General features: G+C 40.5%; 1 pseudogene; it reads right to left on the reverse strand.

Annotated features, from left to right (window-relative positions):
- Positions 1-7,921: 7,921 nt before the first annotated feature.
- On the reverse strand, positions 7,922-9,769 carry LOC131224941 (sugar transporter ERD6-like 7; annotated as a pseudogene).
- Positions 9,770-288,358: the final 278,589 nt, after the last annotated feature.

Consider the following 288,358-nt stretch of genomic DNA (forward strand, 5'->3'; position numbering starts at 1 on the left):
TGTGCCATTTGATTCTAGCGCATCTCATTCATTCGTGGTTGAGGAGTTCTGTCGATCAACCAGTATTCCATCAGAGTTCACGCCTGAGGCCTTATCCTTTTCGACTCCCATGGGGAAGTCCGCAGTTTTCAGTCATCTCTGTTCATCTTATCCTGTTTTGGTTGGTGAGATGTTCTTGCCCGCTGACTTGTTTGTGTTGCTGATGACTGAGTATGATGTCATCTTGGGTATGGACTGGCTTGCCAAGTACCATGCTATCTTTGATTGTGCTGCGAGGACAATCACATTTTATATTCATAACTTGCTGATATTCCAATTCGTTGTCGAGCCAAGAGGAGAGCCACTATTGAGCTTATTGGCTTGTGTTGATGAGGAGCCAATGGTAAGGTGTTTTGAGCAATTGCCAGTGGTTTGTGAGTTCCTAAATGTGTTTCAGGAGATCCCGGGTTTGCCGCCGCATCGGCAGATATAGTTTCAGATTGATCTGATGCCCAGTGTTATGCCTATTTTGAAAGCCCCCTACCGGATGACACCGATGGAGGTGAGGGAACTGAAGGATTAGTTGGATGAGCTCTGAGAGTTGAGTTTTATTCGTTCTAGCAGTTTGCCGTGGGGAGCCACGGTATTGTTCGTGAAGAAGAAGGATGGCTCGTTGAGGCTCAACATGGATTACTGCGAGCTCAACAAGGTCACTATTAAGAACAGATACCCACTCCCAGGATTGATGATTTGTTCAACCAGCTGCTGGGTGCTCAGTTATTTTCTAAGATTGACTTGCACTCCGGTTATCATTAGATTTGGGTCTGGGAGGAGGACATTTCGAAGACAGCTTTTCGGATGCACTATGGTCACTTTGAGTTTCTGGTCATGTCTTTTGGGTTGACTAATGCGCCCGCTATCTTAATACAGCTGTTGAACGAGGTCTTCCGTCTCTACCTCGACTAGTTTGTTGTAGTGTTCATTGATGATATTCTTGTGTATTTGAGGACCCGGAAGGACCATGAGATGCATTTGTAAATTATACTTGAGACCCTCCGTGCCCACCAGCTATATGCGAAGCTGGAGAAGTGTGAGTTATGGCAGGAGGAGGTGAAGTTCCACGGTCATGTATTGACGAGGGAGGGTGTCGGTGTGGACCCCTTGAAGGTTGAAGCAGTGCGTCAGTGGGCCTAGTCCACGAATGCGTCCGAGGTCTGTAGCTTCCTTGGTCTCGCAGGTTATTATTGACGATTCATCGAGGGTTTTTCCTGTATTGCAGCACCGCTGACCCGGTTGATGGGGAAGGGCGCCGAGTTCATCTGGAGTGATGCCTATAAGGAGGCATTATGGAGCTGAAGGACTGCCTCACATCCACTCCTGTCCTCACTCTTCTTGATGATACTGATGGTTTTGTTGTTTTCACCGATGCCTCCAGAGTTGGTTTGAATGCTGTTCTGATGTAGCATGGGAAGCTTATGGCGTATGCCTTGCACCAGCTCAAGGTTCATGAGCGGAACTACCCCACGCATGATCTGGAGCTAGCAGTAGTTATCTTCACACTGAAGGTGTGGAGGCATTATTTCTATGGGGTTAGGTTCGAGCTCTTCTCAGATCAAAGAGCTTAAAGTATCTGTTTTCGCAGTCAGAGCTGAATATGCGATAGAGGCAATGGATGGAGCTGTTGAAGGATTATGATTTTGACCTTCATTACCACCTAGGCAAGGCAAACATGGTGGCGGATGCACTCAACCATTGGCCATGAGGCCTGGTGGCACAGATGATGGTTCGTGAATGGAAGATGCTCGAGGATGTATCGAAGTTCGACTTTGAGTTCAGTTTGCAGTCTTTTATTGTTCAGCTTTAGAGCTTGTTGATTCAACCCTCTCTGGTTGCTAGGGTGATCGAGGCTCAGCAGACAGATGAGTCGTTACAGGGATACCAAGCAGAAGCAGCATCCGTGAAGCAGTAAGACTGGCAGATTGGTTTCGATGGTGGACTTCGATACAGGGGCCGATTGTGTGTTCTGGACTTGCCAGAGTTGCGTAGAGATCTAATGACCAAGGCACACCGATCGTGACTTACGATCCACCCGGGCTCCACGAAAATGTACAGAGATATGAGGAGGTAGTATTTCTGGTCGGGGATGAAGTACTGGATTACTAGTTTTGTGACCGAGTGTGACACTTGTCAGTGTGTCAAGGCCGATCACCAGAGACTCTCTGGTCTTTTGCAGCCATTGAGCATTCCATTGTGAAAGTGGGAGCACGTGTCGACTGATTTCATCATGGGTTTGTTGAAGACTCAATGAGGTCACGACACCATTTGGGTTATCGTCGATTGTTTGACAAAGTTGGCACACTTTATTCCGATGCGTGCGACCTGGACATTGGATTGGCTTGAGGAGGTAGTGAGGCTACATGACATTCCGGTTTCGATTGTCTCTGACTGAGACCCCATATTCATGTCTCAATTTTGGAGAAGCTTTCAACAGGGGATGGGGTCTACTTTGGAGCTCAACACTGCTTATCATCCACAGACAGATGGGCATACCGGTAGGGTCAACTAGATCCTAGAGGATATGCTTAGAGCTTGCATGATCAACTTTACGGGTAACTGGGATGAGCATTTGCGCCTGGCCGAGTTCATGTACAATAACAATTACCAAGCGACCATTGACATGACTCCTTTTGAGGCACTATATGGTAGACTGTGTTGATCTCTTAGTTGTTGGATCAAGGTTGGAGAGCGTCATCTCCTAGGTCCCGAGCTTGTGCACAGATGTCAGAGATTGTTGATATTATTAGGCAGATGATGCGCACAACTCAGAGCCGACAGAAGAGTTTTGTTGATCGTCGGCGTCGACCCGTCGAGTTTGTAGTTGGGGACATGATATATCTTAAGGTCTTGCCCATGAATGGCGTAGTTCAGGTTGGAGCGAAAGGCAAGGTTTCCCAGAGATTCATTGGACCTTTTGAGATTACCGAGCCCATGGGCGTTGTGGCCTATAGGCTTGGCTTACCTTCTGAGTTGTCTGGTATCCACGACGTGTTCTATGTATCAATGTTACAAAAGTGTGGGTCGAACATTGTTCCAGTGATTGATTGACAGCCCCTTGAGGTCCATGAGGATGCTTCTTACATTGAGCAGCTTATTTATTTCCTTGATTGAAAGGAGCAGGTTCTCAGGACCAAGGTCATTCCTCTGGTGAAGGTTCAGTGAGGTCATCATTCGAAGGCAGATGCGTCTTGGGAGCATGAAGTGGCGATTTGAGAGTGTTATCCCCATTTGTTTGTTGATTGATTACTTATATTGCTTTATGTATTGCCTTCTCTTGTGATTGTGATTGATATATATATATATATATATATATATATGATGATGATGATGATGATGATGATGTTTGTGCATTTTCATTGTTCGGGTTTTGACAATTTTGAGGAGGCAATTTCTTTGTTAGTGGGGAGAGATGTAAGACCCTAGCCGAGTATCCATTTCGTTCCTTTAGGTCTCGCGGTCCTACCGGTCGAATCCCGGCCACTCGCGACCTATGGATTGCGTTTGCGGTCATCCTTAAGTACGGTCACGTAGACCCGACCCAGATCAACTTGAAACCTATGCCATTGCAACCGCATCGGTGCCACGGTTCCAACACCGCCTCTCATGTATAATTTCGACGTGTACATCTTGACATATATCTGAGCTTTTATTGGCCTTTCATCATGTGGTGGGACCCACTTAGCTAGCCTTACATGTTTTTCTAGAATGGGCACCACCTAGCTCCTTTTTCTAGAAAGCCTACCCTATCCCTAGCCTAAGTAGTAGGCTACCTAGGCTATCATGGGCCTTGGGTTCTAACCCCCATGTGCTATCATTGCATTACTCTTCCCTAGCCAAAACTCATGATTACATTGATATACCTTCCTCTCTCCCTTCTCTCTCCTTCCCATTCTCTCATTTCTCTCTTCTAGTGCTAGAGACGTCCCAACCTCTCCCTCATTCCATCAACTCTCCTCCTTATCTCCCCCTCAATCTAACCTTCTAACCTCCATCTCCACCATCTAAACATCTTCCCTTGAAGCCTAGGCGATAGTCTTGGAGTTTTGAAGCTTTCCTTGGAGGTGGGTTCTCCATCAAGATCCTTCTCTCCTCCTTCTTCTTTCCTTCTCTTTCTCAAATGAATGGAAGCATGTAGGACCCACCAATCCATGGTGGAGGTTCTACATGACTCCTAGGATTAAGGTCATGGACCTAGATGCATGCATTTCATCTTCCATGGTGGGTCATTCTCCATGGACCCACCATAAGGCATTTCTCTTAGATCTAACCTATCATAGGTCATTTAGACCTTTGCATGCAATTGTAGGGATGGGATCCCTACCTCAGCACCTCTTTTTAATTGACCATAGCTTGCATGTATGCTACAAATGTATTGCACGGTGTGGATTGAAGGTGGAAGGTTCATTAGTGGCGGAACCTTCCACCAATGGCCGGATCTCTCTTCCATTCTCTCTCTTTCTCTCTATTTTCTTTCCATTGATGTTGGAGATATTGTGGCCCACTGAAATGGTTAGCAACGTCTTAGATCCATCAGGGCGATGGGACTTCCAGGCCCATCATGACATGTATGGCTTGGGTGGCCTCCAAACATGGTTTTTCTTGGGGGCTTTTGGTGTACTAATGGATTTAAAATGTTGATGACCTATTTAGGTGGACCCAACTTGATGGATCTGGGTATAAAACCCTTTGGATACTTTATATGGACCGAAATGTGGACAACATATGTTGCTGTCTAGATTTCAGGCCCATCTGGAACATGATTTTGAGCTAATGTTTGGGACAGTTTATATGCCTCTTTTTCCCAAATTTATTTGGGGTTTTCTTGAGTGTGGACACCACTTTCATGTGGAATATGACCGACATCATTTCCTCTATGATTGAGGCCCATGGGATGGGCCAAGGTAGGCTAACTTTCTAGAAATTTCTGGACAGTTCAGCAACATTGCATGTTAGAAATGAACACTTTCACCTTGATTTTTTAGAGCAAGTGGGCCACTCCAGTGGATCCCACTTTCTGTCCATATGTGGGACCAACCTTCCCACCTATTTTCCAGAGGTTCAGACAAGGTTAGGCCCACCCCATGTGGTGCCAAACATGGGGATAACAGTATTTTCTGCACCAGTAGATTTTTGGATGTATTGCTGCCCATATTCTTTTAAAATGCTTAACATGTGTTATAAATTTTGAAATTTATTCCTATGGTGGACCACCCCTACTGGGACTCCTAGCTTGAATTTAGGCCAATTGGGCCATTGGAATTTTGGGGCATGTGGCTGGACCATCCACCTTACTGGACATCCCAGGTGGTTGACGTCCAACAAGGCTGGCCGTCCCACCCTTGTGAGGCCCACCGTGATGTAGTATTTCATCCATGTGTCCATCTATCTAGTGGCCCACTTGGATGTGGCCCACCTTGGCATGGAATGTCTAAGGTGTGGCCCACTTTGAGCTTTGGAGTGGGCTAGGCGTCCAGGCCCATGGACTGCCCACCCTCTATGTGGGACGCCCAATTATGGGTTGCTGCTGGACTTCTGGTCCAGTAGTATGGCCCACCTAATTTATGTGTTTTATATATGCTCCCAATGTGGTGGGTCCCCTTGTACATGGTGCTGGACCATCTGGACTTATGTCCTAATTAGAGTTTATTTTTACTGGGCTCCAGCAGCCTCAAAATGGCTGGTGGACTAAAAATCCAGTAAGGTATATATAAATATACATTGTTTTTTGGTTGGAGTTTAAGGGTGTGGGGCCCACCATATTGTGAGGATTTTGAAGGGATAATTCATGCATTTACTCCCTTAATTTTGGGCTTAATTAATGTATCATTGAGGCCCACTTTGGTTGGGCTATATGGACACTTATATGTAACCAGATTTTTGGACTTCTTGTAGGCCCAAATGGGTTGGAACTTTCTAAATAGGCCCAGTGGATTCTTCAGTTGTATCCTCCTTGATATTGTGTTGGGCTAGTGGGCTAGAATGTATGAGTGGTTAGGCCCTTGGTTGCCCACCAAATCAACTAAATTCTTCGGCTAGGTTGTAAGGCCCAACTTATTTACCTTGAATATGATTCTCGCCCATGTGTTGGAGTAATGGGCTACCCACTAGGCCCACCATAATGTATGGACTTGGTGGCCCTTATATTTGGGCCCTAACCTTCCTTATGGGCCCATATTATTGCATGTGGATTGGGTTATATATTGCCCCCTATTGGACCCATGAATTGTGCGTAGCCTTGGGCCACTTTATTGAGGCCCAACATGTGATGTATCTATATGTACATAGCCTCCCATCTCTTTCTTATGGTGATACTTGGGCCACGAGCCTTGATCCTTGGTAGATTATTATTGGCCGCCTTCAGGGGACAATGGTGGTTGAATGCCCACATTGGTGTACCCCTCTAGGCCCTTGTTAGGCCCATTCTTACTTCTATGAGTGGTTAAAGGTCAACCATAGACCATTGTTAAGCCCATACCATCATCTATCTAGTCTCGTGGGCTACCCCAGGCTATTGGGTCCCCACTAGAGGTTGTATTCCTCATGAAAATTTACTTAGTTAGGAGGAGAGTACAACATCGTCGCATGACATACTTGTTTATCTTCATGACCCATTCCCACATGCATCATGTGTGTGCTTGGTTGAGATTATGATTGGTCATGGTTATGCATTGGGCAGGATATTATGGTGTTCCCCGAGGGATGGAGTTGCCCCTCTTGAGCGCATTGGATGCTCGGAATTGATGCATGACAGATTGTGTGATTCATACATCTGGCATTGCATAGCATGTATATATTGGCCCTTGCTTCATCAGGGTCGTAGCCTCCATAGGTATATCGTGGATGACTGGATTTGGACACCGAAAATGTTGCTTGAGCATTTAGGGCACTTAGGATGTCCTTGGGTGAAAGCCCCTAAGCCTTCATGGTACTAGGAGACGCCTCAACGCTGAGACCGAGTAGAAAACATGAGTGCCCGAGTGCCTTATACCATTAAGTACGACTCCCACTGTAGCGTGGTCGGTTGAGATGGTGTGTGGCCTTACCTGCCCCGGTGAAGGGGACGTATGCTAAGCTGAGTTTGACCAACTCGTAAATGGGTCCATTATCGTCGAGCCTTGTTGCTGATTGGTTGTCCACAAGCGGATAGTGAGATTTCTTATGCTCGTTAGACTGTGCGGCTAAGAGAGTGGCAGTTGGTTAATAGTATATTTGACCCCAGTGGTTTCCCTAAAGTATAACTATATGGATATATGGACTGGATATGAGGATTGGTATGATCATATTTGCACTTTGCATATGGCATTGGCTATGTAAGCCTTTTGTGCATCGCCTAGGTATGGCGCCCAACACTCATATGTTGCATCGCATAGCCTTGTGATGGCGTACTGCATTTATGCTTGGTATAACATAGCCTCTGTATGGCTGGTGGCATTGATGATATTCATGGTTCATGCCGCATTCTGCATTCTCTGATATTGCTTTCCCGGCACTGGTATTACACACACTTACACCGCCCTCTAAGCTTTTTATAAGCTTATGCACGATTGATGCATGCATGAGATTCTAGGCAGCAGCCGTAGCTGAGGAGGAGCGCTGGAGCGTGTTGAGGACCTTTTGGAGATTTCCCTTTTTCAGTTCTTGTATTTCCTTTTTGAGCCTGTACCTTGTGTCAAAGTTTTAATTCACAATGGGTTTTTTAATGTGTTCCTGTGGATATTTCCAGTGGTTACTATGTTATGATCTTGGGAATGCTCTTATGAATTGGATTTATATTATAAAAATCCTCCTTGTATGATCACAGGATCGGAACCTGGTGAATGGGTGTCAGGAGCTGAGAATGGGGTACTACAGAGGCTGTCGGTGCCGAAATTGACTATCGGGATTCTTATGAGTTCCTGTCACCGAATCTAGGGTGTGACATCAGAGACTCTGGAATGAAGAAGAGACCCAATAAGAGACTAATGCATTAAATAAGTCCTGCATGTAAAACCCATCAACCAAATCCTACTCAAAATGCACGATTCCATTTTCCATTCCATTTCTTCTTTTCTGTTTTTCATAATCTTCTCATATTGCTTAATTCCATAATGGCCTTAGAAAGAAGCATAAACATATTTATGCATGATATTACTACTAATTACCAATTAGCGTGATCGTGCACCATGTAACAACCTTGACAACTATATATGCAACGGACAATCTAGTACAAATGGGGAGCTGCAGAACAGGCAGTGTCAGTAGACATGATTTTTACACTTCAATGAATAATGGCCCACTAATTTGTTTAGCCATTCATTCCGATGATTGGATCTTGTGGTAAGTTTCTGGCGCCTGATTAATTGTCGTGAGCGCTCCTTGAATATTCTTGGGTGTTATTTCGGCTATGAACACCGGTACCTGTTAATCATGAGCTTAAAAGTCAAGAACCTTGCGACGGTAATAAAATACAAGGCAATGTCCAACATATACAGTTTGTGTGCATTTGGATGCACTACTGAATCGAATATGCAATTTTCCTAGCATTTATATTGAGATCTGGCCTCTAAATTGGAATTTAAGGCTACTTCATCATTACAAATGCTAAAGAAATATTGTTGGCTTGAGCTCACCTTTCACAATTCAATTCACCTGTGCATCCAAATACAATGTAACCTATATTGGTTAGTGACTGCTAATACTACACTTTAGTAAGGATTGAACTGCTTAAAAAAGAAAAAGGAAAAGAAAACACACACGCATGCACGCATGCACGACGTAAGAAAAAACACCTACTCCATACCCAGTGCAAAATTCTTCCGATGTCGAGTGACACGATACCCTTCACTGGGATTGATATAGAGTTTCATAAATACAGTTTTATACAGAAGGAAAAACCTCAAAACAGAATCTTAAAGATGAAACTCTAAGCATCCAAACCAAGGTTTTTAGACTCGGTGACTCAGACTGACTCATTCAGTCCTGCATGGAATCATCACTCGGCCAAGTCAGGTCAAAAAACATACACAATATAAGGTTGTTTTTTCATCATAAATACAGTTTTATATGGACAGAAATGCTCAAATGAAATCATATTTAAAGATGAAACTCTTAAGCATCCAAACCAAGGTTTTAAGACCCAGTAACTCGGACCAACCCGTTCAGTCCTGACTCTTTTGAGTTGAATCGTCACTCGGTCTAGTCAGGCCTAGTCACAAAGTCATTATAAAGATTTCATAAGTTTCGTACTAATGGAAATGCGCAAACTAGCTAAGGTTTTAAGACTCAGTGACTTGGACTGACTCATTTAGTCCTGAGTTGAAAGGGCTGAGTCACCCCTCATTTTCAAATATGACTCCTGCGGATCAGGTCCAACGAGATCGAGTCAACTCGGATGAATTGAACATGAATCATCCAACTCTTAAAACCTTGATCCAAACATAAGAAGCAAAGATAACAACAAACCTTAGAGAAGTAAATAGCTAGCCATCCTACAATGCAGAAAACCGCTGACATTCTCATTGCCTGCCTCCCAATCACAAAACCAAGTTAGATTTGTAATTGTGCTTGCACACATGAATCAAGAATGAGATCTTGTTACAGTCCACACCCCTTTCCAGCCGATGATATCAGCAAGGCGCCCACTCGTGACCGTGCCGATCATCACACCAATGGTCATGATCAAACCGAAAACTGAGTACTGCACGGTAATAAAATGAGCGGCCCTGATAACATTCTTCGTCCAACATTTGATCATGCACACGAGTCAAACACGTGCTACATGTTTGATGTAATGATGACCTTCATCAAGGCGGCTTTTGGGTTATTGGGTCATTTAGAAGGTTGGCCATATGCTCAGATGATATGGTTCCTGACTGACTTGCACTGCATGTCAGGTTGTGAGCTGATTCAAGGAGCTTTTTCTGACCAGTACGTGGTTGGTTCCAAGCGCAACTGTAACCGAGTGCTGAAGTGTAGCAAGGTTCAGAGGCTTCCCCTAGAGAATAAATGGCTGGTTCTAGGATTGACTGTAACTGGGAGGTAAATTTTAGGTGAGTTGGAGGGCTTTCTCTAGACTCCTCACATGAGATGAACAACTCGGACAATGCAGTGCTTAATATACAAATCCTCCAATTCCTACTTCTCCGAAAATTGAACCCTTGCAAATTCCAGTTTACCTAATCGAAATCCAGCCCAAAACCTATGCCAAATGCAAGACAAACACAAATCAAATTAAAGCCCAAAAGTTAGGCCCAAATCCTATTAAACCCAGTCCAACTTAAACACAAGAGGTCAAAGAGATCAATCCTAAGGATTAGCAAAATTCAGACATGGGAGATTTGATTAAGCCCAAATATAATGGCATGCCCTAATTAGATTTCAGATAGAAAACAATGATAAGTAAAAAATTGAGAGGTCCAACAAATTGAGGCCTTTTGAATAAGAACCACCTCTCTCTTAATATATGGTAATCATAGGGGATTGATACGATGATGGTGTGTTTATCAAAAGATCAACTGAGGCTCCCGATTCAATTGGGGGCATACATGTGGTGGGTAACACCCACTTGCCACGTGGAGGATTCCACAACTCAAGATGTGGTCAAGTGGAGGTTAGAGAAATCTAGCCCCACTTTGAGTGTTGTGCCTCGACTCCCAAAAGACCAAAATGCCTTTAATACCTTCTCCTTTTACCACCCATACGACACCCATAAGCCGATAAAATGTGACACTCTCATTCCCTCAACTAATCACAACCTTTTAAGCGATTATTTACAAACTTGACCAAAATAACAAAAATGCCATCCCCTTCACTTATAACCGATAAGCTAGCCTAGCTAGTCCTAAGCCCTTGTATACTGTCATTCCCCAAAATTCGGAACCCAAGTACAATGACCCTTATCCCAAGTTTTAGGATACGAACTAAATTTCATGCATTCATTTATCACATTCTCAATTAATTCATCACACATCCAAACCATACCATTATTAGATGATTCAAATCATAATAATTAAAAAGTAAATCCTAAAGTAAAATTTATAAATCCAAAAATTCAATTCCTCTACTACTATTGATAAATCCCACTCTCATAATAACTAACTTTATTTTAATTACAATTTTTCGAATAAATAGAAAAAATAAATTATAGACTAAACTCTAATAAAAATAGCCATCTAAATAATTCTCTTCCATGGCTCCTCTCTTGTCCTGTAGACCTGTAAAAGTTACCAAATTGAGTTAGTTAGAAGCTCACTAAAATGATATCCACCATAGCTGAATTCCAAGAGTTAATACTTTACCGAACACTCAATGAGAGACAAGGATTTAACAAGACCTCAACAAGATAATGTCATAAATGAAATTCATACAATTATGTTATGACTATACCATGATGCCATAATGTCATGATGCAATAATGTAAACAATTATAAATTCCATCACAATCAAATTCAATATAATCAATTTTACACCAACTTGCATGGCTCTGACAATAGAAACCTTTTGCAATCTTGACATGTCGGTGTAACAAGGCGTGTACTGAATTTAATTTATGTACCTTTTCAAGATCTTGCACGACTCTAATGTTAATAACCTTTTGCAATCCTTACATGCCCACCTAACTAGTCTGCCAATGCAACAATCCTTATATGCTCACCGATTGAACGGAGCGACAAGATCTCTCATGGCTCTAGATGTTAGGAACCTTTTGCAGATGAGCAATTTTTACATGCTCACCGATTCATCATCTAACCAAAATCAATTCCAAACATCCACATTTTAAAGTTCCAATGAACAAAATTAAATTTCATGTATTCCATGATGATGATGTGACCAAGCAAACCAATTCCCAAGTATTCCATGATTATAATTTAACCAAGCAAAATAAGTTTCAAACACCCCATGTTCATGATATTATGAACGTTGGACATTGGAATCACACTCACAATGGCCTTTTCAGGCTTTCTTGGTTCTACGATTGTGACTTAAGGTATTAATGTTTGACTTGGTGTCTCCACTAGCTAGTTATCTCAGATTTTTTTAGTTAGCTAGACCTTGTAGAATCATTAAAGTAGGGAATATGAGGATCTATTTTAAAATGACTCATCATCTTCGACTTGATATTCTAAGGGACTATGATAATAAAGAAGGAAGGAGTTATGTAAGACCCCGTCCATTCCGTACCATTTTTAATGCTTATGTGCACGATGATCGACGTCCTTGGCGAGACATGAACTAGCTATGCAGAGTGCACAACCGACCGACTGGAACCCCAAGCCTCAAAACCTATTTCATATTGACTGCCCCATCGCCGCGATAACGAAGGTACCACCCGTGCATCTGTACGACACTCCGTTAGTGAGATATGCCATGAAGAATCGTTAGTGTACCATGTGAGCATGACGTCATATATTTCATTCCACACATGTGCACAACACATGTCATGCACACGTGCACATGCCACACATGGGTAAGGGAATTTCTACCCATGTGTGTGATGTCACCCTCCCATACCATCCTTGTTTCATGTGCACCCCAAAGTCAACTCTTCTCCATACCATATCCTATGCATGACATCATCACACCATGCCATCCCATGCCCCTTTAATCCACCATTAATTCTTAATCATGCACAAATTTCCATAATCTTAGCCTAAGCTAACCATAATCACATTAACCTAATCTAACCACATTTTTATCCATTTCTCTACATATACTTCTCTATCCCTTATCATTTTCACCATTTCCTACCATGAGAGAGAGAGAGAGAGGAATGATCTCGGTGGGCCATCAATCCAATCCCTTCCATCCATCTCAACCATCAATTCCATCCATCCATCCATCTTAACCATCCATCCCATCATTTCCATCCCTTCCATCCATCTCAACAATCCATCTACTTCATCAAGGTGAGTACACCCTCCCCACTCATTCTTATTTTGTTTTTATTGTGCTTATGAATGGTGAAGACGATGCTCATATTAGAGGTAATATGGATGATGTAGATAATATGATCGATGGTGAAGATAAGTATAATGATGATAATGATGTGATTAATGGTGTGGATGTATAGGAGAAAGTATACAAAAACTAAGTTGTTATAGACCTCATGTGGACCCATTGATAGTGGGTCCCACCAGATTTTTGTATCCCATCCAAACAGTCCAAGTATGGCCCATTGGGTTGGCCACACACACACTCATGCACACATGTCACATTCAAAAAAAAATGGTGAGGCCGCTGTTACTGCCAACGTCCAGGGGACACTGCTTGCTGCAGCGTCCCAATTTCTAAAACAAAAGGGAAGGGGCTGTGGGACCACAATGCCCCCACCATGATGTATGTATTTGATCCACACCGTCCATCTGATTTCTCAGATCATTTTAGGCATTGAGCTGAAAAATGAAGCCAATCCAAATCTCTAGTAGGCCACACCATTAAAATTTATCTTAAAAGTGATATTTAATATCAAATCTGTTAGGGCCCACTGTGATGTTTCTATATGCCTTAAAATACTAAATATTGTGCTTATTGGACCTATCTCGAGCTAGAGAACCCTTTAAATGGAGTGGATCGTCCTAATGTGAGCCCCACCTATTAAAAACCATTGAAAAACAAAAAATAAAAATTATATAACAAGGGCTGGACGCCACTTGCCGTCAGCGTCTCGAGGACGCTGCAGCAAGCAACGACCTACTGCTTGGACGTTGGCAGGGTCCATGGGACCCAGCGGCAGTCCCTACCGTGATGTATGTCAAACATCTATACCATGCATTTGATTGGTCCCGCTTAGAAATTGGGATACCTCAAAAATCAGCCATACATGGAACTCAGGTGGCCCACACCATCTAAAATCATGGGAAGAGTAGGTAAATCATATAAAAATACTTTCTGGGGTCCACCTGAAATTTGGATGCATCTGAAACTTGGACTGACCCCTCAACCAAGTGGGACACACATAATGGATGGGTTGGATTCATGAATTACATCTCAATGGCCCAACAAATGATTCTGAATGTTTCAATGGAGGACAAGCCTCTCAACTTTTGTGTGAGGTGTGGCCCACATGTGCCATAGATGGCTTAGCCCCAAGCCCCCCATGGATTGGTGCATCTGACCGGTGGTATTGAGGGTCGGTGGGCCCCACATAACTCGACCTCATGGGAGGTCCCCATGGGCTCCACCATACATACATACATATATATATATATATATATATATATATATATATATATATATATATATATATATATATATGTTCTATCCTTACCGTTCATCCATCATGATAGCTCATTTCATGTCAAGGCACCAAAAATCAAATGAAGAAAACCTCAAGTGGGCCAAAATCCATAGGAACCATGGGATTAACCTCCTACAGTTGAGAGATCTCTTGTGAGCCCATTATGATATCTTTGGGAGATTTGAACCATCCAAATTATGGGCTTTAGTGGTATGTATGGACGTACAACCTCATGCACACATCCATTACCAAGCAGGGTGCTGGAGCACATTGTTTGGAGACTGTTGATCCCCATGCTGCTGGGGCCTAACTTGATGCATGTACTTTGTATTTTTCCTATTTAGATGGATTAGGTGGGTCACAATCTCAAGTGGGCCACAATCTTTGATAGGTCTCACAACAATGAGACAAATTTAAACCTTGGCTCGCCCACGCCACATAAAGTAGCCTTGTTTGAATGACCACTATTGAAAATTCCTTCTCAGCTGTGAAGTTTGATTTCCATCCAAGATTGTCTATTCATCGGGCCCATTGTGGACCCCACCTAAAGGTACAGTAGAGTCCAAAATGCGGTAGGCCACAACATGGGAAAATGCTCCCACCATTGAACTCTCTAGGGTCGCTGAACTATTTTCATAATTGACATCCAAATGGATGGGTGCGCCCCACCTCGATGTATATGTTGTTCATCCATTGGAGGACCTCGCCAAGATATAAGTATTTTTGTCCACGCCAATCATTGGTGAACTTCCATCTACATTTTTGTCATCATTCCATTGTATCATCCACCATGTTAGGACCATGTCCAATTAGATTAAGGTTTGGTTCATTTTGAGTTGTGGGCTTGGCCAAATGTTAGGCCCACCTTATGGACCATATTGGGCCTACTTGTAGACCCCACTAGCATGTTCACAAGGGCATTGGGGTTATAGTCCCACAAGCTATAAGGCCCACTATGAGTGCATGCCTTTTGAAGCCATTAGTGGTAGTCCTACATGGGCCAACGAATGAACTCTTTTAGCAAATGTTTATAATTTCAGACAACATGTGTATGATGATATGAACTATGATTAGGAGTTTTACGACCCCGAATCTTATGAAGTGTGAGGCCCACTTATCATGTGTTATTGTGAATCGTGCGGCCTCTTACCTATGCAGCCTTAGATCATGAATGGCCACTTAATCATGCAGCATAATTGTAATCGTTTGACCATAAGTGCTCATGAGGCCACACAACTGCATAAAATCAAGTGGTAATGATGGTCATCCAATAATGTGACCTTGTGCTTAAGGGCCTAAGTGCGGCCACATGAATTATGATCGAATCTCCTAGTCTTAAGGGTTGTTATGTCAGGTTGGATTTCACAACTTGATAATGGAGTGGCCCTCAATTCAGTGTCATGTGACATAAATACAACCCTTACATTATATTCATAGGTGAGGAAGATGCGGGGACCACTAAACTATATCTGATGTGATGGAAGTTAATTCTTGGCCTCTTGATCATGTGACAGCGAATCTGAGTCATTCTCCGTATGAAGTATTGGGTGGTCATAGTTTAAAAGTTAGTATAACATAGTGTAACCAGGTATGGTGGGTATGCTTGTGATTGTGCCTTGGATGCTTTGAGATGCGGTCACTAGACCAAGATACTAATTATATGTCCACTCAACCAAGTGAAATTATGGCATCGACAACCTGACCATGTGGGAGTTTAATAAGTGGTTGCCCCATTATGTGGACTTAGGATGTGTGCCAAATTAATTGTTAGACCCATCTTATTAATAGTATTGGGCTTGATTTGTGGATTCAACTAATATATTCATAATGACATTAGAGTGGTGCGCCTATTAGCCTTAAAGCCCACCTTGAGTGGACACCTTGTGGGCCCATTAGTGGTAAACCTATCGGGCCCATAGGTTACTTCCTCTTACAAAGAATGTAAGACTCCATGAGAGGTGTATATTAGGCCTATATTTGGACTTCTTGGTAAGTGCATAAGATTCTTTGTGATGTATGTACACCAAGTCCCATTTGGGCCTTGTGAATGAGTTATGATTGAGTCCTTGAATGAACCGTTTGTGGTAATCAGATGGACCACCCCAGAAGCCAGAAAGTTAGGATGTAGCAGCCCACTAATCGGCCCATTCGAGTGTGGCATTGAACGTGACCTTAGTCTACTTGAGATGATAGCTAGACTTTTTAAGATGTTGGATTAAAATCTAATTATGCATGTGGTGATGGCACATGTAAAATGATTATGTAATGTTATACTTGCTGTGATGATGATGTGTGCGGTGATTGTGTGATATGATATATGTAGTTTAATGCAATGATTGTATGTTATAATGCTAGCTTATGTCCAAATGCTTGGATCTTTATATGTGGGTTTGATACATGTTATGGTATGTGCATATTCCTTACACATGTTTGATATACAGTTTGTTATGGTGACATTGTATGAGATTTTGGCCATGCGATTGGTGTCGAATGATGGATTGATCCTAATTGTGCTATTATGTGGTTGGTGTACACTTGTGACGTGGAAGATGTTAACACTCGCATAGCCCCATGATCATGAAGGAGAGTGCACATTAGAATACTATTTTGCCATGTTGGTACTGTGATCATGTTGATTGGTTTTATGATATTTGTGCACATTGCATCTGCACATACACATACATGTACATGCATCATGGATGAGGAGTGCATGGTGTGCATAGTTTGATCATGCGGAGATCATATGCATGTGGTAGAGGATGTTGGTGCGGGATGCACATGATGGAGTATGTGCGAATGTTATCTAGTCCGAGAGACCGTGGGCACGGTTCCTGCGTTGAAGTCCCTAAGTCAATATACCGGGCACAGTCCCTGGGTTGAAGTCCCTAAGAGAATATATCGGGCACGGTCCCTAGGTTGAAGTCCCCAAAGCTCACTTGATGTTACATTGTAATTCATGTTTATGTTGATGCTGATATTACATGTATATCCTTTCCACGATGAGTGTGGATTGCAGATGAGATGTGGTTGGCAAAGGAGCCCAATTGGCATTAAGGTTGCCTCATATACATACGTGGCTTACATGCATAACATTGCTTGAGTGCAATTATACTGCATAGCGTGCTTGTGGATTATCATTGCATTTTGCATAACATCCTCATGAGATGGATTGAACACCACAGCAACACCTTGGTTATACTGATGAGACTACCATGGCGGCATTATGGTTGGTATTTGTGGGCACTGAAAATTTGGGTTTCTTAGGGTGAAATTTCCTAAACCTCGAGTGGTACCCTCAAACCTCATCGTTAAGACCGGGTGGATGTCATGGGTTACCTGATGCCGAAGACTATAGTAGGCCTGACTCTCGTCGACGTGGTCGGGTGAGAGGAGGTTCGGGCACACCTAGTTAAAGAGTTGGAGCGAATGTGGTTGGGTTTAACCAGCCCCCAAAATGGGTCTGCTACTGGCGTGCCAGGTGAGTATTGTGAAAAGGCTGAGCTAAGAGTCCTAGAGGGGGGGTGGGGGGGGGGGGGGGTGAATAAGACTATGCCAAATTAAAAATTAAATGCAGAATTTAAACAAATATAAATAAAGATAACAATTAAACAATCCCACAATGCAGAAATGTAAAACAACCTCAAGTGTACAAGTATTGAGAGGTTGATATAGATGTTGTTCTAAGGATAACCTTACACCAAAAACCAATGGCTTATGGTAGGATAACCTGATTCCTAGAACGGTCTGTGTATCAAAAATCTCAAACCGATATAAAGGAATAAAGAAATAAATAGCAAAGAAAATAACTAAGCTATTACAACATTCCCACACATACATAAAAAGATTACAACATTCTTCACAAATGCGTAAAGAGAAACTATGTAAGTGCTATAGTTTTTATCCCTATCAGTTGTCAAATTTGTGATGACAAAATCATTATTATGTTATATATAACTTGCTTAAGTGAAGCTCTCTCAAAGATCAACATTCATGAACAAGCTAAGCTCACATCAAGCAAAGCTCACAAGTACAAGGATCAATCTTGAATGAAAGAACTGCTCACAAGACAAGACTCAAGATCTTGAATGAAAGAACTGCTCACAAGACAAGACTCAAGCTGCAAGACTTCAAGAAGAGTTCAAGGCAGTTTGTACACTTTCAAGATTGAGCTACATCAAGGTTTGATCTACATCATGATTATAAGGCTCATACTTCAAGGTCTCAAGTTCCGAATGTTTCAATGTCCATACTTCATGGTTGAGGTTTGATTGACCATAGGTTGACCTTAGAAGTAGGTCATTTCGGATACATAAACCGAATGTTTATTTTACATGTGATTGGTCTGTTCTTCGACTAGTCCTAGGCCTTCTTCGACTAGTCCTAGACTTGCTTCGACCAGTCTAAGAAATTCCTCGACCAGTCGTGAGTTTGTTACAAATTCCGGATAAAATCTGTTAGCCTTCGACTAGTCCAGGAATCTGTTCGACCAGTCGTAGGAACAGTGTCGACTGATCTTCGACCAGTCGTACAATCTTCGACTCGAAGTCCAGCGAAGATTTTCTGGACCTACGACCAGTCGAAGGAAACCTACGACCAGTCGTAGGTGACCTACGACCAGTCGTAGAACGGTCAAAGCATATCCCGCCGGATTTTTCAAATATCTGTTATGGCTTCGACTAGTCGAAGAGCACTCTAGACCAGTCGAAGACCCGATCTTCTCACTTATAAATAGTGCACGAATCTCAGAAGAAATTATCGAATTAATAAAAGTATTCAAGCCAATCTTCGTCGAACTTCTGAGAGATAATTCTGTGCTCCATCTAAGCTAAGTGTGCTTATTTAATATTCTCTTTCCTTAGCTTTATTTTAATTGATTTTGTTTCTGCTATTCCAATCTGATTTGATAAGAGGAATTATTATTCCCTTTCTTTGGAATCAAAATCAATTAAGGCAAGCCCTATTTGGTTTAATTTAAAATCTATTAGAATTAGAACCATTGTAATCGAGTACTGGACATTGAACTTGGACATTCAATCATCTACTTTGATTTGGTTCTATCGGGCTGCTACAACGAAGGAGATATTCAGGTATTTTACATATTGTAAATTCTTTTCTATTATTTTGGTTTCTTTCAAGATTTACTAGAAAAATCTTGTTATATTGGTTATCTGAGGAAAGCCAGGAAAACTCAGAAGTGGGTTTTTTTAATTGTGTAAGCCCACGGACAAAGACACAATTGTAAGGGTTTTGGGTGAACTTGGGAAAACCTATTTTTAGTGAACGCTAATATCCCCTGTGTGAGGATATTAGGAGTGGAGTAGCTTTTTGTGTGGCTGTTGTTTAACAGTTGGTGAACACACAGGCGAACCACTATAAACCCTTGTGTTTGATTGTTTTATTCTTCTAATTTTTTATTCTTTTGTGGGATGTATGTTTGGTGGTAAATGTTGTAATTATTTAATTCAAGCTTTGTGAGAATGTTGCAATAGCTTAGAATTTATTTTCTGCTATTGCTTTATCGCTTGATTTTCAATATCATTTGAAAGTTGTTCCAGCAAGCTTGCCCTGCCATTTTTATGGTGTATGGCTGTCCCTAGAACAATACATTTTTAATTACAAGTTATTTCAATTCAGTTTATATTTATTATTGTATTCCTCTTCGATTTGAGACTTGATACAAAGATCTTTCTAGAAATAAGGTTGTCCTACCATAAACTCTGGTTTTTGGTGTAAGGTTATCCTTATAACAACATTTGTATCAACCTCTCAAGATCTGAATTTTGAGGTTACTTTAATTTACTGCATTGTGATTTACTTTGGCTATCATTTTCTTTTTATTTCCGCTGTTATTAGTTTTATTCGGCATTGTCCTATTCACCCCCCCTCTATGACATATAGCTTGGCCTTTTCAAGTGGTATCAGAGCCTAATAGCTCCTTTTTAATTCTTAGATTTAATTCCTGAGCTAACGATTTAAGCTATTTAAGATGTCAAATTTTGATAGCCTTTCAATCATAAGGCCTCCACCCTTTGATGGCTCCAACTATGCCTATTGGAAAGCCAAAATGAGGATCTTCCTCAAATCAATGGATGAGAATGTGTGGCAAGCCACAGTGACTGAATGGAATCCTCCTATCATGGAAGTTACTGGGGTTGATGGTTCAAAGTCTATGAAAACCACACCATATTACCAATGGACCACTCTTCAGAAAAGTGAGAGTAGTGCAAATGCTAAAGCACTAAATGCAATTACTTGCGCACTATCATCGGATGAGTTCAAAAGAATCATTTCCTGTGATACTGCAAATAAAGCTTGGGATATATTAGAAATGACACACGAGGGTACTACAATTGTCAAAAAATCTAAAGTCCAACTCCTCACAACCAGATTTGAAGAAATTCATATGAAGGAAAATGAAATGTTTATGGACTTTTACACTAGATTAAATGACATTGTAAACTCAATGTGGGGTCTTGGCGATAAAATCCCAGAAAGTAAAGTGTGTGCAAAAATATTACGCTTACTTTCTGAACGGTTCAATTCTAAAGTAACCGCGATCCAGGAACTTCATGATACGGATAATATGAGGGTAGAAGAACTAGTTGGTTCACTACAAACCTACGAGTTAAACTTTAAAGCTCCTAAAGGAAAATCTATCGCACTAAAATCTTCTAAATGTAATTCAGAAGAAAATTCTGATTCAGAAGATGATATGGCTCTTTTAGCTAAAAAATTTTACAAGATTTTCAAAAGCAAGAAAAGGGTTGATTTTCAAAAAACAAATGACAAAAAGAAGTTTAGACCCAAATCTCGAAAATCTTTGAAAGATAGTCAATGTTACAACTGTCTAGGATATGGGCACTTAGCAAATAGATGTCCTAAAAGGGACAAACCTAAGAAGAAGGGTATGTTGGCTACATGGGATGAATCATCTGATTTTGAAGGTTCTTCTGAACCAGAAGATTCTGAAACTGAGTCGGGCAATGAGGTTAAAGCTCTTATGACTCTAGCCAAATTCACATTTTCAGATAATGACTCTACAAGTGAAGAAAATCTGAATAGTGAATGTGAAAATGAAGATGATCTTCAAGACGCTTACAATGCCCTATATAAGGAAAGTTGTAAAATTGCTGTCAAACTTAAAATTCGAAAAGAAAAGTTTTCTAAACTCAAAAATTGTTTTAAATCACTTGTCTTAGAAAAATCACAAATTTCAGATTGTTTTGAAAAATCAAAATGCGATTTGGAATTCAAAAGCTCACTAATTGTTGATTTAAAATCTGAAATTGAGAATCTTAAAACAGAAGTATCTTCTCTTCTGAGTTTAAAGGACACATGGAAATATGCCCAAGGTGATCCAAAGTTAGAGAAATTTTTATCCGGATCAAGAAAAAGTGGCGATCGATCTGGGTTGGGCTATGATAAAAATTTACCTCCTAAACAAAAATATACTCCTCCTATGTTTGTTAAAGGAGAGTCCTCAAACTCAAAAGGAAAAAGTACTTATCAAGATTTTTCTAAAAATTCAAAAACTTTTCAAAAACCTAGAAACAGCCATGTCAACTTTAATCATAAACGAAATCCACTAGCTGAAAAGATAGTTGATTTACTCAAGGAGCTCTTAAAATCTAACTCTATAGGTCATTCCTACAAATGTGCACAAAAGAAGACTAACTATGTTCCTAAACCCAAAACAGTTATGAAATGGGTTCCTAAAGTCACCTGCTTGGTTACTCACACTGCTTTCAAAGCAACAAGTCATTCAAAGTGGTACCTAGATAGTGGATGCTCCAGGCATATGATAGGTGAGAAAGCTTTATTCACCGATCTGAAAGATATGACTGATGGTTCAGTCACATTTGGTGATGGTAGCAACTGCAAGATTATAGGCCAAGGTACGGTTCAACTTTTTAATCTTCCGGTGTTTAAAAATGTTTTATACGTTGAAGGCCTAAAGCACAACTTGCTTAGTATATCACAAATATGTGATAATAACCATAATGTTCGGTTTTCAAATCAAAGCTGTGAAATACTAAACAATAAGGGTTCTGTAATATTAACTGGACGTAGAACGTCTAAAAATTGCTATATTATTAGTGAATCCAGCTCATCTAATCAAACATGTTACATGGTCCATACAGACGAGACTGATTTATGGCACAAACGTCTTGGACATGTACATTATCGAAATTTATATCGATTGAGCAAAGGAGAACCTGTAAGAGGTTTACCCAAACTTCAGAAATTAGATAAAATATGTGGTGAGTGCCAGATAGGCAAACAAACAAAGAACTCACAGAAAAAGGTGAATTCAAATACCACATCTAGACCACTCGAACTTCTCCACATGAATCTGATAGGACCTACCAGAACGGAAAGTCGTGGTGGAAAAAAGTATATCCTGGTAATAGTTGATGACTTTACCAGATATACGTGGGTAGTCTTCTTAAGGGATAAATCTGAAACCCTTGAAGAAGTAAGAAAAGTTCTCAAAAGGATTCAAACTGAAAAATCCTCTCAAATCAGTAAAATTCGTAGTGATCATGGATCTGAATTTGAGAATAGCAATTTTGAGAAGTTCTGTACTGATCAAGGTATATTACATGAATTCTCTGCTCACAAAACTCCACAACAAAATGGAATTGTAGAAAGAAAGAATAGGGTGCTTCAAGAAATGGCTAATGTCATGATGAATAGCATGAAGCTCTCTAAAAATCTTTGGGCTGAAGCAGTCAACACAGCTTGCTATATTATTAACCGAGTATACACTAGCAAAGATAATAATAAAATGGCTTACGAATTGTGGTTCAATAGAAAGCCTACTGTTAAATACTTTCGAGTTTTTGGCAGCAAGTGCTATATTTTACGTGATCGTGAAAATTTGGGAAAGTTCGATACGAAGAGTGATGAAGGTATTTTTCTAGGATATTCTTTAAACAGTCGAGCTTATAGAGTTCTGAATAAAAGGACTGGTGTGATTCAAGAATCCATTAATGTTGTCATTGATGATCACTTAAACACACCAATTTCTAATTCAGATAATGATGAAGTACTAATCATTGATAAACCCGATACTTCATCGAATCAGACTGATTCTGAGTTGAGGACTGTTAAAGATCATCCAACCACTCAAATTCTTGGAAACCCTCTCACCAGTGTTCGCACCCGTAGACAACTTGAGGATATATGTAATTATGCATGTTTTACATCCCAAATTGAACCATCTAACGTGAAAGAAGCTCTGGCTGATGAGAACTGGATTGTTGTGATGCAAGATGAACTCAACCAATTTGTAAGAAATGATGTTTGGTATCTCGTACCAAGACCTAAAGATAAACACATCATTGGAACAAAATGGATTTTTAAAAATAAGTCTGATGAGTGTGGAAATATAATTAGAAATAAGGCTAGACTAGTGGTACAAGGTTATACTCAAATTGAAGGGATTGATTTTGATGAAACCTTTGCACCAGTAGCACGTCTTGAATCTATTAGACTATTTATATCCATTGCATGTTTTAAAAAGATAAAGATCTATCAGATGGATGTGAAAAGTGCTTTTCTAAATGGCGATTTACATGAAGAAGTCTATGTTGAATAGCCAATGGGATTTGAAGATTCCAAAAATACTGATCATGTATATCGGCTTAAAAAGGCACTTTATGGATTAAAACAAGCACCTAGGGCATGGTATGAGAAACTAACAAAATTTCTTTTAAGTCATAATTTTCAAATGGGATCTGTTGATAAAACTCTGTTTGTTAAAAAACATAATGATCATATCTTAATGGTACAAATTTATGTTGATGATATCATTTATGGATCAACTTGTACTGACTTGACTACTGAGTTTGCAGATTTGATGAAATCATAGTTCGAAATGAGCATGGTTGGGGAATTGACTTATTTCCTTGGATTGCAAGTAAAGCAACAATCTGAAGGAATATTCATTTCTCAATCTAAGTATGCCTTGAACCTAATCAAGAGATTTGGATTTGAAAATGGCAAAAATTTTGATACTCCTATGAGTACTACCCTGAAACTATCAAAGGACTCTAATGGTAAAAATGTTGACTCAAAACTTTATCGGAGTATGATTGGTAGTTTGTTATATTTAACTGCTAGTAGACCTGATATTTCTTTAAGTTTGGTATTTGCGCAGGATATCAATCTGATCTAAAAGAATCTCACTTGATTGCTGTCAAGCGAATTATTAGATATGTCGCAAGTACTGTAAATCTTGGTCTCTGGTATCCTCATGAAACCAATGTCCAATTAGCTGGGTACTCGGATGCTGACTGGGCTGGTAATCTAGATGATAGAAAATCAACCAGTGGTGGTTGTTTTTTCATTGGAAATTGTCTAGTTTCTTGATTTAGTAAGAAACAAAATTCTATATCACTTTCAACAGCTGAAGCTGAGTATATCGCAGCTGGTAATGCATGTACACAGCTTGTTTGGATGCAACGAATGCTAAGTGATTATGGAATTAAACAGGATTCTATGTTATTACATTGTGATAATTCTAGTGCGATAAATATTTCAAAAAATCCTATTCAGCATTCTCGTACTAAGCATATTGACATTAGATTTCATTATATAAGGGAATTAGTAGAAGAAAAAGTTATATCTCTAGAATATATTCCTACCGAAGATCAACGTGTTGATATTTTCACAAAACCTTTTGATAAAAGCAGGTTCAAAAAGATGAAATTTGATCTTGGCATGTGCATTTTAAATTGATAATTTATGCCTTCTTGTATAATATTGTATATATTTGCTAGATTGTATTCCAATTTTTGTTTAAATTGCAAGAAAATTGAATTTTTTGGGGTTTATTCGACCAGTCGTGAGTATACACGACCAGTCGTACTACGACCAGTCGTAGATACCCACGACCAGTCGTGGAACATGGGTTTCACTTCAAATTGGGGATTTTTCACTTTCTTCCTCATTTCTTCTTTCTTCTCCTTGGAGCCGAACTTCGACTCGTCGAACCCATCCTTCAAGTCCTTCAAGGTTAGTGTTCCAAATCCTGTTTTTCTTGCATATTAGTGTCTAGATTGCTTCCTTTTCTCTCTTGAAGCTTTCTATTTTGAAAATCTTTGAGATTTGGGGTTTAGATTTTGAAAAATCTGTTTTGAGCAAACCCACTTCTCAATCCTTTGCAACTTCCTATTTTCTTGAAATCCTTGTTGCAAATGGCTTTTAGAGGTAGAAAAACTACTTCACGTGGTCCTTCTTCTTCCTCCAGATCGACCGCTATCTCTAAGCGTCATCTTCTTGTTCATAATGATGATCCATCATATGTTAGGGACATTAGATCTCGTAATGTTATTGTTGAGCATGCTGTTGATGTTAATCACATTGCTCCTTTTAACATCCTTCCTATGCTTGAAGCTGTAGGTTGGGTTAACTTATTGCATTGGGGTGGGCCTGCATACCGGTCCATTGCCCAATCCATATTTACATGTATTAGTGCATTTCACAGGATAATTTAACTTTTCAAATTTCTACTAGAGAAGGGCCATTTGACGTTGATCGTCATTTAATTTCAGCCCTTATGGAAATTCCGGTGAATGATGAGGGTATTCCTATTCATAATTTAACTGATAAAGCCTCAATGGCTGAAAAAAGCATGCTCACTAGAGACTTGTGCAACATGGATGTTCAATGGACTCAAAAAGGGAATGGGCTCCCCGCAAGGTATTTGTTACCCAAATACAGAATTCTCCACAGAATCTTTGTGTCTAATCTGTATCCTCGTTCGGGTAATAAATCTGACTTGACTTCGTTTATGGTTCGTGTTATCCATGCTATTTCAAATGGTACTCAGATTTGTTTGCCATCCTTAATCTGTCATTTCTTTATTCAGTTTCGACTCCATCCTGGTCATAGTGACATTCCATTTGCCTATTTTATGACTGTATTGGCTACTCATATGTTAGTCGATATGCCTGTTGATGAAGCACCAATCCATCATCTGATCTTCAACAATACAAATATTAATAATATGAAGTTGGATCTGCTTCTTGAACAAGGTGGTGGTGGTGGTGGTGGTCATGAAGAAGCTGGTGTTGACATTAATATGGATGACATTTTTGAGGAACTGGATTCTGACTCAGCTAATGATCCAGATTTTGTACCATCTGATATTGATGCACGTCTGAGTGCATTAGAGGGTAAAGTTGAGGATATTAATGTTAAGTTGGAAAACATGTCTGTTGCTCATGATTTACAATTCAAGTACATGCGCAAATATCTTAGGCGGTTGAACAAAGGCATGCACCAACTTGATCCCTCTATTCCTCCTCCGTCATCAAGTTCTAGTTCTGACTAGTTTTTATGAGACTTCTGGTCTGTAATAACTTTATTACTTCGCACTTGTTTGCTTGAGTTTGAGTTGGATTTTATGCTGGATATTTGTTCTTGATGTAATATTTATGCTGGATATATGTGATGCTATCTTGAGTATCTCTATGAATCTTTTGCTATACTCTCTTACTTCCTCATGTTTCCTCTCATGACTTCCTTTATTTAGTTCTCCTTTGTCATATTGTGACAAAAAGGGGGAGAATGGTTTGTTCTTAATGTGATTGTGAGAGGAGTAGAATTGGTTATGTTTCTCAGGGGGAGTTAGGGGGAATATATGTTTGATCTTGTTGAATGAAACTGGTTGAATGTTGAATATTGAATATTGATTTGCAGGTATTAACCAATTGTTTTACTTTTGTTTGGTTATGTGTTTTGTCACTAATTTGACAAAGGGGGAGATTGTAAGTGCTATAGTTTTTATCCCTGTCTGTTGTCAAATTTGTGATGACAAAATCACTGTTATGTTATATATAACTTGCTTAAGTGAAGCTCTCTCAAAGATCAACATTCATGAATAAGCTAAGCTCACATCAAGCAAAGCTCACAAGTACAAGGATCAATCTTGAATGAAAGAACTGCTCACAAGACAAGACTCAAGATCTTGAATGAAAGAACTGCTCACAAGACAAGACTCAAGCTGCAAGACTTCAAGAAGAGTTCAAGGCAGTTTGTACACTTTCAAGATTGAGCTACATCAAGGTTTGATCTACATCAAGATTACAAGGCTCATACTTCAAGGTCTCAAGTTCCGAATGTTTCAATGTCCATACTTCATGGTTGAGGTTTGATTGACCATAGGTTGACCTTAGAAGTAGGTCATTTCGGATACATAAACCGAATGTTTATTTTACATGTGATTGGTCTGTTCTTCGACTAGTCCTAGGCCTTCTTTGACTAGTCCTAGACTTGCTTTGACCAGTCTAAGAAATTCCTCGACCAGTCGTGAGTTTGTTACAAATTCGGATATTTTGTTAGCCTTCGACTAGTCCAGGAATCTGTTCGACCAGTCGTAGGAACAGTGTCGACTGATCTTCGACCAGTCGTACAATCTTTGACTCGAAGTCCAACGAAGATTTTCTGGACCTACGACCAGTCGTAGGTGACCTACGACCAGTCGTAGAACGGTCAAAGCATATCCCGCCGGATTTTTCAAATATCTGTTATGGCTTCGACTAGTCGAAGAGCACTCTAGACCAGTCGAAGACCCGATCTTCTCACTTATAAATAGTGCACGAATCTCAGAAGAAATTATCGAATTAATAAAAGTATTCAAGCCAATCTTCGTCGAACTTCTGAGAGATAATTCTATGCTCCATCTAAGCTAAGTGTGCTTATTTAATATTCTCTTTCCTTAGCTTTATTTTAATTGATTTTGTTTCTGCTATTCCAATCTGATTTGATAAGAGGAATTATTATTCCCTTTCTTTGGAATCAAAATCAATTAAGGCAAGCCCTATTTGGTTTAATTTAAAATCTATTAGAATTAGAACCATTGTAATCGAGTACTGGACATTGAACTTGGACATTCAATCATCTACTTTGATTTGGTTCTATCGGGCTGCTACAACGAAGGAGATATTTAGGTATTTTACATATTGTAAATTCCTTTTTATTATTTTGGTTTCTTTCAAGATTTGCCAGAAAAATCTTATTATATTGGTTATCTGAGGAAAGCCAGGAAAACTCAGAAGTGGGGTTTTTTAATTGTGTAAGCCCACGGACAAAGACATTATTGTAAGGGTTTTGGGTGAACCTGGGAAAACCTATTTTTAGTGAACGCTAATATCCCCTGTGTGAGGATATTAGGAGTGGAGTAGCTTTTTGTGTGGCTGTTGTTTAACAGTTGGTGAACACACAGGCGAACCACTATAAACCCTTGTGTTTGATTGTTTTATTCTTCTAATTTTTTATTCTTTTGTAGGATGTATGTTTGGTGGTGAATGTTGTAATTATTTAATTCAAGCTTTGTGAGAATGTTGTAATAGCTTAGAATTTATTTTCTGCTATTCCTTTATCGCTTGATTTTCAATTTCATTTGAAAGTTGTTCCAGCAAGCTTGCCCTGCCATTTTTATGGTGTATGGCTGTCCCTAGAACAATACATTTTTAATTACAAGTTATTTCAATTCAGTTTATATTTATTATTGTATTCCTCTTCGATTTGAGACTTGATACAAAGATCTTTCTAGAAATAAGGTTGTCCTACCATAAACTCTGGTTTTTGGTGTAAGGTTGTCCTTAGAACAACGTTTGTATCAACCTCTCAAGATCTGAATTTTGAGGTTACTTTAATTTACTGCATTGTGATTTACTTTGGCTATCATTTTCTTTTTATTTCCGTTGTTATTAGTTTTATTTAGCATTGTCCTATTCACCCCCCCTCTAGGACATATAGCTTGGCCTTTTCAAGTGGTATCAGAGCCTAATAGCTCCTTTTTAATTCTTGGATTTAATTCCTGAGCTAACGATTTAAGCTATTTAAGATGTCAAATTTTGATAGCCTTTCAGTCATACGGCCTCCACCCTTTGATGGCTCCAACTATGCCTATTGGAAAGCCAGAAATCTTCCTCAAATCAATGGATGAAAATGTGTGGCAAGCCACAGTGACTGAATGGAATCCTCCTATCATGGAAGTTACTGGGGTTGATGGTTCAAAGTCTATGAAAACCACACCATATTACCAATGGACCACTCTTCAGAAAAGTGAGAGTAGTGCAAATGCTAAAGCACTAAATGCAATTACTTGCGCACTATCACCGGATGAGTTCAAAAGAATCATTTCCTGTGATACTGCAAAGCAAGCTTGGGATATATTAGAAATGACACACGAGGGTACTACAATTGTCAAAAAATCTAAAGTCCAACTCCTCACAACCAGATTTGAAGAAATTCATATGGAGGAAAATGAAATGTTTATGGACTTTTACACTAGATTAAATGACATTGTAAACTCAATGTGGGGTCTTAGCGATAAAATCCCAGAAAGTAAAGTGTGTGCAAAAATATTATGCTCACTTCCTGAACGGTTCAATTCTAAAGTAACCGCGATCCAGGAACTTCGTGATACGGATAATATGAGGGTAGAAGAACTAGTTGGTTCACTACAAACCTACGAGTTAAACTTTAAAGCTCCTAAAGGAAAATCTATTGCACTAAAATCTTCTAAATGTAATTCAGAAGAAAATTCTGATTCAGAAGATGACATGGCTCTTTTAGCTAAAAAATTTTACAAGATTTTCAAAAGCAAGAAAAGGGTTGATTTTCAAAAATAATCACTATAATAAAAAAAACTTTTGGGTACAAGGCATGAAGGGAAATACAATATAAATAACGAAGACTCCAGAAGCTCAGCTGCACGCTCCTTCCTCAGTGTTGCCGCGTCCTAGCGCCACCTGCACGCAACGGTCATGCATAAGCTTATAGAAAGCTTAGAGGGTAGTGTAAGTGTGTGCCAATATATGTGTCAGGTATGCAATGTCAGAGTAATGTGGAAAAATGCTGGTAAGTCCATGATACTGTCAGCCGTACCAAGGTTATAAGATGCAAGGCCTATATGGCCAAATGTCATATGCAAGATGCAACGCAATCATACTAGTCTTCATTTGGGATTATATATCAGTACGACTCATCTCTAGAATATCACCAGGGTCTAGTGCACTCCACAACGACTACCCCTCCCCTAGGCACACAGCCAATGTGAGCATAAGAGACCTCATTACCCACCTGGCAAGTAGTTAGTCAATATCTACCCGGCTCATCAGTAACGGACCCATTTTCGAGCTGGTCAACCTCAGCCTAGCTTTGCCCCTTACGCCTCAGGCGGATAAGGCCACACCCCCTTCCAACCGACCATGACACGGTGGGAGAAGCGGCTTATTGGTATACGACACTCGAGCACTCATGTATCCACTTGGTCTCGATGTTGGAGAATTCTCTTAGTACTATAAGGGTTCTGGGACTTTCACCCAGGGACATCCTTCGTGCCCTAGTGCTAGAAACAATTATTTCTGGTATCCAATTTTACCATCCATGTTATGCTTGTGGAGGCCACAACCCTGATGTCACCAGGACATACATTGATTATATCACACAATACAAGATGCATGAATCATACTATCCAGTCATGCATCAATCATGCGCGTACCGTGTCTGCTCATGTGAGGCAACTCCGTCTATCAGGGAATCCTATAAACAATCAGCCCAATGGCTTATGCTACGATCAATCACTCGTCATAACAAGCATACAAATGATGCGTATAGGCATGTATCATGATGCTATGCTAACACATACTCAATGTGTCCTACTAGCTTAAGTAAACTAGCACATTAATTGTCCCAAATAAACGATGAGGTCCATAAAAGGACGGTGGATCTAGACTAAAATATCAAGATCAGTCCTCAATAGTGGATATACCAAATATGATATCACATATCCTTCCATTTACGGTGATGATATACTATCCTCATATCAAGGATGGGCCTAGATGGCCTACTCATATCAAGAATGGGCCTAAGAATGAGAAGTGGGCCTCCTCACCCGCTCCATCACGTAGTAAACTAGGCTTCTTAAGGGGGCCCAATAAGCATAAGATGGGCTTAATAACTTGGACAATCTATAAGGCATGATGGAAGCATCAACAATAATGGGGGCCCAATGGTTTGGGTTAGTCCACTAAGGCTAGATGGGTAACACTTATGGAGGCCCAAATAGATAAGAATGACCTAAATAATGGGCCTTAGAGAGGTTCACAATGTGAACATTTAACTACCATTGTCCCCTAGAGTGCGGCCCACATGAAATCTAACTTACAATGAGGCCCATGGCCCGTATACTACTTAGGAAATGAAATGGGCGGCACACATAACATCTCATACATCATGGTGGGCCTTAAGAAATGGCCCATGGTCCACATACATCAAGGTGAGCTACTTGGGACAGCCCATAGCCCAAAAATACATTGGCCAAGGGAATATACAACACATGCATCATGATGGGCCTCATGGGCAACCCACATGCCCCAGAAAATAGTTGGGCTAAGAGTACATCACAAGTACCATTGTGGGCCTTATAGGTCAGCCTAAAATTTGACATATATATAATCACATATATCTTAGTGGGCTTACAAATAGCCCACAAGGTTCAACATAATGGATGGGTAGCACATGTACCAAGGAAGGCTCTGAGGCTGGACGTCCAGCCCATCGGGGCCTACTGGACGTCCAAAAATCTGGGCAACATGGTTCTACTATAATCAGAAGTAAGATGGGCCTCACAAAGCATTAAATGGGCCCATAATCTCCAAAAAATAAATGCATGGTGTGTATACATAACACCTTTAATCTAGTGGGCCTCACAACTTCATAATTTACAATTATATGCAACAATACAGGGCCCTTGCTGGATATCCAGCCCTCCCAACTTCCTACGCCTGTTGGGGTCCAGTAGATGGTCAATTTGAGTGAAATATATACTTCATGGTAGCCCACCAGATGAGTGGCATGAATATATAAATATATCAGGGTGGGCCTGTTGCTGGATAGCTAGTCCAGTAGTGTCCAAGTCCAGTCTAGAAGGTCCAAAGGGCCTGGCTCCCTAGGCAATACATAAGTAAGGTGTAACGCCCTGAAAATTGGGAGTTGAGTAAAGCTCAACTCTCAAGTTCCAATGCATCACTTATGTAATATTGATAATGATGTTTAAATGTTGTCCATATTAACACATTAAACATGAGTAGGATTACACTGAAACAACATATCATACTCCAGAGATAATCAAATTAAGCGAGCGGAAGACTGAGATAGGTATATAACTAATCCATGTAACTCTATAATCCCATCAAATCAGAATAAGGTCTACAAAGACCCGCCTGATAGCTGAACATAAGAGAATTCCTCCTCCTCGTCCATGAAGTCCATTTCTGCTGCATAGACTCTGCTATTACCTGCATCTACAACAGAGTCTGGTTGGTGTTTTAAAATACCATATCAGGTGGGAATGAGTAGTTAATTCAGTGGAACTATAAAGCAAAGGTTAACATGTTATCAATTCAGTCAAGCAGTAATGATAAAGCAGTACAACAATCACTTCCTAACTACTCTTGTTAATGCAGGAATGGAGTGCAGTAATGATGCATGCCCTCAGACAAAGCTCCCTCTCAAGCGACTCCGACAACCAAGTTCACACATGACAACACTTCCTCACAAAGTGCAACTTCAACACCAAAGCACATCCTAAATAATGTTACCCAATGCCCTACCAAATGGAGCGTTATTTTCGGAGGGGGTCCGGATCAGATGGCTCACCCCAACCCATGCTGGGACTATAGCCAAGCTGCAACTGGGTGTTAGATGCAATGCGATGCATGGTCGTGTTAGCCAAGTATTTAGTTAAGTTTATTCATACAACAGGTTCGAGAAGCTAAGGTACCTCCCTTTATATCATTAACCCAACGGGGATCCATCTAGGGTCGTCAATCCTAGTTAATCACATACAATAGGCAAGTTGTAGGGGATCACCCCTAATGAAAGTAGTGGATAGGCAAGTTCAATTGATTATACTCGAGGTTACTCCACCAACGTCGTACCAACTGGAGAGCTATTTTCGAAAGGGATCAGATCAGACGATACACCCCAACCCACGCTGGGACTGCAGTTAGGCTGTGCCTGGGTAGGCCGATAGCTCGAATACAATATCCCATACCACTGCATTTGGCTCACGAGTTTAGGTTGCTCACTGGTCACTACGAGGAGGCTCGTCATCCCAGCGTAGGCCGACAGCTCGACCACGATGTCCTATACCATCATGCCCGGCTCATGAGTCTTAGCGGATTATGGTACTATGGTTGAACGAGCAGTAGCATCCATACATGGTAAACACATAATAGGCCAATCGGTTTATTAGACAAGTTCGACTGGTATGAGCGTACGCTGAATTACCTAACCACTATCAACAATCATCATACGACTCAGATTCACCGAATACATCAAATGTGGGGAGACTAATTTGGCCACTCAAATAGGAATTGTTACCGATTTCCTGGACTACGTAGTAGTCCCAATCATACTCAAATATAATAGGTATTCACATGTGATAGTTATAACAACATTTAACAAACAATTCAAATATAAGTCCCATTTAAGCATTTTAACAAACACATTGAACATATCATTATACATATACATTTCATCCATAAATCACATAGTAGCAGTTTAGATTACATGAAGGGAACTACAAATATTGATAAGGTAGTTGAGAATCCTATCTCAACACCCTCATTAAATACAATTCATCAAGCAATTTCTCATTCAGACATTTTATCAAACACATAGAACATGTTATTATACATATGCATTTCATACATAAATCATGTAGTTGAAATTAAGACTACATGAAGGAAATTATACATCTAGATAAGGTAGTTGAGAATCTTATCTCAACGCCCTTAATAATACAATTCATCGGACAATTTCTCATTCAAACATTTTATCAAACACTTAGACTACACATCACCACATATAAGAACTAAATTAGTTATAGCATATACTATGGCAAATCTCTTCAGAAAGGAGTTGTCATGTATACAACAAACACGTATTATAGGTTAATAGTTATGGCAAGCACAAATCATAAATTTAGTTTCATTCAAACATTTCAACAAACACATAAAATGCATTATATATTCACATAGTTTACACAGATGTATAATTCATCAAATACATCGTAACTAAGATCATATGGCAGCAATCAAGTTAGATATAAATCATTGATAACATTGAAAGCCTTGAAAACCATAACATAAACGTTTATAGTCCGCACCTTTCGTCGGTTTGCTCATTATGAACTCGGTTCGTACACTACATCTTTGTCTACGACACAATGGCTACCTAATCATTGAAATAGGTTAACCATTACACTGATTCCTCTATTCGGATTCCTAAAATAGATTAGGGTTAGGATTTCTTACCTAAAAATGGATTCAGATTCGATGGTGTAGCGACACGGGAGAGATGATTCGGCACGTGGAGTGGTGGGAATGAATCCCAGCAACTCTCTCTCTCTCTCTCTCTCTCTCTCTCTCTTCTCCTCACTTTTTTCTCCTATTTTCTCTCTTCTTTCTCCTAGGATTTTAGGAAATTCGTATGAAATGAGAGAGGGGTGGGTTTAGGGCTTTATATAAGCCCAGAACTGGTTCAAATGGTCCCAAGGCCATGGTATACTTAGGTTATAGCCAAAAAGCATTTGTTTCAGGCCAACAGAGCTCATCTGGAGGTCTATTACTTGCACACAATCTGGAGAAATTTTCCTGACAATGGATTTATGTCAGGTTAAGATTTCGGTCCAATCAAATTAGTGGATCGACTGTGGAGGACCAAGTTTAGTTTAATGGTCATCGTCACTCGATCAGGGCCACAAGTACACTGACATGTGCAGGGAAATTTTCCCGATCCAATGGCGTAGTTGGGTAAGAATCTAACGGTTTGAAACCTTAAATTTGGCCTGCAAGCGAACGGCCCAATTCACTTAAGTTTGAGTTCATTTTCTAAAGATATTTGCGTTTCTCACACACTTCGTTCTAGGTTCAAATTGTGTGTTTCTGGATACTATTTAGACTCGATTCCCGTGATGGTTGTCAAGCCTAGTAAGCTGGTCATAACCTTATAGTTTCATAGTCATTGGACTTTCGACGCATGGTCCAGGTCCGATACGGAGTTTCAATGTGCTCCCGAGAGCAACTGGGTTTTGAGACTAATCCTAGGTTTCTAGGTAATGTTGGGTTAACGATTCTAATGGTTTTGGTCTTGCAGTTCCTATAGAAAGTGGTTCGAGCTAATTTCACTGATTATTTAGTTTAGTACTTAATTAATTTTTATCTAATTTCTAAATGATTCTATCCTTGGTGATTTCTGCCTGGGATGGTACTCAGGTCTTTGCACGGATTTTTCCGAGAGGTTACACAAGGTGGGCCCCACCTATGGACGTCCCACCTGGGGGGGTGAGCCACGTCCCTTTGGGCTAGAAAATGGAGGATGACATGGATATATCACAAACATCATGGTGGGCTTATGGCCATGGACAACCAGCCCCTGCTGGACGCTGGGCCTACCTGGGCATCCAATAGATGGGCTGCTGCCCTGGCAGGTGGTGTCCTATAGATGGACGGCCTAGATAACATACATATACCTGAGGTGGGTCTCAGTTAGGTGGGCCACAATAGAGGTGAATGGGGAGGACAAAAACACATGCATCAAGGGTGGATAGTTGCTAGGCATAATGTTGCTAGCCCTGTTTGGTCCTAGCTCTAGAATGGGCCCAGGGCCTGCCTAATCATGGAAAATGGGTGGATGATATGTACTCTCAAATGTATAGCAAGGTGGGGTCCACATGAGTGACCCACCAACCTAGAGATCAGGCTAGTATTTATGGTTTTCCCTTCATACAGGCTGCTGGACGGTCCCAACTATTGGACCATCTAGGCCTCTTGGGCTCACACCAAGGGCATCTCACCAAGGCTGGACGTTGTGGATACAATCATACATCAAGGTGGGGTCCACATGCCAATGGACCACCCCACTATAATGAGAAGAATCAAGATAAAATATAGGGTTAAACTCCATTTAACCAGTCAACAATATGGGCAAAAAATTTGGACAGCAACATGCTACTGCATAGTGCAGCCCATAGGTTGCTAGGCAGTGAGAATATTCATAACATATATCAGATCGTGTCACCTAGATGGGACACACACATCCAAACCAAGCTTATGTTTGTGTCTAACCTTGCATGCAAAATAGGACAACAAGGTGGGCTAGCCTGCGTCCAGATTTCTGGACAGCAGGACCATCCCACCCTGCTGGATGGTTTGGACGTGCTGAGCACATCAGGTGGGCCACACACCATGGGAAGATTGAGAGAGAGAGAGAGAGAGAGAGAGAGAGAGAGAGAGAGAGAGAGAGAAACACGATCAAGGGAGGGGCTCCGCCACTATGAGCCCCTCAAAATGATCCAAACCATACATGGGTCTCATCCATGCATGGGCCCTTACATTAGAAATCTAAGGTGGGGATGTCATCCCCACCATGAAATCAAGGATCTTGATGATCCCTCAATACTATAGATTAAGTAAAACATCACCATGGGGTCCATGGAGAATGACCCCATCATGGCATGTGCATACAAGCTAAGGTGGGCCATTGGCCACACCTAATGGTCAAGATAGGATCCTCACCATTGATTTGTGGGTCCTACTTGCCCCACGCTAGAAGAAATGAGGATCCATGCAAGAAAATGAAGAAACTAGTTCTGAAAGGCACCCACCTATTCTCTTCTTCCTCTTTGACCCTTGGACTCTCAAGCCTTCTAGGATCCTTTTCAATGGTGGAGATGGGTTTCTAAGGGCCGGATTGGGTGAGTTACAGGGTGAAAGAGGATTGGAATGAAGGAGCTCTCATGGATGTTAGAAGCTCTTGTTGCTAGGAATGAGGAAGATGAGAGGGAGAGAAGGGTGTATATGGGAGAAATGATTGCATTGTAAGGTCATAATTACATGTGTAAGAGGCATGACATGTCTAACAATTATTGTTAGCAAGCATGGGATGGGGTAGCATGATGTCACCCTAGGCTAGGTAGCCTAGGATGACATCATCGTCATGATGAATTTATAGGGAATGCACTTTATCAAGAAATATATGGTCCCATAACGCATGATCCACAGCGGAGATAATGTATGGGCCACATCTCCTAATCTAGGCGTCGCATTGGTGCACGAGACATGACGTTAGAACCACGAAAACAGCTTGCAATGGCATAAGTTTCAGGTTGAGCCAACTCTGGTTTACTGGATGTGACATGAGGTCTCTCGTAAACGCTATCTATAGGTCACGAGTTGCCAGAATTCGACAGGAAGGATTGCGTGATCCTAAGGAATGGAATGGTACTAGGACACAGGCCTTACAGTGATTGGTTATGGGAATGGGTGTGCTATGTGGCTGTTGAGACTCAAATATTACATATTTAACCCTTTAATTATATTAGTTTTCCTGGCATTTAATTGATAAATTGATTTAATTATATACATTTTTATCGTGTAAGGTGATTTGAAAGCTTATGATGAATATGCGCTTAAAAGGATAGATTTAGAACTCAAAATAAGATAATGAATAATTGAAGATTTGAAAGTCATTAATGAAGAATTCAAATGCTAAAGATCCAAGGAAACCAAGTGAGGAATGAAGAAAATCAAAGATTTGAAGTGAAAAAAGGAATCAGAAAAAAAAAATTATCTTGGAATGAAAAAGATATTCTGAAAATTCGGCTAACTCGAGTTTTGGTTTGGCTAACTCGAGCTTGAAATTCGACCAGCCCGAGAAAGTTCAGGTGAAATTTCAGCAAAATTTCTTTTGGAAATCACGGGATTTTGGCCAGTCGAATTGTGTTGTTCGGCCTGCCGAACTTGACCGCGGCCAGCTGAAGGTTACACCAATTTTACGTAGACTACGTTAATTTGAGGCAGTTTGTGAATTTTTCCAACTCAGTGCGAAAGTTGGGGTTCCCCAACTATAAATAGGAGTCCCTAGGATTCTCCAAAGGATCTTCTAGGGTTTGAAAAGGGAAAGGAGGCTTAGGTCAACATTAAAGACATTCTTCTACTTCGATTCTTAATGAGTTCTAGTAGATCTTTATGTTTTTCTTATGTTTTTGAGTTAGCTATGACTGGCTAATCTCTTAGCTAGGGCTAAGAGGTGAAGCTTGTAGCATGTTGGGATGTTTATCTTACTTTGATTCTTATTTATATTGAGCCTCATTGATGTCTAGTTTGATTTTAATGGAATATTTTCAGTTTTCTATGATTTATTGTGACTTAAATTACAATAGATATTGTGATAGCTTTGGATATCTTCTTTTCCTGTTTTGAGATTGGGAGATTAGTAAATCCCATAGTTCACCATCATCTCCTGGGCATGGTAGGGTGATGAAATCCCTTCCGATCATCACAATTCTTCTCCATTGAGAATTAAGTTAATGAAAAGTTCAGATTTGATTTAAATTGCATTATCTTCCATTTGTATAGGATAGGACTCTAATTCCAATTATGTTTATCGAATCAAGCAAGGTAGCATCTTGATAGTTATAAGTGGATCCTTAGCACCCTAGTTCCCACCATTAAATTCATAAGTTTTAATCAACATTATTCACCATTACTCTCAGTTATTCAGATTTAGATTTAGATCTTCTTCTAGTTATTTTCAGAATATGTACAAGTTTAGTCACTGTGTATTCGACCTTGGTCTCACCTAGTTATTACTACATTGTGACCCTACAATTGGGGTTGCGAACAAACTTTTGGCACTGTTGTCGGGGACTACAACTACATTTTTCTGAAATTAATTGATATTAGAATTAGGTTAAGATTAGGGTTTATTTTTCTACAATGTTTTTAGGTTAGGATTTTTTTTCTGAAATTGTTTTTAAAAACTAACGTTGTTTTCTTTTTGAGAGTTTTTGGAAATTTGCCCCATTCAGGGAGTGATACTTTGTGAGGCTTTTTTTTTTCTTTTTTTTTTTTTTTTTACATAGTTGCCTCCATTAGAAATGTTTGTGGGTTTCCCAATTGAATTGGTTTTTATTGAAAGCATGGGAAAGATTTATTTTTATAGTTGGACGACTACAATTGGAGCCATGGTTTATATATATATATATACATCGCCTCACAATCCAATGATTGCAATTAAAATCAATTTTATTAGGAACATTTTTGTGAATTTTTTGAAAGATGATTGGATCTGTCGTCTCACAATTTGACGGTAATTGAGATCAGACTTATTGGAAATATTTTTCTAATTTTTTAAAAAGGTGATCCAATCCATCGTCTCATAATCCAATGGTTGCGATCAAGTTGGACTTATTAGAAATATTTATTATTATTTTTTTTTGTGAAAATTTTAAAGATGATCCGATCCATCGTCTTGCATTTTAATGGCTATGATTAAAATCACACTTATTGGAAATATTTTTGTGACTATTTTTTAAAGATGATCCGATTTATCTTCTCACAATCCAATGGTTAATTTGAGATCAGACTAATTGAAAATATTTTTGTGATGTTTTAAAGGATGATCTTATCCGTCGTCTCACAATTGAATAATTACGATCGAGATCAAACTTATTGGAGATGTTTTAGTGAATTTTTAATATCATTCCCCATACTTATCATTCCCTTCTCACTTATTGTTAGTGCACTCATTTTTATGCCCTGGTTTGTCAATCACATGAGTCATTGTGTTGTAAAGTTGGTTGAGCCTTTAGAAAGTTAAGACTAAAGACGCAATGGAGCAAAAGCATCAAGGTGGCAAGAACAGGTACACGGGTGGCCTTGATGATTGTAACCCTTGACCAAAACAACCCTAGAGCGTCTAGATGATCTCGTCTAAATTATGTATATTAATTTGATTATCTCTTAGCCTCAGAAGAACAAGAAAAACATGATAAAGAAGGCTAGAAGAGGTACGAAATTATTGTGCAAAATACCTCAGGTATAGCCCAAAACAACGGTTTTCGATGAGACTTCATGAAAGTGTCCCTGTTTGTCAATCAATGTGAAGGTTGAGTCATTTAGTTCAGTGAGCCCCATATGAAAGGACTACAAGATGCAGACTCAACAAAATGGATGAATCAAGATCTTCAAAAGTAAATTAAACCTCACATCCCATGACCAAAACACCTCATGTATATAATCCCCATTAAATCATTCTAATCTATTAAAAAACAACAAGGAAAACATATTTTATATATTAGATAATCGAAAACTAAGTTAGAAAATACATGAAAAATCTTTCGAGTTTTCTACTTACTTTGAGTCATCAAACACGTCTCGATGACATCGAACACATAGGTTTAATGACATCGAACAAGAGTCTTCAGAAGTCCAGTAACTACATACATTCTGGACCCAAATCTCGAGTCATCAAACATGTTTCAATGACATTGAACATACATGTTTGATAACATTGAACCTTTCTCGATGACATCGAAGAAAGACTCTTAAACGTCCAACAACCAAAATAAAAAGAAGTCATATATCATCGAACAGGTCTCGATGACAGTGAAGGCTCATGTTCAATGTCATAGAATCCTTCTCAATGTCATCGAGAGTCGAGAGACATATGTTCTGCAAGCTTAAGTTAAAAATCACTTCAATATTCGATGACTCGAACAACATTCGATGACATCGAACATCAACATTTGATGACATTGAATCTCCAATCGATTTCATCAAAATGTGAACCTGAATTGACCAGAGAGTTCTATTGGAAATATCATGAACTCTTTGATGTAATCAAACTCAATTCGATGACATTGAAATTCAAATTTTGATGACATCAAAGGCATGATCAATGACATCGAATATGGACTAACCTTGTATAGAGTGTTTTAACGAAAGTCAACTAGACTCCTCGATTTCATCGAACTACATTCAATGACATCGAAATTCAAATTTCGATGGCATCGAATCGTGTTCGATGACATCGAATAATGATAGGAATGTGTCTAGCAAGCTTCAAACATTTTCAGTGAAATTTCCAATGTCATCGAACTGTCACTCGATAACATCGAAGGTGACTTTCGATGACATCGAACGCAGACAGAATCTACCTGTTTTTTTACCATTGCGATTTTTGCCTTTATATTCAGAAGCTTGGTTTCAGGATTTGTATTGAGAAAAAGAGTGAGATCTGAGAGAGTAATTGTTTACCTACCATCATAAATCCTTTGTTCTCATGAAAGTTCATCCTTCAACCCTTTCTTAAATGCAATAATTGAACAATCAATAGATTGGATTGAAGAATGAACTTCACCATTCAAGGATCCTCCAGCAACTCACTTAATGGCAAATCATTGTGCTGGAATCTCTTGAATGCTTAATACCCTGGAATCTCTTTGAAACCTAAAGATTAACATTCATTAGAGTAGATTCCTCTAAATACCTTGACCCAACTCTGACGACTTGCATTGGGAGCATCTACAGTTGTTGCGGTTTAAGGGAGTTGAAGATTCTTCGTCATCAAGGAAGATTATCTTTATCATGTACTAGAAACAAGGCTCATCTACTTATAAGTAAGTCATTAGAGTCCATAGAATCTGAAGATCCTTCCTTGTGTAGGATTGGTTTTTAGGTTGTATCACACAATCTTATTAAGACCTTTTTATAGGCTTCTGACAGGAGAATACCCATAGAGTCTTTGTGTAGGATCTATAGTCCCTTGTGTAAGCATGATTGATTTGTAGGCATGTATGGTTGCCTTGGGTAGGCAATTCCTTGTGTAGGATATATCTATCTTGTGAAGACAATACCTTGTGTAGGTTGTGAAAGTTTATGGTTAACCAAATTTAAAACCATCAAACAATGTAATTCGGCACACTCTAGGCTGGAGTGCATCAGCTGGGAGTGGAGTAGGCACATGGCCGAACCACTATAGATCGTTGTGTTTGTGATGAATCTTGCATATTTGGATTAATTGATTGATATGTTTAAATATGTGTCATTTATGTTTTGATGAACTTACATCTCTTAAATGATTTAGAATATGAATGTGAATGATTCTTTGATAATCTTACTGAACTAATTTTGAATTAGTAAACATTACAAGATAGTAAGATTAGAGTTTTCGAAAAGTCCTATTCACCCCCCTCTAGGATACTTTCACCAATTCCATACTTCTACTATATCGGTTCTACAACAATTTAAGTTTGATGACATCGAACCACTTTGATGACATCGAAGGCTTGATGTTCAATGGCATCGAAGACCTTCTATGACATCAAAAATTAAATCCAGATATGTCCAGCAAGAAAACATCATATTGTTTTGATTTTCTTGATGACATCGAAGCTTGATGTTCGATGACATCAAAGACCTTCGATGATATCGAAAAATGGTCCAAACATATCCAGCAAAAAAAATAACATAATATTGTTTGGATTTTCTCAATGACATTGAACCCCTACGATGACATCGATAGAGTCATTTTCTGCCCTATTTTACTGTTGGAGCTCGAACGTTTTATAAAAGGCAGTTAGTTCTTAGGCATTTTAATGGGTTTTTGGAGCAATAGAAGGTAAAGTGATTCCATATGCAAATCTCTCATCCTAAGCCTATATTCCATTAAGTTCTAAGCTATCTCCTTTGATATTACAACTCTAACGGGGATTCTAACCTCAACATTGAGATGTGCTTGAACTCCTTCATTTCTTAAAGATTGGACTCAAGCATTCTTGGTAAATCATTGTTCAACTCTTCTAGGAGACCCATCTTGTTGAATTCCCTTGGATAAACAAGTACCCATTACTTGGAGGAGATTTGACCCAGTCCCATCACCTTGGTCATCTTAAGGACACATCAAATGCAAGGAGATTGATTGTAAAGTTGAAGCTTTGGTGAAGCAGCAACAAAATGATCCGGGGAGCATAGGGGAACTGATTGAAGCATGGGAGAGTGAAGATCAAGCAACCCAAGAGAAGCCGCAAAAAGAGACTCAATTTGACAAGTGTCATTGTTATGAGTCCATAGGTTAACCTCCTTGTTGGTGTAGGATTGAGGCTAAGAGTTTGCTATCCACAAACTTAACTAAGTTCTTGTGTAGGACCTTAGCTCTTCCATATGACATAAATCCTCGGTTCATGTGTAGGACCTTGGCTCTTATGTAGGACATAAACTTTGGTTCAAGATTAGAACATTGACCTGTTTGGCCTAAACCCTTGGGTGCTTGTGTAGGACCCTTGCTCTTTTATAAGGCATAAATTGTTAGGTTCTTGTGTAGAACCCTGACTTGTGTGAACTAAATTGTCAGGTTTGGGGCCCTTGTGTAGGGCTATAAAGGTTGGAGGTTAATCTGATTTAAAACCTCTAATAGTAAAATTCGGTACATTCATGGGTTGAGTGCATCTGTTGGAGTGGAATAGGTACGTAGTCGAACCACTATATATGAACGTGTTTGGGATTGTTATTTGAGAATTTATTTAATTATGCTTACGTGTCTTGAATGTTTAATTATGATGCATCATTAGATAAATTTTTAAGATTGATAGGAATTACATCCCACACACTCATATACACTATCGTATATATTTTAGTTGCTTAACTTGCATATCTAGTGTAGCCTATGAAAGTGCCTTTGTTTGTCAATTAATGTGAAGATTGAGTCAGTAAGTACAGTGAACCCCATATGAAAGACCTACAAGATGCAGACTCAACATAGTGGATAGATCATATCCTCAAAGGTAAATTAAACCTCACATCCCATGACCAAAACACTTCAGGTATATAATACTCGTTAACAAACACTCTAATCTATTCAAAAACCAATAAGGAAAACATGTTTTATAGATTAGGTAATAGAAAACTAAGTTAGAAAATTATATGAAAATTTTGTCAGTTTTTTACTTCTTTCGAGTCATATAACACTGTTCGATGACATCGAATCTAACTCGATGGCATCAAAGAATGACTTTCAGATGTCTAGCATGCTCAAGGAGAAAATCCTCTGAAAAATTTGATGAATCGAGAAAACGTTCGATGACATCGAACATGACATTCGATGACATCGAATAAAGACAAGAAAGTGTCCAACGAGGTCAGAAGAAAAATCACCTGAAAATTTGATGAATCGAACTCTGATTCGATGTCATCGAAATTCAAATTTCAATGACATCGAATCACATTCGATGACATCGAACAAAGACATGAAAATGCCAAGAGATCTCTGAATAAAAATCACTTAAAAGATCAAGGAATCGAACTCGATTCGATGACATCGAAATTCAAATTTCGATGACATCGAATCAGGCTCGACGACATCGAGTTAAGACAAGAAAACTTTAACATATTTTCATCAAAAATACCAAGTCATCGAACTGTCACTCGATGTCATCGAAGGTGGCCTTTGATGACAACGAACTTGATTTGATGACATCGAATGCAGAAAGATTTTGCCCCTTTTATTTCCACCGGGATTTTTTCTTATATATCAGGAAGGTTGCTTTCTAAGTTTGTATTGAGAAAAAGAGAGAGCTCTGAGAGAGTAATTGCTTGCCTACCATCATAAACCTCTTTTCTCATGGGAGTTCATCCTTCAACCGTTTCTTAAATGTAACACTGAATATTCAATAGATAGGATTGGAGAATGAACTTCACCATTCAAGTATCTTCCAGTAACTTACTCAATGACAAATCATTGTACTGGAACCTCTTGAATGCCTAATACCCTGGAATCTCTCTATCCCTTAAAGATCCACATTCATTAGAGTAAATTCCACCAAATACCTTGACCCAACCCCAACTACTTATTTTTAAGCATCTACAAGTGTTGCGGTTCAAGGGAACTGAAGATTCTTCGTCATCAAGGGAGAACATATCATGTGCTAAAATCGGGGCTCACCTACTTACAAGTAAGTCTTTAGAGTCCATAAAATCTAAAGATCCTTCCATGTGTAGGATTGGTTTTCAGGTTGTATTTCACATCTTACAAAGACCTTTTTACGGGCCTCCGGCAGGAGAATACGCATAGAGTCCTTATGTAGGATCTATTGTACCTTGTGTAGGTATGACTGATTGCCTTATATAGGCATGTTTAGTTGCCTTATGTAGGCATGTATGATTGCCTTCGGTAAGCAATTTCTTGTGTAGTATATATTTGTCTTGTGTAGACAATACCTTGTGTAGGTTGTGAAGGTTTGTGGTTAACCTGATTTAAAATTATTGGATAGTGAAATCCGGCACACTTTAGGGTGGAGTGCATCAGCTGGGAGTGGATTAAGCACATAGCTGAACCACTATATATTGATGTGTTTGTGATCATTCTTACATTTTTAGATTGATGACTTGACATGTTTAAATATGCAGTATTTATGTTCTGATTAACTTGGATCCTTAGTATGCTTTATAGCCATGAATGTGAATGATTCTCTGATAATCTTACTGAATTAATTTGGATTAGTAAGCATTACAAGTCAGTAAGATTATAGTTTTTTAAAAGTCCTATTCACCCCCCTCTAGGACAATTTGACTAATTCCATACTTCTACTATAGCGGTATCATTGTAATTTCAGCCTAAGTTTAGGTTTATGTAACGACCTTGGAAATTTTTGTGCTAATCTTTCCTTAAGTAGTTGTTTTTGGGGTAATTAGCGCTTTACTTGATTGCTTGTGAAATTCGCATCAATCACTTTAAATTGTATCTGCATGGCTCTAAACGTGCGATTAGTGAGCGCTACGTTACTCAGATCCGGGATCCATCGCTAAATCCAGTTGTTCGGGAGAATTTTTGGAATGGATCGGACCTTGACCGCGCATCGAAAGTCCGATGGCGATGATCTTAGGCATTGCGGTCACGAGTTGGGCTTGATCTTCACCTCAAAAATCAAGTCGATCGGATTTCTCGGTCGATTTGATTGAGTTCGAGTGAAGAGTGTGAGAACGGTTGGAATTTAATAAGCTTTTATGAAATTGAGTCGTGTCGCTTGCGCGACGATTTTAAGCTATTTGACCGTTGGATTTCGACCCAATTTCACCCTCGAATCAAGGGTTGGCCCTGGCATATCCTAGTGCTTGTGGACTGATCGAGTTTCCGTGACCGTTGAATTGAGTGTGGTCCGCCACGGCTGATCTGAAGAGCCGGTCGGTACGAAAACTCAGCCTGACCTAGATCCATGGTCAGTGAGCTTAAGTCCGACCTTTCGTGGTTATAGGCCCACCAGAAGTGCTTCGTTGGATCGAGAAAGGCGTACTTTGGTTATTACCTAAGTATACCTTGACCCTCTAGGGTTATTTCCATCATTTTAAGGCCTATATATAGTCCTTAAACCCTAGCTCTCATTTCCATACGAATTTTCTCTAACCCTAGCTTGGAGAGAGAGTGGAAAAGAGAGAGTTAGTGAGAGAGATTGGTTGGTGAATCATCTTGATTCTTCCTTGTTCTTCTTCACCTTTGAACCTTTGCTTTGAATCGTTCCTCTGACGATTCTGAGTTCTTTTGGGGTAAGTTAACCTAACCCTAACCTGTGTTAGAGCTTAGATTAGACTTGGTGTTGTTGTATCTCATTTCTATCCTTATTTTAGGGTATTCTTGCGCCGTTGACGAAGACAACTCGTCTAAATCAGGTCGGCTATTCTTTCCTCGCTTAAGGTGCGGACTTTAAGTGTATAGGTTATGGTTTTCAAGGCTTTCAATCCCAGATTAGTGATTTATTCTTGTTATGGATGAGATTTCACATGTCAAATGTTATGTTTACATTGCTTTCCGATATGCATGTGCTATATTGAGATTTGTGTATTCTAAGTGTATTTATAAAGTACCGTATACGTATAAAATACGCACTTATGTTTGCCATGATTATTGGTCATGTATGTATGCTAGATGCATGTATGACAACTCCTTGATAAAAGGAATTGTCTAAGTGCATGTATTTCAACATGCGTCATGTATGTTGTTCCATGTTTGCTAAGTGTTTGTAGAAATGCATGAATGACCTAAGTGTAACTGATTACACTAAATGCGGGCGTTGAGAAGTGATTCTCAATACTTCTATGGATGCGCATGATTTCCTTATGCATTTACATTCCAAGTTATTTAAATTCAAGCATCTCCTATGCTTACATTTATGTTAAGTTGATATTATTCGATGTGTATGTAACATGATTTGAGTTATTGTTCCATTATTGTTTTACATTCCATATGAATATCTGTAGTAGTGTAGGATATTTGGGACTATGCCTTAGTCCAAGAAATCGGTAATTGACCCTATATTCGTGGTTGAGATTGCTTTCGCCACGTAGGACGTATTAGACGAACCCGAGCCGTATTAGAGTTGGCGGCGGTGGTTTGGCCACGCGAGTGTTTGCGCACTCTATGTCGCTCAATTCAACGTGCGCTCGTGCTAGTCGAGTTCGTCAACTAACCCGATTGTCCGATGTATGTTAACCATGTATGGACGCTACTGCTTGAATCTAGGGTACCGAACTTACCAGTGAAATCCTAATAACCATGGTACCGATCCGCTAAGACTCATGAGCCGGACATGGTGGTATGGGACACCGTGGTCGAGCCGTCGGCCTACGCCGGGTGACGAGCCTCCCGTAGTGACCAAGTGAGCAACTAAACTCGTGAGCCGATTATGGTGGTATGGGACACTATATTCGTCTTTGTCGGCCTACATTGATTGGTGACGAGCCCTTTGTAGTGACCTCGAGCATACCGGATACCGCAAGGAGGTGACGAGCCGATCGTGGTAGTAAGGGCATGAAAGGCGTGCATTGATTGGTGACGAGCCCTTTGCTACGACCTCAACTATATGATCGTATGAGATGTCTAGGATTGACGACCCTAGTATGTATCACTGTTTGGATGATGATATGAGGAAGGTATCTTAGCTTCCCAATCGATGTATGAATTGGACTAATAACAACTTGGTAATCATATCCATGCACCGCATTTGCATGTGCTTTGTAGATGTGGCGCACTTTGAGGCGATGTCATGCGTAACGTAAGATGAAGACGCCGAGGGTGTACGCGTGAGGGCACGCATCATATTGCATTCATACCGCATTAACAAGAGTACTTAGGATTTATTTAATTGTCCCGCTTTATCATTACTTGTTTGATTGAACTGATAGCATGTTAACCAATGCCTTATTGTTCCACCGAGTTGATCACTCACTCCCACGTTTCGGGCGGTGTTTCACACCCACCAGACTGTCTTAGGCCCCGATGTTGCAGATGTGGATGCGACGTCGGAGGCAGACGGAGCTGGATGACGACGAGGCCGCCTTCTCCTATATGCGGTTTTCAGACGGGTTCTAGCGAGCCTCGGTCGGTTGCGCGGGATCTATGGGATTACTATTTTGGGAACTGAAATGATGTAACTTGTACTTATAAATTTTGATAAATAACACTTTTACACGATCGGGTTGTATATGTAATTCAGGGACTTACACTTGTACACATATTTTACTATAAGTCTTCCGCTTGCTTTATTCACATATCCCTGAATCATATCTGCGTTTTGGCTTAATCTATCCCATGTTTATGTGCTAATACAGTCAACATACATCATTCATTAATTATGTTGCATAAGTGATGTTTTGGAACTCGGGAGCTGAGTTATGCTCGACCCCCGAATTTCAGGGCGTTACAAGTTGGTATCAGAGCATGATCTGGATTAAACCGGACCTGGGTTATGGTCACACACCGCACGTTGTCACCACTATAGTGTAATTGGGTGCGGGTCTATCATCGCTTTGTGTTTGTGCTCCGTAGTTTCTATCGGCGAAAGTTTCCTGAAAACCTTTACCGAGATCGAGTCTGTACCCTTACCTGATCACACACAGCGACCCGAAACCTGTTCTAGACCCTCTATTAATGAGTGTAGATGGTCTACCTTCCCATTATTCAGTTTTAAACCTTCCAGAAATCGCTGTTTGCATCAGATTTCTGTCAGAATGACCCGATAAGCTTCAAATTACACAAGGGGCCAATCGGGGCATTTTCTGTGGGACCCAGGGGGGGAACCACATCATTTGGACCAAGGAGGACCAGGAGGACCTCGCCAATCGGCGAGGCATCGCCGATATGTCCAGAGACCGGCGATGCCATCGCCGGTTCGGCGAGGGATCGCCGGTCGGCGGGCCGGGCCGACGCGGGCCGATCGTCCATGAGGCTTGTGTGGCCCACCCCTCCACGGTTTTCATTTTAAAACCCTTCCTTTCATCTATTTCCTTCACAAAACCCTCTTCCAAGCTCTCCTTTTCTTCAACAACCTCTCCAAACTCTCTCAAATCTCTCCCAAATCTTCATCTTCCTTCCATTTTCGTGCAAACCCATCACCCCATTCTCAAATCTTCCATCCCATTGCTGATTTCTCCATCTTTCCCTCTCATTTGAGCCCTTTCATTCCCTTTTTGGCTCATAGTGTGTGGAAGCTTCACCATCTTCCTATTTCTCTCTTTCTCTCATTTCTCATGGCCCTCTTTGAGATTGTGACGGCCATCTTTTCCATTTCTTCCCTTCTTTCCTTGATGGGGAAGAAGAGAGCGCCCGTGGATGAAGCCGGGCCGAGCCGCCCAACCCGTGCACGGAGGTCGAGAGGAGCCGCCGCTAGCACGTCCGCCACGCGTGAGTTCCAGACGAAGCGAGACCTCGATCCTCGAGCTCCCGTCAGTAGGACTTTGTTGGCGGAATTGTCGCATGGAGTCTATGAAGGGCGTAGAGTCCTTTTTGAGGCTCATGTTAATCCGCGGCTCTTTGGTGAGTTCTTCTTGTTGGAGCGCCTAGAAGGGGCTGGTTGGGGTCCCTTGTTTGAAGGCGAGTATCGCGCGAATGCTAGCACTGTTCGGGCCTTCTATGCCAACATTCTGGAGCCTTCGTTGGATCCTCTGCAGTTCAAGATTCCTTGTGGTAGCGGTCGAGTTGGTATTGTCAATGTTGCTTTGATATCCCGACTCTTGAAGGTGTCACTTAGGGAAGTGCATGCCAGCGAGAAGAATGTGGATAGTGTGCGCGAGAGGGATCGTCGCACCCGATCCTTGTGTGGTCGTCTGGTTGAATGGCAGCCGAATAAGAGTCTTTTGGCTTCTCACATGACGGACGACTTCCGTTTGCTTCACCACATCTTTACGTTCAATGTGTATCCCAGGTGGAGCAACCGCAGCGAGTGTACGCGCCTGATGGTGGATTTTCTATATCAGGTGGGGCAGGAAGCGAAGTTGTGTGTGCCGACGTACGTCCTGCGTCAGATTATTCTCATCGCTCGTTCGAGTAGACGGACCGAGTCTCTTCCCTTTGGCCGCCTCATTTGCAAGATTGCACATGAGTTTGGCTATAGGCTTGGAGCTGAGAAACCGGTCCCTGTTCGTCATCTCAACTTGAGGACCCTTAAGCTGATGGAGGTTGGTTCTGGTCGGCTTGCCTCCGAGGGTGAGGCCGGGTCTGAGAGTGATGATGAGAGTTATGCTGAAGGTGGTGCGGAGTCTGAGGAAGAAGCAGAGCAAGACGAGGAAGAGAGTGGGGCACAGGATTCGAGTGATCGCTCTCCTCCTGTGGTGCCAGAGCAGGGCGCAGAGCAGGTTGCCCGTCTTACACGGCTTGAAGAAGGGCAAGCTGCTTTACACCAAGAGATGGTGGATCTTCGAGGCTTGGTTAAGCACAAGTTCAAGAAGATGTCCCGGACTTTGAAGTCTATCCTGTGTTGCTTGCAGGATAAGGGTGCTCCGCCTCCGTCTCCTGACTCCGACGAGTAGCATCGTCGTGGCCGTCTTTGCTTTGTTTGGTGTTTCTTTCTGTGTGTAGCCGTTGTTGGCTTGTAGTTGGAGTTGTTGTAGTGTGGTAGCTGTTAGTGGTTGTAGTAGTTGTGGTTGTTTGTAGTGTTAGATGTTGTTGTTTTCATGCTTTCCTAGTCGTGATTCATGTATTGCTGCACTACTTGTATTGCGACGATTTTGATTAATGGAATGCATGTGGTTTGTTTTGGTGTTGTGCTGTTTTGTTGTTGTGTGGATGGATTATGTGACTTAGAATCTGACAGGTTGCATCCTTTGATTTAATGTAGGGATGCCTCCTAAGGGTTCGAAGTCTTCGGCCCGTCTTTCTCTGATTGAGTCGCTTGCTGGGGTTCTTCCCTTGAGCGATAGCCAGTCAGATCCTCAAGCGGGTCCGTCTCATGCCCGAGTTGGGCTGACACCTATGGCTCCTCCAGTCACGCCCTCGGTTCCTGAGCCGAGTCATGCACCTTCGTCATCTGATATGTTTGAGCAGATGATGTTGTTGATGCGGCAGTAGCAAATTCAGCAGCAGCAGTACCAGCAGTAGCAGCAGCACTAGCAGTAGGAGTTCCTCTCTTCCATGGCTGGCATCTTTGCTCAGTTAGTGTGGGCGACTCCACCTGTTTCACCTATGCCTCCATCTAGGAGCGCCGGTGTCAGTAGTGCCAGCGGCACATTCGAGCGATTCCAGCGCTTGAGACCTCCTACTTTGCGGGTTCTCAGACCCGAGGAGGCCGAGTATTGGATCGATCGCATCTCTAAGATGTTGAGACCGCTGCACCGCTCTGAGGTTGAGCAGGTTGAGCTTGCCTCCTTCATGTTTGAGAAGGAGGCCAGTCTGTGGTGGGACAGTGTGCTTCGCACTGTCGAGGAAGGTTTTGAGTGGTCATGGCAGGCGTTTGAGGCACGCTTCCACGAGAAGTATTTCTCGGTTACGTACCGACATGAGAAGGAGAGTGAGTTCCTTCGCCTCCGCCAGGAGGGTTGTTGGTGACGGAGTATGAGAACCGGTTCACTGAGCTATGTCGGTATGTGCCCTTGATTCTGGGTGATCAGCCGATGAGGATGCGGCATTTCTCTGAGGGATTGAGACCTGAGATCCGATCGAAGATTTGCTGTGCCAGCATTTCTTCATATGCGGAGCTAGTGAGCATGTCCTTGCGAGCAGAGCAGGACGGAGATAGAGCGTCCCGCATGCGAGCACCGATGCCTCCTAGGCCGAGACCGGATTTCCAGGGTGCACCTTTCCTTGGCAAGAGGCCGCGTGTTGATTCTCCTCCTTGGCGTTCAGCGCCGCCCGCTCAGCAGATGAGAGCTGATCTGAGATGTTCTTATTGTGGGAAGGTTGGGCACTTGGACCGTTTCTGCTTTTCCCGTATGCGAGCAGGTGGTTTTACTCCACCGCAGAGGGTTAGCCGTCCGATGCCTCCGGTTATTTCTCCTCCTCCTCTTCGATCTGCGCCAGCTCATCCATCCTTCAAACCTGCAGTTTAGCTTCAGGCCACCTCGGCGGCCCATGGTTCCTCCGTCGCAGGAGGCTCGTGTTCATGCGCTTTCGGCAGAAGCCTATGTCTGACTTGGTGCCGAGGTCCTTTGAGGTGACGCGCATATGGAAGGTATTCCCGTTTCTGTGCTAGTGGATACAGGTCCACTACTTCTCTTATTTCTTATGCGGCGTTAGGCGTTTGGGTTTGAGATCTGTTCCTATACCGGAGTGACGCTTACTACCGCTACGGGGATGTCCTCCGCCTTGGGCAAGCGTTGTATGGATTGTTTGGTCGATCCGGGAAGTGGATCGATCCGTGTTGATTTGTTAGTCGCACCGCTTTATCACTACGATGTTATTATGGGTATGGATTGGCTCACGAGGATGCGGGCTGAGATTGATTGTGAAGCTAGATCAGTGACGATCCATGGACCTGAGGGCGAGATTGTTACTTTCCCGGTTCAGGTCAGTTACCCTATTCGTATTGATTTTTATTCTTCTCTGTTGGAGAGTTCGGCCGAGTCGGCGTTGGTTAGTCGCCGGTAGTTCGGGAGTTTGAAGATGTGTTTGAGTCGATTCTGGATTACCTCCTCGGCGTGAGATTGATTTTGCTATCGATCTTATGCAGTGCGGCGCCCATTTCTTTACCCACCTATCGGATGCCTCAGTGAAATGGAGGAGTTGAGGAAGCGAGATAGATGGTTTGCTAGAATTGGGTTTTATTCGGCCCTGTGTGTCTCCTGGGAGCAGCTGTTTTGTTTGTGAAGAAGAAGGATGGTTCCTTGCGATTGTGTATTGATTATCGCGGGTTGCTGGTAATCGTGAAGAATAAGTACCCCTTGCCCGGATTGATGATCTGTTTGATCGTTGAAGGGGCACGGTACTTTTGAAGGTTGATCTGGATCGGTATCATCGATTTGGGCGTCGAGGATGGGGGCGTGGAAGACCGCTTCCCCGGTCATTATGAGTTCCTTGTGATGTCGTTGGGCAGCGGCCGTGTTCATGGATCTGATGAGCAGGGTATTTCGGCCTTTCTGTTTCGATTCGTCATTGTATTTATTGATGACATCTTGATTTATTCGGGGCGGGACGAGCACGAGGAGCACTTAAGAGCGGTTTTGGGTACTCTTAGGGAGCATCAGCTTTTCGCTCAGTTCAAGAAGTGTGATTTCTGGAAAGAGGAAGTCAAGTTCCTGGGACATGTGGTGTCCAAGGAAGGTATGGGCAAAGCTGATGGACTTGGGGTGGCTTTAGCTATGGCTAAAATCCGTCGGCGAAGGTCACTAATCCGTCGCTGTAGGTTCAGTTTTGAATGGTGAACGTCCAACTGTCTAGATGTTTCTCATTTTGTGGTTCGGTTAAGACTTATTTAAGGCTCATATTTGGGGACGTCCGCCCCTGTGCTAGTATTGCCAGAGCAAGGGGTTAAGTATATTATCTATACTGACGCCTCTCGCGTTGGCCTGGGTTGTGTCCTTATGCAGAAGGACAGGGTGATTGCTTATGCTTCGCGTCAGTTAAGGAAACACGAAGAGAATTACCCTACGCACGACCTGGAATTGGCAGCTGTCATCTTCGCATTAAAGCTTTGGAGACATTACCTCTATGGTGAGGAGTTTGAGCTCTTTTGCGACCACAAGAGCCTTAAGTATATATTCACGCAGCGTGATTTGAATATGAGGCAGCGCAGATGGAGGAAACATTGAAGGACTTCAAGTTCGATGTTTCTTACCATCCTGGTAAGGCGAACCTTGTGGCAGATGCGTTGAGTCGCAAGAAGGCTTTGGAGTTTGCGGCTCCGCTGATGATAGCAGAGTGGGAGATGTTGGAGTTCGTGCGCGATTTTGAGCAGAAGCTTACGGTGGTTGAGCCGTATGAGGTTATCGCACACATTCGTGTACAGCCCGTTATCGACGAGAGGATCGTTGCAGCTCAGGCAGATGATGAGCTTTTGGTGAAGATGAGGCAGCGGGTTAGTACAGATGGGAACTCCGACTGGAGTGTTAGTTCTGATGGGGGCCTACGTTTTCGTGGCCGGTTATGTGTTCCTGACATCCCTGACTTGAGACGTGAGGTTCTCGAGTTAGCCCATAGTTCTAAAGCTTGCGATGCATCCAGTAGCACGAAGATGTATCAGATATGAAGAGGTCTTATTGGTGGGACAATATGAAGGTCCAGTTGCTGAATTTGTTTCTCGTTGTCTCACGTGCCGGCAGGCAAGGGCGAGCATCGCCGACCTCCTGGTTTGCGTCAGCCCATAGCGGAATGGAAGTGGGATTTCATCTCTATGGATTTTATTTACGGGTTGCCGAGGACGAGAAAGGGATTTGACTCTATTTGGGTGATCGTCGACAGATTATCGAAGTAGGCGAATTTCTTACTGATCATAGTCTCTTTCTCTGCAAACGAGTTGGATAGGTTATATATCAAGTAAATAGTTCGTCTGCTTGGAGTTCCCCTTAAGATTGTATCTGATAGTGACACGCGTTTTACATCTTTCTTATGGACTCGTATCCAGGAAGCGATTGGTGTGAAACTGAAGTTCAGCACCGCGTTTCATCCTCAAACAGATTGGCAGACGGAGCTCTTGAATCAAGTCCTGGAAGATATGTTGCGAGCTTGTGTTTTGGATTTCAAAGACGTTGGGATGATTGTCTTCAGTGCGAGTTCGCGTATAATAATAGTTTCCGGCGAGTATCGGTATGGCTCCCTTCGAGGCGTTGTATGGTCGCCGTGCAGAGCACCACTTGTTGGGCAGAATTGGTGAGCGTAGTTTGCTTGGCCCGAAGTTGGTGCGTGACTTGAGAGAAGGTTGACATCATTCGACGTCGACTTCAGCGTAGAGCGAGAAGAGTTATTTTGATACGAGGCGTCGACCGCTTGAGTTCGTAGTGGGAGATCATGTTTTTCAAGGTCTCTCCTATGAAGGGAGTTTTGCGGTTCGGTAAGAAGGAAGCCGACGCCGAGATTTATTGGTCCATTTCAAGTTACGGATCGAGTGGGAGCGGTAGCTTACCGCCTTGCTTTGCCCACACCTCTTGCGGGCGTGCATAACGTATTTCATATCTCTATGCTGAAGAAGTACGTTCCTGATCCTTCGCATATTATCGGTTGGGAGCAAGTGCAGTTAAGTGAGGATGCCACTTATGTACGGCGACCGACGCGTATTCTCGACAGGAAGGAGCAGGTATGCGTAGCAAGGTTATCCCTCTCGTGAAGGTGTTATGGTCGCATCATGGCGTAGAAGAGGCTACTTGGGAATCTGAGGTCAGGAAGACCTACCCTCCGATCCTCGAGGATTATATGAAGGTATGAATTTCGAGGACGAAATTTTTCTTTAAGGGGGTAGATTGTAACGACCTTGGAAATGTTGTGCTAATCTTTCCTTAAGCAGTTGATTTTGGGGTAATTAGCGCTTTACTTGATTGCTTGTGAAATTCGCATCAATCACTTTAAATTGTCTCTGCATGGCTCTAAACGTGCAGATTAGTGAGCGCTACGTTACTCAGAATCTGGGATCCATCGCTAAATCCGGTTGTTCGGGGAATTTTTAGAAGATCTGGATCGGACTGACCGCGCATCGAAAGTCCGATGGCGATGATCTTAGTCATTGCGGTCACGAGTTGGGCTTGATCTTCACCTCAAAAATCAAGTCGATCGGATGTTCTAGGTCGATTTGATTGAGTTCGGAGTGAAGAGTGTGAGAACGGTTGGAATTTAATAAGCTTTTATGAAATTGAGTCGTGTCGCGCGATGATTTTAAGCTATCGACCGTTGGATTCGACCCAATTTCACCCTCCGATCAGAATGGTTGGCCCAGGCATATCCTAGTGCTTGTGGACTGATCGAGTTTCGTGACCGTTGAATTGAGTGTGGTCCGCCACGGCTGATCCACAAACCCGATCGGCGAAAACTCAGGCTGACCTAGATCCATGGTCGGTGAGCTTAAGTCCGACCTTTCGTGGTTATAGGCCCACCAAGTGCTTCGTTGGATCGAGAAAGGCGTACTTTGGTTATTACCTAAGTATACCTTGACCCTGGGGTTATTTCCATCATTTTAAGGCCTATATATAGTCCTTAAACCCTAGCTCTCATTTCCATACGAATTTTCTCTAACCCTAGCTTGGAGAGAGAGTGGAAAAGAGAGAGTTAGTGAGAGAGATTGGTTGGTGAATCATCTTGATTCTTCCTTGTTCTTCTTCACCTTTGAACCTTTGCTTTGAATCGTTCCTCTGACGATTCTGAGTTCCTTTGGGGTAAGTTAACCTAACCCTAACCTGTGTTAGAGCTTAGATTAGACTTGGTGTTGTTGTATCTCATTTCTATCCTTATTTTAGGGTATTCTTGCGCCGTTGACGAAGACAACTCGTCTAAATCAGTTCGGCTATTCTTTCCTCGCTTAAGGTGCGGACTTTAAGTGTATAGGTTATGGTTTTCAAGGCTTTCAATCCCAGTTAGTGATTTATTCTTGTTATGGATGAGATTTCACATGTCAAATGTTATGTTTACATTGCTTTCCTGATATGCATGTGCTATATTGAGATTTGTGTATTCTAAGTGTATTTATAAAGTACCGTATACGTATAAAATACGCACTTATGTTTGCCATGATTATTGGTCATGTATGTATGCTAGATGCATGTATGACAACTCCTTGATAAAAGGAATTGTCTAAGTGCATGTATTTCAACATGCGTCATGTATGTTGTTCCATGTTTGCTAAGTGTTTGTAGAAATGCATGAATGACCTAAGTGTAACTGATTACACTAAATGCGGGCGTTGAGAAGTGATTCTCAATACTCCTATGGATGCGCATGATTTCCTTATGCATTTACATTCCAAGTTATTTAAATTCAAGCATCTCCTATGCTTACATTTATGTTAAGTTGATATTATTCAGATGTGTATGTAACATGATTTGAGTTATTGTTCCATTACTGTTTTACATTCCATATGAATATCTGTAGTAGTGTAGGATATTTGGGACTATGCCTTAGTCCAGGAAATCGGTAATTGACCCTATATTCGTGGTTGAGATTGCTTTCGCCACGTAGGACGTATTAGACGAACCCGAGCCGTATTAGAGTTGGCGGCAGTGGTTTGGCCACGCGGAGTGTTTGCGCACTCTATGTCGTTCAATTCAACGTGCGCTCGTGCTAGTCGAGTTCGTCAACTAACCCGATTGTCCGATGTATGTTAACCATGTATGGACGCTATGCTTGAATCTAGGGTACCGAACTTACCAGTGAAATCCTAATAACCATGGTACCGATCCGCTAAGACTCATGAGCCGGACATGGTGGTATGGGACACCGTGGTCGAGCAGGCACAGCGGCGTGACGAGACTCACCGTAGTGACCAGTGAGCAACTAAACTCGTGAGCCGATTATGGTGGTATGGGACACTATATTCGTGCTGTCGGCCTACATTGATTGGTGACGAGCCCTTTGTAGTGACCTCGAGCATACCTGGATACCGCAAGGAGGTGACGAGCCGATCTGTGGTAGTAAGGGCATGAAAGGCGTGCATTGATTGGTGACGAGCCCTTTGCTACGACCTCAACTATATGATCGTATGAGATGTCTAGGATTGACGACCCTAGTATGGATCACTGTTTGGATGATGATATGAGGAAGGTATCTTAGCTTCCCAATCCTGATGTATGAATTGGACTAATAACAACTTGGTAATCATATCCATGCACCGCATTTGCATGTGCTTTGTAGATGTGGCGCACTTTGAGGCGATGTCATGCGTAACGTAAGATGAAGACGCTGAGGGTGTACGCGTGAGGGCACGCATCATATTGCATTCATACCTGCATTAACAAGAGTACTTAGGATTTATTTAATTGTCCTGCTTTATCATTACTGTTTGATTGAACTGATAGCATGTTAACCAGTGCCTTATTGTTCCACTGAGTTGATCACTCACTCCCACGTTTCTGGGGCGGTGTTTCACACCCACCAGACTCTGTCTTAGGCCCTGATGTTGCAGACACTTGTGGAGGAGTCGGCAGAGCAGGCACAGCGGTGCGACGAGGCTGCCTTCTCCTATATGCAGTTTTCAGACGGGTTCTAGCGAGCCTCGGTCTGTTGCGCGGGATCTATGGGATTACTATTTTGGGAACTGAAATGATGTAACTTGTACTTATAAATTTTGATAAATAACACTTTTACACGATCTGGTTGTATATGTAATTCAGGGACTTACACTTGTACACATATTTTACTATAAGTCTTCCGCTTGCTTTATTCACATATCCCTGAATCATATCTGCGTTTTGGCTTAATCTATCCCATGTTTATGTGCTAATACAGTCAACATACATCATTCATTATTTATTTTGCATATGTGATGTTTTGGAACTCGGGAGCCGAGTTATGCTCGACCCCCGAATTTCGGTGATTAGACCCTTTAATGGCTTGGAAGCCTTAGAGTTATATTGTCTCATTTAGTTTAATTGAAAATTAGTTTTACATTAGGCAATTAGTGTTTTTAATAGGAATAAATTTTAATCGGTCCTAATCACTCCCCCCTCTAGGACTTAGCCTACATTCTATAGCTCCATCATATTCTGCACTTAGACGCATTACGACCCTTTACCACAATTGCACTTATCACTTCCATTATGTTATAACAACCCCAAGTGTACGGCTACGATGTAGTAATAACTCAGTGAGACCAAGGTCATACTCACATGGACTTGCTATTATGTGATTTCTGAAATATGTTAGAAGTAGAAATAGAATCTAAACTAACCACTAAAATATGGTTTAAAGAGTAATTATAGAAGAAACTATCAGAGATAAAATAGTAAAGTGCTAAGGATCCACTCATAGCTTCCTTAATGTTAATTTATTTGATTCAATTCAATCACACAAATGGAAATGAAGTCATATCCTATCCAGTAGGATAATAGAGCAATTAAATCATCATTCATAAGTTCAAATCATCATTCATAAGTGTAATGACCTAGAAAATTTCGTGCTAAGACCCGAGTACTACCTCTATTTTCCTTAGAAGCTATTTGTGGGGTAATTAGCGCTAAACTCGATTGCTTGTGAAATTAGCATCAATCACTTTAAATTTGATCTGCAGGGCTCAAAACCTGTAGAATCGTTAGCGCTATGTTACTCTGAAATCTGGGATTCAACACTAAATCCAATTGCTCTTGGGAATTTTTAGAAGCTTTGGATTGGACCTGGACCGCGTGTCGAAAGTCCGATAGCGATGATCTTGGACAATTATAGTCACCGTGTTGGACTTGGCCATCACCTCAAAAATCAAGTCTAGATGATGTCCTGGGTCGATTTGATTGAGTCCGGAGTGAAGAGTGTGAGAACGGTGAAAAATTAAATATGATTTTATGAAATCTGAGTCGTGTCACTTGCGCGACGATTTTAAGCAATCTGACCGTTGGATTCTGACCCAACTTCACCCTCGGATCAGGGAAAATGGCCCAAGCATGTCATTGTGCTTGTGGACCTGATCGAGTTTCGGTGACCATTGAATTGAGTATGGTCTGCCACGGCTGATCTATAAAGCCGATCGGTATGAAAACTCACCTGACCTAGATCCATGGTCAGTGAGCTTAAGTCCGACTGCATGTGGAAAAAGGACCACCAGAAGTGCTCCGTTGGATCGAGAGAGGCCTGATTTGGTTAGGCCTATATATAGACCTTAAAACCCTCACTCTCTTTTCCATACGAATTTCCTAACCCTAGCTAAGAAAGAGAGAGGAAAAGAGAGAGAAAGTGAGAGAGAAGTTGGTGAATCATCTTCAGATTCTTTCCTATTACTCTACATCCTTAAACCATCACTTTTGAATCGTTATTCCGACGATTCTAAGTTCCTTCGTGGGTAAGTTCACCTAACCCTAATATGTTTTAGAGCTTAGAAGAGTCTATGTGTTGATGTAGCTCATTTCTATTCTTGCCTTAGGTTATCTAGTCGCCGTTGACGAAGACATATCGTCTGAATCAGTTCGGTGTGCTTTTTCTGGTTTAAGGTGCGGACTATATTCGTATAGGTTATGGTTTTCAAGGCTTTCAATGTCAGATAATTGTTTATTGTTGTTATGGATGCAATTTCACATGCCAAATGCTATGTTTACATTGCGTTCCTGATATGTATGTGTCATATTGAGATTTGTGTATTCTATGTGTATGTAGGAAGTACTGTATACGTATAAAATATGAACATGTGTTTGCCATGATTCTTTGTCGTGTACTTGTACTAGTTGTATGTGTGTCAACTCCTTGGCAAAAGGAATTGTCCAAATGCGTGTATTCCAACATACGTCATGTATGTTGCATTATGTAGTCTAAGTGTTTGTAGAAATGTCTGAATGGTTCAAAGTGCAATATATTACCCTATTTGCGGGCGTTGAGAAGCGATTCTCAACTCTTCTATTGGTGTGTATGATTTCTTACATGTAAGTCACATTCTTTGTTGTTTAATTTCAAGTATCACTTATATTTAAATCTATGTCAAGTTGATATTCTGCAAATGTTCATATACTACATGATTTGAGTTGTTGTTCCATTACTATTCTAACTTGTTGATACGAATATCTGTTGTAATGGAATATGTTTGGGACTATGAAGTAGTCCAGGAAATCGGTAATCGGCCTTAAGTTCGTGGCTGAGGTTGCTTTCGCCACGAAGGACGTGATTTGACGAACCCGAGTCGTATTAGAGTTGTCGGTAGTGGTTTGGCCACACGGAGTATTTGCGCACTCTATGTCGTTCAACCCAACGTGCGCTCATGCTAGTCGTGTTCGTCAAGTAACCCAATTGTCCGATGTATGTTCACCATGTATGGACGCTATTGTTTGAATCTAGGGTACTAAACTTACCGATGAAATCCCGTTAACCGTGGTACCTTGATCCGCTAAGACTCATGAGCCGGACATGGTGGTATGGGACACTGTGGTCGAGCTGTCGGCCTACGCTGGGGTGACAAGCCTCCCCGTAGTGACCAGTGAGTAACCAGACTTGTGAGCCGATTATGGTGGTATGGGACACTATATTCGTGCTGTCAACCTACATTGATCGGCGACGAGCCCTTTGTACTGACCTCGAGCATACCTGGATACTACATTAGGGCGACGAGCCTTAGAGTAGTAACGAAGGTATGATAGGCATGCATTGATTGGTGAGGAGCCCTTTGCAATGATCTAAAACCATATGATCGTATGAGATGTCCTAGGACTGACGACCCTAGAATGGGTCACTGTGTGGAAATTGATATGAGGAAGGTACCTTAGCTTCCCAATCCTGCTGTATGAAAAGGTCTATAACAACTTGGTAATCATTGTCATGCACCACATTTGCATTTGCGTAGTAGTCGTTGGCACTGCGGGAGGATGTCATGCGTAACGTAAGATGAAGACGCCGAGAGAGTAAGGTGAGGGCATGCATCATTTATAAATACATCCTTGCACTAACAAGAGTACTTAGGACATGTTTGATTGTTCTGCTTTATCATTACTGCTTGATTGAATTGATAACATGTTAACCTTTACTTTATTGTTCCACTGAGTTGATCACTCACTCCCACGTTCTAGGATGGTGTTTAAACACCAATCAGACTCTGTCATAGATGCAGATGTTGATGCGACCCCTGAGGCAGAGCAGGAGTTCGAGGATGATGAGGCCGCATTTTCTTTTATGCAGTTCTCAGGTGGGTTCTTGTGAGCCATGTCCTGATGCGTGGAAATTCTGAGTTTTCTTTTAGAGTAGATGATGTCTTTTGATGCTTGTATTTTTGATAGCAACACTTGCAGTATGACCTGGCATGTATATGTACTTCAGGGACTTGCACATGTGCACTTATGTTTCTTTAAGTCTTCCGCTTGCGTCTTTCACTTATCCCTGAATTATGTTTGCAGTTTGGCTTAATCTATTCCATGTTTTATGTACTCTTACTGTCAACATACATCCATCATTAAATATGTTGCATAAGTGATGTTTTGAAACTCAGGAGCTGATTTATGCTTGACCCCCGAATTTCAGGGTGTTACAATAAGTTGAAAACATATTTAAACTTTCATTGAATTGATTCCCTCATAAAGTATCAATAACTTAATTATATTATATTCAAAGCATCAACCGTGCCCCGAGTTAACGATAGATCAATGGATTCTATAGTTCAATCCCTTATAAAATAGGTAAGAAAATATTCTTAGTCTTCCTAAGCATCTAATGTGCCCGAAGTAGACAATAGATGAAAATAAAATAGAAATACTTCTTCATTTAAATCAAATATCAATAATTGTTCAACATGAAAATGAAATTACTTAAATCAAAGTAAAATAAATATTAAGAATAACTTAAGCTTCACCTCTTAGCTCTAGCTAAGAGATTTGTCAACCATAGACATGAGTGTATTAAATTTCAAAAAAAAACAAAAAAAAAAACTAAAACTGAATAATTGAAGAGGAGGGAAGATTCCTTGAAGCTCCACAACTCATTTCTCTACTCCTTCTATCCTAATTCTTGTTTAGAAGATCCTGAAACATCCCTTTATATAGCCTTCATTTGCACTATATTCAAAACTGACTTGAATTTATGCAACATTGGCATCTTCGATGTCATCGAACTCCCATCGAAGGAAACATATAAAAACAGGAAACTGTCCAGCAACGAACTCTCAAATTCTGGTATTTTCTTAATGGCATCGAACCTCCTTCGATGGTATCAAACGCTCCTTCGATGGCATCAAACACTCATCAAAATTTGCATGTAACACCCTAAACTTTTCAATACCCGAGTATTGAAAGTTCTCGACTGTTACCATGAAGTTTAACTTAGAATGTACATGTGTATGATTCTACTTTAGCTATCTTAACCTTACACATCTATTCTTCAACATGAATCTGATCGTTGAGAATGATCTTCATCAATAGATCAAGCCATCCGACCATTGATTTTAAGAGAAGATCATCATATGTCCAAGTTTTTCTACTTGTCTATCATAAGCAATCGTTCAATCGGCTATCCACCGATAGGTAAAGATATCTAACTGTCCACTTTGATTTTAGACCACCCGATTATAATAAACTAACTATTTGATATCTGCATCCGCTCGTACATATCAAATTGAGATTCTGATCTATTCATCTTGTTCACCACCTAAAATATGCTTAACTCACCATCAAAACTACAATTTGAGAAACTTATACATGTGAACAAGTCATTTGAATCTAACGGTATACATGTTTTACTTCTTGATCACTCCAAAAATCTACTTGTGTTCATCCGTTTACAAAATTGACTATATAACCACCTACGTACATGATCAGAGTATTAACCATCAACTTTTTCTATTTTTAACATGTCAACTAACGGTTCATCATATTTGGATCTGCCAAATGGGCCACCTAAATATCATAATGAAAAGCTTAGTTTGAAAATCATAAGGTATATGCCACAACGACCATCTAACTTCCTATTAGATATATGAAAGCGTTGATTTAGACCTCAAGGCGGTATAGCCCATTAAAAAGGTATCTTGGTCATCTATAAGCGATTAAGGCCCAAAATGGGGTGATGGAAAGATGATGAAAAGTAAAGAATGTCAGTGAAATTTCAATGCATTTGGATGATGTAGTTCGATGTTAAGAATGGTGGAAGTTTGAGAAATAAAAGATGGCAAAATTGTAAATACTTAATGCCATTAACCTATACCCTTGAATTCAAGATCACATGATTCTCATGATCCATTTCATATAAAATTTTACACCATGCCTACTTATCATAAATTAATTATATACGTCAAATTTTAGCCCTTAGATCATTGTAAAAGTGGCCTAATTAAAAAATCAGCCCCTTAATCGTCGATTTTGGTGTCCATCGAGTGAAGAAAGCTCGTGGTTAGTCCTAGTAGGATATTTTCCCTTATTTGAATGACTTGGATTTTCTATCATATAGACCAAGTATGAAATATGAGAACCCCACCTTGGTAGGCTTTTTCTTTAGATGCGAAGTTATCCATTTTAGGCTTATCAACTCTTTCTAAATCTGGAGCTTCCGATTGACCTATTTTACACCATCAATTGCAACTCAAATTTAGACCACACTTTTGCCTCATATGACTATGATATCATACAAAATTTAAACCTCGATCTATGATCCTACACCGTTAAATGATGACCGCTTTGACTCTAATTCCTTCATTTTAGTGCAAAAGGTGAAATTTTGGATTTATGATTTTTCCACCATTGATCAACTAACAACTTTTATCCAACCGTTTTTCTATCATGACTATGTATTTCTCCCAAAATTGGACACTGATCATTAAGTATGTACCGTCAATTGAGATTAAGTTCCTTGTGGTACCAGTTAGGAGAATTTTCAAGATAGGCCAATTTAAATTTCGAATTACCAAGAAAATCATATACCCAGTATTTGATGACTCTGAGACACTAGATGAATTAGATTTAAAGATAGAAAAGGTCAAATCAGAGAAACCCAATCGAAGTGGGATGTAAAACACACACATCTCACATGACCACTCCTTTATAAAAGGAGTGTACTTCCCCTTCTTCACTCACACACCACCTCCCAACATCTAAGGAGGAGAGAGAGAGAGAGAGAGAGAGGCCTAGACGCTCATCATACGCTTCCTTCTCCACATGTATGGTGTCTCCTTCTTGCTCAAGCAATATCGTGATTCATATAGAAGCTTTCCTACAATTGAGATATGCCTAGTGTTTAGATTTAAGGCTAATTTAAGGGATTCCTTTAAGCTTACACTAATTTGAGTTGATATGATTTATCTTGTTTTTAGATACTTTCATATTACTATGATTTTCCATGCTATTAATTGATGGACTGTTATGAATCATTTATCCTTTTGAGAATTATGGTTAAGGTATGATTTTAATTACGTGCGATGTTTAAGAATTTATATGGGATGATGGATACAAGCCTTTCCCTTTGCTAATTTTGAGAGCAACACATGCTTCAACTCTATATTGAGCTGGCCTTTTATTCCTCTTCCCTTATTCTTATTAAGTTAGCTTATTTGCTACTCATATCTTTTATTAAGATAGCTTAATGCTACTTTTCTCCTTTATTACGGTAGCCTTGTGCTACCTCCCTTTATGGCTTGGGCATGTGTCTTGGATTTCTAAAATCCTCATGTTTTAACTTATTTCTTTATTGATATAAGTGATGTGTTATATGCCTCATATATACTGTTTCATATATTTTATCATGGACGTAATGCACTCTGAGTATTGTGAAAAGGACGAGCCCCAATCCTAGAGGGGAGGGGGGTGAATAGGACTATTCCAAATAAAAAATAAATGCAGAAAGATAACTTACATAGCAAAAATCTAAAACAACCACAAATGCATAAGTATTGAGAGGTTGATCAAACGTTGTTCTAAGGACAACCTTACACCAAAAACCAATAGCTTATGGTAGGACAACCTGATTTCTAGAACGTTGGTAAGTATCAAAAATTTAAACTAAGATAGAGGCAAAGGAAATAAATCTGGCTATTACAATAATCACCACAATTGCATAAAATAGATACAACATTCACACACATAACCAGATACAATCATCCACCATAATACCATGAATTATAGTGGTTCGGTTGTATACCAACTGTTCTCTAACAACCACCCTACTCCACTCCCAATATCCACAACCCACAGGATATTGGCTTTCACTAAGAAAGAAGGTTTTCCATGGTTCACCTTATAACCTTTCATATGTGTTTTTCAATAGGCTTACACAAAATAAAAACCCTCACATTGAGATTTTCTTGGCTGATCTTAGTTAAAACCACAAAAAGAGATTTTTCTACCTGAATCTCTCAAACCACAATACATAAAAATAAAATCAATACTTATCTGAAGAATGATCTTCGATGTAGCTAGTAAAACTGCCTCTTTGTAGATTAAGATGTTTAATATTCAATCTCATAGAAGAAGGGGTTCTAAGTCTAGATGAATTTTAAATTAAATCCAACCATAGGCTACTTGGATTTAATTTCTTGGATCTCACAAAGGGTTAAATCAAAATCCCCTTTATATTAAGTAGAATGGAATCAAGAGATTAAGAAATTAAGAAACTAAAAGGCTATTAAAATTATTTATAAATACCTCACAATAGCTTCACAATAGTGGGGACTAATCTGTAACATTTTGAAAAAATCCGTACAAAGACCCATGTACCACCTCAGGCAGAAATCCTTAATGACCGATTCCTTTAGAAATTAGATGAAATTTAGTTAAGTACTAAGCTAAATTAATCAGTGAATTATCTTGAACCACTATATATGCAAACTGCAAGACCCAAAACTATTAAAATCACTAACTCAACATTACCTAAAGACTTAGGAGCAATCTCAAAACCCAGTTGCTCTCGAGAGCACATTAAAACTTTGTATCGGACCTGGACCGCACGTCGAAAGTCCGATTATCGCGAAACTATAAGGTTACGACTGCTATACTGGGCTTGACAAGCATCGTGGGAATCGAGCCCAAATAGTATCCAGAAACGCACAACTTGGGCCCTGAGCATAGTGTGTGAGAAACACGAATATCTTTAGAAAATGAACTCAAACTTGAGTGAATTGGACCATTCGCTTATGAGCGAAATTAAAGACTTCAGACCGTCAGATTCTGACCAAACTATACCCATGTATTAGGAAAATTTCCCTGCACAGGTCAGTATACTTATGGCCTTGATCGAGTGACGATGACCGTTGAACTGATACGGGTCCTCCATGGTCGATCCACAAATTCGATCGGAACAAAACCTTAACCTGGCTTAGATCCATGGTCAAGGAACTTACTCTAAGACGTAAGTGAGTAATAGGCCTCCATACGAGTCCTGTTTGCCCGAAACAGACACCGTTTGGCTATAACCTAAGTATACCATAGCCTTGGGGCCATTTGAACCAGTTCTGGGCCTATATAATGCCCTTAAACCACCCCTCTCTCATTCTATACGAATTCTCTAACCCTGGGAGAGAGAAGAGAGGAAAGAAGATAAGAGAGTGAGGAGAAGAGCGAGAGATCTGTGGATTATTGCTGGGATTCACTTTCACTACTCCACGTACTGAATCTCCACCACACCATCGCTACACCATCGATTCTAGCTTTAACTTGGGTAAGAAATCTTAACCCTAATCCTGTTTTAGGGATCCAAATAGAGGAATCGATGAAATAGCTAACCTATTTCGTAATTTAGATTACTGTTGTGCTATACACGGAAGCGTAGTGTGTGAACCAAGTTCGTAACGAGCAAATTGAGAAAAGGTGCGGACTATAAATGTTTAAGTTATGGTTTTCAAGGCTTTCAATGTCAGCAATGGTTTATGTCTGACTTGATTGCTACTATATGATCCTAGTTACGATGTATTTAGTAAATTATACATGCGTGTGAATTGTGTGAATATAAAATGCATTCCATGTGTTTGTTGAAATGTTTGAATGAAGGTGAAATTATGATTTATGGTTGCCATGACTATTAATCTAGAATACATGTAGGTTGTGTGTATGACAACTCCTTTACGAAAGGATTTGCCAAAATATATACTATAACTAACTTAGTTTGTATATATAGTAGTATGTAGTCTAAGTGTTTTATAAAGTGTCTGAATGAGAAGGTGTTTGATAAATTGCTTCTAACAAGGATGTTGAGATAGGATTCTCAACTACCTTGTCTACAGTTATAGTTTCTCCATGTAATGTAAATTGCTGCTACGTGATTTATGGTTGAAATGCACAGGTATAACTATATGTTCAATATGTTCGATAAAATGCTCAATGGGAATTATGCTTGAATTGTTCATCAAATGCCGTTATGATTAACATGTGAGACTGCATATTACATCTGAGTATGATTGGCACTACTACGCAATCCAGGCAATCGATAACGGTTCCTGTGAGGGTGGCCGAACTAGTTTCGTCACATTAGATATGTTCGATGAATCCGAGCTATAGTGTGATTGTTGATAGTGGTTTGGCCACGTGAAGTGCTTACGCGCTCCATGCCGACCAATTCAACGTGTGGTCATACTAATTGTAGTTGTCAATTAACTCGATTGGCCTATTATGTGTTTACCATGTATGGACACTACTGCTTGAATCTAAGGTACCACTTACCAATGTAAAGCCCGTTTAACCATGATACCAAGATCCTTTAAGACTCATGAGTCGGACATGGTAGTGAATAGGACAGTGTGGTTGAGCTGTCGGCCTGCGCTGGGGTGACGAGCTTCCCCGTAGTGACTAGTGAGCAACCTAAAACTCGTGAGCCAAATATGGTGGTGTATGGGACACCGTATTAGGGCTGTCGGCCTATGTTCTGGTGTCGAGTCTCCCGTAGTGACCTTGAGTATAAATTAGACTTGCGCTGAGGTGACGAGCCTCTCTGTAGTGACCTTGAGTGTGAACTCGTGAACTTACCTATCCACTGCTGCTTATCGTATGTGATTAACTAGGATTGATGACCCTAGATGGATCATTGTTTGGGTAAGTGATATAGAGGGAGGTACCTTAGCTTCCCAAATCTGCTGTCTGAATAAGCCTAATAAATTACTTAGCTAATACATTCATGCACCTCATTGCATGTTCTTTGGCAAGGAAGCACACATTTAGGGAGTTTTCTATGCGCGATTGTGAGATGATGTCATTGAGGGAGTGAAGGCGAGGGCATGCATCAATACGCATATCATTCCTGCATTAACAAGAGTACTTAGGATATGATTGTTGTATTGCGTTATCATTACTATTTAACTGAATTGATAATATTTTAACCTTTCCATTATAGTACCACTGAGTTGATCACTCACTCCCACTATAGGATGGTGTTTTAAAACACCAATTAAACTCTATTTTAGATACAGATTATAGTGAGGCTTATGCGATGGAGCCGAACTTCATGGATAAGGAGGATGAATTCTCCTATATTCAGCTATCAGATGGGTCTCTGTAGACCTTGTTCTGATTTGACGGGATTACAAGGTTACTTGGATTAGTTGGATAGTTACATTTTGATATTTTATAAATTTTGGAACAAACACTTGTATTTATTTTAGCTTGGCAACATACTTATACTCTAGGGATTGATAAACACTTACATACTTTATATGTTCATCTCAGTCTTCCGCTTGCTCAATTTAAGTAACTCTGGAGTATGATATATTGTTTTGGTGTAATCCCACTCATGTTTAATGCACTAATATGGACAACATTTAATCATCATTATCTATGTTGCATAAGTGATGCGTTGGAACTTGGTAATTGAACTTTGCTTGACCCCCAATTTTTGGGGTATTACAAGTTGGTATCAGAGCATGATTTGGATTAAACTAGACCTGGGTTATGGTAACACGATGCACACTGATGTACTTTGACTTAGGTGGGGGCGATAAAATGTAGAAATGATCATAGGATCCCAAGTTTCTCCAATAGGCGAAACTGACCCTTAAAATGTGACTCGTATACATCTGTGATCATGTGAAATGATCCTGATTCCTTTTTAGACAGTCAATCGATGGGTTTGGATAATAATTCAGTGAATTCCACACTTAAATGACCCGGAAAGTGTGAATACACACTCGTTGGGACTTGAAACCACCTCAAATGGACGAGGGGGCCAAAACCATGAAAATCGGAAGGACCCAGGGGGTCCCCCACACATTTTCGACACCTCGGGAGGGGGGTGGCCACTGCCTATGCTCCAGTGGACCGCGACAGCACCGCGCCGACCGTGGTCCACTCCAGCGGGCCACGGTGCCGTCGCGCCGACCGTGGTCCACTCCAGCGGGCCCGCGAGTCCGGCAGTCCGTTGCCTTAACCCACTCATGTGGGGCCTTGTACACGTGTGGGACCACCCTATTTAGGTCCCCTCTTGCTCCCTTTGTTCATTTTACCCCCATTCCAAGCCTCCTAGCTCTCAAAACCCTCATTTTCCCTCTCAAATCTTCATCCACACCTCATCTTCTTCTTCTTCTTCAATACACATACACCCACTAGCATTTCCCTCAAAAACCCATCTCCTACCACTTTCTATCTCCCTATTTCTACTCATTTGAGTACAAAAATCCCTCTTTATGTCTCATAAACTCCAAAACCCACTAACCTATCTCACCTTACAAGCTTTTCCAACCCTATGGCCCTTTTTGAGATTGTGGTTGCTGTATTCTCACTCTCCACACTCCTTTCTCTCATGGGAAAGAGAAGGGCATCCACAGATGAAGCGGGTCCTAGCCGCCCAACCCGTCCAAGGAAGAAAGAGGGCGTAGAAGCAAGTACAAGCGGCTCACGAGAGCAAAGGGTGAAACGGAATCTCGATCCCCAGATTCCACTTGAAAGAGTTCTACTAGTGGGCATCGGATATAGTAAGTTTCATGGCCGTAAAGTTGTGTTTGAAGCACATGTGGACGAGAGGCCATTTGGGCTATATCCAGTAATGGACCTCTTGTTAGACTTGGGGTGGGGTCCCAAATTTGAAGGCAAGTCTCATGAGTGTGAGAGCATTGTCCGAGCCTTCTATGCCCACATTTGGGATCCACTACTAGAGCCTCTATAGTTCACTATTCCCGTAGGAAGGCAGGAAGCAGTAGTCAATGTGGATGTGATGGCCGAAATTATGGGAGTTGCACGTGGTGAAGTGCATGCTAATGAATCTCATCTCAAGAGTGTGTGAGAAAGAGATCGGCGTACGAGGTTTTTTTTATGGCCGACTGGTTCACTAGAAGCAAGGTAATTGCCTCCCATCGACCAAATTGACAAGTGATTTCCACCTGCTCCACCACATATTCACATATAACATGTATCCTAGGTGGGGCAACCGTATGAAATGCACTCATTTGATGGTGGACTTCCTGTATAGAGCTGGGCAGGGAGACAAGTTGTGTCTGCCTACGTTTGCCCTACTATAGATAATCCAGACCATACGCTCTATTAGGAAAGATGTTTCACTTCCATTTGGCCGACTTATATGTAAGATTGCTCGAGAGTTTGGCTACATACTTAACATGGATGAGCTTGCGCCGATCCACTTCATTAATGACACTACACTCAACAACATGGGGATTGGCCCTCAACAACGTCAAGCCCGACTCGATGAGTATGGGGGTGAGACAGAATGTGAAGAGGAAGAAAGTAATTAAATAGAGGAAGAGAGTAATGAAGTAGAGGAAGAAAATGAAACAGAAGAAGGAAGTGAGGAAGAAGAGGAGGAGGCCCAAGATTCTGATGAGGGACCTCCTACTGTTACACATAGGCATCGCCATGATCAGGCCACCCTGGAAGCCCTCCTAGCTCAGATTGAAGAAAACTAGGCTGCCATGAGACAAGATGTCAAGGAGACCTAGGCTGAATTGAAGTAGAAGCTTAAAGAGAGTTAGGCTTACATGAAGTAGAGATTTAAGAAGATGTCCCGCACTCTGAAGGCCCTCCTGTGCTATATGCAAGACAAGGGTTCTCCTCCACCATCACCAGATTTGGACGGCTAGTCATACGATGCAGTTGTCTTTTAGTTTGCCTTGTTTCTTGTTTTCTTTTGAAATAGCCCTTGCTGGCTTATTTAGATGTTAGTAGTTAGTTTTAAAGCTTTGTTAGGTTGGCTCACATGCATCGTCTGTCATGATCCATATAAGACTGCATCTCATGTATTGTGACAATTTTGGTTGAAATGCATGAAGCTTCTTTTGATTTGGAATGTGAATGATGTTTGGATAAGTGTGTGTTATTATGCTAAATCTCACATGGGTTGCACCCTATGTTGTATATAGGGAATGCCACCTAAGAGCACTCGGAGCACTGCACGTCTTGTACTTGGCGAATCGTTTGATAGGGAACCTCCCCTAAGCAATAGCCACATGGACCCTAGTTTGGGCCCTGATAGTGACACCATGCCGGATTCACGACCGGCCATTGGCCCCACCAATGGGACAACACCTAGTGCACCACTAGTTCCAAAATAAAACTGCGCATCTACTTCGACTCCACGCATGCCTCAGGCGGCTCCTCCTCCTGATTGGTTGGAGCAGATGATGCTTCTAATGCAGCAGCAGCAGCAAATTTGGACCACAGTTGCTGGGGCCCTTGCCCAAAACATGAATGTAGTCTTGCATGCACCACCTGTGCAGCCTACTGGAAATATGAATGCCAGCAGTTTACGTGAGTGCTTTCAACTCTTCTGACCTCCCACCTTTGCAAACACTCATAGGCCCGAGGAGGCCGAATATTGGCTCGACCGCATCTCTAAGATGCTGAAGCCGCTGTACTGCACTGAGGCAGAGCAGGTAGAATTGATTACGTACATGTTCGAGAAGGAGGTCAGTCTTTGGTGAGACAGCGTCCCACGAACAGTTGCCACTGGATATGTATGGACATGGGATACGTTTGAGACTCCCTTCCATGGGAAGTATTTCCCCCTCACTTATCGTAAGGAAAAGGAGGGTGAGTTTCTTCATCTACGACAGGGAGGGATGACCATGGTAGAGTATGAGAACCGCTTCACAGAGCTAGCTAGATATACTCCTTTGATACTAACAGACGAGCCGATGAAGATGTGGTGATTTTCGGAGGGTCTGCGGCCTGAAATTCGCATGAAGATGTGTTGCGCTAGTATTCCCAACTATGATGAGATAGTGAGCATGTCCCTGCGAGCTGACCAGGATAGGGACAGACTGTACTATACACGTGTCCCCATGGGCCCGAGGCCCCGACCTGACTTGTCGAACTAACCACTCCTCGGCAAGAGGCCATATGTAGATTCACCTCCCAGGCTTATGGCTCCACCGACTCAGCAGAGGCGATCTGATCTATAGTGTACCTACTGTAAGAGGTTGGGCCATACAAACACTTATTACTTTACCAAGATGAGGGATAACGGCTTTGTGCCACCTTAAAAGATCAACCGTCAGTTACCACAAGTTATTTTAGCTCCACCTCTACGATCAACATTGCCAGCACAACCTTCTTATAGACTAAATGTACCTTGAAGTAGGCTGCCTCAATGACCTATGACATCGTAACCAAATTGTCCTCAACAAGAGCATGTGCATGCACTTGTAGCTGAAGCATATGAGTCAGCAGCTATAGTGCCTCTAGCCTTCGAAGTCACTGCCCACATCCAAGTTATACCAGTTTTTCTGTTGGTGGACACTAGGTCCACTATTTCGATGATATTATACTCTACGGTTAAGCATTTAGGGTTGAATACTACCCCTATGGTTGCGGTGAGAGTCATTGCGGCAGCAGGAACCTTCACACATGCCACTAAGCTTTGTAAGGGTTGCTTGATAGACTTAGGAAGCAAGGTGGTGTCTGTTGACCTGATCATCACCACTATATACCATTCCGATGTCATTCTCGGCATAGATTGACTTACTGAAATGAAGGCCGAGATCGACTACAAGACCTGACTGGTGATGGCACACGGGCTCGAAAACATGACCTTCATTTTCCCCGTTCAGGTCAGTTGCCCCTTCTGGGTTCTTTGTTATGCTGCCCTATTGAAAGATCATAATGGTCTGACACTTGAAAATATGCCCGTAGTCCAGGACCTCTGGGAAGTGTTTAAGACGATCCTTAGATTACCTCCTCGGCGCAAGATCGACTTTACTATCAACCTTGTGCCTGGTGTGACACCCATTTCCTTACCCACGTATCGCATGCCTCCATGTGAAATGATGGAATTGAGGAGACAGATTGATGATTTGTTGGATTCAGGTTTCATGCGACTGAGTGTATCTCCTTGGGGAGCACTTGTGTTGTTTGTGAAGAAGAAGGATGGATCAGTGCAATTGTGTATTGATTATCGCAAGTTGAACCAAGTGACAGTCAAGAATAAGTATCCTTTGCCTAGTATTTCTCAGAGATCGACTTACAGTCTGGGTACCATCAGTTGCGCGTCAGGGATGAAGACGTGCAGAAGAAGGCATTCAGAACCACTTTTGGGCACTACGAGTTCCTCGTGATGTCGTTCGGACTTATGAACGCACTAGCAGTGTTCATGGACCTCATGAACTGGTCTTTTGGCCGTACCTGTATCGGTTCGTCATCGTATTTATAGAAGACATTTTGATATACTCCAAGAGCCGAAAGGATCACGAAGAGCACCTACGAGCAATCTTCGACACTCTCAGGAAGAATCAGTTATTTACTCAGTACATGAAATGCAACTTCTATAAGGAAGAAGTCAAGTTCCTATGACATGTGGTGTCCAAGGACAGTATTGTTGTGGAACTTGCTAAAGTGACCGTATTTCAGGACTGGGAGCAGCCCGGTTTGGTTACAAAAGGGAGGAGTTTCCTAAGACTTGCTGGCTACTATCGTGATTCAATAAAGACTTTTCTAAGATAGCCAAGTTGTTGTCTCAGCTTACTCAAAAAGATCTCAAGTTTGCCTAGAACGAGAAAGCAGAAGTAGCCTTTCAGGAATTGAAGGACAAGTTGACGTCCGCACCCGTGCTAGTATTGCCAAAGTAAGGGGTCAGATATACAATATATACCGATGCATCTCGTGTTGGTTTGGGTTATGTTCTTATGCAGAAGGATAGAGTGATTGCCTATGCGTCTCGACAGTTGAGGAAACATGAGGAAAACTACCCCATGCATGACCTGGAATTGGCAGTGGTCATTTTTGCATTAAAACTCTGGAGACATTACCTCTACAGAGAGGAGTTCGAGCTCTTTTGTGACCAAAAGTGCCTCAAGTATATATTCACGCAGAGGGACCTGAATATGAGGTAGCGGCGATGGATGGAAACCTTAAAAGACTTTAAGTTCGAGGTCTCCTATCATCCTGATAAGGCTAACCTTGTGGCAGATGCATTGAGCCATAAGAAGACAATAGAATTTGTGGCTCCACTAATGATTGAAGAATGGAACATGGTAGAATTTGTGTGAGACTTCGAGCAGAAGCTGATGATTGAGGAACCGTTTGTGAGCATCACACATATTCATATACAGCCACTTATTGATGACGAAATCATTGTGGCCTAGAGAGAAGATGAATGGCTAGTGAAGATGAGAAAACGAGCAGGTGATGATGAAGACTCTGAATGGAGAGTTGGTTCGGATGGGGGTTTACGTTATCGTGGCTGCCTATGCGTCCCGAATCAAGCTGCTTACAATTTAAAGATAGCGATGTATCCTGGTAGTACAAAGATGTATCGAGATATGAAGCGTTCGTATTGGTGGGACAACATGAAGGCCCACATATCACATTTTGTATCCTGTTGTCTCACGTGCCAGCAGCTCAAGGCTGAGCATCGCTAACCTCCTGGATTGCTTCAGCCCATGCCCATAGCTAAATGGAAGTGGGATTTTTTATCTATGGATTTCATTTCCAAGTTACCAAAAATGAGGAAGGGACACAACTCCATTTGGGTGATTGTGGACCGATTGACGAAATCGGCTCATTTTCTCCCGATTAGAGTCTCAAACTCAACAGATAATTTAGCCAAGCTGTACATTAAGGAGATTGTGTCGGATTGAGACAGACGATTCACATCTATCTTTTGGACTCGAATCCAAGAAGCAATAGGAGTGAAACTGAAGTTCGGTACCGTGTTCCACCCACAGACTGACAAGCAGACAGAACGGGTAAATCAGGTGTTGGAAGATATGTTGCGGGCATGTGTGCTCAATTTCAAAGATAGTTGGGATGACTGTCTTCCTCATGCAGAGTTCACTTATAACAACAGCTTTCACGCAAGATTGGCATGGCTCCCTATGAGGCACTGTATGGGCGCCCATGTCGAGCACCCCATTGTTGGGTAGAAGTTGGCGAGAGAAGCCTGATTGGCCTAGATTTAATATAGGCGACCTCTGAGAAGATTGAAATTATTAGGCATCGACTTCTTGCAGTACAGAGCAGATAGAAGAGTTAGATCGATACACGATGGCGGCAATTGGAATTCGAGGTTGGGGACCATGTATTTCTTAAGGTTTCCCCAATGAAGAGAGTTCTTTGTTTTGGTAAGAAGGGGAAGCTTATGTCGTGATTCATTGGCCCATTCTAGATCGTAGACTAAGTGGGTATGGAAGTATACCGCCTTGCCTTGCCCACACCACTCATAGGCGTGTACAATGTTTTCATATATCGATGCTAAAGAAATATATTCCTGATCCTACTCACATTATTATGTGGGAGCAAGTGCAGTTAAGTGAAGATGCTACCTACGTACTGTGGCCAACATGTATTCTGAATTGGAAGGAACAGGTGTTGTGCAGCAAAGTTATCCCGCTTGTGAAAGTATTATGGACACACCACACTAAGGAAGAGGCTACGTGGGAAATGGAAGCCGAAGTCCGTAAGAACTACCCTCAGATTCTCGAGGAGTACGAAAGGTACTAATTTCGAGGATGAAATGTTTCTTTAAGAGGGGAAAATTGTAATGTTTTAGAAAAATCCATACAAAAACCCGAGTACCACCTCAGGTAGAAATCCTTAATGACTGAATCCTTTAGAAATTAGACGAAAATTAGTTAAGTACTAAGCTAAATTAATCGGTGAATTATCTTGAACCACTATATATGCGAACTGCAAGACCCAAAACTATTAAAATCGCTAACTCAACATTACCTAAAGACCTAGGAGTAATCTCAAAACCCACTTGCTCTCGGGAGCACATTGAAACTCCACATCGGATCTGGACTAAGCATCGAAAGTCTGATTATTGTGAAACTAAAAGGTTTTGACCTTCATACTGGGCTTGACAAGCATCACGGGAATCGAGACCAAATAATATCTAGAAATACACAACTTGGACCTTGAGCAAAGTGTGTGAGAAACGCGAAATCTTTAGAAAATGAAATCAAACTTAAGTGAATTGGACCATTCGCTTACGGAAAAAATTGAAGACTTCGGACCATCAGATTCTGACCAAAATATACCTTTAGATCAGGGAAATATCCCTGCACATGTCAGTATACTTGTAGCCCTGATCGAGTGACAATGACCGTTGAACTGAGACGGATCCTCCACGGTGGATCCACAAATCCGATTGGATTGAAACCTTAACCTTGCTTAAATCCATGGTCAGGGAACTTACTCCATGATGTAGGTGAGTAATGGGCCTCTAGATGAGTCACATTTGCCCAAAACCGACACCCTTTGGCTATAACCTAAGTATACCATGGCCCTGGGGCCATTTGAACCAGTTCTGGGCCTATATAATGCCCTTAAACCACCCCTCTCATTCTATACGAATTCTCTAACCCTAGGAGAGAGAAGAGAGGAAAGAGGAGAAAAGAGTGAGGAGAAGAGCGAGAGATCTGTAGATTGTTGCTGGGATTCACTCCCACTACTCCACGTACCGAATCTCCACCACACCATCGCTACACCATCGATTCTAGCTTTGACTTGGGTAAGAAATCCTAACTCTAATCTTGTTTTAGGGATCTAAATAGAGGAATCGATGAAATAGCTAACCTATTTCATGATTTAGGTAGCCGTTGTACTGTAGACGGAAGCGTAGTGTACGAATCAAGTTCATAACGAGCAAACCAACGAAAGGTGCGGACTATAAATGTTTAGCTTATGGTTTTGAAGGCTTTCAATGTCAGCAATGGTTTATGTTTAACTTGATTACTGCCATATGATCCTAGTTACGATTTATTGAGTAAATAATACATGCGAGTGAATTATGTGAATATAAAATGCATTCCATGTGTTTGTTCAAATGTTTGAATGAAAGTGAAATTTTGATTTACAATTTCCATGACTATTAATCTAGAATACAAGTGGGTTGTGTGTATGACAACTCCTTTATGAAAGGATTTGCCAAAATCTATACTATAACTAACTTAGTTTGTGTATATAGTAGTATGTAGTTTAAGTGTTTGATAAAATGTCTAAATGAGAAGCTGTTTGATAAATTGTTTCCCACAAGGGTGTTGAGATAGGATTCTGAACTACCTTGTCCACAATTATAGTTTCTCGATTTAATGTAAATTGCTACTACGTGATTTATGGATGAAATGCACATGTATAACTATATGTTCAATATGTTCAATAAAATGCTCAATGAAATTATGCTTGAATTGTTCATCAAATGCTATTATGATTAATATATGAGACTGCCTATTGCATCTGAGTATGATTGGGACTATTACGCAGTCCAGGCAATCAATAACGGTTCCTGTGAAGGTGGCCATACTAGTTTCGCCACATTAGATATGTTCGATGAATCCGAGATGTACAGTGGTTAGGCCACGCGGAGTGCTTACGCGGTCCATGCTGACCAATTTAACTTGTGCTTGTATCAATCACACTTGTCAATTAACCCGATTGGCCTATTGTGTGTTTACCATGTATGAACATGACTACTTGAATCTAAGTTACCACTTACCAATGTAAAGCCCGTTTAACCATGGTACCAAGATCCGCTAACTCATGAGCCGGACATGGTGGTGTATGGGACACCATGGTCGAGCTGTCGGCCTACACTGGGGTGACGAGCCTCCCCTAGTGACCAATGAGCAAATCAAAACTCGTGAGTCGAATATGGTGGTGTATGGGACACCGTATTCGAGTTGTCGGCCTACGTTCATGTGACGAGCCTCCCGTAGTGACCTTGAGTATAAATTAAGCTTATGCTGAGGTGACGAGCCTCTCCGTAGTGACCTTGAGTGTGAACTCGTGAACTTACCTATCCACTGCTTTTCATCAGGGGTGATGCCTTACAGCTTGCCTATCGTATGTTATTAACTAGGATTGACGACCTTATATGGATCATTGTTTAGGTAAGTGATATAAAGGGAGGTACCTTAGCTTCCCAAATCTGCTATATGAATAAGCTTAATGAATTACTTAGCTAACACGTTCATGCACCGCATTGCATATGCTTTGGCGAGGAAGTGCATGTTTAAGGAGTTTTCCATGCACAATCATGAGATGATGTCACTGAGGGAGTGCAGGCAAGGGCATGCATCTTTATGAATATCATTCCTGCATTAACAAGAGTACTTAGGATATGATTATTGTATTGCTTTATCATTACTGCTTGACTGAATTGATAACATATTAACCTTTACCTTATAGTACTATCGAGTTGATCACTCACTCCCACTCTAGAACAGTATTTTAAAACACCAACCAGACTCTGTTTTAGATGCAGATTATAGCAAGGATTATGCGACGGAGCCGGACTTCATGGATGAGGAGGAATTCTCCTATATTCGGCTATTAGACGGGTCTCTGTAGACCTTATTCTGATTCGACGGGATTACAGGGTTACTTGGATTAGTTGGACAGTTACATTCTGATCTTTTGTAAATTTTGGAACAAACACTTGTATTTATTTTAGCTTGGTAACATACTTATACTTTGGGGATTGATAAACACTTAACTTTATATGTTCATGTCAGTCTTCCGCTTACTAAATTTAAGTAACTCTAGAGTATGATATGTTGTTTTGGTGTAATCCCACTCATGTTTAATGCACTAATATGGATAACATTTAATCATCATTCTATGTTGCATAAGTGATGTGCTGGAACTTGGGAGTTGAGCATTGCTCGACCCCCGATTTTCGGGGCGTTACATAATCTCTCAGAGTGGTAGCTTGAATTAACTTAGAATAAATGAAAAAAAATCTGAGAAATGTCCTCAATTTATAGGCTACAATTCGGTTCCCTTGACTGATCTAAGGTTCAGCTTGACTGGTCCTAGTAGAACCAATTTTCAAATTTTCTGGCATAATTGGATAAAACATACCCTCGACTAGTCGAGAGGCTCGCTCGACTGGTCGAGCACAACGTTTGATTAGTCGAGTGAATTAAATTAGCGTTGATAGAGGGTACTCGATTGGTCGAAAATCAAACAACCTTATTTGATTTTTTGAGTAAAATTCTGGACTGGTTGAGAAAAACCTTGGACTGGTCGAGCCAATGCCTGGACTAGTCAAAGCAAAGCCTAAAATAAGTACTATGACCCAAATTAAATATGCAATGTTAATGACCTAATCATAAGGTCTTTCTAGGGTCATGTATACCTTAAATGTGAGTATTGAATTGAAACATCGTCGCTTCGGTAGATAGGTCACTTTGAAGCACATGAAGCTTGACCTTGTAAACTCAAGCTTGTGTCTAAAATTTATGTTTCGAGCATGTGAGTTGAGACTTAAGCTTGATCAAATGTATTTGAGCTTGAACTCGACCTTTAATCTTGAACTTGAGCTTGAACTTAAGCTTGAGCATGTGATGCACTCGAACTTGAGCTTGAGATAGTACAATTGGACTTGGTGAACTTCAAATTGTTCTTGTAGTTAAACATGCATAATTGTAGCACACTAAATGTCGATATAGATAACATGAAGCTTATCTTCGAATGAAGGTGAACTTTCCATCTATTAGAACTTGAAGGTGAACATTCCATCTATCAAAACAAGTCACATATTCCGAAGTATTTTGGCACAACAAAATTTGACAATACAGGTTGCTAGATTTACAACATAGCACTTAAAATCTCCCCATTTGTCAAATTTGTGACAAAACCAACTTACAGAAGATTAACCTATTATAATACACAGATTCACTCAGTTCACATTAAATCCAACAATCACAACTCCCCCTCAACTTGAGCTCAATAGAGACTTATATTAAGATATACATATAGATATCCAAAAGAAAAATTCCACAATGTCACATGCATATCCACATCTCTACATCCTCTCCAAAACTGCATAATAACATAATAACAAAAAAATTAAGCAATAAGAAATCATATACTACCCCAATTTCTCCCCCCTTTTGTCACAAAATGACAAAGGAAGAAAAGATTAAAAATATGTGAACGTGGTATCTAAATATGTGAAGAGAGTAAGAAAGAGTGTGAAAGTTAGCAAATTAAAACATAATAGAATAGAGTATCCACATCACACATAGTTAAACATGTTTAAATATAAGAGTCACCAAGAAGAGTAAAGTTAAGTAGTTAATAAAAGTTCAACAAAAGAAAGAGATCTAATCAGAACCAGATGAAGAGGGAGGTGGAATGGATGGATTAATCTGGTGTAATCCCTTATTTGTGCGTCTAAAATACTTATGCATATACTTCATTTGATTATCTAAGAAAATTTCCAGTCCATCCACCTCTTCCAGTGAGAGAAGGCGCTCATCAAAATTAGAAGGCTGAAAATTAGGATCAGCCTCCGAATCATCTTCTTCCAGTTCATCAAAAATGTCATCCATCATGGTGTCTATGGGCAAGGCGTCTTCCTCTCCAACTCCCTCAGCTTCCCCATCTGTTTGACTAGGTGCTAGCTTCAAATTCATCTTATTGATGTTTGAATTGTTGAATGGGAGAAGTGCAAGAGGTGCTTCACCAGTTGGCATGACCACATTGCAGTGCAATGCAAGTGCGGTCATCAAATAAGAAAAAGGAACATGGTTTTGACCCGGATGAAGCTAAAATTGGATAATGATATAACAAATTAGAGAGGGAAGACATACGGGAGTACCAGACACTATAGAATGAAGAATACGAACCATAAAATATGTTAACTTAGCTTTATTTCCGGATCTGGGATATACATTGGAAATGAAGATACGATGCAATACTCTATATTTAGGCAACATTTGGTTGGCCCGAAGTACATTCCCAGAGTTCCATTCTGAGTCCATGTTGCATAGTATGCTTGTCAAAAGCCGTTTTTCTGACTAAGTTATATTCTTAGCTAAGACCGGTATAGGTATACCATTGTCATTAACATTCACATCTAGTAGGTCAGCAATAATAAATCGATCAACCTTATATAAACCTTGTAAGACCCATATCATAGACTGTACCATTCTATAGACTTTCACGATCCTCCCTATTGAATTCTGACAAACCGTGAGCTGTTACCAGCATTTGCATGCGACCCTAAGTCGCATCCTGTATATCTGAGTCCACTTGACCCGATACTTGTACCATCGTGACCGCGCTGTCGCCGTGGTTCCAATGCCGTGTCTCGCGCTTTGATGCAATACCCAGGCCAGGAGTTGTGGGCCCATGTTTATTTCGAGGAAAACGCCGTGTGTTGTAAATCCCAAGAGAATCTCTACCAAATATCAAATCAATTAATCAATGTACAAGTCAAGTACATATCCCATCACACCCATCCCTTTATCACCCAAAGTCAACACAACCCATACCACTCATCACCCATCACCCATCCCTCTCTCCTTGCATCTCCTCTCTCTCTCATACCCTCTACCATTTTTCCAAGAAACCAAAGGGAGTGTGGACATACAAGCTTGCCAAGAGAGAACTAAGAGTATGGCCCACCTTCCTACCCCCTCATCTTTTATCCTAGCCCTTCACTCTTCATCATCCTCCATCAAAATCAAAGCTTAGGAGTTAAGGAGTCCAAGGAGCCTAGAAGAAGTGAAATCAGTGGGTGATTTTAGGATATCCACTATTGATTTTCATTTGAGGGCCCACTTATGATGGGAACCATTTTAATATGTGTTGTAAACAAAGAGGGGCCCATAGTGGCGGGGTCCCTTCACTAGACCGTTTTTTCTCTACCTCTCTCTCTCTCTCTCTCTCTCTCTCTCTCTCTCCTTCCTTCTCATTTCATTTTCTTTCTTTTATGATAATGATGTTGTGTGTGTGGCCCACATGATAAGGTCAATAATCCAGACCGTCCAAATTTTTTGGACATCCAGCGAATGGGCCCGCCTTGCCACCTGTTCTTTTTGGGTCAGCCAAGATAAAGGGAAACACAAATATCAGCCTGATTTCTAGCTCTGGTGGCCCACCTACGTGAGCCCCATGATGATGTATTTGTTGTATAAACCCACACCGTCCAACCAGGGCAAGATGGTTAGACCCACGCAGTAGCAGTTGCTACATCTTCGTTAACAAGTTCTGTGGGCCACCATGATGTTCGTGCTTCTCCAAGCCATCCATGGTGGGTGAAGCCACCATGATATATGTATTTTATCCCTGCTACCCATCCATTTGGTAGACATGTGAGGCCCACCCCACATGTGCTACATGTCTGGGACGGGACCCACCTTGATGTGTGTATTCTAATATCCACACTGTCCATTTTTGGACGGTGCAAAGAGGTGCCGGCCATGATGTATGTATTTTATACATACCGTCCATCCATTTTGAGCTGAGTGGGATCCCCTGCAATGTATGTGTTTTGTACACCACCCGTCCATGGCTTGAATGAGGAGCCCACATGATGTACATGTTACATTCACACCATCCATCTATTTTGGGCAGGCCGTGGGCCCACCCACACATGTGGCAAGTGTGGGGGTGGGACCCACATTGATATAAGTGTTTTGTATCCACACCATCTGTACATGGATGTGTTGTGGGACCCCACCATTATATATGTGTTTTATTCAAGCCGTCTGTCTTTCCTAGATGGGCGGGGCCCACAATGATGTGTCTTGTATCCACACCATCCATTTGGATGGTGCTGAGTAGGGCCCACCTTGATGGCATATGTATATTCACACCATCCATGCCTTTGACAGTGGTGGGGACCACCATGATGTATGTCTTATCCCTGCTGTCCGTCCATGGGATGCACCATGGTGTATCTATTTTATCCCCGTCGTCCATCCCTTAGATGTGAGACCCACTTCGTTGTATGTATCTGTTCACTATGTCGTCCATTTGTGTGGCCCACCATGATGAATGTATTGTATATCCACACCATCTAGCCCGCTAGATGGTGGGACTCACCCCCAATGTATGTATTTCATATCCGCGTTGTCTACCCGTTTTAATGGTGCAGGGCCCACTTGCTACATGTGTTGGGTCCGCCTGCACTGTACAGGCCCACCAAGTTGTGCGTGTTTCATCTATACTGTCTGCTTGTGCAGCCCACCTGGATGTATGTATTTTCTATCCACACCATCCATCCATTGGGCCTGCTATGATATATGCATTTGATCAGTGCTGTCCAGCCCATGGACCCCTCATATGATGTATTTAAAGCCCATCTTGCAATCCTACCTTGAGGTATACGTTATACTTGTGGCCCATCTATTTTGCTGAATTATGGGCCACCCTATTAGACCCATGTGATGCAGCACACTTGATATATTTGGGGCTTAGGCGTGAGGCCCGTTGTGGTGTATTTGACCCATTGAGATTGTATATGATACCCTTGTGGAAGACCCATTGAGATTGTATGTATGACCCATTTGGTGGCAATACGAAGTTCGTGTCGCCCATATGTGCAGCCTAATAGGATGTTTCTATGGCCCATATATGTGGCCCAATATGATATTCGTGTGGCCCAGATGAGTAGCTCATTGTGATGTATTTGAAGCCCATGTAATGCGGCCCATTGTGATATATTTGAGGCCCAGATATGAGGCCCATTATGATTATATGAGGCCTATGCGATGTATATGAGGCCCATTATTATAGCCCATTATGATGTATATGAGGCCCATTATAATGAGCATATAGCCCATCTTTAAGGCCCATTATGATGTACACAAGGCCAATGGGATGTGGCCCATTATGATGTATATGTGGTCCATGAGTGAGGCCCATGTGATGCGGCCCATTATGATGTGTATTAGACACATGATGCGGCCCATTGTGATGTATTTGAGGCACAAGTATGAGGCCCAATGTGATCTATATGATGCCTTTGAGTGAGGCCCAATGCGATGTATATAAAGCCCTTATGTGAGGCCCAAGGTGATGTATATGAGGCCCATTGTGATGTGTGATTCCACCAGGATGTATGTAATGATGTTTATGATGCCCATCCATGTTCCCAGTTGATATTAAATGGGCCATGCCTTGGTAGCAATGATGGTTTAATGTCCATGTTGTATGAGCAATGATGGTTAGATGTCCACATTGTAACTCTCCCTAGGGCCCATTGTTAGGCCCATTCTCATCTCCCTTTAATGGGCTAACCCAAACCGTCGGGCCCCCATTGATGATTATATTACCCATCTTTCCCTTTGATTAAGATATCCCAATCCGTTGGGCCCTCATTTGATAATGATGCTTTCCACCATACCCTGTAGGACCACCCAAGCCTTGAAGCCCATCTTGTGTTCGTACCGAGCCTTCTATACGGATTGTATTCCACTTGTTCTTATTGGGCCCTTAGGAAGCCCAGATTGCTACGTGATAGAATGGGCAAGGAATCCCACTCCTTGTTCCCAGGCCCATTCTTAATAGGAGTAGGCCATTTAGTCCTATCCTTGATATGAAGAGAGAACATCGTTACCGTAGATGGAATGATCTATGGTATCAGGTTTGGTATATCCAATGTTAAGGACCAATCCTCATGTTATGAATTAGATTGATGTCCTTCTATGAATCCCGCCATATATATAGGCCAATTATGGATTATGACTATGATTGGTATACACATTGAGTATGTGTTAGCATAACATTGTCATTGTATAAGGCCCATTATGACTATGTGAGGCCCATCGCAATTGTATGAGGCCCATTATGATTATACGAGGCCCATTGTGATTTATATGAGGCTCATTATGATTTTAGGAGGCCCATTGTGGTTGTGTGAAGTCCCTTGTATGTGCGAGGCCCAATTGTGATGTGTGAGACCCACCATGTGTATGTAATTGTGTGCATGCCACTCGTTCATTATTATGGGACATAAGACGCCTTATACAGGCGCACCATGATGTATGTGATTATAATCATGCTTAGTATACTTCATGATACATGCCCATACGCATCATTCGCATGATTTTTATGAGTGATTGAACATAGCATGTGCTAATTGGCTGATTGTTTATGGGACTCCACGAGAGATGGAGTTGCCCCACATGAGCATGCGATATCCACAGTTTTGATGCATGACTAGATGTTATGGCTCATGTGTCTCACATTTTGTGACATGATCATTTGATGCCCTGGAGACATTAGGGTTGCGGCCTCCACAGGCATATCGTAGAGGGCCAGATGGGACATCAAAAATGTTTAGTTTGAGCATATGAGCACTAAACTATTGTGGCCATGGGGTGCTCCAATGTCTAGACCGATTGGAAGACATGAGCATCGAGTGACGAATACTAGGAGGCCACGCTTCCCACTGTGTCATGGTCAGTTATGAGGGGGTGTGGCCTTATCTACCTAAGTGAGGGGCTGTAAGCTAGGCTGAGTATGACCAGCTCATAAATGGGTCCGCTATCAATGAGCTGGGCAGATATTAGCAGGCAGATAGTGAGGTCTTTTTCACTCGTTGGGTTATGCGGCCGGCAAGGGTGGTAGCTAACTTCGAGTGTAGTAGACCCCGGTGATGATCCCAGAGATGTACGATACTGATATGTGGACTTACTGAGTAGTAGTTGCGTGCTTAGCATTTGATCCACTTGGGCTAGGGGTGCATGACTAATTGTTATGTACCTTCACAATGACTAAGATTTCAGTTGGGATATGCAACTAACCTGAGATCTGGAGTTTACCACATTGAGTCTGGCTATCTAAATTTAAGTATAGGATTGATTTGGATAGAAGTCCCTTGTGATGAACCCCATAGCCTGCGATACTATGTACTATCATCCCAACTTCACACTCCAACTTGGTCATTTCATTCGCACCGCATATTACATTATATCTGTGGCATACAGCATTTTGGGTTGCTATGTTTTTGCATTTATATGACATAGATGAAGTTGATGGCATTCGTAAACCCCTCAGTTTGCATATTGCATTACACCCTCAGTATATGATATTTGGCTTACTATGACTTCGCTTTCCATAGCTGATCTACATTGTTTCCTTAGTATATTATTTTGGCTTATTATGTTTTGCATCGCATAGCCTGGATAAGGCTGATGGTAATTATGGACTTACCGTCATGTTTTCACATTGCTCTGATATTGCATATTTGACACTTACCTTGCGCACACACTTACACCACCCTCTGAGCTTTCTATAAGATTATGCACCATAGATGCGTGGAGGTGGCGTTAGGTCACAGCAGCTTGAGCTTGGAGCATGTTACAGTCTTCTGGAGCTTTAATTTTTTATATATGTATATTTTTCCTTCCAGCACTATATTCAATTATTTATATTAGTGGATATGTGATGATAATGTTACCTTTGTGATTTGGGTAAACTTGTGGTTATGCTTCTTACAAGATAAATATATATCGGAAAATCCTCCTTCTAGGATCCCATGATCAGAATCTGGCGTATGGACGTTAGGAGTTGAGAATGGGGAACTATGAAGGCTGTCAGCACTGAATTCGGCGATCACGAATTCTATGAGCCCGGTTTCTGAGTTTGGGGCGTGACAGAAGTTGGTATCAAAGCATAACTTGGGAATACCTAAGGATAACATCACATATCTACTGATAGCTACCCTACACTCAATGATTGTTGAGAACTTAGAATGATTAAGTCTTGAGTTTGAATAACTTAGCGATCTTCTATTATAGGCCCTTAACGTGTATGCCTTCAAGAGTTCTCAAGGTTGATAAGCGCCTTTGATCTTCCATACAGGACATGCCACCCAGGAGAGCGACTCGAGCGACTTCCTCTCCACCACCTTCGACTCCCACTCCACTACTAGAGACCCCTGCTCCCCAACCTGAGGATGCTGCTCCTCTACCCAAGACTGGTGCAGATCCGACCGTATCTATGAGTGCCTCCCAGTTACAACAGATGTTGTAGGCTATGACGGCCACCCTTTAGGGGCAGGGCAGGCATCCCCATTATTTCTCTGGCCCAGGCAGAACAGGAGCACGTGAGATCCCTTCTTCGAGAGTTCCGATAGCTCGATCCCCCGCGTTTACAGGGTGAGTCAAACCCGACAGCTGTTGAGAAATGACGCCCTGAGGTGGAGAAGATTTTTAATATGATGGGATGTACAACCCAGCAGCTGGTCTGGTTAGCCATATTTCTTCTCCAGGGTGAGGCCGATCATTGATGGACCTCCATCACCCGTGTTGTAGGAGCTGACTTCATCTGGACATGTGAGGATTTCATTGACCGATTCGACCAACAGTACTTCCCTGACCACTTTCGTCGGTAGCGAGTGTTAGAGTTCAAGACCTTGGTGCAAGGAGACATGTCTGTGGCGTAGTATGTGGCTTGTTTCATGGCACTACCGAGGTTCACGCCATATTTAGTTGTTGATGAAGAGCGAAAGGCCCGCTGTTTTGAGAACGACTTATGTTTTGGCCTCAAGAGTCATGTTGTCGAACACATGCTCCCGACCTTTGAGTAGGTAGTTTAGAGGGCCTAGATTTACGAGGCAGAATGGAACGATTCACATAGGGTCCATGACTATAAAGGAGACTGAAAGAGGAAGACCCCCTCTGATAGTTACCAGCAGCAACAACGTCGACAGCCGCAGAGACACAGGAACCGTCCATCCTTTCGAGCGCCAGCAGCACCTTCAACACCACCACAGAGACCGTTCAGGGGCATTTTCTTTAGATGTGGTGAGAAGGGGCATCATAAGTGTGAGTGCCCCCATTTTCAGCAGTAACGACCTATTTTTCTTTGGGGGGGGGGGGGGGGAGGGGGAATACACCTCCCTAGCAGGCCTAAGGCAGGTTTTTTACAGCTTAGCAGGACTCACAGTCATCAGGAGGAGTCGCCGACTATTCGCGCGACCATGCATTAAGACCATCTAATTAGATTAGTCATTGATGAGATGGTAAGGCTGTAAGGTATCCTAGTTTCTATAGTTTCGAATCCAGGATCTGAGGTTTAGTAGGAGTCATCATAGTGCAAATGAGGCATCTTAGGAGCAAGAGCTTGAGATTCATAAGCGATATTCGATTGTGTTTTATTTCTGATATATATATATATATATATGATTTCTCCTCCCTTCCCATATGAATTATGTCTAATTGCATAATAGTGTAAATTTCGAGGTTGAAATTTTTATTAGGAGGGGAGAGCTGTAAGACCCATATCCTAGACCGTACCATTCCATAGACTTCCGCGATCCTCCCTATGAAATTCCGGCAAACTGCGACCTGTAACCGGCGTTTGCATGCGACCCTGAGTCACATCGTCCCACCCCACACGTGTGGCACGTGTGGGGATGGGACCCACATTGATGTAAGTGTTTTGTATTCACACTGTTTGTACATGGACGTGATGTGGGACCCCACCATTATATGTGTTTTATTCAAGCTATCCGTTCATCTTAGAGAGGCGGGGCCCACATTGATGTGTCTTGTATCCACACTGTCTATTTGGATGGTGCTGAGTGGGGCCCACCTTGATGGTATATATATATTCACACCATCCATACCTTTGACTGTGGTGGGGACCACCATGATGTATGTCTTATCCCTGCTGTCCGTCCATGGGATGCATCATGGTGTGTCTGTTTTATCCCCACTGTCCATCCCTTGGACGTGAGACCCACCTCAGTGTATGTATTTGTTAACTATGCCATCCATTTGCATGGCCCACCATGATGAATGTATTGTATATCCTCACCATCCAACCCGCTAGATGGTGGGACTCACCCCAAATGTATTTATTTCATATCCGCGCTGTCTACCTGTTGTAATGACACAGGGGCCACTTGTTGCATGTGTTGGGCCCGCCTGCACTATACATGCCCACCATGCTATGCTTGTTTCATCTATACCGACCGCTTGTGTGGCCCACCTGAATGTATGTATTTTGTATCCACACCATCCATCCTTGGGGCCCGCTATGATATACGCATTTTATCAACGCCGTCTAGCCCGTGGACGCATCATATGACATATTTAAGGCCCATCTTGCAGCCCCAGCTTAAGGTATATGTTGTACTTGTGGCCCATCTATTTTGCTAGATTATGGGCCGCCCTATTAGGCCCATGTGATGCATTCCACTTGATGTATTTAGGGCCCAGGCATGGGGCCCATTGTGGTGTATTTGACCCATTAAGATTGTATATGAGACCCTTGTGTAAGACCTGTTGAGATTGTATATATGGCCCATTTGGTGAGACCCAATGTGAAGTTTGTGTGGCCCATATGTGCGGCCCAATGGGATGTTTGTATGTCCCATATATGTGGCCCAATATGATATTTATGTGGCCCATTATGATGTATTTGAATCCCATGTAATGCGGCCCATTGTGATATATTTGAGGCTCAGATATGTGGCTCGTTATGATTATATGAGGCCCATGCGATGTGGCCCAGTTGATGCATATGAGGCCCATTGTTGTGGCTCATTGTGATGTATATGAGGCCTGTATATGAGGCCCATTATAATAAGAATACGGCCCATCTTTAAGGCCCACTGTGATGTACATGAGGCCCATAGGATGTGGCCCATTATGATGTACATGTGGTCCATGAGTGAGGCCCATGTGATGCAGCCTATTATGATGTGTATTAGACACATGTGATGCTACCCATTGTGATTATTTGAGGCCTAAGTAAGAGGCCCAATGTGATTTATATGAGGCCCATGAGTGAGGCCTAATGCGATGTATAGCCCTTGTGTGAGGCCCAAGGTGATGTATATGAGGCCCATTGTGATGTGTGATTCTATTAGGATATATGTAATGATATTTATGATGCCCATACATGCTCCTGGTTGATATTAAATGGGCCATGCCTTGGGAGCAATGATGGTTTAATGTCCACGTTGTATGAGCAATGATGGTTAGATGTCCAAATTGTAACTCTCCCTAGGGCCCATTGTTAGGCCCATTCTCATCTCCCCTTAATGGCTAACCCAAACCGTTGGGCCCCCATTGATGATTATATTACCCATCTTTCCCTTTGATTAGGCTATCTCAATCCGTTGGGCCCCCATTTGATAATGATGCTTTCCACCATACCCTGTAGGACCACCCAAGCCTTGGAGCCCATCTTGTGATCGTATCGAGCCTTCCATAGGGATTATGTTCCACCTTGTGCTTATTAGGCCTTTAAAAAGCCCAGATTGCTACATGATAGAACGGGCAAGGAAGCCCACTCCTTGTTCTTAGGCCCATTCTTGATAGGAGTAAACATTGATATGAAGAGAGAACATTGTCACCGTAGATGGAAAGATCAGTGGTATCAGGTTTGGTATATCCACTGTTGAGGACCTATCCTCATGTTATGGATTAGATTTGCTATCCTTTTATGAATCCCGCCATATATATAGGCCGATTATCGATTACGATTATGATTGGTATACACACTGAATATGTGTTAGCATAACATTGTGATTGTATGAGGACCATTATGACTATGTGAGGCCCATCGGGATTGTATGAGGTCCATTGTGATTATATGAGGCCCATTACGATTATATGAGGCTCATTGTGATTATATGAGGCCCATTGTGATTGTGTGAAGACCCTTTTATGTGCGCGGCCCAATTGTGATGTGTGAGACCCACCATGTGTATGTGATTATGTGCACACCACTCGTTCATTATTGCGGGCCATGGGACGCCTTATACAGGTGCACCATGATGTATATGATTATAATCATGCTTAGTATACTTCATGATACATGCCTATACGCATCATTCGCATGATTGTTATGAGGAGTGATTGAACGTAGCATGTGTCATTGGGCTGATTGTTTATGAGACTCCTCGAGAGGCGGAGTTGCCCCACAGGAGCGCATGGTACATGCAAGTTTAATGCATGACTAGATGATATGGCTCATGCATCTCATATTTTGTGATATGATCATTTGGCGCCCTAGCGACATTAGGGCTGCGGCCTTCATAGGCATATCGTGGATGGCCAGATGGGACACTGAAAATGTTTAGTTTGAGCATATGGGTACTTTAGATGTCCGTGGGTGAAATTTCCTAAACTCCCATGGCTAGGGGATGCTACAACATCTAGACCGAGTGGATGACATGAGCGTCGAGTGCCAAATACCATGAGGCCGTACTTCCCACTATGTCGTGGTTAGTTGGGAGGGGGTGTGGCCTTATCCGCCCGAGTGAGGGCACTATAAGCTAGGCTGAGTATGACCTGCTCACAAATGGGTTTGTTATCGACGAGTCGGGCCGATAATGGCAGGCGGGTAGTGAGGTCTTTTCCACTCGGTGGGCTTTGTGGCCGGCAGGGGCGGTAGCCAGCTTAAAGTGTACTAAACCCCGGTGATGATTCCAGAGATGTGTGATACTGATATGTGGACTTACTGAGCTATAGTTGCGTACTTAACATTTGATCCAATCGGACTGGTAGTGTGCAACTAATTATTGTGTACCTTCGCAATGGCCAAGATTTCGATTGGGGTGCATGACCAACCTAAGATCAGGAGGTTACCACATTGAGTCTGTCTATCTAAATTTAGGTATAGGACAGGTTTGCATAGAAGTCCCTTGTGATGAACCCCATAGCCTATGATATTATGTACTATCAACCCAACTTCACACTCCAGCTTGGTCATTTCATTCGCATTGCATATTGCATTACATCCGCGGCATACGGCATTTTGAGCTGCCATGTTTCTGCATTTATATGGGCTGGATGAAGTTGACGGTATTCGTGGATCTGTTAGGTTTGCATAACGCATTGCACCCTCATTATATGATGTTTGGCTTACTATGACTCCACATTGCATAACTAATCTACACTGTTTGCTCAGTATATGATATTGTCTTACTATGTTTTTACATTACATAGCCTGAATAAGGCTGATGGTAATTATGAACTTACCGTCATGTTTCTGCATTACTATGATATTGCATACTTGACACTTATCTTATGCATACACCTACAACACCTTCTGAGCTATCTATAAGCTTATACATGATAGATGCATGCAGGTGGCATTAGGTCACAACAGCATTGAGCTTGGAGCATGCAACGGTCTTCTAGAGCTTTGATTTTTGATATATGTATATTTTCCCTTTCAGCACTTATTCAACTATTTATATTAGTGGATATGTGATGAAAATGTTGCCTTTGTGATTTGGGTAAACTTTTGGCTATGCTTCTTACAAGATAAATGTACATTGAAAAATCCTCCTAAGATTACAGATAAATATACATCGAAAAATCCTCCTTGTAGGATTCTAGGATCTGAATATGGTGTATGGGCGCTGGGAGCCGAGAATGGGGTACTACGGAGGCTGTTGGCACCGAATTCGGTGATCGAGAATTCTGTGAGCCCGGTTTTCGAGTTTGGGATGTGACAAACCTTCTTTGAATGTAATTGTGAACGTTAATTCTTCAATTGAGACATCACTTATACAAGCAAACATGGCCTGCGCAATGGAACGGTATGTAAGTCTGCCCCAATTCAAAATATTTTACCATCCTATAGCGATAAGGAGACGAATGATCTGAAATTGAGTGAGATGGTATAACGCCTTGAAATTCGGGGGTCGAGCATAACTCAGCTCCTGAGTTTCAAAACATCACTTATGTAACATATTTAATGATGGATGTATGTTGTCTATATAAGTGCATAAAATATAAAGTAGATTAAGCTAAACTGCTAACATAATCCAGGGATAGGTGAAATCTACAAGCGAAAGACTGAAGAAACATATGTATATCTATATAAGTCCCTAAGATATGTATGCTCTACCAGGTTATAATTACAAGTGTTTGTTTCAAAATATAAGTATCAAAATAAGATCACCCATTACAAAATAAACCCTGAATCCCTGTAGCTCAGGACACGGCTCACATGAACCCGCCTGAGAACTGCATAAAGGAAAACGCGTCCTCGTCATCCTCAACTCCTGCTCTGCCTCGGGGGTCGTATCATCATCTGCATCTAAGACAGAGTCTGATTGGTGTTGAAACACCGTCCCAGAATGTGGGAGTGAGTGATCAACTCAGTGGAACTATACAGTAAAAATTAATATAGTATCAATTCAATCAAGTAGTAATGATAAGGCAATACAATCAAACATGTCCTAATTACTCTTATTAATGCAAGGATGTACGTAGAAATGATGTATGCCCTCGCCTGCACTCCCTCAGCGTCTTCATCTTACGGTACACATGACAAACTCCCGCAGTGCTCCACAACGCCAGGGCACATGCAATGCAGTGCATGAATATGATTATCAAGTTCTTATTAGTCCTTTTCACACAACAAGATTGGGAAGCTAAGGTACCTTCCTCATATCGATTCCCAAATGGTGATCCATTCTAGGGTCATCAGTCCTAGACAATCTCATATGATATTATGGTTCTAGGTCACTGCAAAGGGCTCGTCACCAATCGATGCATGTCTATCATACCTTAGTTACTATTCTAAGTCTCGTCGCCTCAATGCAGTATCAAGGTATACTCGAGGTCACTACAAAGGGCTCGTCACCAATTAATGTAGGCCGACACCATGAATATAGTGTCCCATACCGCCATAATCGGCTCACGAGTCTGAATTGCTCACTGGTCACTACGGGGAGGCTCGTCACCCCAGCGTAGGCCGACAGCTAGACCACGGTGTCCCATACCACCATGCCCGGCTCATGAGTCTTAGCGGATCAAGGTACCATAGTTAACGGGATTGCACTGGTAAGTTTGGTACCCTAGATTCAAACAATAGTATCCATACATGGTGCACATCCACTGGGACAATCGGGTTACTTGACGAGCTCGACTAGCACGAGCGCACGTTGAGTTAAATGACATAAAGTGCGCAAACACTCCGTGTGGTCAACCAATGTCGACAAACCTAATACAACTCGGGTTCGTCAAACACGTCCTACGTGGCGAAAACAACCTCGGCCACGAACTCAAGGTTTGTTACCGATTCCCTGGACTATTTCATAGTCCCAAACACATTCAAGTATAACAGATATTCATACCATCAATTCAAAATAGTAATGGATCAACAATTCCAATTATACAAGCATGTGAGCATTTGTTGAATATCAACTTAACATGAATTCACACATAAGTAACGTCTAAGTTAAACAGACAAAGAATATAGATTGCATGGAGGAAATCATACACATCATTAAGATAGTTGAGAATCTCTTCTCAACGCCCATAAAAGTACAATATATTACACACTTATTCATTCAGACATTTCTACAAACACTTAGGCTACATATTCCAACATACATGACGTATGTTGGTGATAGCTCACATTAGGACAATTCTTCTTGCTAAGGAGTTGTTACACATACAACTAGCACAAACATGCGACAATTAATCATGGCAACCACATTCTCATATTGCATACGTATACGATACTTTCTACATATACATGGAATACACAAATCTCAATATAGTTCATATATATCAGAAACGCAATACAAACATCACATTTGGCATGTGAAATTGCACCCACAACAATAATAAACCATTAATCGACATTGAAAGCCTTGAAAACCATAACATATACGAATATAATCCGCACCTTAAACCAGAAAGTGCGCAATAGATCTGATTCAGACGATAAGTCTTCGTCAACGGCGACTACATAACCTAAGGCATGAATGAAATGAGCTACATCAACACTTAGACTATTCTAAGCTCTAAAACAGGTTAGGTTTTGATTGACTTACCCAAGAATGAACTTAGAATCGCCGGAATAACAATTCAGATGTGATGGATTAGGTACGCAGAGTAACTGGGAAGAATCTCAAGATGATTCTCCAACTTCTCTCTCACTTTCTCTCTTTTCCACTCTCACTCTTAGCTAGGGTTTGGAAAATTCGTATGGAGTTCAGAGTGAGGGTTTAAGGTCTTTATATAGGCCTAATATTGATGAAAATAGCCTCAGGGCCAAGGTATACTTTGGTTATAACCAATTAAGGTCTATTTCGGTCCAACGGAGCACTTGTGGTGGTCCTTTTTCCACGTGCGGTCGGACTTAAGCTCCCTGACCATGGATCTAGGTCAAGCTGAGTTTTAGTACCGATCGGATTTACAGATCAGCCGTGGCGGATCAGTTTCAATTCAACGGTCACCAAAACTCGATCAGGTCCACCGACACTTTGACATGTCTGGGCCATCTTCCCTGATCCGAGGATAAATTTAGGTCAGATTCTGACAGTCAGAATGCTTAAAATCGGCGCGTAAGCAACACGACTCAGATTTCTTAAATTAATGTTTAATTTCTAAATAATATCACCTTTCTCACTCTTTACTCCGGTGTAATGACCCAAAAAATTTTGTGCCTAGACCCGAGTACCACCTCTATTTTTTTCCTTAGAAGCTTATTGGGGTAATTAGCGCTTAACTCGATTGCTTGTGAAATTTGCATCAATCACTTTAAATTGGATCTGCATGACTCAAAACCTGTAGAATGGTTAGCGCTATGTTACTCTGAGATTTGGGATCCATCGCTAAATCTAGTTGCTCTTGGGAATTTTTGGAAGTTTTGGATCGGACCTGGACTGCGCGTCGAAAGTCCGATAGCGATGATCTTAGGCTATTTTGGTACCATGTTGGACTTAGCTATCACCTCAAAAATCAAGTCCAGATGATGTTCTGGGTCAATTTGATTGAGTCCGGAGTGAAGAGTGTGAGAACGGTTGGAAATTAAATAAGCTTTTATGAAATCTGAGTCATGTCGCTTGTGCGACGATTTTAAGCAATCTGACCGTTGGAATCTGACCTAATTTCACCCTCTGATCAGGGAAGGTGGCCCAGGCATGTCCTAGTGCTTGTGGTCCTGATCGACATTCAGTGACCACTGATTTGAGTGTGGTCCGCCACGGCTGATCTGAAGATCCGATCGGTACAAAAACTCAGCTTGACCTAGATCCATAGTCAGTGAGCTTAAGTCCAACCTTTCGTGGTTATAGGCCCACCGGAAGTGCTCCGTTGGATCAAGAGAGGCTTGTTTTGGTTATAACCTAAGTATACCTTGGCCTTAGGGTTATTTTCATCAATGTTAGGCCTATTTATAGACCTTAAAACCCTAACTCTTTTTTCCATACGAATTTCCTAACCCTAGCTAAGAAAGAGAGAGAAAGTGAGAGAGAAGTTGGTGAATCATCTTAGATTCTTTCCTGTTCTTCTTCATCCTTAAACGTTCACTTTTGAATCGTTATTCCGGCGATTCTGAGTTCATCTTTGGGTAAGTTAACCTAACCCTAATCTGTTTTTGAGCTTAGAATAGTTTTGTGTTGTTGTAGCTCATTTCTATTCTTGCCTTAAGTTATCCTGTCGCTGTTGACGAAGACACATCGTCTGAATCAGTTTGGTGCTCTATTTCTGGTTTAAGGTGTGGACTTTAATCGTATATGTTATGGTTTTCAAGGCTTTCAATGCCAATGAATGGTTTATTCTTGTTATGGATGAGATTTCACATGCCAAATGTTATGTTTATTTTGTATTCCTGATATGCTTGTGTTATATTGAAATTTGTGTATTCTATATATATGTATAAAGTACTGTATACGTATAAAATATGAACATATGTTTGCCATGATTATTTGTCATGTACTTATGCTAATTGTATGTGCGACAACTCCTTAGTAAAAGGAATTGTCCAAATGTGTGTATTTCAACATACGTCATGTATGTTGAACTATGTATTCTAAGTGTTTGTAGAAATGCCTGAATGAATTAAAGTGTAATATATTATCCTATTTGCGTGCGTTGAGAAGTGATTCTCAACACTCCTATTGATGTGTAGGATTTACCACTTGTAAGCCATATTCCTTGTTGTTTAATTTCAAGTCTTACTTAGGCTTAAATCCATGTTAAGTTGATATTCTTCAAATGCTTACATACCATATGATCTGAGTTATTGTTCCATTACTATTCTAAATTTTTGATATCAATATCTGTTATAGTGGAATGCGTTTGGGACTATGAATAGTCCAGGAAATCGGTAATCAGCCTTAAGTTCGTGGCTGAGGTTTCTTTCGCCACGAAGGACGTGATTAGACGAAACCGAGTCGTATTAGAGTTGACAGTAGTGGTTTGGCCACGCGGAGTGTTTGCGCACTCTATGTCGTTCAACCCAACGTGCACTCGTGCTAGTCGAGTTCGTCAAGTAACCCAATTGTCAGATGTATGTTCACCATGTATGGACGCTACTGTTTGAATCTAGGGCACCAAACTTACCGATGAAATCCTGTTAACCATGGTACCTTGATTCGCTAAGACTCATGAGCCGGACATGGTGGTATGGGACACCGTGGTCGAGCTATCGGCCTACGCTGGGGTGACGAGCCCTTTGTAGTGACCTCGAGCATACCTGGATACCGTATTGAGGTAACGAGCCTTAGTGTAGTAACGAAGGTATGATAGACATGCATTGATTGGTGACGAGCCCTTTGCAACGACCTGAAACCATATGATCGTATGAGATGTCTAGGAGTGACGACCCTAGTAAGGTTCACTGTTTGGATGGTGATATGAGGAAGGTACCTTAGCTTCCCAATCCTACTATATGAAAAGGACTAATAACAACTTGGTAATCATGTTCATGCACCGCATTTGCATGTGCTTTGAAGATGTGGCGCACTTTGAGGCGATGTCATGCATAACATAAGATGAAGACGCTGAGGGTGTACGCGAGAGGGCACGCATCATTCTTATATATCCTTGCATTAACAAGAGTACTTAGGACATGTTTAATTGTTCTGCTTTATCATTACTGCTTGATTGAACTGATAACATGTTAACCTTTGCTATATTATTCCACTGAGTTGATCACTCACTCCCACGTTCTGGGGTGGTGTTAAACACCTACCAGACTCTGTCTTAGTTGCTGATGTTGCAGATGTTGATGCAACCTTTGAGGCAGAGCCGGAGATCGAGGATGATGAGGCTGTATTTTCCTTCATGCAGTTTTCAGACGAGTTCTGGTGAGCCTTGTGCTGATGTGCGGGATTCTGGGATTTCTTTTGGGAATTAAATGATGTAATTTGATACTTGTAATTTTAATAGCAACACTTACATTACAACCTGGTATGTGTATGTATTTCAGGGATTCGCACATGTACACATATATTTCTTTAAGTCTTCCGCTTGCGTTCTTCACTTATCCCTGAATTATATCTGTAGTTTGGCTTAATCCATTCCATATTTTATGCACTAATACAGACAACATACATCCATCATTAAATATGTTGCATAAGTGATGTTTTGGAACTCGGGAGCTGAGTTATGCTCGACCCCCGAATTTCAGGGCGTTACATCCGGACTCAAGCAAATTGTCTCAGGACATCATCTGGACTTGATTTTTGAGGTGATTATTGAGCCCAACAGGGTGCTCGTAATTGTCTAAGATCATCGCTATCGGACTTTCGACGCGCAGTCCAGGTCCGATATAAAGTTTCCAAGTACTCCTGAGAGCAACTGGATTTAGCGTTGAATCCTAGATTTCAAGGTAACATAGCGCTAACAATTCGACAGGTTTTGGGTCTTGCAAATCACATTTAAAGTGATTGGCGCTAATTTCACAGGCAATCGAGTTTAGCGCTAGTTAATTCACATTTAACTTCTAAAGGATTGAGTCCCAAGAGAACCCCGATTGAGGTGGTGCTCAGGTCTATGCATAAAATTTTTCAGGATGTTACAGATGGTTTGCATTTACCAGCCGCTCACCAATGATCTCCTGTTGATGGAAATCTCGCACGTAATCGAGATCATCACCAGGACGCCGTAGGGTTCTAACCCTAACACTAGGCGTCCGAGAACCTGAAGCTTTAGTTTTCTTTGGACGACCTTCCATAACAAGATAAAGCAAGAAAATCCAACAAAGAAAGAATGAGATGCAAACCCAACAGTTTTTTTTGTTAGAAAACCCAACAAACTATAAGGAAAGTTGAAATAAATGCAAGATTCAAGTAAGATGAGAATCAAAGATCCTAAATCTAAAAGGAAATTGAAAATGAAACACTTACTTGCATGAATTGAAGATGGGTTCGACGGGTCGAAGAAGGGCCGAGTGAGGAAGATGAGTTTTTTGGAGAAAAAAATGATTTTTCACCCTAAAAAGGGGTGTGGGCCAGCACACCACGACTGGTCAAGTACATGCTCGACCGGTCGTGCCATGAATGATCAAGTATGTGCTCGACTGGTTGTGAGAGCACAAAAATTTACATATTTTAATAATTTTAAAATAAAAATAAATTATAAAAAATATATATAGAAATACAAGCATGTAATCATGAAAATCTCAAGTAGAATATATCCATTTTTAATTTAGAAAACCTGTTTCTGTCAAGTGGTTTAGTGAATATGTTAGTAAGTTAATTTTTAGTCTACACATAGTCCAATCAAATAATCTTTTCTTATACTAATTCCTGAATATAATGATACTGAATGTCAATATGTTTGGTATGGGAAAGCTTGATGGAATTCTTAGAGATATTGATCACGCTAGAGTTATTGGAATATAGAATCATTGTGTCTTGCGCAATGACGTAATCGTTTAACATTCTTTTCATCCACACAAGCTGAGTACAGGCAATTTCAGCCGCGATATATTCAGCCTCAGCTGTGGATAGAGATATGGAACTTTGTTTCTTGCTATGCTAGGAAACCAAACAGTTTCCAACATAAAAGCAACCACTGCTAGTAGATTTTCTATCGTCTATATTCCCAGCCCAGTCAGCATCCGAGTATCCAACTAATTGAACATTACTATCATCTAGATACCATAGACCTAAATTAATTGTACTTGTGACATACCTAATAATCCTCTTTATAATAATCAGGTGCAATTCCTTAGGATCTGATTGATATCTTACACAGATACCTACGCTGAATGCAATATCTAGTCGAATTGCGGTTAAATATAACAGACTACCAATCATACTGTGATACAACCAAGGTTTTACGCTCTTACCTGAGGCATCTTTAGAAAGCTTAAGAGTTGTACTCATACGAGTATCAAAGTGCTTACCACTTTCAAAACCAAACTTCTTAACCAAGTTTAGAGCACACTTGGTTTGAGAAATGAAAATACCGTCTTTAAGTTATTTCACTTGTAGACCTAGGAAGTAATTCAGTTCTCCAACCATGCTCATTTCGAACTTGGACTTCATCAACTCTGCAAACTCAGTAGACAGGTTAGAACATGTAGAGTTATAGATAATGTCATCAACATATATCTGCATTATAAGTATGTGTTCATTATTTTTTTTAACAAACAAAGTTTTATCAACACTCCCCATAATGAAGTTATGACTTAGTGAAAATTTAGTCAGTTTCTCATACCAAGCCCTGGGACTTGTTTTAGACCATAGAGTGCCCTTTTCAGGCGATTCACATGATCAGCGTGTTTAGGGTCTTTAAAACCATTTGGTTGTTCTACATAAACTTCTTCATGTAAATCATCATTCAAGAATGCACTCTTGACATCCATTTGATAAATTTTAAACTTTTTGAAACATACAATGGATATGAATAATCTGATGGATTCAAGACGAGCTATTAGGGCAAAGGTTTCATCATAATCGATCCCTTCTATCTGTGTGTACCCTTGTACAACCAATCTTGCCTTATTTCTTATTATATTCCTTAACTCGTCAGATTTATTTTTAAAGATCCACTTGGTTCCAATTATATGTTTATCAGCCGGTCTATGAACCAAATACCACACATCATTTCGAATGAATTGATTCAGTTCATCTTGCATGGCTACTATCCAGTTTTCATCAGCAAGCACCTATTTTACATTGACCAGCTTAATTTGGGAAGTAAAACACACATAATTACATATGCTTTCTAATTATTTTCATGTACGCACACCAGTGAGAGGGTTACCTAGTATTTGATCAGTAGGATGGTCTTTAACTGATCGAAGTTTAGTGTTGACTTGACTAGATGAGGAGTCAAGTTTGTCTATGATATTGAGTTCATCATCTTTTGAACTTGTAGACGGTGTATTCAGGTGATCATCAATAACCACATTTATGGATTCCTAAATGACACTAGTTCTCTTATTAAGAACACGATACGCTCGGCTATTTAGAGCATACCTTAGGAAAATCCCTTTGTCACTTTTAGTGTCGAACTTCCCTAAATTTTTGCGGTCACGCAAAATATAACACTTACTTCTAAAAACTCAAAAGTATTTAACTGTGGGATTCTTGTTAAACCACAGTTCATATGCTGTTTTATCTTTTAATTTTCTAATATAAACATGGGTTATTATATAGCATGCAGTGTTCACAGCTTCAGCCCATAGATTTTTAGGTAACTTCATGTTATTTAACATAACATTAGCCATTTCTTGAAGAGCACGATTTTTGCTTTTAACAACCCCATTTTGTTGAGGTGTCTTAGGTGCAGAAAACTCATGTGATATTCCGTGCTCGCTACGAAACTTCTCAAATTACTATTCTCAAACTCTGATCCATGGTCACTTTAAATTTTAAAGATATTCGTTTCCTTTTCAGTTTGGATATGCTTAAGTATCCTTTTCACTTCATTGAGAGTTTCAGACTTTTCTCTCATGAAAGATACCATGTGTATTTGGTAAAGTCATCCACAATTACCAGAAAGTATTTCTTTCCACCTCGACTCTCATTTCTAGTTGGTCCAACAAGATTTATTTGGAGGAGTTCGAGGGGTTTAGATGTGGTAAAGGAGTTCACTTTCTTGTAATTACTCCTTATTTGTTTCCCGATTTGACATTCGCTACAAAATTTGTCAATTTTCTTCAATTTGGGCAGACCTCTTATTAGATCGGCCTTGCTCAGTCTATATAAATTCTGGTAGTTTACATGTCCAAGGCATTTATGCTATAATTCGGTCTTATTGATTTGGACCATGTAACACGATATGTAAGGCTCGTATCCTAGACCGTACCATTCATTAGACTTCTGCGGTCCTCTCGGTCGAATTCTTGCAAATCGCAACCTATAATCGACATTTTCTTGTGACCTTGAGTCGCACCTTGTCATCCTGAGCCACTCGACCTAAGACTTGTACCCTTATGACCGCACCATCGCCACAGTTCTGACGCCGCATCTTGCGCACCGATGAGATACCCAACCCAGGAGATGTGGGCCCGCGTTTATCTCGAAGAAACACCGCATTTGCAATCTCGAGAGAATCTTTACAACCTATCCCATCAATCAATCAAGTCAAGTACACATCACATCTATAGCCCATGCTTTCTTTCTTCCCAAGGCAAGCAACCTACCTAAGTCAACTCTCAAGTTAAGTACACCCATCACTCACATCCATTACTCACACCAATCACCTCTCTTATAACCTCTCTCTCTCTCTCTCTCATTCTCCACCCATTCTCCTAAGCAACCAAGATGGGTGGACGTCCAAGCACTTACAAGGAGAGAGAGCTTTGTGTGTAGCCCACTTCCTACCCTTCTCATCTCCTATCTCTGAAAAGGCCAAGCTATAGTCCTAGAGGGAGGGGGGGGGGGGGGGGTGAATAGGACTATGCCAATTTAAACTTTTAATAGTGAAAACTAAAGAATATGATAGCTAACAAAAGAAATGAAACAAATCACAATACAAAAATGTAAAGCAACCTCAAATTCAAGTCTTGAGAGGCTGATACAAATGTTGTTCTAAGGACAACCTTGCACCATAAAAACCAAGGGTTTATGGCAGGACAACCTTACTAGAACGATAAGTATCAATATCCCAAACTGAAGAGGAATAATAAAGGGAAATAGCAGAAAGTAAAGTCTAAACTATTACAACATTCCCACAATGCTTGAAATGTAAATATTACAACATTAACATCCACACATACATCCCACAATTCTGAATGATAAAAGATAGGAAATATTAAACGAACATTCAAACCACAAGACACAAAGAATTATAGTGGTTCGCCTATGTGTACACCAACTGTTAAACAACAGCCACATAACTACTCCACTCCTAATATCCTCACATAGGGGATATCAGCGTTCACTATCAAAATAGGTTTCATAGGTTCACCTATAACCTTCACAATTGTGTCTTTTATATAGGCTTACACAATTCAAAAACCCCACTTTCTGAGTTTTCTGGCTCTCCTCGGATAACCAACACAATGAGATTTTTCTGGCTTAACCTCAAACAAAACCAAAATAATTGAATTTACAATAAATGTAAAATACCTAGATTTCTCCTTTCGTTGTAGTCCGGAAGAACCAATCGGAGTAGAAGTTCGAATGTGAAGTTCAATGTCTAATACTCACTTTGATATGGTTCTAAGTTCTAATTGATTTTAAATTAAACTAGTTAGGCTAGCTATATTTGATTTTGATTTCAAGAAGAAGGAATACAACAATTCCTCTTTTCAATTTAGATTGGAATATAGAAACAAAATCAAATTAAATAAGCTAACAAAAGAGTATTAAATAAGCACAATGTGGCTTAAAAATAAACATAGGAATACAACAATTCCTCTTTTCAAATTAGATTGGAATATAGAAACAAAATCAAATTAAATAAGCTAACAAAAGAGTATTAAATAAGCACAATGTAGCTTAAAAATAAACACAAACTTATCTCAGAGTGATGCCTTGATTTTACTTGAATTAAGTTATCAATCTCTGAAATTCGTTGTCTATTTATAGATGTAAAAATCATGCCTACGACTAGTCTTGAGTACTCTATGACTGGTCGTAGATGAAACGGATTTTTAAATTTTCAAGTGGGATTGAAACAGACGGTTACACGACTGGTCATAGGGTGTTTACGACTGGTCGTAGGACCTCTACGACTGGTTGTAAAAAACCCACGACTAGTCGTAGGACTCAAGGATTCATTGCTGTAGTTTGAGTTGAAGAACTAGGACTGGTCGAATGACTAGTCGACACTATTCACACGATCGGTCGAATAGAGTCCAGGACTGGTCGTAGATGAATAGAAAATTCCAAACAATTGCAACAAACTTAGGACTGATCCTGGATTTTCTAGGAATGGTTGAACCAGTGCTAGGACTAGTCGAACAAGGTCCAGGACTAGTTTTAGAACAGACCAAATACTTATAAAGTGATTCAATATGAATTATGTATTCAAAATGACCTACCCTAAGGTCAATCCAAGGTCTATCATACCTGAGACATGAAGTATGAACATTGAAACTTCATTCAATCAGATGAAGCTTGACCTTTAAACCTTATGAAGCTTGAGATCTCTACTTGCTGTAGCTTGATCTTGAGATCTTCTACAACTTGGATTTATCTTCTTAGAATGTACTTCATTTTTTAACATCATCTTTAGACTTGAATAAACACTCTTCTGATTGACGTAGTTCTGAACATTGTAGCTTATAGAAGAGGATCAAGTACATGACCTTGCATTTCTTGAAGTAGATCACCATACTTGACTTAAAGCATTGATGCACTGTCTTGAACATCCATACAACAACAAACTACACAAGGCACCTATGGAGGTTTTGGCGCCACAAAATTTGACAACCAAAGGAGCATGAGACCATATCACTTACAATCTCTCCCTTTGTTAAATTTGTGACAAAACACACTCCAGAGAAGAAAAGCACAACTCATATATAAAAGAACCAGTTACAGCCTGATTAAAGAATCATGCACCAGTTGTTAACTTAACGAATCATGCACCAGTTGCTAATAAGCACAAATATTATAGCTTGGTTAACGAATCATGCACTAGTTGTTAACAAGCACACCAGTTGTTAACAAGCACAAATATTACTCCCCCTGAGTAGCACATATAAATTCAAAAGAAATGCTTATGCTACTACTTTCACAAATATCAATCTATATACCCAATAAATTCTCCCCCTTTTTGTCACAATATGACAAAGGAAGAAATAAAAGGATAATTAGTAGGAGAGTAAGTAATGGATGAACTAGTCAAGATATAAGCAAGTTAAAAAGTCCACACACCATAAGCTAGTTCAAACAAAAAACAGTTACTTAAGGTTCATACACCACCAAAAGTAAAAAAATAATAAAGTTAATACAGACCAATATAATCACTTAATCAAATCCTGAAGAAGGAGCAGGAATAGAAGGATTAGGTTGATGAAGGCCCTTGTTTATATGCCTGAGATACTTGCGCATATATTTAAACCTTAAATCGTGGGCAACATTCATATTTTCTACCTTCTCTTCTAAAGCACGTAAATGCTCATCAAACTCAGATGGCTCATAATCAGGATCATTTCCAGAGTCAAATTCTATCTCATCAAAAATGTCATCCATGTTAATATCATCAGGAAGAAGATCACTAGCATCTTCTTCATTCCCAACTTTAGCTCCACTTCCACCAACATCCACTTGGGCAGGAGCCAATCCCAATTTCATCTTGTTTATATTAGAATTGTTGAAAATGAGATGATGGATAAGAGCCTCTCCAACAGGCATAGCCACTAGCATATGATTAGCTAAAACAGTCATAAGATATGCAAACGGAATATCACTATGACCTGAATGGAGACGAAACTGAATAATTGAATGACTATCAAGGAAAGCAGACAAACTTTAGTACCAAAAATGATAGAATGCAAGACCCGAACCATAAAAGAAGTTAGTTATGTTTTGTTACCTGAACGAGGATACAGATTTGAAATAAAAATTCTATAAAGCACCCTGTATCTGGGTAACAAATACTTTGCGGGGAGCGCATTCCCTTTATGCGTCCATTGCACATTCATATTACATAAATCTCTAGTTAGCATACGTTTCTCTGATTCAGAGGATTTTTCAGTTAAAGTATGAATAGGAATACCCTCATCATTAACAAGAATATCCATAAGGCTAGATATTAAATGATGATCTACATCAAATGACCCTTCTCTAACATCAATCTTAAATGATAAATTTTTAGTAGAAAAGTCAGAAAGACATGCAAACATGGTCTGTGTAATAGATTAGAATGCTGGCCCACCCCAATGCAAGATGTTATCCCATCCTACAGCTTAGAGTAGAGGTAGGATACCAAACTGAGCAATATGATTAAGATCAACCGGAAGTTCGACAATGACATTGCGCATACGCAAATCCTGCACATATTAGCGATCATCTTCGGGAGACTAAAGATGTCGCTGAGTTAAATTCGACCTAGAAGAGGAAGCACCACGTGTTGTTTTCTTTTTCCCTTTGGAGTCCATTTGCAATAAGAAACTCAAGGAAATAAGAAGATACAAAGGATGTAGAGTGGGGTTTTGTTAGATCAGATTTTTTAAAATAAAACCCCAAAATTGCAATGAAAGATCAAATAGATTACTCTAAGAGTGAAAATGAAGTAATATACACTAGAATCTATAAGAAACATGCAAATAACGCACTAACCTTAAAGATCTAGGTCGGTGGCTTTGACTGGTTAGGCGTCGGCTCGTTGGAGAGGGAATAGGAAATGAGGAAGATAGATTTTTTCCCAAATTATAAAAGACCCAACGCGCTCCACGACCGGTCCTGAGCTGTCCTCGACCGGTCAAGTACAACCACGACTGGTCGTGTACAGAAAAAACATGCATTTTTTTCATAAAAATTTGTAATTTAACCACATAAAATATCAAATATATATATACACTATGATACATACATGCATGAATAATTAATTTTAAATGCACATACCAAGATCAAATTTTAATTTATTAAACCTGCTTTTGTCGAGCGGTTTAGTGAATATGTCAGTAAGTTGAGTCTCAGTCGGAATGTATTCTAAAGATATTATTTTTTCTTCTACTAATTCACGAATATAATGATAACTAATGTCAATATGCTTGGTACGTGAATGTTGGATTGGATTTTTTGAAATATTTATTGCACTGGAATTATCACAATATAATATCATTGATTCTTGTGCAATTCCATAATCGCTTAACATACGTTTCATCCAAACAAGCCGAGTACATGCATTTCCTGCTGTGATGCAATCAGCCTCAGCAGTTGAGAGCGATATAGAACTTTGTTTCTTGCTAAACTAATAAACTAAACAATTTTCAATATAAAAACAACCACCACTGGTTGATTTCCTATCATCGATATTACCAGCCCAATCAACATCAGAGTACCCAACCAATTGAACACTAATATCATATGAATACCAGAGACCCAATTTAGTAGTACTTGCAACATATCTCATAATCCGCTTGACTGCAATTAGATGTGACTCTTTAGGGTTAGACTGATATCTAGCGCAAATATCAACACTTAAAGCAATATTAGGTCTACTAGCAGTTAAATAAAGTAGACAACCAATCATACTTCTATATAGTCTAGGATCCACATCTTTACCTGTAGAGTCCTTTGAAGTCTTAAAGTTGTACTCATAGGAGTATCAAAACTTCTTACCATTCTCAAATCCGAACCTTTTAATCAAGTTCAAGGCATACTTGGTTTGAGAAATAAAATTACCATCAGGTTGTTGTTTTACTTGCAACCCTAGGAAATAGTTTAATTCCCCAACCATGCTCATTTCGAACTTAGATTTCATTAAATCTGCAAACTCAATAGTCATGTTAGTACATGTTGATCCATAAATAATATCATCAACATAGACTTGAACCATTAAGATATCATCATTATGTTTCTTAACAAAGAGTGTCTTATCAACACTACCCATTTTAAAATTATGACCTAGTAAAAACTTAGTCAATTTTTTTGTACCTGCCCTGGGAGCTTGTTTTAATCCGTAGAGAGCCTTTTTAAGGCGATACACATGATCAGTGTTCTTAGGGTCTTCAAAATCCATTGTTTGTTCCACATATACTTATTCATGTAGATCACAATTTAAAAGGTACTCTTTACATCCATTTGATAAATTTTAAACTTTCTAAACCGTGCAATGGATATAAAAAGTCTGATTAACTCAAGACGAGCTACTGGGGCAAAGGTTTCATCATAATCAATGCCTTCTATTTGAGTGTACCCTTGTACAATTAGTCTAGCCTTGTTTCGAATAATATTACCAAGTTCATCAGACTTATTTTTGAAAATCCACTTAGCTCCTATAATGTGTTTATCTTTAGGTCTAGGAACTAGATACCAAACATCATTTCTCACAAATTGGTTAAGCTCTTCTTGCATTGCAACTATCCAGTTTTTGTCAGAAAGAGCTTTTTTCACATTAGTCGGTTCTATCTGGGATGTGAAGCACACGTAATTACATGTCTTTTAGTTGTCTACGAGTGCGCACACCAGTGAGAGGGTTTCCAAGAATCTGAGTAGTTAGATGATCTTTAATAGACCTCTATTCAGTATTAGTTTGATTTGATGAAGTATCTGGTTTGTCAATTAAAAGAACTTCATCAATATTTGAACTTGGAGCAGGTGTATTCAAATGATTGTCTATGACCACATTTATAGATTCTTGAATCACACCAGTACTTTTGTTCAGTACGTGATATGCACGACTGTTTAAAGAATATCCTAAATAGATTCCTTCATCACTTTTTGTGTCAACTTTTCTCAGATTTTCATGGTCATGCAAAATATAACAGTTGCTGCCAAAAACTCGAAAGTATTTGATAGTAGGCTTCTTATCAAACCAAAGTTCATAAGCAGTTTTATTATTAGATTTACATGTATCAACTCGGTTAATAATATAGCATGCAGTATTTATGGCTTCAACCCAAATATTTCTAAGGAGCTTCATACTATTCAACATTACATTTTCCATTTCTTGAAGCACTCTATTTTTCCTCTCCATAATTCCATTTTGTTGTGTTGTTTTGGGAGCAGAGAATTCATGCGATATTCCCTGATCGCTACAGAATTTCTTAAAATTGCTATTCTCAAATTCAGATCCATGATCACTACGAATTTTACTAACTTGAGAACCTTTTTCAGTTTGAATCCACTTGAGCACTATTTTTACTTCATCAAGGGTTTCTGATTTATCCCTTAAGAAGGCTACCCATGTGAATCTGGTATAATCATCCACGATCACCAGAATGTATTTTTTGCCACCTCGACTCTCCGACCTGGTTGGTCCTATAAGATCCATATGAAGAAGTTCGAGTGGTCTTGATGTGGTATTGGAGTTCACTTTCTTGTGAGGGCTCCTTTTTTATTTGCTAATCTGGCATTCGCCACATATTTTGTCTACTTTCTATATTTTAGGTAGACCTCTTATTAGTTCTCTTTTGCTCAATCTATATAGATTACGGTAGTGTACATGTCCAAGGTGTTATGCTATAATTCTGTTTCATCAGTATGAACCATGTAACACAATTGATTAGATGAGCTACCATCGCATACAAGATATTAGTTTTCAGAAGTCTTACGAATAGTTAATATTCCAGAACCCCTTTTGTTTAAGATTTTACAACCTTGATTTGAAAATTTCACACTATGATTTTTATCACATATTTGAGATATGCTTAACAGGTTGTGTTTTAGTCCCTCAACATTCTTAAATAAGAGAAGATTATAGAGTTGAACCATACCTTGGCCAATAATCTTGCAGTTGCTACCATCACCAAATGTGACTGACCCATCAGTCGTATCTTTAAGATCGGTAAATAAAGCCTTGTCGCCTATCATATGGCTGGAGCATCCACTATCTAAGTACCACTTTGAATGACTTGTAGCTTTGAAAGCAGTGTGGGCAACCAAGCAAGTAATCTTAGGAACCATTTCATAACAGTTTTGGGTTTATGAGAATAGTTGGTCTTCTTCTTTCTGTTGTTGTAAGAATGACCTACTGACTTAGATTTTAAAAGCTCCTTAAGCAAATTAACAATTTTCAGCTAAAGGGTTTCAATTCTGATTTTTATAGTTGACAAAGTTGCTTTTAGATTTTTGAAAAGTTTTAGCATTTTTAGAAAAACCTTGAGTAGTACTTTTCCCTTTTGAGTTAGAGGTTTCTCCTTTCACAAACTTAGGAGGAGTATTCTTTTGTATAGAAGGTATATTCTTATTGTAGCCCAACCCGAATTTGTCGCCACATTTTCTAAATCCGGATAAGAGTTTTTCAAACTTTGAATCTCCTTGGGCATACCTCTATGTATCCTTTAAACTTAAAAGTGAAGAGTTTTCAAGTTTAAGTTTGTCATTTTTAGATTTAAGATTTTCAATCAGGGAGGTTTTGAATTCTAAATCGCATTTAGTCTTTTTAAAATAATCTGAAATATGAGATTTTTCTAAAACAAGAGACTCGTAATTTTCTTTAAGCTTTGAAAAGTTTTCTTTTTGAAGTTTAAGTTTGACAACAATTTTACAACTTTCCTTGTATAGGGCATTGTAAGCATCTTGAAGATCATCTTCATTTTCACAATCACTATTTAGATTTCCGTCACTTGTTAAATCATCATTATTTGAAAATGTGAATTTGGCTAGAGTTATAAGAGCTTTAACTTCACTGCCTGACTCAGTTTTAAAATCTTCTGATTCAGAAGAGGCTTCAGAATGAGAGGATTCATCCCAAGTAGCCAACATACCCTTCTTTTTGGGTTTGTCCTTTTTAGGACAATTGTTTGCTAAATGCCCATATTCTTGTCAGTTGTAACACTGACTCTCTTTTAATAATTTCCAAGATTTAGATTTAGGTTTATATCTTTTCTTATCATTTGCTTGTTCAAAATCAACCTTCTTTTTACTTTTGAAAATTTTGTAAAACTTTTTCGCCAAAAGGGCCATATCATCTTCAGAGTTTTCTAAATCAAAGTTTTCTTGAAAACTATTTTTAGAAGATTTAAGAGCAATCGATTTTCCTTTTGGAGCTTTAAAAGTTAACTCATAAGTCTGTAAAGAGCCAACTAATTCCTCTACCCTCATATTGTCTGTATTACGAAGTTCCTGGATCGCGGTTACCTCAGAATTGAACTGTTCAGGAAGTGAGCGCAGTAACTTTGCACACACTTTACTTTCTGGGATTTTATCACAAAGACCCTACATAGAGTTCACAATGTTATTTAATCTAGTGTAGAAGTCCATAAACATTTCATTTTCCTCCATAAGAATTTCTTCAAATTTGGTTGTGAGGATTTGGACTTTAGATTTCTTGACGATTGATGTACCCTCGTGTGTCATTTCTAATATATCCCAGGCTTGCTTTACAGAATCACAGGATATAATTCTTTTGAACTCATCCGGTGATAGTGCGCAAGTGATTGCATGTAGTGGTTTTACATTTGCACTACTCTCACTTTTCTGAAGTGTGGTCTAAGGAAAATAAGTTGTTATTCTCATTATTTTTGAACCATCGATACCTATCACTTCAGTGGTAGGAGGGGTCTATTCATTCACTGTGGCTAGCCACACACTTTCATCCATGGATTTAAGGAAAATCCTTATCCTGGCTTTCTAGGAGGCATAATTGGTGCCATCAAATGGTGGAGGCCAAGTGGCTGAAAGGCTATCAAAATTTGACATCTTATATATAGCTTAGTCCTTCATTGGAAAGTACTTACGTCAAATCACATGATGGAGAGTCTTGTTTTAAAATTTGAAAAGTCCAAGCTACACGTCCTGGGGGGGAATAGGACTATGCCAATTTAAACTTTTAACAGCGGAAACTAAAGAATATGATAGCCAACAAAAGAAATGAAACAAACCACAATACAAAAATGTAAAGCAACCTCAAATTCAAGTCTTGAGAGGCTGATACAAATCTTGTTCTAAGGACAAACTTGCACCATAAAAACCAAGGGTTTTTGGCAAGACAACCTTACTAGAACAACAAGTATCAATATCCCAAACTGAAGAGGAATAATAAAGGAAAATTGTAACGACCTTGGAATTTTTGTGCTAATCTTTCCTTAAGTAGTTGTTTTGGGGTAATTAGCGCTTTACTCGATTGCTTGTGAAATTTGCATCAATCACTTTAAATTGTATCTGCATGGCTCTAAACGTGTAGATTAGTGAGCGCTACGTTACTCTGAAATCTGGGATCCATCGCTAAATCCAGTTGTTCTGGGGATTTTTTGGAAGATCTAGATCGGACCTAGACAGCGCGTCGAAAGTCCGATGGCGATGATCTTAGGCTGTTGCGGTCACTGAGTTGGGCTTGGTCTTCACCTCAAAAATCAAGTCGATCTGATGTTCTGGGTCGATTTGGTTGAGCTCGGAGTGAAGAGTGTGAGAACGGTTGGAATTTATTAAGCTTTTTATGAAATCTGAGTCGTGTCGCTTGCGCGACGATTTTAAGCTATCTGACCGTTGGATTCTGACCCAATTCCCTCCGATCAGGATGGGGCCCAGGCATATTCTAGTGCTTGTGGACTGATCGAGTTTCCGTGACCGTTGAATTGAGTGTGGTCCGCCACGGCCGATCTGAAGAGCCGGTCGGTACGAAACTCACCTGACCTAGATCCATGGTCGGTGAGCTTAAGTCCGACCTTTCGTGGTTATAGGCCCACCCGAAGTGCTTCGTTGGATCGAGAAAGGCGTACTTTGGTTATAACCTAAGTATACCTTGACCATGGGTTATTTCCATCATTTTAAGGTCTATATATAGTCCTTAAACCCTAGCTCTCATTTCCATACGAATTTTCTCTAACCCTAGCTTGGAAAGAGAGTGGAAAAGAGAGAGTTAGTGAGAGAGATTGGTTGGTGAATCACCTTGATTCTTCCTTGTTCTTCTTCACCTTTGAACCTTCACTTTGAATCGTTCCTTTGGCGATTTTGAGTTCTTTTGGGGTAAGTTAACCTAACCCTAACCTGTGTTAGAGCTTAGACTAGACTTGGTGTTGTTGTATCTCATTTCTATCCTTATTTTAGGGTATTCTTGCGCCGTTGACGAAGACAACTCGTCTAAATCAGTTCGGCGGTTCTTTCTTTGCTTAAGGTGCGGACTTTAAGTGTATAGGTTATGGTTTTCAAGGCTTTCAATCCCAGTTAGTGATTTATTCTTGTTATGGATGAGATTTCACATGTCAAATGTTATGTTTACATTGCTTTCCTGATACGCATGCGCTATATTGAGATTTGTGTATTTTAAGTGTATTTATAAAGTACCGTATACGTATAAAATACGCACTTGTGCTTGCCATGATTATTGGTCATGTATGTATGCTAGATGCATGTATGACAACTCCTTGGTAAAGGGAATTGTCTAAGTGCACGTATTTCAACATGCGTCATGTATGTTGTTCCATGTATGCTAAGTGTTTGTAGAAATGCATGAATGATCTAAGTGTAACTGATTACACTAATTGTGGGCGTTGAGAAGTGATTCTCAATACTCCTATCGATGCGCATGATTTCCTTTATGCAATTTACATTTCAAGTTATTTAAATTCAAGCATTCCTATGCTTACATTTATATTAAGTTGATTATTCTTCAGATGTGTATGTAACATGATTTGAGTTGTTGATCCATTACTGTTTTACATTCCATATGAATATCTGTCATAGTGTAGGATGTTTGGGACTATGCCTTAGTCCAGGAAATCGGTAATTGACCCTATGGTCGTGGTTGAGATTGCTTTCGCCACGTGAGACGCATTAGACGAACCCGAGTCGTATTAGAGTTGTCGGCAGTGGTTCGACCACGCGGAGTGTTTGCGCACTCCATGTCGTTCAATTCAACATGCGCTCGTGCTAGTCGAGTTCGTCAAATAACCCGATTGTCCAGTGTATGTTAACCATGTATGGACGCTATCGCTTGAATCTAGGGTACCGAACTTACCAGTGAAATCTTAATAACCATGGTACCGATCCGCTAAGACTCATGAGCGGACATGGTGGTATGGGACACCGTGGTCGAGTCGTCAGCTCTGGGGTGACGAGCCTCCCGTAGTGACCAGTGAGCAACTTAATCTCGTGAGCCGATTATGGTGGTATGGGACACTATATTCGTGCTGTCGGCCTACATTGATTGGTGACGAGCCCTTTGCAGTGACCTCGAGCATACCTGGATACCGCAAGGAGGTGACGAGCTGATCTGTGGTAGTAAAGGCATGAAAGGCATGCATTGATTGGTGACGAGCCCTTTGCTACGACCTCAAACATATTGTCGTATGAGATGTCTAGGATTGACGACCCTAGTATGGATTACTGTTTGGATGGTGATATGAGGAAGGTATCTTAGCTTCCCAATCCTGTTGTGTGAAACGGACTAATAACAACTTGGTAATCATATCCATGCACCGCATTTGCATGTGCTTTGTAGATGTGGCGCACTTTGAGGCGATGTCATGCGTAACGTAAGATGAAGACGCTGAGGGTGTACGCGTGAGGGCACGCATCATATTGCATTCATACTTGCATTAACAAGAGTACTTAGGATTTATTTAAGTGTTCTGCTTTATCATTACTGTTTGATTGAACTGATAGCATGTTAACCAGTGCCTTATTGTTCCACTGAGTTGATCACTCACTCCCACGTTTCTGGGGCGGTGTTTCACACCCACCAGACTCTGTCTTAGGCCCTGATGTTGCAGATGTGGATGCGACGTCTGAGGCAGAGCGGGAGCTGGATGACGACGAGGCTGCCTTCTCCTATATGCAGTTTTCAGACGGGTTCTAGCGAGCCTCGGTCTGTTGCGCGGGATCTATGGGATTTCTATTTTGGGAACTGAAATGATGTAACTTGTACTTATAATTTTGATAAATAACACTTTTACACGATCTGGTTGTATATGTAATTCAGGGACTTACACTTGTACACATATTTTACTATAAGTCTTCCGCTTGCTTTATTCACTTATCCCTGAATCATATCTGCGTTTTGGCTTAATCTATCCCGTGTTTATGTGCTAATACAGTCAACATACATCATTCATTAATTATGTTGCATAAGTGATGTTTTGGAACTCGGGAGCTGAGTTATGCTCGACCCCCGAATTTCAGGGCGTTACAAAAATAGTAGAAAGTAAAGTCTAAACTATTACAACATTCCCACAATGCTTGAAATGTAAATATTACAACATTCAAATCCACACATACATCCCACAATTCCGAATGATAAAAGATAGGAAATATTAAACGAACATTCAAACTACAAGACACAAAGAATTATAGTGGTTCGCCTGTGTGTACACCAACTGTTAAACAACAACCACACAGCTACTCCACTCTTAATATCCTCACACAAGGGATATCAGTGTTCACTATCAAAATAGGTTTCACAGGTTCACCTAAAACCTTCACAATTGTGTCTTTTATATGGGCTTGCACACAAAAATCCCACTTTCTGAGTTTTCTGGCTCTCCTCAGATAACCAACACAATGAGATTTTTCTGGCTTAACCTCAAACAAAACCAAAATAATTAAATTTACAATAAATGTAAAATACCTGGATTTCTCCTTTTGTTGTAGCCCGGAAGAACCAATCGGAGTAGAAGTTTGAATGTGAAGTTCAATGTCCAATACTCACTTTGATATGGTTCTAAGTTCTAATTGATTTTAAATTAAACCAGTTGGGCTAGCTATATTCGATTTTGATTCCAAGAAGAAGGAATACAACAATTTCTCTTTTCAGTTTAGATTGGAATATAAAAACAAAATCAAATTAAATAAGCTAACAAAAGAGAATATTAAATAAGCACAATGTAGCTTAAAATAAACACAAACTTATATCAGAGTGATGCCTTGATTTTACTTAAATTAAGTTATCAATCTCTGAAATTCGTCGTCTATTTATAGATGCAAAAATCATGCCTATGACTGGTCCTGAGTACTCCACGACTGGTCGTAGATGAAACGGATTTTTGAATTTTCAAGCGGGATTGAAACAGACGGTTACACAACCGATCGTAGGGTGTCTATGACTGGTCATAGGACTCAACGATTCGTTGCTGTAGTTTGAATCAAAGAACTAGGACTGGTCGGATGACTGGTTGACACTGTTCACACGATCGATCGAACAGAGTCTAGGACTGGTCGTAGAAGAACATAAAATTTCAAACAATTGCAACAAATTTAGGACTGATCCTGGATTTTCTAAGGCTGGTCGAACTAGCGTTAGGACTCCTCGAACATGGTCCAGGACTAGTCTTAGAACAGACCAAATACTTATAAAGTGATTCAATATGAATTATATATTCAAAATGACCTACCCTAAAGTCAATCTGAGGTCTATCATACCTGAGACATGAAGTTTGAACATTGAAACTTCATTCAATCAGATGAAGGTTGACCTTTGAACCTTATGAAGCTTGAGATCTCTACTTGATGTAGCTTGATCTTGAAATCTTCTACAGCTTAGATTTGTCTTCTTAGAATGTACTTCATTTTTTAACATCATCTTTAGACTTGAACAAGCGCTCTTCTGATTGACGTAGTTCTGAACATTAAAGCTTACAGAAGAGGATCGAGTACATGACCTTGCATTTCTTGAAGTAGATCATCGTACTTGACTTGAAGCATTGATGTAGTGTCTTGAACATCCATATAACAACAAAATACACAAGACACATATAGAGGTTTTGGCACCACAAATTTTGACAACCAAAGGAGCATGAGACCATAGCACTTACAATCTCAACCCTCCAACATTCATCAACCTTCATTAAAGAGAGAGCCAAGGAGTTTGACATTCCATCGGACCAAGAAGATCTAATGGTGAGTATTTTATAGGCTTAGATTTTGTTTATTTTATGATGGGCCAAGTGGGGCCTACTTATTGATGGTACAGATCTCACTTTGGACTCTAGGTGTGGCCGATAGCCCATCATGATTCATATATTCATCTCATGATGGGGTCATTCTCCATGGACCCCATCATGATGTTTATTTTCCTAGCATGAAAAGGTCATCTAGACCTTTCATTTTAGTGGAGAAGGGATCTCCACCGTTGATTTTGATTGGTGGGTCCACATGTAATGGGACCCACTTGATGTAGGTTTGTAATGCACGGAAGAGAGGTGACCATGGTGGTGGGGTCCCTCCATCTCTCTCTCTCTCTCTCTCTCTCTCTCTCTCTTTTCCTTGATTTTATGGCCCACTTATGATGTACGTATTTTATCCATATTGAGCACCATGTGGGCCAAACCGGGGCCCACGTTGTAGCCACCTTATTGCCCAATTTGGGCAGGCCCTATTTAAAGGAAAATCACAAATAACAGTTTGATCCAAACACGTGTGACCCACCCACGTGGGACCACCATGATGCACGTGGTTTATACACACCGTCCAGCCTCCTGGACGGTGTGACTCACCTCCATGTGTATGCATTTACATCCAGGCCGTCTAGGGCCTGGATTTTGGTTGTATAAAAATAAGAATAAATAATAATAATAAATAATATATATATAATATATATGAAGATATATAATATGATATATATATATATATATGTATATGTGGTGGGCCCCATGTGGGACCCACCATTTGTAGTTAGCAGACTGGCTGGCCTACCACACACCAGCTATATTGCTGATGTAATGATGTTAGCAAGTTCCATGGGACCCACTAGATGTGAGGTATATCCACACCGTCCATCCACCTCGGCGACTGCCCACATGGCGCATGTGTTTTATCAATGCCATCCATATATGTGGACCCCACCAGCGAGTGTTGTGGGATGCATCGTGTTGCATCTGTTATCCATACCGTCCATCCTTTTTGCTGGTGGGCCACACTTGTGGACCTCAAACACCAACTATATAGCTGATACATTGACGTCAGCAATACTATGTGGGGCTAATATATGGTATGTGATATCCAGGCCATCCATCTGGATGGTGGGCCAGCAGGTCACACGAGCAGCATAGCTACTGTATCGACATCTACAAGTTCTGTGGGCCTGATCATTAGGTATGAGTTATATCCAGACCGTCTATCAAGTGAACCACACTGCAAAAAACCAGTGAGAGATTGAAAGTCCACCATTGAAATCCGTTGGGGATCACAGAAGCTTTAGATCAATACGAAATCTGTTTTTCCTCTTAATTTAGGTCTTTGTGACTGTCTAAATAGATTGGATGGAAAATAAATGAGATGGTGGGACCTGTGAATTTTAAACAATGAAAATCATTATCTCCACTGCTATCTGTGGTAGGGTCTAGATGATCTTCTGTTATGATTCATTTTTTTTGGGATATGCTCTATAATAATCTCTATATATAGATGAATGGTGCAAATAATCCAGTTAGGACGGTGGGCCCTCATGATGTATATGAGGGCCATTGTTTAGGCCCATGTGATGCGACCCACTTGATGTATATACGGCCCATCATGATGTATTTAAGGCCCAAATGAGATGTATTTGAGGCTCATGAGTGGAGCCAATTGTAATGTATTTGAGGCTGATGGGATATGGCCCATTGTGATGTATTTTAAGGCCCATTAGTGAGGCTCCTTATAATGTATTTAAGGCCCATGAGATATGGCCCATTATGATGTATTTGAGGCCCAAGTATGAGGCCCATTATGACTTATTTGAGGCCCATGAGTGAGGCCCAATGAGATGTATGTGAGGCCTAATGTGATGTATATGAGATCCACTGCGATGTGTGATTCTACCATGATTTATGTAATAATGTTTTGATGGGCCATGCCTTGGGAGCAATGATGGTTTGTTGTCCACATTGTAAAAGCAATGATAGTTAAATGTCCTCATTATAACTCTCCCTAGGGCCTATTGTTAGGCCTATTCTCATCTTCCCTTAGTGGGTTGACCCTAATCATTGGGCCCCAATGATATTTGCGTGATCCATTCATTTGCATTGGGCCCCAATGATATTTGCATGATCCATTCATTTGCATTGGGCCCCAATGATATTTGCATGATCCATTCATTCGCATTGGGCTAACCCAAATGAGTTGGGTGCCCATTAATTGCTAGTAGAATTATGTTAATCTTGGAATCCATATAGGACTTGTTTGGGCCTCCTAGGGCATTTAGTGGGTCATATAATATTATGGTGAAGGAAGCCTATTCTGGATCTTTAGGTTTGTAGGTAGGCCACTTAGGCCCAACCTTAATATGAGGAGAATTCATCCTCGCCGTAGACGGAGGAATCCATGCTATCAGATTTAGTATATCCACAGTTGAGGATTGTCCCTCATGTTATAGATCTATTGTCCTTCCATGGACCCTACCTTGTGTATAGGCCGATTATCGATGCCGACTTTGAGTATGTGATAGTATAGCTTCATGATACATGCCCATACGCATCATCTGCATGCTTGTTATGAGATGTTGCTGATCATTGTATATGCCTTTAGACAGTTTGTTTATTGGGACTCCCTGTAAGCCCCGTATCCTAGACTGTACCATTCCATAGGCTTCCGCGGTCTTTCCGGTCGAATTCCGGCAACCTTCGACCCTTAATCAGTATTTGCACGCGACCCTGATTCTCATGTCGTCAGCCCAAGTCGACTCAATTCAGGACTTGTACCTTAACGACCGCGTCATCACCGCGGTTCCGATGCCGCGACTTGCGCGCCGAGGCGATACCCTGGTTGGGAGATGTGGGCCAGCGTTCGATGCGAGGAAAACGCTGGGCATACGAATTCTGAGAGAATCTCTAAGAGATGTCACATCAATCAATCAACCCATCAATCCCATCATGTCAAGTACACATCACCTTTCACCCTTTCCTAAGCAAGCCCCAAAAGTCAAAAAGTTTCTTACAAACCCATGCTTCTCTTACACCATTAGCCACAAAAGTCAAAAAGGAGCCTCTTACACCCATCACCACCACATCCATCACTCCATCACCCATCACTCCCTCTCTCTCTCTCCCTTTACAAGTCTCTCTCTCATTTTCAAACTCTCCCAAGCAAGAAAAAACTCCATACGTATGAACCTCTCCAAGCTTCCCAAGCATCAAAAGTGGCCCACTTTCCTACCCCTTCATCTCTCATCTCAACCATCCAAACCTCATCTCCTCCGGAATCGAAGCCAAGGAGCTAAGGAAGCCAAGGGAGCAAGAAGATTAAGCGGTGGGTGCTTTGATAGGGTAGTTTTAATCTTTTTTTTTATGGGCCAAGTGAGGCCAACCGATTAATGGTTTGGATCTCACTTTGGACCCTAAGATGTGGCCGATGGCCCACTTGGATCATCATGATCATTCCATGATGGGGCCATTCCCCATGGACCCCATGATGATATTTATTTTCTTGCATACTTAGGGTCATCTAGACCGTCTAATTTAGTGGAGAAGGGATCTCCATCGTTGGATTTTGATTTAATGGGCCTATGTGTAATGGGACCCACTTGATGTATGATTTAGTGCAAGGGAGGGCCCATAGTGCCGGGGTCCCTCCATCACGCGGGTCTCACTCTCTATCTCTTTCTCTCCCTCTCTATTTCATTTTTTTTATGTGTGATCATAACATGGTTGTATGGCCCACTTGGATGGACCCCACCCTGAAACATGCATCCTATCCAAGCCATCTACAAGTGAGGCCCACTTTGTGTATAGTATCCACACCATCCTCCATGAGGTGGCCCACCTAAGCAGGGCCCACCTCTAATGTATTTACAAAAGTCCAGCGTCCAGGGACGCTGGACGTTTTGTTGGAAAATGCAAATATTAGCTTAGTTTCAAGCCAATGGGGGTGGTCCACTTGTGTAGGCTCCATCTTGATGTATGTTTTCAATCCATACCATCCATTCCTTTTCCAAGCCCCTTTTAGGCGTTGAGCCGAAAGATGGGACCAATCAGACCTTCAGGCGGGCCATACCATAGCAAATGGTAGTTTTCACCATTGAAACCTTTCCTGATATTGTTATACACCGAAATATGCCCAATATTGGGCTTGTTTTGCTTGTGTTGAGCCATGGAGGGCCATTGGACGGAGTGGATCCTCAAAATGTGGACCCCACCTGCGAAAACCATAGAAAATCTGAAATAAAAAAAAAAACATCACAGCAACTGCTGCTGCTGTGTCAGAAAGGCAGCAGCACTGCCTGCGCACCAGCGCCCGGGTGAACGACGGGCGGGTAGCCACCCACAGCTCTAGCCATGGGTCCCACCTTGATGTTTGTCTGTCATCTAACCCATTCATCGGGTGGGCCACTCTCTGAAGTGGGCCCACCCCAAAAATCAGCATGATCTAAAGCTCAGGTGGCCCACACCGTAGGAAATAGTGGGATTGAACCTCTACTTTTGAAACCCTTTTTGGGTCCACAGAAGTTTTGGATCAGGGTGAAATTTGTTTTCACCCTTCATTTAGGTCTACTTGACCTTATCAACGGGTTGGATGGAGCATAAACATTATGGTGGGCCCCACATGGAGCCCACAGTGGTATATGTGTGTTATTGCCACCGTCCAGGCAGACGGTGGAGCCCACTGTGATGTTTGCATTTTATCCCCACCGTCCAGGGGACGGTGGGTGGGTTCATATGCGTGCATGTGTGGGTGTGTACGTATGTGTGTGTATATATATATGTATATAAAATATTATTTTATATATAATATTGTATGTACTATATATACATATTATATATTATATTATACATAATATACTGGTGGTGGGAGGCCCATCTCAGTTCACTTGTGGCCTATGGTTGAGGCCCACTTTGATATATAAGGCCCATGGGTCGAGGCTCATTGATGTATTAGGGGCCCATGGGTTAAGGCCCATTAAGATGTATTGGGGCCTATGGGTTGAGGCCCATTTGATGTACATATGGGGCCCAATTGGTGTGGCCTAGTTGATACAAATAAGGCCCATAAGATTAGGCCCATTTGATGCATTCTAAGACCCACAGGTCATGGTCCATTGCAATGCATATAAGGCCCATTGGTGCGGCCTACTGATGTGGCCTACATGATGAATATAAGACCCATATGATATGGCCCATTTGATGCATTTAAGGCCCAATGGGATGTACCTAAGGTCTATTGCAATGTACAATCCCAATATGGGTTATGTAATGATGTTTACGTCGAGCTATGCCTTGGGAGCAATGGTGGTTTGACGTCTACATTGCAAGTATAGTGTGGTTAAATGTCTGCATTATGACTTTCCCTAGGGCCCATTGTTAGGCTCGTAATTGTAATGTGTAGGCTGTCTAAGCCCATCTTCGTTATAAACTGTATCCATTACCATATGACCTGCTTAGTATAGTTCCATGATTCACGATCATACGCATCATATGTATGCTTGATATGAAGAGTGATTGATCATAGCATATGCCTTCGGGCAGATTGTTTAGGGGCTCCCGGATAGGGGGTGTTGCCCTACATGAGCGCACGATACGCGCATGATTGTTGTATGACTGGATAGTGTGATTCATGCATTCGTATTATATGATATGGTTACTGTACGCCCTAGCGACATCAGGGCCGTAGCCTCCACAGACGTATCGTGGTTGGCAGGATTGGATACCGAAAATACTGTTCTACATGGGGTGATATAGATATCCCTGGGTGAAAGTCCTAAACCCTTATGGTACCAAGGGTTTGCTCCAATGTTTAGACCGAGTGGGTGCATGAGCGCCGAGTGCTGATTACCAGACGGTTGCACTTTTCACTGTATCGTGGTCGATTGGAAGGGGGTGCGGCCTTACCCGCCAGAGAGGAGGGGGCAAAGCTAGGCTGAGTCTGACTAGCTCGAGGAATGTGTCCGCTATTGACGAGCCGAGTCTGATATTGGTAGGCGGATAGTGAGGTCTTTTCCACTCACCTTATTGCGCGCGATGAGGCGGTAATCTGGCTTGGAGTGTACTAGACCCTGGTGATATTCTAGATTTTGAGCTGTATTGATATGTGGACTTAGATGAGGGTTTGTATGCTTGAGTTGCATTTTACATTGCATGGCCTTGGTATGGTCGACATCATTCTTTGCACCGTATGGCCTTGGTATGGCTAATGGTATTCTTGGCATTCATCAGCATGTTCCGTATTACTCTGATACTGTATAACTGCATTACCACCTTAAGCATACACTTTCACCACCCTCTAAGCTTTCTATAAGCTTATGTATGACCGTTGCGTGCAGGTGACGTTGGATCGCAGCAGCGCTGAGGCTTGGGCGCGTGGCTGATCATTTTGGAGTTTTCGTTCATCATCATTGTATTTCCCTTTATGCTCATTGTACTTGTAAAGTTTTTGATCATAGTGGAAATGTGATGGAGTTTTTGGTTGTTGTTTGTGGGTTATGCCTTTGGTTATGCTTATTATGAATCAAACCAATGTTGAAAATCCTCCTCGTAGCATCCCAGGATCGGAACCTGGCGAATGGGCGCTGGGAGCCGAGAATGGGGTTCTACGGAGGCTGTCGGCTCCGGATTCGGCGAACGGAAATTTTGTGAGCTCGGTTTTCGAGTTTGAGGCGTGACACTCCCTGATAGGCAAAGTTGTTCCACACGAGGGCACGATACGCGTAGGATTGACGCATACTGGATTGTGTGACTCAAACATCTTGCACTGTGTGTTATGATTGCTGTACGCCCTAGTGACATCAGGGCTGCAGCCTCCACAGGTATAGCACGGATGGCAGGATTGGATACCGAAAATATTTTCTCTATATGGGATGCTATAGATGCCTCTGGGTGAAATTCCCTAAACCCTTATGGTATCAGGAGGTTGCTCCAATATCTAAATCGAGTGGATGTATGAGTGCTAACTTCTGAATACTAAGAGGTCACGCTTCCCACTATGTCATGGTCGGTTAGAAAGGGGTGCGGCCTTACCCGCCCGAGAGGATGGGGCAAAGCTAGGCTTAATTTGACCAGCTTGAGGAGTAGGTCCCCTATCGACGAGCCGAGCCCGATATTGGTAGGCGGATAGTAAGGTCTCTTCCACTCACCTTGTTGTGCGCGATGTGGTGTTAATCTACTTTGGAGTGTACTAGACCCCGGTGATTATCGAGAGATAACTGTACTGATATATGATGCTTCATAGATGAGCTGGTTTGATATATGGATTGGTATGCTTGAGCAGCATCTTGCACATGACATTAGCTATGTAGGCCTTGCATTACATCGCATGGCCTTGGTGTGGTCGACAGCATTCATGCCTTGTACGCATAGCCTTAGTACGACTGAGAGTATTCATGGACTTGCCAGCATATTCTGCATTACTCTGATAATGCATACTTACATTACTACCTTGCGCACACAGTTTCACCACCCTCTAAGCTTTTTATAAGCATATGCACGATTAATGCATGCAGGTGACGCAAGGACAAAGCTGAGCAGGAGTAGGAGCGTGTCACAGAGCTTCTAGGGTTTCTATCATTATTATCTTTGTATTTCCCTTTATGCACATTGTACATAAATTTTTTATTATAGTGGATATGTGGTGATGTTTCTGGTTGTTATTGTTTGTGGGTTATGCTTATGGTTATGTTTCTTGCGAGATAAATGTACGTCAAAATCCTCCTTATAAGATCTCAGGATCGGAATCTGGCATATGGGCACTGGGAGCTGAGAATGGGGTACTACGGAGGCTATTATCGCCGAATTCAGCGATCAAGAATTTTGTGAGCCCGGTTTCCTGGTTTAAAGTGTGACAGAAGTTGGTATCAGAGCATAACTTAGGAATAATCTAGAACAACACCACATATCTACTATGAACTTAGGACAATTAGGTCTCGAATGTAAAATTTTTTAGTTTGGTTCCCTAACGTCTGAGCCTTTGAGGGATCTAAAGGCTGGTAGGCACCTTTGTTCTTTTCTATAGACCATGCCACCTAGGCGAGGCACCCGAGGCGTCTGAGCGACCCGAGCGACTCTTACTCCCCCGTCTAAGTCTATCGTACCCTCGACAGCATTCGTGACTGCAAATCAGCTTCAGCAGATGCTGTAGGCTATGACCACTATCCTTCATGGGTAGGGCAGGGTAGGCAGCCCGCTGTTACACCAGCCCAGGCAAAGTAGGATCCCGCAAGAGCCCTTCTTCGAGACTTCCAACAGCACGATCACCCGTGCTTCCGAGGTGAGCCAGACCCTATTGCAGTAGAAATATGACGCTCTGAGGTGGAGACGATATTCAACAACATGAGATGTACGACCCAACATCCGGTCCCGTTAGCTGTATTTCTTCTCTAAGGCGAGGCTGAGCACTGATGGGCATTAGTCGCTCGAGCGGCAGTGGCCAATTTTAAGTGGACTTAAGAGGACTTTGTAGACTAGTTCGACCGGAAGTTCTTTCTTGAGCATGTGCGGTAGCAGCAGTGTTAGAGTTTGAGACTTTGGTCCAGGGAGACATGATAATGTCCCAGTATGAGGCACGTTTCGTAGCGTTATCAAGGTTCATGCCATACTTGGTTAATGATGAGGGGTGGAAGGCCCGCCATTTCGAGAATGGCTTACGTTACTGTCTCCGAGGCCGTGTTGTTGGGTATGAGCTCCCGATTTTTTAGGATGTTTACGGAGGGCCTTGATCTATGAGGCTAAGTGGGCTGGCACGCAGAGTGACCATGATCAAAGGAAAGAGCAAAAGAGGAGAGTGCCCTCTAGTGACTCCCAGCAGTACCGACCTAAGCAGAGGAACACTGGCTACCCAGCCTTCCGAGCACTAGCAGCACCACCAACACCACCTCTGAGGTAGTTCTCTAGTGTCTGTTTTGGGTGTGGTAAGATAGGGCGCAATATTTGGGAGTGTCCCAATCCTCAACAACAGCAGCACCAGCAGTGACAGTAGCCACCTCAGTTGCTGAGGCCCCATCAGAAGCAGAGGCAACAGTATAAGCTGCCACAATAACAGCAGCAGCAATGACCTCAGAGGGGAGAAGTACCTCCCCAGCCAGGCCAGGCTAGGTTTTAGTAGCTTAGTAGGACCCAAAGTCATCCGGAGGAGTCATCGACGATTCGTGCGACCAGGCCTTAGGACCGTTTTATTAGATTAGTCATTAATGGGATTGTGAGGTTACTTAACATCCCAGTTTTAAATGTTTCTGACAGCATCCAAGGATCAGTGGGATCATCATAGTGTAGACGAGGCATTTAGGGAGCACGAGGTTGAAATTTGTGAACGATATCCCCATCTCTTCGATGTTTGATGATATGTTGAATTGTGTTTTGATTATATATGATGTCATGCTTTCTCTCTTCTTTTATGAGTTCTGTTTAGTTGCGATGATATTGTAAATTTTGAGGATGAAATTTTTATTAGGAGGGGAGAGCTGTAAGGCCTGTATCCTAGACCCTACCATTCCTTAGACTTCTACGGTCCTCCTGATCGAATTCTGGCAAAACGTGACTTGTAATCAGCATTTGTGCGCGACCCTCAGTCACACCCTATCATCTGGAGTTGACTCAACCCGAGACTTGTACTCTTGTGATCGCGTCATCACCATCGTTTTGACACCACGTCTTGCGCGCCGATGCGATACCCAGGCCAGGGGATGTGGGCCCATGTTTATCTCGAAGAAACACCGCGCATTTGTAATCCCGAGAGAATCTTTACAACCTATCCCATCAATTATTCAAGTCAAGTCATTTATACATCACATCTATAGCCCATGCTTTCTTTCTCTTCAAGGCAAGTAACCTACCTAAGTCAACTCTCAAGTCAAGTACACCCATCACTCACTCTCATCACCTCTCTTACAACCTCTCTCTCTCTCTCTCTCATTCTTTACCCATTCTCCCAAGAAACCAAGAGGGGTGGACGTCCAAGCACTTCAAAGGAGAGAGAGCTTTGTCTGTGGCCCACTTCTTACCCCTCTAATCTCCAATCTCAGCGCTCCAACCTTCATTAACCTCCATCAAAGAGAGAGCCAAAGAGTTTGGCATTCCATCGGACCAAGAAGATCCAACGGTGGGTGTTTTATAGGCTTAGATTTTTTTTTAATTCTATGATGGGCCAATTGGGGCCTACCAATTGATGCTATGGATCTCACTTTAGATCCTAGGTGCGGCCGATGCCCCACCATGATTCATATATTCATCCCATTATGGGGTCATTCTCCATAAACCCCATCATGATATTTATTTTCCTAGCATGAAAAGGTCATCTAGACCTTGCATTTTTGTAGAGAAGGGATCTCCACCGTTGATTATGATTGGTGGGCCCACATGTAATGGGACTCACTTGATGTAGTTTTGTAATGTAGGGAAGAGAGGGGCCCATAGTGGTGGGGTCCCTCCATCACACCATCTCTCTCTCTCTCTCTCTCACTCTCTCTGTCTCTCTCTTTACCCTGATTTTATAACCCACTTATGATGTATGTATTTTATCTATATTGAGCACCAAGTGGACCAAACTGGGGCCCACGTTGTAGCCACCTTATTGCCCAATTGGGGCAGGCCCTGTTTGAAGGAAAATCACAAATTGCAGTTTGATCAAACATGTGTGGCCCACCCACGTGGGACCACCGTGATGCAAATGGTTTATCCACACTGTCCAGCCTCATGGACGGTGTGACTCACCTCCATGTATGCATGTACATCTAGGTTGTCCAGGGCCTAGACGTTGGTTGTATAAAAAAATAAAAATAAAAATAAAAGTAATAATAAATAATATATATAGTATATATGATGATAATATATATATATATATGTATGTGTGTGTGTATGTATATATGTATATGTGGTGGGCCCCTTAGTTAGCAGACTGGTTAGCCTACTACACACCGGCTATATTGCTGATGTAATGACATCAACAAGTTCCATGGGACCCACTAGATGTGGGGTATATCCACACCGTCCGTCCACCTGGGCGAGGGCCCACATGGCGAATGTGTTTTATGAACGTCGTCCATATATGTGGACCATACCAGTGAGTGCTGTGGGACGCACCATGTTACATCTATTATCCATATCATCCATCCATTTTTTTGGTGGGCCACACTTATGGACCCCATAAACCAGCTATATAGTTGATACATTGACATCAGCAAAGCTATGTGGGGCTGATCTAAGGTGTGTGATATCTAGACCATCCATCTGGACGGTGGGCCAGCAGGCCACATGAGTAACATAGCTGCTGTATCGACGTCTACAAGTTCTGTGGGCCTAATCATCAGGTATGAGTTATATCCAGACCGTCTATCAGGTGGACCACACTGTAAAAAACCAGTGAGAGATTGAACGTCCACCATTGAAATCCGTTGAGGATCACAAAAGCTTTAGATCAATATGAAATCTATTTTTCCTCTTAATTTTGGTCTTTGCGACCATATGAACAGATTGGATGGAAAATAAACAAGATGGTGGGCCCTGTGAATTTTTAAAAATGAAAATCATTATCTCTACTGCTATTTGTTGTAAGGTCCATATGATCTTCCGTTATGATTCATTTTTTTAGGATATGCTCTATAATAATCTTTATATATAGATGAATGGTGCAGATAGTCCAGTTAGGACGGTAGGCCCACTTAATGTATATGAGGCCCATTGTTTAGGCCCATGTAATGTGACCCACTTGATGTATACACGGCCCATTATGATGTATTTGAGGCCCAAATGAGTGTATTTGAGGCTCATGAGTGAAGCCAATTGTAATGTATTTGAGGCCCATGAGATACGGCCCATTGTAATGTATTTGAGGCCCATGAGTGAGATCCATTGTAATGTATTTAAGGTCCATGCGATGCAGCCCATTATGATGTATTTGAGGCCCAAGTATGAGGCCCATTGTGATTTATTTTAGGCCCATGAGTGAGGCCCAATGAGATGTATGTGAGGCCTAATGTGATGTATATGAGGTCCATTGCAATGTGTGATTCCACCATGATTTATGTAATAATGTTTTGACGGGCCATGTCTTGGTAGCAATGATGGTTTGATGTCCACATTGTAAAACCAATGATGGTTAGATGTCTGCATTGTAACTCTCCTTAGGGCCCATTGTTAGGCCCATTCTCATCTTCCCTTAGTGGGTTGACCCTAATCATTGGGCCCCATGGATATTTGCATGATCCATCCATTCGCATTAGGCTAACCTAAATGAGTTGGGCTCCCATTAGTTGCTAGTAGAATTATGTTAACCTTAGAATCCATTTAGGACTTGATTGGGCCCCCTAGGGCATTTAGTGGGTCATATGATAGTATGATGAAGGAAGCCTATTCCAGATCCTTAGGTTTATATGTAAGCCACCTAAGCCCAACATTAATATGAGGAAAATTCATCCTCACCGTAGACGGAGGAATCCGTGCTATCGGATTTGGTATATCCATAGTTGAGGCTGACCCTCATGTTATAGATCTGTTGTCCTTCCATGGACCCTGCCTTGTGTATAGGCTGATTATCGATGCCGACTATGAGTATCCGATAGTATAACTTCATGATACATGCCCATACGCATCATCTGCATGCTTGTTATGAGATGTGGCTGATCATTGCATATGTCATTAGGCAGTTTGTTTATTGGGACTCCTTGATAGGCGGAGTTGTCTCACATGATCGCACGATACGCGTAGGATTGATGCATGACTAGATTGTGTGACTCATGCATCTTCCATTGTGTGTTATGATTGCTGTACGCCCTAGCGACATCAGGGCCATAACCTCCACAGGTATAGCCTGGATGACAGGATTGGATACCGAAAATGTTTTCTCTACATGGGGTGATATAGATGCCCCTGGGTGAAATTCTCTAAACCCTTATGGTACCAAGAGGTCGCTCCAACGTCTAGACCGAGTGGATGCATAAGTGCTAACTATCGAATACCAAGAGGCCGCGCTTCCCATTGTGTCGTGGTCAGTTGGAAAGGGGTGTGGCTTTACTTGCCCGATAGGAGGGGGCAAAGCTAGGCTGAGTTTGACTAGCTCGAGGAATGGGTCCGCTATCTACGAGTCGAGCCCGATATTGGCATGCGGACAGTGAGGTCTCTTCCACTCACCTTGTTGCGCACGATGTGGTGACAATCTGGTTTGGAGTGTACTAGACCCTGGTGATTATCCAAAGAGAACTATATTGATATATGATGCTCCATAGATGAGCTAATTTGATATGTGGATTGGTATGTTTGATCTGCATTTTGCACATGACATTGGCTATATAGGCCTTGCATTGCATCGTATGGCCTTGGTGTGACCGACAGCATTCATACCTTGCATCACATAGCCTTGGTACGGCTGATAGTATTCATGAACTCGCCAACATATTCCACATTATTATGATATTACATACTTAAATTGATACCTTGCCCACACACTTTCACCACCCTCTAAGCATTCAATAATCTTATGCATGATTGATGCATGCAGGTGATGCTAGGTCATAGCTGAGTAGGAGAAGGAGAATACTGCAGAGCTTCTGGAGTTTCTATCATTATTATTTTTATATTTCCATTTATGTGCATCGTACTTAAGGTTTTCATTATAGTGGATATGTGGTGATGTTCCTGGTTGTTGCTCCTTCTAGGATCCTAGTATTGGAATCTGGCATATGGGCACTAGGAGCCGAGAATGGGGTACTAATGAGGCTGTCAGTGCCGTATTCGGCAATCAAAAATTTTGTAAGTCCGGTTTCCGAGTTTGGGGTGTGACACGATAATTTAGAGGAGCTAGAATCACTTATAATATAGCAATTCTCAAATGTCCTTTGACCATTCAATATCACATAACCTTTCTCATTAGAGATCTCACATCCTTAATTAGTGAATTTAACACTATGTTTATTATCGCAGATTTGTGAAATACTCAAAAGATTATGCTTAAGACCTTTTATGAATAAAACATTTTCAAAAGGAGGAAGATTGAAAAGTTGAACCGTACCGTGGCTAATTATTCTGCAGTTGCTTCCATCACCAAATGTGACTAAACCGTCAGTCATTTCTTTGTAATTAGTGAACAAATCTCTGTCACATGTCATGTGTCTAGAGCAACCACTGTCTAGGTACCACTTTGATTGACTTGAAGCCTTGAAGGCGGTGTGGGCAACCAGACATGTAACCTTAGGGACCCATTTCATTATCATTTGGGGTTTTGGAGCGCTGTTGGTTTTCCTTCACTTAAAATTGTTCTTAACTCTCACATTCAAGTTAGATTTTAGAAGCTCCTTAAGGGGTTATAATTCTGATTTCTAAAATTGATATGGTTGACATTAGTTTTGGTAGCTTGAAAAGTATTAGGATTTTAAAACTGTTTTGATTCAAGCTTTTCCCTTTGAGTTGGAGGACTCTCCTTTAATAGACTTAGGAGTTATAATCTTATTTCTCAGAGGCATGTTTTTATCATAGCCCAAACCCGATCTATCTCCACACTTTCTTGATCCGGTTAGTAATTTTTCTAGTTTAGGGTCTCCCTGGGCATACCTCCAAGTATCCTTTGAACTTAAGATGGAAGAGACTTCCATTTTTAATTTCTTATTTTCTGATTTTAGGTTTTTAAGTTGAGATGTTTTGAAATCTAAATCACATTTAGTTTTTTCAAAGCAATTAGAAATATGTGACTTTTCTAAAATTAAGTTTTCAAAATCCTCTTTTAATTTTAGAAACTTTTCTTTTTAAAGTTTAAGTTTGACAACAATCTTACAACTTTCCTTGTATAAGGCATTATAGGCATCTTGAAGATCGTCTTCATTTTCAGGGGCACTCCTCAGATTTTCATATTCTGATGTATCACAACTATCTGTGGAAGTGACTCTGGTTAGAGTCATTAAGGCCTTGACCTCACTAGTAGATTCGGGTTCTGAATCATCTGACTCAGAAGAGGCTTCAGATCAAGATGATTCATCCCATGTGGCCAACATGCCTTTCTTCTTTGGTTTATCCCTCTTTGGATACTTATTCGCCAGATGCCCGTATTCATGGCAGTTGAAGTATTGGCTGTCTTTTAGTGATTTCTAATGTTTTGATTTACCCTTTTTTTCTCAGAAGGTTTTTGAGAATCAACTCTCTTTCTACTTTTGAAAATCTTATAAAATTGCTTGGCTAATTAGGCCATATCATCCTCTAAGTTTTCACAATCAAAATTATTACTATTATTTGAGAAATACATTTAGATGATTTAAGGGCTAACTTTTGGAGCCTTGAACTTCAACTCGTAGGTTTGTAGAGAACTAATAAGCTCTTCCACCCTCATATTATCTGTGTTTCTCAATTCCTGAATGCCTGTCACCTTGGAATTGAATCTCTCAGGAAGTGATCGCAGTCTCTTTGCACAAACTTTACTTTCAGGGATGTTATCTCCAAGACCCTACATTGAGTTGACTATGTCATTCAATTTTGTATAGAAGTCCATGAAGGATTCACTTTCTTCCATATGTATTTCCTCAAACCTAGTGGTGAGGATCTGAAGTTTTGACTTTTCGACAATAGTCGTACCCTCGTGTGTCATTTCTAAGATATCCCAGGCTTGTTTTACAGTATCACAATATATAATTCTTTTGAACTCATCTAGTGATAGTGCACAAGTGATTGCATTTAAAGTTTTGGCATTGACACTGCTCTCATTTTTTTGAAGAGTAGTCCACATATAATACGGTGTTTCTTTAATGGACTTAGTTCCATTGGTGCTTAGAACTTCAGACGTAGGTGGGTTCCATCTAGTCACTGTGGCTTGCCACACGCTCTCATCGATGAACCTAAAAAAGATGCTCATCCTAGCTTTCCAATAAGCATAATTGGAGCCATCAAAAGGTGGTGGCCTAGTGATAGAGAGGCCATCAAAATTTGACATATTAGGAGCTCGAGATCGCTTAGCTTAGGAAATTAATCCAATGGAATGAGCTATTAGGCTTTGATACCACTTAAAAAGGGCAAGCCCCAAGTCCTGGAGAGGGGGGGGGGGGAATAGGACTATGCCAAATAAAAAATAAATGCGGAAAGATAACTTAGATAATAAAAATCTAAAACAACATCAAATGAACAAGTATTGAGAGGTTGATAAAAATGCTGTTCTAAGGACAACCTTCCACCAAAAATCAATGGCTTATGGTAGGACAACCTAATTTCTAGAATGTTGGTAAATATAAAAAACTCAAACTGATATAGAGGTAAAGGAAATAAATCTGGCTACTACAATAATCACCAAAATTACATAAAATAGATATAAGCATTCACACACATACCAGATACAATCATCCACCACAACACCATGAATTATAGTGGTTCAGGTGTACACCAACTATTCTCAAATAACCACCCTACTCCACTCCTAATATCCACAACCCACTGGATATCGGTTTTCATTAAGAAAGAAGGTTTTTCAAGGTTCACCTTATAAACTTTCTAGATGTGTTTTTCGATGGGCTTACACAATAAAAAAACCCTCGCATTGAGATTTTCCTAGTTGATCTCAATCAAAACCACAAAAAGAGATTTTCCTGGCTGAATCTCTCAAACCACAATACAGAAAATAAAATCAATACTTATCTGAAGAATGATATTCGATGTAACCGGTAGAACCGCCTCTTTGTAGATGAAGATATTCAATGTTCAATCTCACCGAAGAAGGGGTTCTAGGTCTAGATGAATTTAAATTAAATCCAACGTTAGGCTACTTGGATTCAATTTCTTGGATCTCACAAAGGGTTAAATCAAAATCCCCTTTATATTAAGTAGAATGGAATCAAGAGATCAAGAAATTAAGAAACCAAAAAGATTAAAATGATTTAAAAAATACCTCACAATAGCTTCACAATAGTGGAGACTAATCTCTCAGAGTGGTGACTTGAATTGGCTTGGAATGAATTAAAAAATCTGAGAAATGTCCTCAATTTATAGGCTGCAATTCGATTCCCTTGACTGGTCTAAGGTTCAGCTCAAATGGTCCTAATAGAACCAATTTTCAAATTTTTTAGTACGATTGGATAAAACAGACCCTCGATTGGTCGAGCACAGCGCTCGACTGGTCAAGTGAATTAAATTAACATTGATGGAGTTTGAGTAGAGCCCTACTTAACTGGTCGAGCAGGGTACTCGATTGGTCGAAGACTAAACAACTTTATCTAATTTTTTGAGTAAAATTTTGGACTGGTTGAGAAAAACCCTGGATTGGTCAGGCCAGTGCCTATACTAGTCAAACACTGACCAAGTCTATTCGAAGCAAAGCCTAAAATAAGTACTATGACCTAAATTAAACATGCAATGTTAATGACCTAATCGTAAGGTCTTTCTAGGCTCATGTAAACCTTAAATGTGAGTATTGAAATTGAAACATCAGTCGCTTCAGTAGATAAGTCACTTTGAAGCACATGAAGCTTGATCACGTATATTAGAGCTTTTGTCTCAAACTTGTGTCTTAATATTGATCAAATGTATTTGAGCTTGAACTTGAGCTTGAACTTAAGCTTGAGCATGTGATGCACTCGAACTTGAGCTTGAGATAGTGCACTTGGACTTGATTACTTGGACTTGGTGAACTTCAACTTGTTCTCGTAGTTGAACATGTATAATTGTAGCACACTATATGTCGATGTAGATAACATGAAGCTCATCTTCGAATGAAGGTGAACTTTCCATCTATTTGAACTTGAAGGTGAACATTCCATCTATCAAAACAAGTTAAACATTCCAAAGTGTTTTGGCACCATAAAATTTGACAATACAGGGTCCTAGATTTACAACATAGCACTTACATAGTGACCCTCTTGGTTGACTCATAATTCCATGGATTTTAGGTGGTGGTGCACAAATCAATGTAAGTAATTCACAATGCGTGTTACATCACTTATAGGATTGGATGTCGCAAATAGTCACTCCATAAACTAATTATGTCATGCAATTCATCTGATCTGTGTGTTATGTCATCTTGAGTGTTCACGTAAATCCACAGTAGCGTTGGACACGCCGACGAATCTCCATAGTATGAGATGCGGGGCAAGCTGGGTTTTCTATAAATTATATTCCACATTTTGATGATCACTACATATGATGGACCACATACACTTTGCTAGGCATGGATTCATATTATATATATATATATATATATATATATATATATATATTGGTTGCACATACTGATACCACTCGTAGTAGTGGAGTACGATACGTATCAGAACCCTCACATTATTCTTATGAATCTCTTGAATTATTATTAATCTTAAAGGATAACCATCACTATGAGTTGGGCATTAACCCTCTCCAACCATACAGATGTTGTAGGTGAATTACAGGTTGACGATACAGATGATAATAATTTTGTGGAAGATACGTTTGAATAAAGAAGAAGAATGGCACTAAAATTTATTTGTTTATATGTTTTCCGATGTTTACTTTAATATGATGTAATAAGCTCTCATTAAGAGGGCATTTGAAGATTAGTCGGACGCTTTTTACTCTAATAATAAATACAGTTAATTTTACTCTCATGAATGTTTATCTTCATGAATGTAACTGGATGTGATATAAATGAAAAGAAACACAAGGTGCGATTTTGAAGCATCCAATTTTTACATTATTAACATCCGAAATTCTCAAGCACAAGTATATATTCAGGCCACGAAAATTCAGAATATTACATTGCATGAATATGTCCAATAACAAAATCAAATTTTCATGATTTTTCCGATGGGATCGAGGATGACTTCGATGTCATCAAACTTACTTTGATGGCGTCGAAGGTGTCATCGATAGCATCAAAGGGTCGATTTATGCATTTTCCGATTTCTTCACTTCGAGTCCTCATTTTTCTTTCTTACTTTTTGTTCACAACCCCAAGTGTAGGGTCGTGGTATAGTAATAACTTGGTGACACTGAGGTCGAATCCATAGGCACTAAACTTGTACATATTTTGAAAATAACTATAACTATAACTAGAAAAAGATTTAAATTGAAATATGGAATAATTGAGAGTAATTGTGAATAAAGTATCAATAATCAAAAGAAAACTAGAGTGCCAAGGATCCACTTATAGCTATCAAGATGCTACCTTACTTTATTCAAGAAACACAATTAGAATTGGAGTCCTAACCTATCCAATTGGAAAATCAAATCTCTGAACATTTCACTGACCTATTCCACACATGGAGTATTGTCATGATTGGAAGGGAATTCATGCATCCACCATGCCCAGGAGACGATGGTGAATCACGTGTTTTACAAATCTCACAATCTCAAAACCAGAAAACAAGATATTCAAAACTACCACAACATCTACTGTAATTTGACTCACAATAAATCATAGAAAACTGAAAATATTTCTTAAAATCAAACTCCAATTCAATGAAGTTCAACAAGAATAAGAATCAATGAAAGATAATCATACCAACATGCTACAAGCTTCACCTCTTAGCCCTAGCCAAGAGGTTTAGTTAACCATAAACATGATTGAAACTAAAAGCCTTAAAGAAAACATTAAAAATAAATAAGGAAAGAAGAATAAAGATCTCGGGAGGCTGTTCCACCCTTTGGCTCTGCTTCTTGAAACCTAATTCATGTTTAAAACTCCTTAAACAACCCATATTTATAGCCTTTCTTTGAAAACCGCCTCAAATTTATGCACTCTACGTAACTCCTTCTATGTCATTGAAAGTAACTTGAATCTGGAAGTTGTGCGTTTTCGCACTGCATAATGCCTTTTGCACTACGTAACTCTTCATGTCATCGAACATACCTTCGATGTCATTAAAGAGTGCTTGATCAATCGAGAATGTGTCCAGAGTGTTCTATCGAGTTGCTCCAGAAATCTTGATGTCATCGAACAGGGCTTCGATGACATCAAAAAATGCATCAATCCAAACTTGATTTTCATGTAATTCTTCAATGTCATCGAACATTGGCTTCAATGTCATCGGCCGGTGGTCGATGGCATAGACAGTGAAGTTCAAATTCTGTGATTTTCCGCACTTTGTACTTTCGACTTTCTTCCTTCTTCAATTGGTTTTCTTGAATCTTGGGGTCTTGAAATCTTTAATATTGGTCTCCTAAGTTTCATCCCTTAACTTGGTGAATCTTAAGCATCAAATGCAGGCATTTAACATTCTTTTCAATCTAAGCTCTCAAATTCACCTTGCAATATAAACATGTATAAAATATACCTATTAAGCATTGTCATGTTTGTAAAACCAAGATATAAACTGGGGGAAATATACAATATTTGACACTCAACACACCCCCAACCAACATTTTGTTAGTCCCGTGCAAAACATGCGTGAAGATATCCTCAATTCTTAATGTTCAGACCTCTTTCAGAAAATAATCTTTTTGTACAATCAAGTATGAATGAGTATAATCCAAAGAAGCGAGAGTAAAAATTTAAAAACCTAGAGCCGAATCACATGAGCAATCAATCAAATAGGTTCTTATCAATCACTTAGGAGCATGAGTTCATATATCATGTTTTCCTAATGTGCTCAACAAATTCCAACTTACTTTTCATAAAAATACTATAATTTCATAATGTCATTTATGCATATCACCTCAAGATTGATTGAATAATCAAGTGTTGATTCTAAACTTATCCCATTTTCCTTCTTTTTTCTAGTTTTTGATTTTTTTTATCGATGCTCCCTTTTTATTTATTCTTCTTTTCATTATTTTCATCTTCATTCTTTTCAAACTTTTCATTCATTTCCAATCTTTTCATCATACATGACCCTTTTGTCAATCTCTCTACTTTTTAACTGGTTCTTTTCATCTTTTTAAGGTGGATAAAATTCTCCAGACTTAATTCTCAAGATCTATCAATGATTCATATACTAATAATCAGAAATTCTAACACAATTCACAGAAAATAAATTGAATGTGTCTTGTGATTTAGATCAACATGATATTTAAACTTCCTCTTAGTCAATTAGATGAGAGAACTTAAGTGATAGTCTACTCAGCTGATCAAACTTTAACAATTCAAAGTTTAATCTCTATCTTATCATCATATTCAAAGCATTCTTAATTACACAAGTGATCATTTTCCAAAAAGTTCTTTTACTTGAGAAATTGAAAAATTTTAAAAATTTCTGCTCAAAGACTAAGAAAATAATGATTAGTTTACCTAATCTACACCCCCAACCTAAAATCTTCATTCTCCTCAATGTAAAAGATATAAGCACGCAATACACATGGGACAACGAAAAGCAAGAGTGATGGAAAGGTAATACCTGAATAAGTAGAATTGAAGCTTTTCTAAAGTTCTTAACATGTAAATAGCTCAGTACGAAGATTAAACAAACTAAATAAACAAACTATCAGTCGCAAATCCTATAAAAGTAATAAACCTAACTACATCTCCATCAGACTAGGAGATTAATCCTGGTATATAGGATCAATCAGAGGCATGGACATATCCTCTGAGTCAAACTTCTCAACAAATGGCTTGAGATGATGACCGTTCACGTTGAAAACATTACCATTCATCAGATTCTTTATCTCGATGCCCCCAAGAGGATAAACTGTAGTAACAATAAAGGTACCGGTTGTCACGCCCTAAACTCAAAAATTGGGCTCACAAACTTTTCGATCGCCAAATCCGGTGCTGACAGCCTTCGTAATACCCCATTCTCGGCTCCCAGCGCCCATACGCTAGATTCCGATCCTGGGATCCTACGAGGAGGATTTTCTGTGTAAATTTGTTTCATAAGAAGCATAACCCAAAGCATAACCCACGAACAATAACAAGAACATCATCACAAAATCCACTATGATAAAAAAACTTTAAGTACAATATGCATAAAGGGAAATATAATGATAATAATAACAAAACTCCAGAAGCTCTGCCATATGCTCCTACCTCAGCTCGACTGCGTCCTATCGTTACCTGCATACATCTATCATGCATAAACTTATAGCAAGCTTAGAGGGTGGTGTATGTGTGTGCGCAACGCAGGTGCCAAGTATACAATACAAGCCCATAAATCATATAACGTCAGAAATATTGGCAAGTTCATGTGTTAGACGATATCAAAGTCAGCAGAAATACTGACAAGTCCGTGAGTCATATAATATCAGAGTAAGCAAAAATACTGACAAGTCCATGAGTCATACAATATCAGAGTAAGCAGAAATATTGACGAGTCCATGAGTCATACAATATCATAGTCGGTAATGTAGATCGCCTATGCAATGCGGGGTCGTGGTAAACTAAATGCCATGTGGTGGGGATGCAATGCAATATGCGGTGCGAAAGAAATGACCATGCTAGAGTGTGAAGTTAGTATGATAATACGTGGTATCGCAGGCTATGGGGTCCATCACAAGGGACTTTTATCCAAACCAGTCTCATACCTAAATTTAGATAGCTAGACCCAATGTGGTAAACTCCTGATCTCAGGTTGGTCATGCGCTCCAACTGAAATCTTGACCATTGCGAAGATACATATAACGATTTGGTAACACACCACCTGCCCGAGCGGATAGTGAATGAATGAATGAATGAGTCAAATGCTGAGTAAGCAACTCCTGCTCGGTAAGTCCTCATATCAGTACTGTATATCCCTAGGATCATCACCGGGGTTTAGTACACTTTACGACAGCTTGCCGCCCCATTAAGCGCACAATTGGGTAAGTTGAAGAGACTACACTGTTCGACTACCAATATCGGTCCGACTCGTCGATAGCGAACTCATTTACAAGCTAGTCAAACTTAGTCTGGCATTGCCTACTCTCTCATGTGGGTAAGGCCACACACCCTTCTAACCGACCACGACATAGTAGGGAACACGACCGACTGGTATACGGCCCTCATGCGCTCATATATATCCACTCGGTCTAGAAGTTGGATTATCCCCTAGCCTCGAGGTTTTAAGGAATTTCACCCAGGGACATCTATCGCACCCATATGCTAGAAACAAACATTTTTGGTGTCCTATCTGGACATCCACGATATGCCTGTGGAGGCCACGACCCTAATGTCACTAGGGCATATGGTGGTCATATCACAAAATGTGAGATGGACGAGTCATACCATCCAATCATGCATTAAACCTGTGCATACCGCGTACTCATGTGGGGTAACTCCGTCTCTCAGGGAGTCCCATAAACATTCAGCCCAATGGCACGTGCGATGCTCAATCACTCCTTATAACAAGCATACGGATGATGCGTATGGGCATGTATCATGAAGTATGCCAAGCATGATTATAATCACATATATCATAGTGGGCTGGTATAAGACGACCCATGACCCGTATAGGTGAATGGGTGGTGTGCACATAATCACATACACATAGTGGGCCTCACACATATAATAGGCCTCACGCATATAACGGTCCTCACGCCTATGATGGGCCTCATACATCACAATTTGGTCTCATACAAACATATGAGCCTCATACAATCACAATGGGCCTCATATAATCACAACGGGCCTCGTACCATCACAATGGATCTCATGCAATCATAATGAATCTCATATAATCACATTGGGCCTCACATGGTGATAATGGCCTCATACAATCACAATGGGCCTCAAACATTACAATGGGCCTCACATGGTCACAATGGGCCTCATACAATCACAGTGAGCCTCACATGGTCACAATCGACCCCATACAATCACAATGAGCCTCATGCAATCACACAATGGGCCCCATACAATCACAATGGGCATCATGCAATCACACAATGTGTCTCATATAATAACACAATAGTTCTCATACAATCATGATGGTCCTATTATAATCACAATAATCCTCACAATGACTTACACAATCATAATGCTATGTTAACACATACTGAATGTGCATACTAATGTAGTCGTAATCAATAATTGGCCTATAATGGTGGGGTCCATAGAAGGACGGCAGATCTATTCCATAACATGAAGATTGGTCCTCAACAATGGATATACAAAATCTAATGCCATAAATTCTTCTACCTATGGCCTGAGGTGATGATGCATCATCCTCATAATAAGGATGGGTCTAGATGGCTTACTCATGGGCCTAAGACTGGGGTTCCAGGTTTGGGTACCTCTACTAGCATCAATGGGGACCCAAGGAATTAGGATAGCCCAATAAGGCGAGATGAATCATACAAATAATAGTAGGGGCTCATCAATTTAGGTTATCCCACTAAAGGGGAAATGAGAATGAGCCTAATATAATCACATTAGGTCTCATACCATCTCAATGGCTTGTATTATGATCTTATACTAGCACGTACTCATAGTCGACATCGATAATCGGCCTATACACAAGGCGGGCTCCATAAATGGACAATAGATCCATAACATGAGGGTCAACCCTTAACTGCGGATATACCAAATTCGATAGCACAGATCCTTCCATCTATGGTGAGGATGAACTCTCCTCATATCAAGATTGGGCCTTGGTGGCCTACTTATAATCCTAAGGATTTGGAACGGGCTTCCTTCTCCATACTATTATATAGCCCACTAGATTCCCTAAGGGGCCCAAATGAGTCCTAGATGGGCTCCAAGATTAAAATAATTCTACTAGCAACCAATGGGGGCCCAACATTTTGGGTTAGCCCAATATAAATAGATGGATCATGCAAATATCAATGGGGCTTAAAGATTTAAGTCAACACACTTAGAGAAGAATGAGATTGGGCTTAACAATGGGCCTAAGGAAATGTCATAATGTGGACATTTAAACATCATTGCCCATACAATGTAGAAATTCAACCAACATTGCTCCTAAGGAGTGGCCCACATAAAGCCAAACATATAGTGGGGTCCATGGTCTCACACAAGGGCCTCATGCACAACATAATGGTCCTCACACAAGGGCCTAATGAAACAACCTATAACCCTCAAAATGGCTGAAAATAAAATGGACTTCAGACATGCTATCTCATGCATCAATATTGGGCCTCTAGGGCTAGCCCATAGCCCACATGTATCAAGGTGGGCCACATGGGGCAGCCTAAAGCCCAGAAAAATGCTAAGGTATGTTATGCCTAACATATCCAACAGGGTGGGCATCTTTGGGCAACCCATAGGCTCTAAAAATATAGCTGGGCCAAGTGTACAATGTACCCAGTATAATGGTTTACAATTCAGCCCATGAAGTTCACCATAATAGAGGGATAACACCTCACCAAATGGGTATTTAAGGCTGGATATTCAACCCATTTGGCTCCTAAAACATCCAAAACATTTGTGCAATCTGGCCCTTATAACATCAGATAAAAGGTGGGCCTAATAAGGCACCAAAGTGCCTACATTCCGCTCAACATTGAGGTATATATCATACAAGGAAGTGGGCATGCTGCTGGACCTTTGGGCCAACCACAGTCCAGTTAATCTAGAGGTCCAAGGGGCTGGATGGCTAAGGGTAAAACATGCATCTAGGTGGGTCGCACGTCCCACCTGATGGACGGTGTGAATATACAACACATCAAGGTGGGCCTATTGCATCACAAAGTGGGCCCCACCAGCTAGATATACAACGCTCACAACATTGTGGTGTCCATGAGCTGGATGGCACTGATAAAACACGTATATCATGATGGGCCTACGTCCAGCCCATCTGGACAGACGGGATGGATAAAACACATACATCAAGGGGGTCCTATGGAGGGACGATGTGGCTGAAAACACATACATCATGTGGTGGGACCCACCGTCCAGTCCCTTAGATGGATGACCTGAATATATAATACATACATACAAGGTGGGCCCCACTCCCACACATGCAACATGTGTGGGGTGGGCCCTATAGCTGTTAATTAAATGGACGGTATGGTAGAACATATACCTCATGATCGGACCACAGAACTTGCTGACGTCAATACAACAGCTATAGTTGCTGGTCGTCCAGCAGATGGATGGCCCAGATACAAAATACATACATTAAGGTGGGTCCACACGTGTGGGACCCACTAGCTTTGGATTAAGCTGATATCTATGTTTTCTCTTCGTCCAGGTCTGCTGGATGGTGCCAGCAGCGCTAGACCGTCCAGCCACCTGCTGGATGTCAGCAAGGTGGGCCCCATGGGCAATCAGCATGGATGAAACATATACAACATGCAAGGGGTCCATGCAGATGGGCCACACATCTAGGAAATCAAGTTGATCCATGATTTTTCCTCCATCTAGATTGGCCAAAAAATGGGTAGCAAGGTGTACCAAAAATCTAGATGTGTAGATGTCTCTGTTTCGAACAAGAAACAAATGCATTCGATTTGGGGATTTTATTCACTTAATAATTAATAAAAGAAGATGAATAAGATAACCTCAACATTTATTCATTCTGAATTCTTTTACATCCTTTCTCTCCTTTGATTCTAAAATAGAATATTCATATAATCATAATACAAAGCAAATGTAGCAAATGTGACATATATCTAAATGACTCCTTTGATCAAATCTGAAGCTTTTTGTTGATCTTTAACTATTGGAGAAATCACACATATGTCACTTTAATGGAGAAACATTATTATGTGCTATCAGCACTTCGCGCAGGAGCATTGTGCACCAGAACACTATGCTGAAGGCCACTGTGTGCTGTCAGGCATTGTGCACTGGTGGGCACTATACATTGGTGAGCATTGCACGCTGCAGCTTGTTGTGCGCTACAACCTGTTGTGCACTGATAGTGTTGTGCGCCGCATAGTACTTGTTCTACACAATAGGTGCGAACTCTACCTCTTTCTCTCCAAGGTCTCCTACTTGGTGTTAATGACCCATTTAGAGGAGTCACGAGGTATTTATAGCCCTGTTACACGTGTGAATATGCCATGTATTCATCGTGCAATATTCATTATGTGTCGATCCCCTCTGTAAGGACCCGAATGTTTGGCTTCCATTGTGTGGCCTCCACTGTGCGGCTTCCACTATGCGACTTCAACTGTGCGGGCTCCACTATGCGACTTCTACTGTGCCGACTCCATTGTACGGCCTCCACTGTGTGGACTCCACTGTGCCACTTCCACTATACAGATTCCACTATGCGGACTCCACTGTGCTGGGCTAGCCTATTAACACACAATGCCTTTGCGTGCAATAGAAGTTCTCTCTCTCTCTTTATGCCTCAACAGATGCCCCCATTGATCTTGCATTTTTTGACTTGTGATCTGCAAAAATAAAAATGTGAGATCAATACTTCAATATTCTAATTAATTTTGCCCCTTTCTTTCCATTGTGCACTTTTTACCATTTTGCGTACAATGACTTGCGCACTACGAATTACGCACACTATCTTGCGCACACTGGATCGCACAAGGCTATAATACAGAGTCAACACTTGCTTTCTTCACTCAGCTTCACTTCCCACTCGTCCAAGTCTTTTTACACGTTGAACCTCTCTAAGCATAATAACAGGTAATGCACAATGACTTCTTGCGCACAATGGATTCTGCGTACAATGGCTTCTTGTATACAATAACCCTTCGCACAATGGATTCTGTGCACAATGGCTTCTTACACATAATAACCCTGTGCACAATGGATTTTATGCAAAATGGCTTCTTGTGCACAGTGGACTTTATACACAGTGCAAACTTACACATAATCAGAACTTGCTTTCTTCTTGTGTGCAGCAAGATTTACACTACTCTTTCAATTTATGGAACTTTAGAATTCTCATGCATACTTTGAACTTCTTTCCCTGATTTTAATTTACCCACTGACTTTTGTGTATTTGTAAATTCCGCAGATCTTCGATGGCTAGCTCTAAAAGACCTCATGCTTTCCCAAATACTGTTGGACCCTCAAACTCTCAACTAGTTGAGACTCACAATCGGAAAAAACCTAGATCTACCGAAGGTTATTCTTCCTTCTTTAAGGAACTTGCTCCTTCAATCATCAATTTCACTGACCACATCTAACGTCTATCCGACCACATTCATACGGTCGTCCTAATGAGAGAGATAGAGGGACCTCCCACCGAAGGCTAAGAGTCTGATTGGGACAACTAGCTAAAATCCATTGCCAATCTCCGAATAGACGACACCCGTCTGGCCCCTGTCGAATCTTCCCCCTCTCCAGTGATTTTAAAGAAAGCAAGGGAAAAGAATAAAGATGAAGCCTTCCAAGAGAAAATCCGGGACCACAATAAGAGACGCTTTCAGAACGCCTGGGATACAATCAAGTCTAATGCTGACACCATCAAATTCCATAATCCTTACAAAGATGAGACTATCATCATCCCCTTACATCTCCAGTGTCATCTGTCAATACTCCAAAGTGAACCGACTGACTATATGACACAAAATCGACTCTTGTATGTGTCAAACTGGGTCATCAAAGAGCCAAAAATCCTTGAGGTTTATCTCACGGAGAAATGCCTAATCCAGAAGACCGGGAAAATATCATACATGTGTTACACCATGTTACAACCCTCATGCCCTATACCCCACTCATTACTCCGAGAAAATTCAACAATGTTTTCGTGATCGTGACTCCCTGTGGGGTAAAGATGAATTTAGAACATGAGGTCTTTGAGCTGATCATCCATACTATAGTGCATGGGCCAAGGAGATCCTGAAGAAGTATAAAGATGTTCTCATTACATCAAAGATATATTATGCTATAGAAGCCACTTCAGAGTTCTTTCATAAGGACACCATGATTTACAAGGGCTTTCTAAAGTACTGGTCTTCTACTACAAATTCTTTTAACCTCCCAGTTGGTGAAGTAAGTATCACTCTATGGGATCTGCATAGGATGGCAGGTCTGCCTATATCCGGATCCTTTCTGGATAAGTACGTTCCTACGAACAAAGAATTTACTTACGTTGCCTCCAATAGGGTGCCTAAGATTTCAACATCTACCATTGAACTCTTCCACAAAATGTCTTGCTTTCTCGATGTTCACAAGATATCCCCTCTTTAATGGCTCGTGCATTTCTCACAATACCTACTATAAGCATTTCAACATTCCTTTTCTCTTTTAGATAAAATTTCACACACACACACATACACACACACACACACACATATCCTTATTTCACTTCTTTTTTGGTTCCCTGGTAGTTATTGCGCCAAATTGAAAGCAGTTTGCAAAAGGATAAAGGGCCCGACCAAATTCACCACTGAGATCGAGTTAGCTTCTTTCTTGGCTTCTTGGTTAAGCTTGGTCGTCCTTCCTAGTTCGAAAAGCTTGGACTCTGTTTGACCAATTTTATTCATAGCGGTAGGCACTATGGCGGAAGCAAGAAAAAATACTCTTTAGCTCCTCCTGTATTATGTTCGCTATATAGAGCTTTTGGACATGCTGCGGCGCATTGCTCAAGCCCAGCAATTGGAGCCTCATCCTATTTCAACCCATGGTACTATTTCTCTGGCTGGCTTGGCTTTTACTTCCCTTAGACTTACGGTGACCCGGAGAAGGCCTATGTCCATCCCAAACATCTGCCTTTATGGCATTTCCTCAAGCGAAAGATGATAAAGAAGGGGTACGACTAGATAGTGGATAAGTTTGAAAACATGGAATCTATTGATTTTTTTTTCATTCTATTTGGGTTACCAACCTGAAGATAGGGAGGTCGAAGATAACAATAACTTGGAACCTATTGAGAGGACCTTCTTTCTCTGTATCCTCTCTTGTAGCTTACCCATGCGAGAAGGGGTAGAGTTCAGGAGAGAGCCATACTATCCGAGTAGATTTGCTAGACAATTTGGGTATGATCAGGCCGTACCTCAGGCAGGAGAGGAGGTCACACGAACAGTGAGAAGCTATGGAGTCATCCTTTATAATTGGGCTCTAATATGGAAGCAACTCTTAACAAGAAATTTTAGCTCCCACTTTCTTCTTCTGGGGTATAATCATCGAGTAACAACCTCTTATTCCTGGATGCAGTGGTGGATGCATCATTACTACTTGGTGTGCAACTATTTTCCCGTGGATCGCCCCATTTGGGTTCCTCCTTCGCGTTTGAGAAACTACGGACTGGAGCAAGGAATCAGATATTTTATTGAGAAAGATCATGTTGTTGTTCCAGGGCAACTTTGCTGCAAAATTTCCATAGAAGAACCAATTAGAGAGATAAAGTCGTAGAACACGCTAGAAGGATGGATTGCTTTTGGCTCTCCTTTGGACTTGATAAAATGGGGAGAAAGACCAGCTACTCCCTTGATGAATTCAAGACCGCTGGTGATATTTTGCCTTCTCTTGCTCATGAAGGAAGAGACCAGCATAAACATCTTGCACCTGTCACCTCTCCTGTTACAGAGCCTGTCGCAACTACGACTTCTCCTGCCATTAAGCATGCATCCACCACGGTCATCTCTGCCACAGGTGATGCAACAGCCACAATCTCTCCTATTACAGGTCGTGCTATAGTTATAGCTTCCCCTGCTGCAAATCATGTCACTATTACTACATCTCCCATGACTCGTTTGAGTGCTAAGTCATTATCTCTTGAAGTTTTGGCACAATAGGCTCCATCTCCTATTCGAAGCGCTCGTCTTCTCCCCATGAAGACTGCTTACAAGGGGAAACAAACCATGTCGAAAGAAGGTAGTTCATCAGAATACTCAGCTAGCACTCCAATTAGTGATACATCTTCTTCTACAAGCTTAACAGATGAAGGAGATGTCTTATTGAATCAAGAAACTAAGGCTGAAGTTGATATTGAAGAAGAGGATGAGGCTAGGGCCAAATTTCCGCCTCCTGACACCCAGATTAGTCGTCCTGATATCCCTCCTCCGATCACGATGACCTCCTTAGAAGAAGAACAACTTGATTATGGAGAGTCTGGTTATTCCCCTGGTGTAAATATCTTTCTTTCTTTTAATGCCTCCTACTCTCCATGTATCATGGAAGCCGCTGATGTAATTGCTCACGACACATCGACAATAAGGGAAGCAGAAGCCCAATCAACAGAGATTCAAACAGGGATGGAAAATATGCTTCTACCTCAAAGCACAGGAGAGGTTTTTCTGATGATCACCGCAACATTTGATGCCCCCATTCATGCTGATAATTCTCCTACTGTACACCCTTCTCCTATCCAAGCAGTAGTCCGGAGTTTGGAATTCTTGTCCGAACCAGTTGACGTTCCGACTCCGATAACTCTCGACTCGAGTACCGGAGGGGTTTCAGAGCTTTCTTGTAATGTTGTCATGGTTACAGATATTGGAGCATAAAATAATGAAGAAAGATTGAAGGGGTAGAGATCAAAAGGAAGTTGGAAGAATGAGGAAGAAAGAAAAAGATCAAGTACCTTGTTCAGTAGTTGCGTGGGTCGTGCAACCAACTTAATTCGTTAAACTGACCGCACAAAGGATTTCCTCCATTGCGCAAATCGTGCAACTAATTTCCTCATTGCGCGAGTCACGCAACAAAGATCAGAAGTGGATCATTATGAACGGTCAGATCTGATGCAAGGCGGGGCCCATGGCTCAAAGATCAAGGGTTCACACATATTGAGGCCTATAAATACCCCACTCCCCCTCTCATTTGAAGAGAGAAGAATTTTGAAAGAGGAGCAGAGCTCTGAAGGAAGACTGAAGGTGAGAAGGGGAAGTCAGAGATTGGTTGCGCGGGTCAAGCAACCAACAACTTGTTACGCAGGTCGCGCAACTAGGTCATCATATGGCAAACTATAAAAAGGGTCAAAATGCTACTGAAATTGTCCAGTTCAATCTTCATTGCTCTAAGTTCTCCTTTTACGCATGGGACAAGCTCAAAAGGGGAGAAGTTGAATGATCAAATTGGCACAACATTCCTCCTAAGGAGATGACCGCAGCAACTGTCGAAATGCTATTGAATTTGAGATTCGACATTCGAACTTTGTTAATTTTAATTTATGTATATCAAATGATCTATCTTAGAATCAAAGGATACTAATGGATGTAAATGAACTCAGTATTAATAATACGATGATTGTTCTTCATATACTCTCTTTGTTATGTTCGAATAAGATAATTTTCCCCAAATCGAATGCATTTGTTTCATGTTCAAAATAAAATGGCGACTCTGCTTGGGATATTCGATATTAACATTAAGACTATTACAGAATTTTCATTGTAGTTTGGCGTCTTTTGACTCCAAAATGGCGACTCTCTGTGGGAAACATCCTCCCCTTCATCTCTAAGACAGATTATTTGATTATTCAAATACTAACTACAACTTAATTTTACGTTTTATATTTGAAGGGACTAAACCGCAAATTATGACCAATGGCAATCTCTGTAAGGAAAGTGAACTTTTATTTCACTGCGACCAGATTCATGGTAGAATATGCGCCAAATTGACATCTGGAGTATAGGGCTCAACTTTCTACCAACAAAAACAACTCAACCTGAGCAATAGCTACGGTTGTATATACTTCGCATCAAGCACCGGAAGGTGACAAGGACTGGACTGTTGTAATGTCTCATAGGACGAGAGCACAGAACACAGGAAGCCATAGAATGAATCCGCCTTTGTCAAGAGTTAGCGGACCGATAACACGTAATGTTGCTAGGAGAAATCCTGAACTCGCCCCTCCTGCGATATATCTCGGGCGAACAGTTCCACAATTAACATCACACAATTTCTCGACTTCGGTGGCCCTGAGAGCTAGATGGACAAAAGAGCAAAAGGCCAAAGCAATACTAGTAAGTTCACCGGTGTTTGTTTCACCCTAATCAATCAATGGCAACGGGGGCATAGAGAAGTTGAATAAAACCCCATCTTCCCTTCTTTTCTTAAGTCCTATTATGTCGAAGTATTCCTATCCCGCTACGACTATAGCTTCATCGAAGAGCGGAGAAGCCACAATACATATGACTAGAACTAACCCAAAAAATATGCCAACTATAGAGGACCGTATGAATGAAATGGCGGAAGCACTGAGAGCACTAATTGAAGAATGCAGAAATCTCAGAGAAGCCTTAGTGACTCTCGCACACAATGTAGCCTAGATAGCGGCTCCCCCGATGATGGGCACAATGAATGGGCAAGAAAACCAACCTGAAGTTTTCAACCACCGGGGGCAGGATCACTAGAGTCTGTCCTAGCAGCGAGAACCATGACACAAGACGAGCTGAGACAGGTTGTCGAAGAAGATGTCAGAATAGAGAGGGAGCATGAGAATACTGGCCGTTTTAGATACCGAACACCGTATCTAAGAGAGGTAGAAGACATCCCGTTCTTAGCTAACTTCAAACATCCAGATTTTTAGAAGTTTAATGGAGAAGGGTTACCAGAAGACCACTTAATGCACTTTATCACTATCATGGGAAATTTTTCTACAATACTGCAGTATTGTTTGCGATTGTTTGGATCATCTCAGATAAACAAAGCATTCCGATGGTATTCCAACCTGGCCACAGGGTCGATATGTACTTGGGAACAAATGCAAAATGCCTTCATGTCAAACTTCTTCTCTTCATATCGTGATGTTAGTATTACTGAATTGGCTTCCGTGCGACAGAGAGAGGGGGAACCGGTAGAGAAGTTTATAGATAGATGGAAGACATTGGGAGCCTCATGTAGGCAGTGCTAGAAGAAAAGGAACAAGTCAAGATGTGTTTTTATTCCATGGAAATAGGAATCATATTCAGGCTCATAAGCGCTAACATAAAAACTTTTCGAGAATTGGCAACAAAAGTGCATGCTTTGGAATTGATGGCCTGGAAGATGCCAGTATTTCAAAATAGAGCGGACCGAAGAGGATCAAATAGACTGTTAGTAAATACTATTTCTCAAGAAAGAAAGAAAAGTACTTTTTGTAACAAATGAGAGACTAAAAAAAGAGAAGATTCCCATTGGTATAAAGATCGAGTGAATTATAAATGAACTCAATTGAATGATTGTCATGAATATGATTTCTAAAAAGAAGATGTCATACCAATAATGGAATAGCTGCTAGCCGCTGGGACCATTCAATTACCTCAGCCCAAATGACCAAAAGAAGTCGAAATGACTAAAGATAAGAGATATTGTCGTTATCATCGTTATGCTGGGCATCCGACAGAAAATTGTTTTTCGTTAAAAGATATGTTGCAGAGAATGATAAAACAAGGTGAAATCGTAATGAAAAAAGATGAGAAACAAGATAAGAAAGTGACTGTGAATATTGCATTTGCAGGGAAACCATTGAAGATTAGAAAAGATAAAAGGAAAGTTGTTGCAATAAGAGAATGGCTGACAGCAGTGGATTCACTCAAAAATTCTCATTATGATTCACCATCTTTTGAATTATCTTTTAAAGAAGTCACTCATGGTTTAACTTCTATTCTCAAAAAAGAGGATGAACCGGTTGGAGAATTCATTAATCGATGGAGAATCCTGGGGGCATCACGCATATGATTGATGAAAGAAGAGGAGCAAGTTAATTTATGCTTGGAATGTGTAAAGAAAGTATTGCACTAAGTCTTGAGGGTTTAAATTTACAGACATTTCAAGACCTGATTGAGGAGGCTTGCAGTTCAGAAAGGGTTACTACAAAGGTGACTGATTTTTATATAAGCTAGTTGGTTCTAGACCTTGAAAGAAATCCGGCTGATATGATTAAAGAAGAAGGAAAGATGAAGAATCAACAAAAGGAGCAGGGAGGTTCAGGTACAAGAAATGTGAATGAACATATGACTAAGAAAATGAAGAAGGAGTTTGCGCGGCCTAAGGCTTCTAAGAAATAGTCATTTGAAGAAGATGACATGCTTCATATGTTGAACAAATTACTGGCAACCAAAAAGATCAAATTACCATGGCTGACACGTCTAAAGGAAATGAAGAAAATAAGTAAAGGTGTTTATTGTTATTACCATCGTATCCTCGGACATCGAACGGAGAATTGTGTCAGCTTGAAGAAAAAGTTATAGAAGCTGATTGATGAAGATGAAATCGTTATAAGAAAAGTGTATGAAATAAAAGAAGAGATAATAGTACACAAGCCTGATTAATTCAAAACTGGGGGCAAACAATGTGAGTTGTTGTAGCGACAATATTTTGATTACAAAGGGCGCAACATCGTGATTTTGATTATGAAGATTTCCAAAGCAATGCTTCCTAATCAAAAGGGGGCATGACAAGTAGAAGGGCGAAGGGATGCGAAAGACAAAGTCATGTACTCCCTCATGTGAATGAATAAAAAAGCACAACTTTTCAAGTAAAACTTCTTAAATGTATCAGAAGCATGATGATTACTACCAAAGCATTAATGATTGTTACCAAAGCATTGATGATTGCTACCGAGCACTGAAGATTGCTACCAAGCATTGACGATTGCTGCCGACATTGATGATTATCACCAAAATTAGTAACTATCGATGTCATCGTCAATCGCTCATACAAGTTCATTTTATTAAAATTGTTATCATTGCCGAGCTGATACACTATTTTAAACGTAATATGAATCTTCTCAGAACATCATCAGCAACGAAAACATATCAATTATTGATTCACCAATTTTGGCAGTGGAACAAACTATACAGCCAACCACATATAAAGTTAATGATAGTGATGGCAATTTACTTCTCAAGGTAGCTTAGCTAAGCCCTATACGACCAACTACGCATAAGGCCTATCACCATCATCATTCGGACAGCAGTGAGAAGCCAATGACCTTAAAAAGCCCGTAAAGGCCATCATATGCATACCCATGTAGGCAGCGGGTGGAGGCACCGACTAAAAGCCCTAAAAGACCAAAAAGTCCTCAACGGCCAGTCACGCATGAAACCAATGCCGTCTATATAGCTTTTCGATGGCGTCATGGGGAACAGATGAAAATGCCCTCCCATGAATGGGTCCAACCTTACAGACGAAGAAAACACGGGCTATAGTTAGAGAGGCCAACCATGCATAAGACCCCCCAGATCTCTGGCTTGATTTCAGTATTAACTTATGAGGAATGGACTAAACCTACTCATTGATGGACTGACAGCCCTAGATTTGGTACCCCAAAGGTCACCTTACGAACCCCGTGAACTCTAGAGAGTTACTGCGGCCAACCCTATGCGCAAATCCAACCGAGTTCACGGCCCTGGTAGCTTCACTAGGCCCCTCTAATGGATCATGGTTTGTGAACTCACCAGGTTATGAGAACTCCAGTGAACTCCTAAGAGTTAAAGAGACCATTACGTGAGACCCAACTCCACTACTCAAGGGTCTAAAAAACTGTGTGGCTCCACTACTCAAGAGGGTAAACTGTGTGTGATTATCTGACTAAACTATAACTTAGCACCACCAATTAAGACAAGAATCATATAGAAAATCCCTTACTAACAAGTCATAAGAGTATTAAAAAAATAGAGGAAGAGGCATAACACATCAATCAAAACATCGCATAAATGAGACAAGAGCATCATTATCGAAAATATAATGAGATACTTGTATAACTTGCAATTCTAAAAGTACTTATAGTGACAAAAAAAATAATCAAAGTTTTACATCTCATAGTTCTCTTGTAATGCCTAATGTTGCTACATATTGTTGCAAATTTTCTTGAAGATTAACTTAAGCAGTCGCATGTTCCAGTCTAGTATTTGAAATAATTCTGGTAGGATCCAGGATAACAGTCAGATTTTCTTCCAAAGTGGCTATTAGTTCATCATTCTTAGTCAATTTAGATCTTTCAGCATCCACGGAATGAAGGCTACATTGTATCTTTTCCTATACTCTTTCAATGTTCAGATCTTCTTCCAGACTTTACTTCTCCAACTGAGCGATTTCTTGCTTCAAAAGTGTAATACGATTCTGAATATCCATCTTGTTATCAGTAAAAATCTTCAGTTGCTCTCACAAAGATAATTGTTCTTGGTCGTGATGAGAGACAATGGGAGTAATCTTAGAAATTTTCTCCTTAGAGTATGCAAGCTGCTTCCTATACTCCAACTTTTCGGGTGGGACGATCGCAGTTTCAGCTAATGATAGAACAGTTATTAAATTATGAAATCTTAGAAGAGCATCATGTACAAAAGAAACATTGACTTTAGCCATCTATGAAGCAACGTCCAAAACATTTAAAGCAACAGGCAAATGTGACCATTGATCAGGATCTTTGAACATCTCAATAATAGCCGATATGGAATTCCTGATCAGCACCAATTTATATGCAGAAATCTTCTCAATGGATAGCACATTTGATGAAGTCCCATGTAACGCCCTATAATTTTCCATACTCGGGTATTTCCGAGTAACCCAACTTAGTATGAATACTAAAGTAACTTAGTTGAATGTTCACCTATGTTCTACCCTAAATTAGACTGATAGGAGTAACATGCATCCATTCCTCGAGCCACCCAACTATTCATCGACACTTAGACAATCATTGGTTAGCTTACTTGAATTCATGTCTTAGAAGTGATTAGATCATTGATTAGCCCTCTTAAACACATCTCAAAACTTATTATAATGCTAGGATACTTGGTTAGTTACTTGAACAAATGCCTTGGGATTGGTTAGTTTACTTAAACAAATGTCTATAGTTAGTTAGAATACTCCATTAGTTTACTTAATAAATGTCTTAGAATAGATCAAAACACTTGATTAGTTCACTTAAACCAATGCCTTAGAAGTGATTAGAATACTTGATAGGGTGGCTTAAATACATGTCCTAGATTAATTAAAATATTTGATTAGTTTGTTTAAGTACATGTTTTAGAATTGATTGACTAATTACTCTAAGCATATATCAGGGCATCTAATCCCTACTTCAACCATTGATTCCAAACCGAATGGTCCGTAGGACCCTTTTAACCGCTGATATCCAGATTCAGAATTATCTGACCCTTAGATTAACGAAAAACCGACCCAAATCAAGTGGTGGGCCCCACCTAGGCATTTTGTTGGCCTGATCTTTAATCCCGGGCCTTGCTTGGGCCCTCCAAGCGGAATGAACAGAGTGGATCTCTCACAAACATCATAGAGGACCCCACCTAATGGGGTGCATGTGAACAGTTGGTGCACACTTACAGTGCACCGTACCAGTAAAGGCAGTCAAAACTGCCTTGATCGAGGTTTCTCAAAGGAGAAACTCTCTCCCTTTGGTCTAAACAGCGAACGAAAATGCATCCAAAATTTTTGATCATGGCCCACAAATGGGGACTCACCTTCATGATCCAAACTGTCCATCATGTCGAGAAGTTCATTCTAACCAAAACCATGTCTTTCATACGCATTCATACAACCCCACGTGCACACGATTCCCAGCGCAAACCGACCCTATAAGCACAACATTTCAAAAATGAAAACGTTTTGACAAGCTAGCTGGCACGATCCGCGTGAGAGCAAATCCTCCCATCCTGACCGTCCATTTCAAATCGATCCTAGCCCTTCATGCTAGGTTTTCTCTTCATAAAGAGAGTGAGAGAGAGAGAGAGAGATAACGGTCGTTTCTTCCCTCATATGAACCCACTGAGCTAACTCCTCCCAAACCTTCTTAGAGCTTCGAAAGAGCCCTTCCATAAGCCGTCATGGGTCCTCACAGACGTCCTGTAAGAGTCGAATTGGAGGGAAATGCAGCGATGGTAAAAACGTCATTAACAACCACCATTTTCTTCACCACTGTGACGACCCGTGCTGAGTCGTTGCAGCACATTGTCTGCCGCTGAAATTGAGTCCGGAGCTTCATGAAGTTTCATGAAGATGGAGAGATAGAAGAAGAAGGGAAAATGGAATGGAGAGGTGCGGCTGTTGCACCGCACCATCTCGACTCGACTCGCTACTAAGCTGACTGGACTTAACCGCTGAGTTTGAGTCTGGTCAAGGTGGGTTCAATGACCCCTTGCTGGACTGAGAGTGGAAGAAGATCAGGGAAAAGAATGAAAGAGGAAAGGAAGAAGAAAGTCAGAGAGAGTGGTGTCGTGGCTGCGCCAAGTAGTTGCAAGAGGAGTTGATTCGAGTCTGTCGAGTCGGGCTGGAATCAGCCTTAGATGAGTGCGTGATCTAGGCCAAGAACGGCCATCGTTCAGGCTGAGAGACGGGCTGAGATCGGCCATCATTCAGGCCTCCAGCAACATGTTTGGACCAAGCCAGACTACCGGCCATGTGTTGGGCTTCAACCGCAGCCAACAACAAATTGATCCCTGAAAGATGGGTCGTGGGATGGTGCAGAAACTAGCTTCCCAGCCATGTATGGGCCAGCCGTGGACCGCACCAGAGCAGAGCTCAGTGGGCCGCACAGCTAGGTTGAGCTAAGAGGCCCAACCACATTGCTTGGGTTGCTCGACTAGGCTAGTCAGCCAGCCCACCATGTTTTGGGGCTACACAGTTGGACTGAGCCATGACCCGACCGCACATTGGGCCTGGTCCAGATATTATTGGATATTCAAGTGAAAAGAGAAGTGAAACATAAGAAAATAAAGGAAGAAAGGAGAAGACGAGGGATACAGAGTAAGATGGGTGTTTGTGTTGAGCCAAGTCAACTCTACTCAAACTGAGTCGACTAGGTGAGCCCACATTTTCTGTTTTGATTTAAACTATCATTTCTATTATTATTATCATTTTTAGGATTATTAAATATAAATATGATTAACAATTAGTAAATTATCCATACGGATATTAGTTAACACATATAAAAATTATCACTATTAAAATATTAATATTCTATCTTGTCGTTCTTAAAATATTTTTATTAACGTAGAACACACTAATCCTTTTCATCAAAATAATTATTAGTGTCATGTTAGCTAATATTATGGATATTGTTAATATTAATAATTGTTTTGGGAATTACTAATATTATTATTCATAGAGGGTCATTGTTATGTAATTTAATATAATAGTAGCCACTATTGATATTCCTAAAGTAATAACCAATTCATTTAATTAATCATGTTCATTTATTACTCCCTTTGATAATACCACTAATGGCTACACAAAATAGAGTTCAATTCCATAATCTAAACCCAGAACTAAATCCTAAGGTGAAACCCTAAACTCTGCGTTAAAGCCCTTAAGATCTGGCATAGATCTAAACTCTAAGATAAAATCTTAGGCCTAGGTAATCTAAGCCCTAGGTCGATACTTTTGTGTGTTGGGATTGGATCTAGGTATAGAATCTAATATTGGTATATTTTATAGGAATTTATGAATTATCGTTATTAACATAATTAGCAGATATGAGTTATAACACTAAGGCTAACAGTATTCTTGGGATTATTAAGATTTAATCCTAATTAATACACCAAGTAAAGTTCAAATCTTAGGATCTAAAGCCTATGACTAAACCCTAGGATAAAGCACTATTTCTATATTAAAATCCTAAAAGTAATCCAAACCCTAGGTTGTATAAATCTGACCATAATCACTTACTAGAACATAGATCTCATGTGCAAATTTTACAATTCATGGTAGGGTTCGATTCTAAGGGCACATGTGCTTCCTAGCAATGCTAGTAGGTGATGCAAACATAAGGTGATGATTCTTCCCCTTGAGCTTTCCATTTTCCTGTTAGCTTAAGTTATAGTTTTTATATTAATTATAATTGATATCTCCATTTCATAGTCATATGTGTTAATTGTTGAAATTGAATTGCTACATTACATGCTAAATATTATCCTACATATTTATTCATGCTGGTGGATTATTTGTGGATTGCTTATGGAACTTAAACTGGTACATCAATGGGAAACCCCCACCTATAAATGTACACTCATACTTGGGATGTAACCCGACTAGTTGTGATTGTAATGGACCTTCGGCTTAGTGGTTATTGAATGGTGGTTTAAATTGATCATTGATGTGGGCCTACCATCCAGAGTTGTTGTGTCTAATGGTTTTCAAGGATGGTCTTTTATCACATGATTTTGATACTTGCCCTATGTGACCTATTTTGATAATTGCCCTATGTGGCTTTGTTCTAGTATTTTCCCTATATGGGTTCAATGTTTTATACCATGCTTGCATGGTAAGCCCTATATACTGTAACATGATTGGCCACTAGTCGACAGGTTCTATTAAACATCCTAAGATGGAAGTCTCATGTGCCGGGGATGGTGGTCATGGGACACTATGCCCGAGCCGTCGGCTTACGCTGGGCCAAGAGCCCCATGTAGTGATTGTGGGCTTAATTAAATTGGTTGAGTGTAATTGGATTAATAATGGATTGGCTAATCATCCATACATGGCACAGACCAGAATCTATTGCTATCATACGTAATGTACGTATTGTTCCAACTGGAAGATTTTTCCCAGGTTCGATGATTGCATGGGTGATGAGCCCACTGTCCGCACGGATTAACATCCCCGAGGCGATGATTGCATTCACACATCCATGCATCTAATGACCTGCATCATATATTGTTTTGCATGCTTTGCTTTATAACTATGCTTACCCAATGTGGCAGTGTGTAATCTTGTGGGGAATTCACATTGAGTTGTCCACTCATCCATCAAATATATAGGTAGCACAGGTGGCTTAAGTAATTTTCAGGTTCGTACTGATGAGGAGCAAAGTACCACTGTTAAAGATGCATGATTGCGTTGTCAAGAGTTGCTACATGGCTTTACAGCTTTACTTCTGCTATAGTTTACCGTGTTTACATGTAACATTATTTCACTTTGTAATTATAAGTATTGTAAGTATTGAGACATTTGTTTGTATAAGTCATTATGGGGAGCTTCTTGTATATTCCAAATGTAAATGAAATTTTCTTTTTATGCTGACTTGTCCATTCTACGCTTATCTGCTAACTCTAATAAAGGAAAAAAAAATTATATATATGGAGTTGGGCTCTTTTTAAGTAAACACTTGGGTTTTGGGAAACAGGTCATATACTTGCGTCTCGAAAAGTCGGGGTGTTACATCCCAATAGAACCAGAACTCGCCATGCCACTTTGAGGTAAACTCCCTATTAAGAAACAAGAAATATAAAGTTATAGCAAACTGTAAGTACATATAATACGGAAAGTGTGAATGAGGAAAAGGATATACTTTCTGTTGGTACCGAAACAGCGAGAGGTTGCGTCTCTTTAACAAAAAGGGGTTAGGTTCCACCATCTCAGCAAAAGATGGAGCCCTAGCTTCAGTACTCAAATCAATAGTGGTGGAGGTTGGCAGATCAGTTGATTCCATTGGAAAAGCAATTTCACGTGCCATTGCTCATGGAGGCATCGAGAATCTTGGTGAAGCCGCTGGTACGACGGCAGGTAAATTTATGGGGGAAGTACTATCTGCCTCCGTATTGACTACATGATCACCTGAAATAAAATATGTAAAATAGGAAAGGAGAAAAGAATAAAAGTAAACAAAAATATCAAGAGTTTCTTACATGGAGAATAACCATATTCCCCATAGTCTAAGACTGAAGAAGCAGAGGCAATGGTCCCTTCTTGGGGAGAAGCTTGAGCACGCGTTTGAGATCGCGTCATTGGCAAAGAATGACTAGGATGGACAGTCCTGGGGGCAGGAGGAGAGGTCGACTGATGTTGAGGATGAGTAGAAGAGGTTGGCCAGTCTTAAAGATTGGCAACGTTCTCTAGAGGAGGGGAAGCAGCTTCTGTGACTTCTTCTCTTCTTGAACGGTGGAGAGGAACTTTTTCAAAGTCACGAATGGCACCATAAGCTATCCACCCTTCAAGAGTATTGTCAGGCTTCTTCTCACGGATAGTTTCATCTATGGATATTTTGAAATAATGATGGCCAATAAAAGGAGCATGACTGGTCTTTGCTATGAAGCCTACTCCCTCTTCAATTGTGCAAGCCTTGAGCCTGGGAGGTGGAAGCCATATGGGCTTAGCTACTGGCAAACCTTTCCTTACCAGATATGATTAGTGACCCCACCATCTCATGTGGTTATATGAAGCCCGAGGAATACGGTCGCAACCCAGGTTGATGAAAGAAGAATTAGCTCGGCCTAACAGTTGCTTCCAAACCATCACCCAATTAAATGGGCCAGTGCCATAACTCCACATTCTTCAAGTTACAAGTCCACAATCTTCAGGAATTGCCTAATCGAAGCCGAATTGACGAGCAAAATGGGTGGGATAGTATGGTTCTCTCCAGAATTCTATCCCCTCCCTTAATGGGAGACTGCACAATCTAATCAACAGAAAGAATGCCCTTTCTCCTGTAGTGAGTGATTCTGTGTCCGACTTGTCTGTGTCCATTGTGTAATGAGGCAGATATAAATGAAAATAATTAATCTTGGCATCGGAGGAGATGGCATCTTTCACCCAGTCATAGGACCTCTACACCATGACTCTCTTTTGAAAAAACCAGAGAAGAATATGAGCAGGATGGACGTAAGCTTTCTCTGGCACTTTGAAAGTCCAAGGGAAATAAACACCAAGCTAGCCAAGGAAGTAATGCCATGGCATATAGGTAGAAGCAGAGCCGACAGAGGGACTTTTTATGTGAGAAGCGATCTCTCCAAAACCTCTGTAAATCGAGCATAGAGCAGGAGCAAGGGAATATTTGATTTCCTTAGCCATGGCACCGGCTACTACAAATAGTGAAGGGCAGATGGCATTTGTTGACTTAGAGCTGGGAAAAACCACTATCCTCAGCCAGTAAGCAATAAATGCTTCAAGCTCCCCATAAACAGAGTACTCAACGCGATCTTTCATGCCCCTGCGAAGACGTTCCAGCTCTCGTGAGTGGTTACCATTAAACCTGGGAGAAAAAGGAGAAGCAAGTGAAATTGAGATTATATATCAGGACGCAATAAAAATGTTAATTTTAAAAGAGGGAAAATTACCAAAGAGCTTTGCTGAAATGGGCTAGCCATTGCATAGGGTGAATCCTGTGGATGTTTGAAAACGTAGACATCTCCTTAAAGAGTTCAATCGTTGTTTCTGAGATGGAGGTGATGCCGTCAGGTGAATAAACAAATGCTAGCTCATCATTAGAGGGGACAAATTCATCAAAGAATTTTTCAATTATCGGCAGACTGGTGATCCTATGAATGTCCCAGAGCATAATGCTCATTTCACCTTCGGGAAGGTGGAAAGAATTGGTGAAGGGCACCAATAGTTGAGAAAAGCCTTCAGAATGGAGGTTCCTTATAAAAAGTATGTGGCATTGCTTCAATCGTGGTGTAGATGTCAATCTTGGACAAAATCCCTGCATGTTTCGCTAGAATTGTCGTAGCCCATTCAGAGTAATAATTGCGGGGATTCAAGAGACCTCTTGTTATGAACTCCTCCATACTCCAGATAAGGCGACAGTAATTTAAACGTTGCTGGAGCGTCTCATAAAAATATGTCGGATGTAGGCTGTGGAGATCATAGGATGGGGTAAGGAAAATCATAGAGAGAATGTCACCGATCTGTTGTCTCGGTTTTGTTGGTTGCAGAATGCCTTCCAGTAATCTTGGTTCCCTGAACGACCAAGACTCTGTATAAGCTAATCTTTCTGCATCCAGATGATCCCTAGGCTCACAATTCAGCATGGAATGGTGACGATGATGCTGATTGGGATCACCACAATACCTTGCGTTTAAGGGTTGTCAAAATTTACGATACCCTCGATCGCGCGGACTGATTCCCAAGAGTTATGAAGTTTTTTCCGGTTGTGCTCCTTAATTTTCTCCTAAAATTCTTGAGCCTTGTTCCGACGATTCTTCTTTGGTCGAGAGGGGGGAGGAGTATCTTCCCTGGGAGGAGGCTTTTGGCTGATAGTCTAATGGTGCACTATTATCTTCAACCACTACTCCTAGTCATATTCACGACCATGTTTAGGAGGTCTTTCGAGATTGCCCATTGTGATGGCTCTGTGGATGGGGGATGGTAGTCTATCCATGTGTTCAGAGAAGTCAAAAGTGGGGAGCACTAACTCCTTAATATAGGCAAGGCGTGTAGCAGTCATTTTAAAGCGCTTGCGCAAAGGTTGGACGGGAGATGCTGGGGATTCCGTGACTGGAGATTCCACGACTTGAAAAGATGTAGTAGGGTTTGGAAATTCTTAGTGGGAAGGCTAATCAGTGGGAGGATTGATGAGAATATATGTTCTTTTTGTGCAAGCCATGGTGAAATGAAGAGGTTCAAAAAATTGGCCAAGTAGCGGTTACGCGGGTCGCGCAACGGATCCTAAATTGCGTGGGCGGCACAATGCACGAACGTAAATACGTTGGACGGGTTGTGCAACTAACACTCATTGCACGGGGTGGAATGAGAGAAATGGAGCTTCACTATACAGAATGAAAGTGAAAATATGAAACAGATCCGATTATTTATAGATGGTGAGGCCGAGTATGATACTCGAGCATCTGTGGCGGGTCGCACAACAGCTTCAAGGCGTCAAATTTTTTTTGAAGGTTGTGAAAAGGCCAAGCTATATGTCCTAGAGGGGAGAGGGAGGGTGAATAGGACTATGCCAAATTACAACTTAACAGTGGAATTTAAATAAATTAAATATAGATAGCAATAAATAATTCCATAATGCTGAAAAGACAACCTCAAAAGAATGACTATTGAGAGATTGATACAGATGTTGTTCTAAGGACAACCTTAAACTATAAAAACCAAGGGTTTATGGCAAGACAACCTTATTAGAACAGTTTTTATATAAAAAAGTCAAACTTGATACAAAGGAATAAATAAATAAATAAACAGCAAGAAAGGAAATATAAGCTATTACAACATTTCCACACATCCACATAAGGATTACAACATTCTCCACAAATGTAATAAGGGAAATTACAATCATCCACAAAAAAGAAATAAACATTCAAACCAAGACACCAAAAATTATAGTGGTTCGCTTGTGTGTACACCAACCGTTTGACAAACAACCACACATCTACTCCACTCCTAATATCCCCACACAGTGGATTTTAGCATTCACTATGAAAATAGGTTTTTCTAGGTTCACCTAAAACCCTCAAAATTGTGTCCTTCAAGTGGGCTTACACAATTCAAAAACCCCACACTCTGAGTTTTCTAGATCACCTCAGACAAACCACAATAGAGATTTTTCAGGCTCAATATCAATGAAAACCAAAACAAAGGAATTCACAAAAATTGTAAAATACCGAGATATTCTCCTTTAGATGCAGCCCGGAAGAACCAAGTCGGAAGTTCAATTTCCAAACTCACTTATGAAATGGTTTTAAGTTCTAAATTGATTTTAGAATTAAAGTACCTTAGGCTAGCTTAATTTGATTTTGATTCTAAGAAATGGGAATACTACAATCCCTCTTTCAAATAAAATTGGAATGCGAAAATTCAGAATCAAATACAAAGAAAGCTAATAAAAGAGAATATTAAATGAGCACAATATAGCTTAAAATAATGACAAACTTATCTCTTAGAGTGACATATTGATTTAGCTTGAATTCAATGAAAAACTCTGAAATTCGTCGTCTATTTATGGTGAAGAAATCACGTTCATGATTGATCCTGTGGACACTATGACTGGTCGTAGGACCAACTGATTTTTGAAATTCTGAGCATGATCGGATAAAGCCATTCCACGACTGGTCGTAAGACCTTCACGACCGGTCAAGAGACCTCCACGACTGGTCGTGACCTGTCCACGACTGGTCGTGTGGAACCTGGAATAGTTACTGGACTTTGAGTCGTAGTTGCAGGACTGGTCGTGAACTAGTCAAGCATTGTTCACATGACCGGTCGAGCAATCTCCAGGACTAGTCGTGGCTTATCAAAAAATTCTGAAAAATTTCAACAAACTTAGGACTGGTCGTGGAATTTCTTGGACTGGTCGAGTCAGTGCTAGGACTAGACGAGAAACAGTCTATTCACTTATAAAAGAATTAATTAAATTATGTATTCAAAATGACCTACCCTAAGGTTAATCTAAGGTCATTCATACCTTAAAAGTAATGTATCAACATTGAGCTTCTTTTTTTTTAAAGTTGATAGTCGTTCTTTGAAGTTGGCGAAGCTTTAGATCTTGTCATAGGATGAAGCTTGACTTGAGACTCTTGAAGCTTGAAATCAACTAACATTGAAGCTTGAACTTTTGTATCAATGTCTAGGAACGTAGTCTTAACTTGTACAAAGCTTTGAAAATCTTGAACTCTTGAATCTTGAAAGCTTTAATTCACTATTGACGTTGTATATAAACATGAACTAGTACACTTGCCTTTGAAGTTCTTGAACACAAGACCCTTGTTCTTGAGAGATGCACAAACTTCATTATGTAGTTGAGTTGGATAAGACACAGATTCCAAGAGAGGTTTTGACACTACAAAATTTGACAATATAGGAGCTAGAAACCTTAGCACTTACAATCTCCCTTTTTGTCAAATTTGTGACAAAACACACTCTATTCAAACATAAGCATTATACGCACAAAAAATCATGCACCAGTTATAAAAAGAAACCAGTTACAACCTGGTTAAAGAATCATGCACCAGCTATCAATTTACATCAATCAATTCTACCAACAATACTCCCCCTACTTAACTCCCCTTCATCAAAATAGAATTCATAATCAATTTGTCCATAATCCATAATCCACATGCCATATACCAATATACCATAAACACCATATATTAAACATGCCAAAAATTCTTCCCCTTTTTGTCACAATATGACAAAGGAAGGAAGTAAGAAATGGAAGTGGAAATAGATAAGGAAGGAAGATTAAGAGGAGTATTGAGGAATAAATTATCAAGATAGATAAAATATCAAACCATAAGCAAGTTATGTTAAACAATAAGTAACCGAGTTCAACCAAGTACAAACAAGTTCATTTACTATCTCAAAAGAGAAAATAAATCCAAGTATCATCAAAGTTATTACAAACCAAGATAAGAAAATACTAATTAGATCCTGAAGATGGAGCAGGAATAGATGGATCAATCTGATGTAAACCCTTATTAATACGCCTCATATATTTACACATATAAGCAAATTGTGAATCCTGAGTTACACGAATCTGAGCTACCTGTTCCTCAAGAGAATGCAACCTCTCAGCAAAATCAAAAGGCTGATAATCAAGGTCAGCCTCAGAATCTGATTCGAGCTCATCAAAGATATCGTCCATGTTTATGTCATCAAGAGGTAAATCACCTTCTTCTTTATTCACTGCTTCAGCTCCACCACCACCACCCACATTAACCTGGCCTTCGGCCTACCTCAAATTCACCTTATTTATATTTGAGTTATTGAAGATGAGGTGATGAATGGGTGCCTCTCTAATAGGCATTGCCACTAACATATGAGTGGCCAACACAGTCATAAGATATGCAAAGGGGATATCACTGTCACCAGGATGGAGACGGAATTATATGATTGAATGACAGATTAAAGAAAGAAGACAAACATTTGTACCAGAGATAATGGAATGCAAAATTCAAACCATGAAAGAGGTGAGTTCGGTTTTATTCCAAGAACAAGGGTACAAATTTAAAATAAATATCCTATGAAGGACCTTGTATCTGGGTAACAAGTACTTTGAAGCAAGCGCATTCCCATTTTGACTCCATTGCGCATCTATATTGCATAATTATTTAGTAAGTGTATGTTTTTCTAATTCAGAAGGTTTAACTACTAGAGTGCTAATTGGAATATCCATTAGCCTAGAAATCAAATGTTGGTCTACTTCAAATGGACCTTCTCTAGTTGCTATAATAAAAGTTAAATTTTTAGTTAAAAAATTAGAAATACATGCTTACATAGCCTGCGCAATAGACCGATATGCCAGCCCACCCCAATGTAGAATGTTAGTCCATCGTACAGATTGGAGAAGAGGAAGGATTTCAAATGAAGCAAGATGTTCAACAAGCATAGGTCGCTCAACTATCACATTGTCCAACCTCAAATCCCGCACATAGGAGGGATCATCTTTGAGTGACCGAAGGTGGCGCCTTATGATAGGTATCGATCTAGATGTTGAAGGACCTTGAGAACTTTTCTTTCTACCTCTAGCATCCATTTATAACTAGGAATACAAGAAATCAAGAGGATGCAAAAGATGTGGAGAGGGGTTTCTCTAAATCAGATTTTAGAAGAAGAAAACCCTAAAAATCCAAATGAAACAAGAAATAAATGACTCCAAATATGAAAATGAAGTGATATGGACTTGAATCTACAAGAAAATTGGAATTAACGTACTAACTTTGAAGATCTAGGAAGGTCGTACCGGTCATGCTTAGACTCGTTGGAGAAGAAGCATAAATGAGGAAGAAAAGGGTTTTCCCCTAAATTAAAGTGAAATTCGCGATTCCACAACTGGTCAAGCATGTACTCGACTGGTCGTACACAGCCAAAAATGTGCATTTTTCATTAAATTTTGAAATTTAAATATACAAACTAACAAGTATATACATTATAATACAGAAATGCATGAATAATTAATTCAAATTGCACATACCAAGATCAAATTTCAATTTAGAAAACCTGCTTTTGTCGAGCGATTTTGTGAATATGTCAGGAAGTTGAGTCTCGGTCGGAATGTATTCCAAAGAAATTATCTTTTCTTCCACTAATTCATGAATGTAATGATATCTAATGTTAATATGCTTGGTTCGTGAATGCTGGATTGGATTTTTAGATATATTAATTAACTAAAATTATCACAATATAAAACCATGGAGTCATGTGCAATTCTGTAATCACTTAACATTCTTTTCATCCATATAAGTTGCGTACATGCATTACTAGCTGCAATGTATTCAACTTCAGTAGTTGAAAGCAATACAGAACTTTGTTTCTTACTTTGCTAAGAAACTAAACCGTTCCTAACATAGAAACAACCACCACTGGTTGATTTCTTATCATCAACATTACCAGCCTAATCAGCATTAGTGTAACCAGCTAATTAAACAGTAGTATCATGTGGATACCAAAGACCCAGATTAGCTGAACTTACGACATATCGCATAATCCGCTTAGCAGTAGTTAAATGTGACTCTTTAGGGTCAGATTGATATCTAGTGCAAATTCCTATGCTAAATGCAATATCAGGTCAGCTTGCAGTTAAATATAATAAACTACCTATCATATTACGTTATAATTTAAGATCCACTTTCTTACCTGTAGAGTCCTTTGAGAGTTTTAAAGTCATAACCATAGGAGTATCAAAAGTTTTCCCATTCTCAAATCTGAACTTTTTAACTAAGTTCAGAGCATATTTGGTTTGAGAAATGAAGAAACCATCAGGTTGCTCTTTAACTTGCAACCCTAGGAAATAATTCAATTCCCCAACCATACTCATTTCGAACTTAGATTTCATAAGATCTGCAAACTCAACAGTCATGTTAGCATAGATAGATCCATAAATAATATCATCAACATAAATCTGTACAATTAAAATGTGATCATTATGTTTCTTTACAAATAAAGTTTTATCAACACTTCCCATTATAAAATTATGACTTAGTAAAAACTTAGTCAATTTTTTATACCTTTCCCTGGGAGCTTGTTTTAAATAGTAAAGAGCCTTTTTTAGGCGATAAACATGATTGATATTCTTAGGGTCTTCAAAACCCATTGGTTGTTCAACATACACTTCTTCATGCAAATCGCTATTTAAGAAAGCACTCTTTACATCCATTTGATAAATTTTGAATTTTTTAAAGCAAGTAATGGATATAAATAATCTAATTGATTCAAGACGAGCTAATGGGGCAAAGGTTTCATCATAATCGATGCCTTCAATTTGAGTATACCCTTGTACAACCAGCCTAGCCTTGTTTCTAATTATATTACCAAGTTCATCAAACTTATTTTTGAAAATCCACTTAGTTCCGATAATTTTTTATCTTTTGGCCTAGGAACTAAGTACCAAACATCATTTCTAACAAATTGATTAATCTCTTCTTGCATTGCAACTATCCAGTTTTCGTCAGCAAGAGCTTTTTTTATGTTAGCCGGTTCTATCTGAGATGTAAAGCACACGCAGTTGCACACATCTTCTAGTTGTCTATGAGTGCACACACCAGTGAGAGGGTTTCCAAGAATTTGATTAGTTGGATGATCTTTAACAGTTCTCAGTTCAGAGTTATTTTAACTTGATGAAGAATCAGGTTTATCAATTAGAAGTACTTCATCATTATTTGAACTTGAGACAAGTGTATTCAAGTGCTCAACAATAACCACATTAATAGACTCTTGAATAACACTGGTCCTCTTACTAAGAACCCAATACACTCGACTATTCAGAGCATATCCTAAAAATATCCCTTCATCACTTTTGGTGTCGAACTTACCCAGATTTTCCCGGTCATATAAAATGTAGCACTTGCTGCCAAAAACTCGAAAGTATTTGACAGTAGGCTTCTTATCAAACCACATTTCATAAGCTGTGTTACCATTTGATTTTCTTGTATAAACACGATTAATTATATAATATGCAGTATTTACGGTTTCGACCCAAAGATTTTTAGGGAGCTTCATACTATTTAACATTACATTTGCTATTTCTTGAAGCACTCTATTTTTTCTTTCTACTATACCATTTTGTTATGGTGTTTTGGGCGTAGAGAATTCATGTGATATTCCCTGATCACTGTAAAACTTCTTAAAACCGCTATTCTCAAATTCTGATCCATGATCTCTACGGATCTTACAAACTTGAGTCTCTTTTTTAGTTTGGATATGTCTAAGTACCCTTTTAACTTCATCAAGAGTTTCTGATTTGTCTCTTAAGATTACTACCCACATATATCTAGTAAAGTCATCAACGATTACCAGAATATACTTTTTCCCACCTTGACTCTCCATTCTAGTCGGTCCAATAAGATTCATATGGAGGAGTTGAAGTGGTTTAGATGTGGCATTGGAGTCCACTTTTTTGTGAAAACTCCTAGTTTGCTTGCCAATCTGGCATTCGCCACATATTTTATCTATTTTTTGTATTTTGGGTAAGCCTCTTACTAACTCTCTTTTGCTCAATCTATATAAGTTGTGGTAGTGTGCATATCCAAGGCGATTATTCCATAATTCTGTCTCATCGGTATGGACCGTGTAACACAATAAATTAGATGAGCTAAAGTCACTTACAATATAACAGTTTTCAGAAGTTCTGCGACTAATTAATATTACAGAACCATTTTTATTTAAAATTTCACACCCTAGGTTAGAGAATTTTATGTTATGATTTTTATCACATATTTGAGAAATGCTTAATAAGTTATGTTTTAAACCTTCTACATATAAAACATTATCAAATAAAGGGAGGTTAGAAAGTTAAACCGTACCTTGGCCAATAATCTTACAGTTGCTACCCTCACCAAATGTGATTAAACCATCAGTCATGTCTTTAAGAGTGGTGAACAGACATTTGTCACCAGTCACGTGCCTAGAGCATCCACTGTCTAGTTACCACTTTGAATGGCTTGATGCTTTGAAAGTCATGTGAGCAACCAAGCAAGTAACTTTAGGAACCTATTTCATAACTGTTTTGGATTTAGGAGTATAGTTGGTCTTCTTATGATTGTAGTTGTTATAAGATCGACACATTGAGTTAGATTTTAAGAGCTCCTTAAGTAAATCAACAATTTTCTCAGCTAGATTATGATTCTGATTTTTATAGTTGATATTGTTGTTTTTAGGTTTTGAGGATTGAAAAGTTTTAGCATTTTTAGAATAATTCTGATTTGAACTTTTCCTTTTTGAGTTTGAAGACTCTTCTTTCACAAACCTAGGAGGAGTATTATTATGTTTGGGAGGAATATTTTTGTCGTAGCCCAAACTGGATCGGTCACCACATTTTCTGGATCCGGATAGTAGTTTTCTTAACTTAGGATCACCTTGGGCATACCCCCATGTATCCTTTAAACTCAAAAGTGAAGAGACTTCAAGTTTTAGTTTTTCATTTTCAGATTTTAGATTTTTAATAAGAGAGGTTTTAAAATCTAAATCGCATTTAGTTTTTTCCAAAAGAAACTGAAATGTGGGATTTTTTCTAAAACAAGAGTATCAAAATTTTCTTTAAGTTTCAAAAAATTTTCTTTCTAAAGTTTTAGTTTTACTGTAATTTTACAACTTTCCTTGTATAGGGCATTGTAAGCATCTTAAAGATCTTCTTCATTTTCATGATCACTATTCAGATTTTCTTCACTAGTTGAATTATCATGATATGAAAAAGTGAACTTGGCTAGAGTCATAAAGGCTTTGACTTCATTACTCGACTCGGTTTCAGAATCTTCTGATTCTGAAGAGGCTTTGGTGCCAGAAGATTCATCCCAATAGCCAACATACTTTTCTTTTTAGGTTTGTCTTTTCTAGGACATTTGTTTGCTAAATGCCCATATTCATGGCAGTTGTAACATTGGCTATCCTTTAATGATTTCCAAGTTTTAGATTTAGATCTTTTCTTATCATTAGATTTTTGAAAATCAACCCTCTTTTTACTTTTAAAATTTTGTAAAACTTTTTAGCTAAAAGAATCAGAATTACTACTATTTTCTTGGGAAAAATATTTAGATGATTTAAGGGTGATTGATTTACCTTTAAGAGCTTTAAAATTCAACTCATAGGTCTGTAAAGACCCAACCAATTCTTCTACTCTCATATTGTCTGTATTACGAAGTTCATGGATTGCGGTCACCTTTGAATTAAACCGTTCAGGTAGTGGGTGTAGTATCTTTGCACAGACTTTACTTTCTGGAATTTTATCACCGAGACCCCATATAGAGTTAACAATGTCATTTAATCTAGTATAAAAGTCCATGAAAGTTTCACTTTCCTCCATACGTATTTCCTCAAATTTGGTTGTGAGGATTTGGACGTTAGATTTCTTGACAATTGTTATTCCCTCGTGTGTCATTTCTAAAATATCCCAAGCTTTCTTTGTAGTATCACAGGACATAATTCTTTTAAATTCATCCAGTGATAGTGCACAAGTTATGGCATTTAAAGCCTTTGCATTGTCGCTACTCTCATTTTTTCTGAAGTGTGGTCTAAGAAAAGTAAGGTGTGACTTTTATAGATTTGGATCCATCCATACTAGTTACTTCAGTGGTAGGAGGGGTCCATTCAGTCACTGTGGCTTGCCACATGCTCTCATCCATGGATTTTAAGAAAATCCTCATTTTGGCTTTCCAATAGGCATAATTGGAGCCATCGGTGGAGGCCTAGTGATTGAAAGACTATTAAAATTTGACTTCTTAAATAGCTCAGATCGATTAGCTCAGGAAATAAATCTAAATAGAATAATTAAAAGTGACCTATGAGGCTCTGATACCACTTGAAATGGCCGAGCTATATGTCATAAAGGGGTGGGGGGTGGTGAATAGGACTATGCCAAATTAAAACTTAACAGCAGAATTTAAACAAATTAAATACAGATATCAATAGATAATTCCACAATGCTAAATTTAAAGACAACCTCAAAAGAACGAGTATTGATAGGTTAACACAGATGTTGTTCTAAGGACAACCTTACACCATAAAAACCAAGGGTTTATGGCAGGACAACCTTACTAAAACGGTTTGTGTATCAAAAACCCAAACTTGATACAGAGGATAAATAAATAAATAAACAGTAAGAAAGGAAATCTAAGCTATTACAACATTCCCACACATCCACATAAGGATTACAACATTCTCCACAAATGTAATAAGAGAAATTACAATCATCCACAAAAAGAAATAAACATTCAATCCACAACACCAGAAATTATAGTGGTTCGCTTGTGTGTGCAGCAACTGTTTAGACAAACAACCACACAACTACTCCACTCTTAATATCCCCACACAGTGGATATTAGCGTTCACTATGAAAATAGGTTTTTCCAGGTTCACCTAAAACCCTCACAATTGTGTCTTTCAAGTGGGCTTACACAATTCAAAAACCCCACACTCTGAGTTTTCTGGATCACCTCAAACAAACCACAATAGAGATTTTTCTAGCTCAATCTCAATGAAAACCAAAACAAAGGAATTTATAAAAACTGTAAAATACTTGGATATTCTCCTTTGGATGTAGTCCGGAAGAACCAAGTTGGAGTAGAAGTTCAACATTGAAGTTCAATGTCCAAACTCACTTATGAAATGGTTCTAAGTTCTAAATTGATTTTAGATTTAAAGTACCTTGGGATAGTTTGATTTGATTTTGATTCCAAGAAATGGGAATACTACAATCCCTCTTTCAAATAAAATTCGAATGCGGAAATTCAAAATCAAATGTAAAGAAAGCTAATAAAAGAGAATATTAAATGAGCACAATATAGCTTAAAATAATGATTAACTTATCTCTCAGATTAATGTATTGATTTTGCTTGAATTCAATGAAAAAATCTGAAATTTGTTGTCTATTTGTAGGTGAAGAAATCACATTCACGATTGGTTCTGTGGACATTACGATTGGTCATAGGACCAACTAATTTTTAAAATTTTGAGCGCGATCAGATAAAGCCATTCCACAATTGGTCATACGACCTTCACGACCGGTCGAGAGACCTTCATGACTGGTCGTGGCCTGTCCACAACTGGTTGTGTGGAACGTGGAATAGTTGGTAGACTTTGAGTCGTAGCTGTAGGACTGGTCGTGAACGAGTCGAGCACTGTTCACACAACCGGTCGAGCAGTCTCTGGGACTGGTCGTGGCTTAACAAAAAATTCTAAAAATTTTCAACAAACTTAGGATTGGTCGTGGAATTTCTTAGACTGGTTGAGCCAGTGCTAGGACTAGTCAAACAGAGTCCAGGACTAGTCGAGAAACAGTCTATTCACATATATAAAGAATTAATTGAATTATGTATTCAAAATGACCTACCCTAAGGTCAATCTAAGGTCATTCATACATTAAAAGTAATGTATGAATATTGAGCTTCTTTTTCTTTAAGTTGACAGTCGTTCTTTGAAGTTAGTGAAGCTTGAGATCTTGTCATAGGATGAAGCTTGAAATCGACTAACATTGAAGCTTGAACTTTTATATGAATGTCTAGGAATGTCGTCTTAACTTGTACGAAGCTTTGAAAATCTTGAACTCTTGAATCTTGAAAGCTTGAATTCATTGTTGATGTTATACATAAACATGAACTAGTACACTTGCCTTTGAAGTTCTTGAATACAAGACCCTTATTCTTGAGAGATGCACAGACTTCATTATGTAGTTGAGCTAGATAAGACACAGATTCCAAGAGATGTTTTGGCACTACAAAATTTAACAATATAGGAGCTAGAAACCTTAGCACTTACAGGTTGATCCCGATTCTTTGATTCCAGTAAATAAAGAAAGGGTTAAGGGGGCATCTGTTGGAGTATAAAATAATGAAGAAAGATTGAAGGGGTACATTGTTTAGTAGTTGTACAGGTCATGCAACCAGTAATTGGTCACGCGGGTCGCGCAACCAACTTAATTCATTAAACGGACCACACAAAGGATTTCCTCCATTATGTGGATCATGCAACTAATTTCCTCATTGTGTGAGTCCCGCAACAAAGATTAGAAGTGGATCATTATGAACGGTTAGATCTGATGCAAGGTGGGGCCCATGACTCATAGATCGAGGGTTCGCACATGTTGTCACGCCCCGAACTCGGAAACCGGGCTCACAAAATTCCCGATCGCCGAATCTGGTGCCGACAGCCTCCGTAGAACCCCATTCTCGGACCCCGGCACCCATTCACCAGGTTCCGATCCTGGGAGACTACAAGGAGGGTTTCAAATCATCAGTCTGAATCATAATGAAAGCATAACCCACAAACAATAACCACAAGAACACCACCACAAAATCCACTATGATCAAAAACTTTTTTGTACAATGCGACTGAAAGGGGAAAATACAATGTAATAAAAGAAACAAAACTCCAGAAGCTCGGCTGCACGCTCCAACTACAGCGAGACTATGGCTGCGACTGCGTCCTGGTGTCACCTGCACGCATTAATCGTGCATAAGCTTATGGAAAGCTTAGAGGGTGGTGTAAGTGTGTGCGCAATATAAACATGCTCAAAATGCAAGGTCAGAGTGATGCGGAATCATGGTGATGAGCACATGAATGCAATCAGTCGACCAAGGCTATGCGGTGCAAGATATGAATGCCATCGACCATAACACAGCCATGCGATGAGAGATGCAACTCAAGCATGCCAATCCTCATCATGTATCAGTACGGTTCTCATTATGGATAATCACCGGGGTTCAATACACTCCAAATGGCACTGTCGCTCTCCTAGCCGCACAGTCCAAGTAAGCGTAAGAAACCTCACTATCCGCCTGACCAATAGTCTGCCAATTCCTATCCGGCACGTCGATAGCGGACCCATTCGCGAGCTGGTCAAACTCAGCCTAGTATTGCCCCCTACCCTCGGGCGAGTAAGGCCACACTCCTTTCCAACCGACCACGACACAGTGGGAGACGCGGCCTCCTGGTATTCGGCCCTCATGCGCTCGTATATCCACTCAGTCTCGACGTTGGAATCATCCTCTGGTACCATCGGGTTTAGGGATTTTCACCCAGGGACGTCTATGGCGCCCGTATACTAGAACTAAATATTTTCGGTATCCAACCCAGCCATCCACGATGTGTCTATGGAGGCTATGGCCCTGATGTCGCTAGGGCATACAGTAACTACAATCACACAAATGCAAGTGCATGAGTCACACTATCAGTCATGCAACAGTCCTGTATATACCATGCACTTATATGAGGCAACTCCGCCTATCAGGGAGCCCATAAACAGTCTATCCAAAGGTATATGCTATGATCGGTCACCCTCACATCAGGCATACATATGGTGCGAATGATCATGAATCATGGATCTATACTAAACATGTATAAAGAGATGGGCTCTAGATATAATGGAGATGGCCCTAGGCGGCCTTCTTACCATAATTTTGGGCCTATCAGTGGGCCTTAGGGAGAGTTATAATGCGGACATTTAACCAACATTATCCATTCAATGTGGACATCAAACCAACATTGCTCCCAAGGAATGGCCTTTCATGAATCACATATTGTAATGGGCCTTTTGTACATCTAATTGGGCCTTGACCCAAGGACCCAAATACATCAAATGGGCTACATAACATGAGCCCCATATCTATATCAAGGTGGGCCTCAATGGGCCTCATAATATGGGCCTAATACAAATCAAGGTGGGCCTCAACAAGGACCACTAATGCATGAAGATGGGCCTCCATAATGGGCCTTAAATTATTTCCAAAACAGTTGGACAGTTGGATGAAACACATACGTTATGATGGAGCCCACCAAAATGCTCATTTTCCACCCAGCTTAAGGCCCAATATAATGTTTATTTTCCACCCAACTTAAGGCCCAACATAATGTTTATTTTCCACCCAACTGTTCATAAAGCTACCTGAACCAAGGTAGGGCCCACTGGACTGGGCCCACTGGAATGTTTATTTATCATCCAATGTAACCATAAGGTCACATGGGCTTGGATAGGGCCCACTAATATTTATTTTTATTTTTATTTGTTATACAAAATGGGCCACTATAATGTTTGTTTTTCCCATACAACCTGTTGATAGATTGTGTGGACCAGGGGCCCACTGAAATGTTTATTTGTGCCCAACCTGTTCACAGGGCCATGCAGCCAGGGAGGGGCCCACCCAAATGTTTATTTTTCATCTGACCTGTTGATCGGGTCGCACGGGCAGGGAGCCCACCAAAACACATTGACGTCCAACCTTTTATAGGGCCACCCGAATGGGGGTGGACGTGGGGCCCATCAAAATGTGGTTCACAAATCCAGCCCATCCATTATGTGTGTCCCACAATTTTAAGGGTCCAAATCAAGTTTCATTTGCATCCAAAACTCAGGTAGGCCCCACCAACGATTTTATATGTTTTAGGCATGTCTTCACATGATTTTAGATGGTATGGCCCGCCTGAGTTCCGTTTATGGCTGATTTTTGGGGTGAACGGGTGGTCCATGGGGACCCATCAAATGCACGGTGTTGATCATCGAAACGCATCAAAGTGGGGCCCACAGCTGGGGCCGTGAGCCCCAGCTCGTCCGTCCGTCAGTAGCCGTATGGCAGTGGCAGCAGCAGCGTCAGCGCTGCTACCTCCCTTCTATTCATTTTTTTTTTGGAAAACCAATTTTTTTATGGATTTTCTATGGTAGGGCCCACATTAGCAACATCCACTCCAGCCATGGGTCCCTGTGGTTCGATACAAACCCATAGAGTCCAATATTGGGCTATTTTTGATATACAGGAGCAGCAGGGAGTAAATTAAAGGTAGGAATACTGTTTCCTATGGTATGGCCCGCCAAGGAAAGGGATCAACTTCATTTTTTGGCTCAACGCCTAAAATGAGATGGGGAACAAAATGAACGGCTTGGATTTGACTTATACATCAAGGTGGGGCTTGTATGAGAGGCCCACCACTTCTTTCTCTCTCTCTTTTTCTTTTTTTTTAATTAAACTAATCACACATGCCAGTTACTCCTCTATTTGCAACGTCCAGCGTCCCACGCTAGACGATTTACAAACTCTCATCATTGTGGTGGGTCCCACGTAGACATGGCCCACCACTATATATGCATATACTTATAATATATCTTATATTGTATATATATAAAAATACATATTATATTATATATATTGTATATATATTATATGAAATATACACATATAAATATATACATATACATATATAAAGATACATTGGACCCATCCAGATAGTGGATGGTGTGGATCATCACCTGTAAAAGGGTGGGCCACACCGTCTGATGTAGATGGACGGGGTAGATGTAACACATATTGGTGGGATCCACACCATTACAAAGGAAGAGAGAGAGATAGAGAGAGATATACGGTGAGATAGAGGGACCCCGCCACTATGGGTCCTCTTGATTAAATCACATACATCCAAATGGATCCCACCAACAAGTGGGCCCTAAAATTTAAAATAATGGAAAATCACCCACCTTATCCTCCTTCTCCTTGCTCCCTTGGACTCCTTAGCTCCTTACCTTCACTTTTAATGGAGGTTGATGAAAGATGAATGGTTGAGATTGGAGATGAGAGGGTGTAGATAGAAGATGGAAGGTGGACCACACTTGTGGTTTGGGAGAGAAGTGTTGGACGTGAGAGGCTTGGGTTGCTTGGAGAGATATGAGAAATGAGAGAGAGAGGGGTGATATGGATGGGTGAGGTGTGATAGGGGATGGTTTGGGTTGAAAAATTGTAAAAGGTGTATGGTTGTTGTTGAAATTTGGAAAAGAGGAGTGGTGAGGTGGAAAGAATGGTAGACTTTTGGAAAAAGAGGGAATGGGTGTAGTACTTGATGTATGGGATGCATTTATGGTTAATTGATGGGACTAATTGTGTAGAGATTCCCTCGAAATCTGTAATGCACGGTGTTTCTCGGAATAAACGCAGATCGGCATCTTCTTACCTGGGTATCGGTTCGGTGCGCAAGTCACGGCGTTGGAACCGCGGCGACGACACGGTCGCTATGATACAACTTTCGGATCAAGCCGACGTCGGTGCCGGGACCTGGCTTAGGATCGTGCACAAACACCGAATACGGTGCGAAGGTTGCCGGAATTTGACTGGAAGGACAGCGGAAGTTAACGGAACAGTACGAATTAGGACACGGGTCTTACACATGTGGGGGCCTATAAATACCCCACTCTCCCTCTCATTGGAAGAGAGAAATTTTTTAAAAAAGGAGCAGAGCTCTGAAGGCAGACTGAAGGTGAGAAGGGGAAGTCAGAGTTAGTTGCACGGGTCGCGCAACCAAGTCATCATATGGCTAATTATAAAAAGAGTTAAAATGTTGCCGAAATCATCTAGTTCAATCTTCATTACTCTAAGTTCTTCTTTTACGCTAGGGACAAGCTCAAAAGGGGAGAAGTTAAATGATCAAATCGGTACAACATTCCTCCTAAGGAGATGACCGCAGCAACTGTCTAAATGCTGTCAAATTTGAGATTTGACATTCGAACTTTGTTAATTTCAATTTATGTATATCAAATGATCTATCTTAGAAATAAGGGAAACTAAAGGATGTAAATGAATTCAGTATTAATAATACAATGATTGTTCTTCATATACTCTCTTTGTTATGTTCGAATAAGATAATTTTCCCCAAATCGAATGAATTTGTTTCTTGTTCGAAACAAAATGGCGACTCTGCTGGGGATATTCGATATTAACATTAAGAGTATTATAGAATTTTCATTGTAGTTTGGTGTATTTCGACACCAAAATGAAAACTCTCAATGAGAAACATCCTCCCCTTCATTTCTAAGATAGTTATTTGATTATGGAAATACTAACTATAACTTAATTCTATGTTTTATATTTGAAGGGACCAAACTGCAAATTACGACCAATGGCAATCTCTTCAAGGAAAGTGAACTTCTATTTCACTGCGACCGGATTCATAGTAGAATATGTGCTTAACCGACCTCTGGAACACAGGGCTCAACGTTCTACCAGGAAAAACAACTTAACCCAAGCAATAACTATGGTTGTATCTGCTTTGTCTTAAGCACCGAAAGGTGACAAGGACCAGACTGTTGTAATGTCTCATAGGACTAGAGCACAAAACACAAGAAGCCACAGAATGAATCCACCTTCATCAAGAGTTAATGAATTGATAACACGTAGTGCTACTAGGAGGAATCATGAACTCATCCCTCCTGCGATATATCCCGGGCGAGCAGTTCTGCAACTAACGTCGTGCGATTTCTCGGCTTCGGTGGCCTTGAGAGCCAGATGGACAAAAGAGCAAAAGGGCAAAGCACTGCTAGTAAGTTCACCTGTGTCTATTTTGCCCCAATCAATCAATGGCAACGGGGGCACAGAGAAGTTGAATGAAACTCCATCTTCACCTCTTTTCGTAAGTCCTATTATGTTGACGTATTCTTATCCCACTCCGACTACAACTTCATTGAAGAGCGGAGAAGCCATGGTACATATGACCGAAACAAACTCAGAAAATATGCTAACTATAGAGGACCGTATGAATGAAATGGCGGAAGCACAGAGAGCACTAATTGAAGAATGCAGAAATGTAAGAGAAGCCTTAGCGACTCTGCACACAACATAGCCTAGATAGCAACTCCCTCGATGATGGGCACAATGAATGGGCAAGAAAACTAAACTGAAGGCTTTTAACCATCGGGGATAAGATCACTGGGGTCTGTCCTAACAGCGAGAACCATGACACAAGATGAGGAGAGACAGGTCGTCGAAGAAGCTGTCAGAATAGAGAGGGAGCATGAGAATATTGACCGTTTAAGATACCGAACACCATATCCAAGAGAGGTAGAAGACATCCCATTCCCAACTAACTTCAAACATCCATATTTTTAGAAGTTTAACGGAGAAAGGTCACAAGAGGAGCACTTAATGCACTTTATCACTAGCATGGGGAGTTTTTCTACAAAACCACAGTATTGTTTGGATCATCTCTGACGAACAAAGCATTCTGATGGTATTCCAGCCTGGCCCTAGGGTCGATACATACTTGGGAAAAAATGCAGAACACCTTCATGTTAAACTTCTTCTCTTCATAACGTGATGTTAGTATTACAAAATTGGCTTTCGTGCGGCAGTGAGAGGGGGAACCGGTAGAGAAGTTTATAAATAGATGGAAGACATTGGTAGCCTTGTGTAGGCAGTTGTTGGAAGAAATGGAACAAGTCAAGATATTTTTTTATTCCATGGAAACAAGAATTGCATTCGGGCTCACAAGCACTAACATAAAAACTTTCTGAGAATTGGCAACAAAAGCACATGCTTTGGAATTAATGGCATGGAAGATGCCAATATTTCAAAATAGAGTGGACGAAGAGGATCGAATAGACTGTTAGTAAATACTATTTCTCAAGAAAGAAAGAAAAGTACTATCTATAACAAACGAGAGACTAGAAAAAGAGAAGATTCCAATCGGTGTAAAGATCGAGTGAATGATAAACGAACTCAATCGAATGATTGTCATGAATATGATTTTGAAAAAGAAGATGTCGTACCAATAATCGAACAGTTGCTAGCCATCGGGACCATTCGATTACCTCAACCCAAATGCCCAAAAGAAGTCGAAATGACTAAAGATAAGAGATATTGTAGTTATCATCGTTATGTTGGGCATTCGACAGAAAATTGTTTTCCGTTAAAAGATATGTTGCAAAGAATGATAAAACAAGGTGAAATCGTAATGAAAAAAGATGAGAAACGAGATAAAAAGGTGACTATGAATACCACATTTGCAGGGAAACCATTGAAGATTAGAAAAGATAAAAGGAAAGCTTTGCAATAAGAGAATGGCTAGCAGCAGTGGATTCACTCAAAACTTCTCATTATGATTCACAATCTGTTGAATTATCTTTTAATGAAGTCACTCATGGTTTAACTTCTATTCACCAAAAATAGGATGAACTAGTCAGAGAATTTATTAATCGATGGAAAATCTCGGGGTAATCACGCATACGATTGATGAAAGAAGAGAAGGAGCAAGTTAAGTTATGCTTGGAATGTATAAATCCAAGTATTGCGCTAAGTCTTGAGGGTTTAAATTTACAGACATTTCAAGACCTAATTGAAGAGGCTTATAGTTCAGAAAGGGTTATTGCAAAGGTGACTAATTTTTATATAAGCTAGTTGTTTCCAGACCTCGAAAGAAATCCGACTGATATGATTAAAGAAGAAGGAAAGATGAAGAATCAACAAAAGGAGCGGGGAGGTTCAGGTATAAGTAATGTGAATGAACATACGACCAAGAAAATGAAGAAGGAATTTGTGCATCCAAAGGCTTATAAGAAATATTCATTTGAAGAAGATGACATGCTCCCTATGTTGAACAAATTGCTGATAGCTGAAAAGATCAAATTGCCATGGCCGAAACGTCTAAAGGAAATGAAGAAAATAAGTAAAGATGATTATTGGTATTCCCATCATATCCTTGGACATCGAACGGAGAATTGTTTCAGCTTGAAGAAAAAGTTACAGAAGATGATTGATGAAGATGAAATCGTTACAAGAAAAATGTATGAAATAAAAGAAGAGATAATAGTACACATGCCTGATTAATTCAAAACTGAGGGAAAACAGTGTGAGAAGATGTAGCAACAATATTTTGATTATGAAGGGCGCAACATCGTGATTTTGATTATGAAGATTTCCAGAGCAATGTTTCATAATCAAAAGGGGGCATGCCAAGTAGAAGGGCGAAGGGCTGCGAAAGACAAAGTCATGTACTCCCTTATGTGAATGAATAAAAAAGCAAAAATTTTCAAGTAAAGCTTCTCAAGCGTATCAGAAGTATTGACGATTACTGCCAAAGCATTGATGATTGCTACCAAAGCATTGATGATTGTTACCAAGCACTGAAGATTGCTACCCAGCATTGACGATTGTTGTCGACATTGATGATTATCCCCAAAATTAGCAACTATCGCTGTCATCATCAATCGCTCATACAAGTTCATTTTATCAAAATTTCTATCATTGCTGAACTGATACACTATTTTAAACGTAATATGAATGTTCTCAGAACATCATCAGCAATGGAAAAATATCAATTATTGATTTACCAATTTTGGCAGTGAAACGAAATATACAGCCAACCACATATAAAGTTAATGACAGTAATGACAGTTTACTTCTCAAGGCAGCCTAGCCACGCCCTATATGACTAACTACGTATAAGGCCTATCACCATTGTCATTCAGGCACCAGTGAGAAGCCAGTGGCTCTAAAAAGCCCGTGAAGGTCATCATATGCATACCCATGCAGGCAGCAGATAGAATGAGTGATTAAAAGCCCTAAAAGGCCAAAAGGTCCTCATTGACCAATCACGTATGAGACCAATGCCGTTTGTATAGATTTCTAACAGTGTCACGGGGAACAGATGAAAATGCCCTCCCATGAATGGGTCTGACCTTGCAGACGAAGAAAACACGGGTTGTAGTGTGAGCTCTTTGGCCATGTCCATAGATAGGCCAACCATGCATAAGACCACCCAGATCTCTGGCTTTATTTCAGTATTAACTTATGAGGAAGGGACTAAACTTACTCATTGATGAACTGGTGGCCCTAGATTTGGTACCCCAACGATCACCTTGCGAGCCCCGTGAACTCTAGAGAGTTACTACGGCCAACCTTATGCATAAATCCAACCGAGTTCACGGCCCCGGTAGCTTCACTAGGCCCCTTTGATGAATCACAGTTTGTGAACTCACTAAGCGGTGAGAAGTCCAGTGAACTCCTAAGAGTTACAAAGACCATCACGTGAGACCTGACTCCACTATTCAAGAGTCTAAAAAACTATGTGGCTCCACTACTCAAGAGGGTAAACTGTGTGTGATTATCTTACTAAACTAAAACTTAGCACCGCCAATTAAGACAAGAATCATATAGGAAATCCCTTACTAACAAGTCATAAGAGAATATTAAAAAAAGAAGAAGAAGATGTATAACACATCAATCATAACACATTAATCAAAACATCGCATAAACGAGACAAGAGCATCATTATCGAAATATCATGAGATACTTGTATAACTTACAATTCTAAAAGTACTTATAGTGACAAAAAAAAAATTTAAAGTTTTGCATCTCATAGTTCTCTTGTAATGGCTAATGCTGCTAAGTATTGTTGCAAAATTTATTAAATATTAACTTGAGCAGCCGCATGTTCCAGTCTGGCATTTGAAATAATTCTGGCATGATTCGGGATACCGGCCAGCTTTTATTCTAAAGAGGCAATTAGTTCCTCATTCTTAGTCAATTCAAATCTTTCAGCGTCCATGGAATGAAGGCTGCATTGTATCTTTTCTTGTACTCTTTCAATGTTCAGATCTTCTTCTAGACTTTGCTTCTCCAACTGAGCGTTTCTTACTTCAAAAGAGTAATACGATTCTAAATAATCGTCTTGTTATTAGTAAGTCTTCAGTTGCTCTCGTAAAGATAGTTGTTCTTGGTCGTGATGAGAGACAATGGGAGCAATCTGAGAAACTTTCTCCTTAGAGTATGCAAGCTGCTTCCTATACTCCAAAATTTCGGGCGAGACGATCTCAGTTTCAGCTGATGATAGAACAATTATTGAATTATGGAATCTTAGAAGAGCATCACATATAGAAGAAACATTGAATTTAGCCATCCGTGAAGCATTGTCCAAAAAATTTAAAGCAATAGCCAGATCTGACCATTGATCAGGATCTTTGAACATCTTGACAATATCTAATATGGAATTCCTGATCAACACCAATTTATATGCAAAAATCTTCTCAATGGATAACACATTTGATGAAGTCCCAATAGAACCAAAACTTGCCATGCCACTTTGAGGTAAATTCCCTATTAAGAAATATAAAGTTATAGCAAAACTGTAATTACAGATAATATAGAGAGTGTGAATGATGAAAAGGATATACCTTCTACTGGTACCGAAACAGTGAGAGATTGTGTCTCCTTAACAAGAGGGGGGTTAGATTCCACCATCTTAGCAAAAGATGGAGCCCTTGCTTCAGTACTTAAATCAATAGTGGTGGGGATTGGCAGATCAATTGATTCCACCGAAAATGCAATTTCACGTGCCACTGCTCGTGGAGGCATCGAGAATCTTGGTGAAGCCGCTGGTACGACAGGAGGTAAATCTATGAGGGAAGTACTATCTGCCTCCATATTGACAACATGATCACTTGAAATAAAATATGTAAGACAAGAAAGGAGAAAAGAATAAAAGAAAACAAAAATAGCAATATTTTCTTACATGGTGAATAACCATATTCCCCGTAGTATAGGGGTTCATCTTCTTCTTCCCCCGCAATGGGTGAAGTCTTTGCAGGAACAGCTTCGGAGGTCGTGATGATATGTCCTTCATCGGTAGGAACATCTTCTATAATGATATCCTCCTCACCGGTAATATCAACTTTCCCTTCCTCATAGTCATCATCTTGATTCTCTCCTTTCACCTCGTATTCATCAAAAATAGTATTTCCAGATGAAGAAGTTGAACCTTCACCGTCCGAATCTCCTTCGCTAGATTCTTCAATAACAACTTGTTTCCCTTTAGAAAGAAGAGACTGGTTGCTTTCTGGTTGAGGATCTGCATGGCCAAGACTGGAGAAGAAGAGGCAATGGTCCCTTCTTGTGGAGAATCTTGAGCATGCGTTCGAGATCAGGTCATTGGTGAAGAAGGACTAGGATGAACAGTCCTGGGGGCAGGAGGAGAGTTCGACTGATGTTGAGGATGAGTAGAAGAGGTTGGCCAGTCTTGAATATTGGCAACGTTTTCTGGGAGAGGGGAAGCAGCTTCTGTGACTTATTCTCTTCTTGAACAGTGGAGAGGAACTTTTTCAAACTCACAAATAACACCATAAGCTATCTACCCTTCAAGAGTATTTTCAGGCTTCTTCTCGCGGATAGGTTCATCTACGGATATTTAACACAATGATGGACAACAAAAGGAGCATGACTGGTCTCCTCTATGAAGCTTACTCCCTCTTCAATTGTGCAACCCTTAAGCCTAGGTGGTGGAAGCCATATCAGCTTATCTTATGGCAGACCTTTCCTTACCAGATATGATTGGTGAACCCACCATCTCATGTGGTTATATGAAGCCCGAGGAATATGGTCGTAGCCCAAGATGATGAAAGAAGAATTAGCTTGGCCTAACAGTTGCTTCTAGACCATCACCCAATTAAATGGGCCAGTGCCATAACTTCGCATTCTTCTAGTTATAAGTTCGCTGTGTTTAAGAACTTCCTGATCGAAGCTAAATTGACGAGCAAAACAGTTGGGATAGTATGATTCTCTCTAGAATCTTGTCCCCTCCCTCAATGGGAGACTTCGTGATCTAATTGATAGAAAGAATGCCCTTTCACTTGTAGTGAGTGATTCTGTGTCCATTGTGTAATGAGGTAGACATAAATGAAAATAATTATTCTTGGCGTCGGAGGAGATGACATCTTTCACCCAGTCATAGGACCTCTTCGCCATGGCTCTCTTTTGGAAAAACCAGAGAGGAATATGAGAAGAATGGACGTAAGCTTTCTTTGGCACTTCGAAGGTCCAAGGGAAATAAACACCAAGCCAGTCGATGAAGTAATGCCATGGCATATAGGTAGAAGCAAAGCCGACAGAGGGGCTTTTTATGTGAGAAGCAATCTCTCTGAAACCTTTATAAATTGAGCGTAGAGTAGGATGAGTAAGGGAATATTTGATTCCCTTAGCCATGGCACCAGCTACTACAAACAGTGAAGGTCAGATGGCGTCTGCTGACTTAGAGCTGGGAAAAACCACTATACTCAGTCAGTAAGCAATAAATGTTGCAAGCTCCCCATAAACAGAGTACTCAGTGCGATCTTTCATGCCCCTACGAAGACGTTCCAGCTCTCATGAGTGGTTACCATTAAACCTAGGAGAAAATGGAGAAGCAAGTGAAATTGAGATTATGTATCAGGACGCAATAAAAATGTTAATTTTAAAAGAGGGAAAATTACCGAAGAGCTCTGTTGAAATGGACTAGCCATTACATAGGGTGAATCTTGTGGATATTCGGAAACTTGGACATCTCCTTAAAGAGTTCAGTGGTTGTTTCTAAGATGGAGGCAATGCGGTCAGATGAAGAGACAAAGGCTAGCTTATCATTGGTGGGGACAAATTCATCATAGAATTTCCCGGTTATCAGCAGACCGGTGATCCTATGAATGTCCTAGAGCATAATGCTCATTTCACCTTCCGGAAGGTGGAAAGAATTGGTAGAAGGGCACCAATAGTTTAGAAAAGCCTTCAGAATGGAGGATTCCTTGTAAAAAGGATGTGATGTTGCTTCAATGGCGGTATAGATGTCAATCTTGGACAAAATCCCCACATGTTTTGCTAGAATTGTCATGGCCCATTCAGAGTAATAATTGCAGGGAGTCAAGAGACCTCTTGTTCTAAACTCCTCTAGATTCCAGATAAGGTGACGGTCATTGAAACGTTGCTGGAGGGTCTCGTAAAAATAGGTCGGATATATGCTGTGGAGATCATAGGATGGGGTAAGGAAAATCATAGAGTGAATGTCACCGATCTGTTGTCTCGGTTTGGTTGGCTGAAGAATGCCTTCCAGTAGTCTTAGTTCCCTAAATGACCAAGACTCCGTATAAGCTAATCTTTCTGCATGCAGATGATCCCTATGCTCACAATTCAACATGGAATGGTGACGATGGATGTTGAATGGGATCACCACAATAACCTGCGTGTAAGGGTTGTCAAATTTTATGATACCCTTGATCGCGTGGACTGATTCCCAGGATTTATGAAGTTTCTTCCGGTTGTGCTCCTTGATTTTCTCTTGAAATTTTTGAGCCTTGTTCTGGCGATTCTTCTTTGGTCGAGAGGGGGAGGAGTATCTTCCCTGGAAGGAGGCTTTTGGCTGATAGTCTGATGGTGCGATGTTGTCTTCAGCCACTGCTCCTAGTCGTATTCACGACCATGTTTGGGAGGTCTTTCGGGATCGCCCATTGTGATGGCTCTGTGGATGGGGGATGGTAGTGTGTTGATGCGTTAGGAGAAGCCGAAAGTGGGGACGTAAATGTGTTACAATACACGAATTCCTTGTGCGAAAGTAAAAATGTTAGGTAGGTCGCGCAACTGACACTCGTTGCATGGGGAGGAATGAGAGAAATAGGGCTTCGCTGCACAAAACGAAAGTGAAAATATGAAACAGATCCAATTATTTATAGAGGGTGAGGCTAAGTGCGGTACTCGGGCATTTATTGCGCGGGTCACACGTCAGCTTCAGGATGTTAATTTTTTTAAAAGGTTAATCCTGATTCTTTGATTCCAGTAAATAAAGAAAGGATCAAGGGGGCATCTGTTGGAGCATAAAATAATGAAGAAAGATTGAAGGGGTAGAAGATCCAAAAGGGAGTTGGAAGAATGAGGAAGAAAGAAAAAGATCAAGTACCTTGTTTAGTAGTTGTGCGGGTCACACAACCAGTAATCGATTGTATGGGTCGCGCAACCAACCTAATTCGTTAAACGTACCACACAAAGGATTTTCTCCATTGCGCGGATCGCACAACTAATTTACTCATTGCACGAGTCCCGCAACAAAGATCAGAAGTGGATTGTTATGAATGGTCAGATCTAATGCAAGGTGTGAGCCATGGCTCAAAGATCGAGGGTTCACACATGTGAGAGCCTATAAATACCCCACTCCACCTCTCATTGGAAGAGAGAAGAATTTTGAAAGAGGAACAAAGCTCTAAAGGAAGACTAAAGGTGAGAAGGGGAAGTCAGAGATTGGTTGCGCGACAACTTGTCACGCGGGTCGCGCAACCAAGTCATCATGTGACCAATTATAAAAAGGGTCAAAATGCTGCTGAAATCATCCAGTTCAATCTTCATTGCTCCAATTTCTCGTTTTTATGCAAGGGACAAGCTCAAAAGGGGAGAAGTTGAATGATCAAATCAGCACAACATTCCTCTTAAGGAGATGACCGTAGCAACTGTCAACATGTTGCCGAATTTGAGATTCGACATTCGAACTTTGTTAATTTCAATTTATATATATCAAATGATCTATCTTAGAAACAAGGGATACTAAAGGATGTAAATGAACTCAGTATTAATAATATGATGATTATTCTCCATATACTCTCTTTGTTATGTTCTTGTTCAAAACAACAGACGCACCTAGATCTATAGCACCATGAACCTATTTTATTCAGGCTACTTCTGCATTTGCCCCCAGACAGGGTATACACTTTCTTTTCTTCTTTTCATTTTCTTTACATCGTTATATATATGTATCTTCTTTTTAAATTTATAATTCTTCTTTTGTTTCCAACTTTGACTATACAAACTCCAAGTGGGTATGAAGGCTCTAACTCAGTAGCTACAGTTTTTGATAGACTTTCGTTGGAGAAGGTGTCACCCCTCATGCTGGGATTCTTCAAGAAGACAATCTCTGTCATCATTAGTGCTTTTAAAGATCCAATCCAGTGTGTCACGCCCCGAACTCGAAAACTAGGCTCACAAAATTCCCGATCGCCGAATCCGGCACCGACAGCCTCCGTAGTACCCCATTCTCGGCTCTCGGCACCCATACACCAGGTTCCGATCTTGGGATGTTACAAGGAGGATTTATAATCATCAGTCTGATTCATAATGAGCATAACCAAAGGCATAACTCACGAACAATAACTACAAGAACACCATCACAAAATCCACTATGATCAAAAACTTTTGAGTACAATGCGTATGAAAGGGAAATACAATATAGCGAAAGTATCAAAACTCTAGAAGCTCAGTTGTATGCTCCAACTACGGCGAGACTATGGCTACCACTACGTCCTGGCATCACCTGCACACATTGATCGTGCATAAGCTTATAGAAAGCTTAGAGGGTGGTGTAAGTGTGTACGCAATATAAGCGTGCTTAGAATGCAAGGTCAGAGTAATGTGGAATCATGGTGATCAGTACATGAATGCAATCAGCCGTACCAAGGCTATGCGGTGCAAGATATGAATGTTGTCGGACATAACACCGCCATACGATGTGAGATGCAACTCAAGCATGCCAATCCTCAACATGTATCAGTACAGTTCTCATTTTGGATAATCACCGGGGTTCAGTACACTCCTAATGGCACTGCCGCTCTCCTAGCCGTACAGTTCGAGTGAGCGTAAGAAACCTCACTATCTGCCTGGCCAATAATCTGCCAATACCTATCCGGCACGTCGATAGCGGACCCATTCACAAGTTGGTCAAACTCAGCCTAGTATTGCCCCCTACCCTCGGGCGAGTAAGGCCACACCCCTTTCCAACCGACCACGGCATAGTGGGAGACGCGGCCTCCTAGTATTCGGCCCTCGTACACTCATATATCCACTCGGTCTCGACGTTGGAGTCATCCTCTGGTACCATCGGGTTTAGGGATTTTCATCTAGGGACATCTATGACGCCCGTATGCTAGAATTAAATATTTTCGATATCCAATCCAGCCACCCACGATGTGTCTGTGAAGGCTATGGCCTGATGTCACTAGGGCATACAATGATCACAATCATAAGAATGTAAATGCATGAATCATACCATCAGACATGCAACAATCCTGCACGTACTATGCGCTCATGTAGGGCAACTCCGCCTATCAGGGAGTCCATAAACCATTTACCCGAAGGCATGTGCAATGATCAGTCAATCCTCACATCAGGCATACATATGATGCGTATGATCATGAATCATGAATCTATACTAAGCATGTTATGTGGTGATGGGTTCTAATCAAAATGAAGATGGGCCTAGACAGCCTACACATTATAGGTATGGGCCTATTAATGGGCCCTAGGGAGAGAGTGACAATGCGGACATTTAACCAACATCATCCTTACAATGTGGACATCAAACTATCATTGCTCTCAAGGTGTAGCCCGCTATAAAATCAACACATATACCATGGTGGAATCATACTACAATGGGCCTTATGTACGTCCTATAGGGCCTTGACCCATGGGCCTCCAGTACATCAAATGGGCCTCATACATGGGTCTTGTATATACATATCAAGGTAGGCCTCAATGACGGGCCACCAATGTATCAATCATGGGCCTAGTCACATGGGCCTTGCAAACATCACAATGGGCCTCATAATATGGGCCTTATACAATTTAAGGTGGGGTCTTGTATGTATCGAGGTGGGCCTCAACGGACGGCCCACAAACATACCAAGATGAGCCTTATCACATGGCCTTAAAATATTTTCCAAAATGATTGGACGGTTTGGATGACACACATGCATCATGGTGGGGCCCACACTAATGGAGGGTGTGGATTACAATACATACTTAAGTGAGTCCCAAGTGGGGCCTACCATAATGTTTATTTTCCATCCATCCCATTAACAAGGTCACTCAGACCTGGGGCCCACAGTAATGTTTATTTTCCACCCAACCTGGGCCCATGGTAATGTTTATTTTCCACCCAACTTGGGCCCACCGTAATGTTTATCTTCCATACAACTTGTTGATAGGGTCGCATGGACCAAGGGCCCACCATACTATTTATTTTCCATCCAACCTGTTGATAGGGTCACGTGGACCAGGGGGCCCACTGTAATATTTATTTACATCCAACCTGTTGATAGGGACACGTGGACCAGGGGGCCCACTGTAATATTTATTTGCCATCCAAACGGACAGGGGCCCACGGTGATGTTTATTGCCATCCAAACTTTTCATAAGGTCACAGTTAGGGGCCCAGTGTAATGTGGTTCACAAATCCAGCCCACCCATTATGTTTGTCCCACTTGGCTGAGGGTTCAGGCCAAGTTTCAGCTACATCCAAATTTCAGGTAGGCCCCACCAAGTGTTTTTATATGTTTAGGCATGTCTTCACATGATTTTAAATGGCGTGGCCCACCTGAGTTCCGTATATAGCTGATTTTTGGCAGGGGGCACTGCCCTAAGGGCCCACCCAATGCACGACGTTGATGTTCGAAACGCATCACAGTGGGGCCCACAGTTAAGGCCGTGAGGCCCAGCCCATCTGTTGTCCGTCAGCGTCCGTAGGCAGCTGCAGCAGCAGCGTCAGCGCTGCCTCTTCCTTTTGTCTTATTTTTTAAATAAAATAGATTTTCTGCAGATTTTCCATGGTAGGGCCCACATCAATCCGATTCGACCCAGCCATTGGATTCTACGGTCCATGATCAACGAAATGAGACCAATATGCAATGTGTTTTTGACGAATATAAGGATCAAAGTGGGTTTCAATGGTGATACCTCTATTTCCTATGGTATGGCCTACTTGATTTATCAGATTGGTCTCAAGGTTTGGCTCAACGGCTAAAATGAACTGGGTAACGGAATAGACGGTGTGGATCAGTCCCATACATCAAGGTGGGTCCTACATGAATGGACCACCTCAAAAGTACATCTCTCTTTTTTTATTATTAGCTTAACAGTACACACCCATGACAGTACACGCACATCATGTTAGCCATGGTCTGTCCAGCGTCCAGGGACACTGGACGTCATGGATAGAACACGAGCATCATGGTGGGTCCCACATGGACGTGGCCCACCATGGATGTTTATATATATATATATTATATATGTATACATATATATAAATATAATATAAATATATTACATATGCTTAGATCTAGTGGGTGGAATTTCCCTGATATGTGGTGAGCCACTCCGTCTGATGGATGGATTAGATCTAGTACAATTCGGTGGGGCCCACAACATTCAAGGGAAAGAAAGAGAGAGAGAGAGAGAGAGAGAGAGAGAGTGAGTGAGAGAAATAGAGAGAATTAGAGAGAGATCGGTGGAGTGGAGGGACCCCACCACTATGGGCCCTCCATGGATATGTTACATTCATCAAAATGGGTCCCACCAAGAAGTGGGCCTAAAAATTAAAATCAACGGTGGATCACCCACCTCTAGGCCTCCTCCTTGCTCCCTTAGCCTTCTATGCTCCTTGCCTTGCCTTTTGATGGTGGTTGATGAAAGATGAATGGTTGAGATGGGAGATGAGAGAGTAGGGAAAGTGGGCCACACTTGGCATTTGGGAGAGTGTGTTGGACGTGTGGAATGTTGTTGCTTGGGAGAGACTTTTTAAGAAATAAGAAGAAATGGAGAATTAATGGATGAAGGGATGGGTGGAGTGGTGGTTGTAAGGAGAGGTATGGGTTGGGTTGAAATTTTGGTTAAAGAGGAATGGTGAGGGGAGAGAGAGAGTTGACTTATGGAAAAGGAGGGATGGGTGTTATACTTGAGGTATGGCTGTACTTGATATTGATTGATTGATTGATGAGACATATCGTAGAGATTCCCTCAAAATTCGTATGCACAGCATTTTCTTCAAATTGAACGTAGGCCTACATCTTCTACCCTCGTTATCGGTTCGGTGCGCGAGTCACAGCATTGGAACCGTGACGACGGCGCGGTCGCCAAGGTACAGGTTTCGGTTCGAGCCGACTTCGGGAAGCAGGACTCGACTTAGGATCACACGCAAATGTCGGATATGGTGTGAAAGGTTGCTGGAATTCGACCGGAAGGACCGCGGAAGCCAACGGAATGGTACAGACTAGGATACGGGTCTTACACAGTGGCTTTTTCTAGACAGTGCCTTAGTCATTCTTGACCACTTAGCTCGCCTAGGTCATGTCAATGTTCAATCCCTCATGATTCCTTATCATAGTTTTATGACTATACCAAAAACTTAGAGGTAGCACGAGGTGTAGTCATTGCTCTAGAAATTCTGAACCATCAAAAAGAGCTAGTGCTGCTCAAGGAGAAAATTTCCCATTCAGACAACATTCTCTCTAATTGTGGTGTTGTTAGTCAATCTCTTCATGAGAGGTTAAAGGCTTTTGATAGAAATAAGATGATCATTGATGACCAAATCGCCCTTCTAGGGAGAGAATTGTGCTACTTAAGGGTAAAAAAGAAGCATAGGAGTTGAATACTCATCAAATTAGGCAGGAGCTTGAAATGAATACTCAAGTTGCCGACATCGAGAAGGCTGAACAAATGAAGAATAGGGAAGTTGCTACCTTTTCAAAATCAGAATTGGTTGGTGTTCCAGATTAGGCTAAGATTATTCTTGAGGCTAAACACACGACTGCTATGGCACAAATTCCGCTAAAAGAGGAATTACAACGTTTTGTAGTGGTATTAAACATATCTAAGGATCTACAAGAATTGCATCTTTTATGTAAGTTTCTTCACTTCTTCTTTTTTTGTGTTGTGATGTATAGACAGATTGTGTTGTTTTATTTGAAGCAAGTATATTCTCCATAATACAATCATTAATTTTGGAATACATGTTGATGCAATACTTTCATATTCATGCTTCATTATATCTACCATTTATATTCATGAATCATAAAGCGATCCTATGTGATGTTCATTTCAATGAGCGGAACTATTTTGTTTTAAAGTTAGTTGATTTAGTTTTGCACACATTTTAAGCTCTTGAGTAAGGAGAAATCATAGTTTTTTAGAATCATAAGTAGTTGGAGTTAGGTCTTGCACAAATGGTCTCTTTAACTCTCTTGAGTTCTCTGGACTGATCACGGCCGGGGAGTTCACAAACCGCGGTCCATTAGAGGGGCCCAGTGAAGCTATCAGGGCTGTGAACTCAATGGGATTTATGTGCAGGGTTGGCCACAGTAACTCTCTAGAGTTCACAGGATGCACAAGGCTACCTTTGATACTAAATCCAGGGCCACCAGTCTATCAATGAGGGAGCGTTCATTGAGACCCTGTCCTCGTGAGTTAATACTGAAATCAAACCAAGGATATGGGGGGTCTTATTCTATTCTCCATTTTTCTTCGTCTGTAAGTTCAGACCCATTCATAGGAGGGTATTTTCATCCCCGTCTACGATGCTATTGGAGAGCTTACAGATTCTCACGCGTGACTGGCTATTGAGGACTTCTGTCCTTTTGAGGCTTTTAGTCACTGGCTCTGCTCGCTGCCCGCATGGGTGTGCACATGATGTGACATAGATGGGCTTTTTAAGGCTGCTGGCTCCACACCGCTATCCAAGATAGTATATAGGTCTTACGCGTAGTTGGCCATATAGGGCTTGGCTAGGCTGCCTTAGATGATGGACCACCATTACTTTTATAAGAATTTGTATGCACTTTCGTGTATGTCGTTCTACTACCATGAATGGTGAATATATAATTGATATATCACTATTGCTTGTTATTACCCGTAATAATCTGATAATATCTATCTTTATGACAGTGATGGCTGCGACTTCCGCAATAGTCGTTGATGTTTACTCTTAATATGCTCGAGAATTCGCCTTTTATTCATCATTTATGAAGAATGAATCTAAGGCTCTGCCTTTAAAGGTTGTTTCACCATTTCATCTGTAATTGCCCCCTTTTGATGTAGAAGCATTATTCTTGTAATCTTCTTGTAACGCCCTGAATTTCGAGGGTCGAGCAAAGCTCAACTCCCGAGATCCAACGCATCACTTATGCAACATAGATAATGAAGTTTAAATGTTATCCGTATTAGTGCATTAAACATGAGGGAGATTATACCAAAACAGCATATCATACTCCAAAGACAATTTCATTTAGCAAGTGGAAGACTGAAACACACATATATATAGTACGTGAGGGTGTCACAACCTCCAGAGTATGAGTATGATACCGGGCTGAATATAAACATGTATTGTTTCAAAATTTACAAAATATCAAAATGTACATGTCCGATTAATCCATATAATCCATGTGATCCCGTCGATCAGTACATGGTCTACATAGGCCCGCCTGATAGCTGTACATAGGAGAAGTCCTCCTTGTCAAAGAAGTCCATCTCAGATGTATACACTCCATCATCACCTACATCTACAACAGAGTCTAGTTGGTGTTTTAAAACACTGTCCTAGAGTAGGAGTGAGTGATCAACTCAGTGGTACTATAAGGCAAAGGTTAACATATTATCAATTCGGTCAAGCAGTAATGATAAAGCAGTACGACAATCATATCTTAAGTACTCTTATTAATGAAAGGATGGTATGTTGTAATGATGCATGCACTCGCAGAAGCTCCCTCACAAGTGACTCCGTCAACCATTCGCGCATGACAAACTCCTTAAATGTGCCCTTCATCACCAAAGCACATGCAATGCGGTGCATAATCATGTTAGCCAAGTACTTAATTAGGCTTATTCATACAACAAATTTGGAAAGCTAAGGCACCTCCCTCTATATCCCTAACCCCAAACAGAAATCCATTTAGGGTCGTCAATCCTAGTTAATCACATACGATAAGCAAGTTGTAGGGCATCACATAGGCAAGTTGTAGGGCATCACCCCTAATGAAAGTAGTGGATAGGCAAACTCAAGAGTTCATACTTGAGATCACTACGAGGAGGCTCGTTACCTCAGCGTAGGCCGACAACTTGAAGACAGTGTCCTATACCACCGTATTCAGCTCACGAGTTTTGGTTTACTCACTGGTCACTACGGGGAGGCTTGTCACCCCAGTGTAGGTTGACAACTCGACCATTGTGTTCCATACCACCATGCCCGACGCATGAGTCTTAACGGATCATGGTACCATGGTTGAATTGGGTCTTTTCATAGGTAGGTAGTATCTTAGATTCAAGCAGGGATGTCCATACATGGTAAACACACAATAGGGCAATTGGTTTTGTTAGATAAGTTCAGTTGGTACGAGCGCGCGCTAAATTAATCGACATGGAGTGCATAAGCACTTCACGTGGCCTAACCACTGTCAACAATCGTCATAAGACCCGGATTCACCGTATGTATTGAATGTGACGAGACTAATTTCACCACTTAAACGGGAATTGTTACCGATTGCCTGGGCCAAGTTATGGTCCCGATCTTACTCAAGCGCAATAGGCATACACATGTGATAATCATATGAGCATTTAATGAACAATCCAAATACAACACTCATTTGAGCATTTTGTGAACACATTGAACATGTTACCAAATATTTGCATTTCATCCAAAAATTTCGTAATCAAAATTATAATTACATGAAGGAAGCTATGCATATAGATAAGGTAATTCAGAATCCTATATCAATACCCTTATTAAACACAATCCATCAACAATTTCTCATTCAGATATTTTATCAAACACTTGAACTACACATTACTAAATACATAGACTAGACTAGTTACGACAAGAACTATAGCAAAACCTTACACAAATTAGGTTATAAAGCATATGACAAACATTAACCTTAGTTTAGAAATCATGGCAAGCTTAAATCACAATTTCACGTTCAATCAAACATTTCAACAAACACATGGAATGCACCTTAGATTCTGGTATATCGAAAACATTGTAACTAAGATCATATGGTAGCAATCAAGTCAGACATAAATCATTGCTGACATTGGAAGACTTGAAAACCATAACCTAAACGTTTATAGTCCACACCTTCCATCGGAATCCTCGTTTTGAACGTGGTTCAAATCCTGCGTTCCCGAATACAGAACAACGGGTACATAAATTACAAAATAGGTTAGCTATTTCATTGATTACTCTATTTGGATCCCTAAATTAAGATTAGGGTTAGGATTTCTTACCCAAATCGTAATTGAAATGATTCGCGTAGCGATGGTGCGGAGGTGAATCAACACGTGGAGTAGTGGGAGTAAATCCCGGCAACGATTTCCTGAACTCTCTCTCTTCTCCTCACTCTTTTCTCTTCTTTTCTCTCTTCTCTCTCCTAGGGTTAGAGAAATTCGTATGGAATGGGAATGGGGTGGTTTAAGGGCATTATATAGGCCCAGAATTGATGTCAATGGCCCTAGGGCCATGGTATACTTAGGTTATATCCAAAGGGTGTCTGTATCGGGTAGATGGGACACATCTGGAGGTCCATTACCTATCTATGTCATAGAGTAAGTTCCATGATAATGGAACTAGGCCAGGATGCGATTTCAGTGCGTTTGGATAGGCTAATCAACCGTGACGGACCTGTATCAGATCAACGGTCGTTGTCACTCGATCAAGGCCACAAGTATACCGATATGTGCAGGAAAATTTTCCTAATCCATGGGTGAAGTTCAGTAAAAAACTAATGGTCTAAAATCTTCAATTTCGCCCGTAATCCAATGGCCCAATTTACTTAAGTTCTGGTTCATTTTTTAAAGATATTCACATTTCTCACACATTTTACTTAGGGCTCAAGTTGTGCGTTTCTGGATACTATCTCGGCTCGATTCCCATGATGGTTGTCAAGCCCAATAAGATGGTCATAACGCTATAGTTTCGCGGTTATCGGACTTTCGACTTGCGGTCCAGGTCCGATATGGAGTTTCAATGTGCTCCCAAGAGCAACCAGCTTTTGGGATTTCTCTAGGTTTTTAAGTAGTGTTGAGTCAGTGATTTTGATAGGTTTGGGTCTTACCATTTGTATAAATAGTGGTTCAAGCTAATCCACTGATTAATTCTATTCAGTACTTAATTAATTTTTGTCTAATTTCTATAGAACACGGTCCTTAGGGATTTCTGCCTGAGGCGGTGCTTGGGCACTTGTACGGATTTTTCCAAGACATTACAATCTACCCCCCTTAAAGAAAAATTTCATCCCCAAAATTAGTATATTTTCATACTCCTCAAGGATCTGAGGGTAGTTCTTATGGACTCCGGCTTCCGTTTCTCAAGTAGCCTCTTCCTCAATGTGGTGAGTTCACAATACTTTCGCAAGCGGGATAACTTTGCTGTGCAGCACTTGTTCCTTCCTATCTAGAATACGTGTTGGTCGAAGTACATAGGTAGCATCTTCACTTAGCTATACTTGCTCCCGTTTGATAATATGAGAAGGGTCAGGAACGTATTTATTTAGCATCGATATATGAAATACGTTGTACACGCCTGCGAGTGGTGTGAGCAAGGCGAGACGGTATGCTACCACACCCACTCGATATAGAATCTGTAATGGGTCTATAAAACTTAGTGTAAGCTTCCCTTTCATTCTAAAACGGAGTACTCCCTTCATGGGGAAACCTTAAGTCGTATATCGGCGTAACTCTTTTGTCTGCTCTAAGCTGGAAGAAGTCGATGCATGATTTTTTTAATCTTTTCTGAGGTCGCCTGAACTAAATCTGGGCCAATCAGGCTCTTCTCGCCAACTTTCACCCAATAATGTGGTGCTCGACATGGGCGCCCATACAATGCTTCGTAAGGAGTCATGCCAATGCTCACTTGGAAGCTGTTGTTATAAGCAAACTCGATATAGGGAAGGCAGTCATCCTAACTGTCCTTGAAATCAAGCACACACGCCCGCAACATATCTTCTAATATTTAATTCACCCGTTTCGTCTGCCAATCAGTCTATGGGTGGAATGCGGTACTGAACTTTAGTTTTACTCCCGTTGCTTCCTGGATTCGAGTCCAGAAAATGGACGTGAATCACGTGTCCTGGTCCGACACAATCTCCATAGGAACTCCATGCAGTCGTACAATCTCCTTGATGTACAGCTTGACCAAAGCATCTGCTGAGTTTGAAACTCTGATCAGGAGGAAATGAGCCAATTTCGTCATTCAGTCCACAATCACCCAAATGGAATTATGCCCCTTTCTCGTCTTCGGTAACCCGAAAATAAAATCCATAGATATGAAATACCATTTCCATTCAGCTATGGGCATGGGCTGAAGTAAACCAGGAGGTCGGCGATGCTCGACCCTGACCTGCTGGCACGTGAGGCAACCAGGCACATAGTCTGCTATCTGGGCCTTCATGTTGTCTCACTAGTATGAACGCTTTAAATCATGATACATCTTTGTACTACCAGGATGCATTGCCAATTTTGAATTGTGAGCAGCTTCTAGGACTTCCCTTCTCAACTCATGAAGATTCGGGACGCATAGGCAACCACAGTATCTCAAACCTCCATCTAAGTCAATCCTCTATTCAGATTCTTCACTGTCACTTGCTTACTCTCTCATTTTCACCAACAACTCATCTTCTTTCTGTACCGCAATGATTTGGTCATCAATAAGCGGTTGTACATGGACGTGTGCGACACACTCGAACGGCTCCTCTACTGTAAGCTTCTGCTCGAAGTCTTGCACAAGCTCTACCATATTCCACTCTTCTATCATCAGTGGAGTTGTAAATTCTATTATCTTCTTGCAGCTCAACGCATCGGCCACAAGGTTGGCCTTACCAGGATAGTAGGAGACCTCAAACTTGAAGTCTTTCAAGGTTTCCATCCAACGATGCTGCCTCATATTCAGGTCTCTCTACGTGAAGATGTACCTGAGGCTCTTGTGGTTGTAAAAGAGCTAGAACTCCTCTCCGTAGAGGTAATGTCTCCAGAGCTTTAATGTGAAAATGACCGCCACTAATTCCAGGTTATGTGTGGGGTAGTTTTCCTCGTGTTTCCTCAACTGTCACAATGCATAGGTAATCACTCTATCCTTTTGCATAAGAACACAACCCAAACTAACACGAGACGCGTCGGTGTATATAGTATATTTGAACCCTTGCTCTAGCAGTACTAGCACGGGTGCAGATGTCAGCTTTTCCTTCAATTCTTGAAAGGCTGCTTCTGCTTTCTTGTTCCAAGCAAACTTTATTTCGACTCAGTTGAGACAGCGGTCGGGCTATCTTGGAAAAGTCCTTAATAAATAGATGATAGTAGCCTGCAAGGTAAAGGAAACTACTCACTTTAGTAAATGAACTGGGCTGCTCCCAATCTTGTACTGCAGTCACCTTAGCGAGGTCCACGATAATACCTTCCTTGGACACCATGTGTCTCAGAAACTTGACTTCTTCCTTCCAGAAGTCGCACTTTCGGTATCGAGTAAACAACTAATTCTTCCTGAGAGTATCGAATACTGCTTGTAGGTGCTCATCGTGATCCTTTTCGGCTCTTGGAGTATATCAATATGTCATCTATAAATATGATGACGAACCGGTACACATACTGCCAAAACACTTGGTTCATGATGTCCATGAACACGGTAGGTGCATTTTTAAGTCCAAACAACATCACGAGAAACTCATAGTGTCCAAAACTGGTTCTGAATGTTGTTTTCTGCACATCTTCATCCCTGACGCGCAACTGATGATACCCTGACTACAGGTCGATCTTAGAGAAATATTGTGCCCCATTCAACTGGTCAAACAAGTCATCTATCCTGGGTAAAGGGTACTTATTCTTGACTGTGACGTGATTCAGCCTGCGATAATCAATACATAACCGCAACTATCTGTCCTTCTTCTTTACAAACAATACAGGTGCTCCCCAAGGAGATATGTTAGGCCATATAAAACCTGATTCCAATAGATCATCTATCTGTCTCCTCAATTCCTCCATTTCACACGGAGGTATGCGGTATGTTGGTAAGGAAATGGGCATCGCCCCAGGCACAAGGTCGATAGTAAAGTAGATCTCACACTGATGAGGTAGTCCAGGTATCTTTCTGAGCACGTCTGTGAAATATTGGACTACAGGGGTGTCCCCAAGTGTTGGACCATCAACATTTTCCAACAAGGAAGTATAACAACTAATGCGGTAAGGCTAATTGACCTGAACTAGAAAAGTAAAGGTCGTGCCCTCGGGTCCACGGGCTGTCACCAATCTGGTATCACAGTCGATCTCTACCTTCATTTCGGTGAGCCAATCCATGCTGAGGATGAGGTCGTAATGATGCAGCAGGGTGACAATCAGGTCAATGCGCACCATTCTGCTTCCTAAGTCTATCAGGCAATCTTTACAAAACTTAGTAGCGTTGGAGAAAGTCCATATCGCGATAAGGAGTCTCACCCCAACCATAGGAGTAGTGCTTAGCCCTAATTGCTTGACTATAGAGCACGATATTATCGAAATAGTGGACCCAGTGTCCACTAATAGAAATACAAGTGTACCTTAAATGTGGGCAGTGACTTCAAAGGCTAAGGGTACTGCAGTTGCTGTCTTAGATGCTCCAGCTGCTAGTGCATGTACACGTGCCTATTGAGGATGATTTGGTTGCGCAGACATAGGTCATTAAGGTGGCCTATTTCGGGATACGGGAGGTCGAATGTACGACTGTACTGGCGGTGCCTATCGTAGAGGTGGAGTCAAAATAACTTGTGAAAGCTGGCGGTTGATCTTCTGAATCGGCATAAAGCTGTTGTCCCTCATATTGGTAAAGCAAAAGGGCTCATTATGGCCCGTCTTCTTATAGTAGGTGCACGGAAGGTCCGATCGCCTTTGTTGGGTCGGCGGAGCCATAAGCCTGGGAGGCGAATCTATACGTGGCTTCTCTCCTAGAAATGGTCAGTTTGGCAATTCAGGTCGAGGCCTTGGGCTCATGGGAATACATGTCTTGGACAGTTTCTCGCCATCTTGCTCGGCTCGCAGAGACATGTTCATTAGCTCGGCATAGTTGGGAATGCTATCATAACACATCTTCGTACGGATGTTGGGCCGCAGACCCTCAGAAAATTATCGCATTCTCATCGGCTCATCAGCTAGGATCAAGGGAGAATATGTGGCCAGCTCCGTAAAGCGGTTCTCGTACTCGGCTACTGTCATCCCCCCTTGTCAAAGGTGGAGAAATTCACCCTCCTTCTCATTCTATTATGTGAGGGGGAAATACTTTCTATGAAAACGTGTTTCAAATGCGTCTCACGTCCACACGTATCCTAAGGGAATGGTTCGTAGGATGCTATCCCACTAAATACTAGCTTCCTTCTCAAACATACAAGTAACCAGCTCAACTTGCTCTGCCTCAGTACAGTGTAATGGCTTTAGTATCTTGGATATATGATCTAACCAATACTCTGCCTCCTTGGGTCGGTGTGTACCAGCAAATGTAGGAGGGCGAAAATGCTGAAAGTGTTCGAACAAGCCACTTGTGTTCGTAGTTCTGGTAGGATGCACAGGTGGCATAGGCAAGACCATGTTCATGTTTTGGGCAATGGCCCCCGCAATAGTGATCCAAACTTGCTGCTGTTGTTACATTAGGAGCATTATCTGTTCCAACCTATCAGGGGGAGGAGCCGCCTAAGGCTTGTGTGGCGTTGATGTCGATGCACGGTTCTGTTTCAAAACTGGTGGTGCAGAAGGTGTTAGCCCATTGGTGGGGCCAGTGGCCGGCTGTGAATCCAGCATCGCCTCAATATCCGGGCCCAAGCTGGGGTCCGTATGGCTATCGCTCAGGGGAAGTGCCCCATCAATCAATCCGCCAACTGCGAGACATGCAATGTTCTGAGTGTTTTTAGGAGGCATTCCCTATATACAACATAGGGTGCAACATGTGTGAGATTTTAGAATAACATTACTCAATTTTCCAAACATTCCACACAGTCCATAACAAAAGAAGTTTCATGCATTTCATTTAGCCAAAATTGTCACAATACATGAGATGTAGTATTACACGAATCATGACAGAGAATGCATGTAAGCTAACCTAACAAAAGCTTTAAACACTACGCACACCAACATCTAACTGACCCTACCACGGCTATTATAAAGAAAAACAAGAAACAAGGAAAACCATAGACAACTACAACACAGGACTAGTCCGCTGACTCTGGTGAAGGTGGAGGCGTACCCTTATCCTACATACAGCACAAGAGGGCCTTCAAGGTGCAAGAAATTTTCTTAAATTTCTGTTTTAGATAGGCTCGATTCTCCTCAATCCTGGCCATGCGAGCTTCCAAGGCAGCCCAATCATGGCGGTCGTCATGGGTAGTAGTAGGAGGCTCCCTATCTTAGTCTTGGACCTCCTCTTCTTCTTCTTACTCTTCCTCCTCACTGCCTTCCTCATCCTTAGTGCCTTCCCCCTCTCCACTTTCTTCCTCCTCAATTTCTTCCCCATCTTCACTTCATCTTCCTCTTCACTTTCATCTTCTATTTCATCCCCATACTCATCGAGTCGGGCTTGACATTGCTTAGGACTAATTCCCATGCTGTTGAGTGTAGTGTCATTAATGAAGTGGATTGGCGCAAGCTCATCCATATTAAGTCTGAAGCCAAAATTATGGGCAATCATGCAGATAAGTTGACTGAATGGGAGTGAGGCATCTCCCCTAGTAGATCATATGATCTTGATTATCTGTATCTGGGTGAAAGTAGGCAGACACAACTTGCTTCCCTGTCTAGCTCTGTACAAGAAGTCCACTATCAAATGAATGCATTCCTTATGGTTGCTCCACCTAGGATACACATTGTACGTACATATGTGGTGGAGTAAGCAATAGTCTGTCATCATCCTGGTCGATGGGAGGCTACTACCTTGCCTCCAATGAGCCAGTCAACCACAAAGAAACCACATGTGGCGATCTCTCTTTCACACACTAGTGAGACAAGATGCACTAGCATGTACCACCCCACGCTCAATTCCCATAATACGAGCCATCACGTTTACATCGACTATGGCTTCTTGCCTCCCCAAGGGAATAGTAAACTGAAGTGGCTCCAGTAGTGGATTCCGTATGTGGGCATAGAAGGTTCGGACAGTGCCTTCACTTGCATGAGACTTGCCTTCAAATATAAGACCCCGCCCAGACTCTAACGGGAGATCTATCACTAAATACAGCCCAAATAGCCTTTCATCAACATGTGCTTTAAATACGACTTGCGGTTATGAAATTTACCACGTTTGGTGCCCACCGGTAGTGATCTTTTGAGCGGGGTTTGGGGATCGAGATCCCGTTTTGTTCTTCGTTCTCGCTCGACGCTCGTAGTAGCCATGGGGCTTGCTTGCTTCCTCGAGCAGGTTGGACGGCTCGACTCGGCCTCATCTGGGGCTACTCTTCTCTTTCCCATTAGGGAAAGGAGTGTTGAGATGGAAAAGATAGCGATGACAAGCTCAAAAAGAGCCATGGAGTTGGAAAAGCTTAAGAATGAGGTAGATTCATAGGTTTGGAAGGTTATGAGACATAAAAGATTAGTTTTGTGCTCATATGGGTGTGAAATGGGAAGATAGAGAGTTATAAGAAATGGGTTTAAGAGAATGGTGGAGGATGAGTGTGTAATGTAGAAGAAGAAGAAGCTTGAGTGTATGGAATGAAGATTTGAGGGAGAAAATGGAGTTTTTTTTAGGGGTTTAGAGGGTTAGAAAACTTGAAATGGGAGGGAAATGGAGCAAAAGGGGGTGAAATGGAGTGGTCCTAGATGTGGACGGGTCCTACATGAGTGGGTGGAGGGCTGTGGGCTACCGGAACAGTAGGCCCGCCGCGGCGCGCGGTGAAGGCAGTCAATGCTCCATAGTCTAGGCGGTGCTACCTTACCCCCTAGGTTGCCGGTGATGCCTCTACCTTGGGGCGGTGGCCACCCCCTCTTGGGGTGCCCGAAACATGCAGGGGACCCCCTGGGTCCCAACAGAAATTGTGCTATGGGCCCCTACGCCCGTGTGACATGTTTTCTGTGTCTAACTCGCCCGTATTCACGCCTTCCGATTTCTTTAAAATTCAGGATTCATCGAATTTTCATTCTAACTTGTCAATTAACAGCCTAAAAAGGGGCTGAGATCATTTCACATGATCTCGGATGCGTAAGAACTACATTACAATGGTCAATTTCAGCCATCAGCAAAACCTTGGGATCTTATGATCATTTCTACATTTTATCACCCCCTTGTAAGTCAAAGTGCGTCAGTGTGCATCATGTTACCATAACCTAGGTCCAGTTTAATCCAAATAATGCTCTGATACTAACTTGTAACGTCCTGAATTTCGAGGGTCGAGCAAAGCTCAACTCCCGAGATCCAACGCATCACTTATGCAACATAGATAATGATGTTTAAATGTTGTCCATGTTGGTGCATTAAACATGAAGGGGATTATATTAAGATAGCATATCATACTCCAGAGACAATTTAATTTAGCAAGCAGAAGACTGAAACATGTATATATAAGTAAGCGAGGGTGTCGCAACCTTCAGAGTATGAGTATGATATCGGGCTGAATATAAACATGTATTGTTTCAAAATTTACAAAATATCAAAATGTACATGTCTGAATAATCCATATAATCCTTGTGATCTCGTCGATCAGCGCATGGTCTACATAGACCCGCCTGATAGTTGTACATAGGAGAAGTCCTCCTCATCAAAGAAGTCCATCTCAGATGTATAAACTCTGTCATCACCTGCATCTATAAAACATCGTCCTAGAGTGGTAGTGATTGATCAACTCAGTGGTACTATAAGGCAAAGGTTAACATGTTATTAATTCAGTCAAGAAGTAATGATAAAGCACTACGACAATCATATCCTAAGTACTCTTGTTAATGCAGTGATGATATGCTGTAATGATGCGTGCACTCACACAAAGCTCCCTCACAAGCGACTCCGTCAACCATTCACACATGACAAACTCCCTAAATGTGCCCTTCATCGCCAAAGCACATGCAATGCGGTGCATAGTCATGTTAGCCAAGTACTTAATTGGGCTTATTCATATAGCAGATTTGACAAGCTAAGGCACCTCCCTTTATATCACTAACTCCAAACGAAAATCCATATCGGGTCGTCAATCCTAGTTAATCACATACGATAGGCAAGTTGTAGGGCATCACCCCTAATGAAAGCAGTGGATAGGCAAATTCAAGAGTTTATACTCGAGGTCACTACGGGGTGGCTCGTTACCTTAGCGTAGGCCGACAGCTCAAATATAGTGTCCCATACTACATTATGAAATTACGGTAATAACCACTTTAGTTGAAGTAGGAATATGCCAATATGTCCTAGAGGGGGAGTGAATAAGACTTTTATAAAAATTTTACGATTTATTTAAAATCCTATCAAACTTGTCTTGAGCAGGTATGCATGAAACAAGATTTCTTCAAAATAACTCTAATGACTTCCAAGCCAAATAGAGGATCTAATCATAAAACTACTTTGAAAGGTAAACAAGATGCGAGTTAGAGATTAAGATGGATGTCACTGTGTGTGAGATGGGGTCTCAGATAATCAAATATGAAAGCATATAATCACATAGGAATGAAAGGTAATAGCAATCACATACATAGTCATTTTTATAGTGGTTTGACTACTTGTCTACTCCATTCCCGGCAAACGCACTCAACCCTTGAGTGTACCGAATTTCACTAAGGAGGTTTCACAACAGGTTCACCTCAAACCGGAGGTTTTAAATCAAGTTCACCTCTAACCAGTACAACCTACACCTAGGCTGACAGTTTATGCTCCCACGAGCAAGGGTTAACACATGACACCCAATTTTAAGCACACTGGCCAAGGATCCACTCAAGGAACCTTATATGTTTATGCTCCCACGAGCAAGGGTCAACACAACATACCCAATTTTAGGTACACTAACCAAAGATCTACTCAAGGAACCTCACATGTTTATGCTCCCACGAGTAAGGGTCAACACAACACACCTAACTTTTAGACCACCTTAGTCAAGGACCTACACAAAGGACCTAACGTTTATATTCTTCATAGAGCAAGGGTCAACACAAAGCACCCACCACGTACACTCTTGTCGGAGGCTTTCTACGAGGGCTTATAAGGGATGAGAAACACCTTAAACCCAATCCTACGGAGGAATGATCACAAGGGTCCTCTGGACTCTAATAACTTACATACAAGTAGATGAGTCCCTTTTAGTACATTGTTGAAGATCTCCTCCTTTGATGAAGAACTTCAGCTTCCTTGAACCACAACTCAGAAGATGTACCAATACATGGCAACGGGTTGGGTCAAGGTAATGATGGAATCCTACTTCAAATGTTTTCCTATAAGGGAGATAGAGCGATTTCAATCATTTATGCATTCAAGGTATCCTAACTTAATGATTTGCCATTAAGGTGATAGCTGGAGGATCCTTGAATGCGAAAGTTCATTCTCCAATCCACTCTATTGAATGTCAATGATGAGGGTGGATTGGAGGGTGAACTCCCATGCGAAAGAAGGCTTAGGGTATATGATCTAGGGTTAAACACAAAAGCACTCTCTATTTTCTCTCTACCAGCAACTGAAGACAAGCTCTATATATATAGGCAAAAGGTTCCAACGGATTTAAAACGGTCATATTTATGATAGAGTTCGATATCATCGAATAGGGTCAATATCATCAAGCGTATACTCTTAATCGCATCGAATGGCCGCTCGATGACACAAACTCAATTATCAAACGCTTTTGAAACCTTTTGCCAGCTGGTCGAGGAAATCAAACATACATCAATGTCATCAGATTTTGAACTCTGATTTCAATGGCACGAGGTTCGATTCCTTGACATTTGAAAATGAGAGAGACATGCCTTCGAAATATGTCAGGTTAAAAGAATGATCGAGGCACACTCGATATCATCAGAATTTGAATGTCGATGATATTGTTGCCAGTGTTGATGCATCAATAAATCCAAAGGATTTTCCAGTAAGCTTACTGAAGAGTTTATGTCCTTTCTCGATGCAATTGACCCGACCTCGATTTCATCGATATTTGAATATCGATTCTATCGAGTGACCCTCGATCCAAGACAAAACCACCTGAAAGTATTACTAGAAAACAGAGTGTCCAAAACCGATATCATCGAGGACCTTCTGATATCATTGAAATTTGAATTCCAAGGATATCAAAGAGAGCTTTGATATATCGAAGATTTTATGATTTTTCTTATAAAAATAGGGACACAACATGTGTGATGTCAATTTTATCGAGTCAACTTTGATAGAGTCGAGATTCAAAGTTCGATGGTATCGATAGGTATATCGATACATCGATAATTCCATCCAGAGATATATGTCGCTACTTGACATCTTTTGTCCTCATTTCGATGGTATCGATTGGTCATCGAGGACATCGACAGCAAGGTTCGATTTCATTGAACCACCTGTCGATAAATTAACAAAGGTAGAAAACTTAGAGATTTTTCTGCAGTGTGAAAAAGTTTTCTAACCCAAAAACCCTATGATATTCTAATCAATTTTAAGAGTTTTAATTACCTAGTGTTTTGGGACATGGGATGTGAGGCTAAGATTTACCTGTGGCGAGTTCATGCCCACATCTAGTTGAGGCAGACGGTTGATTGATCTTCCTATGGAGCTTCTCGGTCTAACCGACTCAACACTCACTCTAATTGACAAACTAGGGCACTTTCAATCTCTCCCTTTGTCAATTACATGACAAAATACTAAAACACCGTAGAACAACTTCTATACTGACATCCTAAATTGTGTGTACATGAACTTTACACAATTATAAAATGCTATCTAGTTCACATACACAAACATTCAGAAGCTGCTCCCCTTAACTACAAACTCCCCCTTTATTGTTGCAACTGCTTCCCCTAACACCTGCATCACCATTCACAAGCAGATACACACACAATTTTCCTGTGGTGGGTTTAGATTTGTTCTGCCCCTTTTTGTTAGTCAATGGCAAAGGTAAATATAACAGTTGATATTGACTGAAGTAGAAGAGAATATGGGAGAATTAAAATTCAGGGAGCATATATATAGTAGGTAGATGTAAAACATCTCAGTACATAACTATGTATGCATAGTAGACCAAGTAGAGTAGTGAGATAAGCAGAAAATCGAAAGATCAAAACATCACATGCATCACACACTATTGAAACTATAACCAGATAAAACAGGAAATCACAGAATGTAAGCATGGCAGTAAAGATCGATGATATATAGATCGCCATAACCAAAAGTATCTAAAAATATACATGTACTGCCCAAGATTGGCAGTAGTATAATCATTCATCCCATACCAAAAGAAAATTTAGCCCATCCATGGGCACCCAAAAAAAAATCAGACTTTGTAGGTTTGTAATGTATCACATACACTCATGGAATCATAGGGCATTCAAAAAGATACCAATGCCCATACGCAGATATAAGAGAAGAGGGTATGTGATAGATCTTAGATATCTTCACTAAGGCGGAGGAGCAGAGGAGGACGACACTATATCATCGCGACGATAGGTGAGCAGGTCAACCAATTGCTAAATGGATTATTACACCCCCTGCATTAGACGTTCTAGTACATTGAATCGTGCATTGGTTGACTCCTTCAGTTGAACTACATCTTGTTGTATCACGCCAATCCAATCCTGATGAAGCTTGAATCACTTTGTATGACTAAGGTCAGATGGGGGCGGAGCCTGTTGAGATGCAGGAGGATCACCCTCAGCCATTCCAGCACCTTCTACTAGAACATCCCCTTCACCACAGATGCCTTCTTCTTGAATCCCTTCCTCGTCTTTGAGAAACTTGTGAAACTTTAAATCCATCCTTCGAATATTATTCTTGTTGAAGTGTTGAAGGGGAAGTACCGGATTGTTTGTCGTGGAAAAGTCGATCGCATTACATATAGAGTTAATGATCCAAGGATAGGGCAAGTGGACATCCCAAGACGTATGAATGGCATATACCAATTGATGAACGATCAGGGTAGGAAGGAAAATTTTGATTCCCACAGCTACGGAGTAAACTATCATGGCCATGAACCCGGTGAGATCAGATCGATTGGTACTTCTAGGATATATGTTTGAGGCAAAGATACCATGCAAAATACGGTACCGGGGTTCCATGAACTTTGATTTTAGTGCATTTCCTTGATACCAAAGGATATCATGACCATGACAGAGAAATTTGGTAATCATGGACCGGGTTTTAGGGTTCTCCAGGTCTAAGTCAGGAAGACCAACTGGTGATAGTGTAAGCCCAAGAATGTTTGCAACTGATGCCGGAGTGATCTCTACATCATCACCATCAACAGAAATCGTAATGGATGGAGGATTAGACACTGGCGAGTGACAAGCGGCAAAGAAATGGTAGGTCCATTCATAGTGACAAGGAACCCCAAAGTCGAGTAGAGGTAGCCATCCGATTTCGGCTAACAGGGGTTCCAGATTATATGGTTATAGGCATTCCCTATCAACCCTTCTCTCAAAAATTAACTTCTGCCCAGTGTACTTTGCTAGTGCCAAATTTATTCTGGTAGGAGGAGGCGTCGGAGCTCCGGATTGGGGGACGCCTCGTGTGGTTGGTCGAGTTCGCTGCCGAGTGGGAGTGCCACGATCAGTAGCTCTTGCTCTTTCCTTTGAAGCAAGAACTTTCTGTCAGGATGATCGCAAGGATTCCCCAGGCCCGGACGATTTCCCCTTGTCCTTCCCCATTTTTGATTCTCACAGAAAGGGATTTGAAGAGAATAAAGATAAAGGAGCAAATTTTAATTTTGAAGATCAGGAAATACCCTAACAAGACCAAGATGAAATCTTGATAGTGAAGAGGGAATAAAAGGAGTATTACCTGATTTGAGGAATGTCCGGAACCCACTGATTAACTTCCAACTGAAGGGGACGAGTAAGGAAAGGGAAAAAATCTTTTTAGAAAGGAAATGTGATTTTTCCCACTCGGTCACTTTTTATCGGGAGCCTTCTTCGATATCATCGACCAGTGTTTTGATGATATCGAGAGACCCCACTCGATATTATCGAAACTGTCTTCGATATCATTCTCGATCATATGACTCTTCCTATTCCAAAGAGGTGTCGATGATATCGACCTTTGATCGATTAATAGAGAATCCAAATGACTTATCGACAGACATATCAGAGGTGAATAATTTTCATTTTTTCGCAGTTCCACAAACTTTCATATATAGTATAGAATATCTTTGAATCAACAATATATACAGCAAAATTTTGTACAAGCAATGTAGAAATCAAAATTATAAACAATAGAATTTTATATACAAAAGATTGAGGTGATAAACCTCAGATGTATCATTAGGAGCTCAGCAAAATTACATCTTTTCAGTAGCTATCTAGATCTAGATGTAAGACCAGGACTTGTTTTTCCATGCTCAATATTTCTTGACAGATGGTTCAGTTTTTCCTTTACCTTTAATGACATAGCAGTGGTTATTTGTGCGAGAGCCCTTCATCAGTGTTTTACCTGATATGTCTTAGATCTCTCATTGTTCTTTGATGAATGTAACCACATGCTCATTGTCACATATTTGAGAAATGCTTAAAAGATTGTGTGTTAATCCTCTTATGCAAAAAGCATTCTCATTTTGAGTAAATTTATTCCTTTAATAATTCCCTGTCTAATTACCTTAGCGGTGCTTCCATCTCCATTGGTGACTATCCCATTATTAAGATCTGAATAATTTATAAGGAGAGATTTGTCACCTGTGACACGTCTTGAACAACCACTATCTAGGTACCACTTAGTTTCATTGCCTGGTATATGGTTTGAATGAGTAATAAGAAAATTCTTCTTTTCTTTTGAAACCTATTTTGTGATAGGATTTTTTGTTGTTGTAGATTCAGCCACTTGATTCAGTACTTCCTTCACTCTATCATTCATTCTAGAAGGTGATGGAAGTGTATTTCTCATATTTTTAGGTGGACACTTGATGTCTTGTATTTTCTTAGTTGGTTTGAATTTTTGTCCAGAATTATGTTGTGCCCCCTTAGATGACAAGCATTCAAACTTATAATAACCCGAATCACCACATAAATGACAGACAGGAGTGGTTCTTGTTTTACTTCATAAAGCAGCAGATTTTCCAGCCATTTGTGCTACATTTCCAGATTTTGTTTTAAATTTGTCACATCCTAAGCCACTCTTGTCCTTTCTGAGTCTTCCCATACCTAAGAGTTTCTCTAATTTCTCGCCACTCTGGGAAAACTTATAGTTTATCTTGGCAATTTTCCTAAATTCTTCTAAATCAAACAGGAGTGTGTGAATTTCATTTTGAAGGAACATGTTTTTATCTTTTAATTGCTCAACCTGTTTGTTTAGTTTTTCAGACTCAGTTTTAAGAAAGGTGTTGATTCTTTCAAGTCTATCATTATCTGAATGATATTATTGTAAATCATTGATTAGATGTCTATTAATTTCCAAAGTTTTATCCAAATCTTTTTACAGCAATTCCTTTTTATTTTCAGATATTCCAAGTCTTCTAACAATGTTATGCTATGGATGCAAAGTTGACTGTAAGCATCTTCTAGTTTATTCTGTTTTTTTTCTTCTTCCTTTTCAGTTTCCTCATCATCTGATGGAAATGATTCAATGGCTTGCGGTTCTTCCTTGTTCTCAGTTTCAGTGGGAATGATTGGAGCAGTGGAGACCATAAGAATTTTCAAAGATTTCTGGTCTCCATCGCTCTCTAAGTCGTAGATTCTGAGTTTGACTCTTCTGTATCATCCCATGTGGCTACCATAGCCTTACCCTTAGTTTTTCGATTTGGGCATTCAGTAGATAGGTGTCCAAACTTCTGACAGGCATAACATTGTGGTTCTTTGATCTTTTTACCAAATTTACCTGTAGAATTTCTATTGTCCACATTTCTTCCTTTAAATGGACGGCCACGATTTTTCTGAAAGAACTTTCTGAACCGTTGTTCCAACAAAGCCACTTCTTCATCTTCATTTACTCTTTTAATTTCAATGTCTTCATTTGGTGTATTCTTTGAATTTTTGAGAACAATAGTTTTGGATTTAGGGGTTTGTTTGAAGTGTAGTTCAAATGTTTGTAGGGAACTTACCAGTTCTTCTACTTTCATTTCATCCATGTTTCTACATTCTTCAATGGTTGTTACTTTAGGATTGAACCATTCTAGTAATGATCTTAGTATTTTTGTATAGATTTTTGGGACCAGAACTTTCTCACCTAATGCACCCATGGAGTTATAAATGATGTTTAGTTTTATGAAAAACTTTATGAAGGTTTCATGCTCTTCCATTCTGAGACTTTCAAACTGTGATGTTAGGAGTTGTAGTTTGGATCTCTTTACAGTGCTTGTTCCTTCATGGGTTGTTTCTAGCGAATCCCATGCTTCTTTGGCTGTCCCACACATACTGATTTGATTGAAAATATCTTGGGACACAACACAGTAGATAGCATTCATAGCTTTAGCTCAGCAGTTTGGTTTTCCTTATCGAATGTTGTCCATTTTTCTTTGGATTTTGGTTTGGTGATAGTTGTGCCGTTTTCATGTATTATTTGTTCAAATGGTGGCACATATCCTCTTTCAACTATATGCCGAACATCATGATCCAAAGATCTCAGAAAGTAGTGTATTTTAGCCTTCTAATATGCATAATTTGATCCATCAAATACTGGAGGTCTAGAGACCGATGAGCCCTCTCCTTTGGCCATATTACCAACTTCAGTCGAGATCACTCTCTAGGCGATGAAGCCCTTTAAGAGAGACCAGCTCTGATACCAATTGAAATTACGGGAATGACCTCTTAAGTTGAAGTAGGAATATGCCAATATGTCCTAGAGGGGGGTGAATAGGACTTTTATAAAAATTTTACGATTTATTTAAAATCCTATTAAACTTGTCTTGAGTAGGTATACATGAAACATGATTTCTTCAAAATAACTCTAATGACTTCCAAGCCAAATAGAGGATCCAATCATAAAACTACTTTGAAAGGTAAACAAGTCAGAGTTTATGATAGATGTAACTGTGTGTGAGATGTGGTCTCAAATAATCAAATATGAAAGCATATAATCACATAGGAATGAAAGATAATAGCAATCACAAACACAGTGATTTTTATAGTGGTTCGACTACTTGTCTACTCCACTCCCGACAAATGCACTCAACCCTTGAGTGTACTGGATTTTACTAAGGAGGTTTCACAACAGGTTCACCTCAAATCGAAGGTTTTAAATTATGTTCATCTCTAACCAGTACAACCTACATCTTGGCTAACAGTTTATGCTCCCATGAGCTAGGGTCAACACATAGCACCCAATTTTAGGCACACTGGTCATGGGTCCCTCAATGAACCTCACATGTTTATGCTCCCACGAGCAAGGGTCAACACTTAGCACCCAATTTTAGGCACATTGGCCAAGGATCTACTCAAGGAACCTCACGTGTTTATGCTCCCACGAGCAAGGGTCAACACAACGCACCCAACTTTTAGACCACCTTGGTCAAGGACCTACACAAATGACCTAACTTTTATGCTCTCCACAGAGCAAGGGTCAACACAAAGCACGCACCATGTACACTCCCGCCGGAGGCCTCCTACGATGGCTTGCAAGGGGTGAAAAACACCTTAGACCTAATCCTACAATGGATTGATCACAAGGTCCTTTGGACTCTAATAACTTACATATAAGCAGATGGGTCTCTTTCAGTGCATTATTGAAGATCTCCTCCTTTGATGAAGAACTTCAGCTTCCTTGAACTGCAACTCAGAAGATGTACCAATACATGACGACGGGTTAGGTCAAGGTAATGATGGAATCCCACTCTCAAATGTTTTCCTATAAGGGAGATAGAGTGATTCCAATCATCTATGCATTCAAGGCATCCCAGATTAATGATTTTCCATTAAGGTGATAGCTGGAGGATCCTTGAATCCCGAAGTTCATTTTCCAATCCACTCTATTGAATGTCAATGATGAGGGTGGATTGGAGGATGAACTCCCATGAGAGAGAAGGCTTAGGGTATATGATCTAGGGTTAAACACATAAAAGCACTCTCTATTTTCTCTTTACCAGCAACTAAAGACAAGCTCTCTATATATAGCCAAAAGGTTCCAACAGATATAAAATGGTCACATCTATGACAGAGTTCGATATCATCAAGCAACATCGATATCATCGAGCGTATACTCTCGATCGCATCGACTGGCTGCTTGATGACACAAACTTAATTGTCAGATGCTTTTGAAACCTTTTGCCAGCTGGTTGAGGAAATCGAACATGCGTCGATGTCATCGGATTTCGAACTTCGATTTCAATGACACAAGATTCGATTCCTCGGCATTTGAAAATGAGAGAGACATGCCTTTGAAATATTTCAGGTTAAAAGAATGATCGAGGCACACTCAATATCGTCGGAATTTGAATGTCGGTGATATCGATGGCAGTGTCGATGCATCGATAAATCCAAAGGATTTTCTAGTAAGCTTGCTAGACAGTTTATGTCCTTTCTTGATGCAATCGACCTGGCCTCGGTCTCTTTAATATTTGAATATCGATTCTATCGAGTGACCCTCGATCCAAGATAAAACCACCTGAAAATATTACTAGAAAACAAAGTGTTCAAAACCAATATCATCGAGGGCCTTTCGATATCATCAAAATTTGAATTCCGAGGATATCGAAAAGAACTTCGATATGTCAAGGATTTTATGATTTTCCTTAGAAAAACAGGGGCACAACATGTGTGATGTCGATTTTATCGAGTCAACTTCGATAGACTCGAGATTCAAAGTTCGATGATATCGATAGGTATATCGATACATCGATAATTCTGTCCAAGATATATGTCGTTGCTGGACATCTTTTTTCCTCATTTCGATGGTATCGATTGGTCATCGAGGACATCGATAGCAAGGTTCGATTTCATCAAACCGCCTGCCAATAAATCGACAAAGGTAGAAAACTTAGAGATTTTTCTGCAGTGTGAAAAAGTTTTCTAACCCAAAAACCCTATGATATTCTAATCAATTTTAAGGGTTTTAATTACCTGGTGTTTTGGGACATGGGATGTGAGGCTAAGATTTACCTATGGTAAGTTCAGGCCCACATCCAGTTGAGGCAGATGGTTGATTGATCTTCCTATGGAGCTTCTCGGTCTAGCAAACTCAACACTCATGCTAATTGACAAACTAGGGCACTTTTACAATATTCAGTTCACAAGTTTTGGGTTACTCCCTGGTCACTACGGGGAGGCTTGTCTCCCCAACATAGACCGACAGCTCAACCACGGTGTCCCATACCACCATGCCCGGCTCATGAGTCTTAGCAGATCGTGGTAACATAGTTGAATTAGGTCATTTCATTGGTAGGTGGTACCTTAAATTCAAGCAAGGATGTCCATACATGGTAAACACACAATAGGCCAATCGGTTTTGTTAAATAAGTTCAGTTGGTATGAGCACATGCTGAATTAATCGACATGGAGTGCATAAGCATTTCACGTGGCCTAACCACTGTCGACAATCGTCGTACGACCCAGATTCACCGAACGTATCAAATGTGGTGAGACTAATTCCACCACTCAAATGGGAATTGTTACCAATTGCCTGGTCCAGGTTATGGCCCCAATCTTACTCAAGCACGACAGGCAGACACATGTGATAATCATATGAGCATTTAACGAACAATCTAAATACAATACTCATTTGAGCATTTTGTGAACACATTGAACATGTTATCGAATATTTGGATTTCATCCATAAATTTTGTAATCAAAATTATAATTACATGAAGCAAGCTATACATATAGATAAGGTAATTGAGAATCCTATCTCAATACCTATATTAAATACAATCCATCAACAATTTCTCATTCAGACATTTTATCAAACACTTGAACTGCACATTACTAAATACATAGACTAGATTAGTTACAACAAGAACAATAGCAAAACCTTACACAAATTAGGTTATAAAGCATATGAAAAACATTAACCTTAGTTTAAAAATCATGGCAAGCATAAATCACAATTTCACGTTCAATCAAACATTTTAACAAACACATGGAATGCACCTTAGATTCTACATAGTTCACACATGCATAGTATATCAAAAATGTTGTAACTAAGATCATATGATAGCAATCAAGTCAGACATAAATCATTGTTGACATTGGAGAGCTTGAAAACCATAACCTAAACATTATAGTCCACACCTTCCGTCGAAATCCTTGTTTCGAACGTGGTTCGAATCCTTCGTTCCCGAATACAAAACAACGGGTACTTGAATCACAAAATAGGTTAGCGATTTCGTCAATTACTCTATTTGGATTCCTGAATCAAGATTAGGGTTAGGATTTCTTACCCAAATCGTAGTTGAAATGATTCGCATAGCGATGGTGGGGAGGTAAATTGGCACGTGGAGTAGTGGGAGTGAATCCATCCAACGATCTCCCGAACTCTCTCTCTTCTCCTCACTCTTTTCTCTTCTTTTCTCTCCTCTCTCCTAGGGTTAGAGAAATTCGTATGGAATGGGAATGGGGTGGTTTAAGGGCATTCTATAAGCCCAGAACTAATATCAATGGCCCCAGGGCCATGGTATACTTAGGTTATAGCCAAAGGGTGTCTGTTTCAGGCAGATGGGACACATTTAGAGGTCCTCTACTTGTCTATGTCACAGAGTAAGTTCCATGACAATGGATCTAGGCCAGGATGCGATTTCAGCGTGTTTGGATAGGCTGATCAACCGTGATGGACCAGTATCAGATCAAGGATCGTTGTCACTCGATCAGGGCAACAAGTATACCGATATGTGCAGGAAAATTTCCCTGATCGATGGGTGAAGTTTAGTCAGAAACTAAAGGTCTGAAATCTTCAATTTTGCCGGCAAGTTAATAGCCAAATTTACTTAAGTTCTGATTCATTTTCTAAAGATATTTTCATTTCTCACATACTTTGCTCAGGGCTCAAGTTGTTCTTTTCTGGATACTAGCTGGGCTCGATTCCCGCAATGATTTTCAAGCCCATTAAGATGGTCATAACCCTATAGTTTCGCGGTCATCGGACTTTCGACATGCGGTTCAGGTCCGATACGAAGTTTCAATGTGCTCTCGAGAGCAACCGGCTTTTGGGATTTCTCCTAGGTTTTTAAGTAGTGTTGAGTCAATGATTTGACGGGTTTGGGTCTTGCCTTTGTATAGATAGTGGTTCAAGCTAATCTACCAATTAATTCAGTTTAGTACTTATTTAATTTTCATCTAATTTCTATATAATATGGTCCTTTGAGATTTCTGCCTAAGGTGGTACTCAGGCCTTTGTACGTATTTTTCCGAGATGTTACACTTCTATATCAAAATATTTCCCACTGTTAGGGACAATATTTCTTAATGAAGCGAGCATTGACCGGTATACTAATGCCTCATTTGTCTTGATCTGTTACTCTGTATGCCCCATTATAATAGACTTTAATTACGATGTATGGCCCATCCCATTTAGGGTCGAACTTGCCCCCTGTCCTTCTAATGACCACAATCGGTCTTTTCAACATTAGAACCAGATCCCCTTTCTTGAAGGATCGGTGCTTAAATTTTTTATCAAAGGCGGAGGAAATCCTAACCTGATATAACTGCAATCACTGCTGAGCTGCCAGTCTTTTTTCATCAAGCAGGTCCAATTCTATCAATCTTATTCTTGCGTTCTCATCATCTATAATTGACTGGTGTACTGCTATTCTAAGTGACGTGACTTGCATTTTGATTGGCACCATGACCTCTACACCATAAACTAATGAGTACGGGGTAGCTTGTGTCACCGTCCGATGGGTGGTCTTGTAGGCCCATACAGCTTCTTGCAGCTTTTCATCCCAATCACGATTATTCTCAGTCACTGTTTTCTTTAATATTTTTACAATTTTTTTATTGAACGCCTCTGCTAACCCATTGGCTGGTGGATAATAAGGTGTTGAAAATGAATGATGGAGACTAAACTTGAGACATAGCTTCTCCATGCCCTTATTCTTGAAAGGAGTGTCGTTGTCTGTAATGATTTTCTTTGGGATGCCATGATAATAGATTATTACATGCCAAATGAAATTAACAACACCTTTCTCTTTAACATTCCGCAGCACAATTGCCTCTGTCCATTTGGAGAAATAATCCATTGCTGTCAATATATACTTTTTTTCTCTGGACGACGTCGGATTTACGGGGCCAATGACATAAAGTACCCATGCAGCAAAAGACCAGGAAGTAGCCGACTGATGAAGGTCTTTATGGGGCACATGTATAATATCTTCGTGGATCTGACATTCGTGACATCGCTTTGCGTAGTCTATGACATCTTTAAACATTGTTGGCTAGTAATATCCCATCCGGTGCACTCGGTGGAATAAATTTCACCCAGCCTGATGCACCCCACATTCCTTCGAATGTGCCTCTCGTAGCACTTAACCTGCTTCCTCTTCACTCAGGTATCACAATAGTATTTCGTTATAAGATCTTCTATATAATGCCTCGTTACACATAATGAATCTTTTCGATCTCTACTTAATCTGCAGCTTCATCTCCGGATCTTCTGGCACGATATCGTATTTGAGATAATCGACAAAAGGCTGATGCCAATTGTCTGTTGTCACCTCTAAACACGATATAGGGAGTGTTTCCGTGCTTTCACTGATGATTTATGCTGAAGGCAAAAATCTCCTTTCTTCAATTGTCACTTGTAGGGGGCTTCGATCTGAGTAAGATAGCGTTGCTGCTAAACTAGCCAAAACATCTGCTATTGCATTTTCGTACCGTGGTACATGCTTAATTTCAACATACAGGAATTGTTCCAACAAACGCTGCACCTTTCGACAGTATGGTAGAAGTTCTTGTTTCATTGTTTCAAACTCAATCGTCAACTGATTTATGACCAGTTTGGAATCTCCATAAATTAGCAGTGTCTTTATTTTCTGCTCGCTGGCTATTTCCATTCCAATGATAAGGGTAATATATTTAGCTTTGTTATTTATGCATGCAGTGCCCAACGCGAAGGAGTAAGGCAACAAATCACCTTGGAGGGTGATAAATATCACTCTAGCACCTACTCCTACTACTCGTGTTGTATCGTCGAAGAACATTTGCCATAAATTCGGTGATTCAGTAATCATGACTTGCTTGTCAGGAAACTCATCAAAAATGGCTTCGTGACCTATTACAGGATGGACTACCAAAAAATCTGCCACTGCCTGTCCTTTTATTGCTTTTGACAGCTCGTATGTAAACCCCAGATTTCAAGGGTCGAGCAAAGCTCAACTCTCGAGATCCAACGCATCACTTATGCAACATAGATAATGATATTTAAATGTTATCCACATTAGTGCATTAAACATGAGTGGGATTACACTAAAATAGCATATCATACTCTAAAGGTAATTTGATTAAGTGAGCGGAAGACTGTAAAATGCATATTTGAACAAGTAAGTGATTTACAGCCTCAAGAGTATAAGTACATAACTAGGCTGAATGTTTACATGTATTGTTTCCAAAGTTTACAAAATGACAAAAACATAAAGTGTTCAACTAATCCATGTATCCCTGTAATCCCGGTGACGCAGCTCTAGGTCTACACAGACCCACCTGAGAGTTGCACGTAAGAGAACTCCTCATCTATGAAATTTGGCTCCGTCGCGTAAGCCTCGCCAGAACCTATATCTAAATCAGAGTCTGGTTGGTGTTTTAAAACACCATCCCAACGTGGGAGTGAGTGATTAACTCAGTGGTACTATAAGGTAAAGGTTAACATGTTTTCAATTTAATCAAGTAGTAATGATAAAGCAATACAGCAATCCCTTTCTAATTACTCTTGTTAATGCAGGAATGATATGCAGTAATGATGCATGCCCTCGCCTGACTCCCTCAGCGACTTCTTCTAACGATCGTGCATGACAAACTCCCTAAACATATACTTCCTCACTAAATTACATGCAATGCGGTGCATACTTGTGTTAGCCAAGTAATTGATTAGGCTTATTCGTACAGAAGATTCGGGAAGCTAAGGTACCTCCCTTTATATCATTAACCCAAACGGGGATCCATCTAGGGTTGTCAGTCCTAGTTAATCACATATGATAGGCAAGTTGTAGGGCATCACCCCTAATGATAGAAGTGGATAGGTAAATTTAAGTGTTTATACTCGAGGTCATTACAGGAGGCTCGTTACCTGAACGTATGCCGACAACTCGAATATAGTGTCCCATACCACCATATTCGGCTCATGAGTTTGAGTTGCTCATTGGACACTACGGGGAGGCTCGTCACCCCAGCGTAGGCTGACAGCTCGACCATGATGTCCCATACACCACCATGTCTGGCTCATGAGTCTTAGCAGATCTTGGTACCATGGTTAAAACGGGCTTTACATTGGTAAGCGGTACCTTAGATTTATGCAGTAGCGTCTATACATGGTAAACACACAATAGGCCAATTGGGTTATTTGACAAGTTCGATTAGTACAAGCACACACTGAATTAATCGACATGGAGTGTGTAAGCACTCCACGTGGCCTAACCACTGTCGATAATCACCGTACGACTCGAATTCATCAAACATATCCAATGTGGCGAAACTAGTTCGGCTACTCAATCGGGAACCGTTACCAATTGGCTAGACTATGTAGTAGTCCCAATCATACTCAAATGCAATAGGTAGTCACGTATGTTAATCATAACAACATTTAACAAACAATTCAAACATAATTCTCATTTGAGCAATTTATCAAACACATTGAACATGTTGTTATACATATACATTTCATTCATAAATCACACAGTAGCAATTTTCAGAAAACCATTAATATGGATAAGGTAGTTGAGAATCCTATCTCAACACCCTTATTAAAAGTGATTCATTAAACAATTTCTGATTCAGACATTTTATCAAACACTTAGACTACACATTACAATATACATGAACTAAATTAATTATAACATATATTAGGGCAAATCCTTTCATAAAGGAGTTGTCATACATACGACAAACATGTATTTTAGATTAATAGTCATGGCAAGCACAAATCATAATTGCAATTTCATTCAAACATTTCAATAAACACATGGAATGCATTATATATTCACATAGTTCACACACACATATAATTTATCGAATACATCGTAACTAGGATCGTATGGCAGCAATCAAGTTAGACATAAATCATTACTAACATTGAAAACCTTGAAAACCATAACCTAAACGTCTATAGTCTGCACCTTTCGTCGGTTTGCTTGTTTCGAACTCGGTTCGAATCTTACGCACCCGAATACAGAACAACGGTTACCTAAACATTGAAATAGGTTAGCTATCACGTCAATTACTCTATTTGGGCTCCTAACTTGAGATTAGGGTTAGGATTCCTTACCCAAATCATAGTCGAACCGGGTTGAGTAGTGTAGTAGAGAGGCGAATCGATGTGTGGAGTTGTGGGAAAGGATCCCAACAATGATCTCGAAGAACCCTTCTTTCTTCCTTCCTCTTTTCTCTCCTTTTATTTCTCTCTCCTAGGGTTTCTATGAAATTCGTATGAGGGAGAGAAGGGGTGGTTTAAGGGCCTTATATAAGCTCAAAAGTGATGCAAGTGGCCCTAGGGCCATGGTATACTTGGGTTATAGCCAAAGGGTGTCTGTTTCAAGCAAATGGAACTCATCTGGAGGTCCATTACCTGTCTATGTTACGGAGTAAGTCCCCTGACAATGGATCTAGTCCAGGATGCGATTTCAGTGAGTTTGGATAGGCCGATCAACCGTGACGGACCGATATTAGATCAACGGTCGTTATCACTCGATTAGGGCAACAAGTATACCGATATATGTAAGAAAATTTTCCTGATCCATGGGTGAAGTTTGACCAGAAACTGATAGTCTGAAGTCTTCAATTTCTCCCGTAAGCAAACGGTCCAATTCACTTAAGTTTGGGTTCATTTTCTAAAGATATTCGCATTTCTCACACACTTCACTCAAGGCTCAAGTTGTGCATTTTTGGATACTATTTAGGCTCGATTCCCATGATGGTTGTCGAGCCTAATAAGGCGATCATAACCCTATAGTTTCGCGGTCATCGGACTTTCGACGTGCGGTCCAGGTCCGATATGAAGTTTTAATGTGCTCTCGAGAGCAACTCAATTTTGGGTTTTCTCTTAGGTTTTTAAGTAATGTTGAGTTAGTGATTTTAATGGTTTTGGGTCTTGTCATCCGTATAAATAGTGGTTCGAGCTAATTCCACTAATTATTTAGTTTATTACTTAATTAATTTTCATCTAATTTCCACAGAATTTAGTCCTTAAGGATTTCTGCCTAAGGTGGTACTCGGGTCATTGTACAGATTTTTTCGACACATTATCGTCTACCCCCCTTAAAGAAAAAATTTACCCCTGAAATTAGTACCTTTTCGTACTCCTCAAGGATTTGAGGGTAGTGCTTATGGACTCATCCTCTGTTTCCCAAGTAGCCTCTTCCTCAGTGTGGTGAGTCCACAATATTTTCACAAGCGGGATCACTTTGCTGCGCAACACTTGTTCCTTCCTATCTAGAATTCGTGTTGGTCATGGTACATAGGTAGCATCCTCACTTAACCGCACCTACTCCCATTTGATAATGTGAGTGGGATCAGGAATGTATTTCTTCAGCATCAATATGTGAAATACATTGTGCACGCCGACGAGTGGTGTGAGTGTTGAGGCATAAAAAAGAGAAAGAATTTATCGTTGTTGTGCGAAAATCAGCTGAAATCAGCCGTTGTACGAAAATCCACTATTGTGCAGAATTTAACATTGAGAAACAGTTTTACGCACAAAGACTTCCGCACAACAAGGAGCGCACATCAAGGAGCGCACAACAAGGAGCGTACAAGGGGGAGTGCGATGCTGACGTGGCATATTCACATGTGTGAGAGGGATATAAATACCCCTCGACCCCTCTGCAGGGGTCATGAGCTAGCAATTAGAGAGAAGCAGACTAAAGAGAGAGAAGGTAGAGTCGAGTTCGAGTTCGCTATCCATTATGTGGAATAGCCATTGTGCGGCGCACAATGCTTGTTGCGCACAAAGGCTCGTTACGCACAAAGATCATTAGCACATGAAGGGTCATCAGCGCACGAAGGGTCGTCAGTGCACAAAGGGTTGTCAGCACACAAAGGCTCTCTGCGCACAAAGCTCTCTCCGCACAAAGATCGTTGCGCACAAAGCTCTCTGCTCACAAAGGCTCACTGCGCACAAAGCTCACTACACACAAAGGCTCCAGCACACAAGGATTTTAATGCATAGTGGACCCTTTTCAGTCCTCTTCAGTGACTTTCAGCTAGATATTTGATACAATCAAATATTATAACTAAATATCCACTTTCTACTACAAGTTGTGAATATTCTATTTTGGAACCAAAGGAGAATGGGATGTAAAAGAACTTGGAACAAATAAATTAACATTGTGATTATCTTGTTTTTTAAGGAAAGAAAAGAACACCGCGACCAATCAAGCAATGGCAACCATTCAAGGAAAAATAATTTTCTACTTCACTACGACAGGGTTTGTCGTGGAGTATGCCGATAAACAAACTGAGGGTAACAAAGATAAAGCAATACCGAGCCAGTAAATAAAATCATGAGTAGTTGTTACAGTTGTAATTGCTTCACCAGTAACACGGAAAGGAAGAGATGAATGGACTATCGTCACTCCCAGGAGGACAAGGACACGAGGTGTAACTGCGGCAAGAATAAACTCACCACTGACAAGAGTCAGGGGACCGGTAATGTGTAATATTGCTAGGAGGAATCCTGAACTCACTCCCCCTATGATATATCCTAGGTGAACAGTTCCACAGTTAGCGTCACGTGACTTCTCGGCTTTAATCGCCCCTAGGGTCAAATGGACGAGGGAGTAGAAAGTTAAGGCGTTATTAACAGGCTCACCAATGACCATATCACCCCACTCGATTAATAGCCCCGAAAGTGTCTAGAAGTTGAATGAAACTCCTTCCTCTCCTCTCTTCGTAAGCACTATTACATTGACGTACTCTCGCCCCACTCCAAATATAGCTTCGTCACAGAGTGGAGAAGTTGCAGTACATATGGCCGAAATAAATCAAGATGATATGCCGACCACAGAAGATTGTATGAATGCAATGGCAGAAGTGCAAAGGATACTAATGGAAGAACGTAGAAATCTCAGAGAGGTGTTAGCAATCCTTGCATACAATGCAACCCAGATAGCGGCACCACCAATGATGGGCATGATGAACGAACAAGAAAATTAGCCTGAAAGTTCTCAACCACAGGGGACAGGATCATGAGGGTCTGTCTCAGCCATGAGAACCGTAACACAAGATGAAGTGAGACAAGTTGTTAAAGAAGTCATCAAAATAGATAGAGAACTTGAAAGCACTGGCCGTTTCGGGTAGCAAACGCCATACCCAAGAGAGGTAGAAGATATCCCATTCCTGGCCAATTTTAAGCATCTAGATTTTTAAAAGTTTAATGGGGAGGGATCACTAGAAGAACACTTAATGCACTTCATTATTAGTATGGGGAATTTTTTTACGATACCGCACTATTGTTTACAATTGTTCGAGTCATCACTGACACACAAGGCTTTCGATGGTACTCCAGTTTGGCCGTAAGGTCGATACGTACTTGGGAACAGATGCAAGATGCCTTCATGTCAAACTTCTTTTCTTCGGAGCATGATGTTAGTATTACGGAATTGGCCTTTATGTGGAGAAAGAAGGAGAGCCAGTGGAAAAGTTTATAAACAGATGGAAAACATTGGAAGCCTCATGTAGACAACTGCCAGAAGAAAAAGAATAGGTCAAAATTTGTCTGAATTCTATGGAGACAGGGATCGCATTTGGACTCACCAGCACCAACATTAGAACTTTTCATGACCTGGCCACTAAGGCTCATGCCTTGGAATTGATGACTCGCAAGATGCCAGCATTTCACCATGAGATAGATAGGCGAGTGCCTAGCAGAATGGCTATAAATACTATTGATCATGACAAGAGGAGCAAAAATATAAGGGACTCAAGGGAAAATAGGCCTGAATGAAAAGAAGAATGAAACCAATCAAGAAATAGATATAGTGGCAAGAGGTCCGGGATGCTCAATTCTTATGAAGGATTCGCGTTTGACAAGGAAGATGTTATTCCTATGATGAACCAACTGTTAAAATCTAGCACGATTGAATTACCAAAACACAAGCGCCCTGAAGATGTGATGAAGACAAGAGAAAGAGATTTTTGCCGCTATCATCACCTGGTGGGACATCCGATGAAAAATTGTTATACATTGAAGTGCATGATACAATGGATGATAGATAGGGATACATAGTAATTAGAAAAGAAAAGGAAAGGTTTACGATGGCAACGGTGAACGTGCTTACGATCTGAGAAAGTGGCCGTGAAATGAGAAAGGAAGAGGACCACAAGACGATAAAGAAGGTGATAGTGATTACATTGCGATCAGGAAGGAATATAATAAGTCCTACAAAGCAAGAAGCGGGGATTATGAGGAGAGAAGTCACTAAGAAGCAGAATGATGATGACGATAAAGAAAAGAAGAGTGAGATGGCAAAAGTGACTTATGATGTAGTGAGTCATCTGAAGGGCATACCGGCTCGATTAAGCGTCTGTGATGCGCTTAAGTTGTCAGAAGAATTTCGGCAGAGCTTGGTCCAAGCATTGTCCAATCATGGTGTAAGAGAAACTCTATTGGCAGAAATAGAACGCGAAGAGCACGGTGAGTGAGAAAATTTCCTACCAGTCGTTTCCTTTTTTGATAACGATTTGATCTACGAGGCAGAGCACAACAGGTCATTAATTATAGAAGGCCATATCCGGGGAAAGAAGGTCAAGCGGGTTATGATTGATAATAGGTCTGCGGTGAACCTCTTACTCTCAATGTTGATTAAATTAGATTATCATCGTTCTGACCTACGCCTTAGTGGAATGATGATACAGGGCTTCAATCAAGCTGGGCAGTGTGAACTTGGTAAGATTACAGTGACGCTGGAAATAGGAAAGTTGATAACTGATGTCGTGTGCCACGTTATAAATGTTGTGATGACATACAATCTTCTCCTAGGAAGGCCATGGATCCATCAATATAGCATCGTACCCTCTATGCTACATCCATGCTTCAAATACTATAAAGATGGAATACAGTATAAAGTAACGGCTAATGCGAAGTCATATACAGAGGTAGAGTCCTTACGGATGCTAGTTACTATAAAGGGTTCGCTAAAGATGAGAGAAAGAATGATGAGGGCAAAGTCCTGAAGGACAGTTAAATAAATGTGATTAAAGAGGAAACAGAAAAGGCAGGATCATCCAAGACTGCAGCAACAAAGAAGAAATTCTATTTTGTACCAAAACATCTGAGACAGCCATGATAACAACCACTAACCATGCTATCACCCGAATAGTTGAGAATTTTGCAGTCTAATTACACAGTGCCATTACCATGTGTTGAGAGAAATAAGCCATTTTTGGCCACCCCAGGAAGATTTTAGGTCAAGGCTAGTGCAAAACATCCAGAGCCAGTAGAATTTTATGCTTCAATGGAAGTGAAGGTAGGAGAAGAGACTGAGAGTAACGTGTACTGTGGTAGGCTAACACCTCAAGACCTCAAAAAGTATAGTCTGGCAAGTAAGAAAATCGTAAGAAGCATGGGGTTTGATTATGTGGAACCCACCAGCTTGAATCATGGGAAAGGAATTCAAATTCCTATTGGGATTGGCTAGGAAAAGTGAAGAAAATTTCAAGGACTGGGGGCAGAGTCATCGGTGAATATGGTTACAACCAAAAAATTATCAGACAAGGATCCTCAAACGATCGAGCATCCTGAAATGGCTCTAAAGCAAATGGAAGACGGGGGGCAACCGACAATACAAAGTTTATGTGAGATAAACCTAGGTACTAAAGAAGAGCTAAGGAACACATTCATCAGCGCTGGCCTTTCTGAGCAGGAGTCTGAGAAGTACGTTCAGCTCCTCAAGGAAAATAAAGACGTCTTCGTTTGAACATATGCAAAGATGTTAGGCTTAGAACCTTCCGTAGCACTACGCTGATTAAATATCTCTAAGGAGAAAAGGCCGGTTAAGCAAGCGCAAAGATGATTTCATCCGGACTTGGTTCCTTTGATAGAAGAAGATGTCAGTAAGTTGATAAAGGTTGGGTTTATCAGGGAGATCAAGTATCCCAAGTGGATATCGAATATTGTCCCTATAAAGAAGAAAAATGGACAAGTCAAGGTGTGCGTTGACTTCAGAGATCTGAACGAGGCCTGTCCGAAAGATGATTTTCCTCTCCCGATCACTGAATTATTGATTGACAGTATGACACAGTATGCTATTATGTCCTTCATGGATGACTATGCAGGGTATAATCAAATTAGAATGACACCTAAAGATGAAGAAGCTACAACATTCAGAACATCACTGGGAATTAATTATTACAAAGTCATGCCATTCGGTCTCAAAAATGTTGGGGCAACATATCAGAGGGCAATGCAGAATATCTTCCAAGACATGATGCACAAGCATGTTGAGTGTTATGTCGATGACTTGATAATTCGGTCAGGAAATCATCAGGAACATCTTGAACATTTGGCGTCAATTAACCGTCGACCTAGAAGGAAGTAGCTGAAAATGAATCCAGCTAAATGTGCATTCGGGGTATGTTCGAGTAAATTTCTTGATTTTGTCGTTCGACACAGGGGTATTGAGATAGACCCAGGGAAAGTCAAAGCCATTCGAGATATGCCACCACTAAAAACATGCCATCACCGAAAACATTAAAAGAATTGAAAAGCCTGCAAGGAAAGCTAGCATATATCCGTCGGTTCATTTCAAATCTAACAGGAGGATGTCAGTCATTTTCCCATTTGATGAAAAAAGGTACGGAATTTGTGTGGGACCGAGCTTGCCAGAATGCATTTGACTCAATAAAAGAATTTCTGAAACAGTCGCCGGTACTAATAGCTCTGGTAAAAGGAAAGCCACTTATTATGTATATATTTACAGCTGAGAATTCTTTAGGCGCTTTGTTGGCTCAAGTAAATGAATTTGGGAAAGAAACTACTCTTTATTATTTAAGTCTAACTCCGATGGGTGTAGAATGCAACTACTCTCCGATCGAGAAAGAGTGTCTAGCACTGATATTTGCGGTTTAGAAATTGAAGCATTATTGTCTCTCCTATGACATAACTTTGATTTCAAGAGCAGATTCGATAAAATTTTTGATGACAAGGCCGATTTTGTCTAGAAGATTGGCCAAATGGATGCTGTTACTTTTGGAATATACTATTATGTACGAGCCGACGAAAGCTGTAAAAGGACAAGCAGTGGCGGACTTCCTTGCAGCACACCCTATAGCAGAATGTGAAACCATCAGCATTGACCTTCTGGATGAACAAGTTATGCTGGAAAAATCACAAAGACCATGGCAGATGTATTTTGACGGTGCTGCCCGAGCATCAAGAGCGGGGGTAGGAGTGATATTCATTACTCCTCAAGGTGATTTGTTACCGTACTCCATGATGAGCACTACATGCACAAACAATGAGGCTAAGTACAGAGCCCTCATCATTGGAATGAAAATGGCTCAAGAAATGGAGATAAAAATGCTGCATATCTTTGGGGATTTTAAATTGATTATAAATCAATTAGCGTTGACTTCAAAGTGAGAAAGCTAGAACTTTTGCCATATTACCGAAAAGCGTAGCAGTTGCTGGAGCAGTTCTGTCATGTCAAAATCAAGCATGTACTGTGATCTAAAAATGCAAGAGCGGATGCTTTGGCCAGCTTGGCAGCGGCTCTGTCCTGCCCGAATCGAAGTCCTCTTCATATAACTATAGAAGAAAGATGATTTTTGCTATCTTCAGAGGTCATTGAAGAGAGCGTCGAAACACTTCCTGTATCGTGTTTAGAGATATCGATGGATGATTGGCATTAGCCCTTCATCGATTATCTAAAATATGATATCCTGCCTAAAGATCCAGTGCAAAGATAGCAAATCAAGCAATGGACAAACTGATTCATCATATGCAATGAAGTATTATACAAGAAATCTTATAATGGAATGTTGCTACGTTGTTTATGTGAACAAGAAGCGGGTCAGACATTCCGAGAAGCACACTTTGGAGAACATAGGGCACATCAAGTTGGCCAAAATTTATTCCATAAAATACATCGAATGGGGTATTATTGGCCCTCCATGTTCAAAGATGCGATAGATTATGCGAAGCGGTGTTATGAATGCCAGATTCATGGAGATGTTATACACATTCCTCCAAAAGACCTACATCAGTCTGTCGCCTCTTGGCCCTTCTCTGCTTAGGGACTTAATGTCATTGGTCCTATAAATCCACCTTCATCTAAAGGGAAATAGTATATATTAGCAGCAACAAATTATTTCTCCAAGTGGACAAAAGCAGTTGCTTTACACAATGTCAAAGAAAAAGATGTAGTTAATTTCATTTGGCATGCAATAATATACCACCATGGTATTCCGAAGAAGATCGTTACGGATAATGGCACTCCCTTCAAAAACAGAGGCATGGAAAAGCTGTGTTAGAAATTTAGCATTCATCACTCATTTTCAACACCTTACTATACATCGGCCAATGGATTAGTAGAGGCGTTTAATAAAATGATAGTTAAGATACTGAAGAAAATAGTGACAGGGAACAAGTGTGATTGGGATGAAAGCTTAAAAGAAGCATTGTGGGCATACAGAACTACCCACCGGACTGCAACAAGAGCGACATCGTATTCGTTAGTCTATGGTGTAGAAGCAGTAATCCCGATTGAAATATAAGTAGCATCATTCAGAGTGGCAGTACATCAGTCTATAATAGATGATGAAAATGCAAAAATAAGGCTGAAAGAGTTGGATTTGTTTGATGAGAAATGCCTAGCAGCCGAGCAACGATTGCAATCATATTAAGCAAGGGTATCGACCGCCTTTGATAAATGAGTCAAATATTACTCTTTTAAGAAAGGGGATATGGCACTGATGTTGAAAAGACCTATAGTGGTCACCCGCCGAACAGGGGGCAAATTTGAGCTGAAATTGGACGGGTCATACATAATAAAAGAAGTATACTCCAATGGCGCATACAGAGTCGTAGATCAAGATGGACATGGTATCGGTATACCGGTCAATGCTCACTTCATCAAATGATATCATCCCTGACAACACTACTGATTTTGATCTAGAATATTATCAGAATAATGATTCTGTATCAAAAGGGGGCAAGAATAACCAAGATCACAACTATGTACGATCAGACGAATGAATAAAGAAGAAATTTGCAAGCATATCAAGATTATGTACCAATAAGTATTGCATCAAGAAAATGTCCATCGTCATCATCAAGCGAGTTCTGTGGAATTCTGTTGAAATTGGTATCATCACCAAGCTGATATATTATAAACAACACATATGATGAAGATATTAGCAGAAGTGGTGATGTATTATCGATCTCAGGCAGATGTGTTTATCATTCTCGCAACAATGATGACCACTTACCATTATCTTTCAAGGCAGCCTAGCCAAGCCTATATGGCCAATTACGCATAAGACCCATCATTTTCACCATTCGGGCAGCGGCGAGAAGCCAGTGGCCCTAAAAAGCCCGTGAAGGCCAACGTACGTACCCATGCAGGCAGCTGATGAAGCCAGTAATTAAAAGCCTAAAAGGCCAAAAAGTCCTCAACGGCTAGTCACGCGTAAGACCAATGCCGTCTATATAGCTTTCCAACAGCATCATAGGGAACAGAGGAAAATGCCCTCTCGTGATTGGGCTCGACCTTATAGACGAAGAAAAAGTAGGCTACAGTGTGTGCTCTTTAGCCATGTCCATAGATAAGTCAACCATGCGTAAGACCCCCCAAAAGGCTTGATTTCAGTAATAACTCGTGAGGAAGGGATTAAACTTACTCATTGATGGACGGGTGGCCCTAGATTTGGTGCCGCAAAGGTCACCTTGTGTGCCCCGTGAACTCTAGAGAGTTACTGTGGCCAACCCTGTGCGTAATTCCAACTGAGTTCACATCCCCAGTAGCTTCACTGGCCCCTCTGATGGATCGTGGTTTGTGCACTCACCAGGCTGTGAGAAGTCCAATGAACTCCTAAGAGTTACAGAGACTATCATGTGAGACCCGACTCCTGCATGAGTCTAAGAAACTGCTTGCTCCACTACTCAAGAGCTTAAATTGTGTGTGAACTAACTCTATTAACCTCAAAATAAATTAGTTCCACCCATTGAAATAAAACATCACATAGGAATGCCATTTAATATATGAAAAGAAGAAGAACGCAAGATCATTAAAATACTCTATTTTGTTTATATATTACATTACCAAGAGGAATAAAGAAACACATGCATCACAATTTGATATGAAATTTCTTTACATATCTTCAGTTATGTTCAATGCTATTATATAGTGATGTAACTCCTCTTTTAACTGAAGTTGTATTCCAGAAGTTGTTTGCTCAGCCTCTAGAATGATTTTAGCCTGATCGGGAATGTCAGCCAATTCTGATTCTAGAAGAGCAGCAGTTTCCTAATTTTCATCTGTCAGTCTTTATAAGATCCATGGCCTGGATATTGGCTTCAAGTTCTTCTCTAACTTGATGAATAATCAAATCTTCTGCTTCCTTCTTACCCTTGAGTAGTAATATCTCTTTCTCAAGAAGGGTAATTTGATCATCGATGATTGCCTTCTTTCTGTGTGAAATTTTTAGCTTCTCATGGAGAGACTGGCCGGTAATGTCATGGGTAGCAAGAACGTCCGCCGAATAAGAAAGTTGCTCCTTAAGTGATGCTGATTCTTTCTGACGATTGAGGATTTCTGGAACAACAACAACACTTCGAGCGGCTTCTAAATTTTTAGTTGAAGTATATAATTTGATAGACAGTCATGGAGGGATTGAATGTTGACGTGTGCAAGGCGAGCAGAGTGAGCAAGAATAGTCAAAGCACTATCTAAGAAAAGCCATTGAGTTGGGTCTTTGAATGCATTGATGATGAACAGGAGTGCGTTCTTGAATAATCTTAAAGCGAGAGGTGATACTTTCTCCAATGAAAGTCCATCAAAGACTTTAGCCATTGAGTTAGAGCCCTCGGAACCACTTGGGGTAGGCATGATTATGGCTGGATAAGAAGGAAAACAAGATTGTGAGTTTAGGTAAAGAGGATACATCAAATAAGAAAATAATTATGTATATATATACCTTGTTCAGGAACAACGATAGGAGTAGTTTGAGCAAAGCAGGTTGAAGGAACTATAGATTCTAGTGTATCTATAGTTGCAGCAATGTTGAAGGAGAGTTCCTGAGCCCCTCGCGTGCTAGAGTTAACAGTTGTCAGGGTCGGCACATCAACAAGGTCCAAAAAGAATTCCAAACTCCGAGCCACTAGTTGAATGAAGGAAGGATGCACTGTGAGAGACTTATCTACACAAGGAGGAGAATCAAGTGGTGTAGCTATGGTTGGCCAAGTTTCCTCTATGCTTTGACGAAGAGGAGCATCTTCTGTTTCTATTAGAAGTCTTGACGATTGAGCCTCTGTCTCTATTAACATTGGTGCTCCATGAGCGGTCGTGCTGGTGGTCTCTACAATTCACGGAGAATATGTGGCATCGAAGGAGAAGAAGATATTCGCTCCAGGGGAACATTCGTATTCTCCATAGTCAAGTTGCTCCTCTTCTAAAGAATCTATTGTGGTTGGGAGAGGAACATTTGGATCAGTTGGAATATCATGAAGTGGAGATTTAGTCCTGACATCTCCTCCTTCCCCAATGTCTACTTAAGCATCAGTATTCACATCTAGTAAAGCATCTCCCTTATCAGTTAAGCTTGTAGAAGCAGATAGATCGTCACTCTCAGTGTTAGCCGAATATTCTGAAGAACTATCTTCCATTGATATTATTTGTTTTTCTTTATAAATAGTCTTTACAGGAAGAAGGCATGTACTTCGAATTGGAGAAGGAGCTGATTAGGCCAAAACAATAGGAGACAATGATTTAGCCTGAGATCGGGTCATAGGAGATGTGGTAACTTGATTTGCAGTAGGAGAGGCTGAGACTGTAGTGTGACGAGCTATCGGAGAGATTGCAACTATTGAAGGGCCTGCGGTAGAGCAAACAATGTTGGAAGGAGCAACAACAATCACGGGTTTTGTGATAGCAGGGGCAGCATAAGTACCATGAATAGGTTGATCTCCTCTTTCGGGAGTCGGAGAAGGCAGAGTACCACCCACAGTCTCAAACCCCTCACGAGGAACAAGGGGCTGTATTCCTCGCTTTATAAAATCTATAGGAGAGAAAAATGCATACTAGCCCTCCAGGGTGTTCGATGGTTTTGTTTCTCTGATAGGTTCTTTTAAAGAAATCTTACGACAGAGTTCTCCGAAAATAACAGCTTGATCTTTCTCGTAAAAATAGCCTATTCCCTATTCTGGCCTATAGTTTCTCAAGCGTGGAGGAGGAATCCAAATGGGGCGGTCCATTGGAAAACAGTTGCGTACCAAATAATAATGGCGCGCCCACCATCGCATCCAAGCGTATGAGGTTGTCAACCGATGGTTATATCTTGGGAGAACAAATCGGGAACCAAGGTTCCTTGTCAAAAGTTTCTTCCATATCAATGCCCAGTTATAGGGGCCAGTTCCATAGCTTCGCATAACCCGGGTAACATCTTCTCCTATTTGTGGCATAGTCTGGTCATATCCAAATTTCCTGGCAAACCGATTAGGGTAATACAGTTCTCTCCAAAATTCTACCCCTTCTCGTAAAGGAAGACTGCAAGAACGGATGCATATGAAAAAGATTCACTTGATAGTGCCTAGATTGGTGTTGTCTTCAACATCTCTATCTTTGGCCTGATAATCCAAGTGGAAAGGAAATAAGTCGATGGATTCCAGATTGTCAATCCTGTCTACTATCCAGTCATATGTTTTCTTTATCATTTTTCACCTATGGAAATGCCATAAAGGTAGATGATTAAGATGGACATAGGCTTTTTCTGGATCATTGTATGTCCAAAGAAAGTAGATGCCTAACCAACCAGAGAAATAATGCCAAGGAGTGAACGAAGATGAGACTCCTAGTGCTAGGCTTGAGCAATGTGCCGCAACATGTCCAAGAGCTTGGTACAGCAAGCATAATACGAGAGGAGCTAAAGAATATCTTTTTCCACCCTCTATCATTGCGTCAGCCGCGACAAACAAGGTAGGATGAATGGAATCTGAGCTTTTTGAACTTGGAAGCACGATCAAGCTCAGCCAGTAGGCTAAAAAAGCAGTCAATTTAGTTTCAGCAGTAAATTCAGCAGGGCCCCTTATCTTTTACTAAGTGGCTTCCAGTTCTGGGCCGTGACTACCAGGGAATCTGAAAAGGAGAAGAAGGACGGATTAGCAATATATACAAATAAACATGTATTATGCGAGAAGTGAAGAGAATGATAAGGATACTGACACTAAATATCGTGAAAAGTGCACGAGCCACGAAAGGGGAGATATCTTAAGGATGTCTGGAAAATAAGACATTTCTTGAAAAAGTGCGATTGTTGAAGAAGTAATTTTGGGAATCCTGTTTGGGGCCACATAAGCAAATTCTTCATTCGTGGGAATATATTCATCCAAGAAAGATCCAGCAATGGGTAAGCCGGCCATTCTAAATAAATCCCATAAACTGATGCTTACCTCTCCAACAGGGTGGTGGAAGGAATTTGTGGTGGAAGACCAATATTTCAGAAAACCCTTGTAGATCATTTTATCCTTATGGAAAAATTCAGAGGTAGCTTCTATGGCATAGTAGACATTGGTTGCAACAATGATATCTTCATATTTCTTTGAAATTGCCTTCGTCCACGCATTGTAGTATGGACGATCTATCCAAAGACCCCAGGTTCTGAACTCGTCCTTACCCCACAGAGAGTCATGGTGACGGAAGCGTTGTTGGATTGTTTCAAAAAAGTGGGTGGGGAATAAGTCGTGAGGATTGTAGCATGGAATGAGGAAGCGCATGTATGCTATCTTCCTGGTTTTTTGGACCAACCCTTTTTTATTAGATAGCCTTGAAGAAGTTTCGACTCCTTTATTACCCAGTTTGACACATACAGAAGCCTGTTTTGTGTCATGAAATCAGTCGGTTCACTCTGCATTATGGAGCGATGATGGTGAAGGAGCAAGGGAAGGGTGATGGTTTCATCTTTATAGGGATTACGAAATTTAATCGAGTCTGGATAAGATTTGATCGAATCCCAAGTGTTTTGGAAGTGCCTTTGATTATGTTCTCGGATCTTCTCTTAGAAGATTTCGTCTTTGCTTTTTCCCTTCTCCTTTTTAGTGAAGGCTGCATTAGGGGAAGTCTTAGCAGTAGATAATTGGGTGACAACTGTTCAAAGGTTGGTTGTAGATTTTAGCCAATCCTCCCAGTCTATCTCTTGTCCCTCTGTTGGGGGACGCTCTATTTCTCGCATCGGAACAACCATTCGAATATGGTCAGATAGACGCTGAATTCGATCAGTGAAATTGATGATGACGGGGGCCGGTTCTTTGAAAAAGGTGGAATAGTCTTCAGACCTTAGCCTTTTGTGAGTATGGGACTTAGTTTACTGAGGATCGGAGGGTCCTGTAGTGTTTACAGGAGTATGAGGTCTCTTTAATGAGACAGCCATCATAACCTGCATGTGGAGTTAGCAGAAAAATTAGAGTTAAACTTGTCAAAGTTTAAAAATTGAAGATAAAGCATAAGGCTATTGTGCACCCATCCTTGTGTGCAGGCAAATAAGGTTATTGCACACCCATCCTTTTGCGCAAGTAAATAAGGCTGTTGTGCGCCCATCCTTGTGCGTAAGCAAATAAGGCAGTAGTGTGCCCATCTTTATGTGAAGACAGATAAAGCTTTTGTGCACCCATCTTTGTGTGAACGACTTAGTGAACAGACTGATAAGGTCATTGTTCGACAGTTGTTGTGCTCAAAAAGTTACCCGTCTTTGTGCGAGAAAGACTGTTGTGCAAGAAAGGTTGTTGTGTGGGAAAGGTATTGTGCGGCGCACAACGAGGTTAGCATACATCGATCTAGCTAAGAAAGTAACTTGACACAACGAGCAGCGGACGGGAATGAATTGAAAATGTAAGTCCTGTATTTATAGGTGAAGAATGACCTATTGTGCGCGAGTGGCTGTGCACTGATCATTGTGTGCAAACCAATGAACGTACGTAATCTAAAGAGTGACTGTATTCCAAGGGTTGCACACAATATAATTCATTTCCTTATTATTATTATTGATCCTACATTATTTTATAGGCAAAAAAAGAATGCAGGATCAAGGGGGCATCTGTTGAGGCACAAAAAAAGAGAGAAAGAATTTAACGCTGTTGTGCGGAAATCAGGTGAAATCAGCCGTTGTGTGGAAATTCGCTATTGTGCGGAATTTAACATTGAGAAATAGGTTTACGCACAAAGGCTTCCACACAATAAGGAACGCACTACAAGGAGCACACAGCAAGGTCCGCACAAGGGGGAGTGCAGTGCTGACGTGGCATATTCACACGTGTGAGAGTGCTATAAATACCCCTCGACCCCTCTGCAGGGATCATGAGCTAGTAATTAGAGAGGAGCAGACCAAAGCGAGAGAAGGTAGAGTCGAGTTTGAGTTCGCTGTCCGTTGTGCGAAACAGTCATTGTGCAGTGCACAATGCTTGTTACGCACAAAGGCTCGTTGCGCACAAAGATCATCAACGCACGAAGGGTCGTCAGTGCACAAAGGCTCTCTGCACACAAAGCTCTCTGTGTACAAAGCTCATTGCGCATAAAGCTCTCTGCGCATAAAGGCTCACTGTGCACAAAGCTCACTACGCACAAAGGCTCCACTGCACAAGGATTTCATTGCACAATGGACCCTTTTCAGTCCTCTTTAGTGACTTTCAACTGGATATTTAATATAATCAAATTTATAACTAAATATCCGGTTTCTATTACAAGTTGTGAATATTCTATTTTGGAATCAAAGGAGAACGGGATGTAAAAGAACTTGGAATAAATAAATTAACATTGTGATTATCTTTCTTGCCTTCTTTTGTTAATTATATAGTGAATAAATTTCCCCAAACAAAATACATTTGTTTCTTGTTCGAAACAGTGGGCAAAGCGAGGCGGTGTGCTACCACACCCACTCGGTCTAGAATCTGGAATGGACTACATCCGGACTTGGTTCCTTTGATAGAAGAAGATGTCAGTAAGTTGATAAAGGTTGGGTTTATCAGGGAGATCAAGTATCCCAAGTGGATATCGAATATTGTCCCTATAAAGAAGAAAAATGGACAAGTCAAGGTGTGCGTTGACTTCAGAGATCTGAACGAGGCCTGTCCGAAAGATGATTTTCCTCTCCCGATCACTGAATTATTGATTGACAGTATGACACAGTATGCTATTATGTCCTTCATGGATGACTATGCAGGGTATAATCAAATTAGAATGACACCTAAAGATGAAGAAGCTACAACATTCAGAACATCACTGGGAATTAATTATTACAAAGTCATGCCATTCGGTCTCAAAAATGTTGGGGCAACATATCAGAGGGCAATGCAGAATATCTTCCAAGACATGATGCACAAGCATGTTGAGTGTTATGTCGATGACTTGATAATTCGGTCAGGAAATCATCAGGAACATCGTGAACATTTGGCGTCCGTTAACCGTCGACCTAGAAGGAAGTAGCTGAAAATGAATCCAGCTAAATGTGCATTCGGGGTATGTTCGAGTAAATTTCTTGATTTTGTCGTTCGACACAGGGGTATTGAGATAGACCTAGGGAAAGTCAAAGCCATTCGAGATATGCCACCACTAAAAACATGCCATCACCGAAAACATTAAAAGAATTGAAAAGCCTGCAAGGAAAGCTAGCATATATCCGTCGGTTCATTTCAAATCTAACAGGAGGATGTCAGTCATTTTCCCATTTGATGAAAAAAGGTACGGAATTTGTGTGGGACCGAGCTTGCCAGAATGCGTTTGACTCAATAAAAGAATTTCTGAAACAGTCGCCGGTACTAATAGCTCCGGTAAAAGGAAAGCCACTTATTATGTATATATTTACAGCTGAGAATTCTTTAGGCGCTTTGTTGGCTCAGGTAAATGAATTTGGGAAAGAAACTACTCTTTATTATTTAAGTCTAACTCCGATGGGTGTAGAATGCAACTACTCTCCGATCGAGAAAGAGTGTCTAGCACTGATATTTGCGGTTTAGAAATTGAAGCATTATTGTCTCTCCCATGACATAACTTTGATTTCAAGAGTAGATTCGATAAAATTTTTGATGACAAGGCCGATTTTGTCTAGAAGATTGGCCAAATGGATGCTGTTACTTTTGGAATATACTATTATGTACGAGTCGACGAAAGCTGTAAAAGGACAAGCAGTGGCGGACTTCCTTGCAGCACACCCTATAGCAGAATGTGAAACCATCAGCATTGACCTTCTGGATGAACAAGTTATGCTGGAAAAATCACAAAGACCATGGCAGATGTATTTTGACGGTGCTGCCCGAGCATCAAGAGCGGGGGTAGGAGTGATATTCATTACTCCTCAAGGTGATTTGTTACCGTACTCCATGATGAGCACTACATGCACAAACAATGAGGCTAAGTACAAAGCCCTCATCATTGGAATGAAAATGGCTCAAGAAATGGAGATAAAAATGCTGCATATCTTTGGGGATTTTAAATTGATTATAAATCAATTAGCGTTGACTTCGAAGTGAGAAAGCTAGAACTTTTGCCATATTACCGGAAAGCGTAGCAGTTGCTGGAGCAGTTCTGTCATGTCAAAATCAAGCATGTACTGTGATCTAAAAATGCAAGAGCGGATGCTTTAGCCAGCTTGGCAGCGGCTCTGTCCTGCCCGAATCGAAGTCCTCTTCATATAACTATAGAAGAAAGATGATTTTTGCTATCTTCAGAGGTCATTGAAGAGAGCATCGAAACACTTCCTGTATCGTGTTTAGAGATATCGACGGATGATTGGCATTAGCCCTTCATCGATTATCTAAAATATGATATCCTGCCTAAAGATCCAGTGCAAAGATAGCAAATTAAGCAATGGACAAACTGATTCATCATATGCAATGAAGTATTATACAAGAAATCTTATAATGGAATGTTGCTACGTTGTTTATGTGAACAAGAAGCGGCTCAGACATTCCGAGAAGCACACTTTGGAGAACGTAGGGCACATCAAGTTGGCCAAAATTTATTTCATAAAATACATCGAATGGGGTATTATTGGCCCTCCATGTTCAAAGATGCGATAGATTATGCGAAGCGGTGTTATAAATGCCAGATTCATGGAGATGTTATACACATTCCTCCAAAAGACCTACATCAGTCTGTCGCCTCTTGGCCCTTCTCTGCTTAGGGACTTAATGTCATTGGTCCTATAAATCCACCTTCATCTAAAGGGAAATAATATATATTAGCAGCAACAAATTATTTCTCCAAGTGGACAAAAGCAGTTGCTTTACACAATGTCAAAGAAAAAGATGTAGTTAATTTCATTTGGCATGCAATAATATACCACCATGGTATTCCGAAGAAGCTCGTTACGGATAATGGCACTCCCTTCAAAAACAGAGGCATGGAAAAGCTGTGTTAGAAATTTAGCATTCATCACTCATTTTCAACACCGTACTATACATCGGCCAATGGATTAGTAGAGGCGTTTAATAAAATGATAGTTAAGATACTGAAGAAAATAGTGACAGGGAACAAGTGTGATTGGGATGAAAGCTTAAAAGAAGCATTGTGGGCATACAGAACTACCCACCGGACTGCAACAAGAGCGACATCGTATTCGTTAGTCTATGGTGTAGAAGCAGTAATCCCGATTGAAATATAAGTAGCATCATTCAGAGTGGCAGTACATCAGTCTATAATAGATGATGAAAATGCAAAAATAAGGCTGAAAGAGTTGGATTTGTTTGATGAGAAATGCCTAGCAGCCGAGCAACGATTGCAATCATATTAAGCAAGGGTATCGACCGCCTTTGATAAACGAGTCAAATATTGCTCTTTTAAGAAAGGGGATATGGCACTGATGTTGAAAATACCTATAGTGGTCACCCGCCGAACAGGGGGCAAATTTGAGCTGAAATTGGACGGGTCATACATAATAAAAGAAGTATACTCCAATGGCGCATACAGAGTCGTAGATCAAGATGGACATGGTATCGGTATACCGGTCAATGCTCACTTCATCAAATGATATCATCCCTGACAACACTACTGATTTTGATCTAGAATATTATCAGAATAATGATTCTGTATCAAAAGGGGGCAAGAATAACCAAGATCACAACTATGTACGATCAGACGAATGAATAAAGAAGAAATTTGCAAGCATATCAAGATTATGTACCAATAAGTATTGCATCAAGAAAATGCCCATCGTCATCATCAAGCGAGTTCTGTGGAATTCTGTTGAAATTGGTATCATCACCAAGCTGATATATTATAAACAACACATATGATGAAGATATTAGCAGAAGTGGTGATGTATTATCGATCTCAGGCAGATATGTTTATCATTCTCGCAACAATGATGACCACTTACCATTATCTTTCAAGGCAGCCTAGCCAAGCCTATATGGCCAATTACGCATAAGACCATCATTTTCACCATTCGGGCAGCGGCGAGAAGCCAGTGGCCCTAAAAAGCCCATGAAGGCCAACGTACGTACCCATGCAGGCAGCTGATGAAGCCAGTAATTAAAAGCCTAAAAGGCCAAAAAGTCCTCAATGGCTAGTCACGCGTAAGACCAATGCCGTCTATATAGCTTTCCAACAGCATCATAGGGAACAGAGGAAAATGCCCTCTCGTGATTGGGCTCGACCTTATAGACGAAGAAAAAGTAGGCTACAGTGTGTGCTCTTTAGCCATGTCCATAGATAAGTCAACCATGCGTAAGACCCCCCAAAAGGCTTGATTTCAGTAATAACTCATGAGGAAGGGATTAAACTTACTCATTGATGGACTGGTGGCCCTAGATTTGGTGCCGCAAAGGTCACCTTGTGTGCCCCGTGAACTCTAGAGAGTTACTGTGGCCAACCCTGTGCGTAATTCCAACTGAGTTCACATCCCTAGTAGCTTCACTGGCCCCTCTGATGGATCGTGGTTTGTGCACTCACCAGGCTGTGAGAAGTCCAATGAACTCCTAAGAGTTACAGAGACTATCATGTGAGACCCGACTCCTGCATGAGTCTAAGAAACTGCTTGCTCCACTACTCAAGAGCTTAAACTGTGTGTGAACTAACTCTATTAACCTCAAAATAAATTAGTTCCACCCATTGAAATAAAACATCACATAGGAATGCCATTTAATATATGAAAAGAAGAAGAACGCAAGATCATTAAAATACTCTATTTTGTTTATATATTACATTACCAAGAGGAATAAAGAAACACATGCATCACAATTTGATATGAAATTTCTTTACAGATCTTCAGTTATGTTCAATGCTATTATATAGTGATGTAACTTCTCTTTTAACCGAAGTTGTATTCCAGAAGTTGTTTGCTCAGCCTCTAGAATGATTTTAGCCTGATCGGGAATGTCAGCCAATTCTAATTCTAGAAGAGCAGCAGTTTCCTAATTTTCATCTGTCAGTCTTTATAAGATCCATGGCCTGGATATTGGCTTCAAGTTCTTCTCAAACTTGATGAATAATCAAATCTTCTGCTTCCTTCTTACCCTTGAGCAGTAATATCTCTTTCTCAAGAAGGGTAATTTGATCATCGATGATTGCCTTCTTTCTGTGTGAAATTTTTAGCTTCTCATGGAGAGACTGGCCGGTAATGTCATGGGTAGCAAGAACGTCCGCCGAATAAGAAAGTTGCTCCTTAAGTGATGCTGATTCTTTCTGACGATTGAGGATTTCCGGAACAACAACAACACTTCGAGCGGCTTCTAAATTTTTAGTTGAAGTATATAATTTGATAGACAGTCATGGAGGGATTGAATGTTGACGTGTGCAAGGCGAGCAGAGTGAGCAAGAATAGTCAAAGCACTATCTAAGAAAAGCCATTGAGTTGGGTCTTTGAATGCATTGATGATGAACAGGAGTGCGTTCTTGAATAATCTTAAAGCGAGAGGTGATACTTTCTCCAATGAAAGTCCATCAAAGACTTTAGCCATTGAGTTAGAGCCCTCGGAACCACTTGGGGTAGGCATGATTATGGCTGGATAAGAAGGAAAACAAGATTGTGAGTTTAGGTAAAGAGGATACATCAAATAAGAAAATAATTATGTATATATATACCTTGTTCAGGAACAACGATAGGAGTAGTTTGAGCAAAGCAGGTTGAAGGAACTATAGATTCTAGTGTATCTATAGTTGCAGCAATGTTGAAGGAGAGTTCCTGAGCTCCTCGCGTGCTAGAGTTAACAGTTGTCAGGGTCGGCACATCAACAAGGTCCGAAAAGAATTCCAAACTCCGAGCCACTGGTTGAATGAAGGAAGGATGCACTGTGAGAGACTTATCTACACAAGGAGGAGAATCAAGTGGTGTAGCTATGGTTGGCCAAGTTTCCTCTATGCTTTGACGAAGAGGAGCATCTTCTGTTTCTATTAGAAGTCTTGACGATTGAGCCTCTGTCTCTATTAACATTGGTGCTCCATGAGCGGTCGTGCCGGTGGTCTCTACAATTCGCGGAGAATATGTGGCATCGAAGGAGAAGAAGATATTCGCTCCAGGGGAACATTCGTATTCTCCATAGTCAAGTTGCTCCTCTTCTAAAGAATCTATTGTGGTTGGGAGAGGAACATTTGGATCAGTTGGAATATCATGAAGTGGAGATTTAGTCCTGACATCTCCTCCTTCCCCAATGTCTACTTAAGCATCAGTATTCACATCTAGTAAAGCATCTCCCTTATCAGTTAAGCTTGTAGAAGCAGATAGATCGTCACTCTCAGTGTTAGCCGAATATTCTGAAGAACTATCTTCCATTGATATTATTTGTTTTTCTTTATAAATAGTCTTTACAGGAAGAAGGCATGTACTTCGAATTGGAGAAGGAGCTGATTAGGCCAAAATAATAGGAGACAATGATTTAGCCCAAGATCAGATCATTTGAGATGTGGTAACTTGATTTGCAATAGGAGAAGTTGAGACTGTAGTATGACGAGCTACCAGAGAGATTGCAACTGTTGAAGGGCCAGTGTTAGTGCAAACAATATTGGAAGGAGCAACAACAATCACGGGTTTTGTGATAGCAGGGGCAGCATAAGTACCATGAATAGGTTGATCTCCTCTTTCGGGAGTCGGAGAAGGCAGAGTACCACCCACAGTCTCAAACCCCTCACGAGGAACAGGGGGCTGTATTCCTTGCTTTATAAAATCTATAGGAGAGAAAAATGCATACTAGCCCTCCAGGGTGTTCGATGGTTTTGTTTCTCTGATAGGTTCTTTTAAAGAAATCTTACGACAGAGTTCTCCGAAAATAACAGCTTGATCTTTCTCGTAAAAATAGCATATTCCCTGTTCCGGCCTATAGTTCCTCAAGCGTGGAGGAGGAATCCAAATGGGGCGGTCCACTGGAAAATAGTTGCGTACCAAATAATAATGGCGCGCCCACCATCGCATCCAAGCGTATGAGGTTGTCAACCGATGGTTATATCTTGGGAGAACAAATCGGGAACCAAGGTTCCTTGTCAAAAGTTTCTTCCATATCAATGCCCAGTTATAGGGGCTAGTTCCATAGCTTCGCATAACCCGGGTAACATCTTCTCCTATTTGTGGCATAGTCTGGTCATATCCAAATTTCCTGGCAAACCGATTAGCGTAATACAGTTCTCTCCAAAATTCTACCCCTTCTCGTAAAGGAAGACTGCAAGAACGGATGCATATGAAAAAGATTCACTTGATAGTGCCTAGATTGGTGTTGTCTTCAACATCTCTATCTTTGGCCTGATAATCCAAGTGGAAAGGAAATAAGTCGATGGATTCCAGATTGTCAATCCTGTCTACTATCCAGTCATATGTTTTCTTTATCATTTTTCACCTATGGAAATGCCATAAAGGTAGATGATTAAGATGGACATAGGCTTTTTCTGGATCATTGTATGTCCAAAGAAAGTAGATGCCTAACCAACCAGAGAAATAATGCCAAGGAGTGAACGAAGATGAGACTCCTAGTGCTAGGCTTGAGCAATGTGCCGCAACATGTCCAAGAGCTTGGTACAGCAAGCATAATACGAGAGGAGCTAAAGAATATCTTTTTCTACCCTCTATCATTGCCCCAGCCGCGACAAACAAGGTAGGATGAATGGAATCTGAGCTTTTTGAACTTGGAAGCACGATCAAGCTCAGCCAGTAGGCTAAAAAAGCAGTCAATTTAGTTTCAGCAGTAAATTCAGCAGGGCCCCTTATCTTTTACTAAGTGGCTTCCAGTTCTGGGCCGTGACTACCAGGGAATCTGAAAAGGAGAAGAAGGACGGATTAGCAATATATACAAATAAACATGTATTATGCGAGAAGTGAAGAGAATGATAAGGATACTGACACTAAATATCGTGAAAAGTGCACGAGCCACGAAAGGGGAGATATCTTAAGGATGTCTGGAAAATAAGACATTTCTTGAAAAAGTGCGATTGTTGAAGAAGTAATTTTGGGAATCCTGTTTGGGGCCACATAAGCAAATTCTTCATTCGTGGGAATATATTCATCCAAGAAAGATCCAGCAATGGGTAAGCCGGCCATTCTAAATAAATCCCATAAACTGATGCTTACCTCTCCAACAGGGTGGTGGAAGGAATTTGTGGTGGAAGACCAATATTTCAGAAAACCCTTGTAGATCATTTTATCCTTATGGAAAAATTCAGAGGTAGCTTCTATGGCGTAGTAGACATTGGTTGCAACAAGGATATCTTCATATTTCTTTGAAATTGCCTTCGTCCACGCATTGTAGTATGGACGATCTATCCAAAGACCCCAGGTTCTGAACTCGTCCTTACCCCACAGAGAGTCATGGTGACGGAAGCGTTGTTGGATTGTTTCAAAAAAGTGGGTGGGGAATAAGTCGTGAGGATTGTAGCATGGAATGAGGAAGCGCATGTATGCTATCTTCCTGGTTTTTTGGACCAACCCTTTTTTATTAGATAGCCTTGAAGAAGTTTCGACTCCTTTATTACCCAGTTTGACACATACAGAAGCCTGTTTTGTGTCAGGAAATCAGTCGGTTCACTCTGCATTATGGAGCGATGATGGTGAAGGAGCAAGGGAAGGGTGATGGTTTCATCTTTATAGGGATTATGAAATTTAATCGAGTCTGGATAAGATTTGATCGAATCCCAAGTGTTTTGGAAGTGCCTTTGATTATGTTCTCGGATCTTCTCTTAGAAGATTTCGTCTTTGCTTTTTCCCTTCTCCTTTTTAGTGAAGGCTGCATTAGGGGAAGTCTTAGCAGTAGATAATTGGGTGACAACTGTTCAAAGGTTGGTTGTAGATTTTAGCCAATCCTCCCAGTCTATCTCTTGTCCCTCTGTTGGGGGACGCTCTATTTCTCGCATCGGAACAACCATTCGAATATGGTCAGATAGACGCTGAATTTGATCAGTGAAATTGATGATGACGGGGGCCGGTTCTTTGAAAAAGGTGGAATAGTCTTCAGACCTTAGCCTTTTGTGAGTATGGGACTTAGTTTACTGAGGATCGGAGGGTCCTGTAGTGTTTACAGGAGTATGAGGTCTCTTTAATGAGACAGCCATCATAACCTGCATGTGGAGTTAGCAGAAAAATTAGAGTTAAACTTGTCAAAGTTTAAAAATTGAAGATAAAGCATAAGGCTATTGTGCACCCATCCTTGTGTGCAGGCAAATAAGGTTATTGCACACCCATCCTTTTGCGCAAGTAAATAAGGCTGTTGTGCGCCCATCCTTGTGCGTAAGCAAATAAGGCAGTAGTGTGCCCATCTTTATGTGAAGACAGATAAAGCTTTTGTGCACCCATCTTTGTGTGAACGACTTAGTGAACAGACTGATAAGGTCATTGTTCGACAATTGTTGTGCTCAAAAAGTTACCCGTCTTTGTGCGAGAAAGACTGTTGTGCAAGAAAGGCTATTGTGTGGGAAAGGTATTGTGCGGCGCACAACGAGGTTAGCATACATCGATCTAGCTAAGAAAGTAACTTGACACAACGAGCAGCAGACGGGAATGAATTGAAAATGTAAGTCCTGTATTTATAGGTGAAGAATGACCTATTGTGCGCGAGTGGCTGTGCACTGATCATTGTGTGCAAACCAATGAACGTACGTAATCTAAAGAGTGACTGTATTCCAAGGGTTGCACACAATATAATTCATTTCCTTATTATTATTATTGATCCTACATTATTTTATAGGCAAAAAAAGAATGCAGGATCAAGGGGGCATCTGTTGAGGCACAAAAAAAGAGAAAGAATTTAACGTTGTTGTGCGGAAATCAGGTGAAATCAGCCGTTGTGCGGAAATTCGCTATTGTGCGGAATTTAACATTGAGAAATAGGTTTACGCACAAAGGCTTCCACACAATAAGGAACGCACTACAAGGAGCACACAGCAAGGTCCGCACAAGGGGGAGTGCAGTGCTGACGTGGCATATTCACACGTGTGAGAGTGCTATAAATACCCCTCGACCCCTCTGCAGGGATCATGAGCTAGTAATTAGAGAGGAGCATACCAAAGAGAGAGAAGGTAGAGTCGAGTTCGAGTTCGCTGTCCGTTGTGCGAAACAGTCATTGTGCAGTGCACAATGCTTGTTACGCACAAAGGCTCATTGCGCACAAAGATCATCAACGCACGAAGGGTCGTCAGTGCACAAAGGCTCTCTGCACACAAAGCTCTCTGTGTACAAAGCTCATTGCGCATAAAGCTCTCTGCGCATAAAGGCTCACTGTGCACAAAGCTCACTGCGCACAAAGGCTCCACTGCACAAGGATTTCATTGCACAATGGACCCTTTTCAGTCCTCTTTAGTGACTTTCAACTGGATATTTAATATAATCAAATTTATAACTAAATATCCGGTTTCTATTACAAGTTGTGAATATTCTATTTTGGAATCAAAGGAGAACGGGATGTAAAAGAACTTGGAATAAATAAATTAACATTGTGATTATCTTTCTTGCCTTCATTTGTTAATTATATAGTGAATAAATTTCCCCAAACAAAATACATTTGTTTCTTGTTCGAAACAGTGGGCAAAGCGAGGTGGTGTGCTACCACACCCACTCGGTCTAGAATCTGGAATGGACTAATAAATCGGGACGTAAGCTTCCCTTTCTTGCCAAAATGAAGGACTCCCTTCATTGGAAAAAATTTCAGGAATATGTGGTCCCCAACTTCAAATTCTAGCTATTGCCGCCTTGTATCAGCGTAACTCTTCTGTCCGCTCTGGGCTGAAAGAAGTCGGCGCCTAATAATGTCGATCTTCTAGGAGGTCGCCTATACTAAATCTGGATCAATCAAACTCTTCTCACCAACTTCTGCCCAACAATGGGGTGCTCGACATAGGCGCCCATATAATGTTTCGTAGGGAGTCATGCTGATGCTCACTTGGAAGCTGTTGTTATAAGCAAACTCAGCATCGGGAAGATAGTCATCCCAATTGTCTTTGAAATCAAGCACACATGCCCGCAACATATCTTCTAATATCTGATTTACTCATTCCGTCTGCCCATCGGTCTGTGGGTGGAATGTGTTACTGAACTTCAGTTTCACTCCCATTGCTTCCTGAATTCAAGTCCAGAAAATGGGCGTGAATCGCGTGTCTTGGTCCGACAAAATCTCCATAGGCACTCCATGCAGCCGTACAATCTCCTTAATGTACAGCTTGGCTAAATCATCTGTAGAGTTAAAAATTCTAATCGAGAGGAAATAGGCTGATTTTGTCAATATGTCCACAATCACCCAAATGGAATCATGCCCCTTTCTCATCTTCGGTAACCTGGAAATGAAATCCATAGATATGAAATCCCATTTCCATTCAGCTATGGGCATGGGTTGAAGTAAACCAGGAGGTTGGCAATGTTCAGCCTTGACCTGCTGGCACGTGAGACAACGGGATACATAATCTGCTATGTGAGCCTTCATGTTGTCCCACCAGTATGAACGCTTCATGTCTCGATACATCTTCATACTGCTAGGATGTATTGCCATCTTTGAATTATGAGCGGCTTCTAGGACTTCCCTTCTCAAGTCATGGAGATTCGGGATGCATAGACGGCCACAATATCTCAAACCTCCATCTAAGCCAACTCTCCATTCAGAGTCTTCACTGTCACTCGCTCGTTTTCTCATTTTCACCAACAGTTCAACTTCTTTCTAAGCCACAATGATTCGGTCATTAATAAGTGGTTGTACGTGGATGTGTCCGACGCTCTCGAACGGCTCCTCTACTGTAAGCTTCTGTTCGAAGTCTCACACAAACTCTACCATATTCCATTCTTCTATCATCAGTGGAGCTACAAATTCTATTATCTTCTTGCAGCTCAACGCATCGGCCACAAAGTTTGCCTTGCCAGGATAGTAGGAAACCTCAAACTTGAAGTCTTTCATGGTTTCCATCTAACGTCGTTGCCTCATATTTAGGTCTGTGTGAATATGTACTTGAGGCTCTTGTGGTCGCAAAAGAGCTCAAACTCCTCTCCGTAGAGGTAATGTCTCCAGAGCTTTAATGCGAAGATGACTGCTGCCAATTCCAGGTCATGCGTAGTTTTCTTCGTGTTTCCTCAACTGTCGCAATGCATAGGTAATCACTCTTTCCTTTTGTATAAGAACACAACCCAAACCAACATAAGATGCGTCGGTGTATATCATATATCTAATCCCTTGCTCTGGCAATACTAGCATGGGTGCGGACGTTAGCTTGTCCTTCAATTCCTGAAAGGCTGCTTCTGCTTTCTCGTTCCAAGCAAACTTAAGATCCTTCCAAGTGAGTTAAGACAACGGCCTGGATATCATGAAAAAATCTTTAATGAATCAGTGATAGTAGCTAGCAAGTCCAAAGAAACTCCTCACTTCAGTAACTGAACCAGGTTGTTCCCAATCCTGTATCGCGACCACCTTAGCAAGGTCCATAGCAATTCCTTCCTTGGATGCCACGTGTCCCAGAAAGTTGACTTCTTCCTTCCAGAAGTCGCTTTTCTAGTATTAAGCAAACAACTGATTCTTCCTGAGAGTATAGAAGACTGCTCACAGGTGCTCTTCATGAACCTTCTGGCTCTTGGAGTGTATCAAAATGTCATCAATAAATATGATAATGAACTAGTACAGATATGGCCGAAACACCCGGTTCATGAGGTCCATGAATACGGCCAGTGCATTTGTAAGTCCAGAGGACATCATAAGAAATTCGTGGTGCCCAAAACTGGTTCTGAATGCCATTTTCTGCACGTCTTCATCCCTGACACACAACTGATGATATTCAGACTGTAAGTCAATCTTTGAGAAATACTGTGGCCCCCTTCAACTAGTCGAACAAGTCATTTATCCTGGGCAAAGGATACTTGTTCTTCACTGTCACTTGGTTCAACCTGTGATAATCAATACACAATCGCAGGAATCCGTCTTTCTTCTTTACAAACAATATAGGTGCTCCCCAAGGAGATAGCTAAGCCGTATAAAACCTGCATCCAACAAATCATCGATCTATCTCCTCAACTCATCCATTTCACATGGAGGCATGCGATACGTCGGTAGAGAAATGGGTGTCGCACTAGGCATAAGGTCAATAGTAAAGTCGATCTCGTGCCGAGGAGGTAGTCCAGGTATTGTTCTGAACATGTTGGTGAAATCTTGGACTACAGGTATGTCCCTAAGTGTCGGACCATCAACATTCTCTAATAAGGAAGCGTAACAACTTTTACGGTAGGGCCAACTGACTTGAACTGGGAAGTAAAGGTTGTGCCCTCAGGTCCATGGGTTGTTACTAATCTGGTATTGCAGTCGATCTCTGCCTTCATCTCGGTGAGCCAATCCATATTGAGGATGACATCATATGATGCAGCGGGGTGACAATTAGGTCAATGCACACTATTCTGCTCCCTAAGTCTATTGGACAATCTTTACAAAACTTAGTAGCGTCGGAGAAAGTCCATGTCGTGGTAAGGACTCTCACCCCAATCATAGGAGTAGTGTTCAACCCTAATCGCTTGGCTGTAGAGCACGATATTATCAAAATAGTGGACCCAATGTCAACCAATAGGAATACAGGTGTACCTTGAATTTGGGCAATGACTTTAAAGGCTAAGGGCACTGCAGTTGCTGCCTCAGATGTTCCAGCTGCAAGTGCATGTACACGTGACTGTTGAGGATGATTAGATTACGCTGCCATATGTCATTAAGGCTGCCTATTTTGGAGTATAGGTGGTTGGTAAAAAGGCTATGCTGGTGGTGCTGATCATAGAAGTGGAGCCGAAATAGCTTATGGTAGTTGATGGTTGATCTTCTGAGGTGGCATAAAACCATTGTCCCTCATCTTTGTAAAACAATAGGTGTCTGTATGGCCCAAATCTTACAATGAGTGCACTATAGATTTGATCGCCTCTGCTAGGTCGGTGGAGCTATAAGCCTGGGAGGTGAATCTGCACGTGGCCTCTTGCCGATGAACGGCCGGTTCGGTAATTCAGGTCGAGGCCTCGGGCCCATGGGGATATGTGTACGGGACAGTCTGTCTCCATCCTGCTTAGCTCACAGGGACTTGTTCACTAGTTCAGCATAATTGGTAATGCTAGCACAACACATATTCGTATGGATATCGGGTCGCAGACCCTTAGAAAATCATCGCATTCTCATCGGCTCGTCGGCTAGGATCAAAGCAGCGTATCTGGCTAGCTCCGTAAATCTATTCTCATATTCTGACACAGTCATTCCTCCCTATTAGAGGCAAAGGAACTCACCCTTCTTTTCATTACGGTGAGTGAGGGAGAAGTACTTTCCATGGAATCGAGTTTTGAACACGTTCCTCATCCACACGTATCCTATGGGAATGGTTCGTAGGATGCTGTCCCACAAAAGACTAGCCTCCTTCTCGAGTATATACGTAACTAACTCAACTTGTTCGGTATAAGAAATCCACCATGAGCCAAGTACACTCCGTGCGGTTACTCCACCTGGGGTATACGTTATTCGTAAATATGTGGTGGAGTAGGCAAAAATCATTTGTCATTTTGGTCGATGCAAGGTTATTTCCTCACCTCCACTGCTTAACCTAGTCATAAAGGAAATGTGTGCAGTGATTTCTTTCTCATTCACTAGTAAGGTTTGTCTCGCTAGTATGGACAAGCCCATGTTCCATACCCATGATACAAGCCACCACATCTACATCGACCAGGGCCTCCTCTCTTCCCAAAGGGATAGTAAACCGAAGAGGCTCTAATAGTGGGTTCCGTATATGAATGTAGAAGGCTCGTACGGTGCTTTCATTCGCATGAGTATTTCTCTTAAATATGGGACCCCATCCATTTTCTGGGAGCATGTCCATCACTGGGTACAACCCAAAAAGTCTTTCATTAAAATGAGCCTCGAATACAACTTTACGGTTACGGAACCTACCTATTTTGATGTCTGCCGGTAGAGATCTTTCGATGGGGATCCGCAGGTCAAGATCCCGTTTTGACCTTCATTCTCGCTTGACGCTTGTACTTGCATCAACGCCCATTTTCTTCCTTGAATGGGTTGGGCGGCTAAGCCCATCTTCATTTACGGACGCCCTCTTCTTTCCCATAAGGGAAAGGAGCTTTGAGAGTGAGAATATGGTGGTAACTAGCTCGAAGAGGACTATGGAAGTGGAAAAGCTTGGATATTGAAGTGAATGGGAAAGTTTAGGGATTTTGAGACACAAAGATGGGTTTGTGTGCTCAAATGAGGAGAAATAAGGGAGATGGAAGGTTGTAGGAGATGAGTTTAAGAGAATGGTGGAGGATGGGTGTGTAATGTAGAAGAAGAAGAAGCTTGGGTGTATGGAATGGAGATTTGAGAGGAAAAATAGGATTTTGGAGGGGTTTGGAGGTGAGAATGTAGTGAAAAGGGCCAAAAGGGAGTGAAATAGAGGGCCCCACACATGAGACAAGGCCCCACACATGTGGGTGATGACGATTAGTTGCCGAAACTGCGGGCCCGTTGTGGCCCACTGGAGGTCCGGGCGGTGCCGCCGTGGTCCTCTAGACTGCCGGCGGTGCCTCCACTTGGGGGCGGTGGCCACCCCCTCCCAGGATGCCGAAGTCATGCGGGGGACCCCCAAGGTCCCACCGAAAATTGGGCTTTGTGCCCCTACGTCCGTGTGATGTATTTTCTCAGTCCATTTCGCACATATTCATGCCTTTTAGTGTGTTTCAAGTTTGAAATTTGCCAACGAATAGCTTAAACCTGTCAATTGACTGGAAGACCCCATCCATTCCATACCATTTTCTATGCATATGTGCATGATGATCGACACCCTTAGCTCGACTTGGATTGGTCGTCCATAGTGCACACCCAACTGACCGAAACCCCAAGACCTCGAAACCTATTTCATATCGACTACCTCGTCGGTGCGATCATGTAGGTACAACCCGTGCGTCTGTACGACACTCCATTAGTGAGATACGCCATGAAGAATCATTACAGTATCATGTGCGCATGGCGCCATGTACTCCATTCCACATATGTGCACAACACATGCCATGCACACATGCACATGCCACACATGGGTAAGAGAATCTCTACCCATGTGTGTGATGTCACACACCCATACCTCTCCTCTCTCATGTGTATGCAAAGTCAACTTCTCTCCATGCCATACCCTATGCATGACATCATCACACCATGCCATCCCATGCTCCTTTAATCCACCATTAATTAGAAATCATGAATTAATTGTCACAATCTTAGTCTAAGCTAACCAAGATCACATTAATTGAATCTAACCACATTTTAACAATTTCTCTACAACTAGTCCTTCATCCCTTAGTATTTCACCATTTTTCTACACAAGAGAGAGAGAGGAGTAATCTTGGTGGGCCATCAACTCTATCAATCTCATCCCTTCCTTCCATCTCAACCATTCAACTAATCCATTAAGGTGAGTATACCCCCTTTTCACTTAGTCTTATATTCTTTTATGGTTTGGATAATGATGATCATGATGATAACATGCTGTTGTTATTGATGATGATGATGATGTGGGACCTGTTGATCGTGGCCCTACTATGATGTTTAGTATTCATCCAACGTCCATAACATTCCACGACCTAATGAAGGGAATACATGAATATCAATTTGACAAAAGGGCATGGATCCACTGTGATGTTTCTAGGCCATCTAAGCAATCAGAATATGGCCCATTGGGTTGGCCACACACACACACACGCACACCCATGCACACACGTGCACACAACACAAAAAACAAAACAATATATATATATAGTGGATGTTACTGCCAGCGTCCAGAGGATGCTGCAGCAGACAGCGTCCAGCTGCTTAAATAAAGGGAAGGGGCTATGAGACCACAACATGCCCCACCCATGACGTATGTATCTAATCCATACTGTCCATCCTATTTTCCAGCTCATTTTAGGCATTGACTCGAAAAATAAAGCCAATGCAAATCTCTGGTAGGCCACACCATTAAAAATATTATTTTAATAGTAATAATTTGTTAGGGCCCACTGTGATGTTTATGTACATTAAAATATATTGAATATTAGGCTCGTTAGACCTGTTATGAGTTGGAGAAACCAGTAGTTGAAGTGGAGCATCAGAATGTGGGGCCCACCTATGAAAACTACACTAAAACAAAAAAAAAAAAAAAAAAAATATAGCCAAGGGGCTGATGTCCCTAGCTACTGACATCCAGTGTCCAAGGACGCTGCAGCAATAGCTGCTTGGAACGGGTAGGGACAGTGGGCCCCAACATAGGCCCGACCTTGATGTATCTCGACCATCTACACTATGCACTTGATGGGTCCCCTTAAAAAATGGGTCACCCCCAAAAATCAGTAGTACATGGAATTCAGGTGGCCCACACCATTAAAAAATAATAATAATAAATATAAATATAAAAAAAGGGGAAACTAGATCAATCTGATCATGAGGTATGTGTTTTATCCAAACCGTCCATCCATTTGGTGGGCTTGTCTTAAGGCTTGAGAAAAAAATAAGACAAATCTAACTATCAGGTGGTCCACACTACAAAAAAAGTAGTGGTGAAGGTCTGCCATAGAAACCCTTTTTGAATCATATGAGTTTTGGACCACTGTGAAATTTGTTTTTCCTCCTTCAGGTCATTGTGACCTTATAAACAGATTGAAAGGGAAATAAACGTTGTGGTGGGCCCTGTAAATTGTTTAATGGTGAAATCATTATATTCACTCCTATTTGTGGTAAGGTCCAGATAATCTTTGGATATGATTAATTTTTGGATAATTCTCTAAAATGATCTCTAAATATAGACTAATAGTGTAGATATAATAAATACATCACTCTAGGATCCCTATAACTTTGATCACCTTGAACCGTTTGTACAACTCGGAGCGAGCCTAAGCATATAAAAACACTTGTTGGCGTCCACTTGAAATTTGGATGCATCTGAAACTTGGACTGAACCCTCAACCAAGTGAGACACACATAATGGATGGGTTGGATTTGTGAACCACCCCTTGGTGACCCAACAAATGATTATGAATGTTCAATGGATGGTAACCCTCTCAACTTTTGTGTATGGTGTAGTCCAGATGAGCCACAAATTGACTTGATTTTAAGCCAAGCGGCCCACGTAATGTCTACATCAGATCTGCATTGTGCATTGTCTTTGATAGACCATTTTAGTACATGAGCCCAAAAAATAAAGCTGATCCAAATTTTAGGTAGGTTGCACCACACGAATAGTTGAAATTGAATATTTACCATTAAAGAATCCCTTTAGGTCTACCATGATATATCTAATTTATTGAGTCCGTACATCATCCTTGACCAACCCATTGCATGGTATAGTTTTAAAAATTAGGCTGATCCAAAGTCCACCTAGACCGTATCACCTGAAACAGAAATGAACAAACTCTTATCACTAAAATTTTCCTAGGGCCGAGATTAATGATGCAATGTATATCCATACCATCCATCGACTTCACCAAATTACTAGAGTGGATCCTAACTCAGGTGGGTCACACACAACTCAACCTCATAGGAAATTCCCATGGACTCCATCGCATAGGACCCATTGTGAATTCCATTGGTGTGTGGGTCCAAGAACGTTAAGGCCCATTTTAAGTGAATGCCATGTGGGCTCATGAGTGGTAGCCTTGTTTGGGCTAACCATTGAACCTCTTCGACAAGAGTTTTTAATCTTCATGTGTTGAATGTATGATGAACTGGCTTTGTAATTTTTGAAGTGATGATGATTAATCCCTTAAATGGGCTGATTGTGGACAGCCCTTGATCACTTGGCACTTTGGTTAGAGTGTGGCCTTAAGTAGCAATATCATATGATATGTGTTTAAACCCTTAAACATGTTCAATTATAACAAATGTGTAGACTCTAGTTGTGTGAGAGTGCCTTATAAGTGTTTGGCCCCTTAATCATGTGGGCATGTGACGTATGTATGGCCACCTAATCATAGGCAATGGTGGAGTATATATAGTCATCTAACCGTATGAATGTGAAATGCTCACAAGGCCACCTAACCGTATGAAACAAAGTGGCATTGATGGCCATTCAACAACGTAGGTTTGTGCTTATTGATATAGACATCGCCACTTGAATCATGTATGACCAAGTTGTACACTAGACCGAATGTGATGTAGGGTTATGTTACCCAAGCTAATGCTATCAAGGTCCTGAATTCTATGCGATGTGATCTCTAACCATAATGGTATGATAAAATGTGGCCCTTGGCCCTTAACCATGTGACACCAAATATGAGTCATTAACTATGTAACGGGTGAAGTGGTTATAGTATAAGACTTATCATAATTGGTGTAGCCTTATATTCGTATGTAGGATTATGATTGCTCAATTATATTTAGATATTTTGAAATCTGGACACTAGATCATGATAGTAATTGTATACATAATAAGCTATGTGAAATTCTGGTACTGGACGCCTGACTATGTGAAAGTTTAAGTAAAGCGGTTGCCCCATTAGTGCAACCCATTGATGTAGTCCACTTGATATATATGAGGCCCATTAGTACGGCCCATTGATGCAGCCCACTTGATTTATATGAGGCCCATTAGTGTTTATGGTACATGTGTCGAGGCCCATATGATGTTTTTGCAACCCATTTGACGAGGCCCGATTGATGATTATGTGGCCCATGGGATGTGGCCCATTAGGATGTATATTGAGGCTCATGGGTCGTAGCCCATTATGATGTATATTAAGGACCATGGGTCATGGCCCATGGTGATGTATATTAGGCCTGTGAATTTGGTCCATCGTGATGTGTATTAGGCCCTTGAGTGAGGCCTAATGTGATGTACATTAGGCCATTGTGTGAGGCTATTGACCCACTCTATGTGGGCCACTCCTTAGGAGCGATGTTGGTTAAATGTCCACATTGTGACCTTCCCTTAGGCCCTTTGTTAGGCTGATTATCGATTCCGATTATCGGTGCTGATTGTCGATACTAATTATGAGTATGTGACAACATAGCAACATGTACATGCCCATATGCATCATCTGCATGTTTATTATGAGATGTGATTGACCATTGTATTTATCATTGGGCAGCTTGTCATGAGACTCCCTAATAAGCAGAGATTGTCACACATGAGTGCATGGTATGCATAAGATTGATGCATGACTGGATTGTATAACTCATACATTGTGTGTTGTATGCCCTAATGACATCAGGGCCGTAGCCTCCACAGGCATATCATGGATGGCCAGATGGGATGCCAGAAATCTGTTACTAGCATCGGGCTGCAATAGATGGCCCTGGGTGAAAATCCCTAAACCCTCTTGGTACCAAAGGATGCCCCAACGTCGAGAACGAGTGGATATATAAGCATATAAGGGCCGTATAATAGTAGGCCGCATCTCGCACTGTGTCGTGGTCGGTTGGGAGGGGGTGTGGCCTTACCCGCCTGAGGGAGTAGGCATAGCTAGGCTAAGTTTGACCAGCTCCTGAAAGGGTCCATTATCAACGTGTCGGGTAGATATTAGTTGACTACTAGCCAGGCAGTTAATGAGGTCTCTTCCTCTTACCCATTTACGCGTTTGATGGGCGGCATGCTGGTGTAGAGTGTACTAGACCCCAGTGATGATCCTAGAGATGAACAGTACTGATATGTGGACTTATTGAGCAGGAGTTGCATACTCATTCATTCATTCATTCACTATCAACTCGGGCTGGTGGTGCATAACTATTTGTTACGTGTACCTTCACAATGGCCAAGATTTCGGTTGGGGCGTGCGACTAACCTAAGATCAAGAGTTTACCACATTGAGTCTAACTATCAAAATTTAGGTATGAGACTGTTTGGATAAAAGTCCATTCTGATGGACCCCATAACCTGCGATGTTACGTATTATCATCCTGACTTCACACTCAGCATGGTCATTCCATTTACATCGCATATTGCATTACATCCGTGGTATATGACATTTTGGGTTACTGTGTTTCTACATTTATATGGTCTAGATACGACTGACAGTACTCGTGAACTCATCAGGAATCGTATATTGCAATACATCCTGGGCATCTGATATTTGACTCTTTATGACTCCTCATTTACATATCTGATCTCTATTGCATACTCTGATATTGTATAACTTATGGACTTGTCAGTATTTCCACTTACTCTGATATCGTATGATTCATTATCTTGCCAGTATTTATGATATTGTATGATTATAGCATGACAATATGATGATGATGTAATTACGGATGTGTGTAATACAATTATGGCTGTGGTATAGGAGAAATGAAAATATGACTTAGTGATGCTGGTATCACTGACTCGAAGTGTTCCTATGTTGCATATGCATTGCATTGGCATTGACATCATACTTTACATACTACACGCCTTTCACCATACATGATTTTTTTGTGGCATATCTATCTTGCTTGCATGTAGGACACACTACACACACGAGTGTACCCACTAGGCTTTTGCCTAAGCTTCCTATTTCCCATTTTTTCAGGGCTGGAGTAGCTTGGAAGATACACTTGCCTAAGTAGTTTGAGAATGTTGACATTGTGTACCTTTCAGAAAGCATTGTACTTGTAACTATTAGGATTTATAATGGAGAGTGTTGCTTGGTATTTTGATCATGGATCTTCATGCTCAAGTATTATTATTATATGCATATAAAAAAATTCAGTCAAAAATCTTCCTTGTGATGCGCTGAACTCGAGACTTGGTGTATGGAATTCGAGTGCCGAATTTGATGTATCACGGAAGCTGTCCGTCCATAGATTTGGGGCGTGACAGAAGATGGTATTAGAGCATAAGATTTGGTGTGACATCAACTCCATCAATCTCATCCCTTCCATCCATCTTCACCATCCATCTAATCCATTAAGGTGAGTATACCCCCTTTTCATTTAGTCTTATATTCTTTTATGGTTTGGATAATGATGATCATGATGATAACATATTGTTGTTATTAATGATGATGATGATGTGGGACCCATTGATCGTGGCCCTACTATGATGTTTAGTATTCATCCAACGTCCATAACATTCTAAGACCTAGATGAAGGGAATACATGAATATCAATTTGACAAAAGGTCATGGATCCACTGTGATGTTTTTAGGCCATCTAAGCCATCCGAATATGGCCCATTGGGTTGGCCATATACACACACACCCATGCACACACGTGCACATAACACCAAAAATAAAACAAATATATATATATATATAGTGGACGCTGCTGCTAGCATCCAGCTACTTAAATAAAGGGAAGGGGCTGTGGGATCACAGCATGCCCCACCCATGATGTATGTATCTGATCCATACCGTCCATCTTACTTTCCAGCTCATTTTAGGCATTAGCTGAAAAATAAAGCCAATCCAAATCTCTGGTAGGCCACACCATCAAAAATATTATTTTAATAGTAATAATTTGTTAGGGCCCGCTAAGCTAAGAAAATTGCGGATCTCGGACACGTTCATGGCTTGGCCCCACTGACGTACTGCATCAACCTTTAAGGGGTCCACAACAACACCCTCCCTCGTCACAATGTGACTAAGGAACTTCACCTCCTCCTTCCAAAACTCATACTTCTCCAGCTTAGCATATAGCTGGTGGGCATGAAGGGTCTGTTAGGTGATCTCTAAATGCTACTCATGGTCCTCACGAGTTCTCGAATAAATCAGAACTCCGTCGATGAAGACTACAACAAACTGATCGAGATAAGGCTGGAAAACCTCATTTATCAACTGCATGAAGACCGCGAGTGCATTAGTCAATCCGAAGGATATGACCTGAAACTCAAAGTCACCATACTGCATCCTAAAAGCAGTCTTCGGAATGTCCTCCTCTTAAACCTGAATCTGATGATAACCGGAACGCAGGTCAATCTTTGAGAAGAACTATGCACCCTATAGCTGATCAAACAAATCATCAATCCTTGGGAGCGGATACTTGTTCTTGATCGTGACCTGGCTGAGCTTGCAGTAATCTATGCAAAAACTCAGCGAGCCATCCTTCTTCTTAACAAATAGTACTGGCGCTCCCCACGGTGAATTGCTTGGACGAATTAATCCCAACTCTCGTAACTCATCCAACTGTAGCTATAGCTCCCATAACTCCATCAGTGTCATACGATATGGGGCCTTCGAGATAAGCACGATACTAGGTACAAGGTCAATCTAAAACTCAATGTGCCAGTCCGGCGGCAATCTTGGTATCTCCTAAAACACATCGGGGAAATCGTAAACCACTGGCAACTGTTCAATGCTCACTGCGACAGGCTCCTCTACTGCACATGACATCAAACAAGATAACGACTCCCCTCTGAGCTTGGCAATGAACTGTAACTGCTACAAGCCAGGTACACAGAACGTGACTGTCCTTGCTGAGCAGTCTAAGACAACGTGGTACTCGGCAAGCCAATCCATGCCCAAGATGACGTTGAACTCCGACATCAGCAATACGAACAAATCAATAGGCAAGGAAGTCTCCTCGATCAAGACGGGGCAAGACAAACAACATTGGCCTGACACTGTAGTCTTCCCTATGGGCGTTGATATGGTCAACCTCTCATGAGTAGACTCTATTGGTAAGCCGGTTGAATGGCAGAAATCCTTTGATACGAACGAGTATGAAGCATTAGAATCAAACAGGACTCGGGCAATGCATGCAGAGACAGGAAGAATTCCCTCAACGCTCCTCTAGAGGACTGCGGGGTCCTACTGAGTTGCATAGAATCTAGCCAGAGCTGGCTGAGGAGGTGCATGTCCCCTCTGCGGTCTCTGATGTTGTTGCTGCTATGGCCAGAACTTCTGCCTCGGCTGCTGTGGTCTCAGTGGCTGGTGCTACTTTTGCTGCTGCGAGTGGGGACACTCCCACCTACGGTGTCCTATCCCACCGCATCCATAACAAACATTAGGGAGTTACCTTTGAGGTGGTGCCAGAAGTGTTGATGGCACTGCTAGTGCACTGCGGATCGCATGCCTCTGCTGCTGTCGATGTTGCTACTGGAAACCACCGGAGGGAGCCCTCCTCTTTCGGTCACTCCTCTGACCCCGATCACTTTAATTGCTGGCCCACTCAGTCTCATAAATCTATGCTCTCCGCACCACCACCTTGAAAGTTAGGAGCTCATGCCCAACAACAAGGCCTCGGAGACCGCTATGCAAGCCGTTCTTGAAATGGCAGGCCTTTCGATCCTCACCATCGATCAAATATGGCGCAAACCTCGATAGAGCTACAAAACGAGCCACGTACTAAGCTACGGTCATGTCTCCCTTCACCAGGGTCTGGAACTCTAATGCTCGCTGCCATCAAACGTGGTTGGGGAAGTACTATCGGTCGAACTGGTCAATGAAATCCTCCCACTCCAGACGAAGTCAGCTCTCGTGGCATGGGCAATGGAGGTCCACCAATGTCAGCCTCACCCTCAAGAATATACACCACCAGTGTGACCTGCTGCTAGGTCATGCATCGCAATGTCTCAAACATCTTCTCCACTCGGAAGCGCCATCTCTCGGCCGCGGTCGGATCAAGCTCACCCTGGAATTATAAGGGATCGAGTCGAAGGAAGTCTCGTAACAAGGTGCTCGCGTGCTCCTACTCTGCCTACTCTGGAGTCTCAGTGGGATGCCTACCCTGCCCTTGAAGTGTGGCGGTCGAAGCCTGGATCATCTGCTGCAACTAACTGGCATCATCTGGCACGGTAGGGGCTGCACCGGTCCCTGATGAAGGTGCCAGATCCGTAAGAGCCTCGGGTGCGGGAACAGGATGTTTAGGCAGGGGAACGGGAACTATAGGAGGCAAAATAAGAACCTCGGGGGGAAGAATAGGATCCTCAAGTGGTGGAGTGGGAACCGCTCAGGTCACTTGGGCATAGTCTACAGCAAAGAACCTCGTATACCTCTTCTAGGCGGCATAGTCTACAGCAAAGAACAAAGGCGTCTATCAGCCTTGGGAACTTTCGAAGGCTCAGACATCAAGGAAGAAAATCAGAAAGATACGCACTCGGGACTTACTCGTCCTAAGCTGGAAGCAAACTTGTGATGTTGTCCTGAGTTATTCCCCAAGTTATGCTCTAATACCAACTCCTGTCATGCCCCAAACTCATAAACTGGGCTCACAAAATTCTCGATTGCTGAATCCAGTGCCAACAGCCTCCGTAGCCCCCATTCTCGGCTCCTGACACCCATACACCAAGTTCCGATCTTGGGATCCTACAAGGAGGATTTTCAATATTAATTTGTTTCACAATAAGCATAACCATAGCATAACCCATGAACAATAACCATAAGAACACCATCAAAAAATACACTATGATTAAAAACTTTTAAGTATAAGGCGTATAAAGGGAAATACAATGGTGATAATAACAAAAAAAACTCCTGAAGCTCTGTGGTACGCTCCTGCTCCTGCACAGCTACGACTGCGTCCTCTCATCACCTGCATGCATCCATCATGCATAAGCTTATAAAAAGCTTAGAGGGTGGTGAAATTTTGTGTGCAATATGAATGTGTTCAGAATGCAGAATCAGAGTAATGCAGAATATGCTGGTGAATCCATGAATGCTAACAGCTGTACCAAGGCTATGCGATGCAAGGCATGAATGCTATCTGCCATACCAAGGCTATGATGCGATGCAAGATGTAACTCAAGCATACCAATCCTCATCGAAATCCACATAATCATACAACTCATCTCTGGGATATCACCGGGGTCTATTACACTCTACGCCAGCTTACCGCCCCTATCCGAGCGCACAACTAGGTAAGTGGAAGAGACCTCACTATCCGCCTGCCAATATAGGACCCAACTCGTCGATGGGGGACCCATTCCTCAAGCTAGTCAAACTCAACCTAGATATTGCCCCCTTAGGCGAGTAAGGTCACACCTCCTTCCAACTGACCACAACACAATGGGAGACACGGCTTCCTATTATTCAGCTCTCATTTGCTCATACATCCACTCGGTTTATGCATTGGAGCATCCCTCATGGTGCCAAAAGGGTTTGGGGACTTTCACCCTGGGACATCTTACGCGCCCCCATGCTTAAAAGTATTTTTAGTATATTTTTATTTTTCTTATAGATTCAAGTCCATATCACTTCATTTTCACTCTTGGAGTGATTTATTTTGTGATTCATTGAGGTTTTTGGGGTTTTCTTTTGTAAAATCTGATCTAGCAAAACCCCACGCTACATCCTTTGTAATCTCTTAATTTTTTGTATTCTTAGTTACAAATGGATGCTAGAGGTAGGAAGAAAACTTCTCATGGTGTGTCATCTTCTAGATCGACACCTATCACACGGCGCCACCTTCGGTCACACGAAGATGATCCCTCCTATGTGCGGGATTTATGGTTGCACAATGTAATAGTTGAGCGACCTGTAGATGTTGCACATCTTACTCCTTTTGATCTCTTTACTCTTCTCTAATCTGTAGGATGGGATAACATTTTGCATTGGGGTGGGCCAGTATAACAGTCTATTACGTAAGATATGTTCGCATGCATTTCTGATTTCTGTACAAAAAATTTAACGTTTAAAATTGCTACTAGAGAAGGCCCATTTGAGGTTGATCGTCATCTAATACCTGACCTAATGAATTTACCTGTCAATGATGAGGGTATTCCTATTAGTTCTCTAGTTGAGAAACCTTCTGAATTAGAAAAATGTATGCTTATGAGGGCATTATGCAATAAAGATGCACAGTGGACTCAGAATGGGAATGCACTTGCTTCAAGGTACTTGTTACCGAGATACAAAGTCCTTCACAGGATTTTTATTTCAAATGTCTATCCTCGGTCTGGTAACAAAACCGAACTCACTTCTTTCATGGTTCGAATTTTGCATTCCATCATATCTGGTGTTGATGTTTGTCTTCCTTCATTAATCTGCCATTATCCAATTCCATCTCCATCCTAGCCCCAACAATATTTTTTTTGCATATCTTATGACTGTGTTGGCTACCAATATGTTAGTAGCTATGTCTGTTAGAGAGGCACCCATTCAACACCTCATCTTCAACAACAAAAATATAAACAAGATGAATTTGAGATTGACTGATGGTCAAGTGAATGTGGGTGGTGGTGAAGCTGAAGCAGTGAATGAAGAAGAAGGCGGTTTACCCAATGATGTTAACATGGATGATATATTTGATGAGCTTGAATTAGATTCTCAGGCTGACCCTGACTATTAGCCTTCTGATTTTGCTGAGTGATTGCATTCTCTTGAGGAACAGGTGGCTCAAATTCGTGTAACCCAAGATTCTTAATTTGCTTATATGCGCAAATATATGACGCACCTTAACAAGTGTTTACACCAAATTAATCCATCTATTCCTGCTCCCTCTTCTGGATCTGATTAAGTGTTTTTATATGGCCTGTAATAACTCTTATAATACTTTGCTTTCTTTCAATTTGTGAGACTGACTTTGGATGAACTTGGTTCATGTTGGTTACTTATATATGCACATTATTTGCTTATATCTTAATTTGTTAGCTCCCTTATTCCTCTTTTGTTTATTTTTCCATATCTTGATTTCTTCCTTTGTCGTATTATGACAAAAAGATGGAGAAGTTTGGCATGCCTAATATATGGAGAATGTGGTGATTTATGGTATATATGTTGGTATATATTAGCATGTGGATTATATATGGATTGCGGATATTTAGCTTTCTCTTTGTGAAAGGGGGTGGAGTTAGGTAAGGGGGAGTAGTGTCAATGCAAGTTGATGATAACTGGTGCTTGATTCTTTAACCAGGCTGTAACTAGTTTCTTGTGATAACTGGTGCATGATTCTTTGTGTATATTGTTATGTTATTGTGTAGTGTGTTTTGTCACAAATTTGATAAAGGGGGAGATTGTAAGTGCTATGGTCTCATGCTCCTTTGATTGTCAAATTTTATTGTGCCAAAACCACAATCTGTCTTGTGTAGCACATTGATATATATGTTCAAGGCAATGCATCACATGTACAACGACAATGCTTCAATATAAAAACAAGATCTACTTCAAAGAAATGCAAGATCAAGTACATTGTTCACACCTTTAAGCTTCAAAGCTCAATGACTTAAAGTGACATTGAAAGAAAAGTGAACTGTTCATACTCAAGACTCGAGATGAAGTACAACTCAAGTACTACAAAGTCAAGCTTCATTATGTGTCACGATAACAAGCTTCATGAACTTCAAAGATCGTCTATCATCTGAAGAAAAGAAGGTTCAATGTTCATACGTCATATTCAAGGTATGAATGACCTTAGATTGACCTTAGGGTAGGTCATTTCGGATACATAATTCAATTGCTTATTTTATAAGTGTTTTGGTCTGCTCTTAGACTAGTCCTGGACTTTGTTCGACTAGTCCTAGCACTGGCTCAACTAGTCTAAGAAATTCCTCGACCAGTCCTAAGTTTGTTGCAAATTTTTAGAATTTTTTGTTGAGCCACGACCAGTCCTGGAGACTGCTCGACCGATTGTGTGAACAGTGCACGATTCGTCCTTGACCTGTCCTGCAGCCACAACTCGAATTCCATCCCATGTTTCAGCACCACACGACCAGTCGTGGACAGTTCATGACCATTCGTGGAGGTGCTTCAACCAGTCGTGGATGGCCTACGACCAGTCGTGGAACAGCTTTATCCGATCGCACTTAAAATTTCAAAAATCAATTGGTCCTACGACCAGTCATAGTGTCCACAGGACCAGTCGAAGGTGCGATCTCTGCACTTATAAATAGAGCACAATTTTCAGAGTTTCATATCCAATTCAAGCTAAATCAATAAGATACTCAGAGAGATAAGTTAGTCATTTAGTTAAGCTATATTGTGCTCATTTAATATTCTCTTTTAGTTGCTTCCTTTGCATTTGATTTTGAATTTTCGCATTCCAATTATATTTGAAAGAGGAATTGAGGTATTCCCATTTCTTGGAATCAAAATCAAATCAAGCTAGCCTAAGGTGCTTTAAACTCTAAAATCAATTTAGAACCTAGAACCATTTCATAAATGAGTATTGGACATTGAACTTCTATTTAAACTTCTACTCTAATTTGGTTCTTCTAGACTACAACAAAAGGAGAATATCTAGGTATTTTATATTTGTATAAATATTTTATTTTTGGTTTCTTTTGAGATTGAACCAAAAAAATCTCATTATTTTGGTTATTTGAGGAGATTCAGAAAACTCAAAGTGTGGGGTTTTTGAATTGTGTAAGCCCACTTGAAAGACACAATTGTGAGGGTTTTAGGTGAACCTGGAAAAACCCATTTTGATAGTGAACGCTAATAACCACTGTGTGAAGATATTAGGAGTGGAGTAGCTATGTGGCTGTTGTTTAGCAGTCGGTGTACACACAGGCGAACCACTATAATTCTTTGTGTTTGGATGTGTGGTTTAATTTCTATATCTTTTATCATTCACTATTGTGGAATGTATTTGTGGATGTGAATGTTGTAATCTTTTACATTTAAAGCATTGTGGAGAATATTGTAATAGCTTAGATTTCATTTCCTTGTTATTTATTTATTTATACCTCTGTATCAAGTTTGAGTTTTTGATACAAAGACCTTTCTAGGAATTAGGTTGTCCTACCATAAACCTTGGTTTTTAGTGTAAGGTTGTCCTTAGAACAACATTTGTATCACTCTCTCAATACTCATACATTTGAGGTTGCTTTACATTTCAGTATTGTGAATTGATTATAGTGTTATCTTTCCTTTAATTTTTTATTTTCCGTTGTTATCATTTTAATTTGGCATAGTCCTATTCACCCCCCCCCTCCCCTCTCTAGGACATATAGATCGGCCTTTTCAAGTGGTTACAAAGCCTAATAGCTCGTGTTATATTTTTGGATTTATTTCCTGAGCTAATCGATCTGTGCTATTTATAAGATGTCAAATTTTGATAGCCTTTCAGGCACTAGGCCACCACCATTTGATGGCACCAATTATGCCCATTGGAAAGCTAGAATGAGGATTTTCTTAAAATCCATAGATGAGAGTGTGTGGCTAGCCACAATGATTGAATGGACCCCTCCTACCATTGAAGTAACTGGTATCGATGGATCCAAAACTATGAAAGTCATACCTTATTTGACTTGGACCACTCTTTAGAAAAGTGAAAGTAGTGCCAATGCAAAAGCACTAAATGCAATCACTTGCACACTATCACTAGATAAATTCAAAAGAATTATATCCTGTGATTCTATAAAGCAAGCCTGGGATATATTAGAAATGGCACACGAGGGAATATCAATTGTCAAGAAATCTAAAGTCCAAATCCTCACAACTAAATTTGAGGAAATATGTAGGGAAGAAAATGAAATGTTCATGGACTTCTATACAAAATTAAATGACATTGTGAACTCTATGTGGGGTCTTGGTGATAAAATCTCAGAAAGTAAAGTGTGCACAAAAATACTACGCTCACTACTTGAACGGTTCAACTCAAAGGTGACCGCAATCCAGGAACTTCGTGATACGGACAATATGAGGATAGAAGAATTAGTTGGCTCTTTACAGACCTATGAGTTAACTTTTAAAGCTCCTAAAGGTAAATCAATCACCCTTAAATCTTCTAAATGTTTTTTTTAAGAAAATAGTAGTAATTCTGATTTAGAAAATTCTGAAGATGATATGGACCTTTTAGCTAAAAAGTTTTACAAAATTTTTAAAAGTAAAAAGAGGGTTGATTTTCAAAAATCAAATGATAAGAAAATACCTAAATCTAAAACTTAGAAATCATTAAAATATAGTCAATGTTTCAACTGCCATGAATATGGGCATTTAGCAAACAAGTGTCCCAAAAAGAACAAACCTAAAAAGAAAGGAATGTTGGCTACTTGGGATGAATCTTCTAGCACTGAAGCCTCTTCTGAATCAAAAGATTCTGAAATCAAGTCGGGCAATGAAATTAAAACCCTTATGACTCTAGCCAAGTTCACTTTTTCGGATCATGATGATACAACTAGTGAAGAAAATCAAAATAGTGATCATGAAATTGAAGAAGATCTTTAAGACGCTTATAATGCCCTTTACAAGGAAAGTTGTAAAATTGCTGTTAAACTAAAACTTCAAAAGGAAAAGTTTTCAAAACTTAAAGATAATTTTGATTCTCTTGTTTTAGAAAAATCCCACATTTCAGATTGTTTTGAAAAAACTAAATGCGATTTAGATTTCAAAACTTCCCTTATTGAAAATCTTTAATCTAAAAATGAAAAACTTAAACTTGAAGTCTCTTCACTTTTGAGTTTAAAGGATACATGGAGGTATGCCCAAGGTGATCCAAGTTAGAAAAGCTTTTGTCTGGATCAAGAAAATGTGGTGACCGATCTGGTTTAGGCTACGATAAAAATGTTCCTCATAAACAAAAGTATACTCCTCCTAAGTTTGTGAAAGGAGAGTCTTCAAACTCAAAAGGGAATTGTCCAAATCAAAATTTTTTCAAAAATGCTAAAAAATTTCAATCTTTGAAACCCAAATGCAATCATATCAACTATAAAAATCAAAACCGAAATCCTTTAGCTGAAAAAATAGTTGATTTACTTTAGGAGCTCTTAAAATCTAACTCAGTAAGTCGGTCTTACAACAACTACAAATACAAGAAGACCAACTATACTCCTAAACCCAAAATAGCTATGAAATGGGTTCCTATGGTTACTAGCTTGGCTGCCGACACCGCTTTCAAAGCTTCAAGCCATTCAAAGTGGTACCTAGACAATGGATGCTCCAGGAACATGACTGGTGACAAAGGTCTATTCACCACTCTTAAAGACATGATTGATGGTTCAGTCACATTTGGTGATGGTAGCAACTGCAGGATTATTGGCCAAGGTACGGTTCAACTTTCTAACCTCCCTTTATTTGAGAATGTCTTATATGCAGAAGGGTTAAAACATAACTTATTAAGCATTTCTCAAATATGCGATAAAAATCATAGTGTAAATTTTTCTAACCTAGGGTGTGAAATTTTAAATAAAAATGGTTCTGTTATATTAACTGGTCGCAGAACTTCTGAAAACTGCTACATGGTAAGTGATTCTAGCTCTTCTAATCAATCGTGTTACATGGTCCATACCGATGAAACTGAGTTATGGCATAAACGCCTTGGACATGTACACTACCGTAATTTGTATAGATTGAGCAAAAGAGAACTGATAAGAGGTCTACTTAAACTACAGAATGTGGACAAAATATGTGGCGAATGCCAGATTAGCAAGCAAACTAGGAGTGCCTACAAAAAGATGGACTCCTATGCCACATCCAAACCGCTCGAACTTCTCCATATGGATCTTCTTGGAATAACTGGGACGGAGAGTTGAGGTGACAAAAAATACATACTGGTAATCGTGAATGATGTTACCAGATTCACTTGCGTAGCCTTCTTAAGGGATAAATTAAAAACCCTTGATGAAGTAAAAAGGATTATCAAATGGATCCAAACTGAAAAAGGTTTTCAAGTTAGTAAGATCCGTAGTGATCATTGATCAGAATTTGAGAATAAAAGTTTTGAGAAATTCTGTTGCGATTAGGGAATACTATATGAATTCTCTGCACTCAAAGCACCACAATAAAATGGAATTGTTGAAAGAAAAAATGGAGTGCTTCAAGAAATAGCAAATGTAATGTTGAATAGTATGAAACTCCCTAAAAATCTATGGGCTGAAGCCATAAATACTGCATGTTATACAATCAACCGAGTTTATACAAGTAAGTCAAACAATAAAACGGCTTATGAAATGTCGTTTGATAAGAAGCCTACTGTCAAATACTTTCAAGTGTTTGGCAGCAAGTGCTATATTTTACGTGACTGTGAAAATCTGGGTAAGTTTGACACCAAAAGTGATGAAGGGATCCTTTTAGGATATGCTTTGAACAATCGAGCGTATCGAGTACTGAATAAGAGGACCGGTGTAATTCAAGAGTCCATCAATGTGGTCATTGATGATCACTTGAATATACCTACCTCAAGTTCAGATAATGACGAAGTTCTAATTAATAAACCAGATACTTCATCAAGTCAAAATAATTCAGAACTGAGGATTGTTAAAGTTCATCCAACCACTCAGATTCTTGGAAACCCTCTCACTGGTGTGCGCACTCGTAGACAACTAGGAGATATATGTAATTACATGTGTTTTACATCTCAGATCGAAACGGCTAACGTAAATGAAGCTCTTACTAATGAAAACTGGATAGTTGCAATGCAAGATGAGCTTAATCAATTTTTAAGAAATGATGTTTAGTATCTTGTTCCTAGACCTAAAGATAAACATATTATTAGAACTAAGTGAATTTTCAAAAGTAAGTCTGATGAACTTGGTTATATAATTCAAAATAAGGTTAGACGGGTTGTACAAGGGTACACTCAAATTGAAGGCATTAATTATAATGAAACCTTTGCCCCAATAGCTTATCTTGAATCTATCAGACTATTTATATCATTATGTGCTTTAGAAAATTTAAAATTTATCAAATGGATGTAAAGAGTGCTTTCTTAAATGGCGATTTGCATGAAAAAGTGTATGTTGAACAACCAACGAGTTTTGAAGACCCTAAGAATGTTGATCATGTCTATCCCCTAAAAAAGGCTCTCTATGGTTTGAAACAAGCTCCTAGGGCATGGTACAAAAAATTGACTAAGTTTCTACTAAGTCATAATTTTCAAATGGGAAGTGTTGATAAGAGTCTTTTTGTTAAGAAACATAACGATCATATCTTATTGGTGCAAATCTATGTTAATAATATTATTTATGGATTTACCTATACTAACATGACTTTTAAGTTTGCAGATCTTATGAAATCTAAATTCGAAATGAGCATGGTTGGAGAATTGAACTATTTCCTAGGGTTGCAAGTGAAACAACAACTTGACGGTATCATTATTTCTCAAACCAAAAATTTGGATTTGAGAATGGAAAAAGTTTTGATACTCCTATGAGTACAACATTAAGACTCTCAAAAGACTCTACTGGTAAAAGTGTGGATCCTAAAATATATCGTAGTATGATTAGCAGTTTACTTTATTTAACTACAAGTAGATCTGATATTGCTTTTATGATTGGAATTTGTGCTAGATATCAATCTGACCGTAAAGAGTCACATTTAACTGCTGTTAAGCTAATTATATGATATGTCACAAGTTCAGCTAATCTAGGTCTTTGGTATCCACATGATACTAGTGTTCAATTAGCTGGGTACACAGATGCTAATTGGGTTGGTAATATCGATGATAGAAAATCAACCAATGGTGATTGTGTCTATATTGAAAATTGTTTAGTTTCTTAGTTTAGTAACAAATAAAGTTTCGTATCGCTCTCAACTGCTGAGGCTAAATACATCACAGCTGGAAATGCATGTACTCAGCTTGTATGGATGAATAAAATGTTAAGCGATTACGGAATTGCACAAGATTCAATGATCTTATATTGTGATAATTTTAGTGCAATTAATATATCTAAAAGTCCAATCCAGCATTCACGAACCAAGCACATTAACATTAGATATCACTACATTCATGAATTAGTGGAAGAAAAGACAATTTCATTGGAATACATTCCGACCGAGACTCAACTTGCTGACATTTTCACTAAACTGCTTGATAAAAGCAGGTTTAATAAATTGAAATTTGATCTTGGTATGTGCAATTTAAATTGATTATTTATGCATTTCTGTATTATAATATATATATTTATTAATTTATTTGTTTATATTTCAAAATTATGTGAAAAATGCATATTTTTATCTGTGCACGACTAGTCGTGGCATGACCGGCTGATGATGTCACACGACCAGTTCTGTAGTGTGCTGGTGCTTTTAATTTTAGGAAAAACCCCTTTTTCCCCCATTTGTTGTTCTTCTCCAGCAAGCCTACGCCCGACTGGTCGTACCCACCTTCCTATATCTTCAAGGTTAGTGCATTATTTGCATTTTTCTTGTAGATTCAAGTCCATATCACTTCATTTTCACTCTTATAGTGATTTATTTTGTGGTTCATTGAGGTTTTTGGGGTTTTCTTTTGTAAAATATGATCTAGCAAAACCCCACTCTACATCCTTTGTAATCTCTTATTTTTTGTATTCTTAGTTGCAAATGGTTGCTAGAGGTAGGAAGAAAACTTCTCGTGGTGCGTCATCTTCTAGATCGACACCTATCACACGGCGCCACCTTCGGTCACTCGAAGATGATCCCTCCTATGTGCAGGATTTGCGGTTGCATAATGTGATAGTTGAGCAACCTGTAGATGTTGCACATCTTACTCCTTTTTATCTCTTTCCTCTTCTCCAGTCTGTAGGATGGGATAACATTTTACATTGGGGTGGGTCGGCATACCAGTCCATTGCGCAAGCTATGTTCGCATGCATTTCTGATTTCTCTATAAAGAATTTAACGTTTAAAATTGCTACTAGAGAAGGCTCATTTGAAGTTGTTCGTCATCTGATATCTGGCCTAATGGATTTACCTATCAATGATGAGGGTATTCCTATTAGTTCTCTAGTTGAGAAACCTTCTGAATCAGAAAAACGTATGCTTACGAGGGCATTATGCAATATAGATGCATAATGGACTCAGAATGGGAATGCGCTTGCTTCAAGGTACTTGTTACCCAGATAAAGAGTCCTTCACAGGATTTTTATTTCAAATGTCTATCCTCGGTCTGGTAATAAAACCGAACTCACTTCTTTCATGGTTTGAATTTTGCATTCCATCATACCTAGTGCTAATGTTTGTCTTCCTTCATTAATCTGTCATTCCATTATCCAATTCTGTCTTCATCCTGGCCACAAAGATATTCCTTTTGCATACCTTATGACTGTGTTAGCCACCAATATGTTAGTGGCTATGCCTGTTGGAGAGGCACTCATTTAACACATCATCTTCAACAATAAAAATATAAACAAGATGAATTTAAGATTGGTTGATGGTTAAGTGAATGTAGGTGGTGGTGGAGTTGAAGCAATGAATGAAGAAGAAGGTAGTTTACCCGATGATGTTAACATGGATGATATATTTGATGATCTTGAATCAAATTCTGAGGCTGACCCTGACTATCGGCCTTCTGATTTTGCTGAGAGGTTACATTCTCTTGAGAAACAGGTGGCTCAAATTCGTGTAACCCAAGATTCTCAATTTGCTTTTATGTCCAAATATATGAGGTGCATCAATAAGGGTTTACACCAAATTGATCCATCTATTCCTGCTCCCTCTTCTGGATCTGATTAAATATTTTTTTATGGCCTGTAATAACTCTCATAATACTTTGCTTTCTTTTAGTTTGTGAGACTGACTTTGGATGAACTTGGTTCATGTTGGTTACTTATATATGCACATTATTTTCTTATATCTTGATTTGTTATCTCCCTTATTCCTCTTTTGTTTATTTTTCCATATCTTGATTTCTTCCTTTGTCATATTGTGACAAAAAGGGGGAGAAGTTTGGCATGCCTAATATATGGAGAATGTGGTGATTTATGGTATATATTTTGGTATATATTAGCATGTGGATTATATATGGATTGTGGATTTGTAGCTTTCTCTTTGTGAAAGGGGGAGGAGTTAAGTAAGGGAGAGTAGTGTTGATGCAAGTTGATGATAACTGGTGCATGATTCTTTAATCAGGTTGTAACTGGTTTCTTTTGATAACTGGTGCATGATTCTTTATGTGTATATTAGTTTTGTTATTATGTAGTGCGTTTTGTCACAAATTTGACAAAGGGGGAGATTGTAAGTGCTATGGTCTCATACTCCTTTGATTGGCAAATTTTGTTGTGCCAAAACCACAATATGTGTCTTGTGTAACACATTGATATATATGTTCAAGGCAATGCATCACATGTACAACGACAATGCTTCAAGACAAGAACAAGATCTACTTCAAAGAAATGCAAGATCAAGTACATTGTTCACACCTTTAAGCTTCAAAGCTCAATGTCTTAAAGCAACATCGAAAGAAAAGTGAACTGTTCATACTCAAGTCTCAAGATGAAGTACAACTCAAGTACTACAAAGTTAAGCTTCATTATGTGTCATGATATCAAGCTTTATGAACTTCAAAGATCGTCTATCATCTGAAGAAAAGAAGGTTCAATGTTCATATATCATGTTCAAGGTATGAAAGACCTTAGATTGACCTTAAGGTAGGTCATTTCGGATACATAATTCAATTGCTTATTTTATAAGTGTTTTGGTCTGTTCTTAGACTAGTCCTGGACTTTGTTTGACTAGTCCTAGCACTGGCTTGACCAGTCTAAGAAATTTCTCCACCAGTCCTAAGTTTATTACCAATTTTCTGAATTTTTTGTTGAGCCACGACCAGTCCTGGAGACTGCTCGACCGGTCATGTGAACAGTGCATGACTCGTCCTCGACCAGTCCTACAGCCACGACTTGAACTCCAGCCATGTTTCAACACCACACGTCCAATCGTGGACAGGTAACGACTAGTCGTGGAGATCCCTCGACTGGTCGTAGATGGCCTACGACCGGTCGTGGAATGGCTTTATCCGTTCATGCTCAAAATTTTAAAAATCAGTTGGTCCTTTGACCAGCCGTAGTGTCCACAGGACCAGTCGAAGGTGTGATTTCTGCACTTAAAAATAGAACATGATTTTCAAAGTTTCGTATCCAATTCAAGCTAAATCTATAGGATACTCCGAGAGATAAGTTAGTCATTTATTTAAGCTATATTGTGCTCATTTAATATTCTCTTTTAGTAGCTTTGTTTGCCTTTGATTTTGAATTTCTGCATTCCAATTATATTTGAAAGAGGAATTGAGGTATTCACATTTCTTAGAATCAAAATCAAATCAAGCTAGCACAAAGTGCTTTAAACTCTAAAATCAATTTAGAACCTAGAACCATTTCATAAGTGAGTATTGGACATCGAACTTCTACTCCGATTTGGTTCCTTCGGGCTGCAACAAAAGGAGAATATCCAGGTATTTTACATTTGTGTAAATCTTCTGTTTTTGGTTACTTTTGAGATTGAGCCAGAAAATTCTCATTGTTTTGGTTATCTGAGGAGATTCAGAAAACTTAGAGTGTGGGGTTTTTGAATTGTGTAAGCCCACTTGAAAGACACAATTGTGAGGGTTTTAGGTGAACCTGGAAAAACCTATTTTGATAGTGAACACTAATATCCACTGTGTGAGGATATTAGGAGTGGAGTAGTTGTGTGGCTGTTGTTTAGCAGTTAGTGTACACACAGGCGAACCACGATAATTCTTTTTGTTTGGATATGTGGTTTAATTTCTATATCTTTTATCATTCAATATTGTGGAATGTATTTGTGGATGTGAATGTTGTAATTTTTACATTTCAAGCATTGGGGGGAATGTTGTAATAGCTTAGATTTCATTTCCTTGTTATTTATTTATTTATTCCTCTGTATCAAGTTTGAGTTTTTGATATAAAAACCTTTCAAGGAATCCGTTTGTCCTGCCCATAAACCTTGGTTTTTGGTGTAAGGTTGTCCTTAGAACAACATTTGTATCAATCTCTCAATCTCTCAATACTCATACATTTGAGGTTGCTTTACATTTCAGTATTGTGAATTGATTATAGTGCTATCTTTCCTTTAATTTTTTAATTTCCATTGTTATCATTTTAATTTGGCATAGTCCTATTCACCCCCCCCCCCCCCCTCCACCCTTTAAGACATATAGCTTGGCCTTTTCCATTGTTATCAAAGCCTAATAGCTTATTTTAATTATTATATTTTTGGATTTATTTCCTGAGCTAATCAATCTGAGCTATTTATAAATGTCAAATTTTGATAACCTTTTAGTCACTAGGCCTCCACCATTTTGATGGCACTAATTATGCCTATTGGAAAGCTAAAATGAGAATTTTCTTAAAATCCATGGATGAGAGTGTGTGGCTAGCCATAGTGATTGAATGGACCCCTCCTACCACTGAAGTAACTGGTATCGATGGATTCAAAACTATGAAAGTTACACCTTATTTTACTTGAACCACTCTTCAGAAAAGTGAGAGTAGTGCCAATGCAAAAGCACTAAATGCAATCACTTGTGCACTATCACTGGATGAATTGAAAAGAATTATATCCTGTGATTCTGCAAAGCAACCGTGGGATATATTAGAAATGGCACATGAGGGAACATCAATTGTCAAGAAATCTAAAGTCCAAATCCTTACAACCAAATTTGAGGAAATACGTATGGAAGAAAGTGAAATGTTCATGGACTTCTATATAAGATTAAATGACATTGTGAACTCTATGTGGGGTCTTGGTGATAAAATCGTAGAAAGTAAAGCGTGTGCAAAGATACTATGCTCACTACCTGAATGGTTCAACTCAAAGGTGTCCACGATCCAGGAACTTTGTGATACAGACAATATGAGTGTAGAAGAATTAATTAGCTCTTTACAGACCTATGAGTTAACTTTTAAAGCTCTTAAAGGTAAATCAATCGCCCTTAAATCTTCTAAATGTTTTTCTCAAGAAAATAGTAGTAATTCTGATTTAGAAAATTCTGAAGATGATATGGCCCTTTTAGATAAAAAGTTTTACAAAATTTTTAAAAGTAAAAAGATGGTTGATTTTCAAAAATCAAATGATAAGAAAAGATCTAAATTAAAACTTGGAAATCATTAAAAGACAGTCAATGTTTCAACTGCCATGAATATGGGCATTTAGCAAACAAGTGTCCCAAAAAAGACAAACCTAAAAAAGAAAGGAATGTTGGCTACTTGGGATGAATCTACTGGCATTGAAGCCTCTTCTGAATTAGAAGATTCTGAAATTGAATCGGGCAATGAAATTAAAGGCCTTATGACTCTAGCCAAGTTCACTCTTTCAAATCATGATGATACAACTAGTGAAGAAAATCTGAATAGTGGTCATGAAAATGAAGAAGATCTTCAAGATGCTTATAATGCCCTTTACAAGGAAAGTTGTAAAATTGCTGTTAAACTAAAACTTTAAAAGGAAAAGTTTTCAAAACTTAAAGATAATTTTGATTCTCTTGTTTAAAAAAATCCCACATTTCAGATTGTTTTGAAAAAACTAAATGCTATTTAGATTTCAAAACTTTCCTTATTGAAAATCTTAAATCTGAAAATGAAAAACTTAAACTTGACGTCTCTTCACTTTTGAGTTTAAAAGATACATGTAGGTATGCCCAAGGTGATCCAAAGTTAGAAAAGCTTTCGTCTGGATCAAGAAAATGTGTCGACCGATCCGGTTTAGGCTACGATAAAAATGTTCCTCCTAAACAGAAGTATACTCCTCCTAAGTTTGTGAAAGGAGAGTCTTCAAACTCAAAAGGGAATAGTGCAAATCAAAATTTTTCTTAAAATGTTAAAACTTTTCGATCTTTAAAACCCAAATGCAACCATAACAACTATAAAAATCAGAACCAAAATCATTTAGCTGAGAAAATAGTTGATTTATTTAAGGAGCTCTTAAAATCTAACTTAGTAAGTCGGTCTTACAACAACTACAAATACAAGAACAACTATACTCCTAAACCCAAAATAACTATGAAATGAGTTCCTAAGGCTATTAGCTTGGCTGCCGACACTGCTTTCAAAGCTTCAAGCCATTCAAAGTGGTACCTAGTCAGTGGATGCTCCAGGAACATCACTGGTGACAAAGGTCTGTTCACCACTCTTAAAGACATGATTGATGGTTCAGTCACATTTGATGATGGTAGCAACTGCAGGATTATTGGCCAGGGTACGGTTCAACTTTCTAACCTCCCTTTATTTGAGAATGTCTTATATGTAGAAGGGTTAAAACATAACTTATTAAGCATTTCTCAAATATGCGATAAAAATCATAGTGTAAAATTTTCTAACCTAGGGTGTGAAATTTTAAATAAAAATGGTTCTGTTATATTAACTGGTCGCAGAACTTCTGAAAATTGCTACAAGGGAAGTGATTCTAGCTCTTCTAATCAATCGTGTTACATGGTCTATACCAATGAAACTGAGTTATGGCATAAATGCCTTGAACATGTACACTACCGCAATTTGTATAGATTGAGCAAAAGAGAATTGATAAGAGGTCTACCTAAACAATAGAATGTGAACAAAATATGTGGCGAATGCCAGATTGGTAAGCAAACTAGGAGTGCTCATAAAAAGGTGGACTCTAATGCCACATCCAAACCGCTCGAACTTCTCCATATGGATCTTGTTGGACTAACTAGGATGGAGAGTCGAGGTGGCAAAAAATACATGCTGGTAATCATGAATGATTTTACCAGATTCACTTAGGTAGCCTTCTTAAGGGATAAATCAAAAACCCTTGATAAAGTAAAAGGGATTATCAAACAGATCCAAACTGAAAAGGGTTTTCAAGTTAGTAAGATCCGTAGTGACCATGGATCAGAATTTGAGAATAGAAGTTTTGAGAAATTCTGTTGCGATCAGGGAATACTACATGAATTCTATGCACCCAAAACACCGCAACAAAATGGAATTGTTGAAAGAAAAAATAGAGTGTTTCAAGAAATGTCAAATGTAATGTTGAATAGTATGAAGCTTCCTACAAATCTATGGGCTGAAGCTGTAAATACTGCCGCTATCCAATCAACCGAGTTTATACAATTAAGTCAAACAATAAAATGACTTATGAAATATGGTTTGATAAGAAGCCTATTGTCAAATACTTTCAAGTATTTGGCAGCAAGTGCTATATTTTACGTGATCGTAAAAATCTGGGTAAGTTCGACACTAAAAGTGATGAAGGGTTCCTTTTAGGATATGCTTTGAACAGTCGAGTGTATCGAGTACTGAATAAGAGGACCGGTGTAATTTAAGAGTCCATCAATGTGATCATTGACGATCACTTGAATACACCTGCCTCAAGTTCAGATAATGATGAAGTTCTTCTAATTGACAAACCAGATACTTCATCAAGTCAAAATAATTCAGAACTGAGGATTGTTAAAGATCATCCAACCACTCAGATTCTTGGAAACCCTCTCACGGGTGTGCGCACCCGTAGACAACTAGAAAATATATGTAATTACGTGTGCTTTACATTTCAGATCGAACCAGCTAATGTAAAAGAAGCTCTTACTGACAAAAATTGGATAGTTGTAATGCAAGATGAGCTTAATCAATTTATAAGAAATGATGTTTGGTATCTTGTTCCTAGACCTAAAGTTAAACATATTATCAGAACTAAGTGGATTTTCAAAAATAAGTCTGATGAACTTGCTAATATAATTCGAAACAAGGCTAGACTAGTTGTATAAGGATACACTCAAATTAAAGGCATCGATTATGATGAAACCTTTGCCCCAGTAGCTCGTCTTGAATCTATCAGACTATTTATATCCATTACGTACTTTAGAAATTTTAAATTTTATCAAATGGATGTAAAGAGTGCTTTCTTAAATGGCAATTTGCATGAAAAAGTGTATGTTCAACAACCAATGGGATTTAAAGACCCTAAGAATGCTGATCATGTCTATCCCCTAAAAAAGGCTCTCTATGGTTTGAAACAAGCTACCAGGACATGGTACGGAAAATTGAATCAGTTGCTACTAAGTCATAATTTTCAAATGGTAAGTGTTGATAAGACTCTTTTTGTTAAGAAACATACCGATCATATCTTATTCGTGCAGATCTATGTTGATGATATTATTTATGGATCTACCTGTACTAACATGACGTTGAGTTTGCAGATCTTGTGAAATCTAAATTCGAAATGAGCATGGTTGGAGAATTGAACTATTTCCTAGGGTTGCAAGTGAAACAACAACCTGATGGTATCTTTATTTCTCAAACCAAATATGCTCTGAACTTAATTAAAATTTTTAGAATTGAGAATGGGAAAATTTTTGATACTCCTATGAATACAATATTAAGACTCTCAAAAGACTCTATAGGTAAAACTGTGGATCCTAAATTATATCGTAGTATGATTAACTGTTTACTTTATTTAACTGCAAGTAGACCTGATATTGCTTTTAGTGTTGGAATTTGTGTTAGATATTAATCTGACCTTAAAGAGTCACATTTAACTACTGTTAAGTGGATTATATGATATGTCGCAAGTTCTGCTAATCTGGGTCTTTGGTATCCACATGATACTAGTGTTCAATTAGCTGGGTACACAGATACTGACTAGGTTGGTAATATCGATGATAGAAAATCAACCAGTGGTAGTTGTGTTTATATTAGAAACTGTTTAGTATCTTGGTTTAGCAAGAAACAAAGTTCCTTATAGTTCTCAACTGCTAAGGCTGAATACATCGCATATGGAAATGCATGTACTCAGCTTGTATGGATGAATAGAATGTTAAGCGATTACGAAATTGCACAAGATTCAATGATCTTATATTCTGATAATTCTGGTGCTATTAATATATCTAAAAATCCAATCTAGCAGTCATGAACCAAGCACATTGACATTAAATATCACTATATTCATGAATTAGTGGAAGAAAAGATAATTTCATTGGATTACATTCCGACCGAGACTCAACTTGCTGACATTTTCACTAAACTGCTCGATAAAAGCAGGTTTAATAAATTGAAATTTGATCTTGGTATGTGCAATTTAAATTTATTATTTATGCATTTCTGTATTTTAGTATATATATTTGTTAATTTATTTGTTTAAATTTCAAAATTATGTGAAAAATGCATTTTTTTATTTGTGCACGACTAGTTATGGTATGACTGGTCGAAGACGTCTCACGACCAGTCGTGTAGCGCGCTGGTGCTTTTAATTTTAGAAAAAATCCATTTTTCCACCATTTGTTCTTCTTCTCCAACGAGCCTACGCCCGATCGGTCGTACCCACCTTCCTAGATCTTCAAGGTTAGTGCATTATTTACATTTTTCTTGTAGATTCAAGTCAATATCACTTCATTTTCACTCTTGGAGTAATTTATTTTGTAATTCATTGAGGTTTTTAGGGTTTTCTTTTGTAAAATATAATCTAGCAAAACCCCACTCTACATCCTTTTTAATCTCTTGATTTTTTATATTCTTAGTTGCAAATGGATGTTAGAGGTAGGAAGAAAGCTTCTCATGGTGTGTCATCTTCTAGATCGATACCTATCACATGGCGCCACCTTCGGTCACCTGAAGATGATCCCTCCTATGTGCGGGATTTGCGGTTGCGCAATGTGATAGTTGAATGACCTGTTGATGTTGTACATCTTACCCCTTTTGATCTCTTTCCTCTTCTCTAATCTATAGGATGGGATAACATTTTACATTGGGTGGGCCGGCATACCAGTCTATTGTGCAAGCTATGTTCACATGCATTTTTGATTTCTCTACAGAAAATTTAACGTTTAAAATTGTTACTAGAGAAGGCCCATTTGAAGTTGATCGTCATCTGATATCTGGCCTAATGGATTTACCTATCAATGATGAGGGTATTCCTATTAGTTCTCTAGTTGAGAAACCTTCTGAATTAGAAAAATGTATGCTTACGAGGGCATTATGCAATATAGTTGCACAATGGACTCAGAATGGGAATGTGCTTGCTTCAAAGTACTTGTTACCTAGATACAGAGTCCTTCATAGGATTTTTATTTCAAATGTTTATCCTCGGTCTTGTAATAAAACCGAACTCACTTCTTTCATGGTTCAGATTTTGCATTCCATCATATCTGGTGGTAATGTCTATCTTCCTTCATTATTCTGTCATTCCATTATCCAATTCTGTCCCCATCCTGGCCACAACAATATTCCTTTTGCATACGTTATGATTGTGTTGGCCACTAATATGTTAGTGGCTATGCCTGTTGGAGAGGCACTCATTCAACACCTCATCTTCAACAATAAAAATATAAACGAGATGAATTTGAGATTGGTTGATGGTCAAGTGAATGTGGGTGGTGGTGGAGCTGAAGCATTGAATGAAGAAGAAGGTGGTTTACCCGATGATGTTAACATGGATGATATATTTGGTGAGCTTGAATCAGATTCTGAGGCTGACCTTGACTATCAGCCTTCTGATTTTGCTGAGAGGTTGAATTCTCTTGAGGAACAGGTGGCTCAAATTCGTGTAACCCAAGATTCTCAATTTGCTTATATGCGTAAATATATGAGGTGCATTAATAAGGATTTACACCAAAATTGATCCATCTATTCTTGCTCCCTCTTCTGAATCTGATTAAGTATTTTTTTTATGTCCTGTAATAACTCTTATAATGCTTTTCTTTCTTTCATTTTGTGAGACTGACTTTGGATGAACTTGGTTCATGTTGGTTATATTATTTGCTTATATCTTGATTTGTTAGCTCCCTTATTCCTCTTTTGTTTATTTTTCCATATCTTGATTTCTTCTTTCGTCGTATTGTGACAGAAAGGTGGAGAAGTTTGGCATGCCTAATATATGGAGAATGTGGTGATTTATGGTATATATTTTGGTATATATTAGCATGTGGATTATATATGGATTGTGGATTTGTAGTTTTCTCTTTGTGAAAGGGGGATGAGTTAAGTAAGGGGGAGTAGTGTTGATGCAAGTTGATGATAACTAGTGCATGATTCTTTAACCAGGCTGTAATGGTTTCTTTTTATAACTGGTGCATGATTCTTTGTGCATGATAACTGGTGCATGATTCTTTGTGTGTATATTGGTTATGTTATTGTATAGTGTGTTTTATCACAAATTTGACAAAGGGGGAGAATGTAAGTGCTATGGTCTCATGCTCCTTTGATTGTTAAATTTTGTTGTGCCAAAACCACAATCTGTGTCTTGTGTAGCACATTGATATATATGTTCAAGTCAATGCATCACATGTATAAGGATAATGCGTCAAGACAAGAACAAGTTCTACTTTAAAGAAATGCAAGATCAATGTAATGACCCAGAAAATTTCGTGCAAAGACCCGAGTACTACCTTAAATTCTTTAGAAGTTATTTGTGGGTTAATTAGCATTAAACTCGATTGCTTGTGAAATTAACATCATTCACTTTAAATTTGATCTGCATGACTCAAAACCTGTAGAATCATTAGAGCTATGTTACCCTGAAGTCTAAGATTCAACGCTAAATCTAGTTGCTCTCGGGAGTATTTGGAAACTTTGGATCGGACCTAGACCGCGTGTCGAAAGTACGATAGCGATGATCTTAGACATTTATGGTCACTTTGTTGGGCTTAACCATCACCTCAAAAATCAAGTCCAGATAATGTCCTGGGTCGATTATTTGAGTCCGATGTGAAGAGTGTGAGAAAGCTGAGAAATTAAATATGATTTTATGAAATCTGAGTCATGTCGCTTGCGCGATGATTTTAAGCTTTCTGATTGTTGGATTCTGACCCAATTTCACCCACGGATTAGGAAAGATGGCCCAGGCATGTCGTAGTGCTTGGGACCTGATGGAGTTTCAGTGACCGTTGAATTGAGATTGGTCCGCTACGGCTGATCTGTAAATCCAATTAGTACAAAAACTCAGTCTGACCTAGATCCATGGTCAGTGAGCTTAAGTCCGACCGCACGTGGAAAAAGGACCACCAGAAGCGCTCCGTTGGATCGAAAAACACCTGTTTTGGTTATAACTTAAGTATACCTTGGCCCTGGGGCGATTTTCATCAATGTTAGGCCTATATAAAGACCTTAAAACCCTCACTCTCTATTCCATGAGAATTTCCTAAACCCTAGATAAGAGAGAGAGAAGAAAAGAGAGAGAAAGTGAGAGAGAAGTTGGTGAATCATCGTGAGATTCTCCTTGTTACTCTGCATCCCTAAACCGTCACTTTTGAATCATTATTCCGGCGATTCTAAGTTCATTCTTGGGTAAGTCAATCAAACCCTAACCTGTTTTGGAGCTTAGAATAGTCTATGTGTTGATGTAGCTCATTTCTATTCATGCCTTAGGTTATCTAGTCGCCATTGACGAAGACTTATCGTCTGAATCAGATCGGTGTGCTTTTTCTGGTTTAAGGAGTGGACTATATTTGTATAGGTTATGGTTTTCAAGGCTTTCAATGTCAGATAATGGTTTAGTATTGTTGTAGGTGCAATTTCACATGCCAAATGCGATGTTTATATTGCGTTCCTGATATATTTGAGTTATATTGAGATTTGTGTATTCCTTGTGTATGTAGAAAGTACCGCATACGTATGAAATAGGAACATGTGTTTGCCATGATTAATTGTTGTGTACTTGTACTAGTTGTATGTGCGTCAACTCCTTGGCAAAAGGAATTGTCCAAATGTGTGTTATCACCAACATACGTCATGTATGTTGGAATATGTAGTCTAAGTGTTTGTAGAAATGTCTGAATGATCTGGTGTGTAATATATTATCCTATTTACAAGCGTTGAGAAGAAATTCTCAACTCTCCTATTGGTGTGTATGATTTCCTACATTCAATTTACATTCTTTGTTAATTAAGTTCAAGCACTACTTATGTTGAAATTCATGTTAAGTTGATATTCTTGAAATGCTCACATATTATATGATTTGAATTGTTGTTCCATTACTACTGTAAATTATTAATATGAATATCCGTTATAATTGAATGTGTTTGGGACTATGGAATAGTCCAGGAAATCGGTAACAGACCTTGAGTTCGTGGCCGAGGTTGTTTTTGCCTAGTAAGATGAGTGTGACGAACCCGAGTCATATTAGGGTTGTCGGCAGTGGTTTGGCCATACGGAGTGTTTGCGCACTCTATGTCGTTCAACTCAACGTGCGCTCGTGCTAGTTGAGTTCGTCAAGTAACCTAATTGTCTCGATGGATGTACACCATTTATGGATGCTATTGTTTGAATCTAGGGTACCAAACTTACCGATGCAATCCCCTTAACCGTTGTACCTTGATCCACTAAGACTCATGAGCTGAACATGGTGGTATTGGACACCATGGTCGAGCTGTCGGCCTACACTAGGGTGACGAGCCTCCCTGTAGTGACCAGTGAGCACACCAGACTCGTGAGCCGATTATGGTGGTATGGGACACTATATTTGTGCTGTCGGCCTACATTGATTGGTGACGAGCCCTTTGTAGTGACCTCGAGCATACCTTGATACTGCACTAAAGCGACGAGCCTTAGAGTAGTAACTAAGGTATGATAGGCGTGCATTGATTGGTGACGAGCCCTTTGTAGCGACCTAAAACCATATGATCGTATAAGATTGTCTAGGACTAACAACCGTAGAATAGATCACTGTGTGGAAATTGATATGAGGAAGATACCTTAGCTTCTCAATCCTGCTGTATGAAAAGGACTAATAATAACTTGGTAATCATGTTCATGCACCGCATTGCATGTACGTAGGAGTCGTTGGCACTGCGGGAGGTTGTCATGCGTACCGTAAGATGAAGACACTGAGGGAGTGCAGGCGAGGGCATGCATCATTTCTTCATACATCCTTGCATTAACAAGAGTATTAAGGACGTATTTGATTGTATTTCCTTATCATTACTGCTTGATTGATTTGATATATGTTAACTTTTACTGTATAGTTCCACTGAGTTGATCACTCACTCGAACATTCTGGGATGGTGTTTCAACACCAACCAGACCCTGTCTTAGATGCAGATGATGACGCGACCCCTGAGGCAGAGCAAGAGTACGAGGATGATGAGGACGTGTTTTCTGTTATGCAGTTCTTAGGTAGGTTCATGTGAGTCGTGTCCTGATCTACGGGGATTCTGGGTTTTCTTTTGGAATAGATAATTTTATTTTGATACTTGTATATTTTGAAGATAAATACTTGTAATTATGACCTGGCAGAGCATACATATCACAGGGACTTGCACATGTACACATATATTTCTTTCAATCTTCTGCTTGTGACTTCCACTTATCCCTAGGTTACGTTTGCAGTTTGGCTTGATCTATTTCATGTTTTATGCACTCATACAGGCAACATACATCCATCATTACATATGTTGCCTGAGTGATGTTTTAGAACTCGGGAGCTGAGTTATGCTTGACCCCCAAATTTCAAGGCATTACAAGTTAGTATCAGAGCATGATTTGGATTAAACTAAACCTGGGTTATGGTCACATACTGCACACTGTCGCTACCTTAGTGCAGGAGGGTGCAAGTTTATTTTAGACTCTGTGTAGTTTTCCTATTCCTCTTATCGACGAAAGTTTACTGAAAATGATCGCCGAGATCGAGTCTGTGGACACTCTTGAGCACACACAGCGACCCTAAATCTCTTCTAGACCGTCCATTGACGGGTTTAGATGGTGTTTCATCCCATCCCAGCCATTAAAATGTCTGTAATCCTAAATCTGTATCAGTTTCTTCTCCTAGTGGCCCGATATGCATCGAATCAGACTAAGGGCCCAATCGGGGCAATTCCAGGGGGACCCACATCATTTTTCAGCCTAGGGGCCAGGAGGACCTTTCTTAAATGGCGAGTCATCACCGGAATGTCCAGAGACCGGCGATGACCTCGCTGGTTCGGTGAGCCCTCGCCGCCCAGCGGGCCAGCTCGGGCCGATGCTTGTGGGGCTTAGTGTGGCCCACTTATATAGGGTTGCACAATTTTAACCCTTTCTAAAACCCCTTTCCTTCACAAACTCACCCTCCAAGCTTTCCTTTTCTTGAAATCTCTCTCAAAACCCCACAAAAACCTCTCTCCAAACCCTTTCTTCTTTCATTTTCATGCATCCCCATCCTACTCATCTCAAAACCCACCTCCATTGTCATTTTCCCTCTTTTTCCTTTTCATTTGAGCACTCATATCCTTCCTTTGGGTCTCAAATTTGTGGAAGCCTCACCATTCTTCCCATTTCCCTCTTCTCTCTCATTTTCCATGGCCCTATTCGAGCTTGTTACGGCCATATTTTTCATCTCCTCCATTCTCTCTTTGATGGGGAAGAAGAGAGCGCCCGTTGATGAAGCCGGGCCTAGACGCCCAACTCCTATATAGAGGTCGATAGGTGCCGCCATGAGCACGACCGCCACACGAGAGTTTCAGACAAAGCGGGACCTCGATCCTCAAGCTCCCGTTGAAAGAACCTTGATGGCGGAGCTATCTCATGGAGTTTATGAAGGTCGTAGGGTCCTTTTTAAAGCTCATATAGATCCATGGTAATTTGACAAATTTCTCTTGTTGAAGCGCCTGGAAGGGGCCAGTTGGTGTCCCCTATTCGAGGGTGAATACCGTGCCAATGTGGGTACTGTTCGAGCTTTTTATGCCCACATTCGAGATCCTTCGCTGAAGCCTTTGCAGTTCAATATCCCTCGCAGAAGAGATCAGGAAGCCACGATCAATGTCACTTTGATATCTCGACTCCTGAACGTGCCGCTTGGCGAGGTGCATGCTAGTGAGAAGAATCTTAGTAGTGAGCGTGAGAGGGATTGCCGCACGCGGTTCCTGTATGGTCGTCTGGTTGAATGGCAGCCTAACAGAAGTCTTTTAGCTACCAATATGACGGACGACTTTCACTTGCTTCACCACATGTGCACATTCAATGTTTATCCAAGGTGGAGCAACCGCAGTGAGTGTACACGCCTGATGGTAGATTTCCTATATCAGGTGGGGCAACGAGAGAAGCTTTGTGTGCCAACGTACATCTTACGTCAGATTGTTCTTATCGCTCGTTCGAATAGGAGGACCGAATCACTCCCATTTGGCTGACTCATTTGTAAGCTTGTACATGAGTTTGGCTACAGGCTTGGGATGGAAAAGCCGGTACCTGTTCGTTACATTAATGAGACGACCCTTAATCAGATGGACATTGGGCCTCATCGACGACAAGCCTCACTTGAAGAAAGTGAGGATGAGACTGAGAGCGATGAGGAAGAGAGTTATGGCGAAGGTGGAGTAGAAATAGAAGAAGAAGAAGAGCAGGACGGGGAAGAAGTGGAGGCCCAGGACACGAGTGAGAGTTCTCCTCCTGTAGCACCGGAGCAGGGTGTAGATTAGGCCGCCAGGGATGCCCGTATAGCTTGGCTTGAGGAGGGTCAGGTTGTTCTACGCCAGGATATTATGGATCTTCAAGGCCTCGTGAAGCATAAGTTCAAGAAGATGTCTCGAACCCTGAAGTCTATCTTGTGTTATCTGTAGGATAAGGGTGCCCCTCCTCTATCTCCTGATTCTGACGAGTAGTTGTAGTTGTAGTCGTCCTTTGCTCTGTTTGTTGTTTATTTTTATGTGTAGCCGTTGTAGGCGTAATAGTTTGGAAGTTGTTTATTGTTTGAAGCTTGAGATGTTTTAGCTCACATGCTTTCTCTATCGCGATCCATGTAATGCTGCACTTCTTGTATTGTGACAATTTTGTTAAATGAAATGCATGTCGTTTTTTCTTGAGTTGTGATGTAAATGTTGTGTGGGTGGATTATGTGGATGTTGGATCTCACGGGTTGCATCCTCTGTTGAATGTAGGGTATGCCTCCTAAGGGATCGAAGACTTCAGCCCGTCTCTCTTTGGGCGAGTCGCTTGCCGGGGTTTCTCCCCTCAGCGATAGCCAGACGGATCCACAGTCGGGCCCGTTTCATTTTGGTGTTGGGCCAAAC

This window comes from Magnolia sinica, chromosome 14, assembly GCF_029962835.1.
Source record: "Magnolia sinica isolate HGM2019 chromosome 14, MsV1, whole genome shotgun sequence".
NCBI classification, from domain to species: domain Eukaryota; kingdom Viridiplantae; phylum Streptophyta; class Magnoliopsida; order Magnoliales; family Magnoliaceae; genus Magnolia; species Magnolia sinica.